At 46.1% G+C, this 282,810-nt stretch overlaps 17 protein-coding genes and 1 non-coding gene across 34 annotated transcripts; 10 read left to right on the forward strand and 8 right to left on the reverse strand.

Moving 5' to 3' along the window:
* Positions 1–1,057: 1,057 nt before the first annotated feature.
* On the reverse strand, positions 1,058–3,745 carry cyb5b (cytochrome b5 type B). The gene is made up of 5 exons (XM_028956778.1): positions 3,461–3,745; positions 3,091–3,219; positions 2,296–2,322; positions 2,175–2,206; positions 1,058–2,091 (listed from the first exon to the last, which is right to left on the reverse strand). Exons 1-5 carry the CDS (start codon positions 3,611–3,613, stop codon positions 2,001–2,003), a joined length of 432 nt encoding a protein of 143 aa, XP_028812611.1. The 5' UTR covers positions 3,614–3,745; the 3' UTR covers positions 1,058–2,000.
* Positions 3,746–6,847: 3,102 nt separating this feature from the next.
* LOC114766368 (melatonin receptor type 1A) lies at positions 6,848–9,242 on the reverse strand. Its single transcript, XM_028957106.1, has 2 exons — positions 8,483–9,242; positions 6,848–7,161 (listed from the first exon to the last, which is right to left on the reverse strand). The coding sequence occupies exons 1-2, from the start codon at positions 9,240–9,242 to the stop codon at positions 6,848–6,850; spliced, it is 1,074 nt and encodes a 357-aa protein (XP_028812939.1).
* Positions 9,243–12,438: 3,196 nt separating this feature from the next.
* trnam-cau (transfer RNA methionine (anticodon CAU)) lies at positions 12,439–12,510 on the forward strand. Its single transcript has one exon. It is a non-coding gene; the product is annotated as a tRNA-Met (tRNA).
* Positions 12,511–18,457: 5,947 nt separating this feature from the next.
* On the forward strand, positions 18,458–20,680 carry rrad (Ras-related associated with diabetes). The gene is made up of 5 exons (XM_028956780.1): positions 18,458–18,555; positions 18,722–19,120; positions 19,218–19,291; positions 19,383–19,587; positions 19,938–20,680. Exons 2-5 carry the CDS (start codon positions 18,754–18,756, stop codon positions 20,213–20,215), a joined length of 924 nt encoding a protein of 307 aa, XP_028812613.1. The 5' UTR covers positions 18,458–18,555; positions 18,722–18,753; the 3' UTR covers positions 20,216–20,680.
* A 462-nt stretch (positions 20,681–21,142) lies between these two features.
* On the forward strand, positions 21,143–51,446 carry cdh16 (cadherin 16, KSP-cadherin). Of its 3 annotated transcripts, XM_028956725.1 has the most exons (19): positions 21,143–21,174; positions 22,335–22,400; positions 22,489–22,587; positions 25,784–25,918; positions 26,135–26,264; positions 28,037–28,195; positions 29,367–29,563; positions 33,010–33,135; positions 34,137–34,287; positions 34,779–34,991; positions 35,322–35,398; positions 39,294–39,485; positions 42,128–42,369; positions 43,002–43,132; positions 44,475–44,714; positions 47,038–47,154; positions 50,078–50,194; positions 50,822–50,883; positions 51,105–51,446. In XM_028956725.1, the coding sequence occupies exons 2-19, from the start codon at positions 22,356–22,358 to the stop codon at positions 51,147–51,149; spliced, it is 2,478 nt and encodes an 825-aa protein (XP_028812558.1). In that variant the 5' UTR covers positions 21,143–21,174; positions 22,335–22,355; the 3' UTR covers positions 51,150–51,446. The 3 variants fall into 3 exon arrangements, with proteins under 3 accessions (XP_028812558.1, XP_028812559.1, XP_028812560.1); XM_028956726.1 differs by having other exon boundaries at positions 50,822–51,446; XM_028956727.1 differs by lacking the exon at positions 21,143–21,174 and having other exon boundaries at positions 22,340–22,400; positions 22,537–22,587.
* Positions 51,447–66,335: 14,889 nt separating this feature from the next.
* Positions 66,336–73,133, reverse strand: ca7 (carbonic anhydrase VII). Its single transcript, XM_028956241.1, has 7 exons — positions 73,006–73,133; positions 71,226–71,423; positions 69,985–70,103; positions 69,535–69,630; positions 69,295–69,357; positions 69,009–69,164; positions 66,336–67,436 (listed from the first exon to the last, which is right to left on the reverse strand). The coding sequence occupies exons 1-7, from the start codon at positions 73,040–73,042 to the stop codon at positions 67,314–67,316; spliced, it is 792 nt and encodes a 263-aa protein (XP_028812074.1). The 5' UTR covers positions 73,043–73,133; the 3' UTR covers positions 66,336–67,313.
* Positions 72,876–78,619, forward strand: nae1 (nedd8 activating enzyme E1 subunit 1). Of its 5 annotated transcripts, none has more exons than XM_028956240.1 (20): positions 72,876–72,985; positions 74,239–74,342; positions 74,410–74,459; positions 74,570–74,600; positions 74,680–74,751; positions 74,829–74,908; positions 75,076–75,185; positions 75,337–75,446; positions 75,557–75,619; positions 75,706–75,769; positions 75,853–75,944; positions 76,029–76,088; positions 76,176–76,309; positions 76,462–76,537; positions 76,684–76,723; positions 76,906–76,992; positions 77,546–77,638; positions 77,751–77,865; positions 77,991–78,040; positions 78,337–78,619. In XM_028956240.1, the coding sequence occupies exons 3-20, from the start codon at positions 74,434–74,436 to the stop codon at positions 78,444–78,446; spliced, it is 1,413 nt and encodes a 470-aa protein (XP_028812073.1). In that variant the 5' UTR covers positions 72,876–72,985; positions 74,239–74,342; positions 74,410–74,433; the 3' UTR covers positions 78,447–78,619. The 5 variants fall into 5 exon arrangements, 4 of the variants coding, with proteins under 4 accessions (XP_028812073.1, XP_028812070.1, XP_028812071.1 ...); XR_003742716.1 differs by lacking the exon at positions 72,876–72,985 and adding an exon at positions 73,654–73,790 and having other exon boundaries at positions 74,410–74,470; positions 77,523–77,638; positions 78,337–78,428; XM_028956237.1 differs by lacking the exon at positions 72,876–72,985 and adding an exon at positions 73,654–73,790 and having other exon boundaries at positions 74,410–74,470.
* Positions 78,620–96,928: 18,309 nt separating this feature from the next.
* LOC114766089 (proteoglycan 4) lies at positions 96,929–101,662 on the reverse strand. Its single transcript, XM_028956695.1, has 2 exons — positions 101,405–101,662; positions 96,929–99,008 (listed from the first exon to the last, which is right to left on the reverse strand). Exon 2 carries the CDS (start codon positions 98,998–99,000, stop codon positions 97,591–97,593), a length of 1,410 nt encoding a protein of 469 aa, XP_028812528.1. The 5' UTR covers positions 99,001–99,008; positions 101,405–101,662; the 3' UTR covers positions 96,929–97,590.
* Positions 101,663–104,501: 2,839 nt separating this feature from the next.
* dync1li2 (dynein, cytoplasmic 1, light intermediate chain 2) lies at positions 104,502–116,676 on the forward strand. Of its 2 annotated transcripts, none has more exons than XM_028956164.1 (13): positions 104,502–104,746; positions 105,385–105,458; positions 105,674–105,790; positions 105,983–106,213; positions 109,820–109,989; positions 112,348–112,441; positions 112,534–112,669; positions 112,761–112,872; positions 112,967–113,026; positions 113,354–113,395; positions 113,475–113,592; positions 114,156–114,281; positions 115,109–116,676. In XM_028956164.1, the coding sequence occupies exons 1-13, from the start codon at positions 104,652–104,654 to the stop codon at positions 115,216–115,218; spliced, it is 1,485 nt and encodes a 494-aa protein (XP_028811997.1). In that variant the 5' UTR covers positions 104,502–104,651; the 3' UTR covers positions 115,219–116,676. The 2 variants fall into 2 exon arrangements, with proteins under 2 accessions (XP_028811997.1, XP_028811998.1); XM_028956165.1 differs by having other exon boundaries at positions 115,114–116,676.
* Positions 116,677–119,007: 2,331 nt separating this feature from the next.
* On the forward strand, positions 119,008–137,339 carry cmtm4 (CKLF-like MARVEL transmembrane domain containing 4). The gene is made up of 4 exons (XM_028956166.1): positions 119,008–119,638; positions 125,733–125,909; positions 134,238–134,378; positions 135,634–137,339. Exons 1-4 carry the CDS (start codon positions 119,453–119,455, stop codon positions 135,793–135,795), a joined length of 666 nt encoding a protein of 221 aa, XP_028811999.1. The 5' UTR covers positions 119,008–119,452; the 3' UTR covers positions 135,796–137,339.
* Positions 137,340–138,026: 687 nt separating this feature from the next.
* Positions 138,027–143,753, reverse strand: cmtm3 (CKLF-like MARVEL transmembrane domain containing 3). Its single transcript, XM_028956167.1, has 5 exons — positions 143,384–143,753; positions 139,991–140,146; positions 139,598–139,693; positions 139,396–139,513; positions 138,027–139,091 (listed from the first exon to the last, which is right to left on the reverse strand). The coding sequence occupies exons 1-5, from the start codon at positions 143,498–143,500 to the stop codon at positions 139,072–139,074; spliced, it is 507 nt and encodes a 168-aa protein (XP_028812000.1). The 5' UTR covers positions 143,501–143,753; the 3' UTR covers positions 138,027–139,071.
* Positions 143,754–146,400: 2,647 nt separating this feature from the next.
* On the forward strand, positions 146,401–155,368 carry arhgap1 (Rho GTPase activating protein 1). The gene is made up of 13 exons (XM_028956250.1): positions 146,401–146,602; positions 148,992–149,176; positions 150,128–150,217; positions 150,333–150,420; positions 150,726–150,857; positions 151,258–151,344; positions 151,422–151,520; positions 151,595–151,702; positions 151,784–151,860; positions 151,944–152,021; positions 152,480–152,608; positions 152,780–152,883; positions 152,972–155,368. Exons 2-13 carry the CDS (start codon positions 149,035–149,037, stop codon positions 153,140–153,142), a joined length of 1,305 nt encoding a protein of 434 aa, XP_028812083.1. The 5' UTR covers positions 146,401–146,602; positions 148,992–149,034; the 3' UTR covers positions 153,143–155,368.
* Positions 154,427–156,646, reverse strand: LOC114765795 (SPRY domain-containing SOCS box protein 3). Its single transcript, XM_028956251.1, has 4 exons — positions 156,376–156,646; positions 156,166–156,297; positions 155,751–155,941; positions 154,427–155,688 (listed from the first exon to the last, which is right to left on the reverse strand). The coding sequence occupies exons 1-4, from the start codon at positions 156,539–156,541 to the stop codon at positions 155,482–155,484; spliced, it is 696 nt and encodes a 231-aa protein (XP_028812084.1). The 5' UTR covers positions 156,542–156,646; the 3' UTR covers positions 154,427–155,481.
* Positions 156,647–157,243: 597 nt separating this feature from the next.
* On the reverse strand, positions 157,244–165,444 carry atg13 (ATG13 autophagy related 13 homolog (S. cerevisiae)). Of its 3 annotated transcripts, XM_028956246.1 has the most exons (18): positions 165,294–165,444; positions 164,931–165,011; positions 164,734–164,814; positions 164,326–164,445; positions 164,174–164,220; positions 163,448–163,588; positions 163,207–163,247; positions 163,002–163,098; positions 162,790–162,888; positions 162,587–162,680; positions 162,101–162,199; positions 161,182–161,274; positions 160,266–160,405; positions 160,019–160,139; positions 159,347–159,424; positions 158,692–158,805; positions 158,342–158,470; positions 157,244–158,243 (listed from the first exon to the last, which is right to left on the reverse strand). In XM_028956246.1, the coding sequence occupies exons 2-18, from the start codon at positions 165,000–165,002 to the stop codon at positions 158,166–158,168; spliced, it is 1,644 nt and encodes a 547-aa protein (XP_028812079.1). In that variant the 5' UTR covers positions 165,003–165,011; positions 165,294–165,444; the 3' UTR covers positions 157,244–158,165. The 3 variants fall into 3 exon arrangements, with proteins under 3 accessions (XP_028812079.1, XP_028812082.1, XP_028812080.1); XM_028956249.1 differs by lacking the exon at positions 162,101–162,199; XM_028956247.1 differs by lacking the exon at positions 159,347–159,424.
* Positions 165,445–165,641: 197 nt separating this feature from the next.
* On the forward strand, positions 165,642–167,393 carry harbi1 (harbinger transposase derived 1). Its single transcript, XM_028956849.1, has 2 exons — positions 165,642–166,513; positions 166,579–167,393. The coding sequence occupies exons 1-2, from the start codon at positions 165,820–165,822 to the stop codon at positions 166,959–166,961; spliced, it is 1,077 nt and encodes a 358-aa protein (XP_028812682.1). The 5' UTR covers positions 165,642–165,819; the 3' UTR covers positions 166,962–167,393.
* Positions 167,394–169,137: 1,744 nt separating this feature from the next.
* LOC114765676 (ras-related and estrogen-regulated growth inhibitor) lies at positions 169,138–171,863 on the forward strand. The gene is made up of 6 exons (XM_028955967.1): positions 169,138–169,290; positions 169,763–169,819; positions 169,919–169,992; positions 170,353–170,497; positions 171,067–171,160; positions 171,605–171,863. Exons 1-6 carry the CDS (start codon positions 169,194–169,196, stop codon positions 171,792–171,794), a joined length of 657 nt encoding a protein of 218 aa, XP_028811800.1. The 5' UTR covers positions 169,138–169,193; the 3' UTR covers positions 171,795–171,863.
* A 568-nt stretch (positions 171,864–172,431) lies between these two features.
* phf21aa (PHD finger protein 21Aa) lies at positions 172,432–210,351 on the reverse strand. 6 transcript variants are annotated; one of them, XM_028955962.1, is made up of 18 exons: positions 210,318–210,351; positions 208,794–208,850; positions 205,464–205,562; positions 202,447–202,479; positions 202,303–202,368; positions 183,948–184,112; positions 183,375–183,629; positions 182,046–182,129; positions 180,231–180,536; positions 179,698–179,835; positions 179,561–179,612; positions 179,396–179,475; positions 179,245–179,302; positions 178,196–178,350; positions 177,601–177,756; positions 177,194–177,269; positions 177,005–177,108; positions 172,432–176,466 (listed from the first exon to the last, which is right to left on the reverse strand). In XM_028955962.1, exons 2-18 carry the CDS (start codon positions 208,821–208,823, stop codon positions 176,113–176,115), a joined length of 2,211 nt encoding a protein of 736 aa, XP_028811795.1. In that variant the 5' UTR covers positions 208,824–208,850; positions 210,318–210,351; the 3' UTR covers positions 172,432–176,112. The 6 variants fall into 6 exon arrangements, with proteins under 6 accessions (XP_028811795.1, XP_028811794.1, XP_028811792.1 ...); XM_028955961.1 differs by lacking the exon at positions 210,318–210,351 and adding an exon at positions 210,190–210,245; XM_028955959.1 differs by lacking the exon at positions 210,318–210,351 and having other exon boundaries at positions 179,260–179,302.
* Positions 210,352–234,087: 23,736 nt separating this feature from the next.
* On the forward strand, positions 234,088–256,340 carry creb3l1 (cAMP responsive element binding protein 3-like 1). 3 transcript variants are annotated; one of them, XR_003742701.1, is made up of 13 exons: positions 234,088–234,318; positions 240,872–241,076; positions 243,876–244,045; positions 245,355–245,445; positions 247,326–247,483; positions 248,499–248,648; positions 249,890–249,948; positions 250,551–250,619; positions 252,789–252,888; positions 253,442–253,568; positions 254,296–254,548; positions 254,642–254,885; positions 254,979–256,340. XR_003742701.1 is itself a non-coding variant. In XM_028955965.1 (12 exons), exons 1-12 carry the CDS (start codon positions 234,217–234,219, stop codon positions 254,676–254,678), a joined length of 1,521 nt encoding a protein of 506 aa, XP_028811798.1. In that variant the 5' UTR covers positions 234,088–234,216; the 3' UTR covers positions 254,679–256,340. The 3 variants fall into 3 exon arrangements, 2 of the variants coding, with proteins under 2 accessions (XP_028811798.1, XP_028811799.1); XM_028955965.1 differs by having other exon boundaries at positions 254,642–256,340; XM_028955966.1 differs by having other exon boundaries at positions 248,502–248,648; positions 254,642–256,340.
* Positions 256,341–282,810: the final 26,470 nt, after the last annotated feature.

Below are 282,810 nucleotides of genomic sequence, written 5' to 3' on the forward strand. Positions count from 1 at the left end.
AACCATCTGGACTTGGTTCAGGTCCGGTGAGTTTCCACAATAAAAAGATTACATGTCTGCATAAGCATTCAACCATTTTCACTGTAGTAGTATCAGCTTTATTCCAGGGTGATTCGTCCCCATTCTTCTTGGCAGAATTAAGAGACGTCCCCTACAACAGTGACCAAACATTTTGAGAATGGCATAAATACTTGTTTTCACAAAGTTTGTGCTTCCATTTCTATTGTCAAGTTGCAAATACTCCAGAATATTATGAACAGTGATCAGATGAATTGCAAAGTTCCTCTTTATCATGAAAATGAACTTAATCCCTAAAAAAACATTTCCACTGCATTCCAGCCCTGCCACAAAAGGACCTGCTGAGATCATTTCAGTGATCCTCTTGTTAATACAAGTGACCGGGTTGAGGAGCACAAGGCTGGAGATCATTCTGTTATTCTTATTGAGTTAGAATAGCAGACTGGATGCTTAAAAAGGAGGGTGATGCTTGTATCATGGTTCTTCCTCTGTTAACCATGGTTACCTGCAGGGAAACATTGGGTGGTAGTAGCCTAGCGGTTAACACACTCGCCTATGAACCAGAAGACCCAGGTTCAAATCCCACTTACTACCATTGTGTCCCTGAGCAAGACACTTAACCCTAAGTTGCTCCAGGGGGGACTGTCCCTGTAATAACTGATAACTGCAACTCGCTCTGGATTTTACATAAATGTAAATGTTGCACAACAATATTGCTGCTACTAAAGGTGCACGTAAATCAACCATTTATCGGATCCTAAAAAAAACGTCAAGGAGAGACATTCAAGTGTTGTGAAGAAGGCTTCAGGGTGCACAAGAAAGTCCAGCAAGAGCCAGGAACGTCTCCTAAAGATGATTCAGCTGCGGGATCGGGGTGACACCAGTGGAGAGCTTGCTTAGGAACGGCAGCAGGCATCTGCACGCACAGCGAGGCGAAGATGTTTGGAAGATGGCCTGGTGTCAAGAAGGGCAGCAAAGAAGAATGTACACAATTCGTCTACATTTATATTGTGCTGTGGTGGCAGAGAAGAGACAATGGCCGTTTTAAAATATTTATTTATTCTTACATACTTATTTGCCTGTTAATTACACCAGAGATGTACAGCCTTCGTAACATCAACCATTTCCCTCCTCACCCCACCGATAAAACAAATATCATTTCTGCACCGAGTTAACAAATTAACATTTCCTAATACAAACAATGCAAGACAGGAAAACGTGAGCTGCATAACGAACAGAATTACATGAAATTGCATTGGGAATGATTAGCTAATTAAACTTTGCATACCTTGGTGGTCCTGGTAGGGTAGATAATGTAAACCATAATAAAAAGTGAACAAAACTGAACACGAAAATCTTCTTTATCAAAGCATAAGAAATCAAAGACATCAAAGAATGAAACGGATCAAGACAAAATATACCTGCAGGGTCAGAAAAGTTTACAATCCATTATTATTATTATTATAGTTAATTATTATAGTTCCTGCCAATCTACAGAAAGTCTCATTACGCCAACAAGCATTCAAAAATCCATTTTTGTACCATATTACATATTCGCACCCAGGTGCAAATAATGACACAAAGCACAATTATAACATATTACAATATCAGCTCTTAACAGGCTTGCTGTTTGCGAGACGGAGACAAAACAAAATGACTTTGACTTGTCACGCGCTCTGAATTAGGCACGGTTAAGGCATTCCCACTGACATGGAGAGCAAACATGCTAGAAAAGTTCAAAACCTGAATTCATCCAAACAAAACTGACGAAACGTGACAGAAGAAAGTAGATGAGTATGAAAGCATTTAAAAAAAAAAAAAAAACTAAGTTGCTTTTGTCACACACCCCCTTCTGGACGATGATGTCACAGGAAGGCAACTGGTTCCACAAAGTCTCTGGACGTTCAGTTTTGACGTGAGGCGAATCTGATCACGCACACAGGCCTCGAGACAAAACAAGCGGCGCGTGGCTTGGGACGGGTTCAGGAGGACTTGTGATCCAGCATGTAGAGGCGGTACACCACACCCACCGCGGCAGCAGCCACCGCGGGGACCAGCCAAGTGGTCCACGAGCTGGAGCGGGAGGGGAGAGAGTAACCATCAGCCAAGGAGCACCAACTAGACACGGAGAAAGAAACCACGGTTTCCCAACTGACCTGGACCCCCGAGTGTTCGTTACATGGACTTCCTGAAGCACAGAGGGGAGAAAAAAATATTCCATTAGAATATTTCATTAGAATGCTTTACATAATATATCGAAACTGGGTAACATTTTACCTTTTTTGCTTCTTTCTTACGGTCCTTCTAAAGGGGAGGGAGCAAAAAAACAGAGACTGAGCATTTTTATTTTTTTTTTTTTTAAGTGAAGTGATTGTCATTGTGATACACAGCAGCACAGTACACGGTGCACACAGTGAAATGTGTCCTCTGCATTTAACCATCACCCTTAGTGAGCAGTGGGCAGCCATGACAGGCGTCCGGGGAGCAGTGTGTGGGGACGGTGCTATGCTTGGTGGCACCTCAGTGGCACGCCTATGAACCAGAAAACCCAGCTTCAAAATCCCACTAACTACCACTGTGTCCCTGAGCAAGAAACTTAATCCTGAGTGTCTCCAGGGGGGACTGTCCTTGTAACTACTGATTGTAAGTCGCTCTGGATGAGGGCGTCTGATAAATGCCATAAACAAACTGGCAACCTTCTGATTACAGGGCCGCTTCCTTAACTGCTAGGTCACCACTGGCCCAGAAGACCCAGGTTCAAATCCCATTTACTACCATTGTGTCCCTGAGCAAGACCCTTAACCCTAACTGTCTCCAGGGGGGACTGTCCCTGTAACTACTGATTGTAAGTCGCTCTAGATAAGGGCGTCTGATAAATGCCGTAAAGGAACCGGCAACCTTTTGAATATGGGGCCGCTTCCTTAACCTCTAGGCCCCCATTTTGCAACACGGTCCTGTTGCTTCAACGTTAAAGTGGCATTGCCAAACAACACTAGTTCCCTTTCCCAGAACAGCAGCCTTATCTGTGTACACGCAGGCCTCCATTAGCTGCGTGGGCCCACGCGTCTTTACCGTGTGGAGCTCTCCGATGTAGTACTGTGCGAGCATCTCCCTGGCGTCCGTGGAATGGCCCACGTCCTCGAAGCTCTCCGTCGCGTCGCCGCCCGCCTGCTCCAGCAGCACTTCCTCTCCTCCGGGGTGCTGGGTGCGGAGAGAAGGGCCGTTAAACCACCGCGGGCCACCGGGCCGGAGTCCCACGGAGCCCCGACGACTTCTAGCGTGACCGCGCCGCGGCTAAGTCGCCCGACGCGGCGCATCTACACCACAGACGTCGACGAGACGCGACCCGCGAACTAAACCGGGCCGGCGAGCCGCGGCCGGAGCCGGCTCCTCGCCGTTTAAACCCACGTGTCTGCCCGGTGCTCCGCCGCGGGGACGTTACCTCCTCCAGGAAGGCCGTCACGTCGTACACCTTGTCGTGGATGATCAGCCAGGTGTCCTTGCTCAGGTTGTGGCTCTGGATCTCGTCGCGCGTGTAGAACTTCTCCCCGTCGCCGTTCTCCGGTCGCGGGCTACTTTCCTCCGCGCTGTTCATATTATAATTACTTGTTTTTTTTTTTTTTTTTATAATCTACCCTTCAGCGAATTAAAAAAACCGCACCGTCCACCAGCTAGCGCTGCGCCGACCTGGCCTGGCTTGGACCCGGCGAGCGGCGTCATTAGCAGAGCAGGTCCGGCTCGGCGAAAAGCGACCCCATTGGCTGAGTCCTGGCGACGCGCGCTTGACGGACGTCACCGTCAGCCAATGGAACGCTGACCTTTCAAACGCGCGACGAATTAGAGAGGCGGATGACTGTCACGGGGTGCGGGCGGAGGGGTCACGGGGATCGCAGGATCGTATGACTCCTTAGTGACACCCCCCCCACACATAAATCACATAAAGTAGTTTGTGTTATTATGAACAGGTTGTACGACAATAAGCAATTCCAAGCAATTAAACACAACGTAGCACGACGTTTGTTTACAATGAAATAGTACAGTCTTACATCTTACATTTACAGCATTTATCACATGCCCTTATCCAGAGCGACTTACAATCAGTAGACACATGGACAGTCCCCTGGAGCAACTTAGGGTTAAGTGTCTTGCTCAGGGACACAATGGTGGTAAGTGGGATTTGATCCTGGGTCTTCTGGGTCATAGGCAAGTGTCTTACCCACTAGGCTACTACCACCAGTCCGTCTCCCCGTTTCAGTTGGATGATAGAATCTGGCCAGGATGTTCTAGATAAAGCTTGTGGAGATGTGACCAGGACAGTTCCAGGGAGTATTCTTACATCTCCTTTGGGGGATGGCACGTCATTTCCCTCACGTGCGTCTGGAGTCTGAAGATGGACCAAGGGATCTGGTCATATCTCTGTTTTCATCAGACCAGGAAGGAGCCTTTGGTTTCACTGATGAAACCAAAAACGTGGCCTGCCCGCCAGTCTCGTTGCCGTCTCTGACTGCACCTTGATATCCTTATCCATGAACATCAAAAGTGCGTGTGGCAACAGTTTACAGGCAGGGCGAGATCTGATGTGTTCTTACAGGAGCCCGCAGCACTGACACTGGCATTTAAACATTGACATTTATGGTGTTTATCAGACACCCTAATCCAGAGCGACTCACAATCAGTAGTTACAGTGACAGTCCTCCTGGAGACACTCAGGGACACATTGGTAGTAAGTGGGGTTTGAACCTGGGACTTTGTGAAGGGATTGTCATTGTGAAACACTGCAGCACAGCACATGGTGACAACGAAATGTGTCCTCTGCTTTTAACCATCACCCTTGGTGAGCAGTGGGCAGCCATGACAGGCGCCCGGGGAGCAGTGTGTGGGGACGGCGCTTTGCTCATTATCCAGAGCAACTTACAATCAGTAAGTCACAATAGTAGTAAGTGGGATTTGAACCTGGGTCTTCTGGGCCAGTGGTGGCCTAGCAGTTAAAGAAGCAGCCCCATAATCAGAAGGTTTGAATCCCATGGTGCCACTGAGCAAGGTACCATCCCCACACACTGCTCCCCGGGCGCCTGTCATGGCTGCCCACTGCTCACCAAGGGTGATGGTTAAAAGCAGAGGGCACATTTCTTAGTGTCACCATGTGCTGTGCTGCAGTGTATCACTTCACTTTTTTGTGTGTTACCCACTAGGCTACTACCACCCTAAAAGCCTCTGATAAAAGCTGTCAGTGTAAATTACGAGGCGGGGCACCAGGCAGATGCGGTACTGTAAAGAATCTGCTGCTTTTCTATTACTGCAGCTCTGCAAAAGTTTATTACCCAACTTCTAGCAAATTAATCAAGCCTAGAGGAACATAATATGACAAAAAACAGAATTTGTTGGAACGGCGCAGACTGCATTTCTCATCAAAATGCACTAGGTAGCAGTATAGTAATGCTCATATACTGTACGTGGGTATAAGCAGTAATGGAAAGTGAGCGGTCCTCTACATGTGAAGCCTTTGTGGACACAAAAGACCTGTGGGAACCTAAAATAAGGTTTTGTCTACTGCACAGACCCTGGCACAACGTTTTGCGCCGAACCCAACGCCATACTGTGATTGTCATACGGACAATACACCTAATTCAGCTTTGTTGAGTAATACATTTCCCTCTATGTATTCAGGATGAACCACATTCTGGAGAATAGGAGGTCGCATATAATCTGCATTTAAAATTACATTAAGATCAAGCAGAAAAATATCTTAAATATGGAAACCAGTGTTATCATTCTATAAAATGTCTTGTAACTGATGGGGTTATAAATTGCTGACAAACTTTATTTACAATAATTCTTTCCCCAAACCAATGACAAATTTTCTATCAAAACTTTTATTATCATTTTAAACATAAAGAATATAAAACATAAGTATTTAAAAAAAAAAAAAAAAGTCAATAAACATCCAGTTTCTTTTTTTTTTTTTTTTAACCAATAGCAACTTGAACCCCGCCCCCAACATTGATAATCAGAAGGACATTAGACCCCATTAGCAGGTTTCAGCCAATCCCCATCAGCAGTTCCACAGCGGCCGAACAAAAGGTGCAAAGGGCGTAACTGGGTGGATCCAGATTAACACATAAATGGGAAAAAAAAAAAAAAAAGGGAGTGATAAGAACCAAAACTGCAACCAAAACTAATTCAGTAAGACCACTTCTAGGGTAGAAAAGGGTGCTTCCTGCTCACGTCATCGCAATAACCTTCATGTCACCTTATGAAAGTGCCTTGTGGCTTTCCCCTCCACATTATTCGCCGTGTCCTGTGCCGGCTGCCTGAAAAAGTCAGGCCACTGCGCGAACGGGGTCTGTGCGTGGCGTCTCGGACACGGTCCCGGGTGCTTCGCCAAGCATCGCTTTAGAAGAACGTGCATTTGAAAGTGCGGATGCACAGTAACAGGCAGTAAAACGGATATGTAGGTCGATAAGATGTGACCATTACAATTATTAAAAAAAAAAAAAAAAAAAAAAAAAAAAATACCAAAGTAAAATTAAACCAGGAGTTCTTGATCACTTGCTTAACACTGTCAAAAATAAACATGAATAAAAGAAATAAAACGCTTGTGGCTACAAATACTGAAAGTAATATTTTTAGGTTATTCTGATGAAATGGACGCAAAGACTGAATGGCAACCCACGACGCCGGGCACAATGACGTTGAAAACACACAAGAGGACATTACGGCTCCATCGACCGATGCTGGCGTCATGGCACAAAACTGCATGTTATTATTATTATTATTATATATATTTTTTTACGACTGATCAGACCAGCGGCGTGAGACACGTCCAACCTCAGGTGTGAGGGGCATCCGCAGCCAGGGTCAGCAGGGTGCACGTGGAGGAGACACTAGACGAGCGCTCCTGCAGCGTGTTGTTGTTCTCCAGCACGCCGCGCACCTCGTGGACCCCCGCTGCGTCCGTGCACCCCAGCACCTTGCCAATCTGGGGGCAGAGTCCCAGGCAGAGCCTGTGGATGATGGCGCGGAACTTCTTGCGAAAGCTGCGGTTGATCCAGAAGTAGCAGATGCAGTTGAGGAAACCGTTAGAGGTGGGCAGCCAGACGGCCACGAACTCGACCCATTCCGGCACGTGGTTTCCTGAGATGGCTGGGGACAGAGGGGGACACACTAATCAGACACACTATTCATTTCCGAAAGGAAAATCAGTTCACATCCCCCACACAAGAACTTGCACCAGCCGAACCCAATCCCTAACCCTAGGCCACACCCCTTGAGGCAACATGGCAACCAGCCCCACAGAATAAAATATACATATTTCCTCTTCCTTTGGGACGCAGACTCTACCACAGACTCACGCTATAACTGATGCACGCGCAACGCAACCCCCTCCCAATACAAAGTAAAGGAGGAGGTCGCAGCTCCACTCAGGAAATTCACCCGGAAGCTCCCCGCAGTTCACCGGTGTTGCTTTGCATGTGGCTGACGGCATCACGGAGAAAAAATATTTCTGTTCTATCCCTAAAAAGTGGACCATTTCACAGAAGACCCCCCCCACAAGAAAAACCAAGAACCGCAGCACAGCGAGCCCAGATTCTGTGGTAGTAGCCTAGCGGGTAACACACTCGCCTATGAACCAGAAGACCCAGGTTCAAATCCCACTTACTACCATCGTGTCCCTGAGCAAGACACTTAACCCTGAGTGTCTCCAGGGGGGGGACTGTCCCTGTAACTACTGACTGTAAGTCGCTCTGGATAAGGGCGTCTGGTAAATGCCGTAAATGACGTTCAGATAACTTCAGAGATTATGAAGAATATTGCATCCAGTACAACTTCAGAACAGTGCGGTCGCGCCAGTCTGACCACTTGTTAAAATACACAATAAAGATTTATTGAGCAGCCTAGTTTTTATTGGCCTACTTTGGTGAAAAACTAGACCTGGTTTGGTTTGATTAAGGGCCCTCCAGGTCCCTTTGCATGGGCACCTGAAGGTTTTGGGCTGGAAATTTATCAAACATCCAAAGCACATCCATGGTTCAGCAGTCCACCGGTCAGAAATGGATCGCCAGATGTTGCAAACATAACACACCATTACAATGCAGTGAAAACAAGCCGCTGTCCATCAAGGCATTTTAAAGCCCTGCATGTCAAACATCGAAGTTTACAATTTCCTCGTTTTCACGAAACAATGTGGGTAGAGGAGTAGTTTAAAGATCTCGCACGTATCAAGGTGAATTACCGTCGTAGAGGACGTCCACGAGCAGCACCGTCGTAGAGCATTTACATTTACAGCATTTACCAGACGCCCTTATCCAGAGCGACTTACAATAAGTAGTTACAGGGACAGTCCCCCCCGGAGCAACTCAGGGTTAAGTGTCTTGCTCAGGGACGCGGTGGTAGTAAGTGGGATTTTCTGGGTCACCCACTAGGCCACCACCACCCTGCATGGTGACGATCGCATGAACCTTACCGTTGTAGAGCATGGTGACCATGCACGGCGTCCAGCAGGTGTAGTACACCGTCATGACGGGCACCAGGACGCGGGACGCCACGTCGGGCCGGCTGCGCCCGTTCAGGCTGTGCTGGCGCAGCTTCAGCCGCTGCCGCTTGGCCGCCACCCACAGGCGCAGGTTGCAGTAGGTCATGACGATGGAGCAGGGGAAGAAGAGGAAGCCCGTCAGCGTCAGCGAGTAGGCCACGTTGCTGGAGTAGGCCGGGTTGCAGACCAGCGAGGCGGCGGAGAAGTGGACGCGGATGATGCCCTCCGGCAGGGAGATGGGCAGCAGCAGCACCGGCGGGAAGAGCCAGGCGAAGGCGATCATGAGCAGCGTGCGCCGGCGCGTCAGCAGCGCCGTGTACTGCAGCGGGTAGAAGACCGCCACGTAGCGCTCCAGGCTGATGGAGGCCAGGGTGTACATGCAGGTGGAGTAGACCGTGGAGTTGAAGAAGGCCACGGCGTGGCACAGCGGGTCGGGCCCGGCGCTGACGTCCTTCACGAGGCTCACGCACAGGTTGAGCGGCATCACGACGAGGCCGAACGCGGAGTCGGCGCCGGTCAGCGACAGCAGGAAGTAGCGCGAGTTCCTGGACCAGCCCGACACCGAGGAGGCGATGACGGCCACCACCGCCACGTTGCCCAGGGTGATCATCGCCCCCAGCGCCAGGATGAGGGCGACCTTGACGGGCCGGTGGGCGAGCTCCGCGTCGGTGACGTTGTGCGCCTCGAACATCGTGTGCGCGAAACCACGTTTAAGACATCTGTCCTGGACCGCAGGAGGACGGAAGCGGCGAGGAGCGCACCTGGCCGGGATGAGGCGCGGGTCATGTGATCCCCTCTTCTTATTTTGGCAAAATGGGCTGTTTCTGATGAAACGATTATGTGCCACAGAATGATATTAATCCCCATGAACAAACGTGGAAAAGTGCAAAATATGTCCTTTTAAATTTAAATTTGCATATATACACACACACACACACACACACACACACACACAGATAAATAAATAAATAAATACATACATACATACATACATACATACATAGGGTGGTAGTAGCCTAGTGAGTAACACACTCGCCTTTGAACCAGGAGACCCAGGTTCAAATCCCACTTACTACCATTGTGTCCCTGAGCGAGACCCTAAGTTGCTCCAGGGGGGGGACTGTCCCTGTAAATACTGATTGTAAGTCGCTCTGGATAAGAGTCTCTGATAAATGCTGTAAATGTAAATACATACATACATATACACACACACACACACACACACACAGTACAGGCCAAAAGTTTGGACACACCTTCTCATTTCTTTATTTTCATGACCATTTACGTTGGTAGATTCTCACTGAAGGCATCAAAACTATGAATGAACACGTGGAGTTATGTACTTAACAAAAAAGGTGAAATAACTGAAAACATGTTTTATATTCTAGTTTCTTTGCTCTGATTACTGCTTTGCACACTCTTGGCGTTCTCTCGATGAGCTTCAAGGTCTCCACTTTTTGTTAAGTACAAAACTCCACATGTGTTCATTCATAGTTTTGATGCCTTCAGTGAGAATCTACCAACGTAAATGGTCATGAAAATAAGGAAAACATATTAAATAAGAATGTGTGTCCAAACGTCTGGCCTGTACTGTGTGTGTGTGTGTGTGTGTGTGTGTGTATATATAAAGATATATATATATAGAGAGAGAGAGAGATTCCAGCATTTGACAGCTCATCACACAAAACACTGTTTACTGTCAACTCATCCTATTCCGGCCCTTTGGCCCAGCTCACTTCTATCTATTTCAGCTCAGAAATATCAATTTCAAGTCACACTTTAAATCCCCTCTCAAAACCCGTCCGTGTGGGTGGCAGTAGCCTAGTGGGCAGCGCGTTCACCTACAAACCAGAATATCCATGTTTAAACCCCACTTACTACCTGAGTGTCTCCAGGGGGACTGTCCCTGTAACCACTGATTGTAAGTCGCTTTGGATAAGATGTGGTAATCATAAGTGTCATTTGAAAGAGTCATTTGCACAGTCTAATTGTTTTGAATTACATACGACTCTTAATCTTGTTTTATTAACTTGTCTTTTATTATAGTTTTGCTGTATATTGTATTGTTTGATTGTGTCAGAAAGGTGACTACAAATAAAATGTATTAATTAACCAACAACGCTGGCCTACCGAGAGAAGGCGTGGCTCCTAGCAAATTTGGTGGAAAAAGGCCAAGAGGTGTGCCCGTTAACTCACCAGTGTACTGTCCTCACAGAGCTGACACAAACTGAGCTTGGACCCCAACTTTTTCAACCCCAAATGAGGGGCACCTTCCTGCAGGTGCACGTGCAGAGCAGACATTTTGATTTTCCCAGCACGTTTAATTTTTGTCGGAGTTGTCAGGATCACCGATACCAGCCTGAATTCTACTTGGTATCGGAGTGAAGAGGACATCTGTGTTATAGCACATCCCGAGCTGATTCAGCTGCAGTGTAAAGATCATGTTCGACAAGGCAACCGAAGCACTGCATCATGGGATCCGCAGAATGCATGTTATCAGCGCTTCATATCGCTGGGCCAGAATAATAATTGCGCCACGAGTTTGACACCCCTGAAACTGTCTAATACTCACAGCAACGTTTGCACGGGTTTTGCCTGCTTACAGTAGTCCACTGTGATTGGAATAAGGGGCAAATCTAAATCACCCAGGTTTCAGGATGTCCCAGACAATTCGGGACGGATGGCAACCCTAAACTGAGCTGACACAAGCTGAAAGGGAGAGAGATTAAAGAAATGTATTTGTCATGTGTGCATTTGTCATGTAGGTCGAAATGTAACCCTATATATCTACATATAAACAACCAGTCAAAAGTTTGGACGCACCTACTCAGGCAGAGGAGACTAAGATGGAGCTATTTTGAAGGATCCAATGCAATAATGTTTTGTGTTATTGCATAGACCAAAAATGAGCAGGTGTGTTTAAACTTCTGCCCATCATCGTCGTTTACAGTTTAAAGTTGTGCACAGAGCTCATATGTCCAAAGTCAAACTATTGCGTATTTACGCAAATGTGGATCCCTACTGCGATAAATGATGCCTCGCTTATCCATACGTATTGGGCGTGTCCTAGCCTTGAAAAGTACTGGAGGGAGATATTTCAAACCCTTTCTTCAGTGATGGCATCAGTGACGATGCATGTTTGACCCCGGTAAAATGCCGGACGCTATCTTTTGCTTCCCTTTTAGCCAGACGTGCAGCCTTACTCCGATAGAAAGGTGCTGCTCTTCCCACCCATGCTCAGTGGATGAGGGACCTTATGTCCTGTCTAGGCCTCGAAAAGATTTGGTGATACCAACAAAGAAATTCACACGGCGTGGGGGCCCTTCCTGGAGTAATTTACAAGCCTTCAGTCTCAGAATCTGACTGTTAGTTCCAGAAACAACATTGTCATCTTGTTCTTTTTAATTAACCAATCTGGCATGAGGATGGGTTATTATTATGTGAAAAGGTTGTTGGGCTTAGAATTGCACACGTTATTATCACTATTGTTCTTTGAATATGACTAAATTGCCATTTTTCCTATAATATTCTACTGCAATGTTAACCGATCTTTGTATGGAACTCTTACAGAATTGATTTGCTTAGTGAGATCTTTTTTATATTGTGTGCATTGTGTGTGTGTGTGTGTGTGTGTGTGTGTGTGTGTGTGTGTGTGTGTGTGTGTGTGTGTGTGTGTGTGTGTGTGTGTGTGTGTATATATATATATATATATATATATATATATATATATATATATATATATTTTTTTTTTTCTTCCTTTCTTTTTTGTTGCTGTCTTTCTCTTTGAGAATAAACTTCTGACTGGTTGTGTATTTTGTGTTTTTGCATCAAGTCACTGCACTCTGTTCACCATCGACTATACAGCCCGTTCCACCCGCTCCCGACCGAGCAGAGTGGCGCAGCGGAAGCGTGCTGGGCCCATAACCCAGAGGTCGATGGATCGAAACCATCCTCTGCTAGCAATTTTCTTTTGGTGGTTGGTGATAATCTCTGTACCCCTGTGGGAGTTGCATGCTAATGATGCCTGACTGCACGCAGCCTTGGCTTCGCAGGTGATGCAGAGCGGGTTTACTTTGGCGTTGCATTGCAACGTGAGTAACTGGACGCTGCATTTCTACCGCCTCCTCCTGGGCGAACCAAGAAACGGCAGCATTTTACTCTTTAAACCTCAATCGAAGCATGGGTCGCCTGAACAGAAGTAATGCGGACGCAATTTGGGTGGTAGTAGCCTAGTGGGTAACACACTCGCCTACGAACCAAAAGACCAAGGTTCAAATCCCACTTCCTACCATTGTGTCCATGAGCAAGACGCTTAACCCTGAGTGTCTCCAGGGGGGGGACTGTCCCTGTCACTACTGACTGTAAGTCGCTCTGGATAAGGGCGTCTGATAAATGCTGTAAATGTAAATTTAGTAAAACGATTTTTATTCTGTTGTTCAGGGGCTCGTAATGCGATTTGACCAGCAGGTGGCAGCATTGCACAACAGCAGCATCGTGTTCGGGTCCAAGTAAGGCCTCTGCTGAGGAGGGCAGTAACAGTTTAACACCAAACCTCTGAGGATCTGTGGCATGTGGCTGGCTGAAGGTGGACCAGCTGAAGCTGCTGGTTATTGGGGTTTGGTTGTAGCCTCGTTGGTAACACGCTCACCACGGAACCAGAAGGCCTCAAGTCCCTGGTTCAAAGCCTCCCTTAACAAGGCACTTAACCCCAAGTGTCTCCAGGGAAACTGTCCCTGTTACTACTGGTGGTGAGAGACGGTCCGGATAAGAGCATCTGATAAATGCTGTAAATGATAGTATAATTAAAAACGTTTACTTTATGTGTTCACGGTACCGTGCCCACATGGCAACGGATAAAGCCATTTTGGCCGACGTGCAGCAATTAGTCTTCATTTGATTGTCTCTCACGTATTTTTGATGAATTTATGCTTGATGAATTTATGCTTGAATTCTTCTGCGGCCTAATCCCATAGCAGGCTCCACCCACTTCCAGGTGTCCTACTGTTGTGAGCACTTGATATTGTATACTGATAATAATGTAAAATTCACAATGAGATTAATTAACGTTCATTTCAGCACATCAGCTGCATAGTCTGAGGCAAGAAAGTTTTGCACACTGTGTGAAACACACATAAAATGCTAATTTCGTGTCCTGGTTCAAGAGACAAAGGCCAGACGTAAAATATCTCTCTATGCCTTTAGACACAATGACAATCCAGTTAAAGCACCGGAGTCTGCAAAATGTGACACGTTAATGTTTACTACGCCTTTTCCCTCCAAGACCTCTCCTGTTTGATTTCCAATGCGAAGCTGCTTCGCTCATCGTCCCGCATTAAAAATGGATGGGAGATTTGGTTGCGCTGCACTGTAAAACAACACTTTTCCAATGCAGCGTCTCATCATCCATTTCAGGTTCACTGTCCTTTTCTGCCCCTTTTTTCACTGCCAAAAATAGAAACCAGTTGCTACAAATATTTTACAGTCTGACCTCATGCCCAGTGTCTATGTAAGAGGACGCCCTGGATATGCAATGTGGTCATATTAGAGGGGAGAGGCAAGACATTTAAGCCAATTCTTCTGACACCTCTGTACTCTAAACTGAAGTTTTCTGAAGATGTAAAGACGTGACATGCACTTTCCCCATCACGCGTTTAACTGATTACAGACAGCTCTTAACGTACCAATGACTCTGACTGTCAGCGTGCAGTTAATCACAGGTTTAACGCAAACTCAAAATCGAATTTTGTTTGTCACATACACAGTCACACACGGTATGATATATGCAGTGAAATGCTTTAGCGACTGCTGTAGACCACAGTATTGCAAATATTGCAAGTATACAGTGAACCAATATGCAAATATTGCAAACATAAACATATGAGTAAAGTGAAAAAAAAAATTGTGCAAGATTCTGGGGGGATAGAGTCCAGAAGTGATTGAAAGTGAAAGTTCTGGAGTGTATGAGTGTTCAGTCCTATGTAGTGTTGTGGTTGTTGAGAGCTCGTAAAGCTAGAAGAACTTGAGGAACACGAGGATGAATGTATTTAATCATCTGTGGATTTCTCTGTATTGCTGCATGAATCGCTGTTTGAACGAGGAGGACAGTGGGGCAGTATTTTAGGCGTCTGTTTGAAAGTTTAATGCAAACATTGCCATAGTTGAGCAGAGCAGAGCTGTAGAACTCAGGTACACACTGTTACTGCTGATGTTCATTATCTAATACCTTACACCCTGAACCTGGACCGGGAGATTGGTGTATTGGTCAGAGCTTTGTCTGCGTGACATTTTATGTGGAGCTTGGGTTTCCCGATGAAGCCAAGACGCATGGAGGCTGGTCTAAATCTGTGAACTCGATATGCAGGTTTAGAGTCCCCAACCCTGATCGGTAACAGCCCTGATGTTTTTCCTGGACAGACACGGGCATACTGGCATCATCGCTGTTTTACAGTCACTTACTCACTTCCCATAACTGCCTAGGCCGGTGACTGAGAATAACATTCACACACATCTACGGAGAATTCGGACTTCGTACACCTACTGTACATGCCTATGGACAGTGGGAGGAAACCCACCAAAACCTACGGCAACTACAGGTGTGAAACTTCACTGGTCTCGCGATTCAATTTGATTACGATGATCCCATGCCATCGATTTCTCTACATCTGTTCTCATCATGTATTCCCATCATCCTTGTGGGCAAGAATTACGTCAAATATGTAATTGAAATGAGAGTTAATCCGGTGTTGGTGGTGTCAGGTGAGCGCGGACTGAACATCTGAAAGTGATACACAGCAGCACAGCACACGGTGACACACCGAAATGTGTCCTCTGCTTTTAGCCCATCACCCTTGGTGAGCAGTGGGCAGCCATGACAGGCGTTTGGGGAGCAGTGTGTGGGGACGGTGCTTTCCTCAGTGGCACCTCAGTGGTACCTTGGTGGATCGGGATTCGAACCGGCAACCTTTTTAATTGCAAAGCTTCGATTGTGAGATTCATTTAAACACTCCTAATGCCAATACGCAAACTCAGCATCCGCAAGACACTTCAAATTCACAACCTTGGACGTGTGGGGCCTCTTTGCTAACCGCCGTGCCACCGTGCGGCCCCCATGTTTGACAATTTCCAATAATTATTGTATTTGTGCATGCTGTTCTGAATGGCTGAACAGAACGTACAACGGCCAGTCCTCGAGGAGGCAACGTTTAGTGGAAAATCGTCCACGACATCCTAATGGGCGAGGGAACAAAGCGAACCAATAACTCTGGGTGAGTCACCCCGGCAGAAAAAAAGCGTGGCCTAGCTCTCATGCTGAGGTTAACAACGCTGGCATAAACAAATCCTCCCCCAGTCCCGAGCATCCGAACGCTGAAAAAGAAAAAACATCCAATGCGCTCTTTTACAACGCACGGCTCGTGGCGATGCGCAGGTCTTTTGGGTAAATTTGACCAGGACAGGCCATGAGTCACAGGAACTGGGTGGCGACATAAAGCATTTTTGTTTTTACGTCGGCCCGTGAAGCTCTAGGCAACCTAACAAACACACTTACCAGGGCAGTGGATCAAGCAACTTCCAGGAAGTGCCATCGTCTGATGTCATTTAACCGCCATCAAACGGGGATGAGATGTCATCGAGAGGTTCTATTAATCCTAAATTCTTACATTCCTTCAAATTATGCTGCCTGTCCAAAAACAACCCAGTAAAGGGGGTCCAGGGGGCATGAGATGTCATTTTCACACATGGATTGTCCACCATCATCTCTACACAACTCCGGACGGAAATGGAGAAGCTCGTTGAAACGATGCCACGGCGAACGCATGTCATAATGAGGTCTCAAGGCAGCTCAACAAATGTTCCATTGGGATGGTCCACATGACCTCAACCTTGACCTAAAGTGAAGTGATTGTCACATGTGATACACAGCAGCACAGCACACGGTGCACACAGTGAAATTTGTCCTCTGCATTTAACCCATCACTCTTAGTGAACAGTGGGCAGCCATGACAGGCGCCCGGTGAGCAGTGTGTGGGGGGTGCTTTGCTCAGTGGCACCTCTGTGGCACCATGGCGGATCGGGATTCGAACCCCGATCCGCCATGGACCTGGTTCTGGACGATGGGGTGGGGGTAACACACTCGCCTATGAACCAGAAGACCCAGGTTCAAATCCCGTTTACTACCATTGTGTCCCTGAGCAAGACACTTAACACTAAGTTGCTCCAGGGGGGACTGTCCCTCTAAATACTGATTGTAAGTCGCTCTGGATAAGGGCGTCTGATAAATGCCATAAATGTAAAAGAGCATGTCTGTTTTTTAAAAATGAACGGAATAAAAAGACAACAATGCAATTGTTCTCCTTCTTCAGGTTCTCACACCTACGTGTCAAGTACAGAGGCTGACAATGTTCAGCCAGCGGCATTAAGGAACAATAATAAGATTTTCATCAATACTTGACACGAAGTACAATGTCCTCAATGTCCTCAGCAGTGGCTACGGCTGAGATCCCTGTAAATTTGGACCCATCATTTTTTTGCCATAAGTGAGGCAGGATTTTACCCAAATGGTAAAATTTGAGTTTAATAAAGGAGATTTCCCCCTACGCCTGTCCTGCCTTACACTACGCCACCCTAAACCTGGACCTCAGTCTGGGTCATGGCACCAGTAGGTTGGGACCAGCACCGTCAGGCCTGTTTTTTTTTTTTTTAGTGACAGTGGGCTGCAGGTTGGCCCAAAGGACATAAGCAACGCTGTACAGGAAGTGTCCTTCGGGTGGCGACACAGCCTTGTCCAAGTCGCCGGCTCACCGACGCAGTAAGGTGAGATCATTCCAGGCTTTCACTGACATCTTCCTGACACGTAACCCCGTACAATACAGTAGTGAAACATCACTGAAGGTCATTCCAACTGGCCTTTGCCTCATCATCTCCATCAACCCCAATGATGAGATCTACTTAAAATACGTTTTTCTGTTCACGTCTCTGTGGCATAGGTGTCAATTCTGACGAGATCCATCATAACTCTATATTCTTCTATGCTACAGTTTATATCATGATCATTGTTACTTTGATAGACAGAATTAACACCTATGCCACCGAACTGAACTATTAAATATTAACATGTGTCTGTAAATGTTAGTTCTATTGTGATTTTAAATAAATTGATATTGTGTCATATAGCAGTTGGCAGTTTTCTTCCTCTTCAAACGCTGCTGAGGAGTGAGGGTGGTGGAGGTGACCTCCTACACCACCTCCACCACCCAGACATCAAATCGAATGTCGCATGACACACACACACACACACACACACACACACACACACACACACACACACACACACAGGCGCGCGCGCGCGTATTGAATCCGTCTGGTTTTTTAAAGCACTATCCCGTTTCATGTTACTGTAAGTGATTATGGTAACTAACTAGGGTAGGTACCATTACATCGGCATCAATGTAAGTGTGTGTGTGTGTGTGTGTGTGTGTCACGGAGGAGAGAGAGAGAGAGAGAGAGAGCGTAGGTGTGCGTCGGAGGAAGGAAGATCCTCTCTACTGGACGCCCGCGCAAACAGCACTTTGTTGCCAGATGTGGCACACTTCACGAACTCCCGGCAAAGACATGTAAAACCAATTGTTCCTCCAGTTTTAAAAAGTTTATCATAAATTCCTGAATTTTGGGACGTAATAGAAACGTTCTCTGACATCCGGGCGAAAGCCGAATTCAGCTTCTCTCTTCGTTCCCCGCGATAAAAACAACTGACGCGAAGTGGCACGAATCAGGAATACCTGGCAACGCGCATCTCCCGGTATGGCGCGCCGCCGTGATGTTACTACTACCAAGATAGACGCGATCCTCCGAGGCGAACCCGGCGTGACGTCAGCCCCCCAGCGCTATAATAAATACGGGGGCTCCGCGCTGTCCCCCACATCAAACCAGATCCCAGAGCGGCGCGCCGGGATCTAGCCGAGCGGGACTTTTCATCCGAGGACTTTTCTCAGCCTTTGCACTCGCATGTAGGTTTCGTGCCGGTTTTGATCGCACTTTTTTTGCTGTATCTGATGTAAATACTGCTAAAGAAGCTGTCACGTTTGGTTTGTGGGAGGGACACCGATTGCAATTAGTTCCGTAAAGCGCGCGTAAAAGGGTAAGTGGATCCGACTAACGCGCGCGTCTTTTCAGATCCACCAGATCCAGGTCCATCGCCGGAAGCCATGACTTTGAACAAGGGCGATCGGTTCCGCACCATGGATAAGCGGAGGGGCAGCGTGCCGTTCCCCCTCCACCTCCAGCACCTCCACCGCAGGAGCATGCCCGTGGACGACCGGGAGCTGCGCGCCACCATGCCCGCGGCGCACGGCGGCGAGCTGGCCGGCCTGACGCGCTGCACCTCCTACAGCCCGGGCGAGCAGCACCGGGACAGCTGCGTGTCGGACTCGTCCGACTCCGTCATCTCCTCCGGCAGCGACTCCGAGGGGCAGGCGTACAAGGTGGTGATACTGGGCGAGCACGGCGTGGGCAAGTCCAGCCTGGCACGGATATTCGGGGGCGTGGAGGACTGCCAGGACTGCGAGGAAACAGGTGGGAATAAAAAAAAACCTCTCCATGGATCATTATTATGGGTTATTATGATTTATTAATTATTATGGTGTATTAATATCATGTGGTTTTCTTTCAGGAAACACATATGATAGATCAATCGTCGTGGATGAGGAGGAGGCATCCATTCTTCTGTACGACATATGGGAACAGGTAAGCAGAAGCAGCACTGTCTGTTTTAACAGATGCCATTCAAATATTTGTAATGCAGTTTTTCATCTTTGGATTCCTATCGTCCGAACAGGACAACAGCCAGTGGCTGAAAGACCAGTGCATGCGCATGGGCGATGCTTATATCATCGTGTACTCCGTGACGGACAAGTCCAGCTTCGAGAAGGCGTCAGAGCTGCGGATCCAGCTGCGCCGCGCTCGCCAGTCGGAAAACATTCCCATCATCCTCGTGGGCAACAAGAGTGACCTGGTGCGTTCCAGAGAAGTCTCGGTGGACGGTAAGCAACCTCTTACGTTTCCACGTCAGCCTAAAAAGAGGATGGATTCAGCCTAAAAATGGATTCTAATAGCATCAGTAGGGTTTAGTTTTAGTAAAGTGGGACAGTTATGATTTTTTTTATGATTAAAGTTATGATACATTTAACAGAATGTGGGCTGTCTTTTAGACAATGAAAAATGGAAATAAGCCAACAAAGATGGCATTGTAGCCACTGTCCCAAATCTACCATATGGCAATGGTGTCACAGTGTAGAAAAGTAAACAGGGCAGTGTGCCTGGGATGGGAGAAGGCTGACGGCCGGGACTCACGCTCACCCGCACCTCTTCCTCTCTCTCCCGTGCCGCGCAGAGGGCAGCGCCTGCGCCGTGGTCTTCGACTGCAAGTTCATCGAGACGTCGGCCTCCCTGCACCACAACGTCCGCGACCTCTTCGAGGGCATGGTGCGCCAGATCCGCCTGCGCCGGGACAGCAAGGAGGAGAACGCCCGGCGCATGGCCAACTGCAAGCGTCGCGAGAGCATCGGCAAGAAGGCCAAGCGCTTCCTGGGGCGCATGGTGGCCCGGAAGAACAAGAAAATGGCCTTCCGCCAGAAGTCAAAGTCCTGCCACGACCTCTCTGTTCTCTGAGCAGGCCGGGCCAGGCTCTGCTGGCCACCACGAGACCGGACGCTGTGTGTTCCCAACACCATCCCACGTAGACTGACAGAGTCGTTTTTTGGATATTTTCTAATAAACTAAAAACAAAAAAAGACAATAAGATAATAATTTAACGTTGATCTTGCATGAGGCTTTTTTTTTTTTTCTCTTCCTTTTGCGGCCTTAAATGGATAATGGTCAAATTTTGCCAATGTACATAGTGCACATAGTGTACATAAAGCTTATTTTCATCGGTTTTAGGGTTGCCTTGGTAACTGGGGGTTTTCTATCAGACTAAAGCTGTCGCTCGAATCCCTGCATCGGGGCTTTTGTTCTGGCGTCCTCATCAATAGCCAGAAAAGCTCCAGTAGCCACTGCAAACATCGACTGAGGGATCTGTCATCTGGAACCATATTTACTTGAAACTGGGTACGCAGGTTCGTACTTCGGCCAAGATACAGGTTTTATGGGGAGGGTGGGATGGGGGGACTTTTAACTGGCATTCAAACCCCATGTGTGAATGAATGAAAGCCAAGCAATAAATTATATCTGTGTTGTGAATTATCTGTTTGGGAAAACGAGATTGTTGTTTTCTTTTTGCACTTCATTTAAATATTATTCAGTTATGAATTTTGTTATATGTTTACATTGAGATTTTATAATAAAATAAAAAAGAAAATAAATACTATAAAGCATAAATATCTGTAAAGTCTTTTTTTTGCCCCACGTATCTCTGGTAATGGATGTCTTCATGCATATGCATGGTTTGAATTACTCCAACCAAGGTTTGTTCACCGAGCGCGTTACTAAAGGAAACAAGGCAGTCAGGGGTCCTCGGGTCAAATGTGACGAGTTAAAGATTAAACTGCGAGACAGACAAAAGCAACCGCAGGGATGCAGACGCCTCACTTCTGACTCAACTGAGCAGCGCAGACATCCGCCGTGGGAAGGTAAGAGGCTGGAGAATGGATATATTCCAATTATTTCAGATTTTACCACTCCATGCAGAATTGAAACAAAACTTTGCAAAGGGCTACAATCTGTTTAAAAAAAGACAAATTTACATTCATATTCTTGGAATAAACAAAAATAGCAGGGATTATTGAAAAATGTTCATCGCAAATGATGCATATGCAGGGGGTAGTAGCCTAGTGGGTAACACACTCGCCTATGAACCAGAAGACCCGGGTTCAAATCCCACTTACTACCATTGTGTCCCTGAGCAAGACACTTAACCCTAAGTTGCTCGAGGGGGGACTGTCCCCTGAAACTACTGATTGTAAGTCGCTCTGGATAAGGGCGTCTGATAAATGCCGTAAATGTAAATGTAATATGCATGTGACTGTGTTTAAAAGAAAACTGCTGAAGAGAGTAGAGATGCACAGGGATAATTTTAATGCGTTCATGTGTTGATGTCTGACAGTTAAGACACACATACAGTGGATGGAGATGCACGCAGTGGTCTTTTTCATGTCGACCATGTGTAAATCCGGACAATTTAGGTTTATGTTGCATGTTTAAGGCGTCTGTTGGCAGAGGTCTGTTCTGTGTTGATGTGGAGCATGCACGCGCTGTCTAAACTTTGTAGGGACATTAGTTCTTTTTTAAAACCACCTTTACATGTTCACCTCTCTCGGACGGTCCATTAGGGTGAATGTTTTCAGTAAATGGCCTTGTGTGTGCTAAAGAAAGTGGTGGGAGTTTGCGGCGCTGCACCGGAACGTGAGTTGAAATTAATGAGGGGGCCAGTTTAAGAGTTTATATTTAACCATCGTGGCGCAGCCGAAGAAGCCAACCGCTCAGATCCAAGCAGGGGAACGAGCCGTGCCGTGGACGTTCTTGGAAAAGCAACAAAAATACATCTGCGCTCGCACCTCCTGCCCGTCCCGCTGATTCTTGGAGACACCTAGTCACCGACTTGTAGGCTGTTGGAAGAGTGCGAGATCATGGCCAGCAGTCATGCTATTAGTCTTCCTATCAGATGGCCTGAAGGGCCTTAGAACTGTTCATGCCTTGGAACACTTATTCCACTACTGATGGTATCTCGAATACCTCTATTTATCTGATGGTACGGAAGAATCTGTTTCAAAGAATCATGTCTTTTCTTCAGATTTAGGAAAACTGAAGCAGCATGAGGCTGAAGGGTTCCGTTTTCTCCTACATTCTCATGCTGAAGGTAAGCAAGAAATGTGCATAATAATTCAAGAGAATCTAGTACATCCTAGAGAATGATTTAAAAACATTGACTATTTGTCAAATTTTAGGTTGCGGTTCTTTATGTCTTATGTCCATGTGAATGTGGAAACGTAAAGCTTGGGGTCCCGGAGAACTATGACGGCATATTCCCATGGTACCTTGCTAAGGTGAGGCACATTACATATTACTCTTTAATGTCACGAAATGATAATTTTTCACTGCCGTTGTGGTTAAAAGACAACATCGGCAGGCAAGTTCTCATCTGTGAGCGAGAGCAGATGATGATGAGGTAAACGGATGACCATTCTGTTTTCCATACCAGGCTGTCTTTGTGCTGCTCTGTGTGTTAGTCACACAGACTGAGAGGGGTGTACTAATGGATATTCATCAGAAATTATGGAAGGAGAAGCAATGCTGATGGTTCCGGGGGGGGACAAAAATGGGCCATTGTCCTCATCAGAAATCGCAAACGTTTGGGTTTGTCAGGGCTGAAGGTGTAATTATGTGGCCACTACTTGTGCTCCACTCATTTCCCCCCATCACTAAGCTAAAATTGGAACGCCATAACTGGATTCAGTAAGTAGTAGCACACATCGTTGGGCCCATCAGGCTGATAGACCTTGGCAGGAGAAAATATTGAGGTTCAAGCTGCACTTGATGCAGTGACAGGGAAACCATGCTGGATAAAGAGAATAATGAGGGGATGTGAGACACGCCCATGAAAAGAGGTTTTGTTTCCTCCAGACCACACCCCAGCAGTAGCTGCTCAACTGCTGCATGGAGAACAGTTCATGATAAGCAGAATGTAATGGGTCGGCAACAAGAACCATTGCATGAGGTGTTAATTATGGGCACATGGGTATGATTATGGGCATAACATGGGCAGTCGTGGCTAAAGCAGGTAAGTAAGTTCCAATCCTGAGCCACCAAGGTGCCACTGAGGTCCCCTTGATCAAGGTACTGTCCCCACACACTCCCCGGGCACCTTTCATGGCTGCTTGCTAAGGTGTTGGGTTAAATGCAGAGGACAACTTTTGTTGTGTCACCATGTGCTGTGCTGCAGTATTTCACAACGACTTCACTTTCATAAACCAAGTAGACGATCATCTCCAATTACCTTCAAAATCCAGGGACACTTGCACCTTAGAATATTGCTATTAACTTGCAGACCTGCAGCGCAGAACTATAAGGGACTTCTTGGGTGCAAAGTAAAACCTCAGGAGAAGAGCATTCCACCAAAGCTCCCTGAGGTAATACAATGAATGGATCCTTATCTTCTGGCATCACCAGAACAGTGACACAATTGTGATGTGGCACCAAGAAACAGATGTGTCAGGAGATGGTTGGAAAGTTGAACGGTTCACCAAAAAACGTCACCTAGTGTCTTACATTATTACTATACATTCACCAAACAAAACAGGGGGACTGAATCTGTGTCTGGTGATTGTAAGATGACAAAGGGACATCTTTTCAGCTTTCTCCTGGACCAGCATGTTTTAAAATAGGGCTCATAATGTTAGAAAGACCAGCCTCTTACAAAACACCAAGCATGTAGGCAGGGTTGAACTGCATGGAAAGCTTGCACTTCCTATTTATTAATGCTATACTCAGAAAAATGGTCTGCATTTTGTGTAACGCAGTTGTTAAGTATGGAAAGCAGAGCTCTACTTTGCTGAAGGTTGGTAAATTGTACTATTATTATATATATATAGCGAATCTAGAAATTATTTGTGCCTTCCTCCATGCCGGTCACACGGCAGCAGGCGGTTTGGGGTGAAGGGGGGGGGGGGGGGGTGTCATGCCCACGCCTTCTGTCAGCGTGTTGCCACACTCATGAAACCAATTTATCTTGTGGTGCCTGGTGTCCCCGCGAGGTATGACACGAAATGCACGTGGAATGCACGTGGTCGCTCTGATAAATCCCACATGAGCTGGAAACACGGTGCACTGGTGTCAAACGGGGGCAAGTTGCAGGCGGCAGGGCGGGTGTTTCTCCTCAACCTATCTGCTGCATTTGACACCGTTAACCACAAGACTCTCTTGTCAATCCTGAAGAGGCTTGGAATTCGGGGCTCAGCATGGCAGTGGTTTGATTCCTACCTTGATGAGCGATCTTACCAAGTGACTTGGAAAGGATCCACCTCTACCTCACGTAGACTCTCCACTGGTGTCCCTCAAGGCTCGGTGCTAGGTCCTCTCCTTGTCTCCCTCTACACGAGATCACTTGGTGAGGTCATTTCCTCCCATGGATTATCCTACCACTGCTATGCTGACGACACACAACTCCTCTTCTCCTTTCCTCCCTCTGATCTTCATGCTGCTTCCAAAATCTCTGCATGTCTAACCGACATCTCGTCTTGGATGGCAGCCCATCACCTCCAACTCAATCCCACCAAAACTGAACTAATATTCATTCCAGCAGATTCTTCACCACATCAGGATCAGGATCAGACAACTCGCAGCTCTTTCCTTCTGCAACAGCCCACAACCTTGGAGTAACAATAGACAACCAACTGTCCTTCTCAACTCACATCAGCAATCTTTCCCGCTCATGTAGATTTCTTCTCTACAATATCAGACGAATCCGCCCTTATCTGTCAACCCAGGCCACCCAACTACTGGTTCAGTCCTTAGTAATCTCACAACTGGACTACTGCAACTCCCTTCTAGCTGGTCTACCACTATGTACCATCCGACCTCTTCAACTCATACAAAATGCAGCAGCACGACTAATCTTCTACCTTCCCAAGTTCTCCCTCGACTGGCTCCCAGTAGCTGCACGCATCAGGTTCAAAATACTGATGCTGGCCTACAAAGCCAAACATGGAGTAGCACCATCCTACCTCACAGCCCTTATTACACCTCGCACTGCACCTCGTATACTCCGAGCCTCCAGTACTGCTCGCCTGGTCCCTCCATCTCTGAAGGTAAAAGGAAGACGATCATCTAGACTCTTCTCCGTCTCGGCCCCTCGGTGGTGGAATGAACTTCCCCTCGAGGTCAGAACAGCTCAGTCACTGAGCACCTTCAAACGACAGCTCAAGACCTTCCTCTTTAAAGAATATTTAGATTAAATTGTAATTTTCTTGTTGTCGAACTTTGTGTACAGAATCTACAACAGAGTGAATAAAAAGATTGTATTCATAGTTGGGGTCCTAATGAACCGGAATTGATCTCTTCATCGATGGTAACTTGAAAGCACGTTGTAAGTCGCTCTGGATAAGGGCGTCTGCCAAATGCCGTAAATGTAAATGAGTTTAAAACATAGACATTAAGTCCAGACTTCACAGACTTCAGACACACGCTCTGGCCTCCGATGTATCCCGCACCTCACCCTCACAACCCTCCTTTCCTGTTCCTCAGCTCCCGGACCTGCCCGCCACTTACACCGACCTGATGGTGACTGGAGATGACGAGGACATTTTTGGAGTGGAGGCAGGCATCTTGTATGCTCTAAAGCCACTGGACAGAGAGAAGCAGCCCTCTTACTCTTTACAGGTGGGCTTCTCACATGTATCAACCTCAAAATGTGCAAATTTAGATGAACTAAACTGATGATATTCATTTGCAGATGTCCTAACATTAGTCTGATTCTCTAACATAGGGCATGCCTCAGTATTTAAAAATGTTTTTCGAGGGCTTTGTTGTAGAGTGAGTAAGACTCTGAAATGCATGAATGGTGAAGCTGCGTATATCTCCATGCACATGTCGCAGGTGTTCTTCAGCACATCTGTGCGTTCGCAGAGCTTCACCGTCGAGGTGTGTGTCATCGACAAGAACGACAACGTGCCACAGTTCGTTGAGGAGAGCATGCGGGGCAGCGTGCAGCTGGGGCTGCTGAAAGGTGCCTGAAATCACACACTCCCTGCCATGCACATCCAAGGCACGTGTGGTCGAGGCATGATGCACCGCTGCATGCACGGTTACACTGAGCCTGTTTAAGGGGAATGTTTGCATCGCACTGGATATAAGTCTAGCACAGAGGAGCCATTTACATTTAAATATACATTTACAGCATTTATCAGACTCCCTTATCCAGAGCGACTTACAGTCAGTATTTACAGGGACAGTCCCCCCCTGGAGACACTCAGGGTTAAGTGTCTTGCTCAGGGACACAATGGTAGTAAGTGGATAGTAACCTGTGACGTTGTGGTCATATGCTCATAGGAGGGTGTGTTACCCAGTGATTAACTGGTTTGCCAGTTCGAATTCTTCAATTGAAGTGCTGGTCTAATTTAGTATTGGAGATGCTCACGAGGTGATTATTAAAGAGTTCATGTTTCTGATGTCCACTGACGACTTTTTCAACAAGAAATACGACATGCAAAGGAAACACACAAGGAGCACGGGAGGAATATTCCAGATGCTATGCCAGATTTGTCATATTTGAACGTAATAGTTTGAGGAAAATTGCTTGTCAAGAACAAGTCTTGAGGAACCCAATTCTTATTTAAGTGTGTTAAGTAGTTGTGGAAGTCAAATTTGTTCCAAACGTTCAGATAGTTCTGGCAGGTTTGAGTGCATTTTTGCATTTTTGGAAGATTTTGTGCTGAATCGATCAAATACGCCCCCATGCTCCTTTTTGTGAAGGAAATTTTTGATGGATTCAAAACATCCAGAATGACGAAGTACGGTCAGTAAGTGCTGTTCATTACAGCCACAAGGTTCCCCAATTTTAAAGTCCATCTTCGGGGGTGACAGAATAAATAACGCAGTAGCTAGAAGCTTTCAAGTGGTGTTGGTTAGCCAGAAAAAATGGTATCAGAAATTAGCACAGCCATTTCTGAAAGCCTATGTGCATCAGTTATGTGCACAGCTGTCAATAAAAAGTAACCAAAGCAGTTCTATTTCTATCCATTTTTCAGATCCACACGCAATCTTCAACAAGGCCACTAAATATACCACTTCATCACAGAAATATTTCAAAAGAAACCCAGTTTTCAATTACCATTCTGAGACACATAAAAGCGGCATTCATTAGAACCCTATGAAGCTCTTAAGTGTTGCTCAGACGGAGAGTGCTGAGTCATGCGTTTTTTTGTGTTTCTGGCCTTCAGACGACAGCGTTCTGGGAGAGAAATGTAGCGGCTTGCGTCAGAGATGACTCGAGCCTACAGGTTTATGTCACAGCTCAGATCCAGTGTAAGGACGAGCATGCATGCACACGTGAATCATGCAGATAAACGCCAGCAAGCTGATGTTCAAGACCTGAAAAATGTCAAACGTCGGCTTCTGGCCAACAGCGCTAACCACTCTGCAGCTTGAAATTAACACGTTTTTCCCCCTGTCGTCATGAAGACACTCGGAGTTACACAAGCAGATAATGTGCAGGTGTTATGCTTCAAGAAATCCGTATGTGTGAAGCCATATCTGGTAGTGCAATGACAGCAGCTGGGGGTGGATTTTTAAAGAAGTCTCTTTACCTCTTTACTTCACATGAACTTCAAGTGCATGAATTATTACATAGTTCATACAGAGATGCCATGATGGATTGATGAACGATGGGAAACAGGCTTTAGGTTGAAGTGTATCTGCAGGATGACCACGTAACATGGGTCCGTACAGTGACTTGTACTTTTCTACCCTTCATTTTGTGTGTGTGTGTGTGTGTACCAGGAATCCCATTCATGCAGGTCCACGCCTCCGACCGCGATGACCGCAACACCCCCCATGCAGACCTGCGCTTCAGTCTGATGGATCAGATGCCCAGAATCCCTGCCAGCCACATGTTCATGATAGACGCTGTGACTGGAGAAGTTTCCCTCACTGAGGATGGTAGGCGCCGCATCTTGTATGGTCATGCATTATGAAGTCAGTGTTTTGGAAAAAAGAATGCAACTTTTCATGTAAATCTGTGTGAACTATGACTGCCTACCATTGCGGCTTTCAAGAGGTGGGATACATTACACGGAAAGCGAACAATGAGTTTTTGAAATTCATGTGCTAGAAACAGGAGTGACAGGACCAGGACAGGTCTAGTGTTCCCAGCATGGTGACAAAATTGTGGCTCGTGTGGGGTGTGAAGACTGTTCCATCCAACCCCAACAAAGTAGCAGGAACCGCCACCTTAACAGTGGTAAACGATAGAAATGTGTGGGAAGTTTCCGTGCTGACCCCTGTTCCCAATCAAATCAGGAAGGAGCAATGGAGGATGCCGTGGAAGAAGGTGACCAGGTCCACCTCCACATCCACTCGACCGTGAGCCATGCTAATGGCCGCTTTGCCAACATGCGTCTTCGGTCCTGCAGGGCTCTCGCCGCTGATTGCCACGTTTGCCATGTTATTAACAACGCTTTCGCTCAGTTGGCGCCCCGATTGTTGGAACAGTAAAGGGGCTTTTGCAATGAACCCGGAGCCTCAGCAATCAGGGGAGCATGTTGTTTAATTTGAATGATTCATCATGACCCTGGAACGAGACGATTCCGGCCCCAACGGCCCCATTACCATACTGCCAAAAAAATCATGGTGGGATAAACCTCTTCCTAAAGTACATTGAACACTATGAGTTACGTAGTTCCACAGTTTTCCCACCATTGTATTGTCAGCATTAGTTTTTCATTTATACTACATGACACGAGGTATATTTTGGCTATACTGGTGTCAGGCTCTTAGGTCCTGTCAATCACCCACAGTATCTGTGGCCTTAGATGACATGACTGACATTTCACAGGCTTCTGAGCTGACCAGAGAGACATGTTTGGAGAAGGAATGACTTTACACCCTGCTGGATGTTAAAAATCTTTCCCTAACGTATTAGTGTTCGGTGTTCAGGCCACGGACTCTGTGTTTACACTGTGTTTTCTGTGCAATGTCTTGTAAATGTAAATGGTCTGTAAAATGTAAATGTTGTGTATGTGTGTGCTCACATGTACTCCTATTTTGTTGAAATTTGTCTGTTTAGTGTCTGTTATGTTTATTTGAAGAGAGTATGATGTGTGATTTTCAGGTGCATCCACCCTGGACCCCGAGATGTGTGGGCGCTATAAGCTCTCAGTGATGGTGAGGGACATGGGGGGGAAGGCCAATGCCTTTTTCTCCACCAGCACAGTGACTGTGGAGGTGAATGGGAACACATGGGCATCACCAGACCCAGTAAGACTACAGGAGAACCTGCCAGGGCCTTACCCCATACCCATCTCACAGGTAATACTGTATTAAACATACACCCCCAAACCCATCTCACAGGTAATACTGTATTAAACATACACCCCATACCCATCTCACAGTTAATACTGTATTAAACATACACCCCATACCCATCTCACAGGTAATACTGTATTAAACATACACCCCATACCCATCTCACAGGTAATACTGTATTAAACATACACCCCATACCCATCTCACAGTTAATACTGTATTAAACATACACCCCATACCCATCTCACAGGTAATACTGTATTAAACATACACCCCATACCCATCTCACAGGTAATACTGTATTAAACACACACCCCATACCCATCTCACAGTTAATACTGTATTAAACATACACCCCATAGCCATCTCACAGGTAATACTGTATTAAACATACACCCCATACCCATCTCACAGGTAATACTGTATTAAACATACACCCCATAGCCATCTCACAGGTAATACTGTATTAAAAATACACCCCATACCCATCTCACAGGTAATACTGTATTAAACACACACCCCACACCCATCTCACAGATAATACTGTATTAAACATACACCCCATACCCATCTCACAGTTAATACTGTATTAAACATACACCCCATACCCATCTCACAGTTAATACTGTATTAAACATACACCCCATACCCATCTCACAGATATTTCAGCATTAAACATATACCCCATACCCATCTCACAGATAAAACTGCATTAAACATACACCCCATACTCGTCTCACAGGTAATACTGCCCATTTTATTGATGGTGTTACATTCATCACATACCCATTTAACATTATTCCTATGACCCATGGCCTGGTCATTTATAATATTAAATTTAATACTTTTATTATACCCATATACCATTCCCCTTGCCACGAGAAAAACTATGTTACATATACCCTCTTAATTATTAATTGTCCACAATTATCCAGTTTGCTTCTGTGATTTGGGGAAAGCATTTGCCTGTTCTTTCGACTCTCCAAAATAAATAGACTGTTCATTATTCATGGGGCCTAAATGCCACTTTTATCCTTTGGTCTGTGCATGTCAGAGTTAACCTCTTTCCTCTGTGGGGCTCCACTCCCCCATCTGCACCTGGTCTTTGTGGCGCTGTGACCTTTGGGCTCTTACTCGGATTTGATATTATTAGTCACAGCCCAGTGGCCTGCATCAGCAGAGTGACTCCAGGCTTATAAATAACCTTGCACACCTAATGGCATACGAGGGCAGAAAACGAGCCTCAGCATTATGGATCTTATCTTCTGTTTCCATGAAATTTTAATCGGCTGGAAACAGATAAGCAGCCGTGGTCCGTCGACTTGCAAACTGCACCAGAGACAGGAACGGAGGCTGAAGATCTCAGCGGAGCCCGGCACAGCAATGGCTGAATGTAGGGAGGCAGCCGTCTCACCGTGGCTGAGTTTGACTGGTCTTCGCGTGGATAGAACGCGAGAAGTTCCCACATCCATCCTCCCACCAACTCCTCCCACCTCCTCTGCCACCTACCAGTTGCTCTACTCCCTCTGTCTCGCCCACGCTGTGTCTGAGCCACCCACAATATGCCAACAAAAAAAAAAAGGAACGTCATGGTGTGTAGAGTAGTACGCGTTCCTCGCTCTCTCTCTCCCTTTCTGCCTCAGTAACGATGTAGGGGTTGCCACTTGCATCCCACTCTGCCATCCCCACTGTGGGCATGTGGGTGGTGGGAGTCACAGCTGTTATGAAACAGAAGCCTGGTCGTGCCTACAGACTCCAACATGTATGTTGCTGCTGTCACCGGGCAGCATGGCTGTTTTCACGAGGCCGTCACATACTTTCAGTATATGATTAAATGCAGGGTAACCACATCATCGAGACCAGAACATCAAAAAAAATTGCGTGAATAGCAGTTTTACGTTTTTTTCTGTTTTTCACTGTTTTTTTCACTAATCATGAAAGCAACATCACAGAGAAAGAGAGCCTGGGCTTTATCCTACAAACTGTTCCCCGTCCCAAAATGTTCAATTGCTTTTAGAGCTGGCTTATGCTAGCTGCGCTGAAATCCCGTAAGGATACACCCAAATCTGTCCCTCTCCATAGCAACCCATCCCTGACAGGGGACAGGGCAGCCCAGATTTACTATTCTGAGATTAGTAAACCCGAAAATGTCGATAGGTCTCAATAACAGAGATTTGCTTCAGACCTGGGGTCGCCTGTCCCCTCTTGCTGCCGACTCGCTCTGGCCGGGCCACTTTTGCGTTTTGAAGTCATGGGAACAGCCTCTGCATTTTGCTTTTTTAAGCCAGTGACAATATACTTTGTTAGGCTCTCAGTGCCAAGCAGGAGGGTTTATCTCCATCTTGGGACTTTCTGTGGACCCTGAAATAAGATCCACCTGGGAGAGTCGCGTTCTGGCCGACTGGTCTGATCGGTTATGTAACATGCGATCATGTTTCTATAGATGTAATGAATTTGACCAGCAGCATGGACGGAAGCCAAATGATCTGACTGAACTGTATTTTTACAGTGTGGTCGACATGCAGCTGAGCTAATAGATTTTTTTATTCTCCCACTGCAAAAACTGCTTTGGACTTTAACTCGTGTAAAAATGTTTTAGTTCTGATGCATTTCATTGTCTGAAAGTAGCATGAATACTTACTGACTTTCAGTGCCAAACAAACCTTTCAAACCAGTATGCAGAGTTACTACCAGTTAACTACAGTTTATTTTTATGAGTAACCGAGAGTGACCATTTGAATTTGCATTTATTTGCAAGGACGTATGCTGTTGCAGTGGTGATTCTGGAGGACTATTCTTTCACTGCTGTGGTATTGCTTATTGCTCCAGCTAGCAAATTACATCATCCAGACTGGACAGAACTCCTCTGTTTTTAGAGTGCTCCATCCATCAGGCCCTTACACACAAGTGCATCAACCCTCCTGAAACCCTCGAACCAAAACAGCGCAGCCTGGCGTGCTAGGCCGTCTCACGAGGGGACGCCGTCTGTCTCAGAAGCCGAACCAAGAGGCACACGTGTCCATCACAGATCAGGGGTCTTCTCCTCCTCTCCCCTTTTAAACACTTCTTCTCAAGTCCTCCTCTCCTTCTTCGGTGTGAGAGCGCCTGTCGCCCGACTCACTCCTCCCACCATGCCTCACTTTTTCCACCACAGTGGAAAGTCCCTCCTTCCAGGCGAAGGGTGATTTGTTTTAAGCGGCCGACGGCTCGGGTATATTATCCAGCCCCGGCCTGTTCGCCTGGGCCCTTTATCTAAACACCCCCCACCTCCGCCGAGCAGCTGCTCCGGCAGAGGGCTTCCCCGGCGCACGCACAGGAGCACCACTGACGCGCTCCTTTTCATGCCCAGGCCCACTCTCCCATGATGTTCGGGCCCCGCAGGCCCTCATTGTGGGAACCCCATCAATTATTCATCACGCGTTCATCAGACTCCGCGCCTCTCTGTGCAGGTGAAGTGGAGCGGGAGTCCGGTGGAGTACAGCCTGGAAGGGGAGTTTCCCGAAATGCTCTTCACCATCAGCAGAGAGGGCGTCATCTACCTCAACGCCCCCCTGGACAGGGAGACCCAGGATCAGGTGAGAGGACTGGGCAGAAGCCACATAACTGCCACCCCACTTCCTCCCGGTTCATGGTAGCCATAACAAAACGCATGAATATGTAATGGCCGTGATTATTAGCAGCATTAATGTGGGCCACACAAAGGGAAGGCAGCGGGTGAAAACAACCACCTGCGTCTCCGCGGGGCTCCTCGCTCGGCCCCCGCGCGCCAAGTGCCACTGGAACTGCTCAGGGCCGAGTAAACACTGCATAAGTCTTTGGCTGCGACCTCCTCCTCGCCGCACCCCCCCGACGCGCCGCAGGCCGCTGTCTGGCTCCGGTCCCCGCCGCCCCGAGGCTGGACGGGCATGGCTAGCGTCAGGGCCCCGGGAGCCAAACACGGCACGTCCCAAAAACAACAACAACAGAAAAAATAAAATACTTTCCACCTCCATTTCCCGGCACTGGGATTATCGAAGAGCTTATTGGTTTCCCGGAGCCGTACTGGAGGTGCATTCAAAAACCTAAACTATGTCACTACACTGAAAAAAGTGAACACCGGCTGAAATGAAAGAATGTAAGTAGTCTGCCCCACTTAATATTTCGGCCTTGACGTAATGTAGATAAACAGACTTAGCCAGTGTTCACTTCTGACAGTGTATGGATGCAGTGAAAGAAGTAAACTGTAGATGTGGTTTAATTAATGTGTTTTTTTTCTCATTACAGTAGTTAATATTGGTTTGCTCTTTTAGTTAATATTGGTTTGATCTTTTGAACTAAGCTGTCTAATCACTTTACTATATTGCCACCGACATATAGTGGTGTTATATCAGCTAGACGTGGGGAAGGGAAGGATTCCGGAAATAATGAGATTCTCTCCACAACCCAAACAATAGTCTAGATTGGTCTTTGCCGCGTGTCTTTTGCTCTGGCATATGGCAGCGTTATCACTGAATTATGTTTTTAGTCATGTGTAAGTAGGCCAGCTCTCTCTCTCTCTCTCTCTCTCTCTCTCTCTCCCTCTGTCTGTCGCTCTCAGTTCCACATTAATATAGTGGTGGAGCGGCCAGATGGCAGAGAGATAGCCAAGCCCGTGGAGCTGAGGGTGATGGTGGGCGACGCGAACGATAACCGGCCCACCTTTCCCCAGACACAGTACCACACCGTCGTCAAGGAGCTGTCAGTGAAAGGTGTGTGTGTGTGTGTGTGTCACGCCTGTGCATTCATTCACTAAAGCTGGCCCTCGGTGGACCAGCAATTACTCAATTGATACTGTGCAGGATAAATATAGGGCCTCTAGCTTTTGTCATTTTATTTTGTAAAGGTAATGCTTCATACACTGAAGGTGAAAGTGAAGTGAGAGTGTAAGGGGAAATATCTTTTGTTTTATATCGTGGCTGATATCTCACATTATTGGATTCAAGAGGGATTCAAAACTTAGAAATGATCATTGAAAATGAAAACCATGAAATTATCATTTGTTTCTTCATTTCTGTGAGAATCTTGTAAAAATATATCTAATCAAATGTAGGTCATAGTGCAAATGTAGGTCATATGTCATCACGTGTTTTTGACATGGTAATTATATACAGGCCTCTACAATTACTTTTGTCTTCCCAGAAGCCTCTTATTGTCGCATTCTGATATCTAATGTTAACCGGATTTCAAAACTCTCCACCAGGAACCGAAATCTTGACGGTTCAGGCGGCCGACAACGACGATCCCAAAACGGACAACGTGCGGATCTTCTACCGGCTGGTGAGCCAGGTCCCGGAGAGCCCGCGGGCGCTGTTCCGCGTGGACCGTGACTCGGGAGTCATCTCGCTGCAGGCGGACAGCATGGAGGGCACCGCTCCTCAGTACACGCTCACCATTACTGCAGAGGACGCCAAAGGTAAGAGTATCCATAATCTACGGCGATTGGTCAGTTTGTACAAACACAAGGGCCATTTCTTATTTACATTTACATTTACAGCATTTATCAGACGCCCTTATCAAGAGCAACTTACAATCAGTAGTTACAGGGACAGTTTCCCTGGAGCAATTTAGGGTTAAGTGTCTTGCTCAGGGACACAATGGTAGTAAGTGGGATTCAAACCCGGGTCTTCTGGTTCATAGGCGAGTGTGTTACCCACTAGGCTACTACCACCCAGCTCATTATGTGCTCACCCTAACTGTTTATGGAAATAGTTGTTCTATTTTAAATAATTGATGTCCCCTGCAGGCCTGAACAGCTCGTGCACCGTTGTTGTTAAAGTACAAGATGAGAACAACAACCCGCCCGTATTCTCCCAACATGAGGTAATGTGCTGGAACTGCTGGTAGACGCGTCTCTCTCTTTGTGTCTGTGTGTGTGTGTGTGTGAGAGAGAGAAAGAATGAAAGAATGAAAGAGACTGGCAGGAACGCATTGGGCCCTTCATGTCTCCTCTTGTCATCATCATAAGCAGCTTCATGAGACGATCCTCAGCACGAGTGAAAGAAATGTTCATTTCCTTGAAGAAGCGTATATAAAACATTAAGCTTCTTTTTTTATTAATACATAAGCTCAGTGGGTGTGTGGCGTAGTGTAGTGTTTGGGTTAGAAATGTGTGGAAACAAGGTTGTGCAATGGTTCTGTTTGACAGCCTCGCCGACTGCTGATTCAGATTTGATTCTGCAGAGTGGTCGGAGGTGAAGGGGTCTCTGGGGAATCCACGCCTTAATCTCTGGCTTAGAGAAAACCTAACAATATTACTGTCCAAATGGACAGTGTTCTCTGTAATAATCTGATAAGACCAGGGAACAATGTGGTTTTTTCCAGATGACAGCTCTGAGCAGTCGATCTGCAGTCTTCCGTCACCAGACAAGCTCGTTCCCCTGCAAAGAAAATGTGTGCAAATGAGAATGACATTTCTAAGCTTCTCTCCTTTGTGTCTTTTAGAATCATTCCCATGAATATCCTATTAATTAGACAGCATAAGCACATGCATGATGCCCCATGCTGACACATAATGCAATTTATTTCTTTAATGCAGTATTATGAGTGTTGCAATGTACTGAGTGGTACGTTGTTACCATGAACTGAGAATATACACACACACTATAATACACTATTGTATTTCTTTAGCTAAATGAGTATTACAGTAGTGACTATCATTGCTATTATAAGAAAAAATTATAATAGTGCCTCATAATGTATTTAGCACATAATGCACATAACAAGTGTTCTGAGAAGACATTTTGAGGAGAGTTTTCATAGTTGTGAAAACAGATACTACTTTCCTACGACTTTACATGCAACAGAATTGTGGGTAATTTGTTAATTTGTTAAGAGTTAATAAATTTAATCTTGTTTTTTCCTTTTTAGCACACTTACCATGCTTTTAACATACTTAAAGTAAAAAAAATGAGAGAAGATTTTCTGAAGAACTGGTTTGGTCTTTGTTTTGGTCTTTTTGTCAATCAAACATTTGTCTGGCAATGCTGCGTCATGCACTGCATGTCATAATCCAATATTTAGATTTGACTCCCCCCATTAGTGTCATTTGTGCATTAAACATTTTAAAGTCATTAACATGCTGTAATTAAACCTGTTATAGCCTGGTAACAACCACAGTGGGAATTCTCTCCATTCAGTGAACCAGGCCTGGAGACGTGACCTTAATATGTCAGGGAAATCCCTGTTTTGTAACCAGTGCATGTGTGCGTGTCTTGGGGAGGGGATTTCTCTAAGCTCTTCCTCGTCTTAAATTCCGCCTGTGCGCCTCTGGCTGCTTCGTGCCTGTAGACGGTATGTGCGAGCTGTCTGTGGGTAGTGCTTACATAAAGCAGGTGGCAGAGCCTATAGGCCGGGCCAGTTCTGAGTAACGCAGCTCCCTCTGAGGATGATGAGGAGACTCACGGAAGGAACCCTGTGGGGGTGTGTGACGAGGGGCGCGAGAGCAAGAGTCTCCTGGTTTCCGGAAAACACCTTACGGCTGCCCACGCAGCATGAATTATGCACAAGGTTTACCGTACGTGGGCCGTATGACATTGCGAGGATGCAACAGGGGAGAGAGAGAGAGAGAGAGAGCCGTCGGCCCACAGCAGCAGGAGAGCACTGGATAAATTTAGATATGGATTTGGCTGATCTCGCATTAAAACTGCGGCGAGTCAGGGACGTGAACAGAATTGAACACAGACAGTCTCAGAATGTCCTATGACGGTGTCCTCGCCGTCATCATCCCTGTCTATTTCCTACTGGTTGTGACAGTGATGCTGAGGCCCACATTTAGTTCTAGATGGGAGGTCAGTAAGAGATGTGGGAAATTACATCTGTCTGAAAAATGTCCTATTATTTATCTCATTAATGTCCAGCACAATAAAAGGACCAGAACACCCATAAGGATAAATTAGAATGCATAGTTTAAAAGAGCAAACATTTCTAGCTACTTTACACATTAAACAAACTACAGCTGATGTCAAAATGACCATATGTATTTGTAAAAAAAATGGGTGCAGATTTCTAGAACTAAATGGCTTTCCTGTCAATTTTTCCAATTTTCTTTGCATTCACGTGAAGTGATTGTCATTGTGAAACGCTGCAGCACAGCACACAGTGACGCGGTGATATGAGTCCTCTGCCTTTAACCCGTCACCCTTGGTGAGCAGTGGGCAGCCATGACAGGCGCCCAGGGAGCAGTGTGTGGGGACGGTGCTTTACTCAGTGGCACCTCAGTACCTCCTTTACTGCTAGGCCACCACTGCCCCAACATGTGGAGAAAATGGCGTATGCGTACTGTGTGCCCTGTGCTCACGCAGCACACCACTTATTTTGGCAGAACGGACACTGCTTCGGATACTCACACACCCTTCACATGACCCTGACGGAGTGTGTATACACGTATAAGCATCGTTCTGTGTACGGGGACATGGATTCTCTGAGAGGTCAGCAGTCCCAGGCAACAGCGTATTCATGTAGATGTTAGGTTTAGATGTAGTGTACTGGCAGGTGGTTTTAGTCAGTACACTGTAAAAAGTGAACACCGGCAAAATCTGTCAAACATAATATTTTAGCATTGATGTAAATTAACAGGTTACATCAGATTTGATTGGTTTATTTACAATACAATTTACAATAGGTAATAAGGAAACTGCAATAAATTGTAAAACCGAGGAGAAAAAAAACTCTCTCTCTCTATACACAAAAGCACTGTCTTCAAACCACTCCAACTTGATGTTACCTGGCAGAAAGAGGCATGGCACTATAGAGGTTAAAAGGATGAACAGTTTCTAATTTAGTAACACCAGTAGATTACCATTGCAGTAACAAGTGAAGCCTGAACCAAGCTTCAGAGACATCACCTGATCCAGGAGAAAAATGGGAGGAGAGAAAAGACTCGAGAACAGGAAGGCCCAGTTCCGATGGAAAAGAGGCTGAGAAAAAAAGTCCCCCGCTGCCACACGTGAACATCCTTTATACATTTGACCCACAGGAAGTTGTCACAGGCCAATCAGAATTAGTTTTTTCTGTCGTCACGCCCTCAGTCTCCCGTCTGGGGCGGACAAAGAGAGCAGGCGATCTGAAAAAACATGGCTGGCGCTTCACACCTATTATTTACCAAAGGGTCGCAAGAACAAAGAACAGACCGACCCCCACGGACCATCACCACCAAATCGTCACGAGAACAAAGAGGTGTTTGCCTCTCCACAAGGCAAAGTTGCAGAAGTACCGTGGTCCTGCAGAATGCCCCATCTTACAAAATGATGTTGATAAATTATTTAGATCTATGTTAAAAATTGCTTTCGTCTTAAATGCAATCTAATGGTCTAGTTTTCACACATTCGTATAAAATTTTACTTTATATTATGAAGCAGAGGGTTTTTTTTTCAATAGATATGTTTCACATTCATTTCATAGCTATCAGAAAAAGAACACTATGAACACTATAAAGTGTGTGTGTGCATGTGTGTGTGCAGGAGTGGGTTATTAAAACTGGAAGCTAAAGTAATTAAGAGTGTTTGCGTCCCGCTGCAGATTAATTGCTGATAGAACCGATGGGGCGGAGGTAAAGTCTCTGCTTTGGCCTGATATACTTTCCATTAATCGAATGAATTATTTCACTTATCTCTCGCTCTCTCGCGTCCTCACTTCATCCTACATACCTCTTCTTTATCCTTTTAATCTCTCTCGCTGTTTTTCACTTGTCTTCGCCCCCCCTCTCCGTATTTCTCAGTACGGGCCTTTCCACTTACCTGAGGACGCACACGTGGGCTCCACAGTAACCGCGCTGTCGGCGAGGGACGGGGACGAGCGCGGGGGCGACAGCTGGCTGGTGGATTACCGGCTGGAGTCCGGGAACGAGGAGGAGGTCTTCACTCTGGTGACGGACAGGCAGACCAACGAGGTGTCGCTGGTGCTGGACAAGGTATTTAACGAATGATCGTCTCCTGCTGTCCATTCAGAAGCAGACACACACACACACACACACACACTGTCTCACACAGGCCCATAGTTCAGTTGTCGGAACAAAGTGAGTTAAAGTAAAGTGTCTGTGTGTCAGTCTTTATGAGGGATGATGTAACAAGTGAAAATACCGAAGACAAGTGGGAGATGCACCCAAACGTGACAGAAACGCAGGTGTCCATTGCTGAGCTTTATCTTCACTCCGGTTCACACGAGAAGGTGGCACCACCGGTCCAGCAAAACAAGTAAAACAGCTAAACCACTGTTTATTTAAGTTACAAACTATTTTTTATCATAACGAAAATGTTACGTGTTCGTTGCACGGGTTGATCCTCCTGTTGTTCTCTGAAATGCAGAACAACATTGCTCTCCATCTGTGGACTTTTGCTGTCAGGACTTGCTGTCAGTTCATTAGTTGAAACCGACACTTAGTTGAGAGTGACACACACTTGGGCATGCGCACACTGACCACACCCACCACACCCACCACACGCCCCCTCCCAAAAAGCAGGAACAGGCACACCCTTCCCTAAATGAATCTCCGTCCCGTTCGGCCTGGTCCCCTGACCGCTCGGGCTGCTTCTGCATCAGGCCGTGTGCCGTCACTTGACCCATTTTTAGGTGCAGCCTCTACAGGTTGGCTTTTTTGGGGGGATGGGGCGGTATAATTAGAACGTCCCCTTACTGCGGGGGTCCCTCGGAGCTAGATGGAATAATTGCTGGGCGCTGGTGTGCTGGTGTGCTTTCCAGTTCTGACATCGTCCTCACGTGGCCGCACAGCGATGGCAGCTGCCGCGGTCCCAAGGATCACAGACACAGATTGAAGTGGATGCAGGTCCTTCAGGCCGTACCGAGCGCAGGCGGCAAGCTCCCCTGTAACTCTCACAACTGCGGCGGCCCAGAAACGTAGAGTGAGGAGGCGGCTGCTCGCCGCTGATTCATTCGCACACAGTCATTCGCGCGCTAGGATCTGTCAGTCTCGCTCTGTACGTGAAAATGTCAGATAATGTACGGACAGGTGGCGGATTGAAGGAGGGACCTGAGTAAACGAGCGGAGATCGTTTTAGTCACTTGGCCGTGGTCAAAGCAGATCAATACAGACTAATCAGCTTATTCCTACGATCAAACTTTTTTTTTTATCATGATGGGTGTGCTGCCCGAAGGTCATATTCATCACCAAAGGCCTGGTTAAGAACCTAAATGAGGGAGTAGCTCCTCCGAGATGGTCTTAAGGGACTGAAAGCGCTTCCTTGAGAAGAAGAGAGTCCCTACTGTGATGGCCAGACAGGAGGAACCACCAAGGCCCTTTTCTTGACACCCACAAACAATTGGCAGCTCTCACACACCCTACTTCCTCACTCTGGACGATTCAAACACTCCGCTATGGGATGCTTTTACACCTACAGGGTTTAGTGCGGTTGAATTAAGAATTTCCCCCGGTTCGTTACGGTTTGTTTCGTAGGTGGCCTCTATTCGAATCAAATCGTGAACTCTGGTGCAGTCCGCCTGGTACCGAACCAAAACAGGACCAGACGCAATCACAGGATTTTAGAACAGCAAATTATGGGTAAAATTCACCGTCATCTGCGTCCTGCATTCATTTTCGTTGTTTTTCGTCAATAAGTCCGACCAGTCGGCAGAGAGAAAGCTCTCGCGTGATGTGAAGCGACGCATTTTGGTTCGCTTGGATTTTCTCCTGGTGTGAAAGGAAGCCGAACCAAGAGGAAAATTATTCGGACCAATGCAAACGTGAAAGTGGCCATAGACATCTCTGGACCACGGTCACCACAAACCAAAGCTTGCAGATTATGAGCACTCCAACTCACGCATTCTGATGAGTGAACTAGTGAGTGTAAGCCTAGTGAGCAGAAAGGCGGGAACCACTAGCATGAACAATGACAACAGAAAGAAGTTTTCAAGGAATAAGTACCAGAGCCTCCACACTTCCAGTCAAGTGCATTAGTCACGCTAGTCCTCGTCCTGAGCGCCCCGCCACCTCTCTGTAGGACTGTGACTTTTCAGCCTGCTAGCAGCAGCCTGACAGGCGAGCTGTCAGCGTTATTCCTGTCAGCCCCTGCCTGACCTCCTGGGTCTGCGTGGCGTGGACGGGGTCCTCGGTGTCTGTTTGACACTTGAATGCGCACTTGGCCCTGCAACAGCTTGCGTGTAGAGCCTGGTGGCTTTGTGAGAAGCCTCGTTTGGTGGCGTAATGGGACTTTTATTTGCCCTGAGGCCATTCTGTTCCCTGCCTGGTTCTGCCTGGTCCTGCTGGAACAGCCTGTGAGGAACACCTTACACCTCCCGCTCTCTGTGTCGTTTGGAGGCGACGTCTCTTCAGGAAATCAGCATCGTTCGGCATCTGCTCCTCAGACACCTTTATACTTAGAGAAGAAGATCTTGTTCTGTGTCAAGCATTTAGTGTCAGCACCTCGACAATGACGTGAAGAAAAAAGAAACTGTCCCTTAACCTGAATAATGTTCCAGGTGCTTAAGTGGTAATTACATCGCTGTAAAAATAGCCGTCAATCAGAGCACAATAGCCCAAGTGAAGTTTCCGTGACATTTCCATATGAACCCTCGTCTCCCATGGCAACCTGTGCTCAGGTTTTAGACTTCGAGCGGGAGAGCGAGTACATCCTGGTCCTCAGCGCTCAGAACCCTGTAGCCCTGGTCCGAGGGCGGTATGGACCTGCTTCCACGGCAACAGTCTCGATCTTCGTCGATGACGTCAACGAGGGCCCTGTGCTGTCGCAGAGCCATTACGAAGTTACCATCAGGGAGGGGGAGGAGCCAGGAAGGGTCATCGCAACAATTCGAGGCTACGACCCCGACTCCCATCCAATCAGGTAAGATGATGCAAAACTTTTCAAATATAAACCCTCAAAATGGACCAGTTTTCAAAATCTGATTTTGCGCCAAGGCTCAAAATATTGATTGTTAAACAAGGCTTATCAAGTGAGTGAGTCACATTTTACACTTTCATTACATTGAATCACTTACAAATAGTACAGTGTGTTTTCTTTATTTTCATGACCATTTATATTGTTAGATTCGCACTGAAGGTATCAGAACTATGAATGAACACATGTGGAATTATGTACTTAACAAAAAAAGGCGAAATAACTGAAAACTTGTTTTATATTCTAGTTTCTTCAAAATAGCCGCCCTTTCCTCTGATTACTGCTTTGCACACTCTTGGCATTCTCTCGATGAGCTTCAATAGGTCGTCACCTGAAATGCTTTTCCAACAGTCTTGAAGGAGTTCCCAGAGGTGTTTAGCACTTGTTGGTCCAGCTCACCCCAAACCATCTGGATTGGGTTCAGGTCCGGTGACTGTGGAGGTCAGGTCTCCACTTTTTGTGAAGTACATAACTCCACATTTGTTCACGTGGCAGTCTAATGGTATTTCTTGTGATACGTTGAGACAAAAGGATGACACTACCCCCGCATTACAGAGTATTTTGCTTCTTTCCTTTAGATATTGTCTCAGAGGAGATACAAAGAGGTACTTTTCCATTGGCAAGTATTCCGGAGAGCTGAAGACAGTGCAGGCCCTGGACCGCGAGGAGAACAGCACATACACCATGGAGGTGGTGGCCGAGGACGGACGTAAGAAAAACGTACAAGTCACAGAACACAGACATCTCCCATAACAACTTTTTCTTCAGACTTCCTCCCGGTCAATTTAGCTTCCTTTTCTATGGAGAACCATGGCATGACAGATCTCATAATGCCACGATGTCAGGAAGCTCTCATTTGACAATTTCAGACCAGATGTAGGATGTGACAGAGCGCCTTAAGCGGCACAGCAGTGAGTCATGGGGATTCGGAGAAGCACCCCGCCCCCTTTCCACACAAGCATGGAATCAAGAAGCCTTGTGAAGCATGAGAGCGATTCATCCTAACCAAGAGACTCACCTGCTTCCGCCTCACTGGCTCAGTTCCAGAGAACGGTCATTCCAGCGGCCGCCGGATGGCCAGGATTATGAGAGGCGTATGGGACTGGGGAGGTTTGGGCTGGGCCGTGGGCTGTGATTCAAAGCCGGTGGCTTTATTTAGTTTGATAGCAGCATATAAATATAGAGGCATATCGGCTTTGGAGGCAAGAGACATGGGCAGCATGTAGCTCTTTTATCCCTGGCACGCTCAACTGTGCGAGAACTCACGGAACTCACGGGACTGCTGGACTGGGGGCCGCTAATGGATGCCCTGGCCGGCTCTCAACTAAACCAAATGTCAGGAGCCAAAATGTCACGCTGCCTTTTTCAAAACCCGGGCAACATTATTAAATCCATAGGAATGATGGATTTTCTAGATTATCTCCTGCCCAGGGTCGCCCAGGAATCACAGACCGCTCCTCTTTATTATTCGGTAACTACACACTCTTGACACTGCAACTGCAGGGAATAGATACGTATAATGTGTGTCTGGAGAGTTCAAGGGTTAATTCTTTTGGCACATGCCCTGAAATTCTTTTAACATTTTTTTGGTTGTTACAAGATCAATTTATGAAAATTTGACCAAAATGAGTGCGCACTGGAACTTAAAAAAAAAAAGAAGTAATCTGTCACACCCAACATTTTAGCATTGAAGTGGCACCTCAGTTTGACCTTGGCAGATCGGGATTCGAACCGGCAACCTTCTGATTACGGGGCCGCATCCTTAACCGCTAGGCCGCCACATCCACTTTAATACATATTCCCAGGTTTAGTCTCTTATTGTGGTTATACAGACAGGAAACTGAATGGCTAGTGAATGGCTACCTTGCGGCTAAAATGTACCATTAGCCTTTCATTAACAAACAGTCATGGAAAAGGGATGGATTAATGGATAATCTTTGATTACGCATACAGCAGCATTCACGATCCCGGCCCTTGAACATGTGCGAGCTCCAACTGTGGCAAATGTGACTAACCATTTCCTGTTCCTGTCACCTCCTCTCATTAAACAGGAAACTCCTCGTTGTCTGCCTCAACCCTGGTGACCGTTCACATTCTGGACGTGAACGATAACAGCCCCGTGCTGGTGGGCGACTATTCCTGGAAGTACCTGTGCACGCCGCGCTGGGAGGACCAGGCGCTGGTGCTGGCCTCGAGGGACAGCGATGGGCCGCAACATGGCGGCCGGCTCAACTTCTCTCTCAGCAGTGACGCAACCGTGCGGCACAACTGGAGGCTCACGCCCATCAATGGTGGGTATGACTGAAAGGATTTTGTCTGTGTCTAATCCCTTAACCCTTTGGGAATACATCAAACCTTAGGCCGCTGTGTAAGTACCAGACTGCTCTGAAGGTCAGAACTCTCTATGGGGGATTTATGTGAGGCAGTGCATTGGATGTCATACACTGTTTTTAACAGATGTGGTCCCACGGGGTCATGTTGCCTGTTGACCTCATCGTGAACGTAAGGTAGGACACAGGACCTTGTGCTCGGTCTTGGCAAATTGGACAGACCTGAAATTGCTTGTTGGGACTTAAAAATCATAAAAAACAAACCCGGCTGCGTATTTCTAAGCAGCGGCGTATCAGGTGTTTAAAAAAACACCTGAGCGGTGGTGGTAGTAGGAGCCTAGTGGGTAACACACTCGCCTGTGAACCAGAAGACCCAGGTTCAAACCCCACTTACCTCCATTGTGAGCAAGACACTTAACCTTGAGTGTCTCCAGGGGGGGACTGTCCCTGTAACTACTGACTGTAAGACGCTCTGGATAAGGGCGTCTGATAAATGCTGTAGATGTCAAAATAAGAATCTATATTCGGTGGTTCAGTGCCGTCAGTGCCGTCAAGCCACGATTTGACCTCACAACACCTGCGTCACACATATGACACCCCTCGCTCCGCACAAGCACGTCCTCTGTGATGACCCTGTGGTGGGTGAACGGTTCAGTGGGACACGTAGATGGGGCGTGGTGACTCGACTGAAAAAAGCAATAAAGGGACACGTGCAGACGACCCTCCATTTATCCTGAAGGCCAGCAATGGATGTTCTAAAGTGCACGGGTCGCTGAAAGAGTCACTGATGTGTCACGAGCTGAATAGCCAATCCGGTTCGAGAGCCACGGTGACGTTAAGAGCTAACGTTAAGGTTGGTGTAGCCCCTGGCGCTCGCAGTGTCCTAATATAGATACAAAAGAGGGGAAAAAAGAATCAGACTCTCTGCGTGGGTCCAGGATGTACCTGTAAGTTCACGTGTCCTGGAGGGACTGCGCAAGCGAGCCGCTTCGGAGGAAATTGTTCTCCCGCCCTCCTCGCCTCCCCTCGGTAATAAGTGTAATGGCCCTCTTCCTGTCGCCGCGAGCGTCACTAATGTGCCAGGCTGATGCCGCTGGATACGCCGAGGTGCTCAGCGCTATCGATTCTCCGAGCTGAATAGGTGTTTGACACCCCCCAATGCCGTCCCTGTCATCTACGCCGTTATTAATGGAAGTGAAGGTCTCCGCCTGTGGCCCGAGGTAAACACCTCCCCGTTTATTTTTTGTGATGTCACAGCTAGGCCCTTTGGCGTGAAAAGGCTAAATGTGAATTTGCCGTCACCGGCTGCCCAATTGCACCTTCCGCCTCATCTCCTCGTTTCGACCCAATTTTCCTCTGAAAAAAACATAATAAATAAGGACGGGACGACAGCGATGTGACGCTATTCCGCATAAACCGGCGAGCCTGAGTCTCATCCCGTTCAGAATTCCTGCTTTAACATGGACTCGCACACATTCAGACATGCCCTTCAACACGCAGATGCTATTAATTCCACTGTAGTTTATTATTATAATGACCCAGTTAGACCGGCCCTGAGCATTTCAATCGGTGACCCTGGCGGGTTAACGTGCTGATTGGAAGACCGTGCGGCGATGATAAGCGGGGACGATAAGGGCCTTTTACCCCGGCCTCGGTGACGTCTGAATCTCTTCATGCACTTTAAGGCCAGTGCCACATGAAAGGTGTCAGTCCGAGGGGCTTCTTTCACCACAGATTACAAGTCGGCCCAAGTCCTTCGTTTACGGGATGGGGTGCCACCTTTGCGTCACACAGGCAAACGCGGATTAGATAGCAGACTTCACATCTCTGGTCGACATTTACAATCATTGGCAACATCTGAAACGCATAATACGGGCTTCTTTACTGCATTTCGTACAAATTGGCCTCTCATCATTTGTGTAAAACATGACTAAAATAAATAGGTTATGGCGTAAATGTGTTTTTGTTTGTGTGTGTAACATAAGACTCAGGAACCTATTATTGAACAACGATACTAAATCAAGAATGTGCTTTTTTTTAACATCCAGTTGGACTCGTCTTGGCGCTCAGCTTGGAGCTGAGGTCTGACGGTTCTTGTCTGTAGACCATGTTCTTGTCAGTCTCGAGCCCAAATTGGAGACGTTTTAGCTGTCACACACAAGGCTGTCCCAACAGCACTGATTCATCATGACAACTTGTCTAATCGGAACGCTACTCTCGGCAAATGGCAGTAAATGGCCAATGTTCATGTAAAATGGAGACGTTTTCCTCTCTGCTTTGACAGATACTCACACCAACCTGTCCCTGAACACCCCGAATCTGGCCCCAGAGGTTTACACGGTGCCCTTCACCATCTCCGACAGCAGCTCCCCGCCCCGCAGCACCTTCATCAGCCTGCCAGGTAACAGCCAGCCAGGGGTGTAAGATTCTAGATAGTAGGCGTGGCCTAGCTGGTAAGGAGGCGGAGCCTTTACCGAAGGTGCCTTCTCCATCTCCATAAACTGCTCCCCGGGCGCCTTTCATGGATGCCCACTGCATTAATAAAAGTATACAGTGAGATGAAATGGTGAAAGCTCTGGAAAACAACATTTACTGCAATTAGAAGTGCTTACATTCAAAAATCAATAGGTCAAGATTAGACATTAATGATATTACACAAACTATAGCAGATTTATGTTTTTGTTTAATTCATGAATGTTTATTGGCCCATTACTGCTGATTTTAATTGAAGACATCATGTCCATACATACAGTACAGGCCAAAAGTTTGGACACACCTTCTCATTCAATGTGTTTTCTTTATTTTCAGGACCATTTACATTGGTAGATTCTCACCGAAGGCATCAAAACTATGAATGAACACATGTGGAGTTATGTACTTAACAAAAAGAGGAGACCTGGCCTCCACAGTCACCGGACCTGAACACAGTCCAGATGGTTTGGGGTGAGCTGGACCCCAACAAATGCTAAACACCTCTGGGAACTCCTTCAAGACTGTTGGAAAAGCATTTCAGGTGACGACCTCTTGAAGCTCATTGAGAGAATGCCAAGAGTGTGCAAAGCAGTAATCAGAGCAAAGGGCGGCTATTTTGAAGAAACTAGAAGTACAAGTTAAGTACATAACTCCACATGTGTTCATTCATAGTTCTGATGCCTTCAGTGAGAAGCTACCACCGTAAATGGTCATGAAAATAAAGAAAACACGTTGAATGAGAAGGTGTGTCCAAACGTTTGGCCCATACTGTATATATTCCTTTATACAGTGAGGAAAAAAATGTCTGAAGCGATATCCAAACTCGGCCCTCCTGCGCAAAAGACAAGTTACAGAACTGTTGGGCCAAGGGTCCAACAAAAAATGCAAAAAGGGAAAAGGAAGGGGAGAGATATTTACAATGCACTACCTCCAGCTTGGTTCATAATCGTGGTTACAAGCAGCCATTACAACCAAGAGAGCGTGATGTCCTGTTTAATGAGATTCTCAGCGCACACACACCACGTTTCTGTGTGTCAGCACCATGGGTCACTGGCATTTCTGAATAACTACTGTGCAAAATTATAATTTGTGAAATTGTGTTCACACTTCTGACAGAGGGACAACGCGAAAGCACGGATGTTGTGAAAATCGTCTGTGAAAAGAGGCGTGCTGCAGTCGATGTTGTTCGCAGCATAAACACCTTTGGCTGCATCGGACTACAGAAAAAACAAACAAACGTCATATTCTGCGTTACACGGCGGAAAATTATTGGGCACATGCACAAATGTGGAAAATGATTTTAAGGGACCTTGTGCATTGACATGTAATATAGTGAGGGAAAAAAAAACGTGTTTAAACTGAGATTGGAACCCAGGTCCCTGGAGCCAAAGACCCGCAACGTAACCGATTGGCTATTGTGACAACTTGATATTCACACATTATACACACAGTAATGCATTTGAATTTTTACATAACCAGGACAGCGTCACTTGTGAATAATGTTGTGGTCTTGTCGTCTGCCGTTTTAAACGCGTCTCGGCGCCAGGAGGAAGGACCTTGTGCCGGTGCTCGTAATCCCAGGGGAAGTTTATGCCAGGCGAACCTTTGCAGGGAAAACGATTAAAATAATTTTATGAATCAAAAATAATCTGAAAACGTTTTAGATCATGAACGTGTATTAAAATCGACGTGCAGTGAGATGTAATGTGTTTTTTTTAAGTGCTAAATTTACGATGCTGTGATGAGCGATTACAGTATGCTACAATGGTTGACATCAGCAGCGCACAATCCGGATATTGCGACCAAATATTGGAAGGCCAATTCCCATTCACTTCAATGTTCACAAATAATTTTGGGTAAAAATAATGATTGAACTGGAAGTACGTCACTACGATAATTGGTGTGAATTACACGAACAGCGACAACGTAAGAGCGACTCAAAAATGGCCCCATGTTATGTCAATGGGGAAAATATAAAATTCAAAAAATTATAATGAGAAAGTGGAATATCATATTGCTTATAAAAGCACACACGTACAGCTAAAAAATATAATGTTCAATCCCTGATAGCTTCATGAATGTATCTCAAAAACTGAGAGGTGATGCAGAGAGAAAATGTGACGGAGAAAAAAAATATTTATGTGTTTATGTTTAAAAAAAAAAAAAAAAACAGAAGAAGATAAAGAAGAAATAAAAGAATAATAAGTTTGCTGATTTTCAAGACAAGTTTAAATTGTTTCTTTTATAATTGATATTCTGAATAGCCTCCTCTCGTTTGTACCTTAATATTATGTTCTAATTTTTAAAGTTAAGGAGCTCCATGGCTGAGGCTGCATTGCTGAAGGGTTGTCTGGAAGTATCTTATGAGCATAGCCCAGGGTCAGGTTTACATGAGGACATCTGCTATTGTAACCGATACACTTATTGTTTTGCCTGCCGTAGAAATGAGGTTAAGGCAGGTTTATCTGGGCTTTTTTTTTAAGGGGCACGTGATCAAGTCTGCAGTCCATATTTGGTTAAATTAAGTTGCTTGGTAGAGGCCAAAGGTTTATAAAATTAAGTTGTGTGGTACAGCAGCTACCACTGTCCGATGTTACATAATGTTCTTTGTCAAAGTATTCCCATTGAATCAACAATCACATAATCCTTGTAGATTTGTGTGTATATGGGTGTGCTTTTGGGTCAGTGTGCTTAAACAACCTTTTTTGAGGTCAAGGTGCAACACATGGGGATGCCGTGGCCATGGCAGAGATGCGCTGCGCTCCCTTAACCTCTTTCTTCTTCTTTAATGTGTATGAAATGAACATGATTGGTCACTGAGGCTGCTGTGCCGTCTGCCTTTCTGACCGCAGTCACCGTGTGCACGTGTAACGTGAGGGGGAACTGCAGGACAGCCGCCAAACAGCTGCAGGGCATGCCCACGGTAGAATCCACTGTGGGCATCCTGCTCGGCACCCTAGGAGTCATAGGTAAGATGAGCAGAGGGTGAAAATACTTTCTTTTAAATAATCGTATATACTTTACTTTCTATGTATGAGCAATTCTTCAAATTTGGTCTATTTTGGTGTTTAAAATAAATGTAAATGTATACATTATAAAGTTATGCGGTGGAAATTTTGTGTTAAAACTTGCCTTGCTAAAAACACATTAAACCTTTTACAGATTATGATCACTGTATACAAATCCTAAAACAATGATCCCACCACTGTGCGTTGGAGGGACCTCACTTCTGCCTATGAAAAATGCAGTGTTGATAGTTATTATGATGCATAATATATTTAATTTAACCATGTTATAATATTTCATTAGTATTGTAACTCAACATTAATTTAGCATCAAACTCCAAAGGTCCAAAGTGGAAGGTCCCAAGTCTGGATAAAGGACAAAAGAAATATAGAAAAAACATGCATAAAATACCTCATGCTATTAATAACAATTATGATACAGATGGATAGTTTTTTTTTACATTTTCTCTATGACAACAATAAAACTGTAGGAATGTTTTTTTTTTCTTCATTCTTCCAGAGACAATAAATATATCATACCCAGGTATAAAGGAGTACATTAATACTGATCCATTGGTGTGTGTTTTACAGGAATTATCCTGATTGTTGTTTTCACAAGGATGTCGTACCAGAACCCCAAACCACCAAGCAAAGTGAGCCAGGAGAGGGTGCCACTTAAATTCTCGCTTTAGCCCTACGGTACCCTATCAGTGTCACTGCCAAACACAATAGGATTTATTTTAGAATGAATAAACAAGTGTTTGTAGCTGTCAGTCACTTAGACGTGATTTGGGCATATTGAATGTGTTCCTGCGGGTGTCTGGAATTAAATATTTTTAAAAAGTGTTCATTGAGCTTTTTTGTATTGTTCCAGTGGCAGCTGAGAAAGGGCAACACTCTGTGCCCCATCTTTTTATGACAAGTAACCAGTAATCCTGGGATTATGACTCTTTGCCAACAAATATTGTAAATGAAAAGTGCAGAGTTGCAATGATGAGGTGTGCATTAATGTTCAGAGCTGAATGTAAATTTTAATACGCTGTATAAACATATTTTTTATATACTCAGAACTATCTGCTATAAGTATACATTTCCTGCAAGAGCGTAATTTCCTGTGACGTGATTATAAAAAGGCATTTAATTTAATGCCTAGTTAATTTTGTTTTCTTTTTCTCTGCCACATGGAGACTGTAATTACATTTTACAGAACAATAAATCAGGCAAAAATGAGATCATTCATTCCGAAATATCAGTGTATTTCATTCGTATCCGCACTGTGATGTTTTTCAATGCACACTATGGCGAGTTCAACGCTCCAAAATGCCACATTCAATTGGGAACTTCAAGCAGCGGTGGACCTGACGTCAGAAGATGAAGACACTGCCGAACGTGCCCGGCATGACCTAGGTAGGCCATGTAAAAACCAGCTGGGCTACGAATAGCCCTGCGTTCTGATGAATGACCATGATGCTAACGGCAGTCCCCTCCCCCACTCGCCGTGCAGGTGTGAGCTGTACCTCCCAGTCCAGCGTGGGAGATAATTCACTGGAAAAGCCCTTCCCCGCACAGGTGAGCAGCTGGGTGAGCCGGTCTCCCAGGATTCCCTTCCAAAGGGGGTTACAAAAAGCGTGGAAGGATTCAGCTTATTCAGGCGTTCTGATGCTCCAGCGGCGCGTGGTGGAAAATGAGGACGTTCTGTTGCCAAATATAAATCACATTATTTACACGATGCCAAATATAGAAAAGGGGACTGCAACGGGTCCACGTGTTCGAACGCACGTGAACACCCGAACAGACACAACAACACAAAGCGCACATGACGGCGAGAGCTATAGGTGCACATGGCTGAGCGGCGCCTGGGGCGCGAGGGGAGGACAGGCGCTGAATGGACGCAGAGCTCAGTCCGGAGGAAAAAGAGCGCCGTGAAACATTACAGCGGACGTGGCCGCGCCGGGTGAAGGTTAAGCTGCTGCAGAGCTCTAAATTTAACCACCCTGGCCTTGTTTCGACCCTCTGAGGGTCGGAACGTTTTAAGCTGGCTGTGGAGCCAAACTATGCCAGCAATCACCTGGAAAAGAAGCCACCTCAACAGAGGTGGCAGACCCATTTTCAAGTTTGGGCGTAGATGACGTCACCTCCTCTAGTGAAGATTTTCCTCATCTTCATGGCACGGAATGTGGCACTGAATGGTTGCTCCAATTGTGATTTTGGTCAAAGTTCAAGATTTCTCAGCCATCTAACCACGATCATTTCATGGAAATCCACGAAGGCCTAATTAGTGGCATCTATAATTTCCAGATTAGGTAATGCATTTATTTTGGTGGGAAATTAAGCCAAACCTGCTGACCCCTTACAACAGACAGCTTATTATGTGTAATTTTGTGCACTGCATATGTGCAGTAATGTTTATACAGTGCTGGCCACGTAGCGGCCACGTAATCAGAAGGTTGCCGTTATCGAATCCCGATCCGTCATGTCATGGCTACCCACTGCTCACCAAGGGTGATGGTTAAATACAGAGGACACATTTTGTTGTGTCACCGGGTGCTGTGCTGCAGTGTTTCACAATCACTTCACTTTCACTTATTTGGCTCTTCTTAATGTATTTCTATGGTCTATAATTATATATTTATTCTCCATTAAATTTCGTCAATTATTTGTTCATAATTATCTCCATTTTATATTCTATAATATTTTGTTATTTGTTATATGTATATAATTTTTTTCCTTGGTGGGAGATCAAAAAAGTCGGATCTGATTTTATTTTATTTTAGGTGATTTGCCTCATCATTATTCATAACTGAGGGCATGTTTTTTTATATGATATCATGAAAAGGCTCTCAGAATAGATGCTTTTCAGCAGGGCTCCCAGGCTGAGGTCGTAGAAGCTGACCTCAGCGTGCTGCCGCATAGGGGCGGGCCGTGCGACGGGTGAGAAAGCGCCGCTATCGCCGCTGCCAGCCGGGTGGACATTCACACTTAACACCACAGGCTATTCATAGCAAGCGTTTAGTCTCTGTCTCTGTATAAATAAGTAAACAAGCATGGCCGCGGAACCCTGTCTTTATTCATTTGATAGCCCCAAAAGATCGTTTGCTGTTTACAGCGCGGCGAGGTGACAGGAGGCGCGCAAAGGTCAGTCAGCCAAAGAGAAGAAGCTCCCCTCACACAATGGAGCCGCTAATTGCTGTGATCTGATGCGTTTGTAATCTCCCTGTGTCATGCTCTTCACATTCCTGCCACGGATCCTGTGGCGGGACGAGCGGGAAATCCAATTAGGCGCCGCAGAGCGATCAGTGGCAGCCGTCCGATCGGGGCCCTCCCCACCTTCCCCCTCCACTGAACGCAGAAAGTTTCACGTCACACCATCATCCTGAAACACTGGCTTAACAAGATGCCCAAGCTCATTAGCTGTTCTGAATAATGGATAAGGACATGTTTGGGGACTGCGCTGAGCGCGCACACATCCGCTGGGGAACGTGTGAGAATGACGACCGTCCTCAGCCGTCAGTCAGCTGTCTGTTTTACACCCCCCAATGCTACTGGTTATTTCACAGCAACACTGAAGGGGTAGCTGTCACGATCCGGCCCGAATCCCAGACCGGAGCGGATCTTCCGGACCGGATCATGACAGTGGCATGCTATCGGGATGCTGCTGACATAGCTACTGGATCAAAGCTCTTCAGAAATAGACCTATCACATATCATTAATACACGATCAGCGTTGAAGGGATGGACAATCTGTTGGATGTTGGAATATATCAATATTAAAAGCAAAGTAGAAATCAGTTAATGTTAGATACAAAGGGTAGTGTGCAGAAATCTTAGGCACCAATGTAACCAGCAAAAAAGCACTCCTTTTGTAAGCTGCAAGCTATTTTGTTTTACGTAACACCAAATATAGATCTACAATTTCATAATTTTCATGAAACAATTATGTGTGTAAATAAAGAGACTCTGTTCTCCTATTCTTCTCAATTTTTACTCTCCAATATTGCTCTCCATTTGTAGACTGTTTGCTTGTAGGAGATCATTTATGGCATTTATCAGACACCCTTATACAGAGCGCCTTGCAGTCAGCAGTGACAGGGACAGTCCCCATGGAGACACTCAGGGTTAGGGTTGCCAACCGCCCTGAATTGTCCGAGACGTCCTGATACGTGGGTGATTTTGATTTGTCCCTTCAGGGCCAGCTCCAGTCCCGTATTCCAATTACAGCCTCGTCTGCCTTGTTTCTCAGACCACGGAACAGTAGCACCTCACCATGAAACAAGTGCATCTCTGATGGGTCCTAGAGCCTGTCAGATATCAGCCAATCAAAAAGAGCCTTAGACAGCAGCCAATCAGAAAACAGCAGCATTGTGTATGGGTAAAATGCAAAACAACCACCAATGAAAAGGCACCCTGGAGTTATTTTGCGTTATTCTGCTACTGTAACGAAATCTACCGAAGGTTTTGTTCACCCCTAAACTTTTACAGCCTGTTAATAGGCATTCAGAACAAGTAGCCTAGGTCATATTTCACAAATGTATGTCCTGCAAAATGTCCAATGTAATGCTGAGAACTGGGAAAGTTAGTGACAGTGGTTGGTTTAGTTCAGAACCTTTTACAGGGTCTGTTGCATTTGTGGTTTTAGTGCTATTTCAAGAAAAGGAGCAAGTGCAGTAGTGTTCTTTTGCACTGTGAAATGCGTGGATTCTTGCGATTTCCATTATTGTTGTCCAGCTGCTCTGTACTTCATTTGGGGTTTAAGAAGGTTGGCAACCCTACTCAGGGTGAAGTGTCTTGCTCAGGGACACAATGGTGGTAAGTGTGGTTTGAACATGTGACTGTGGTCTTCTGCTTCATAGGTGAGGGTGTTGCCCACTAGACTACTACCACTATAAAAAGGGATGGTTGGGAGAGTTGGGAGAGACCAAACCCCCAGTTTTTGGTGCACATTTTTACATATTAACATTAATATTATTGACACTTTAACTGCTTAGTCATTATTATTTATGTGTTTTACACCTTTAGACAGTCCCATTGTGAACAATCTCAGAGTTACTGTTGGGAAGATGAACAAAACTCTATTTAGTTTCATTACTGACCGAAAGCTTTGCAGAGTACTGCGTATATCAGATTTTTCGTCTTGAAAAAAAAAAACGTATGCTTCCTGATACCTTATCAACAGTTGTAGGTTTGGATTGGGTGTAGAAACTGGAAGTTGTCCAGTCTACAATTAACCACAGTTTAAGTGTCTCAGCTTCAACCTCAACAGGTTCCCAGCAGCAGGCAGCCACGGCCCATCCCGACATAAAGGTCTGGTCTAAATTTAAACCCGCTTCTTGGCAGATTATGATCCATGTGATTACTGCCACTTACTCTCCACAGGAGGTGCAAATGTTTTTAATGATGGGTCTGGAGATACGCAGCACAAGCTGTGTCGGTGGGGTCAGCGCCTGAAATGGCTCCGTTTCAGTAACTGCAGCATGACGGAGCCTGGCAAACGATCCTTCCCTCATGAAACTGTACTTCTGATTCCCAACACAAGCTCTGACTTCGGTTTGACCATGGGCGGCTGTCAGTTAAAGTAAAGTGAAGTGATTGTCACATGTGATACACAGCAGCACAGCACACGGTGCACACAGTGAAATTTGTCCTCTGCATTTAACCCATCACCCTGAGTGAGCAGTGGGCAGCCATGACAGGCGCCCGGGGAGCAGTGTGTGGGGACGATGTTTTGCTCAGTGGCACCTTAACCGCTAGGCCACCACTGCCCCTAGTAGTCAGTAACGGAGCGCTCTGGCTACCAAGACGATCGGCAGACAATAATGAGCAGTGTCCACTGTTTACCGAAGCGATTTCTCAGAAGCGGCGTGAGGCAAACAGCGAGGCTGCTGATGCACCCAGGAAGCGCTGACTCAAAGCCCCGGGTGATGCTATCATGCACAGTGACATTTCACATGCTGCGGCGTTCAGAATTTGGACTGGGTCCTTTTTTTTATTGGCCAGAAACAGAGATCTGCTTCATTTCATTTCACCCGTTTAAACCTGACGTTTCCCCTCACGACCCGTAGGCCAGGTTGTGAAGAGCACTTCAGGCGTTCTTCACTTAGCAACAGGGTCTGATCCTTGAACAGAAGAGATGTACATTCCTGCCAATTATCACTGAAGAACACTCAGAGGTGGCATGTTCTATTTTCATGCCTTCTTCAGTTTCTATGGCAAGGAAAAATCATTTGAAAGTGAAATCACCCATATCATGTCTTTGACCATGAAGTGTCGGGAAGTCAAGTTCTGATCATATGTCAACGTACTTTTTTAAAGACAGGTATCTGGGAAAATAATAGGACATAATTTTGCCATTGCATTTACAGTACACTCTAAAAACGACATTGTCAAAATTCATATATGAATATGGGCATTTTTATAAAACATACCCAAATAATGATGACCTGACGTCAACATCTTAATCCAAACTAATCCTAACCAGATTTTTGTAAAAAGAAGTGCATTATAATACAATTTAGTCTATATCTTGATATTCACATTCATAATGATCTCAACCCATAATCCGTACAGTTAAGCTTCCTTTTTCTTTTCTTTTTTTTGTCAACGTGCTATTTTTAGACATTTGTGTAATGCGTGCGCTTCTGTCCGAGGGCATTGCTAACAGAACAGACTTTTGCATCATTGCATCAAGGCATAGGATTGTGTCTGTTCAGTGGAAAAATAAACCCGCCAACACTGATGTCTATTGTGTGTGTGTGTGTGTGTGTGTTTGGAAGGCCTGTTGTTTTGTGTGGCAGATGGTTCGCTCTTGCTCTCGCTGAGAATGCCATTATGTTGGATGATGAGCGGGTGGACGGAGCAAGTTGGCCTCGGCGAGGGACAGTTGATCCCGTGGGTGCATTTTAATAACGCGGTCACGTGTCCGCTGTCCGGTCCTTTTATCCGTCTGGCTGCTGTGTGCAGTGTGTTCTTTTAAAAGATTCCCCCACGCACACTTCATACAGAGCAGAGGGCACAGTCGGCGATTTGTACGCCAGCATCGTTCCATGTAACAAAGCCAACAGACACTGGGCAACGAAGAGTTAAAACTCTCTACCATTTAAAGCCATTTTTACCTTGTTATCATTCATTTTGAGCCGAGTGACATCAACCCTTTTCTTCATCTAGCTTCTCCCCCCCTCTTTGTTCTGACGCGATAGTGGGGCGATTGCATGGCAGGGGAGGGCTGTGTGATTCACCGCCTGCTGAAAGGACTCAATCACACGAGGCAAAGCACACACACACACACACACACACACGTCAGTTTTTTAACCCCGTACACAAAGAAAATGGCAGCAAAATTGTCTTCCAATCATAGAGGCGTTACTAAATTCATCACACAAATCCGCAAAACAGACCAAAAAAATATTTAAAATTATTACTGCAAATGGGGATTTGTAAAATGATGTTTAATTGAACAATTAAATAATTTAATGCCAATGTTAATTAGTGCACCTTAATTGTATTAAAACCTCATGGTGAGGGCATTGTACGTGTATTTTTAATTATACTGTAGTAGTAAATATATCTTGGTCTCTATGACAACGGCAAGCTCTGGTCTTACAGAAGAATGGTCGTGACTGGGGGCTGGAGTGGGTGGCGGGCTGTACGTTTAGTCAGATGGAAAGGTTTTCTCTTGGGGGTCACGCCAGGTAGGCCAATTCCTTTGGCGCAGATTTAATTCCAATTAAAAACATATATTTTTTTAAATATATACAAATGTATAAATTTGAACATAGAAAAATGTTTCTATATTTTTCATTTACATCTATGGCATTTACCAGACGACCTTATCCAGAGTCCCCCTGAAGTGTCTTGCTCAGGGACACTCTTATTTTCTCTGTTTAATTCAATATGGAAAAGCTTCAACCATGCTATAATCATTACAGATAGAGAGAAAATGTGCTTTATGTTGATGATTATGCCTGATAGATAAGCCAGTATATATCAAATTATTCATATATTATTAATTATTTAATCAGCGCTTGTTTGGGACTGATGAGTTCAAGTTTCTGAATCAAATTGAGCTACGTTAGAACTACTATGAGATTTGAAATAGCTGAAATGATCTCTTTGATGCCAGGCTGTATACAGAAAATGAAGTGAAGTGAAGTGATTGTCACATGTGATACACAACACACAGTGCACACAGTGAAATTTGTCCTCTGCATTTATCCCATCACCCTGAGTGAGCAGTGGGCAGCCATGACAGGCGCCCGGGAAGCAGTGTGTGGGGACGGTGCTTTGCTCAGTGTCACCTCAGTGGCACATTGTCAGATCTGGATTTGAACTGGCAACCTTCGGATTATGGGGCCGCTTCCTTAGCCGCTAGGCCACCACTGCCACAAAATGGCCACAGAGCCAAATCCCTATCCAAATCCCTATCTGAGACGTGCGCGCCACAGATACATGTATACGTTCCTGCTCCATAGAAACATCCACAAACATCAACACGCTCCGGCACTGCTGTGAATGGAGCAATCCCACCGGGCTCCACAGTCTCAACCCACGCAGCAACCACGGGAAAGGACGATCTGTGACAGAGGGAGCAGGCGGGGTCACAAGTTCAGAGTCAGCGCTCAGATGAGTGCATGCGTGGGCATGTCTCGCATGGACGTTCCTTTTCTCAGCCCTTCTACTCACTCTTTGCAGCATGTGCGGGGCTTTCTGTCTCTAAACACGCGGTGAAACGCAACCATGTTTTCATAATTCTGCAGTTATGTGACACACTTACCTTTCTCGGTACAGCCAAGCCCCTAACGCTGCACACGCCACCCTGGGCCTTTGATCTAAATTCAGAGCGTCTGGAAGGGGTCCTGTGGGGTGTAGGTGTCCCTCCGCATCACCCTTCATCTCCACCGTCACGTTCAGCTGTCCTATCAGTGAGCCCCCGGGATTAAACGTGCCCACCCTGCCCTACTGACCCCCTCTCTTGCGGAGCCACTTGGCTTTGCTTAATGCACGAGGGACCTTTTTCCCAGCACCGTCAGGTCATACTTCATATTCATGTTTGACAGTGTGAGACAAATATTAACTGTTCCATTAAAATGGCATACAAATATATATATATACTGTAAAGGGAGCTTCGATTGGACCTTGTCTCTGTGTTGCTGCTTTGGCTCGGCAGCCCTCCGGTACGTAATGCTGCCATTGTCGCTGAAGTAGGTCGGCACCTGTGGATTCGACAGCACGAGTCAGCAGGAGCTCTCGGGTGCCACATTCACGAAAGACCAAAACTGAATATAATGTACTGTATCTGTGTTCGGTACTTGCTGTTCTCGGCACAGTCCCCCTTGAGAACGACTTTTCAAAATTTCCCTCTCCTACCTCGCTGGGTTTTAGCGGGGTGGAGGGAACATTTCCGAAACAGAGTGTTCATAGACAGGATCTTTCTTCCAGGCTACGTTACACAAGTAGGACATGTAACCAAACATGAAGTCAAGGATCCAGATATTTCATATTGTCCCATTTGTTTTAACAGGACAAAAGTTGGACACGCCTAATCATTAATTGGTCTTGCATTTTTTACATTACAGTACAAAACTGGTGAAATAACACATGCTAAATAGACACACAACTATGAAATAACATTTGACTATTAATGTGTGTGTGTGTGTATGTGTATATATATATATATACGCACGCGCGCACACACACACATACACACACACACACACACACACTTGTGATACAGTGTGTAGGTATGTGTGTGTATAAAGACACATACACACACATATATATATGTATATTGTACATTCTTCATTCAATATACAGAGTACAGCTAAGTAATATTTGCCTGACTATATCACAAGTGACAATCACTTCACTTTCACTGACTGAGTGTTGATGACCTGCATTCAAGGGTGCCATAGTGTCATGATATCACAAACAGACAAATCCTTTGAGCTGAACCTGCACTTGAGCTAAACCAGCTTCCAATCTCACAAGGATTATCCCACCACCAACGTCCGTATCAGATTCCCCGCAGCATTCCTTGCGCCTGACTGCCCATTCATTCCACAGAGAGGCGGGAAAGATCCACCTCGTGCTCCCGAGATATTCATGTTACCGCTACTCCACCCCTCTCTATATTTTTTTATTATCCAGCCCGTGATGTTGTCTGCTCCACGCAGGCGGGTATTTTCCTGTCAATTTTAGCTGAGCCTCTGATTGACTCCTCCAAAATAAACCGTCCACCTTATCAAGCACGTTCCTTGGAAACTTGGAGAGGGATTACAGGGCTGGAACACAGGGCTCAAGAAGCTGTCAGGAGGCTTTTGTTGAGCTTTATGTGCCTGTGGGACGACTGGTGATAGCTGCGATGGATTTTTTCCATCTTTTTTACACACTAAGAAAGTTTTTGATGCAGAAAGCTCTATGCTTTATGAAAAAGATGTTTCATAGCCTGTTTCACTTTTAACAAAACCATGCAGCTTTCCCAGCCAGCAGTCATTATGTGGTGCATAATCCCTAAAATACACTGAAACTTCAGTTCACACATATGTTTCATTCTGTATTGAAATTATACTGTTGGGTCCAATATCTGTATATCTATTGTGGATGATTAAGTTATTAATTTAAAATAAGCCCTAAGTAAACTTATGTGTGTATTGTTGCCTCGCTTTATATCTTAGCTCAGTTTTTACTTAAACTTGATCTATAAGTCATTGTTACTCAATCATATACTTCAAGTAGTTCTCATCAATAAAGCTTGAGTTTAAGTATGTTTCTGTATGCTTGTCGGGGAAGTTATTTGTATTTCTCTGGCGAGTACAGAAAAATTCAATTGAAAAAATACATGCTTATTTAATTTTTAAAAAGTACATTTGATTAAACTCTTTTTCTGTTTTTTAATATTGGTTCCATCTGCCAGAAACGTGTCATGCCACAGCATTATCCTGTGATAATCAACAGTTTCCAGCAAGGCAGATGGAGATCAGCCCCCAAAAGAAGACAAGTCAGGGAAATCCCACGACCCCCTAAATCACGTGCTGTTTCCGCTCCTGGATGAGGCCGGGTGGGTAAATAAGAAGAGGACAGAAAGAACCGGAGAAGAGCCATTGCCGTAGTAGCAGCAGAGATAGAAATCTCACTGTAGGCTTACGTGCACAGCCCATTTCCCAAGGCGCTGCTTTCCAGCTCCGCGGGCCCAGCAGATATGTGACCTATTGAACAGTGACTGGAAAGCTCGTAAGTGGGGCTGTCAACAGATGGACATAAATAAAACTATAAAGATAGGGCCAGCATGGCCTGCTGGTCGGCCAGTTCTTTTTTGGGCGCACTTTGATTTATAAAAGGGTACGGGAGCTATTTTTATTTATGGTTTGTGGAAACTTCTGAAGGATGCATGACTGAGACCCCCCCCCACCCACGTTAGTCAACCGTCAGAAACCCTTGTTGACCCTGCTTCTGTTTTAGCTTGATATGGATTTAACTGGTGGTAACCAGAAGTCACTGAAGTCAAACAACAGCCCTAACTGCCGTACATAGATATTAAAAATGATATTTGAATGTCCTTTCCCTGCATCTCACCCTTAATCTCAGTCCAGCAATATCTCAGTCATACACAACCTTGTGGGGAAGTGTGGTACTAATATTAAGATAACTAGATAGTCACAAATAAGGCTTGTTTCCATAACACATTAAGATATTATGAAATGATACTAATAAAATGACTTCTCAATACATGTAACTGCTTATTGCTTCCCAAAAGGGATCAGTTTTAAAATCTCTCTTGCTGTAATGGAGCCACAAAGATTCTGAGAATTACTATTATCACTCAATTAAGTTTTTTTTTATGTAATTGAAGTGATTGTCATTGTGAAACACAGCACAGCACACGGTGACATGTGTCCTCTGCTTTTAACCATCACCCTTGGTGAGCAGTGGGCAGCCATGACAGGGGACGGCGCTTTGCTTAGTGGCACCCTGGCAGAACGGGATTCAAACCGGCAACCTTCTGATTACGGGTCTGCTTCCGTACCTGCCAGGCCAACCACTGTAATGTCGGTCCTAATGTTTCCATAGCAAATGCATGAACAGAAACACCACGGACTGAAAGGCACAGCAGGCTTTGCTCATTTAAACAGTCCCTGTTTAAAGTGTCTGTGTAGCACTCTGCCAGAATTATGTAATTTCCCGGCAGTGACTGACAGTGAAAGGGTCAGGGGTCACAGTGCCGGCATCGTGGCCGTGTGATCCAGTCAAACTGGAGCTTTCTTAAGGCACTGGCCGCTGTTTAAACACTTGCGGCCTCGTTGTTTTTAACCTTTTCACCGAGACATTCATTTGTTCGGTCCTCCATAGGGCCTTTTAAAAGGTTTTTTACAGGGAGACTTTATGTGGGTCAGTTGGCAGGATGCAGAATGGATCGTGAAACACAAAAAGAGAGGGATGAGACAGGAGTGAGTCAATCAAGGCATTTAGTAATGACAAAATTCAGCCCCTCACTAGACTCATGAATGGCCGGGGGGGGGGCATAGTCACATTTTTTTCAGCAGTCCCAGTCGGTTAGGGTTTCAGAGACTGCGGGAAGACCCAGAATACCCCAGACACTTGGCTAGACGCATGGCCAAGGCTCTAAAGCCATGTCCCTGGGGTCAGAGTTGACTTGCAACGTGTAAATATGCCATGCTAAATAAGCTGGCCATGATTCACGCCAGTCTATTTCTACGGCGGGGGTCACTATGCCACCCCTGCTCCCCTCTCTACAGCGTGACCGGGGTAACTGCCAGGGAAGAATATATGTCTTCTTGGATAGCTGGGAGTCCACAATTACCTCCCAGCGGCTATACTAAGCAGCAAAGCATGTCGCAGGGCTTCAATACGGGGAACTGTTAAGTCATTAAAGCACGGCGGGCTTGTAAAAACGTCCCCATACTCTCTGTACATGCTTAAACGTTGGCAATGACCCTGACCCTGACGAGAAGCATGACTGATGCTGCACACGTACCTTGATGAAACTGTCTATGTGACTGAGTAAGGACACTCAGAACATCAGAGATGATACATCACAAGGACATGGGGATTAAATAAAGGTTCATAAATTAGGGGGGGGGGGCATGGTTAAGGTCATTCAGAGACACTGGCAGCGGGGTCACAAGGCCGGATCATGTGGTATCTTGGGATGCCGTCCTTTGCCTGTAGAGCAGGTGACATTGCTTGCTCACGATGGAAGGAGGAGGAGGGGGGGGTTGTCGCGTGCTGTTTGTTTGTCGCCGTGGCAACGGCCCCAGTCAACCGACGAGATGAATGTTCTGTGTGTTGACCACAGCCTCTCGCTCTCGCCCGTCCTGGTTAAACACTAGAGTGAGCCGCAGTCGTGTTTACAGCGTCGTGCTCCTTGCCATTTCGAGAGTCCACTTCTTCTGACAGTCGTCAGGCATCGGGTGATTTAATCAGCTGACTTTGAGTGATGCCACCAGACTGAGCTTGCCCATGAACCGCGTTCATAAACTTCTGTTTTGATGCAAGGCAGATATGAAGATGCATCTGGACTGTGTCTCACCGACCCTCGGGCGGCATTAGATTCGGCCGTGCCTGAACAACGTCAGTAGATACAGCATCCTGATATCGTGATGCTAAAAATATTGGCTAGTGTCTATTTTTACCACTGCCAAATGCAGGTTAAATTTCACGGCACATTGACTGTGCTCATGAAATTTGTGCTTGCTAAGGTATCCGCAGCCTTAACACAGTGAACGTGCTGCTATTCTGGGATGCCTATTTCTGCAAACTTGGTAGGTTAATTATACACCAGACGTCCCTTCTCATCTATTATGAATGAACCTGCAAACAGGATATTCGCACAAATGCTGGCACTGACGGCGTGACAGGCGAGATGCACAGAGATGCTGAATCCTCAGATTATTCTGGAAATCCACCAAATGCATGCTGTTATTTCTTTATCTACATCAAATGCAAGTTTCGTGGTGTTTCCATTTGTGGTGGCTCTCATTACATCATACGATTAGCCTGACATTGGATGTACATTTTTATAACCAAAAAAAAAGTTCACATCCAAATATACATCTAGAAGCATAAATATTTTTTCTAAATTTTTCAGTGAGTCTTCATTTTATAGACATAAAACATACAAAAATACAATGAATAAAAACCCATTTTTAATATTTGCACAATTTATAATTATAGTCATAATTGGTATATCTTTTTATTATGTGTGGCTAATTTGATAAAATCATTGTGTGGCTGATGCTGCCATCATGTGGCAGAGTGGGCATCTGGACAGTGGCAAACAGAAATATTATTTCTTATATAGCCCCAAATCACATTCGTCTCAATGGGCTTTGACAGGCGCTACAGTTGACACCCCCCACACTTGACCCCTTACGAGTCCGCCTCCTGTCCCACTAGGCCACTACTACACACGTCAAAATGCAATTCATCTAATTCATCTAAAATGTTACCTAATTCTTGTTTGTTCAATAGCTATCTTTACATGTGTCTTTGTTAGAATGTGATGTCAAACTGTTAGAAATTTGAACAAGCTATTCCTCATGAAAAACTGCAATCATGGTAGGTCAAATTTAGCTGTTTTTTCAAAAGGTGTCTTGGTTTTGATTTGAATCAAATTCTAATGCTCAACAACATGAAATTACATTACATGACATTTGTGAGAATAGAATTCACAAGTTTGATTTGTAAAACACTGATTATCATTTTTTGCAAACAATGAAATTATCCATAAACTCAGTGAAATATTCCCCACAAATAAAAGAAATGGCCCAAAAAGAACCATCAGAACAAGTGCATCTGCTTGGAACTGGACCTGAATGGCCTGACAATGATGGCAATATGAAGAAATGGAAAACTGAAGGCAGAAACAATGCCAGATCAGCCCATAAGGCCAACCACAGCTCTGGAACAAACCGTTCCTGGATATATAATGAGTGTACCTTCTACTCGGCGTTGGTGAGCGATGCTCTTATTCCCAGCACAAGGCCTGTTGTGACTGGCTGGTACCCCACAGTGGGGCTAAGCCAAAGCCTGTGATTGATCTCTAAATGGAAAAGGTAGGGTACACAAACACTGCAGAACATTCTCCATTTGTGTCCCCCCCCGCTGGACACCAGGTCAAAAATTAACCAGGAGCTAATTTTCCTGTGCTGTTCCGAGGTGCATTTATTACTCGGGAAGGGTCCCGCTGGTTCCCAGGGTTCCTCAAAGTCTCTGCATGCAGGGTTTTTCAGTATGACATGGGCTAAATTCACAAACTGTCATTTTCTAACCAGCCAAAAAAAGAATCAAAATTCAAAAGGTCTCCAATCTCCACCAAAGCCTTGGACAGTAATCATTTTTAAAAGGGACAATATTGCCCCAAAAGAAATACTCATAATGTTAAAACAGACAGTTTTAGTTCACGTGTCGATAACATACTCGTTTTTTAAAGCCAAATTCACTCACAGTGATCCTCAACTCAGCCCTGGAGCTCAAACTCACTTTTTTCTCCTCTCCACAGGGTGGCAGTGTGAGACAAAAAGTCTACTGAAGACCTCCAGGTGGTCCAGGGCAAATCTTTATTTTATTTCCCAGTTTAGTTGGCTCATGAAGGCAACTGGAAAGTGAAAGGAGTGATCTTGAGAGGCCGTGCACTGTTAGCTGTGGGTTGGCGGTTTAAGGCGTGACTACCTCTTCACATTAATGTGTGGCCATTAATAATCCACTAAATAAACTGCACAGGAATATTATGTTCCGAGTTTTATTGTCACAATCTGATAACAATGCAACATTCTCATCACTAATTACATTCTAAAGCCCCTCAGTATTATACATAAAGGGCGGAATTATTAAGTACAATAAAGAACCATTCAAACCAAAAATAATTTAAAAAAAATGTTTATACAAGTAATAATTTTGTAATGCAAAAGATGGCATATTTTTGAAAATATTGTTTCAGAACTCAATTCAGGCTACAAGGAGTGTTTTTTCTACAGGCTGCAATAATGTTGTAACATTCTAACTTATCTTTATCTAAATGGAATTGTGTATAATCTGTTATAACAGACACACACAAAAAAAAAAACAATCAAATCAAAAACATCAAAACAGTTGATGTTTGGTCATTAATTATTTTATTATCATGACAATATTAAAAGAGCAAAATATTACATCAAATCACATAACAATTAAAAAATTTTTAATATGTACTATGTTTTTCACAACAATTCATATATCACTTGCATGTAAAAGATTTACATTTTGTATTTTTTAATAAAATCTTGGCTTTAGACCAGATGGTTTCAGCATTATCAAGGGCAATAAAAATATTTTCTTTTAAATTGCAAGTGCCATCAGCCCTGTTCCCCCTCGAATGTGCGTAAGAAGATCACTACATTTCTAAGAAAAGACACACAAACACAAAAAAAAATGCTAAATAACCTTCCTAAATGACTAACATCTACTCAACTAAAACTCTAAGATTGCGTCTGCTCCAGCGGCGAGTGGGTCTCTGGTTATTGCCTCGATAGTTTCCATCATGTGTGCACCATGCTAACACCAGGCTATGCATTAAAGCCCTGTGTAGCCACAAGTGAGCCATGCACACAGGAACGGATCCGATTTAATTGAACCGGCCGTTCGCTACTCACAAGGCATTGCTTTGTGGTCTTAAGCTTGATTAGGGCAGGCCTGTGTCACTGGAATGGACAGATGGTCACTAATCCCGTGTTTGAATGGACATGAAAAGTTTACCGGTGATCAGACGTGTTAAATGCAGATCCGGCCTGGAATACGAATGTCAAACTGCGGCGTTTGATGGGTTGCATAAGACTCTTTCACCAACGGTTCATTTAAAACTCTAACTTATGTAATTGTTCAATTCTTTTTCCCCTAAAATGCACATATCTGATGCTGTAAAGAGAATTTAGCCCACACGTTAAAAATGTCTCCTGAAGACTCCATCTGGAGTTTGAGGTGTGACTGAAGCACCTGAACGAGAGAAAAGATCTGGCGGAGCGGACCTCACAGGGATGAAATTCCAGCTGAGGGGAGCAAAATCCCTCATAAACACAGTTGGAAGGCGTGTTTGGAGTTATTTGAAGGAGGCGCGAACTTTGCGACCCTTCAGGGGCTGCGGCGGGCGAAAGTTGTTCTCCATTCGCTTCAACTGTTCCTCCTCCTCTCCGCTGAACAGCAGCATCCGGAACTTTCCCATCTGGTACAGGTGAAGAGAGAAAAGAAAGGGTCTGTTTGTGGGGGCAAAAATTATTGAAAAAGCCAAAGAATGTTCATAATTTTGATGGGGAGAAAAAAAAAAAAAAAAAAGACCACAATAAATACTTGTGTCAATCCGTGCTAATCAGATGCAGTTGATCAAAGACCCGGGACCCCGTCTGATCCCCCTGCTCAGCGGGCACACGCACAGGAGACGCCATGCCAGTCTGCCCAAACAGGCATTAATTAAATTACCCATAAAGCCTCACAGCAAGACCAGGCGTGGGTGAATGGCAGAGGAACTGGTGCTCATATAAACAGCAGCTCAAGATAATATTGCATTTATTATATTGCATTTTATACTGGTAGAACCAAATTGATCCTATTAGAACCAGAGAGATATTTGGATGTTTTTGACCTAGGCTGGAACCAGCCTGGATCTTTCTTGTATCGGGTATTTCACAGCTAAAAATCCCAGAGGATGAAACTGATATTGCAGAAATGCACCCATGGGCCCCCTGTCTTATTCTGTCACTGTTGAAACAGAGCCCTCGTGCAGAAACCAAACACATATTCTAATGTGAAGGTTGAATGGGCCTCGGGGCCGTGTCCCATTTACAAAAAAAAAAAAAAAAAAAAAATTGTGAAGTGAACCGACTCTCTGCTACTTTTGTAATGGGCTGGAGTTTTTCCCTTTTTTCCTCTCTATCATGTAGCTATGTAAAAGTATTGCTATGCAGCAAAACCTTTATTCAAGTGGAGAACGCCCTGAACTGCATGGTCATGTGACTTAACTCAAGCAGCCTGGGGGTCACGGACCTCCCCTCCATCACAAATTAACTTTTCACGCACTGGGCTTTTCCCCCAGTGACAACTACGCTCAGCGAGGGTCACGTTTCACAGTGAGCCAATAAAACGAGTCCTACAAAAGTTGCCCAGCGTTTACGACAGTTATTACCATACAGCATAAATGGGTTCTTTCAACAGTCACACAAAACAATCATTTATTTGGTGGTCTGCGATTGCAATTAGAAGGAATTGTTTCTGCAAATTATCTGCTTACTCTGCACATTTAAAAGAACGAGCATCTTCCACTTAAAAGCACATCTGGTGCAAAATTTTTCCATTTCACCCACACATACCCAGAGAAGGAGATCAGGAGGCACAATGTCGGCGTAAAATCATTAACTACGGGCTGTAGCCACGGGCAGAACAAAGGAGACAATAGGACTAGAAGGACGTGTTAACAAGTTGCGTCACTACAGTTTCAAATGATGCTCTGGTGACCATAATGACACCTCTGTCCAATCCCCGGCGAGGCTCCATACGAAAGTCAATCATGAAACAGTGTTGCATTACACCGCAATAACTCTATTTCAGATCCTACCCAAAAACAAAACACCTTAAAAAAGCAAGCGCCTCTCTGAAGCCATTATCTCACCCTAGTCTCATTTTCATCTCCTTGACGTCTGCGGCTTGGCCATCCGAACACACATTTTTACATAGGCCAGAGAGACATTTCCACACATTTCCATCCGCGCCCGCGGGACCCGCGGCGTTTGCATTCTCCCACCTGCTTCTCCGACACCACCATGGGCTCCTTCAGGACGATCCAGGTGACGCTCTCGTACAGGGGGGGCGTGGTCAAGGAGCCTGGGTACGTCCAGTAGTGCAGGCTGTCGGGTAGGAGACACTTGGGATTAAAGCCTTTGAAATCTGCGACAGTTCCCTGAACGGCAGAGTCAACACAGAGACAACGGCTCAGCACTTCAAAGTTCCTCGGCCAACACGGAAATGTCATATCAAGTCCGGGTAAGAAAGGACAGGGAAGTTTCACAAATGGGCCGCTCTTGACTTACCTTAAACTTCACCATGTACAAAGCGTCGGTAAAACAGTGCAACCCTCGGTGTTCATCTCCGATCTACAAAATAAGAATGTCAACATCATCAATATCCGACATTGACTAAATCACACAAAGACAGCCCCCACCCCTCACAGAGCGGCCCCTCCTTCAGAAATGGACTCGTCCGTGGCTGCCACAGATGTGGCGGAGAAGCAACCGGCAGGGATTGAATAGGGCTCCGGAGGGAAAGTTCACCTCTAAAAAGATGCCAAGGACAGCCAGGCCGTCAGGAGCAGCGGCTGCTTCCCCGAACGTCTTGTACTTTGTGGCGTTCCAATGGACCAGATGAAGCTGCAGGAAGATTCATCAAATAATATGCCGGTTATATTATTAGTTGCATCTTTTAAACATTGATATGTGCGAGTGTTCCTTGGTTAATAGTAGAAAATTAGAACATCGAGAAAAGGGGGCATTTGTTTTGGTAATTTTATTCAAATAAGGTAAACACTTCAGCTGGACATTTTAAATATCGTTTTTTGATGGACTACAGGTAATATTGTACTAATTTCAGATACAGAATTCAGCATATGAAACGCCTTTGGAATGTGGCATACAGGATATTAAAATTTGACCAAATTGTGATAATAAATGACATCTTTGTCCGATTTATTTAGGTCCACCTCTAGTGCATAGAAGGAACCTCACCTCAGACACAAAGCTCCTCCCAGCAACCGTGTGCTCGGACCCCGGGCAGCCCTTCCCGCCCCAGTGGAAGTGGAACTGCTTGAGTCGGTAGGCGTTGCTCAGCGGGCCTCCCCGGATCACTGCCACAGCAACAGAATCTCAGGCAGGAGCAACAAACCTTTCACGAATCCAGCTCAACGGGAGCCTCTCCACGAGGCGAGGGCACCCTTTTCATCCGAAGACCGAACCAGACACACGTGGCACCTAAACACGACCTCTGCAGCGGGCGGTTGGCGTGAAGTACCGGGCCCGAGCACTGTGGTCCGTGGACACAGATAAAGCGGCCCGTTAACCTGAGGCCGGTAACCTGATGCACTGCAGGCTGGGCGGAGCCAATAACGCGCATGCAGCCGTCTAGAACAATAATGATTATACATGTGCATATTTAACTGCCTTCTTTGGGAAGCCACGTTGATGATGTTTCAGATCAGGAGGACAATCACACATTATCTGATGGGGGTCTAGACTGAAGAGCCAATGCTGTTATTACCCCAGGAATTATTCCCAGGGATCCCAGATGAGGGAGAACACAGCATAGGCTATAGGAAAAAAAATTCCAATCTGATCACAAAAGACACGCGAGGTAAAAAAAAAAAAAAAAAAAAATTATATATCGCTTTATAAGAACGAGCGAATGTGGCTATAACACATCGTTAAAAAAATATAAACCCCACTGATACGTTTGTAAAAATAGCTCAAATTTTTTACCCATCCTGGTGCCAATCTATAACTGTGTGGTCACATAATCTACACAAATACTCTGTGCAACTGAGACAGGATAATACAGCCACAGCAGAGGATGGGGTCTGGTTCGCAGGAAAACAAATCATCATAATTCATTTGATTATCAAATAGCCGGGCAGACGCTGTGGGTGCTGCTCCGGGCTTAGGGCTTTTGGGATCGAACACATGATCTAAAAGTTTTGTTTGTTTTTTTTTTTTTGATCATCGTTGCTGGTGAAATCTGGGTTAAGGAGCACCGGACTTTGCATAAAACATATTTGAATGAGCACAACCTTTGAATTGTGGCTTCCCACGCCTTATTTCAGTCTTAATGACTTGAAAATGTCAGGCAAACAACTTTCCACAGAGCCTGTATCATTGCTCTGATGAAGATGAAGGATTATGTTTGCAGCTCGAGGCTAAAAATAAGGCAAACATGCAAATTCCTCCTCATACGCATTCCGACAGTCGTCACCTACCGGACCGGTCATCGGTGTCTTCAAACTCCACCACCACGGAGTGGCCGTTGTTGCAGACGTTGATGGACGTGCACCTGTCGTAGGACACGAAGATGGGTGACAGGCCGGCGTCATACGCGGCCTCCGTGGGGACGATGTCGATGGGCGACTGCCGGTTGCCCTGGGCGATTGGGTAATCTTTGTGCCATGCAGAGGGGCCTGGAATAGCAAGGAAACCAAAAAAGTTCAGGAACAATGAAACAGCATGCCACGGTGTATATCAAAGCTAAAACAGCCATTTTTAATTAATTAGATAGCTGGCGGGTCGGTAATTAGCCGGAAACTTTTACTGTCCTCGAGAGGTCATTTGTTTCTCCACAAAACATGCAGAATAACACAAAACAGACAATAAGCAATGCAAATTATCTACAGCATCCAGTCACGACAAGCACAAAGCTTTAAAAAGGCAAATGAACATAAAATATCAATACATTGTACTGTGCAAAAGTCTAAGGTACCAAAACAGTCCTGTAAAACCCAAACCCCTGTTTATCTATGTTTCAATTTTTTTTTTTGCATAAGAAGAAACAATGTGAAACAATCAAAAATTTATTTACCTAAAGTATTTATTGCAGAATTTTCTTTTTTTTCATGAAACATTATGTGAGAACAGACTCCTGTTGAACATTCCTGAGACGTTCACTTTTTAATCTAAATTATTGGTGTGTTTTACACTTTTAGATAGTCCAAATTAGTTTCACTACTGCCTAAAATTGTTTATACTAAACTAAACTGTATAATTATGGAGTATATATGTTTATGGATACATAAAATAATGGAATGGGACCAAAATATTGCATTCTAAAAAAAAAAAAAAAAAAAAAAAAAAAAAAAAAAAACACTGAAAATAATATTAAACATATTGTGTGTACCACATCCTGTTTAGTTGATTTATTGCCATTGGAGTTCCAGAATTGTAAGAAATTATTTTTTTAAGTAGAAATAAAAACCCTGCATGAATTAACTTGGGTTTCAGGATTGACGTCTTCGAGGTACATATAACAATTATGGGGTATCACGGTGTCTGCTGGGGACCCAATTGGATGTTTGCTGATGATTATGCTGTGTAAGTCGAGATGTGCACCATCTCAACCACCCACATCGCCACCAGTCATCCTCGCCATCCATGGGCACGTGACTTGAGGAAAATGTGAGCTGCTCAATTTGTCTAAATCGCAGTTCAAGAACATGCTTTCGGGGCTGGTTTAGATTGTACTTAATGAAAAATACTGATCCAGAGTGAGACAGAGAGCAGGCTGTGGCGTGGTGGTACTCATTAAATACACCAGGTTTCAGTTGCACCGGCCCAGATCGCTTTCTGGGAACACTAACCTGATGATTGGACACTATAATCTTTCAAGGGGACTCGGCTCCCTCATCTCAGCTCGCTCACCTGCTTTATCTTATTCAAAAAGTGATTAATGTGCATCCATCAATACTGGTTTAAATTTTACTAACCTTGATGCTGACAATTCTGTCTGATGGTGTTAAAGCTAAATAAGGGTTCATCCCCTTCAGAAGCTGAGTAATCAGTCTAATCTCGCATTATCTGTCCTCTTAATATAACACATGGTTGCAGAGACCATGGGAAAAAGAGAAATCTGAGGTCGCACGAGTTGCAATGATGCATCAATACTGCACACGATCAATCCGAACGAAGAACCTGGAACCAGAACCAGAACCAGAACCTGGTGGAGCACCACCCCGGCCCGCTGGAAATGGTGCGCCGTAAGCCACTTACCGTTCTCCTCCCCGTATCCCCAGTGGTGACCGGTCATCGCGAGGTAAGCGGTTGTGGAAGTGGCCCGGGCGGAGGTCGCGGCGTTGCCGAACTTTTGAATGAACGGGACGCCGGAGAAGACGCGTGGAGTTCGGGAGGGGGCGGGGCCAGGGACAGAGCTTACCGTTTATAGGTAGACGCGCACTACCTAACCACGCCCCTTTCTATCGCCCCGAGAGGTGTTTCTCACGAAAACAAAACGGATCCCTATATCGATCCATTGATTGAATAAACATCCAATGAGTGTTTTTCGTTATCTGGGACGTGTAGATCTGTAGTTTTTGAACTAAATTGTATTCAAACTAAAGCATGTCAGTGCTTTGTCATTTATATTCTTACCCAGTTTAGCCCTATGTGTCAAATGAGACTATAGAGATCCATTCTAATAAGAAGAAAGATAAGGTAATATGATCCTTTTTTAGTCGTACAGAGTGAGAGAATCAACACAGGCTTTAAATTTAAATATAACATCACGCCATTTGAAAAGAACAGATTATAACCTGCAACAGCACCTGCTATTCTGGGAGAGTGTAATTTTCTTGGCCTCGCCCCATCTCGTGGTTCGACGCGGAACTGTTCCTGTGAATTAATTTGTGTGGAAAGTGCCGGGGCGAAACCAAAAGGTGATGGCGTCTGGTTTGTGTCGAATCTGCGAATGGCTGCACTCTTGCACATTCGCCGGCAAAATAGAGCGGAATGGCAGCCAATAAAGCGGCTAAAGAGCAGAAATACGACAGACAGCTGCGGTAACGTGAACCGTCTACGTTGTTTCACGGAACAGGCCATCTCAAATGCGTTCAGAGCTAGAGTTGTCAAAAATGGTACAGAGCGAGTTGCAGGGCTACGTCGAATCCGACGCGTAACTAGCATGTTCACAGGCAGCGGGCGACGCAGCACAATTTTACCTCTCGTCTTTAGAAACACGCAACACGTCGGTATGCCAGCCTAAAAAGTCTCTTTACACGCAAGTCTCTCGTTATTTTTCTCCTCAAGCCTCTCGTATCGGCGTGATGCCAGCCTGGCCAGAGTTAGCTGTCATTTGGCGTTATTTGTCGTGCAGCCCGATAATAGGCAGCGTGATAAATGTGAGGTGTTTAAAGGGGATCGTGGTGACTTCGTGGTGGGGTGGAAATAGAGTCTGATGCTTTAGTTATTATGTGTGCCCTGATAAAAACCGGCTTGTTTGGTTTCTAGGCTCTGGGGCGATCATGGCCAAGAAGCCCTGGAAAATGCCCACGTGTGCCTGGTCAATGCCACCGCCACAGGCACCGAAATCCTGAAGAATTTGGTCCTTCCAGGTAACGGACGTGTGAAATGACCAACAATTATCTGCAACATTTTGACCATACTTTTTCTTTTCTAAAGGAATTGGAGCCTTCACCATCGTTGATGGGCACAAGGTTTCAGGAGAAGATGTAGGGAACAAGTTAGTGCTTTTTTTTTTTTTTTTTTTTTTCGTTTTTTTTTTTTTTTTACCTTTTTTACTTGTCTCGGTGACCGTAACCAATTGCCGGTTGTATTTCAGCTTTTTCCTCAGCACCAACAGCATCGGAAAGGTGAGTACAGGTAAATTTGAGATATGCTCTTGTCCTCCCGGGAAAGTACGTTTTGACCAGATGTCTGCTGACGTGACAGAACAGAGCCCAGGCGGCCACGGAGCTTCTGCAGGAGCTCAACAGCGACGTCTCTGGGAACTTTGTGGAGGAGGTTCGTGCTGCGGGTTCGTATGAAATGTCCCAAATATGGCTTGAGTCTTCACAGATGTATTTTTCTGATCCTCTTAGGCTCCTGACAAGCTTTTGGACAACGATCCTGAGTTCTTCCACAGGTTCAGTCTGGTGATTGGTGTTCAGCTTCCAGAAAGGTGAATTTCTGTTTTTTTTTTTTTTTTTTGTTTTTTTTTTTATTGATTGATAATTAACTTGTTTGTGTAGTTAATCCTATAAGAATGGAGACGGGAAATGAATGTCATTCGAATGTTACCATGTTCCTGGATTTAGGTGCCCTTTCCCCCCTTCTGCTGTTCTGCAGCACGTGTTTAAGACTCGGAGCAGTATTGTGGAATGCAGAAGTGCCCTTCCTGGTGTGCCGGACATACGGGTTGGTCGGCTGTATGCGGCTGGTGGTGAGAGAGCACACGGGTAAATGCAGATTAGATACTAAATGCCCAATTTGCCTACTGCGCTATATAAATGTTTAAACAGCGGTGTTACGTTTTTTTTATGTATGCATCGTGTCCATAACTTGCTTGTTTCTGCATTTTTTTTTTTCCCCATGTTTTGTGTACCATAGTTGTTGAATCTCACCCAGATAATGCACTAGAGGACCTGAGACTGGACCAGCCGTTCACTGAGCTGAAAAACCACATTGACTCATATGATTTGGACAGCATGGAGAAGAAAGTGGGCACTTTTCCCCTTTCGTCTAATACACACACAGCATGTTAAATTTGTACATACAGGTAGAGCATGCTTTTTGTCAAACCACCTCCATTTCTGTCCTCCGTTTGTAGGACCATAGTCACACCCCATGGATCATCATTGTCGCCAAGTTCCTGGAAAAGTGGTACAGTGAGGTATTGTTTTCAAAACTATTCACAAGCTATGGTACATTTATGCTTGATGCGATTGTAATGATGTTATAATTTTAATGCTTTCACAGCATAACTTTCAAATGCCAAAGAATTACAAAGAGAAGGAGGCATTCAGAGAACTTCTTCGGCAAGGTTAGTTACAGACCTAAGATATTGTTCTTATTTTTATTATTCCATATTGCTTACTTTGTGACATTCCTTTCCACATTCTGTAGGGATATTAAAGAATGAGAACGGGGCTCCTGAGGATGAGGAGAACTTTGATGAAGCCATTAAGAACGTGAACACGGCCCTGAACGCAACTAAGGTGCTCTGCATGTATGTGATTTTTGTGTTGTTGTAAAGTGTTTCTCTGCCGTAGTATGTTGACTGGCTGACTGTGTCTGTGCAGATCTCCAGCACCGTTGAGGACATCTTCAGCTGTGACCTGTGCGACAACATCACTGCCCAGGTGGGGCAGGTGCCCAGGTCCCTCCTCAATCATTCATTATGAACAAATTATCAGTAGTAATTATTCCCTTCATGTGTGTGTGAGCAGACCCCTGCCTTCTGGGTAATGGCTCGGGCAGTGAGAGACTTTGTGCGGGACGACGGGAATGGCATCCTTCCAGTCCGTGGCACCATTCCTGACATGATTGCGGACTCCGAGAAGTTCATCAAACTTCAGAATGTGTATGGATTCAGTGTGCCATCATCTGAGACTTGGCTTTCTCATTAATTATAATCGCTATGACTGTTTCTTGCCAATGTTAGATAACCAATTCTGAAAGTGGATCAGCTTGCAGTCAGAATTTGTTTCATTGTTTGGTGTTTGTTTGTTCTAGGTACAGAGAAAAGGCCCTGCAAGACGCTTCGGTCGTGTCCAAACACGTGGAGTCCCTCCTGCAATCAGTTGGAAAGGTGCACGGGTGGCATTTGAACAATTTTATAACCGCTTGTCTAACAGTGGGAGAAGGAATAACGTCTGCATGATCAATGGTTCTATTTTAATACCTGGCATTTTTTTCCCCTGTGTGTGATTTTGACTTTCTTCTTTCACTTCAAAGCCTCCGGAGAGCATCTCTGAACAGGAAATTAAAATGTTCTGTAAGTACCCACTCACACGCACACAGAGAGAAACTAAGTTTGTGTAGGTTTCTCAGCCAAAAATATTTGTGAAATGCAGTGACCTGGAGGGTGGTGCCAGTCAGGTGTTGCTCTGTGTTTAAGGTGTCCCCCCGGGTATCTGCTCATTATGAAGTTTTTCAAATGTGTCTTTATTATTTCAGGTAAGAATGCTGCTTTTCTGAGGGTGGTGCGCTGCAGGTCTCTGGAGGAAGAATACAGCATTGAATCGGTCAACAAAGATGAGATCAGTGAGTCACCATGTTCATCAGATTTTTTTGTCACGATAAAGTACTTGCAGCTCTCTACACATACTTAGACCAACACACACATCCAATGCACCATAGTGTTTTCTTATTTGCCGTTTCTGTATATAACCTCTCAACAACATAAATACATATCATCTATTTGTACATACATATTTTTTTTTTTTTATTCATCTATACATATACATTTGTACTTTTTTAATATGCATACATTTTTATATTTTAAGTTTTTCCAGATTGTTTTTGACACTGTACTTTAAGTATATTTTTAAAATACTGTTTATTTTTGCTGCTCTTCTAATGTCCAATTTCTGCCGTGACTATTTAAATGTCCCCCTTGTGGGACTAATTAAGGATTATTATCTTATCTTAATTACCCCATGCAGCCACCCCCACACTGCTTCAGCCACAACTCGTTGTAATGCATCCCTTTATAAATAAATTTAGTGTAAAGGACAAATAGCAGCACCTCCGCAGTCATACTAAATTCATGCTGATTACGAACCGAAATGCCGTATTGTTTGTAACTGGCTCCCAGCCTCCTGCATGGACAACCCAGACAGCGAGATGGTTCTCTACCTCATGCTGCGCTCCATCGACCGTTTCTACCAGCAGCACTCCCATTACCCCGGTAACGCCATCAGACGATCCCATGTGTTGAATACAGCCAGGTCCTGTAAATGTCCTGATTGTGTGACTGTGGTTTTTTTTTTTTTTTTTTTTTTTTTTTTTTTTTTTTTTAGGGGTGTATGATTACCAGGTGGAGGAGGACATTAGCCGGCTGAAGGTTTGTGTCAACAGCCTGCTTCAGGAGTACGGCCTCAGTGTCAGCGTGAAGGATGACTACATCCATGAGTTGTAAGTGCAACCGAAATTAATAGCAAAACTTTTGTCATGGAATTTTGATCGCAGGCTTATTCGGTTTATGTAGTATATTCACTTTTGAATATGCAGTCTGGTGTCTGATTTTCTCTTTTCTTCAGCTGTCGCTGTGGATCAGCTGAGCCTCATACTGTAGCAGCCTTTTTGGGAGGTAATTTTGTGCACTCTGGCCATACAAAAAATTGCTGGCATGTAACCAATGAAGATCTGATTCATCACAGGGCCACTCAGTTAGAAAAGGATGAGTAGGGTATTCTACTGTAAATTAACTGGAATCAAAGTTCCACATAACTGCATGCACTGCATATCCATTTATGGATATGAAAATATATTTTTGACCGAAGCGATTTTTTCATTCCAGAGCCTCAGTTTTTGTTTTCTGGTCTATTTGTTCCTTAACTTGTTGTCTTTTTCTTTTTTCACTTCTTTTATTCTCTTTGCCTGTAGGATGTGCAGCTCAAGAAGCCATAAAAATCATCACTCAGCAGTTTGTGCCGTTCAACAACACCTTCATCTACAACGCCATGACCCAGACGTCCGCCACCTTCCAGCTTTAGACATCCCTGTTGGACTGGTTTTGTTTTATTAATATCCTGTACAGATTTAAGACACGTGTGTATCAGTGTTCGTGTCTGTTGTGTTCGATGCGCTACTGTGTTTATATTTGTTGTCATCAGTTGCTGCTTTTGGAACAGTAATGATAAACCCTGAAATTACACATTTCACCCTGCTTCCATTGTACTTTTTATTTTTTTTTTATTAATACTGGGCCATTGTCACTATTAACAAATCCTAGTATGGGAATCATTGCTTAACTGACAACACATGGATGCAGGGCGTGTGGTAAATGTTCGTTATGGAGGGAAGAGACTCCCTCTCAGCTGTGCTCACTATCCGCTGTAGGGTCTTGCGGTCCGATGCGGTGCTGTTACCAAATCAGACAGCGATGCAGCTGGTTAGAATGCTCCTATAATGCTCCCTCTATAGAAGACGGTGATGATGGGTCGTGGGAGATGAGCTGTCCACAGCCTTCGGCAGGAAGTACAGAAGCTGCAGGGCTTTCTTGGCTGTTGAGCGGATGTTGACAGTCCAGCAGAGTTTCTCCTCTAGATGAACACCACGAAACTTTGTGTTCTTGACTATATCCACACAAGATCTGTTGATATTCAGTGGTGAGTGGTCCTCTGTTGTCTTGCAAGTTTATTCATATACACGTTAGTGAATGATGTTTATTGAAAATGTCTGAAACAGATGAGTCTGTGTAGGATGAATGTTAGCTATGTTGCAAATCCACCCTTCTAAGGCTTCATTAGAAGTAGAAAAGTCTGGCTCGCCATGAGCGAGACCAATGGGAGCATGGGATGGATATCTCAACCGCTCGAATTTGTGTCTCAATCCATGCCTGCAGGGACAATGGCATCCCATTCTGACAGCCTCTTCAAGCTGCAGCCAAGAAACGTGTCCTTTTCATGAACTGACCATTTTCAAGATTCGGTGGACGCCAGTGACATCTGGTGACATCTGTCCCCGCCATCGACTTGGTTGGCCACCCTAGGTGTAGCTAGTGACCCCTGTACGTTGCATAAGGAGAAGCAGGGTTATGTTTGCTCTCGGGCTGTAACGAGGCTGGATATTTTCCGCTGCGCTTTGCAGTGCGTTTCTGGTGTCGGGATAAGTGGTGGTGGCGATAGTGGTTGTTTATGTGTCTCCTGTCAGGCCAGATTACAGGCATCTTGTAGCTCAAGGGTGGGGTGACATTTGTTTGGAGCTTTTCTAAATTCAGTGTTAGCTCTGTGGCTGCAGAAATGACTCTCTCCACGCTGTCTAGACTTGAAAATATGCACACTGGGCAGCATGCGTGTTTATCGGGGGGGAAATACGGGCATATTGGACTATATTTGTGCCAAGTTTCCTTAAATTACGTTAGTAAACCAATGTAAGAAAAATGGTAAATTATACTTTTACCTCCAGGCACGTACAGCAGAGGGCGATCTTTGACACGTTAGAGGAAAGGAAATAATTGAGTTGAGTGAGTAATTCTCCTCTTCCAAAAAGCCACAATTAACAGTGTTAATAATCAGCCCACAGTGGAACGTTGTCTTAACGTGCAGCGAGCACAATAGGACAAGCGTTGCCATGCCCATTGGCACAGTAAGGGTGTGTTTGTGGCTGAAATGAGGGTCTGTCCGTTGCTTGCCACCAAATGTGAGCCGATCTGTGCCTGGGGAGGGGTTCGGCTCCCTCTTGCCCCTCTGTCGATTGTACTTTGCCTCCGGGCCTGTGGATGAGAAGAGAGAGAGAGAGAAAATTGTCTGGTTGCAGCTCACCCCCACAACTAATCCCCGAGCCCTGGGAAAAGCCCAGCAGAGTACACAGCCATGGAGGCGGCTGCCAAAGAGCGCGAAGGCCGCGTCCAGTCTGCAAAACGCAGCCATGTTGTTGTTTGTGTTGTTGATTTTTGGACCATGCCGCTATGGATATTCTTGTGTTCGAGGGACACCCCCCCCCCCCATGTCCTGAATCAGGGGGCATTAGTGTTCAGGATTGCATCAGAGCCTTCCTCTTGGCTGCCTTTCCCCTGACTGCCGTCTTCTTCTCCCTCCAAATCCTCCTGGTGCTCCTCACGCTCGTGATGTTCAGCCTGACCTGATCTGATCCGTCGCTGGGTGAGGGCCATGCCAGAATGTCTGAGCTTGGGAACAATGTCGCGTCATCCTGTCTCCCAGAAGGCCCCCAATTCTGCTGGGCCCGTCCGGGTGCCCTGTGTCTGTGTAGGTGAAACTGTTCGCCGCACCCCCGTCAGTCAGATGTTCCTCAGAGTTGCAGTACAGTGAGTCCGACTCTGCCCCGCTGGCCCACGCAGCTGTATAAACACGGCCGCCGCACCATGCAGAGTGTCTTCACAGGCACAACGGTGCTGACCCCATCGAACGGAAATGAAGCTCTGAGCACAAGCACATCTAATAAAGCTGGTGGATAGGATGATCATTAATATTTTCATACTCAACAATTCTTCCGAATGTAAGTGTTTCTGAATGTCTCAAAGACAGTTGTAGATACAATACATGAAGAGGGGCATAAATAATATCCGCCAGTTCATTATAGGACAGCGTTTAGTTCCTTTTTGTTTGTTTGATGCATACGGTCATGCATTATGCATGTAACATGATTGAAAATATCTACAGATCTCATGCACTCATTTGATTCTGCACTTCCACTTGTGTCAGATTATTTCTCAGAGTTGTGAAAGCAGCAAATGGAGACCCTTTCTGAGAAACCCCGCCCCCAACCAATCAAAGGGCACGGCCTCTTGCTCATTTTCAGTATTCTCATGAGGCAGCGACTCAATTAAAAGTGACATCAACACTCTTGCTCTCACTCTCTCTGTGTAAATGTCTCTATTACTTGTCTGCCTCTCCTGATTGACAGTCGTGTAATCCTCGATCTCAGACAAAATTTAGGCCAGATATCAGAATGTCTTAATAGCATTACCCTTTTATTCAAAGATCACAGATATTAAAGCAATAAACCACAAGGCTGCAGGTTATGGTGATTTTTATCACAGCTGTGGGAGACAGCTGTGGTCTCAGGTGGGTTACTGCTTCATTCTCCACTACAAAACAGTCAGATGTCCTCTGACGCTCAACAACTCAGGAATACATTTTTCACAACGCATGTTCACTGATGTAAGAATTGCAAATGATCTGATCAAAACTAATTGCAGTTGCTTAGCAGCATATGAGCAAAAAGCACAATCTCAAGAATTAATAATAATTGATTTCACAGCAGACATTCATAAAGAGTAACAGTAAATCTGTGTCATAATAGCATCCCATGTATGTATATATCATAGTACAGTATGTCATGCACCATTTGCTATGAACTGGTTGCTAGAGCGCATTCTCAGAGAGTGTGATTCTGAGTGTGTGTCGCACACACGGCTCTGGTCTTAGATGAATATGGTGCATTGAAGCATTATCTGGCGCATTCTGTGCTCTTTATCTGCTCCCTCGCAGGAGTCCCTGGACGTCGCGAGATGCTGCCGTGTGTGTGTGTGTGGTCAATCCTCGTAATGTAGAAATCAATCCAGCTCTCAGAAGCACAGACTCTGCAGCGCAGCGTGCTCCTCTTATGCTGGTGGTCTGTAAAAAGCCAGGAATGCAGAATGAGAGAACGTCCGCCAAATTAAAACGTCAGCGTGCTGCAGTTCTGGCATGGAGTTGTGAAGAAGAAGAAACCCAAACATGGGGCATTTGACGGTCTGCGCCATGTCTTCCTAATGCAGCCTAAAGTCCAGCTTCTCCTATGGTGGCCATCAGTCCTGTATGTTACCTCATTCCCATGCACATGCACTGAAAGCCATGTATTTTCCCCTAAGGTCTTCCCTATGGGAGACCAATTAATCTAATCTGTTAATTAATCAGCCTGCTGTACTTTCATTACCACTCATCTTCTCATCTTATGTCATGGCAAATGTCCTAATGTTTTGGCTGACTTGCTGGTGTCTCAATTTGTGTTTTAGCTGATGTTAATATGTTTTGGGGGAGGTTTGCATGCTACAGGATGTCGGCTTCTTAAATTCAGTCACATGGAGGTGAAACTGCGTTTTGTATTTTACAAGAATAGTTTTTATTTGTTGTTCTCGCCTGATGTATTTAAGACATTTGTGTGGAATGAGAGGCAAAATAAACTAAGTGATCAAACCCATATGATGGGTAATTTTGCTATTTGACTTGTCCCCATAGATAGACGGTGTCACAGAAAATCACCACAAAACTGTGATTGATCATCTTTGGTCTACGTGATTGGGGCGCTGTCTTCAAGGTTAGTGATGATACCCCCGGCCACAGGACTCAGAAGACACTAATTGTTCAGTCACCAAATCACCACATCGAAGACGGCACCATTACCACCATTTTAGAGTGGAAGAACACAAGGCCCACGATGGAGGCTGGTTTATGGTGGCCTGATGTGATGCATTGTCTCCTCCTTATCTTCCTGCCGGCTGTTGAATTCTATGTTCGGTGGAGGTGTTTAATGCTAACATAACCTTCAACGCGGCCACCTCCCTCCCTCTGTTAACAGACTCGCTGTGGGGCGGTAAATAACCCCACTTTATGTTTCCCTCCACAGGCTCCCAGGGATTCTAATGGCCGATGGAATAAACAGTCATCACCGGTGGCAGATTTACTGGGCAGATCTGGTTAGTTTGGGCGGGGACAGGATTTTGATGGATTGTTCTCCTTGAGTGGTGCGTGGGGGGAGTGACCCTGCTGAAGGTTATAAATCCTGGTTGGCCATCATTTTTTGTGAGTGTCCCTCTGATTAGGACATTCTGGTGACCATGTTCTCTCATGTGTGTCCTACGCTTCTCCCTGTTCATTCGTAAATTTCTGCCCTTTGTCCTTTTCGTCCCAATCTCTTTCGCTCTCTTTATTCCTCCATCCCTCTGTGGAGCAGCTGGAGCATCTTCAGGCCCCAGGTGTTGCTCCTCCTCTCCCCCTTCATCAGACCCAGGGTTCCTGGTGTGGGGTCAGGCCCGGGGGCTTACTGAGTGTCGTATTACACCCACACACACACACAACACACTCTCTCTTGAAATTGATTTGTGCCACTTTGTACGAACAAAGGATAAAGGTCCACCTGCTGCAGCCTCTCATCTGCAAATCCCCTCTTTCTGGACACTGAAACACCCTGCATCTTTAAAACATTATGCAAAATAGTCCATCAATTATCAACACCCAACTAATCAATACGAATCTAAAAATAGCTGCGAAGGAGATGTGTATGAGGAAATATATGACCAGTCATTCATTTAGCATTCATGTCGCACGTTGTACTAGCATAAATGAATTTGCCTTCGTTTATGTGTATCATTAACCATCCATGTATTGTGATGTGGGTGCTGGTTTTGTGTGAATGTGTGTGTTCTGTGTTTACACTCGGTGGTTACACGACACGGTGTGTAATGTGCTCTGACCTCTTGAACTTGATGTGGACTTTGAAGTGAATACAGGGTAACCATTTTGGGGCTAATGAAATATGTAACCATGCATACCATGAGATGTTTGCTATGCGGTCCGGTGTCTTATTAACCCGAGCAATCTTATCAACCTGCATCGCATATTTCACATATTCCCCACATGCCATTCTTATCAACGACACTTTATTCTACAATTTTCCCCTCCGCCGTCATCATTACGGCCCGTCTGGCTGGACAAACACAGAAAGTCATTCATACCTCATGCCGCACGCTTCCCCCACCAGCACTACCAGCTTATGCATGAAAGTGTCACAGGTCTCACTCCGTCGGCAAATGATTTACCCGCGTAGTAGTGCAGCTCTGCATAAGTAAGTGTTCATGTCTGTACGAGAGAGAGCACCTTGTGAGGGGTAAACCCCGTGACCTCCGCCTCGGGAGCGCCTCCGCGGAGAGTTTGGGAGGCCGGCGAGGGCGAGAGCAGAGACAAGAAGGAGGCTCAGACAGTCACCGCTCTGTTCTCTCCATCCCCGGCATCACCTGCTCGCTTCAGGTTTGCAACGCTGGACTAGAAAATGCCAGCACCGCCCGCCACGTGCATAATCCAGGCCCAGGCATCTGAACCATGGTCTCTCCGGAGGGTGGCAGGGGGACGAGGACGTCTGACCTCCAGCCCCCTGGCCTGTTATGTCGCCGCCCAGATAGGTCCCTCCAGCTCATTGAGTGCTCGGGGGCCGAGGCATGACTCCAGCCCCCAGTGAGGTGTTGATGAGGGACAGAAAGACCTGACGAATTCCACAGCTGAGTGCCATAGACCCCACGGCACGTGGGGTGAATCTAGGCGGGGGGTTACAGCCATTACATCACCGTTACATCACCATTACTCATAATAAGTATAAAGTGCACACCGGGATATAAATCAATATTTTAAAAAAAATTCTCTGTCCTGTACAAGCCGTTATCCTCATTATAACCCATTATAACCCATAACCTGGCCAAGAAACAAAGCTGTGACTTGCATAACATCAGAGGACCTGATCCACAGCTGCGAGTGTGTCTGCGTGTGGATGTCGGTCTTTCGTGCTTTGCATGCGTCAGCAAGCTCCAGACACCGCGACAGCTCCGGTCAGCAGAAGTCCAGGCCATGGCAGGAGAGAGAGAGCGAGAGAGAGAGAGAGAGAGAGAGACAGGGGGGGGCCGGCATTTCACCACCGGCCACGAGGGGGAGTCTCTGAGTGGGCCCTGCCCTCATCCACGCCCCGACGCAGGGTGCGGAAGCATCAGCCATGCTGCGAGACCAGCCACGATTCGATATTCATGCTCATGCCTCCCCAGAGTTTAACTCCCACAGACACCAGGCTCTGTGGGTGGCAAGGCGGGTCCAAGGCCGTGTGTATCAAATCTTTCGTTTCTATACACATACGCTCGCCCAAAGCCTTTCTGCTGTACAAACAAAGAGCTCAGTTCAAACAGGCTAATAGACTTCTAACAGCACTGAACGATGGAATCCAAGCCACTTTTATATATCCGTTGTCATTAACAGCGAGAGGGCATCATAAAAAGGCAATTAGACAACGGTGTACCATTGCAAATGTTTCGAAAAGGAAAGAAGCATTAAAACCATTAACACAGACAAGCAGCCCAACACGTCCAGGCTGTCTGCAGGGGCAAGCGCTGATGCAACAGTTCCTGTGCTAATGGCGGGCCGGCTCTGCACGCTCTCCATCCCGCATTCCGTTCATTTTCTCTCTGCTCCTCGCATCATTCCCGACCCTCCCCCAACCTTCTCCCACTCTCATCCTCCTCCTACTCCTCCACTGCCTGCTTTTCCTGCCCTGCCCCTCCTCAGCCCTCTCGCTCTTTCCCTTTCCTTCTTCACCCCCCCCCCCCCCCCCCCAGGTCGTGCAGCCGGTCCAGGGAAGTTTGAGGTCGTGCTGGGCAAATTCCAGCTTTAGCGTGGCTCTCCACTGTAGCCCAAGATCCTCAGTGCTGACTTGGTAGATGGTCGAGCTGATAGCGGGTTTGCAATATGTTCACAGAGAAACGTGTTATTAAATCATTCTGCAGCCCCCCCCCCCCCCTCCTACCGTCCAAAGCTCTCCCAGAAGCAACAAGCTCGGGGTCAGGAAGAAGGCAAGGACTCCAGCAGAGCGTCCGCACTGAGCTCCTGGATAAACCTGCTTATTACTGGAGATTGCTGAGCCGAAACCCCCCGTGTATAAAGAGCGCCTTTACAACCTCCAGGCTCTTTTCAGGATGTATCTCGATCAGACGGGAGCTTTCCTCTCCTTTCACGTCACACCGGACCTCCTCTCAAGACACCCAAAACGCTTACGTGCGTTTGCATTCGTGCTGGTGAATTCATGGCAACTCTTGGCAAGGACGTCTGCCGTTTTGCTGCATGTTTCCAGAGATGTCGTGAAGCTCATGCCTGTTCAGGTCAGGGGCACAGGCTCACTTGGATTCATTCTCCTCCAGACAGGACTGTTCTTCACAGGAAATCCATGCCTTCGAACAGTCCGGAGATTTACAGTAGAAAAATGCATTTCCGTGCATCTCATGAAATAACGTTTTTAACCGAACACCGTAGATTCAAAGCAAGCTGAAAGCACTTGTCGGTTTTTACGCTGGTGGCATAAAAGTGGGTAAGGAAGGGGACCCGTAACCGTAAAGGTTGCTGGTTCAAATCCCAAACATCTGAGGTGTCACAGTTCTGCATCTTGTGAAGCCACTGTCTTGAGATTTGGACATCAGCTCATTCTTTACACAGGCAGAAGCACAGTTACTTGTGTACGGGTAAAGGAAAAGCAAAAAACTGAAGCTCCGTTAAACATGTCACAGCCTAGACATGTCACACTTTTTCTCTGTCACCATGCAGTACAGGGTGGGCCATTTATATGGATACACCTTAATATAATGGGAATGGTTGGTGACATTGAACACATTTTATAAGTGGTCAGAAACTCATGAAAGAATAAAGTTAAGTTAAAACCAACATACCATTGTTTTTCTTGTGAAATTACCAATAAATTTGATGTGTCACATGACCCTCTTCCTATTGTAAAAAACAAAAGTTGGATCCAAGATGACCGACTTCAAAATGGCCACTATGGTCACCACCCATCTTGAAAAGTTTGCCCCCTCACATATACTAATGTGCCACAAACAGGACGTTAATATCACCAACCATTCCCATTTTATTAAGGTGGATCAATATAAATGGCCCACACTGTTCTTCAAATTAATCAGTAATAATAAATGGATCAGTAATAATTAATAAATTAATTGATTGACATTAGTCTTAATCAGTCATGCCACTCAAATTAAGACAGCGGAACACTGACAAGCCTGCTCTGAACATGCAAGAAGTAGAAAAAAAATTAAAAAGTAGGTGTGCTGTGTTGTGTGTCGCGTTGATTACTTTCTATTCAGAAAGGACACGGAAAGTGTGCACAAAACAGTGTGCATTTCTGTCTGACTCGTCCGCGAGTCCCGCAGCCGGAGAGAGCCGACGGTGGCCCCGCTGATCATCATCCCCGGCTCTGCCAAAAAAACATCTCATCCCCTGCAGTCAACTGCCTGCCTGCGAAGAAGGCAGTTTGGGAGGGAAACATGAAACCTCTCGGCTGAGGGTTGCGTAGAGAGACTTGAACAGCCATATTCTGTATTATGCATATATTTTGAAGGTTATTGATTTTTTAATTGTCAGATACACAAATGGATAATGGTTAAGTAAAAAATGTAAGGTTAGAATAACACAAGTAAACAAGCAGAAAACATGGAGCACTGAGCAGATAGCCAGTTTCATGGGATCCATGAGTAATCAATAAACAATAACCTGGAGAATATGGCCTTCTGTGCCATAAAGCTAACGTTTACTCTGAAAGGTCAGTGGCTCACTGTGGATAACAGGCATTAGGCAAAGAGACCCTAACTCATGCTCAGTGCCGCTGCAGATAAGGCGCGTATTGATTCCCATACGATGCCACAAATTTCCTCCAAGGACCAATGGCTGAAGGCCATCTTTTATTGCATATAACCACTAATCTGATGACTATTCAGCTTCTGGTCGAATACAAATGGCCCGTCGCGGGAGTGGAAGGCACTTCGGTGCAGGGACCATGGAGGGCCAGCGAGGGAAACGAGTGATGTGCTGCCATTCTTGGTTAAATCTGCCCGGGCAGAAGGCTGAGGGAGAGCTAATCTCATTTCCTGCTGAAGTGGGGGTCTCAGCCGCCAGACTGCCGTGCCCCCCCCCCCAATCCCTCCGGGTCCCTTGTGTAGCCCCTAGCGTCTGCTGTTCAGCCAAGATGCTGTGAAATGTTGGTGCTAGCAAGCCATGTGCTAGTTCTTGGCACCATTCTAATAGATCCAGAGCAGATCATCCATAAAGGTGCACCTCACGGACCTATGGGCAGGTGGGGGGTTTCCCTGCTCCGCTCAAGCTCCCCGTTGGTGCCAGAGGCGGCATGGAGAGCATATGGCATTGCCGCGGGTGCGGATTTTAATGAAAATGGGTGCGGGGAAGGGCCCTGGTATCTGTCGCTGGTCTGACGAAACTCCTTTTGTTTGTCCCGAACCTCCAAAAAAACACCCCGACCTCTTGATTTGGTTCTGACGAGGGCCCCGTGAGCTTTGGCTAGGCACAGCGGGATCCCTACTCTCACACACGATCACCCGCGCCCCAACCGGCCTCCAGAACTGGGGCTATTTAGGATCAGCACGCTAATCTCTGTTAGCTCAATAGCCGGCGGCGTGGAGGCCATTTTCGGGAGACATGTTGGTTGTCTTGCCGGTGAGACCTGGAGGAGGAGACGTCCCTCCGCTCGTGTCGCGTGATTACTGTGCTTGTGTGGACAAATGCACCAAAGGAGCACATGTCCGCGTGGGGACGGTCAATAAAATGTGTTTCCGCAACAACACGACATGCCCTCTGCTCTTGGTGGCCGCTTGTCATGTGCATACGGTGGCGCCCTCGGCGAGCCGCAGAAGGTGTGACTGGCCATAAAGCTGCCGGTGGCAGAAATGAGCTGTTATATTCTATAGTGTGTGGCGCGACGGGCGGAGGAGGGGGAGGCTGTCACGTTCGTTTAAAAAAACGCTCCGATTTTAAACGGCCTGTGGCGTGTCAAACTTCAAGGGAATCTGGCTCGGGTGTGATGTCCCGTCGCGCCGGTGCCTTTTACTTCAATTACAGGGTTGGGTGTTAAAAAGTCTCGTGAGTGTAAAAATAAATGGGCGAGTTGCATTGCTGATCACAGTAGCATTCTGATTAATTATTAAGAATATTAAGTATAAATTTCCCAGCTGTTCTTACGAGGGTTATTGTGGGGAGCATTGGGGTTAAACTGCTGCTAATTATAGTGCTAGAATTAAAGATTAGTCCAAGTTTAGTCTAGGGAAGTGGTGGCCTAGCTGCTAAGGAAGTGGACCTGTAAACGAAGGGCTGCATGTCCTGAATCCTGAACCGCCAAGGCGCCACTGAGGTCCCCTTGATACCCACACACTGCTTCCGGGCGCCTGTCATGGCTGCCCACTGCTCACCAAGGGTGATGGTTAAATACAGAGGACACATTTTGTGGCGTCATCATCATCGTGTGCTGTGCTGCAGTGTTTCACAATGAAAAACAATCACTTCCTTTTTTTAAATATGTGTACATGTACCATGTACCAGTTTTGCAATTTTAGACAATCGACCTGGTAAAAAGCTATAAACATCTATAGGATATTACTTCACCTGGGATAGGTTGTCATCTAGAGCTAATACTAATGAAATGATTTCTCCATTTGCTGCCTCCACTTTTGCTTCCATGCTACTTGTTGCTTCTTGTTGTCATCGTAAAGTCACATTCTGACCTGACCTCTAGTGGTACATATCTACATTGGTGCAAATATTGTTTGGAATTGGTGAGTGAAAACACTCACCATAAGCTCATAAAAATGCCAACATGAGTGCAACACAAAGCTATACACACGTTGTCATGTTGTGTGTGATGGGTAGTGTCACCCGCATTATTATTTTTAAGAGTAAATAAACATCCCAGGAAAGTGCCCCCATGATAACACTATGCTGGGACCAAAATAGGGTGTTCCAAACAAAAAGGGACGTCTTTGTTTGGTCCCCAGCACAACATTATCTGCTGGACATTACCAGATAATCTTGTGGTGGGGACCAAACACAGACGTCCCTTTTTGCTGGGTAAACATTAGCGAACACTTAAAGGCCACAAAAATGCATGCATACGTAGGCTTTGTGCTCCATGGTACTTTCAGGGCCTAAAGAGAGTTTGAGGCTTAAATATGAAACTAATGCGATCGAAAGGCCCACTAATGTGCCGTGAAATCCGTCATGTAACGCAATACAAGCGGAGTCAGTTTCAGCGGCCGTACGGTGTGAGTTGGGGGGGGGGGGGGTCAACGTGGAACTGCCGTGGCCTGGTTTAGCACACGAAAGGAGAAAGATGGCGTCACGGCGGTTTCGTGCGGCCTTGCTGCTCCATTGAGAGGGTACCATAATAGCATGTTCTAGGGAAAGGGAGTCGGTTCAAGTTGATCTGCTTGCGTGCTCTACCGCACAATGGCACACACTGGAAAAGCACAGACAGTTAAAAAGGAAAGGCATTTGCTCTTGTGGTCGTGTCTACTTAAGATTCCTCTTTTTGTGTATCCCGTTCCTCTATTTCTGTCTCCTTCTGTTTTCCCTCGTTCTCTGCATGTCTCTTTTTTTGGGGCCACACGCACACACTGTTCAAAAGGAGGACCTCTTCTGGGCCTGGGTGTGCATGGTTTATTGACGTGTCTGACAGGGGTGAGATCCCCGCCATGCCATCGGCCCAGAAACCCCCTCGCCGCCGTCCACACCCCCCACACCCCCACATTCCCGGCCCGCAGCGTTTTTTTTTTTTTTTTTTTTTTTTTTTTTCATGGTGACTGTCATCTAGTTTCATTTCCGCTCGGCAACTCCCAGACAGGCTTCATCATTCTGACAAACTGTGTCGCACCAGCGAACTGCTGGTTCACACAAGCAATGTCGCTCTCCCGCATTCCGCTGCACATCTGGCCACGGCCTGTTACTCTCACTTAACTTGCGTGTTGAGGTTTGAGGAAATAACCATTACCATGTTTTCATAAAGCATTATAGAAATGATCATTTAACAAATAACAAGAAAAGAATGTTTTTGAACATTCTTTGGAACCCTGGGACTTTACAATGGCGTCACTTCCCCATTCTGCTCTGATACCAAATGTTGCTGGTAGATTTTCGCAAGTGATCTTTTTTTATCGTCGTCCCCTTTGGGCTGCCTCCCGTAAGGGACCAGCCCAGTTGCCCTTCCTGACACAACTCTCTCCATTTACCCGGGCCTGAGACTGGCACCAAAAAAACACACATATACAGTACAGGCCAAAAGTTTGGACACACCTTCTCATTCAATGTGTTTTCTTTATTTTTATATATTGGTAGATTCTAACTGAAGGCATCAAAACCATAAATGGACACATGTGGAGTTATATACTTAAAAAAAAGGTGAAATAACTGAAAACATGTTTTATATTCTAGTTTCTTTGCTCTGATTACTGCTTTGCACACTCTTGGCATTCTCTGGATGAGCTTCAAGAGGTCGTCACCTGAAATGGTTTTCCAACAGTCTTGAAGGAGTTCCCAGAGGTGTTTAGCACTTGTTGGGGTCCAGCTCACCCCAAACCATCTGGACTGGGTTCAGGTCCGGTGACTGTGGAGGCCAGGTCTCCACTTTTTGTTAAGTACATAACTCCACATGTGTTCATTCATAGTTTTGATGCCTTCAGTGAGAATTTTGCCAACGTAAATGGTCATGAAAATAAAGACAACACGTTGAATGTGAAGGTGTGTCCGAACATTTGGCCCATACTGTATTCATTCCAGCAATGTGTTGCGCCATTCAACACATGAATGTGTTAATGCATGGACTCCAGACTATACACTCTTGTATTTCTTGAGAGATTCTATTTCTTACAAAAATATAATTTTCCTGCACGCGTGAGTTTATTTTTTCTTAATTTTACTGCGTATTCAGATAATTAATTAAATATGAAATCAATTACACCTCTTTCAAATGATGACATTTCTGGAGCATTCTGAGTAGCAAGGAAAACATAGAGCAGTTTAGCACAGATGGAAACTTAATATTCCAAAATGAAAGTGGAGGTCACGTACTCTCTGCTTAGTGTGGAGGCGGCAGCCGCCGTCTTGCACCTCACACGTTTATAGAGATGCAGAAACCGTTCCTGTCGGTGGGCGGAGTCACTGATGATTAAATACACATTTACTTGCTTTGACCAAAATCACACGTGGCAGCGTTTCTCAAGCCAATTTTTCCCTGGGGACATATGTCATTTTGACAACTCATTTTGTGCTTGATTTGGATGTTTTTATAGCATCATTACTTTTCATAGCTTGGCAGGTGACACATATTGGTTTCAGGAGCACTATTGCTAGAATTTTACATTTGATGTGAAAATTTTACAATTCAATGAAACCACAAATTGTTAAATTTGTCTGTATTTCAGAATAACAACAATGGATGGTGTGTGTGAGCCAGTGTGTTGTGCATCACGCATACGGTATGTGACACTCTTCTTACAAAACAGTTTTGTCACTTTTAAACACGTAGCTGTCACCACTCGTGTCTCAAGGGGAAAGGAGGCGCAGGAGCAGGACATCTTGGGATGAAAAAGTGATTTATTGAACATGACGAAACCGGCACGAGGGCCAGAAAACAGGGAGAACGAAAGGGGAACTCCAAACAACCCTAGGACGCGTGTCTTTTCCGTCAGGAGAAAACCACATAAAGGAAGGTAAAGTCTCTCCACGTCAATGCGGCACCACCCACTGGGTGCTGTTGTGCTGCTCTCCCCTCTGGGCGCCACAGTACTGACCGATTCGCTCATCTGATTTGCTATTTTCCATGTAGTCATGTTTTGCGTCTGCCTCAGCCCCTCCCGGTCTGGGCTGACTTGACGTGGCTCTCCACGCCTCCCCTCCATCCTCGCCAACGGTCATCTAATTTATAAATAATTCACACGGACAGCCTCTCGGGCTCTGCCCACTCACACCGGACAAGGCTGTGATTTAGCCGTCACCCGCCGCGGCGCTGAGAGGCAAGGTCAAAGCGCAGATCTTAACCATGTAGGGCCCTGCTCGGCCCTGTCACGTGTCCTCAGACCTGTTCTAGACCCGCTGTGGTCATGCTTAATTCTCCTGCGCATATATATATATATATATATTCTTATATTCTATATATATATATATATATGCGCGCGCAGGAGATATATCCTGCTAGAATGAATATATATATATATATATATATATATATATATATATATATATATATATATATATATATATATATATATATATATATGCGCGCGCGCAGGAGATATATCCTGCTAGAATATAAGAATATATATATATATATATATATATTCTCTCTCTCTCCTGCTTCACCTCAGGTCTTCTTCGATGGGCGTGCGCTGCAACTTCCTCTCAGTTACGTAAGGGCCGCCGGTGAACTTCTCGCCCTCAGTCGCTGGCCCTGTTGCTGTTTTTTTTTTTACTTTTCCCAGCTGAAGGACGGGAGCTGCAGGTTTCAGACGCTGCTGCCCGGATCCAACTCAAGGTGACCCTTCCCCTGAGTTTTAATCTTTAATCTTAAGCAAACACGCTGCCAACATACCCTCCCCATTGTTCTGCAGGCAGGCGGCCCTTGTAAGCAGCAGGACCAGTAATGTTAGGACGACAGGATCAGGTTATTAGTCAATTATTATTCAGTTCGCCTGTGGCTGTGTGTTGTTTATGCAATAAAAAAATCTATCCAGTTCTTTTTGTTGAAATTAGGTGTGGGCACCTGCAGGGTTGGGCTAAATACTAAATGCATTGCCATATATGTATTACAATATGCATGCATACAAAAAGCTCTGCAAAAATGCTGTGTTGTACTCCTTATTTCTTTATTTTTCTTTTGCAGTACCTCTTGGTGGTGAATTTATCTTATACATTTTGCATATCAGCACAAGTATGAATACATTCACTCACACACTCATAACTTTCCATAACTGCTTAAACCATATCAGGGTCGCAAATTGTGGACCCATCTTGGGACATTGGCCTTAGGGCGTGGTGGCAACCCACCACGATATGATTAAATTATCAACATGAATATGATTTATTGTTGCTCGTCATCAACATGCGCATTTGAGCATGCAAAGCAGAAAACAGTCACGTGACCGTAACGGAAGCAGCTTACCAGCCTATTTAGCCCAAATATAGAACAAATGCAGTATTTTGCATTGACAGTCATCCACATCAGCAAAAAACAACAGCATTCCAAAAACTCTGTTAAAGGGTAGCATATTGATATAAATTTTTTCATCCCTACCATGCACCTCATATTGAACCTTTCTATTGTTATGGAAAGGCCAGTTTTGGATAGTTCGTTCAATAATGATAGGCTCCAGATGATTGAGTGCTGGTATATTAGATGCTTTTTTTCCCTCTGCAAGCTGGTGGCAGAAAGGGTGGGGGCTGGGCACCATGACAAAGCCTCGATCACTCCAGGGGACTCCATGCTGAGGCTGTCACCAGGCCCCTCACGTAGCCTCACACATCACACACACTGCACACACTCACCTCACACTGCTCCCCCACTCTCCTACTGTCCGCCTGCTGAAAAAACCCTTTCACCGAAGGGGGGGGCTGGGTCCCCCACCACCTCCACCCCAGTACAGCAGATGACAAAGAGAGAGAGAGAGAGAGAGAGAGAGAGAGTGAAACAAACAAAAAAAGAGAGCATGATTGGGAGGAGGGGGCCAGGAGCAGAGCTTTTCTTCGGCCTCTGATGCTAACGCATGGATCAATACGGAGCCTGGCCTCCACTGGGATCTGACTAATAGGCTTGTGCTGGTCTCCATATATAACGGCAGCAGAAGAACTCATGACGCAAGGCATGCTGAGAAGAGGGGGGTTTTCGTATAAATGTCAAGAAGTGGCCACTCTGGGGATCACGGCAAATAATGCTGGGAACAGGGTAGGTTTCCACCAAGCACATAGGATTATTCGACTTTTAACGACATTATTGCATTTTAAGTGCAAAATTCTACACTTTACACAGAATGCTACAAAAATAATGCAGTCTGCCGAAATTAAATCCTCATACACCTTCCTGTCTCCCATTCAGACGAGTGCGGGCCATTTCCACAAGTGAAAGGATAAAAGGAAAGGACAGAAAAGCTCACGCTGGCCTGTGCCAAGAGGCCGGTATAGAGTGCATACTGTTAAATAGTATCCAGGCAGTGCAGCTGGGGATGCACAACTATGCCGCTCGTAGGCAGACTTTAAATCAAGATGCAGCCGGGCTTGCAGGCTGCTGAAAGAGGCTAACATAGAACAGAGATAGATAGATAGATAGATAGATAGATAGATAGATAGATAGATAGATAGATAGATAGATAGATAGATAGATAGATAGATAGATAGATAGATAGATAGATAGATAGATAGATAGATAGATAGATAGATAGAGGGTTAAATGTGTTTGTTTTGTGTACATGCCATAAAGCGACCTCTTTTTTTAGTTTTCATTTCTGGGGAATGTTTAAATTTTTCATGTTGTGTTTGACTTCACCCTTTGGTTTTATAACAGCCCAGGTCGGAGAAGCTTTTTAAGCTGCCGCTGCCCTCTTAGGGGAGATAGACTGTCATTTAGGGGCGTTCTTGACATGACTTTTCAATTTTCCACCCTGGTGATTTCTTCAAGGTTTCTAAAAATGTTTTTTTTTTTAAATTACAACTTGAAATCTGTCCAGATAGTTTTTAGTTTTATTATTTCGTTAAGCTGAGAACCAGAGGGATCCAGGATTCTAATGTCTCCATAGCATGAAAGTTGTCAGATGATCTGCCTTTTACAGTCCCAAATCACGCCTGGCCAGCAAAATGGTCAAGAATGGTCAAGACGTCCCAGTATGTAAATAATTTGATGTATTTGGCATATTTGCTTTTTTCATCAGCCTTGTTTTCATACTGGTTATCTTAAACATTCCATATATGACACTTTTTTTTTTGGAATTATATTACTATTCTTTTCATTTTTTTAAATAAACATTTGCCAGATGCGTGACAGATTCTTAGCAAAAAAAGGAACCCAGTGAGCTGATCTGCTGGAACATTCTTTTCATAAATTTGAAAGCCTGAGAGTTTGTGTTATTCTTCTTTTTTTATGAAAGCTGGAGAATGTCTCGTTGGTATGCAGGCGAGGTCCTTCTCAGTTAAGCTGAGGGCTCTTGGGGAACCATTATGTTCCCTTGTACAAGAAGGTGCTTACACAGTTCACTCTCCAGTCAGGTGTCGGGATGGGGGCGTCCTGCTGGAGGCCTTGCAACACGTCTGGTTTTGGACCTGGGTGAGAAATAATCCTCCATTTGCTCCTTCTTCTCCCGTCTTCTTGCCTTCGTCCTCATCTTCTGTACTCGTGTGCTGACGCTCAGCGGGGTATAAAATGTCTGAAGGCCACAGCGCGTGTAAGAGTAAGGGGAGCTGGAGGGATTATCCTGTTCGTTCATGGCCTATGTGTTCCCTCTGGTGCTGCGGCAGGGCCCCCCCAAAGACCCCCAGCAAGCCCTGCTGTCCACCACCCTCCCCCTTTCCTCCAGAAAAGGCCGCCCGCCCCTCCCCCCAGCGCAATCTGTGCGATGTGGGGAGCGCGTGCAGCCGACGCTTGCAGTGGAAGCGATACGTGTCCTAATGTAATGGCGTGTGTGCGGGGGGGGGGGGGGGGGGGGGGCTTCAGCACGTGTCTCCATCGAGCCTTTCATGTCTGTTTCTGTCTGCTCTACTTTACTTTCTGTTTGTTCACTTCCCCTCTCAACATGGACTGTACAGTGAAAGCAAAGATGCGCAATACCTCCGTTAAGGAATTACGTTATCTTATGCAAATAATCGTTTTTAAACACTTGTGAAGACAGTTGTGTCCCAGTGTTAATACATGTATTCTGAATGTTTTTTTTACAGAAACGAAAGAAGCATCATTATGGTATAACAGTCCTCTTTATTTTCTAAGCCAAGCCATCACTGTTAAAATGAACATTCTTCACTGCGCCTCCTTTATCACGAAAAAAACAAAAAAAATGGTGAAAAGGTTTCATCCTGTTATCTTGTTTTACATAGTTACGGAAAAAGATGTGAAAGTCTAAATGAGGTTATATGCTATTAAATGCTAATCCAATAAACCGTTTATTCATCAGGCTGACACACACACACACATACACACACACATACACACAAAAAAAAAAGACATGACTATTCATTCCATTCATATTTTACTTTGATAATGTCCAGAATCTTGTTCTGCTGTCAGGTTTAGTTTCGTTTTTTTTTTTTTTTTTTCCCCGTTCTTAGCTCAGTTTCGCAATGTGTTCAGCGTCTCACGAATCACTGGCCTTGCTAACACGGGCTAACTATGGCTCAAAGACCCGGACCCCTCTTCCAAATGTTCACGCTGACCTTCTTTCTCTCTGTCGGACTCACTTGCACTTGATTTTTTATCTCTTGGCTCTGAAGTGGTTTCGTGCTTTTTTTTCCTCTTAGTCTGAGGTACCAAGCAGCTTTTTCTCGATATTTTGTGAAGGTTTGCTTGTTGGTCTGGACTCACGTGGGGGGGGGGGGGGGTTCCCATTTTCCTCTCTCGCTCTCAGACGTGCTCGACCTCCTGACTCGGTGTTCCACTGATGACCTCTGCCATGTCGCTGACGGCGTTGGGCAGCTGGATATCACCGGTCAGACTCAAGTCCTTTTTCAGTTCGCAATCGTTTTTCTCTGGAAGGTTCTCGTCCTGGTTGACGCCATTGACACATTCCACCTTCTCCGGCTCGGACTCGCAGACTGGGCTGGCGGCCTCCTCGGGTGTCTCATCATGGCACTCGCCATTTACCTTTGGGGTGTTGGTTGAAACGGGAGCATCAACCTCTCCGTTTTCCAGCTTCTCCTCAGAAGGAGCCTCTGGTTCTGCTGTCGGTTCCTCTGGGGAGATTTCGTTTGCTGAGACCGACTCAGAGATGACAATCTCGGGAAGGCTCTCGGGAGGATCCTTGCTGACCTCGGCTTTGGCATCGGTACCATCTGCTGTGGGCGCCTCTGCGGCCGGTTCTAGAATGGGCTCAGGTACAGGTTCTGGCTCGGACGCCGGCTCTGGTTCAGGTGCGGGCTCAGGTTTGCGCGCAGGCTCTGGCTCACAGTGGACTGTGGGCACCTCTTCAGGCTCTGGCACTCTTTTAGTGCACTCTGTAGCAGCTGGTGTGGGCTCAGGTCCTTCAGGGGTGGGTTCACCCGGCTCTCCCTGAACAGGAGAGCTGGGCTCAGGCACGGGTTTGGTGGCGGAAATCTCAGGAGCCTCCACAGAGGTCTCAACTGGCTCTTTAACAGTCTCTGCTTCAGGCTCTGGCTGAGGTTCAGCCTCGGGTTCTGGCTCAGGTTCTGGAGAAGCCAGCGTGGCCTGTGCTGTGTTGGCAATCTCAACCGACACTTGAGTGATTTCAGCGGTACTCACTTCCTGGACAACCTCGTCCTCTGACACCTCGGGTGCTGCCGGCTCAGGTGCTGCAGTAGGGTCCATGGGTGCGGTTGGGCTTTCTTCCAGTGTAGCCACGGATGGCTCCCCTGACGGAGTTTCCTCAGGAGCATCTGGTGGAGGTTTCTCAGTCTCTTGCCCTGACGCTGCTGGTGGTTCAGCAGCTGCTGGAGGTTCCTTGGAGACTACCGTTGCTTTCTCTGTCGCTTCTTCAGGTTCCGCCGAGGGTTCTGGAGCCACGGCTGCTTCCTCAGGCGCTGTTTTTGGAGGCTCCTCTGGATCTGCTTTTGATGACTCCTCTGGTGCTGGTTTCGGAGGCTCCTCCTTCACCCCCGCCACCGGCTCCTCAGGGGGAGTTCCAGAGCTCACAGCTGAGGCCGCAGACTCAGGCTTCTGCTCAGCTTCAGCTGCAGGATGCTCATCCTTCTGCTCGTCTGGCGCCGTTGTCTGCACCACCGCCGCATCTTCCTCCTTCTTGTCCTTGGGGTTGCTGACATCGTAGCCCTTCTTCTTCTTGCTCAGCCTGCCTCCCATGGTGTGTCCTGTAGGGAATTCAATGGTGTGAAAGCTTCAGTCAATTAAAACAGCTCCGTACTGAAAGACAGGAGAGACGAGGAACAGAGCTCAGCGGTGTCTGGCCGTCATTTCCCCTGAACGACGCTCAGTCGCTTCACCCCAGAGGTAGCCCGAGAGCCGTGCCAAGAGCTACAGAGGACGTCACATGCGAGATAAACTACTGCTAGACGGGAACTTTGACGCCGTTCCCTTGTGGCTCTGCCAAGCGAGCGCCAAACAGCTGATTTGTCGCTTTTCTGGATACCTTGGGCCCCAGTGGCACTGGTCCAGCACCCTTCTGGGACATAACTTGCAGGCCGGGAGAAAGTCGGAAAACTAAATAAAGCTGAGAATAAACACTGTTCTCTCGGGATCCTGGGAAAGATGTGTTCTGTGATCGGCCTCACAGGCGAACATGGCGAGGCAGTCAAGCGTGGCTACGCCGCGAGCAAGTACGTACGGAGACAAATAAAGGCTGAAAGCCTTTCGAACCGCAAGCGCGAAGTACTGACATACAGGCGGAAGCGCGGCACACTTCTGCTACTGGTAATAATTGACAGGGCTGGACGCTTGCTGGCTCCGCTTTAGACGAACAAACAAAAGAAACGCGTCCCCCTCTCATCTGAGTAAACGGCAGCCGAGGATTGCATCAGACTGCAGCTTCCTCTCTGTCACTCCGGTCACTTTTATGTGACAAAGGAGACTTTTGAGCAATTTCAATGCCACAAATCGAGCAAAGAGACCATGGACGAAATGTCGCAACCAGCCCCTCAGAGGTGATTATGCATTAATAATTCAAAACCAAGGAGAAGGATTAGGGAAGTAGGATGGGGGGGGGGGTCTCTTCAAAGCGCCACAACGTCACAGTAGAATCAATAGAATCAGCTTTTTTTTTTTTTTTTTGGGTCAAACGAATCCTGCAATTAACTGGTACTGTAGCACCAGGCCAAGGTTGCTAATGGGAGCTGTCCGTAGTGCTGCACCACACGGGGCGATCGCGACAGCGTGCGAAGTCGCGCATGCGTCCAGGAGCGCCAGGTGACACCGGCAGGGTCCCGGGTTCTGCCGCTCCGTCCCCTTTCCTTTCGGTGCCACTGGCCTGCTCAAATTAAGGTAATTGCCCGGATTACAGTTGGGGATTTGTTTCAATATATTCAATCGGCTTAACGCAGAGTGGATAAAGAGGAGTTTACACCCTTAAAACCGAGAACCGTTGGAGTGACAATTGTAAGTGACAGGCTGTCGCTACCACAGCAAAAGCCACCGGACGAGTGTTTTAATAGTAAATAGTCCCTACGCCAAACATCTCGCTAGCTAGACTGCCCACAAGCGACGCGCACGCCGCGCGTAAAGTTCCGCTACGTCACCGGGTCACGTGGTCGCGGCGCGTAAAGCGGCCGTCCGGCGACGGCGACTCGTTTGAAAGCGTCGCTCTGCTCAAAACCCGGATCGCGGGTCGAGGGAAAATGGAGCCGAGTCAGCACGTGTGCGGCGAGGATGCGACACCCGGCCATCGGCGACACCGGGCGTCGGCGACACGTTTCTGCACAAAGACGCCGGCGGGGCGTCTCTCTCTCTCTCTCCCTCATTTCCCTTTAAAATCGCCGCCGTTTTATGATTACCGGCGGTATTAGTGTTATCACTTTTGCTAAAGGCGCAACAACTGTAAATCCGCGACTGCGGCTGGTTACGGTTCTTCTGCCCCCCCCCCAACCCCCGGTTCCTCCCCGCCCCTCCTCCCGGCTCAGCCGTCGCCTCTTTTTTTGTTCAGGATCACGTAGTCGGTCCCATCGGGCGGATAAAACGCTCCTCTCCGCACATTTTAACCGCGAATGCTCGCCGTGTGCGCGGTCACACCTGAGGCCAGAGGGTCCATTCGTTGAGAAAAGCCGCTCAACAAACCCGTCACTAGGAGACGGATGTTAATATGTATATATATAAAATATATATATTAAAGATCAACCTTAAACTCGCTTTTAATAATTTACCCCCCGTCGGAAATCTGGGATTAATTGCCCGGGGAGCCGCTCCTTCCAGCAGTTTTACTGTACCGGTGGCAGCCCTGGGATGGGGTGGGGGCGGTCGGAATTCTCAAATCTCACACATGCTCTCCGAGGAGCCCCAAAAATCGCAATAATGTCGCGTCCGTGGAATAAGCGGCCCGTTCGAGGCGAGCGGTGCGCGGCGCGAAACTGGAAACGAGGCGTTATAATCCGCGAAAAGAGAACAAAGGGCAGCCGAGCACCACGCGTCCACCCCCCCCAAAAAAAGCAGCACACCTCCCCGATTCTCCCTCTTCTCTTCCAGACGCGTTCTGGTGGCAGCCGACGCGTCCAGAGCGCGTTACGCACGGTTTGTGTTTTAATAAAGAAGTTTTACCCACCGGCTCGTTGCTGATCGGGACCGCTGCGATGGAGAGAGTGTGTGCGAGAGAGAGAGAGGGAGAGAGAGATGGCTCTTCTTCCTCCTCCCCTGGAAGAACTGTGAAGTGACAGCTGCGCCGAGGTCCAGTCTCCACTCCCGCCCCCTTCTCCTTGCGCGCAGCCCTCCCGTTTTCAACTCGCGGCTGGTGCGACATCTGTCGCCTTCACAGCCTGCGACGCTGCCCCATCTCCTCCACCTTCAGTAAAACAGTCAGACTTTTACATTTCTTTCTTTTTTTTAAGGAGAACGGGCTGAATTACAGGCTGAAGTGCAGGAAATGCGTGGATTGCGTAACCCCCCCCCCCACACACACACACACACACACACCAGTACAAGGGGAACCGGGGTTAAGTCAACAGGAGTGTGTGTGCCGTCAACCTTCAGCGGCAAGGCGTCTCATTGGCATGCGTGGAACACACACACACACACACACGCACTGTTTTTCCACAGAGAAGGACCTCAGAGCCAGAAGTCACCCTGGCCTGCTCTGCCCCGGTGTCATTTGCCTAAAGGGTGCTAATGAGATAACGGTCACCCTGCAAGGCCTTTTTTTGGGACTGTAGATGCACGAACCCGTGCAGTTGGGCTGGCGAGCATGTATGCCTGATCTCCAGCCGTCCTCTTCGTGTTGAAGCCGTTGATATTTTAGGCCATTTGGTGACAGTGTGCAACTCGCAGCCTCTTCGTGCAGAAGGGCAAACTGTTCGCTGTCCACGTGCATCTGACATATTTTAGTGCACCGTGCACTTTACATTTACAGCATTTACATTTGCCCTTATCCAGAGCGACTTACAACCAGTAGTTACAGGGACAGTGCCCCCCTGGAGACACTCAGGGTTCAGTAAGTGACGCCTCTTGTTTAATTCTCTTCTTTTTTTTTTTCCTCGTTTTGCCACCGCACGGCCCTCCCTCAACATGCACGAGTGCACACACACAGAAACACACGGCGCAGCCAGAAGTGGAAGATGACAAGGCTTTCATCATCCCCACTGGGTCCTGGAATGTGATCAGACGTGGTCTTGTGAGGGTTCTTCTGCAATGGCTCCATGCATGCTACCTCATTCACTCTGTCTGAGGAAGTAGGCCCATCACGTGAAACTTAAAAATCATGATTCATAGTTACTGATTCATAGCTAAAGAACATGCCTGTATCAAATTCGGACTGTGCACTTTTCCGCAATATTTTTTAGGAGGCTACTTAAATAACCAATGCGGCAACATCACTGTACTCCGTGAGAGGTTTATAACAAATCAAATCTAACCGGTCCTGACAAAAATGTCGAAGGTTTCCATGGACGAAAAGTCTCTTTTACGACAGCGGCCTCTAGTGTTCTTCGTGCAAAAATGCACCACAATTATTATTACCCGCAAAACAAATTAGTAAGTTAGTTTAAGTTATATTATTTTTTAAAGACATATTGTAAGCCTTTCCTCTGAATCCTCAGCCACAGTGAGGGATAATGGAATGAAATGTGTGCAGGGCACGTCTCCAAAAGAAAAGCGCACTCCAGACATCATTGGAAAAGCAATAAAGATGGTCAAATTCACACTAATACAGTATCCAGCGCATCAGCAGATGTGGGTTCGACTACATCATTACTTCAGGCTTTCTTTTTCTATTCAGACCCGTTTCATGTTTTTTGGTGGGGAAAATTGTATTGCATATAATCAAAAACTGATAGGCCCTTAACATGTAAACAACAGCGTCTAATTGAGAAATTCATTTAATATGCAAACTGCATTGTGAATATGTACAATGTAAGCAAAGTGAGATTTCGGACCATCAAGCTCTTTCCATCCACCCTCCTCCTTTGAATGCTGAGTGAGACCGAGAGGAGAAAGAGAAGCCCTCATTCAGGAAAATGGATAGATTCTGAGTGCGTCCTGCAATGCTGATTACTTCTAGTGGGTGCATGGCATATATTCAGAGAAATATCTCTGCTAGAAGTCTTATGCCTTAACTCTTAATGCAAAAGCAGACTTCATTATATGGACAGCTGACTGCTGGAGTATCGCGGTTACGGATGAACGGTTTATCTACATGATTTTAAATCAGAAATGACTGGTCAGGACCACGCCCTGCACATATATGTTCATTTATGAACGATATGTTTAAGGTGTTTTCTTTCAGTAAATGTAATATATATATAAGTGGAGTACTTATAATTAATCCAATTATTATATTAAAATAAAAATTATCTAAACTTTTTAATGGGCCATTTTACTACTAAAATAATATATACACTACAATGTAAAAGTTTAAAGTCATTCAGAAATACATTTTTGGCCAATTACAATGACACCAAAAGGGTTAAAACTCCATCCCAGACATTGTAGTTGGGTTTGGTTCTGGGATATAGTTAGGGTTGGAATGAGGCTTGGGTTACAGTTTGTTGTACGGCAGAAAATAGTTAAACTGATTATAGAAGCAATTAAACTGTGGGTGTTAGTGGCCTTGTGAGTAACACACTCTCCCATAAACCAAAAGACCTCAAAGTCCCAGGTTCCAACCCCACTTACCACCATCGTGTCCCCTCAAGGAAGACGCTGAACCCTGAGTGTCTCCGGGGGGACTGTCCCTGTCACTACTGACTGTAATTTGCTCTTGATAAGGGCGTCTGGTAAATGCCACAAATGTAAAACTGTCTTTCTTCACACTAATCATCTAGTGCATCGTTATCTCATGCTTTGGATTTAATAATAATAATAATAGGAAATAACCCCAAACTTTTGAAGGATAGTGTACCTACCTGGTATCTGATCAACTGGCTGTGTAACACATTTAGTTGATCGGATGAATGAAATTGTGTAAGATTGTGTTTTAAAACCTTTAAAACCTGTCGCGCCTACATAACGGAGTCTGCGCACAGGGCGTGGCCTCTCTAGCGCACCTATTTCTATGCTCCGAGCTCCGTTGGCTGTTGAGGAAGATGACGTCATACCAGCCAACGCGTATAGAGCTGTCCGTTGACATGCCTGACCGCAATTGCTGACGTAAATACTGCAGCGTTAAACATTCGGCATCTTTTTTTTTTGTTTTACTTTTATATGTAGCTATTAAACACCCACGCTTATTTTTCTTTGGTGTGATTTTAACTCGACATCTACTAATACTGTCACAAGCCCATGACTGGGACCTAAGTGTGAAATACACCCAGGTCCTCAGGCGTCCGAGCTGCGCCTCCCTTTGTCGCTGTAGAAACAAGATGGCTCCCGTGCTGGAGAAGAAGCTCCTGGGCGCAGCCGGGCCGGGCGACGCCATGGAGAACGGCGCCGAGGACGAGGAGGGGCAAAACCTCTGGTCAGTTCGCAAGCCCCGCCGGCGGGGCGCCTGTCGCCGCCGGGCGCCGGCCCGGGTCCGGCTTCAGGACGCCAGCGGCCCGTTAGCCGCGGCGTCCGAGCAGAGTTTCGCGAAGCGCGTCGTCAACAATCCCTAATTTATATATATAAAAAAAAAAACCCACAAAAACGGCACTTTCCCGTGCGTTTCTCCGGGCGGCAGCGCGAAGGCGAGGCGGGCCAGGAATACGCGGCGTGTCCACGCCGAGATTTACAACGAAACGAGGCGGAAAAATCAAGGAGCGTTCGCGTTTCCGAGTCTTCTAACAGCTCTGGCTCGTAAATGTCGCAAAATCACGACAAACCAGTTTTCTACCTATTTCTAATCCGACTCGTGAGCCATAAAAAAACAAAACAGGACAAATTCTATGCATGATTGAGTTGGCATTATAAAAAGAGAATAAAAAAAATTATTACATGCATGGCTGTTTTTGTACTTTTGGTTTGCGACTAATGACCAAGGTCGCCTGTCACTCCTGGACAAGGTTAGCGGTCACTGGTGGCACAACTGGTTGTGTTCAGCCGGGGACACCCGGCACCATGTGCAAACCGAGTCCGCATCCATCCATAATTAACACGGCCCTGCTGGTTCTCTTTAAGGTCCTCGATCCTGAGCGAGGTCTCCACGCGCTCGAGTTCCAAGCTGCCGTCTGGGAAAAACATTCTGGTCCTGGGTGAGTATTCGCCGGCGCGGGAAATTCTGCCGGACTTGCTGTGTTGTGTGCAGGGAAGAGTTGAACCTTCAAACCTGCGTTTTTAGAATGGCCGTATTTGAGTTGGGCCGTAAGGCTGTTGAAGCCGCTGGTGGAACGGCGGTTCCCGGGCGGCTTCGGTCCCTGTTTTTGAGGTGGCGGCTTTTTGTGCTAAAAAAAAAAAAAAAAACCTGCAGGAGAGGATGGGTCGGGCAAGACGACAATTATGGCAAAGCTCCAAGGCGCAGAGCACAACAAGAAGGGCAGAGGGCTGGAGTACCTGTACCTGAGTGTCCATGACGAGGACCGAGACGGTGAGGGACGCGCCGCCTGCGACACGACATAACAAATGCGTCTGTCTGTGTGTCTGTCGAGCATCTTACATGTTAAATGCTAAAGCGTCTCGTCCACACCTTGTTCATCTCTTGAACCAGTGCTAGTACCTAGATAGTTGCCGCCGCCCTAACACCCATCCCTCGCTCCCTCCCCCCTCCCACCTCCGGCAGACCTGACGCGCTGCAACGTGTGGATCCTGGACGGGGACCTTTACCACAAAGGCCTGCTGAAGTTTGCGCTGACCGCCGAGTCGCTGAAGAACAGCCTGGCAGTCTTTGTGGCGGATATGTCGCGGCCGTGGACCATCATGGAGTCCCTGAGGAAGTGGGCCGGTGTGCTTCGCGACCACGTGGACAAGCTGAAGATCCCTCCGGAGGAGATGCGGGAAATGGAGCAGAGAAGTAAGTGCTGCGTCATCCTAAATAGAGCACGGGGTCCTTCTGCTGAAATACTATCTGGCTGTTCCTGGGCATTTGGTTATTTTAGGGCTGGGATGTGCCAGTAAATAAATCTGCGGGATGCCTTAACACTGGGGTGGCCTAGCGGTTAAGGAAGCGGCCCCGTAAACCGAAGGTCCGCCAAGGTGCCACTGAGGTGCCACCGAGCAAAGCACCGTCCCCACACACTGCTCCCCGGGCGCCCTTCATGGCTGCCCACTGCTCACCAAGGGAGATGAATGCAGAGGACACTTTTCACTGTGTGTACTGTGTTGAACATCGGCTAGTTAAGGCATCCCTCACTTTTTACTGTCCACAGTCATGGAGCAGTTGTTAAAATTGTTATAAACAGGTCAGCATTTTGAGTAGCACCTCTTGGTGGTTACGGTCTTCGTCGTTATGCTCGGTTTGATATGGATCGGACCGACTGCATAATAATTTCTGTATTTTAATTACCGTTCAGCACAGAGATCTCTGCGTCCGTTCTTGTTTTGGTAACTCTGAGCTTTTTTCAGAGTTCTTCAGGAACGTATCGTAGGCTTGTGCCTCCGATAAGTTGAATAAAACCGATGAGATTCCCGGTGTCCAGGTCCCTCCACTTCAGAGGGCCAAGTTTCTTGCTCAGGGACACAATGCTAGTAAGTGGGGTCTTCTGGTTTATAGGCGAGTGTGTTACCCCCCCTGATGTGCATGGAAGACCCCGCCTAAAAGGAAGTTCATAGCACAAATTCGAACCTCTCTGCAGTACTAGTGTTCTTTTGCGCACGGTGATGCTTCATAACCATCATTCTTGGGATAGATTAGCACATGTCCCTTGCTGTATGACTATGGTGTGTGTGTGTGTTTTTTTTTTTTTTTTTTTTTTTACTTTTGAATATAGTGTGTCTGCATTGGCACGTGCCTTACCCCCCCTGTCACACTGTCTGAAGATGTACTCACTGGCTGATAGGACGCTCACAGTGTTGATTCAGTAAATAGAGGGGTCTCACCCGAAAGATACGATACGCGTGAGTGTGTGGTACATAAGGATGAAGGAAGCAATCTTAAAGGTCCCCAGACGCAAACATTTTTTTCGGCCTTGGTGGTCCCCTAATACTGTAAGTCTCTTTCCGAAATTCAGCCGTGGGCCACTTTGATCCAGTCCCACAATGAGATATGCCATTTCGGTGTCTGTAGCTTTAAATGCTAATGAGGAGGAGGACAGCGAGTATTATCAGAAATTACATCATCAACACCATTCACCAACCGCAATGTTTGGCGCTGAAAGGAAGTTGTGTGTGCGTTTTTCCAGGAAAGAAATAGAATCCCCTTTTCAATCCTCTAGTAAATTCAGATCCAGAGCTGCTGGTTCTTTCTTGTTGTTGGTGGTAGAAATGGCCCGTGCAGAAGTGGAACTGTGGAGGGAGGATGAGGAAGTGAGATGATCTGGCTCACAATTGGTCACGGGCATCCATCTCGGTGCAATGCAACAGCTGCAGAAGTACTTAGAATTACAGATTTCATATATTCTAATTAAAATAATTCTCTAATCAAGGGGCGGAGAACGACAAAGAATCCTGCGATACAATAAAATATCCTTGTGAATTATTTTATCTAGACTGTATTTTTTTTCCCCCCATTGAGAATATGAATTGCCTTTGTGGGATTAATTTCCCCGGAATTTTTAATTTCCCCGGAATTTGAAAGGCTGGCACAGCGGTGCCTGGCATATACTGGTAAGCCGCGGCCTGAAGCTGAATGGGTGCCCGCCCTGAATGCCGCCCTGCTAATAGCTCACAAGGCGACTCTCGCAGGGCTTCTGGCGGCGGCGTGTCAGATGATGTCACCTCTGCGCGGCGGAGTGGCGCGAGAACGGCAGTGGGCGGAGTCACAGCGTGGGAGTAGAGGGAGGGGACGAGAAAGGAATGTCCGGCGCCTCTTACAGAGCCGTTGCATCATGGTCGTCCTCCTGACGCTGTAGTGAGTGCAGAGGGCCACGCGCCTGGAAATGATGTTTTTATAATCAAAAGAAATGCTTCCTGGATGTGATCCTACCAACAGATTCGACAGTATAATGATATTGTGATTAATTTTAATAGTACATTTTTTTTTTTTTTACTTTATTGCTGGAGAGCATTCAGTAGATTTGATCTTCTGATACACTGATAATGTATACCAGCATATCAGGGAATTATCAAAATATATTGCCACATATTGTTCCACCACGTTGGTTGTGGTCTGTGTTAGGGGTGTGTATTGACGGGGATCTCATCAATCTCATCAAATTATGGACATTTGATGTCCCTGTATTGACACAATGTCACCACGTGAAATGTCACCACATATTGCAAAATCGTGTGTAGTCTGGGTGGTTCTGGAAGATATTGAGCGAAAGTGAATTTGAGAACGCTGAATGTCAACATACAAGTGGATTTGGATTTTTGGATCGGTGACACACCCAGACGTTTGAAGTGGCGGGACGAAAGTGAAAGTTTTAAATTAGGAACCTAGACATTTCGGAGTTACTCTCCGGATAATATCGACATCCCACCGGCGATGTCTGCAAACCGCAGCTTTTTGGCCGACGCGCCCTTATTTGTACACCACCTGACTCGAGCAAAGTCGAACAAGCGTGTAATAGCCTCCTTCCCACAATCCCGGCTCATCTGTGCATATCAGGAACAGCTGTCTGGGTTTATGAGACTACGGGTCGGGTTCAAAGGCAGTCCGAGGTATCATAAGGCAGTCTCCGGGTCATGCCGCGCGGGCGTGCGCTCTGTGTTTGGAGAATGGAACAGAGCTTTTTAGTAGGCCACGGCGGAGCCTGAGGTGCACGACCATGTGATTTTTTTTTTTTTTTTTTTTAAACTGCTCCAGCTCTCACCAGAACAACAGAGGCCCAAATTCAGCATATGGCTTTATCTTTAGCTTAAACAAATTCGTGTACCCGCTATACAAATCATGCAGTTTACACACTATACATTTACAGGATTTACCAGACGCCCTCATCCAGAGCGACTTACAATCAGTAGTTACAGGGACAGCCCCCCCCTGGAGACACTCAGGGTTAAGTGTCTTGCTCAGGGACACAATGGTAGTAAGTGTGATTTGAACCCGGGTCTTCTGGTTCGTAGGCGAGTGTGTTACCCGCTAGGCTACTACCACCCCTCTCTTTTTTTTCTTTCGATTTAGCCAGACCGATGCTGTGCCGTTGCATAGTGGGATATATACTGTCGTATTGTCTGATTGTGAGCGGGGCCACGCGTCCTTTGGCTGCTGCACATGCTCAGAAGCGCAGCGCCCTTGTTTGCGAGTGGGTTAGCGAGCGGGGGTGGGTTTTCTGCGTCGTCTGCCGCTGCATTCCACAGGTTCCTGAGGAAGCGCTTCCTCTTCCTTCGCCTTTGAGCAGTTCTGCGAGGACAGGCTACACCCTCGTGTTTTTTTTTTTTTTTCTTTTTTAATTTATTACAGACACACAACTGGTCACTGATTTATACAACTCCCCACTGATATATAGTGAGATTGAGAGCGTAGTTTCTCTGTGTTTGGCTGGAAGGCCGTGAATCTGGATGCCTGTTTGATTTTCTACAGTGGTGAAGGCCTTCCAGGAGTACACAGAACCTGAAGAAGCCACGCCGTCCTCTCCCCAGAGAAGAACCCCAGCGGCTGCCACTGGAGAGGACGAGAGTGTGCTGCTGCCCCTCGGCGAGAACGTCCTGACGCACAACCTGGGCATTCCGGTGCTAATAGTTTGCACAAAGGTGAGCAGAGACGTCATTGCATGCACCTCCTATCTCAAATGGTTTTACAGATTATGGTTTTAGCCACAAGATTCTCGCGGCTTGCAAGATGGCGCTTACACAGATGCACGGTGCGTGTTGCTTCTCACGTCAACTTAAGCAATCGTGATGCCGTGAATTCTTGACATGTCTCAGTTGGGATACACGTCCGTGCCGAAGGGGCGAGGCTGAAAAAAAAATGTTCTGGTCTGTTGATCTAAGGTGTCTCCTGAACCCGTGCGATCCGGTGCCAGCCACTCCAGCCAGGGTTGGAGCACGGCAGGCACTGCAGCGTGTCTTCATTTGGACGTTATGCTCCCTGTTTTTTTTTTTTTTTTTTTTTTTTTTTTCCCCCGTCCCAGTGATTTGCCTCTGGGTTGTGTGGCACACATTTTGGTCCTCATCCCCTTCTCACATGCTCCTCATGACGAAGATGCACTCAATGGTGGCTTTCACCGCTGCCTCTTTTCTCCTTAAAATGTCCCTCAGTTAGTGTTTTTTTTAATTAATTCCTTCTTGTTGTTTTATAGGTTTATACTCAACTTCCCACTGCTGAATATGTTGTAAACATATTTTGTAATAAAATGTGTGAGATTGGACAGGAACGACTTGAAGACGTGCTGGTGAAAAGAGTGTCTGTGTGTGTGTGTGTGTGTGTGTGTGTGTGTGTGTGTGTGTGAGGTGACTTGCAAACAAGTTTTGAAGCCCCCCTCACCCACACAAACCTGAATTTTACTTGGTTTTGTATGAAAGAGGAAATCAGTGGGTAATCAGCGGCCAGGGCACCGAGGAGGACCAGCAATTTACATTTACAGCATTTATCAGACGCCCTTATCCAGAGCCACTTACAATCAGTAGGTACAGGGACAGTCCCCCCCTGGAGCAACTTTATTTTACTGACGCTTTTATCCAAAGCGACTTACAGGAGGAAGACACCAGCAATTCTCATTCGATTTCTATAGATTTTGAGTTTACAAAAACTAAGATCCCTGATAAGGCCTAACTTGTCAGCAAAGAGCATGCTCGGAGATTAAGTGCTAGACGAAGAAAAAATTATTATTATTATTATTATTATATATTTTTGTATTGTTTTGTGCAGTGTGTCTGCATATGTGTGTGTGTAAGTGTTAGATTTGTCTGAGATACTTTTTGTAATAAGCGGGTTTTCAACTGCTTCTTAAAGGGTTAAACTTAGGGTTAAGTGTCTTGCTCTGGGACACAATGGTAGTGAGTGGGGTTTGAACCTGGGTCTTCTGGTTCGTAGATGAGTGTGTTACCCCTAGGCTACTGCATATCCCTAGTCAGTGACAGCCGGGACTATTTATATTTCATAGGCCCTCCTGGCTGGGAGGACGTTGACTGTGGACATCATGTTGCAATGGGATTCTTTAAAAATTTACTTCTCCAAAGATAGCATGCCTTCATATGTTCTTTAATATAGTTTCTGTTTTTTTGCAAAGTGAGAAAGGTATCTTTAAGGTCCCCTATCATGAAAATTTCAATTTGTGAGATTATACAATTTCCCCTAACCTGGTTATGGTCCTGAAATGGCGATGGTTGTAAAGAGTGCTTTGGTCATTCTGCTTCACCGTTCAGAGAGCGGTAGCTCAGATCTGGAATTTGGCCCTTTATGATGTCATAAGGGGAACGGATACCTCCCGTTTCTCCTGCTTTATCCACCCAGAGAATTTCCCACCCCTCCCCTAAAAAAAAAGTAACTTTACTGACCACCTGAAGCATTGCAGTTGCTCGCTGACAGGACTTCCTGTCTGCGCCAAGCGTTGTGGTTTGTGAATGCCGTTGATGTCATTTCCGTGAATACGGCTCTCCTCCTCGTCCCTTGTCCTGGGGAAATCCCATTTGTCATTTCCCTCAGTGGATGTGAAACGATCCCTTTTCCATGGCAGAAGTTCTGTATTCCCTGTGCAAACACTTCAGTGTCCACTGTGGTGCAGATACACGTTTGCACTTTGTTTTAAGTCTCTGGCTTATGTGATATATCTTAAATAATGTAGACAGTATTAAAAAACAATTCCTGTAAATAATGTATTGGTTTTAAGGGTGTAAGCAGGTTCTGATTACAAGAGATTAAAATTGCCGCTGTAATGAGACTGTACACATGAATGCGTGTTGTAATTGTCTAATGCCATTACATGGCTTCTGCTACCAGGCGTGGTTAACACTGTGCCTTCACACACCCAGAAACAAGCAGGCGTAGCTCACGCCTCCCCGCGGTGATTTTATGACCAACCGCAGGATCCCGCGTCGCGCTTGCTGACGGGCGAACACCAGCACAGAGAAGGTCCCCCAGCCATTCCCTTCTCCCTTTCTCTCCCCCAGTGTGACGCCGTCAGCGTGCTGGAGAAAGAGCACGACTACAGAGAGGAACACTTTGACTACATCCAGTCCCAAATCCGGCAATTCTGTCTACGCTGTATCCTTCACGTCAAAGCGTAACAACTGTCATATTTTATAAAGGATTTTTTGCGAGATATTTCATTCTGTTGGACCCTTAACATTGCTCAGATGGAGCTGCCTTGATCTTCACTTCTGTAAAGGAGGAAAAGAACCTGGACCTCCTCTACAAGTACATAGTGCACAAACTGTACGAGTTCCAGTTCACCACGTCTGCCTTAGTGGTGGAGAAGGATGCTGTATTCATGTAAGATGCACCTACATATGGTTGAATGCATAGCCATTGCAGCTCATACAAGTCAAGGGCTTCTGAACAGCAGCGCTTCTCCTTCTTTTAGTCCATCTGGATGGGACAACGAAAAGAAGATTGCAATCCTGCATGAAAACTTCACAAACATCAGACCTGAAGATCCGTTTGAGGACGTCATCATGAAGCCTCCGATACGAAAGGTGACCAGTCCCTTCAAATAGGGCACAACTGGCAACTGGCAAAATAATTGTAGATAAATTTCACCACAGTTAAATACTGTTCTCCCTTGTCCAGCTGGTTCAAGATAAAGAGGTCAGCGCTGAAGATGAGCAGGTGTTCCTGATGAAACAGCAGGTTGGTGGTCACATGACTTCTTTGTATTGGCGAGGTCCGTTAATAGTCAGGGGTCCCAGCCATTTGGATTTGTGTCGGTCGCACGCGATTTTTCCCGACTGGATGAATTTACGAGTCCATATTTAGCCTTCGTTGTTTGTGCTGAGCTCGGTATGTCCTCTTAAACACCAGGAATGAAACTGGCACTAGAATTTAATGCCCGTTGATTATTAATAGTTATGTTCTACTTCCTTAAAATGTTTTGTTGTTTATTTCATGTTTAGCATTTAAACACAGGTATCTGTTTAAAGTGTTTCGTTTAAGCTTGTTCTTTCTTCCTTTCTGTAGTCCTTGTTAGCCAAACAGCCAGCCACACCCACAAGAGGAACAGTAAGTGTGATTTTTGAGGAAATTTGAATAAAAGTTATGGGGAAAGGGCTTCTAAGCAGCCCTTGTCCTTGTCCTCCAGGAGTCCCCTGCACGGACTGCGTCTGGGTCTCCGCGGCCTACAGGTCGTACTGGGCCCACCAACGTAGCCAGTGTGTCACCCATGACCACGGTCAAGAAACCTGACCCCAACATGAAGGGTGAGTCTGCAACACCCCTTCTTCCTCGTCCCACGTGGGCTTTGCTGTCGTCGATGCGCATAATCAATTTCTCATAAACTCTTCTGGTCTATTTGCATTTTTTTTTTTTAATGTTTAGCCATGTTATTACTGCTCCCACAGCCCTTTGTTGGCACCGCTGGAGAGGTATTGGCTTTTTCTTTAGCTGATTGGAATTGTTGTTCTTGTTGGTCCCCTAATACTGTATCTGAAACCTCTTTCCGAAATTCAGCCTCGGTGCAGAATTCCAGGCACTTTTATCCAGTCCCACAATGAGATTTCCTCAGCTGTGGTGTCTGTAGCTTTAACCCGCTGGTTCTTCAGAGTGTTGCGTGACTGAACAAAAAGAAAAATACATTTGTGCTCATTTTCACATTTAAGTGAGAAATTGGAATGCTTTGCAGGAAATTCTCTGGTTGCTAGGGAAACTTGTATTAATTCCTTGCAAATAAATATGGTATGCATAATAATATAATTTCAGTATTTACTTTCTTTAAGCTGTTTAGTTGCCTTTTTCTGAATGTTGGTCCTCTGCTTTGTTCCAGGCGCAGCTGCAAATGAGGGGGTGCTGGCCAACTTCTTCAACAGCTTGCTGAGCAAAAAGTCTGGCTCACCGGGGAGCCCTGGTCCTGGAGCTGGAGCAGGAGTTCAGGGATCCGCCAAGAAAACAGGTACGACTTTCACAAAGCGTCTCCAATACCCCCCCCCAAACTCCCTACACACACTTCCTGTTGTTGCCTTTGGACCCTGCTCTTGTCTGGAGGTTTACTCCTAGAGCCCAAAGAGAAAAGGAGACACCAAGAAGACAACGTGGTTCCTCTGTGACACCAGAAGGATTGGTGAAAGGCTTGTTGGCATGAAGAAACTCAGTGTCTTTGACATAAAACCACTCGCACTGAAAAGGCATGAGACAATATGACTGACAGAACTATCCAATAGTGTTTTATAGTGAAATGAATGAAAATACCTTTCTAAAAGGCATTTCACTAAGGCTAAATGTTTACACGCATTACAGTCCGGCTTATAAATGTTAACTTAGTTAATTGACAGTTTATAATCGAACAGTGTTTTGAGACTAGTGTGATTTTAAGTACTGTCCATCATTAATGGAGCTGGCCTAGCAAGCTTACAGTTAAAGTTCAGGCCTCCTTACAGTTAAAATAGCAAATTTTGTAAAACACAGTTAATCTCAGCCACGATAAATTTGTCTCATGCCTATCGCCGAATGCTACACATCTAACTTCACAGCTTCCACCTTTGTTTTTAACATTAACCATTTGATCTGAACACTGATGTCATGGAGCACCTAAGCATTTAATTCACATGAGAACGGCATGTTGTTTCCCCTACCCTCTTCATCTGTTTATTGCTCGCATGAGTCCTGTAAATGGCATGGGAGCCAACTGCGCATCTGCAAACTCCATACGCTCACAGTCCATTTATGTCCCCACAGAAGCTACAGGAGATTACTTTGTCTCTTTCCTCTCTGTTTCCCAAGGGCAGAAGCCGGTTTTGACTGATGTCCAGGCGGAGTTGGACCGAATGACTCGCAAACCGGACTCCATGGTAACGGCCAACAACACCCCAGCGACGGAGAACGAGGCGTGAACGCACTATTCGTCCATTGAAAGAAGAACAGAAACGAAGCAAATCAGAAAACAAAATCGCCCTCTGGAAAACACACACACTCACCATTGTATAAAAAAAACAAAGAAAAGAGACGTACGACCAAAACTCCCTGATTTGTACGTCAAACAACGGTTCGGGGTGTGATGCTAATCAGACCTGTTAGGTTGGTTGAAGGTTAGAGAGGATGAGGGGGAAAGTGGAAAGTTGTGGTTTTTATTAATCAATTCAAATGTTTTAATTCCCTTTGTAAAAAAAAAAAAAAAACACATACACTCCCTTGGAGGTAGTCGCCAAATCCCCTGCCATTGGAGCTTCTGCTTAGCTAGGGGAACCGCTTTGCGTTTTTCCGGACTCCCCGTGTCATTTTTGCGAGAGCCCATCCCTATGCAGCTTCTCGTTCCGCTTACCTTAATGGAAATAAATGGCAGCGGCTGAGTCCTACATGTATACCTTGAACAAAATACTTGCAAAAGTATGTAGTATGTACAAAAAAAAGGCGTAGATATGATACTGATGTATTTATATAAAAAATTGAAGCTTTTTCTTTCCTCCTACTCTGCCGCGTTGGTTAAGCTTTTCACTAAAACACGTTTAACTCCACTGACGTCGTGACACTAACGGGATGAGCATTCATTGGCCGATAGCTCACAGGAAGAGGATTCTGTAAATACAATGAGGGGTGGGGGGGGACATTTCCAATATGAGCTTCGTTTTTTCGTTTTTGTATAAAAATGCAGTTATTTTAGCAAAATTATGAAGAAATATTTCTGATGAAAACGGAAAGTCTGGTCAGGGATTTGGCGTGTTGCATTTAGCAGGACTGAAGACGGCATGGTGAATTGTTTTTTTTGTTTTTTGTTTTTCCATGGCTGCAGGTATTAGCAGGGGCCAGGATAGCATCTTTTGCTACTAGAATCCCAAGTGCCTGGCACAGTATACTGTTTGTGTCCATAGTAGAGGTGCTGGTCTCCTGAAGGGGAATTGCACTGTAGCACCGACTGTCAAGGATCTTTTTTGTTTTTTTTTTGTGCAGTTCTGCTTCAAAATAATTTATTTTGTTAGGTTTTTTTTTTGTACTTCATCACAAAACCTGTGGTCTTTTGCTTATTGTCTCAACTGAATTTCTTAAATCGGTGGCCTGGAGGAAATTTGTTCAGCTGAGTTATAGACTCTTATGCCTTTTTTTTTTTTATCCCCCCATTAAATTAGAACTTTTAGAACCAGTTTAAAATGTATAAAGTGGCTGTGTGCTCAGACCCCTCAGATCTCCAATCTCAATGCCATGTGCTGATTTTCTATGGTTTATAATGTCATTTCTTCACCTTGCACTCAAAACTCACTTTGATTTATATATTTTGCTAATATATGAACTATACCACAGTTTGTGTAAAAAAAAAAAAAAAAAAAAAAAAAACATTCCCAATTTCTACACCACGGCTTGTAGAAAAGTGTTTTTTGGCTACAATCTCGCCCCCTTACATGTGTATGATTGTGATTTGTGACATTAGTGTCCAAACTCAGATGAGGTCCTCATGACCTTCAGTTTTCCTCGGTTGCTTTCTGTCCTTACTCAGGGTAGTGCTTTACTCCTCACTTCATCCTTGCCCATCAACACTGAATGCCACTGAGTCGTCTTCGTTGTCAGTTTCTTTTCCCATTATCCTGGCACGTAGATTTACTTCCTGATATAAATACTGATGCAGCGTCATATCGAAGGATTGGTAGTTTTCGATATTTAGCCTGTGTGCACATTACAGAGCTGGTAATAAGCGACCAGGAATGGTGGCATGACCCTGTGGGTTTTTTTTTTTTTGTTTTTTTTTGCATGTTTTTTTAAGTCTACATGACAGAGCAGCTAAATATCTAAATATCTCGCTGATGGCAACCCTCTTGCACCATCCTCTTTTATTTTCTATTCAGGAGACTGCTGAGAATCGGAACCAAAGACGTACAACCCACTCTTTTTGTAGAATGTGTGTAGCGTTTATTGTCTCACTGTAACCTGGGGAAGCCATCATAAAAAAACACACGTACAAAAAAAAAACCCTGATTCTGTGCCTACTGATGTTGTCCAGGTTGCTACACTTTGGGTGGGTTCAAGTTGCAATCTTAGCTGTAAGGGAAGAAAAAACACACGTGCATGCACATTTGTGCATAGCATACTTAAATCCATTTTGGTCAGGAAAACTGGAAAGGAACTACTTTTTCTTCTGATGCCCACATTCATTTCAGTTTACACCAGGCTGAGAAGAGCATTTGGAGTGTGCTGTTTTCAACACCAAAGCACAAAACTGTAACTTTTTTTTTTTTTTTTTTTTTTTTTTTTTTTGTGTGTGTATGCAGCACTTCAATCTTGTATTTGCAGTCCGATGTCATTACAGAAGCTGGTGACGTCCCACTCTGACCTGTTTGCTTTGGAAATTGACTCATGAAATGTCTCCGAATAAACTGAGATGCACTTAAATAGAACAGTCTGGGGTGCAAGAGTGTTTTGCACAACCTGAGTCCTTTTACTGTGTGTTTTTTGTTGATGTGGTTCCATATTCCATGTAAATATTTACCATTAGAACCGTTCTAACGTGCTCTGAATCTGAATTCCAGCACAATCATTTAAGCAAACATTACTGTTAACCTGGTTAATACAAATTAGCAATATGCAGCCTGTAGTAAAAATTAAATGTACTGATTCAAAGAGAAACTACAAAAAGTAAAATGTGGGTTCAACATGAAGACAAACATTTGTTTATGCTGCTCGAATTCAAATTTGCACTTTTTTTTTTTATTTTTGTTTTTTTTGTTTTTGTTCATTTTGGAGGTTAACGAACAGATTTTGTTACGGTATTTCTATGAACTTGAAAGTGAGTGTTCTGTGCATCATTATCCTATTTTATATGCGTTTGCCCCTGAGAGTAAAAAATTTGAGGAAGGAAAACGGGAAAGAAAGAAAAAACAAAAACACAAAACTATTTCAATGCCTTTATAACCGCAAGCAGGACTGTGTGTATGAGTGTATGTGTGCGCCCTGCACGTCTGCAGATGAACCTCGACCTGTACGGCCTTAACCTGGTGCAGTACGCGGTCAGCGATAAGGAGATGTGTCTTTCAGCCCTGGCTTCAATAAAACAAGAATCCAGACTCTCACGCTCTCTCGCTGTGTGTGTGGGTCTGTGTCTGGCGTCCTTCCTGTTGTCTTGTTGCGCACATGGATGGCAGCATCGGTGTGGATCGATCAGCGGAAGCCGGGTCATCTGAGGGTAGATGACAGCCTGTTATGGGGGGGGGGGCAACAATTCTGATGTATTTCCAGCAGAGGGCAGCGTTTCAATATCCGAATTCATTCCAGACCTCTTAACCACTAATCAACTCTTAAATAATTAAAGTCTTTCAATAATGTTGTACAATTATATGTGATTTGCATTGTCGGTTAAGCAGAAATAAGTTATTTCAAAGTAATCAATTATCTTTGAAATGCTTGTTTTGGGGTTACCTGTAGAAAAGTGACTTAGTATTGTGTAATTAATGTCTTAATAAATATGGCAGAAAATACATACATAAATACAGACATAAACAACTTTACTATGTATAATATAGCATACATTTTTTTCCCATTCACGCAAACACGACTCGGGCTTTTATTATAATTAGAAAATGTTAGTAATTAATTATAATTTTTCGTTTTATAACGTAAGCTCGGTCAAAACACCAGACTGTGTAGAATTTAAGTAAATTTTGTCCTAGTGCATAAATTACGTCATAATCGGCTATTTGGAATCGGCTGGTTTGTTTCCGTGTGCATTGTGGGTATTTGGCTCGGACGGGTCTACCTGTCCGCGCCGCGTCACTGGCGCACACCTGCGTATTACGTCACCGCCGCGCCGGAACCCTGCGGACTCAGCCGAGCGGAGCCGAGCCGAAGACGAAGCGTCGCCAGCGGGTCGGCCCGAGCCAGCGAGCCGCGCCGGTTAACGCGGTGCCGAGGGCGGGGACTGAAGTAATGCAGCGCCGCCGGGCCGCGCGTCCGACCGACCCGCGTTCGGCGCGCCGCGGTTGAGCCTGTCAGAACGCGCGGGGGGGGGTGGAATGGAGCTCGCTGGCCGCCATCTGCCCGAGTCGGAGCGGTGAATCCGGACGGAGGGTTTTAATACGCCTTCTGCGCCGACAGAATCAAATTTTTCCCCCTCAGTTTTTACACCAGCGCGCTTCCGAGTCCACCATGAGGAGCACCGAGGAGGCGGACGGCTTTGACGGCGAGGCCTCCAACACGTCCATGATCTCCGGGGCCAGCAGCCCCTACCAGCCCACCACCGAGCCCGTCCACGCCCGCAGGGTCCTGGCGGGCATCAGGTGCGACGCGGACTACCTCAGGTCCCACTTCGGCGTTTTAAAAGTTATTCAAGTGGTGAGTAAGCTGCAGACATCTAATGCACCTCAGTCGCGTACTTACAGTATACACCAAGAGGGGAAATATGTTACAGCAGAATGCATTATATATACAGTACGGGCCAAAAGTTTGGACACACCTTCTCATTCAATGTGTGTTTTCTTTATTTACATGACCATTTACGTTGGTAGATTCTCACTGAAGACACCAAAACTATGAATGAACACATGTGGAGTTATGTACTTAACCAAAAAAGGTGAAATAAGTGAAAACATGTTTTATATTCTAGTTTCTTTGCTCTGATTACTGCTTTGCACACTCTTGGCATTCTCTCGATGAGCTTCAAGAGGTCGTCACCTGAAATGCTTCTCCAACAGTCTTGAAGGAGTTCCCAGAGGTGTTTAGCACTTGTTGGGGGTCCAGCTCACCCCAAACCATCTCGACTGGGTTCAGGTCCGGTGACTGTGGAGGCCAGGTCTCCACTTTTTGTTAAGTACAGAACTCCACGTGTGTTCATTCATAGTTTTGATGCCTTCAGTGAGAATCTACCAACGTAAATGGTCCTGAAAATAAAGAAAACACATTGAATGTGAAGGTGTGTCTGGACTTTTGTGTGTGTGTGTGTATACATACATATATGTGAAGTTTTGGGGTTCTTTAATGTTGGTTAGGACGAAACGCATGGCATCAGGAGGCCCGTGACCCCCATGCCCTCTGGTCACTCGCTGAAAGGCGAGCGGCTCAGAGGACGTGTGCCTTGCCGCGCCGCGTAGGGAAGCCCTCTCTGCACGTTTCGTTTCTCCCGGTGAGGGTTGTGCTCTGGGTTTTTTTTTTTTTTTTTTTTTTTTTTTTTTTTTTTTTTTTTTTTTTTTTTTTTCTCTCTCCCCCTCTTCCTCTCCCAACCACCACTGTGGCAGTTTTAATAATCACTGTCGTACCTGGGGGGGCGAAATGGCTTTTCCACATTTGATTTACATTCTTTTTTTTTTTTTTTTTGCCTAGTCTCCATAGCCTAGTGTTTCCTGTTTGTGAATTCCTGCCTCGCCTCCACGTGGAGACGTGGTGCACGGGAAGACCGGGAACGCCGTGCTCCGGGTCGCTCTGCCCCGGCAGTTTTCCCCCTCAGAGCGGCCCGCGTCCACGCGTGGAGACGTGAGGAAACCAAGGAAGTTGCTAAGTAGGCCAAGGGCCTGTGAACTTTGCCAAGGGCAACAGGCTCTGTAAACGGGATGCACGGAGCGTCTCGTGCCGGTTTTCGGGGGCGTTTTCGTCTCTCTCCGTTGCTTTCTCGGAGTACGGGCCTCCTAGGTGCCAGCAAGCCTAAAAAAAAAAAAAAAAAAAAAAAGGCTCAAAAACGGACTACTGTTATATCGGCTGGAGCCCCATTCGCGATGCAGTCGTTATAGAACATTTACATTTACGGCATTTATCAGACGCCCTTATCCAGAGCGACTTACAATCAACTCAGGGTTAAGTGTCTTGCTCAGGGACACAATGGTAGTAAGCGGGATTTGAACCCGGGTCTTCTGGTTCATAGGCGAGTGTGTTACCCACTAGGCTACTACCACCCCCCTAGAACAGTTGCGTTATAATGGATCCTTGGTGGTCTTTCCACAGTTCTTAGTGCGATTCTGCGTTGCAGGATTCGTTACAGCTTGAGGTAAAAGGTATCGAGCGCTTCTCCAGCACCAGGGAGGCTGAAGCGAATGCCTCTAATAGTCACTATACGCATGTACAATGGGACATATATGTAAATAATAAACACGATACAATACGAGAAGGGGCAGTGAGTGAAGCGTCGGCGTTATGTACATACGGGGAGAATAAATAACTGCGCATGGTTTATGTACCGTGCACATTATATATAATTTGTGGGTTACATGTTATGGAGAAATGGAGGACTTCGTGCCACTGTTACGCGAGATGAGGGGGGAAAAAGAAACAAACAGGATGCACATCCGAACATCTGAGATCAGAGGAATTTCTTTTTTTTTTTTTTTTTTTTTCCCCCTGGTGCCGAATTTTCTCCAGATGCCGAGTTTACGGGCCGACCGCGGTGAGACCTGCGCTCCATTACAGAAATGCTTAGTCAGTGCTTGCCCGTGTCTGTGACCCATGTGGCGCTGCAGTCGGTTAATGGCGGACTCCGACCGCCACTTATCGCTCACCAGTTAAATCTGCCCGCGAGTGTTGGACTGCGCCGGGTCCGTAAAAATGTCATCTCGTGGCGCCGCGAGTGCTCGCTGAACTCGGAAACGCAAATTCCGCTGCATTCACAGGCCCTGCAGACCTCAGGAGCACCTGCATAATATATAGTAGCTTTGTGGGACATATCACAAGAAATATCAGACACACTCGCCTATGAACCAGAAGTCCCAGGTTCAAATCCCACTGAGCAAGACACATAACACTGAGTGTCTCCAGGGGGAGACTATCCCCGTAAAATACTGGTTGTACGTCGCTCTGGATTAGTGCGTCCGGTAAATGTAAATGAAATTGCGCAGTATCGACGCGGTTTAATCTGCTTCGTGAATTGTATAGTCTATTTACCTCTAGCTATGGAGGTTTTGAGCCGCGTTTAAAAAAAAAAAAAAAAAAAAAAATGCACAATTTCACATTGTGTATTTGTTGGCTAGGAAGCAGGTTGTCTTTAATTCGCCGGACCAGGACCACGGCCATGCCTTTCACAGCACGACGCAGGACCGTGGCGAAGAGGCAGCGAACGGTTGTCATCTTTCGCCTGGGATTGATTGCTCCAGTGACTCTCTATCGCCTCGTGGGGACAACAGGGGTATTACAAGATAGGCCTAGCCTAACCGGGTCACGTAATAACTTAGATATTTTAATCGAGAGGTATGTTGGCAACCCAGTACGTAGACATGTTGGACATGACGGCAAAACTATCGTAAGTGATGTGCCCCGATGTTTCAGAAGGATGGTTTTTTTTACATGTTGCTGCTTTTTAGTTTGTTTTTATTTCGATACTTCTCATTTTTAATGCCATGTTATGGTGAACATATGCATAATTGATTCATTTTAGTAAGGCCTGTATTAGTTCTTTAAGTAAAGACGTTTTTGCATAAATGCTTGAAGTGTTATTTTCGTTGGTAATAAGAGGAAGGCAAATGTCATTGGACGCTGTTGCGCCGGGCTTAATGAATTTACCAGACGGCTCGTCCCTCAGATTGATTCTTGTTCTGGCGGGACCTTGTTCTTCTGTCTGTGCTCGTGTAAGGTGAAGGTTCTGCACTTTTCAAAGTCGCATTTCCGTGGTAGCCTTCAGAACGTTTGTCCTGTTTATTCGGTTTATACAGGATTAAACGGTGGTGGTGCGCGGCAGGATGTTTCATTTCAGTCGTCGGGGCTCAGGAGCGTTTTGGGGGTTGGGTAGGGTCAGGCTTCAGAGGACAGATGGTGTGTGTGTGTGTGTGTGTGTGTGTGTGTGTGTGTGTGTGTTACGTAAGTGTGTAAGATGGGCTTTTGAGTCTGAGTGGTCATTAGGGTGATATTCTGAAGTGACGGACGAAGAGAGAGGGGCAGTGGTGGATGTTAAAAGGTCCCATAATGGCAATTTAACGTCTCCTCTTATGCACACGGCACCCCCTGCTCTTTTTAATAGTCGTGTTTGATGGAGGTTATTGTGCCATCCTTCTGTCCTCACACTCCTCCTCCAGCCGGACAGAATCCTGTACTTAATCCTGATCTTGGCCTAAAACCTCCGTGGCATGGTGTCCACGCTTCCAAATCTGTATTTGGGACGAAATGCGAGTGTGAGACGCAGACAGAGCGAGTAGGGCGCTCGACCTTCGCTTTGTTCAGACAGCAGGGTTTGAGTTGATTACGATTTCAATTTTCCTGCATTACTCCACATTACGTTTCCAAGTAAGTCAGTGAGACGAGAGTTAAGGCGCCATTCACACGGACGTCTGAATGCTGACTGTTGGACCACGCCCATTGGACCACGTCAAAGCGTGTGCACAGGCGTTCTGCACCAGCGTTCAGTCTGCAGCGCGTCCGTATGACGTCAAATAAACGCTGCACACAACGTTGTCTGGGTGTCAATTTCTGCGATACTGACGCGCGAATCAAATGCAGCTACAAAGTTCAGCTCGGATCAAGCAGCCACATTCACGACCGGCACCACGTTTTCACTAGAATTTTTATGCACGAAAATCACCAAGCAACGTCATCATGATATGATGCACTGCATCGATGCAAAATCCTCCACGTCGGCATGGCGATGCATCGATAATGCGATTATTTAACACCCCTATATGCAAGAAATAGACCTTTAGTCAACCCTTCCATTCGTCACCTGTGTATTGACTGTAACAAAAATGGCTGTAAAAGAACCAGGTAAACCAGTCCTGATAACTTTTAATCCCGCTTTTTCCTGCCATCCCTAACGACCAGCTCCCGCTTCCGAAATCCAACTTGGTGTTTCCATGAACGTCAGCCTTGTGCACCAAAGTCCGTTTCACATATGCGCTAAATGGACGCGACCTCTGACTGTCCCGACGGCGAAGTCTGAGCTCGTCTTGTTATTCTAGTGGTGGTGCAGGGCGACTGACCGTAGATTAGAAGGCCGCGTTTCGGCAGCCTGGTGGTTGAAGGATTTGTTTGTACTTAAAACACGTTTGCGCGTCGTCTCAGGAGTGATGATGGTGTTTATTGTTTTTTCATTTTCAATATTTAATAACTGAATGAATGACCACAAAAATGAGTGAGTTTTTTTTTTTTTTTTTTTTTTGGCGGTGGGGAGGGGGGTCATGTGCCACAGTCACATTACAAATGTTTCGGTACTAGTCACTGGCTTAGAGGAACTATATTTTTGCCAAAACCATTGATTGTTTTACAGGAAACTAAGAAATCTACAGCAGGGTTTGCTGTGTGCATGATGTGAATCAGTGTAAACCGGTTTAGTTACTATATTCAGTTCGAACATCCTGCCTCTGTTCCATTAAACTCTTCTGGGTATTTTGTGTAGATTATGTGGGCCTCGCTTGATAATTGCCTTTGGTCGTGTTTTGCGAATAGTTATTCGTTAGTGTTTTTTCATATTTCCTATATACAGTCGTATCTATAAATTATTTTGAAAAGGTAAAAAATTATATATGATGTATTCATAACCCACAAAGTGAAATGTTTTGCTTTGACATTTATTATAATGGCGGACTGTTCAGAATCCAAGTGTCTCAAAAGATCAGAATATTACGAATGATCAATAAAAATCTGATGTCATAATACAGAAATGTCCAACTTCTGAAAAGTGTCTTCGGTTGTACTGTCAGTGCTTAAGTGGTTGGAAGGTATTTATTTATTTAAATATCGTTTATTGAGCATAGACTAGGATGGCTCCTCGTTCCTAGGTGCATCCGGCTCCTTATTCAGATCCGTCACCCCGTGCCGCTGGAATTCTTCTCCTCCTGCTCGCGCTTTTGGCCCCTTCCGAACTGTAATCTGTCGTGAGGTTTTTCAGGCTGGAGGCAGAGGGAAAACAACTCAAACAGCGCGTGAACCTCCGAATTCCTCCCACGTCGGGTAACTCTCCTCCTAAAATCGAGTTACTTGCATCAATCTGTAGATGTCTGTCTGGTCTTTCCTTTTTCCATTTTTGCATGCGCTATAGTCATGGGTATGTGTATTAAATATGACTGTAGATTGAAAGTGACGGGCACAGAATGAGGAAGTAGCGCGCATGGGTTGGAGCTGTCAGTCATCGGGCTCCTCCCACTCTCAAACGTCATTAAAGAGCAGCCAATAAAAGGGGCGGTTGGCTTCTCGTCTCCACGTTACAGTAGTGCTGTGCTGTCAAATTTCATTGCAGCTCGATACAAACAGACAGGACATTGACATCAGTATTATTTAGATGTTTGTTTTTCTTTAAGCCCCGATTAAGCTTGAAAAGCTTGAGTTCGCCGGTGCCCTGTCTCTCTCACACACACCCACGACAGCGCGCCGCCGGCTCGGTGCTCAGAAGGAGTGACGTGTCGGTGCCAATGATTCTTTTTCATGAAACCTTGGCCAAAGACTGATTTTTGTTAAATAAGGAACCAGGGCCCCATAATGTTCCGTCAGGATGGGACGTTCAGTGACTGTGTCCTGCCCGCAGGTCCTTGCCCTCATCTCCTTCATCTGCATCGAGACCATCATGATGTGCTCGCCCTGTGGAGGCATCTACTTCTTTGAGTTCGTCAGCTGCAGTTCCTTGGTCGTGACGGGCGTCCTCCTCCTCATCTTTACTCTCAACCTGCACAGCAAAGTGCCGCACGTCAACTGGAACATGACGGTACGTGTTTTGTTTACAACCTTATCCAGAGCGACTTACAATCGTCTTAGTTACAGGGACAGTCCCCCCCACCCCCCACCCCCCTTGCTCAGGGACACAATGGTAGTAATTGGGGGTTGAATCTGGGTCTTCTGGTTTATTTGCGAGTGTTTCGCCCACTAGGTTTCTGCCTTCCACTTTAGGAGTCCCAGGCTGAAGGGTACATGAGGATCCTACATCAAACCAGACCGAGCTCGAGAGCTTGCTATGAAGGGGCATTCTTTTTTTTTAAAATCACCTTTTTCACAATCTTGAATGGATGAGGTTTTTTTTTTTTTCCTCTTAATCCTTAATCCTTAGGAGCAGTGGTGGCCTAGCGGTTAAGGAAGCGGCCCCGTAATCAGAAGGTTGCCGGTTCGAATCCCGATCCGCCAAGGTGCCACTGAGCAAAGCACCATCCCCACACGCTGCTCCCCTGGCGCCTGTCATGGCTGCCCACTGCTCACCAAGGGCGATGGGTTAAATGCAGAGGACAAATTTCACTGTGTGCACCGTGTGCTGTGCTGCACATGTATCACAATCAAAATATGATTGAATAGATTAATTTCAGGGATTTGGCAGAAGATCCCCCCCCAGTGTGTGTTTGCCTTAACAGTGGCAGTATTTAAAGTGAAAAGTGAAAGTGAAGTGATTTACATTTGCAGCATTTATCAGACGCCCTTATCCAGAGCGACTTACAATCAGTAGTTACAGGGACAGTCCCCCCCCCCCAGAGACACTCAGGGTTAAGTGTCTTGCTCAGGGACACATTGGTAGTTGGTGGGGTCTTCTGGTTCATAGGCGAGTGTGTTACCCACTAGGCTACTACCACCAGGTGATTGTCACTTGTGATACACAGCAGCACAGCACACAGGGAAATTTGTCCTCTGCATGTAACCCATCACCCTGAGTGAGCAGTGTGTGGGGACGGAGCTTTGCTCAGTGGCACCTTGGCGGATCGGGATTCGAACCGGCAACCTTCTGATTACGGGGCCGCTTCCTTAACCGCTAGGCCACCACTGCCCCCTAGTATTACATTTGCCTCTACGTAACCGTATTCCTATGCAGTTATGAAGGTGACTGGATGGAATAATGTGCACTTTAATTGTTCCTGTGCCCAATAACAGGAACCGGGCCTGTAGTGAGGTGCTAAGTCCGCCGTCGGATAATGGCAGTCTGCTGACTTTTATAAAAACGGTTTCTCTGCGACTGTGGCTATTATTATGTTCAGAACTCCTCCCTCCTCCGAAACGGCTGATATTTTATACGCCGCGAATACGGGAATTTCTGCAGCGTCCGCTGCGGTGCCCGGGGTGGAAATTTTTTTTTTTTTTTCCCCCGCCGCAGCGTTTTCGTTTCCACACCGAGCACAGGCACTCCGCATCCAAAAATAACTATCGCGGTGCGTTACGCAGGGCCCGACACGGGCCCTTTGTGGCGGAGCCACAGGCGCCCGGCTCTCGGCGAGCCGTTGCCAGGTAGCGGGGCTTGAAAAACGCCAGTAAAAACGCACACCTCGTTTGTTGATCAAGAATGAAAGTGTAGATCCGGCCCTTTCTTCCGCCGTCCCCCAGGGCGTGTAACCCTACGCCGCGTCTCAGTTTACGGTGCTGCCCCATGCGGGAGAGGCTGGCTGTAGGTGTGTTTGCAGTATGGTGTGTGTGTGTGGCGTTGTAGTAGTTATTGTGTGTTTGTGGAAAGTGCTGTAAATGTTTCGGGGTGAAATCTGGCCCTCCAGGCTGCGGTGGGGGTTGAGGTTTCAGACCCCACCGGCTCCAGGCCTCTGGTTTGCGGTGGTTCTCATCCTCTCCTCTGTTTATATCCGCGTCTCTCCGTCCAGCGGCACCTTTTTTGTTTTTTTTTCCGTGACTTGGCGTATTGTGGGTAAACCGAGGGAACGCCTGGATGTCGTCCCAGAGTGAGGGTGAAGTGAAGTGATTGTCACACGTGATACACAGCAGCACAGCGCACGGTGCGCACAGTGAAATTTGTCCTCTGCGTTTAACCCATCACCCTGAGTGAGCAGTGGGCAGCCATGACAGGCGCCCGGGGAGCAGTGTGTGGGGACGGTGCTTTGCTCAGTGGCACCTCAGTGGTACCTTGGCGGGTCGGGATTCGAACCGGCAACCTACTGATAACGGGGCCGCTTCCTTAACCGCTAGGCCACCACTGCCCCTTTTTTTTTTTTTTTTTTGTTTGAAGTGGCGGGGTTCTTCCTGTGTGGCGTACCTGGCAACAGCCACAGGAAGAAATGCGTCCGTTTCTGCGTCCTGTTCTTACTCTAGAACCCGGGTACGTGTTTGCCGGCCGGCCTTAACCGACCCAGCGGTGTCGGTAAGCGCTTGGGCGGGTAGTGAGCAGGCGTCCCGAGTTCGATCTGACTGGTGCCGGGGCTCGGAGAGGGTGGCATTGGGCGTCGCCCAGCAGCGCTTGGCAGCAAGAGGCGCTCATTTGTGGCACAAGCACAAAGGGGCACGCAGTGTCTCCCAGCTGGCCCCTCCGAGCACTGGCACAAAACAAAGAGCGCCCCACCCCGCCTCCTCCACACACCAACCACGCTCACTAATGGGGTGGCTTTGTGTCCTAAACGGTATAAAACGCAACGCCGTCCAGTAGGCATGTGCAAATCAGTCATTTTACATTTACGGCATTTACCGGACGCCCTTATCCAGAGCGACTTACAATCAGTAGTTACAGGGACAGTCCCCCCCTGGAGACACTCAGGGTTAAGTGTCTTGCTCAGGGACACGATGGTAGTAAGTGGGGTTTGAACATGGGTCTTCTGGTTCGTAGGCGAGTGTGTTACCGACTAGGCTACTACCACCCCGTTGTGACCTGTATGAATTATGCTGTATTTGGGGGTTGGGGTTTTATCTACTTTCGTTAAGTAGATAAAAACGGTTGCGCGTAGTTTAGTCCGGGAGTTTCCTCTGGCCGCGGTCTTCGTGCTGTTGCATTCTTCTTTATGGCCTTATTGTTTCTGTGTGAGAGCGAGCGCGGGGGTTTGGGGGGGCTTGGGTTTTTTTTGTTTTTAACCCCTCTTGTTTTCAGGTTGCCAGGCAGCCCCCTCCATTCACCAGCGATCCGACATGCTGCAGGGATTTTTATCCGGTTTGGAACTTGTTCGTTTCATTACCTTCTGTGTGTGTCATTTTACACAAGCAACATTAAAGTGAGGGTTGAAGAGGGGGGGGACCAATTCGCAGCTAAAATGTTGATGTCTGTGTTAGGGCTGCAACTAACGATTATTTTAATAATCGGTTAATCTGTCGATTATTTTTTTTATTATTAATCGTCGAATCGGATAAAAAAAACAAAACAAGAAAAGCATTCATTTCCAACCCTCTAACACTAAAAACATACACATGTATGCTTTACATCTGCCAAATATAGACTTTTTTTTTTTTTTAAATAAAGTGCCACCTGAGCTGCCAGAACGATAAATAATTTATAAAAAAAAATAAAGAACAATACAAATCAGAAAATTTAACAGGATTTGTTTGAATGTCAGAACTTGTTCTCTACACTACACTGCAGATGCACACACTCGCACACCCTCACAAACTCTCACACTGACACACACACACACCGCAAAAAAGGCTTTTCTAACTTAGTAGTTTTGTCCTGATTTCAGTCCAAATCTCTAAAAAATCTTAAATCAAGATACATTTACTAGACACATGATGTCTTGTTTTCTGATAAAACACCTCAAAATTAAGTGATTGTTTAAAACAAGCAAAATTATCTGCCAATGGGGTAAGAAAACTAATCTTAATGAGATATAATCTCAAACAGAAGTTTTAAGCATCACTTAATTTTCTCATGCCATTTTTCTTGTCTAGTAATCTTGATTTAAGATTTTTAGATATTTGGACTGGAAACGAGACAAAATTACTAGGTAAGAAAAGCTTTTTTTGCAGTGTAGCTATACATGACAACAGACTGAAAAATAAATGGTCCAAAAAAGGCTAGTGAATAAAAACATGTCTTTAGTCTTTTAATGCAAAGTAACTATAGCACCCCTGCTTTACTACTGTTATTAACGAGCTAATGCTAACTCGTCATGCCTGTCAAGCTGGATGACGGGTAAACATTTACATTTACAGCATTTAGCAGACGCCCTTATCCGGTGCGATTTACAATCAGTAGTTACAGGAACTGTCTCCCTGGAGCAACTTAGGGTTAAGTGTCTTGCTCAGGGACACAATAGGCGAGTCGTCCACGCTGAGACGCAGAGAACAGTCCGAACGCTGTTTCATCCCCCCTCCACACCTGTAGGTGGCGCTGTAAGTCCCCGTCTAGTTCTCTTCCGCGGCGAGTTAAACACCAGCACCAGGGACATTACGTTCCTCACTTCAAAATGGAACTAAAGTAGGATTCTGTAGCGACTTACCCTGCTGCTGAACTCCCTTCTTCCTCCTCAAACACTCCAACATGTTTGCGTTTCAGGTGCTGGATCATTGCCGTGGTGCTCCCGTGCCGCGCCATGTCGCTTTTGCATATTTTCGTGCAGATTTCTCTGCCTCCGCCATGTATCTTTCCTCTACGTTCGCTTGTTTTTTTTGCTCCGCGCTGTCATGAGGCGCCAAATTAAGCTAGCATCTGTGCCCGAGAGAGACCCAGTGTGTTCACTCCGCGCTCAAATAAAGTTTTTTTTTTTTTATTTTTTATTATTATAATCAAACGTCTCCGCGTCGCGCGACATAACGAATCGATTAGGAAATTCGTTGCCAACTCTTTTAGTAATCGATTTTTATCGATTCAAGCGATTCGTTGTTGCAGCCCTAGTCTGTGTACGTCCAGAATTCCAACTCTGTTTCTTATGCCGAGAAAGAGAAATGGGATCACCCATGTTTGCCTAGCGCGTAAGTAAACGGACACGTAATCGGACGGTCGCCAGCTCAAATCCCGAATCGCCAAAGGCGCCACTGAGCACCGTTCCCACACACAGTGGGCGCCTGTCATGGCTGCCCCCTCTGCTCACTAACGGTTGTGGTTAAAAAGCAGAGGGCACATGTCACCGCGTCACCGTGTGCTGTGATGCATTGTTTCATCATTAAATGGTATAAACTCCCGGCATGTGGTCCTGTTTTAGGGAACCCAGCGGAGAACATCCCAGTGCTCCAGAGGGATTGCTGCTTGTAATGCGTTCACACCCACTTTTTTTTTTTTTTTGTTGTTTTTTCTTTGCTGTGTAAATGATTTTCCGGACCTGGTTCACACACCCTCATGGCCTGGTGAGCTTTTATGGTCCCTTTGTTTCGGAAAAAATGTTCCCCTGCACATGTCACCTCCATTGAAGGAACATTTTTATCCGCTGGGTTCCCTAAAACATTTTAATGTTCCTTCAAAAAAAAAAGTCAGCTACACTAACAGATAAATCTAGCAACATCTAAACTCCACTGGCATGGTGGAAGTTTGCTTGGTGTCTTCTGGGACGCAGGCGGAATGTGAAGTTGGAACGCATCCACTTTTTTTTTTTTTTTTCTCCTCCCCTAACAGGAATTTTAGTTCAGTCCCAGCTGGAGATCACATTCCCATGAAGGGTTTCTCTCCCTGCGACGAATGAACAGGAGCTGTGCGTTTCTGGCCTGTACTGTGGTTCGAGTAGAACAAATAAATGTTTTTTTTTTTATTTTTTATTATTTTTTTTTATTTTTTATTTATTTCTACTCACACACACTTTTTTTTAGTGATCCCAGTGGGAGTGTGTCACTGTGTGCTGTGTAAGGTGACGTCAGACCTCCCAAGGTCGTCTGTTTGAATCTGTGTGTGTGTGTGTGTGTGTGTGTGTGTGTGTCCCTCCAGTTTCCACTCACTGCCCAAGGCCACGCTCATTAGGTTGCCATAGGTGTAATAATTTGGTGCCTTTGCCCTGTTCCTAATGTCCCAGGATGGGACATCAAGCGTTGGATAGTGAACAAGTGGATAAGATTCGGTAAGATTAAAGAAGATTAAAGTTTAAACAGACAGAAGTAGCTGCTGGTTATGTTGGAGAGGAGGAACTGACCTGTCACCCCACCCCCTTATTATTTAATTGAAATCAGTGTTGCTTTTGAAATGGCAGGTAAAGGCTGTAAAGGCGCAGTAAAGCGCCTGACGGGTCATGTGATCCGGGTGAATTCGAGTCCTGGCTCCTACGTGCCAAGCGCTTCCTTCAGCCGCCGAGCAGCACTTTCACACTTTTACACCCTGCTGGGCTCTGTTTGCTTTCTTCTCAGCCTGCTTGCCAAGGACATGCACGGGAACACACACACACACACACACACACACACACACACACACACACACACTCTCAATATAATGCAAACATTCCCACTCGCCACAGGGTGAATGCATTATCCTTATCCCCTTGCTTATGTACACACACACACACACACTCGCAGTATATGCATGTTTTTGGTGTTTGTGTGTTTGCCCCCTAGTTTAACGTTTCCTTGTCTGATTAAAAAGGACCGCCCGGGTTAGATGGGCGTGTCTAGGGCAGGTTCGCAGTGAGCATGAATGAGAGGGTGGGTGTCATGTGAGACTTTGGGAAATGCCTTACATCATGCATTAAATCACATGATGTGACCATGCCCAGGTCACACCGCAGTATCTATTAAGCCCTCTTTATTTCTCCCTTGTGTGTTTTTATTTTTATTCTTTTGAAAAGGAGGGGAGGTTTTCTATATTAGTGCCATGTAAAGCCCTACTGGTTAACAGGCTTTACGAGATGCAGTTGTGTGAAATAAGCTGGGTGGAACGGTATTCACTGGGCACAGATCAAACTGGCATCGGTGGTCCGAACGCCGGGAATGTCCACGCGCGATACCATCTACAGGCTGGAACCTGGTGCCGAGGTCCCTTCCTGCGTGAGGGCGGTAGATGGCACGAATTCGGCCCATCGTGGTTTTGGGTTTCTTTAGGGCCCAGTGTGGTTTCGTGAAAACAGAATTTAAAATGACTGGTCCTGTTGCACCCCCTGGCCGTTATTTAAAGGTACTGCAACTTTCAACATTAAGAGGACCCCGCCCTTCTGTTCAGTGACGCTGGTATGTCTGAATAGAACAGTAACGAAGAAACCTGAGGTGCGAATCTGCCTCGCAGTCAGTGCACATAATAATATGCAGCAATCCCGCATAAACCACAATACATCCAGGGGCTGTTTAAGTTAAGTGAGGAAAATGCTTTATTAGTCACGGTAGAAAATGGACTGTAGAAGAGCACAAGAAATAAACAGAATTTTTATATATATATATATATATATAAGTATACTATACAACAATCTGAAAAAATATGAATGAATGAGTTAGAAAGCATAAAATGTATATATAAACAAGTTTATGCATTTGTATGTATGTATGTTACAGAGTGTATTTAAACACATATTGCACATGGTGTATTGGATGTTTGACTTGTATATGTCTGTATATGTGCGGCTGTCTAGTCTCTGGGGGGGTCGGAATGACCCAGTAACCGAATACTGCTTTCTGTCACACTCCCAAGTCTAGGGGTCTACGAAACGCGACAAGGATGTGGTAGAGGAGGTGGTCCACTGTTACACATGCATACAAACAGTGCTTTTTATTTACAGTGAGCTAAGGTGTACAGCGGACTCGACACTAACCAACATCAGAACAGCCTAAACGAAGGGTTGGTCCAGCCGGGATAACTCGAACAAAAAGGGCACATGAACGCACACAAAGCTAACAGGCTAACAACAACACACACGAATGAGATCCCCAATGGAGCTATATGCAGATCTCGGTGGACCATGGGGACCTCCCGAAAGAGTAAGGGCCTAGCAGACCCTGGAGACCTCTGAAACACCATCCAAAGTCTCTTTATATAGGTGGAGGTGACCAACAGATGGTAGGTGGAGCTGGTAGGCTTCAACTCCTCCCATGAAGTCAACCTAAAAGAGACAAAACACAGCCAGCCACACAAAACATGATCTAAACTCATTTAGATCACTGTATGGGCATTTCACATCAGGAAGGGCCAGTGGGCAGTGGTGGCCTAGCGTTTAAGGAAGCGGCCCCGTAATCAGAAGGCCAAGGTGCCACTGAGCAAAGCACCGTCCTCACACACTGCTCCCCGGGCGCCTGTCATGGCCGCCCACTGCTCACCAAGGGAGATGGGTTAAATGCAGAGGACAAATTTCACTGTGCGCACCATGTGCTGTGCTGCTGTGTATCACTTCACTTTGCACGATGAGGTACAAGTTCAGATTTTGGTACAGCATTTTTCTGCCATGGTACAGTGATATCAATTGGCAAAATAAATCCTTAAAATCGTAATTAACGTCTTTTGTGTGTCTGCCTGTAGGACCTGGTCAACACTGTGGTCAGCACCTTCTTCTTCCTCTTGGCTTCCATCATCCTGGCTGCGGTTAATCAGTCCGGCGCTGGAGCAGACGTCACGAGCGTGGAGGGGAGTCGGAAATCCGGAGCAGAAATCGCTGCCGTGGTAAGGCTTCTGACCTCTGACCTCTTTTTAACTGCCCTGTTCGTTTGAACCTGACCGTTCTTGCCCTGAGGCCACTGTCTCTGCGAGCTGCTCAGAATCTTTCATTTTTCCAAATTCCCCTTTTGTTTTCTCGCATTTTTGAAACTGGGGTGCAGATGCTGTTGCACTCCTGCCCCACTGTGGATGGAACACAGAACTACATCTGTTGATTACGTTCTGCCTTGTAAAAAGTTTTTTTTTAATTTTTTTTATGCCTTTTGTGTGCTCACTGCCCTTTTGCAAAGTAATTTTATATCTTAATGCACTGAGTGTGTTTAGTCCCAGAAAGTCTTTGACTCTCATTCCCAGTGAAGTATTATGGTAACTGGGAGTCGTGTTGGTTGCCAGATTCCCGTAATATCCCGTATATTCCAGACTTATCCACACACATGCTCATTACCGCCTCCAGGGAGCTAGAAAGAACCGGTCCAGAAGTCCGAATCAGGGGAACTGGAAGTGACACGTCCTCTACGTGATTTCTGTATAGAATCATTAGAAAGAGCAGGATCAGCAGCTTCTGTGTCTCTCTCACACACACACACACACACACACACACACACACACACAGATGCAGACTGGGGCAGGCCGCTGCTTGTTAAGCTGGTTTTCCCTGTGGGCTGCTGCGTATGGCTGGCTCAGCAGTCCTGATCTCTGTGTGAGCTCTGTGTTCTGGCCTGTTCTGCTCCGTTATCCCGTTGGCCGGGCCAGCCGGGCCGGGGATTTGTGCTGACAGATGTTCTCTGCAGGAAGTCCTTGCTAAACACCACGGCCTCTTTCAGGCCCAGAAGGCACCCTTAAAACGTCTCAGCTCGTCAGGCTTCGTACATAAATGTATGCATTTTACTGACCCCACAGAAAATAATCCTGGGCCTTGTTTCTCACCATGCATGTTTGTCCCTGAAATAAAACTTCTTGTCCTAATTAATGACTGTATCAATCAGTGGGGCAACTTATAGTGGATGATGGGTAAAAGTTGTGATGAACTGATGTCAGTGATTTTAATAACTGTTGCTAATGGAGAAATCAAATGCGTTCACACCCAGAATTCGCTGAACAGTAATGCTGTGCTTTTCATATGAAGCCTTTAAAGACTGAATTTGCACCAGCTGTTGGTTCGAAGGCCCGTGTTATGAAATGGACTTAATTAAAGAAGAGACTCTGTGTTTTTGGTGTGTCGAATGATGCAGGCTTTTCTGGATCCTTTTGTCCCACGCAGGTATTTGGTTTCCTGGTGACCGGGGTGTACGCTGTCAACGCGTACCTGGCAGTGCGGCGGTGGCGTGCGGGGGACGGTCCCGCTGGCCAGCTGCCCAGCGCCGACTACATGCGTGCCCGCACAGCCTCCCGAGGCGAAGTGGAGGCGCGACCAGAGCAGTGATCGGGTGGGGCAAACCATTCCCATAATGCTTTTCAGCGGGCACACCCCACCTCTCTTTATCATTCCGGAAGAAAGGTGCCAGTGCTGCAGTGTCGCTGGAGATGTGAACCCTGGCACATTCGACCTTAAATGAGACACCATGACCAATGGAATATCAAGATTCTTCTCATGTAACCACTTTTTTTTTAATAATTTATTTTATATTTGATTGCATATGTGAATGAATCACTTCTACTGAAGGTGGATCAGTTCAGCAACATCCTTTCACCCAGAGCCTTACTTACTTATCGCTTCTCATATTATTTTTCCTGGATATTGTGCAGCATCCGCTCATTAATAAATACATCCATTATAAGGGTCCTCATAAGGTCCACACACAGTTCGAGTAGTTTTGTCCCCGTAATACAGGTTCCTGTGAGTCGCTAACAAAAGAGCGAGCAGGATTTCAGAAGGCCGGACTTTTCATTGCATATTGAAATTAATGAATCAACTTATTTAAGGGTACAATTTTTCATTTTTATAACTAGCAATCTAATATGGAGTTTACTGTCCACACAGCTAATGTTTTGGATGATAAGGAGTACTTCAGCCGAATTACGGTGGCAGGGGTCAAGTTATTAGTAGACCTGGATATAGGTGTTGCATGATTGGTAAAAGTTGTGAGCTTCTCAGGTACGTGGCTGTGATAAACTGATGTCAGTGATTTTAATAACTGTGCTAATGAAGAAATCAAATGCGTTCACACCCAGAATTCGCTGAACAATAACGTTGTGCTTTTCATATGAAGCCTTTAAAAGCTGAATTTAAACCAACTGTGGTTCGAAGGCCCCGTGTTATGAAATGGACTTGCTGTTTTCCTCACACCTAGTCCTCAAGCTCTCACAAATTGTGTGTGTGTGTGTGTGTGTGTGTGTGCGCGCGCTGCTTTGTTCTAAAAATGCTTCCTGGTCTCGTTTTGACTGTGGCTCTACGGTAAGGTGGAGTTTGACTCCACACTTTACTGTCCCACTCCGGAACTTTTTAAGTCTTATCTGTGTATGTATATTTATTAGAAAGAATGGGGTTTGTGATTACCGCTGCTCCCCACTACACTTTTATTATTTTATTGTCCATTTTTGCCTTAAGCAGATGAATCAGCTGACTGGACATTCTGAGCGATGAGAACTTGCGCCGTCTCGGTCACTGTGATGTCCTTGAATGTTCTTGTGTACCACAAAAAAATATATATATATATATATTATTTGTGCTTGACAAGTCGTGTAGTGTGTACCCACTACCCAACGTGCCTTGATCAGATGCCTTGGAGGCGTTGGCGCAACACCCTGATTAAAAAGGGCATTTGGTGGATTTTCCTTCAGCACACTATGCCTGAAGACAACAGACCAATTCAATTAGTTTTCAAAAGGATCCACATGCAGAAGCTGGTGTAACCATGCCTCCATCTGAACACTGCAGTTTGTGTATGTGTGGCACAGGTACTACACTGAAGCAAGGTTGTGTGGTGGAGGGGACTTCCGTTTTTCTTATCGATGATATGTGTAGGAGGGTGGGGGGGGGTCTTAATCACAGCAGGCCGGGCAGGAACATAGTGTCGTGTACATTGTGGAAATGTATATTGTCTTCAAGTGATTGAAGTTGGACCATTTCTACAGTAGCAGTCAAGTTTCAGCACACATACTTTTAAGGAATTTTTTTTTTACCCCCGTTGTAGAACACCGAAGCCTCGAAACAATGGCGATACACACAAGGTTATGGAGGAAACATGAAATTGTAAACCAAATGTTTCATATTTTAATCTAGCTGTGATTGCAACATTTCACAGTCTCAGCCAGATGTAGCTTCCTTAGAGTAGGTTTGAACTTTTTTTTTTTTTTTTTTTTACTGGTAGTGTTAGTCCAGGCTTTTGAATATAGTGTTGTTGTTTTTTTTTTGGGGGGGGGTTCTTGTGTTCCTGGGCACTTGTTCCGAAGCAGGGGTAGAACGTTCTGGGATGTGGTAGCTGACTTGCAATGACCACACATTCCTGTCTCCTTCCCTTTTTACTGTGTGGACTCCCTCTAAATATTCTTTCTCTCCGACATGCTTTAGTGGGTAATACTGACATGATCTCGAATCTGTATTTTTGTATTTATAGTTTATGTAGATTTTACTAATGCTAAAATTGATTTGGTTGAATTGGTTTTATGATTTGTGTTTTGTGTAATTTTAATTACAATAAATGATTATACCCCTGGTGATCTTAAACAATCTCTTGTTAATTTTTTTTATTTTATTTTTTTTTTGTCGTTTACTGTGGTATCAATTCATCTAATATAAAGTCTCTGGCAAATAAGGATTTTCCGGAACGGCCTCCCACGCAGCATCACTGGGGGCTCCCTGGTGAAGAAGAAAAAGGACGCAGCTGTGTTGCATTAGCAATGTGTGTCAAACACCAGCACCACAGCGCCAAAAATGGAAATAAAGATGAACTTCCTGTACACGCGCTTCCTGTATGAGCCAAGGCTGCTGTAGATCTGCACACCTAGACCACTTGCTCATGTTGATCTTAATCATGCAGGTTATTGGCAAGAATCTTACTGTAAAATACACATGATACAAACTTTGCTATTTATTTCATCACAATATATTGTGATAATGTTAGAATTTTGTCTTTAAAGTCTAATAAAATAGTATAGAGAAAACACTGAAGTTCAGTACACACTCATTTAAACAAGTCAGCATGGCTTCTATATATTTTGGGGTCCTTTATAAGGTAAATTCTATGGAAAATGTAATAACATAAAAAAAAATGATATATTGCAGTGCTCAAATAAATGAATGTGTGACGTTCTTTGTTTTTTTTTCATAAGTATAAAGCAACAACAGAGAAAACTGAAACAAGGCAAATCCATCTAACATCTGCAATTGGCAGCGTACGCCGAAGGTCTTGACGACAGCTACTCGTCGTGAAGATGTAGTAAACTTGGTAGCAGTTGGACCAGCTGAACACCTGCCAACAACTTATAAATGTAAACTTTAATTTTATTCTCCCAGAATAAAAACAACACACACCAAAATGCGCCAGACGTTGAGTTGGTTTTCCGACTAGTCTACTTTAAAGAAGGGGGGGCGGGGTCTGTTTGTATGTGCCAGAAGTGAAATAACATGTTCATATTTCATAGAAAAAAACAACAACAAAGAGTCGATGCAAACTCTGGGGGGGGGGGGTTCTCCCTTTTCCAGACAGGCATTGTCATAGGAAGCAAAGCTCGGGACCTCGGTGGTGAGACCACAGCTTCAGTCGGAGTCGGAGTCATCTAGAATAAAACCAAAGAGTCAAGATGAGGGTTGTGGGCAGGGGAAGAAAATTCCCCTGCGGGAATCTCCATTACGGCCTGCTCTGCTTGGCACTTTGCCATCACTGGTGCTGTGGTGCATCAAAGGAGCTCCACAGGATGTACGCTCAAGATATCTCGCCTATCTACGGTGCGATGTAGCTGTGCCTCAGAAAAGGCCCGTGGCCTCGGTTGTTCTGGCTAAAACAACGATCTACATCTTACCAACTGGAAACGAGGAAGGAACAAGCCCTCAGAGGACCTGAAAAGAGAAGGCGCTGTTTACCTGGTGGGGCTGACGGCTCGTCGTTGGAGTCTCCTCCTTGTTTGAGGAAGTTGGCCAGGTCATTGAAGATCAAATAGAAGTCTAATGCGAAGAAAATTGTGGCGACGAAACCGAACACCTGGAAGAAGAGACGACTTTTGCGTTACAGGACGTCGCAGGACTCTGGGCCGGACCCACAGTTGGGTGCCGAGTCGGCGCTTACCCCCGCTGCCCTGGATGTTGCGTCAGAATACAAGGACACTGAGATTATTGAGATGATGAAGAAGATGATGGATGCGCTGACACAACGCAAAAAGTCCTACAAGCCAGCACAAATGAAACAGAAATATTATAAACAATGGATTGGGTGACTTCTGAGCAAATGGGCAAAAACAATCAGAACAAAAATGAAATAAAATAGTTAATATTAGTGTATAAGCGCCATACGCTACCAGTCAAAAGTTCGGACAGACCCACTTGTTTCTGGGGATATTTTTACACTAAAATCATAAACCCATAAAGTTTAGCAGTAAAACAAAAAATAAATCATGGTCTACATATAATATTATGCAATTTGTTATGTTATTTAATATAAAAGGCTGTTTGATCTACTCACCATCAAAGGCCAATGAAAACCCTTGAAGCGCTCATTGAATTTGGTGGAGTAGGCAAAGAGGAGGAAGAGGGCGGCGAGGAACTCAATGAGGGGAGCCGTGACGAAGGCGGCGGCCGAGGATGGTGCGAAGCAGACAAAGGAGATGAAGGACAGGCCCTGTTGAGAGAGACATGCAGTTTATCTCTGTTTTTTGCGTTTATTACAAGCAGTAATAGTTTTTTTATTTTACCAACTGTAACAAGTGAAAAAGTGAGACAGTGAAGTGATTGTGAAACACAGCAAAATGTGTCCTCTGCATTTACATTTAGATTTACATTTACAGCATTTATCAGACGACCTTATCCAGAGCGACTAACAATCAGTAGTTACAGGGACAGTCTCCCTGGAGACACTTAGGGTTAAGTGTCTTGCACAGGGACACATTGGTAGTAAGTGGGATTTGAACCTGGGTCTTCTGGTTCATAGGCGAGGGTATTACCCACTACGCTACTACCACCATCACCCTAGGCTTTTAACCATCACCCTTGGTGAGCAGTGGGCAGCCATGACAGGCGCCCGTGGAGCAGTGTGTGGGGACGGTGCTTTGAGACATGGAATGACCCAAACATGACAAGGATGAGATAAAAAAGGAAGATTTAACTTTGACTTAGATATTCTGTTCAACAGATATTAATTTTATAGGTAGTAGGGTGGTAGCCTATGAACCAGAAGACCCAGGTTCAAATCCCACTTACTACCATTGTGTCCCTGAGCAAGACACTTAACCCTGAGTTGCTCCAAGGGGTGGACTGTCCCTGTAACACCTCTGGATAAAGGTGTCTGATAAATGCTGTAAATGTAAATGAAATGTAAATGTTATAACATTCTCACTTAGTTTCCACTCCATATTTTCCTCTAATTAAATCAATTTTCAAGTCAAACATTTTTTACACATTATATTAAGTTCACAGTGTTCTGGACTTGTTACCTACACATTCATGCCAAAATAATTTTCTTTTACAGAAGCAAAGCTAGATGTAGGCCCAATAAACACATTATCTGTAGCTGGGAACTGATCCTCTCCTAAATCTAAAACCTGTGTTCTTTTTATGGCCTGGCAGCTTCTAGTCAGACAAATGAAAAGACATCCGTTCATTTCTCAGTTCACCAAAACGCCAAGTAAGTTGAAAGATTCTAATGATGTTGAGGCAGTTTGTTAAAACTGGAATGATATGTACACAGAGTACAGAGCTGGACACAAAGCGATGGAGCCAGTCAAGCATTTTACATTTACATTTATTGCATTTAACAGACGCCCTCATCCAGAGCGACTTACAACTTGCTCAGGGACACAATGGTAGTAGGTGGGATTTGAACCTGGGTCTTCTGGTTCATAGGCGAGTGTGTTACCCACTAGGCTACTACCAGCCCTACCAGCAGAGACACAGAGTCTCACGTGAGTTTGAGATTTTGGTAAGTGTCTTTAGACTGCTTAAAAAAATTATGTGTGTTTGGGTAGTTGTGAGTTTGAGTTCGGAAAACAACGTTTGTCTGTTCTAGGCAGCAGACTGTTCAGAATCAGGCTCACTGGTGGGAGGACCAAGCAGAGAGTCATATGACAGCACAGGGGACAGGGACACAGCAGGTCACGGTGAGCAGCATTCTACCAGCAGCAGCACTCACACAGGAGACGGAGGCACGGCAGAGAGTTCAGACCTCAGGGACGGCACAAAACCACACCAAGCACACGTTATACCTCACTTTAAACCACACCAGCCACAATTTATAAAAACACAAAGTCTTTCTGACAAATTGCTGGCATTTCAAGAGAAATGGTTTCAGGAGTTTCCATGGCTGCATTACAGTCCATCAGTTAAAGGGGTAAAGGATTTACACACCAGTCCTCTTTTGGACACAGAGCTGATGTTGCTCTTGTTGGGGCGGTGGTGGCGCCGTCCCTGCTCCTGTCATGGCTGCCTACTGCTCACCAAGGGTGATGGTTAAAAGTAGAGGACACTTGTGTCACCGTGTGCTGTGCTGCAGTGTTTCACAATGACAATCACATCACTTTCATTAGTGCAGGCTTCAGAAACCTGAGAAATTCACAGTTCACCAAAACTCTAAAGCCCACCGCCAGTACCCAGTTCTCCAGCACGTGGGGTAAACGTCATGTAGCAAGACAGGGACATTTACATTTACAGCATTTATCAGGCGCCCTTATCCAGAGCAACTTAGTGACAGGGACAGTCCTCCCCTTGAGACACTCAGGGTTAAGTGTGTTGCTCAGAGACACAATGGTAGTAAGTGGGATTTGAACCTGGGTCTTCTGGTTCGTAGGCGAGTGTGTTACCCGCTACGCTACTACCACCCCACACTGTTGAGCAGAAGAGGATGACCCAGTGTTGCAGAACATCAGAATCAGTGTCTTCATGTGAAGCGGAGAGGAGTTTTAGTGTGATGAAGAGTCGGCCCACGGTCCAAGAGACGCTGAATAATGTTGTGGTCTGTAATGTCCACAAAGACAGACTGGATAAGCTGGACATTAAAATGATCTGCCATGAGTTTGTTGGATCCAGTGACACCAGAAGAGCAACATTTGGTTCTTCCGTTTAGCAAATTGCTTCTTGTCTCTCAGGTGGAGACGTGTTTAGGTGTAATACAGTGCACTGTAGGCACGGTGTGTTGAGAGATGGCTGTTCAGTTACAATGAAGATACAATTATTTTATTTATACACCCTATGTCGCACTTTATCATTTTAATGTATAAAGGTTTTGTTGCTGTTGTTGCTTGTTACCAGTTGAATAAATACATATTTTGAAGAACGATGTAGTTTAGTTAATCATTAAATGATTTCTTCTTTCTAACTCAGAACAGATTTGTGCTTTGAGTTCTTGTTGAGCTGCTGTAGTGGAGATCAGACCAGAGTTCATGGTGAACAGATATATTCTGTTAGGTCGTGAATGGTGTTACTACACATAGTACTACCGGTAGAGCATCCAAAAACCTGCAGACCTGCAGAACAACAGATATTATTCAATACCATAGCAGACATTTTTTTAATGTCCCCCTCAGGAATGTCCTGGACATTTTACTGTCTAATGCCCCCCCCCCTATTTTTTCGCACGTGACTGAACTGAGAAATAAATAAGCTCAACTTTAAAAGTATAAAAAAGTTTATTTTTAAGACCATCAGACACTGCAAATAGAGGGGAAAATCTCTCTCTACATATATTTATATATGTGTGTGTGTGTGTGTGTGTGTGTGTGTATGTGGGTTTTTTTGCTCTCAGGGAAATTCCAGATGTAACGGGCCCGTCCCGCCCCACATTCATTTCTGCTCATAAAACTCGAGCCACGCTTTTCGAACAGGAGGATAAAAGAAGGTTTGCGTGGAAAGTCGCGCGTTTCTTTACCACTTCACCGACGAGCAGGGTCCCCTTGCGCGACGAAATGAACTCCCTGCTGGGAAGGAGAGACCGCAGTCCAGCGCGGCGCGGTCCGCTCGCCTCGGGCGCCTCCGCGTCCCCCATCGCGCCGACACACGGCGACAGGGACCGTCCGAGCTGGACGGACGGCCGACAGAAAGTGGCGGCGGGCGGGCGGGCGGGCGGGGGAGCGAGGTCTGTGTAATCGGAGGGCTGGGCCAAAAACTTTCCCGAACCCTAAACTAAACTCAAACGAAAATGCGACGCGGGCTTTTTAGGAGGCGCACAGCTGGAGTATGCAATGAGATTTGTGCACATCGAGCATTCATAAATGTGTTGCTAATGCTGCGGTCCAGATGTGGTCGCTAATGGCTGTCGCTGCTGTGCGTAGAGTCGTGTCGTTCGCGAACGATTCGTTCAAGAGAACGGATCTTTTAAGGCAACGCACATGCCAGAGAACCGAATGACTCGGCGAACGGATCTTTTGAACAAATCGCTTTAGCGAACTGGTTGTAGTGACTCGGTGCCCGGATGCACCTCACGCAGTGATAGAGAAACGGAGCTGTCACTCAAACACCTGCTGACAAATGAGGCAAAGCCCCGCCCACACGAGAGATCTGTAGCGCTTAATTAATTTAAAGCGGCATACAGAATTAAAGGACCATAAACTGGCAAATTGGAGAAGCAAACATGACAAACGTGCATTTACAACCGAGCCACGATTAAACAGGTAGAGAACGTTCAAAATGTAATTTTCATATAGGTGTTTCTTTCACTCCCGTACAAACACCACAAAAAGACCAGCAATGTTTGCTGAAAGACCCTGGCAAGCTTCATGATAAGAACCGTAGCGTTACCGCTCATACATTTATATTTATGCTTTTATCCAGAGCAACTGGCATTGTAGAGAACTATAGACAATGAGCTGTACACAATACATTTTTCAGACAATGAAAATACTTTTTTATATTTAATATGAAAGATTACCCGCTTTTTTGGGAAAAATACACAAATTCATTAATTACACACACACACACACACACACACACACACACACACACACATATATATGTTTTCCTAAATCAAACGTGGCATCTAGATAAGGATAAGGGCGTGTGGTAAATGCCGTAAATGTAAATGACGTCTAGTGAACGTGAGACCTAGTGTATATATCTCTATGTTTTTAGAGGCTGAACGCAACATCTACTGTATATATATCTACGTGTTGAGAGGCTAAACGCGACATCTACTGTATACATATCTACGTGTTAAGAGGCTAAACGCGACATCTACTGTTTATATATCTATGTGTTGAGAGGCTAAACGCGACATCTACTGTATATATATCTATGTGTTGAGAGGCTAAACGCGACATCTACTGTATATATATCTATGTGTTGAGAGGCTAAACGCGACATCTACTGTATATATATCTATGTGTTAAGAGGCTAAACGCGACATCTACTGTATATATATCTACGTGTTCAGAGGCTTAACGCGACATCTACTGTTTATATATCTATGTGTTGAGAGGCTAAACGCGACATCTACTGTATATATATATCTATGTGTTAAGAGGCTAAACGCGACATCTACTGTATATATATCTATGTGTTAAGAGGCTAAACGTGACATCTACTGTATATATATCTATGTGTTGAGAGGCTAAACGCGACATCTACTGTATATATATATCTATGTGTTAAGAGGCTAAACGCGACATCTACTGTTTATATATCTACGTGTTCAGAGGCTTAACGCGACATCTACTGTTTATATATCTATGTGTTGAGAGGCTAAACGCGACATCTACTGTATATATATCTATGTGTTGAGAGGCTAAACGCGACATCTACTGTATATATATCTATGTGTTGAGAGGCTAAACGCGACATCTACTGTATATACATCTATGTGTTGAGAGGCTAAACGCGACATCTACTGTATATATATCTATGTGTTAAGAGGCTAAACGCGACATCTACTGTATATATATCTATGTGTTAAGAGGCTAAACGCGACATCTACTGTATATATATCTATGTGTTAAGAGGCTAAACGCGACATCTACTGTATATATATCTATGTGTTGAGAGGCTAAACGCGACATCTACTGTATATATATCTATGTGTTGAGAGGCTAAACGCGACATCTACTGTATATATATCTATGTGTTGAGAGGCTAAACGCGACATCTACTGTTTATATATCTATGTGTTAAGAGGCTAAACGCGACATCTACTGTATATATATCTATGTGTTGAGAGGCTAAACGCGACATCTACTGTATATATATCTATGTGTTGAGAGGCTAAACGCGACATCTACTGTATATACATCTATGTGTTGAGAGGCTAAACGCGACATCTACTGTATATACATCTATGTGTTGAGAGGCTAAACGCGACATCTACTGTATATACATCTATGTGTTGAGAGGCTAAACGCGACATCTACTGTATATACATCTATGTGTTAAGAGGCTAAACGCGACATCTACTGTATATATATCTATGTGTTAAGAGGCTAAACGCGACATCTACTGTATATATATCTATGTGTTGAGAGGCTAAACGCGACATCTACTGTATATATATCTATGTGTTGAGAGGCTAAACGCGACATCTACTGTATATATATCTATGTGTTGAGAGGCTAAACGCGACATCTACTGTATATATATCTATGTGTTAAGAGGCTAAACGCGACATCTACTGTATATATATCTATGTGTTAAGAGGCTAAACGCGACATCTACTGTATATATATCTATGTGTTGAGAGGCTAAACGCGACATCTACTGTATATATATCTATGTGTTGAGAGGCTAAACGCGACATCTACTGTATATACATCTATGTGTTGAGAGGCTAAACGCGACATCTACTGTATATATATCTATGTGTTGAGAGGCTAAACGCGACATCTACTGTATATATATCTATGTGTTAAGAGGCTAAACGCGACATCTACTGTATATATATCTATGTGTTGAGAGGCTAAACGCGACATCTACTGTTTATCTCTATGCAAGCGCAGGAGCAACAACAGCTGCCTGTCGCGAAACCGCGGTGGATTGGACGTCAGCGATTGGACGAGCGCGGCCACGCCCTCGTCACCCGGATGTTTGTGCGGGTTGACGCGGAGCAGGGAGTGCGCGGGCAGCCGCCGCTGTACTCCGACGCCGTGACAGGACGGGAAATCGGGTAAGCGGGTGGCTTGCGGTGGACCGAACGGCCCTCGCGTTGGCGGCCGTGATTAGCGCGTAGCGGCTAGGCAGCGCAGGCGCGGCGGTGTGGCGGCGACCCGCGAGGAGCCGGAGCTGGTGAGCCGACGCGCGGTGCTGCGTGTCGGCGTGAAATGACGCTTGTTTTTTTGGGGGGGGTAAACGGCGGCTAGCGGACGGCGGCGAATATCGTTCAGATGTAGCGGTTCCGAGGCTGTGAAATTACTTCCGGGTGAATTTCACGGTCGTCTAAAACAGCGGGATAAGACCGGACTGTTTTATTGTTAAGTGGCCTTGTTGTGCATTCCTACTAGAATTTAGAATGACGTCATCACTCTGCTTCCATCAACCCTGCATTCCAAAGGGAGACACATCTAGCGATTTGTGCAACTCTTCCAAGACTCTAAACCACGTCCTTATTAATGAAAGTAAAGTGATGTGTAATCGTGTTTTTTTTAAATAACGGCGACTGATAATTAATTAAATGGCTGACTGGGCTGAATCGAATCAGTGCATGGACCAGAATGGCCCGAATCCTTCATCGAGATGAGGGAAGATGCTCGGGAGCTCCTTGCTCTCTGGCTCCCCGGGGGAAGGGGAGTCTAAAAATAACGGCGGACTGCTGCTTGGTAACGCTGCTGTCGGTGGCCGGTGTGCAAATGTTTTCTCCGGCTGCGATATTTAAAGAAGCAGAATGCCAAAGCGGATCTATATCTCCCGGCAGCAGTGGCGGTGGGCCGGTGATGAGTTGTGGCCTCGACTGGGGTCAAGGAGGTGGAGCACACAAATGTGGCCGGGCCCCGCTGAGTGCTGCTTGATTCCTAAATCCAGGAAGCGGCCCCGTAATCAGAAGGTTGCCGGTTCGAATCCCGATCCACTGCCCGAGGTGCCACTGAGCAAAGCACCGTCCCCACACACTGCTCCCCGGGCGCCTGTCATGGCTGCCCACTGCTCACTCTGATGGGTTAAATGCAGAGGACAAATTTCACTGTGTGCTGTGCTGCTGTGTGTCACATGTGACGATCACTTCACTTTCACTTAGATATATGAGAACATTCACTACAGCTCAAAGGTTTAGGGTTACTTAGTGGAGTGCACAATATCCTTAGAAAACGACGTTTTTATCCAATACACGTATCAGGCCCAGTCGGAGATGGTGAAGGGCGGGACCCGTCTCTGACGCCTGAAAGCGCGTGTTCTGCATTCGGACAGAGGGCCAAGTAGCCTGGTCCCGTGGCTACGGATTGCAGCCATTTTCGCGCTATTCGAATCGCATCACCTGAAAAAGCGCAGTGCATCTATAAAACACCTCACGTGCGGCTAGAAATGAAGCCCTCTCCCCGCTACCGTTCAGCAAACACATCGCCAGGCCGAGCTGATAGTCAAGTTTAATGTTGCCCACAATATTGCAAAAGAGGACGTTCACATTGTTCAATCTGAAGCCCTTAAAACACTTTAATCTAGTTTAGATTTTCGTTTTATTTCCTTTTTTTCAGCTCTTGTAGAATTTCTTCAAATAAAGAACTTAACATTAACCAGATTGCTAGTTAATCATTTGCAAGTCAATATTATCTATAAAAAAAAAAAGAATGTTTATCTGCTCTGTTATATGCAATGCATAAAAAAGTAAAAAATAGAAAAAAGAACATTTCTAAACACTATTTATATATTTCAGTCCGATGGGTCTTTGGAAAGTTTCGACTCGGACCCCTGAATAAAGGCAGATGACCTGTCCCTGCAGTAAAAAAAAACAACTGTGGTGAAGGGCCGTTTTATTTCCGCTTCTCACCGTAATTTCAGGACCTGCTGAAGAGTTCTGAAACAAAGTGGTGCCGCTTTGCCGTTAGGAAATTGTAGGGCGTGTCTGACACCCACAGCTTCCGGCTGCGTTCCTGTGCGAGCCCCTGATACGCGGTTTAATATCCAGTCTAATGGGTTTCTGGGTAAAATTTTCTCTCTTAGTAGTTAGTGACTGCAGTAGTGCCTACTAGGAGCTGCCCTTAAGTGATGATATTGATGACAATATTTACCTGCACTGATGGTCCAGTGGGGAAGGGGTGGTAATCAGAAGAATGCAGGTTTTAAATACCGAGGCGCCATGGTGCCGCTGTGTCCTCTGCTTTTAACCATCACCCTTGAAGAGCAGTGGGCAGCCATGATTGGCGCCCGGGGAGCAGCGTGTGGGGACGGTACCTTGATCAAGGGGACCTCAGTGGCAGCTTTGCCATTCCGAATTTGAACCCGCAACCTTCCAAATACGACCCCTTACCCACTAGGCCACCACTGCCCCCTATTGCAAGTTATGGCAATGTTGGACACATGTCTCATCTAAGTTCTGTATGAAATTATCAACCTGCTTTGTTTGGCAGGAGACGCTGCTGAGGGACATACAGGGATTCACTTCACCCCATCATGTCCTCCGAGATTCTGGTGGATTTCCAGGACGACCTGGCGGGGGACGACGCACCGAGCAATGCCCTAGACCAGCTGAAACTGTCTCCCATGGAGGAGAAACAGTGGCCCCCAGATGACCTGGCCAACATGAGCAAGTCCGGTAAGAGCAGCATGCGAGGGGCCGACTTCTGGAACACGTTGTACGTGGAGCAGCAGGCTTCTTTAGGAAGTTTAGTTCTTTTGTAAATGGTGAGAGCAGTAGACATGCAAACAAACGCATTTCAGGTGGAGGTCGTGCAGTGTTGTCCTGTGTCTGTGCGTTCACCGGCTCGGCTCGTGGCGTGTAGTAGAAGCTCTTCCATCCGGCCTCCCCACAGAACGGGAAATAACGTGCAGCGGAAACCACTGAAAGTGCCACTGCGACCATTTATAATGCTGCAGCGAGAGCTGCGTCTTTCCCGCTTTCAGCCAGGAAGACCGCGCGCCCGTCCTGTCATCTGCACGTCAGAGCGATAAAAGAATTCGTATCAGTCGCCGGCCGCGTTTGCCCCGTCGAAATGAACCGGCCTCTTCTCAAAATTGCCTTCGGGCATCCGACTGCACGGCGGCAGCCATGACACGGGCCGTAATGCACATAATTCCGGCTCGTAGGCACGGGAGAAATGGCGATATTGGCCCAGTGGAGCATGCTGATTTGCAGCGAGAGGAGCCTGAAGTCGAGCGTGACATCAGTGACTAATCCAGAGAGAAGAGCCTGGCACCATGGCGCTCGTCCGCTAACCGTGTCAGGATACGGTCCCAGTCTACGTGGTTGGAGATCGCAGAATATGAAACAGAACAAAGGCCCAAAACAATTATTAATAATCCTTTATATTATCAGAATCCTTCAAAATCCACTGTAACAGTCTATTGTGCAATAGACATTCTTATGTAATATATATAGTTTATTTGTGTGTGTTTTATATTCTAGTTTCTTTGCTCTGATTACTGCTTTGCACACTCTTGGCATTCTCTCGATGAGCTTCAAGAGGTCGTGTGTCCCAACTTTTGGCCCTTAGTGTATATACATTTCCTGCTCATTCATATGACTCAACTTCATTTCTGTCTCCAGAGACCGACATCAAACGACTGGGACAGGCACACCTCTCCTGGGACGACCCCTTCTATGACATTGCCAGGCAACAGATTGTGGAGGTGGCAGGTGAGATTTGCCCAACTTTGGCCACCTGGTTCCCTTCCCTCCTCACATTTCTCTCATTACTCCACCAAGTGAGTGTGACCGTTGTTCACCTGCTGACTCTGTTTTTGTATCCCAGGCGACGATAACTTCGGCAGGAAGGTGATTGTATTCAGTGCCTGTCGGATGCCGCCGCAGCATCAGCTGGACCATCATAAGCTGCTGATGTAGGTATCAGATTTGTGGGCGTGGCCTCTGGCTAACCGCATTCGTCTGACCACGCACTGCCACGGTCTTTTTTGCACGACCTTGCAGTTTCTGTTTTTAGAAGAACCTTCTGATTTGTTCTGTTTTTCTAAAGAAGGAGCGAAATGTCACTTCTCTCCGAAGGGCTTTACAGTTGCCGCTTTACGTGCTTTGCTCTTTTGCACGGGGATTTTTTTTTTCTCCTGTTTGCACTAGCCAACTTATTATTATTATTATTATTATTATTATTATTATTAATCTGAATTGTCTCAATTTCTGGCCTTAGGTACCTTAAGCACACACTGGACCAGTATGTGGAGAGCGACTACACCCTCATCTACTTCCACCATGGGCTCACGAGCGAGAACAAGCCCTCTCTCAGCTGGGTCCGGGACGCCTACAGGGAGTTTGACAGGAAGTGAGTCCCCCTACCGCGCTGTCTTTGTCTTCTCCATTTAGGTTCCATTTATTTGGACTCGTTCTCAGGAATTCAGACCAATCTTTATCAAAAGTTTTTTATTTTTTTATTTTTATTCAGCTCTTGCGATACTAGTTGTAATGTAGAGACACATTTCAGCCCAAAATATTTCACATTTCATTGGACCAACATGGTCACGTCTCAGCAGATAAGGAGTGTGTAATATTGACTCAAAAACTCAATATTTTGATTGGACAATATGATTTCTTAAGAATACCACAGTTATTCCCCAAAAAGACTTTTACATTTAACCGGCTTAGACTTTTATCAGAAAGTCTCAGAAAGACACACATTGTCACACGCTGTACTGTACATCAGACTGTCTCTTGTGGTTTTACAGGTACAAGAAGAACATCAAGGCGCTCTACATAGTCCACCCGACGATGTTCATTAGGACTCTTCTGATCCTGTTCAAGCCCATTATAAGGTACGTGGGGGGACCGTGGTGGACGTACGCCGATGTAGTGAATACAACGTATTTTAATGCCCGTCTGTCTCCTGTAGCTTCAAGTTTGGCCGAAAGCTCAACTACATCAACTACCTGAGCGAGCTGGAGGAAATCGTGAAGTGCGAGCAGCTGGTGATCCCGTCCCGAGTGCGAGAGTAAGTCCGCGCCGTGCGCGGGGAAGTCGGCGGCGGCGCTCTGAAAATGACCGTGACCATCGTGCCGTTCGCAGGTACGACGAGAAGATCCGTCAGGCCCTCAAGCCATCGGCGCAGGCGGCGATGTCCCCGCCTCGAAGTCCCCCGCTTCCCACCCAGCAGTTCGGAGTGCCGCTCTCAGAGTACGCGCCACTCCGCCCCCTCAAGGTCTGATTCCCGGTTACGCTGAAACGTTTCCAACGTTTGACCTCGATTCGTTTCAGACTGAGACTCAGGGCCGCGGACGCGGACGGGGTTCCGTTTGTGGTGCGCGACACGGTCAACTTCTTACTGGAGCAGGGTACGCCCTCCTTTTATTGGTCTATTTCTGAGTCCTCTGCGGATGTATTAAAGTAATAAATAAACCGACCTTTGTCTCATCAGGTCTCCAGACCGAAGGCATCTTCAGACGGTCAGCAAACGTCTCTCTGGTCAGGAGCATCCAGGAGAAATACAACTCGGGTTGAGTAACATCTGATCTTGGATGTTCCATGATATACTTCATTTACATTTACGGCATTCATCAGACCTCCTTATCCAGACCGACTTACAATAAGTAGTTACAGGGACAGTCCCCCCCTGGAGACACTCAGGGTTAAGTGTCTTGCTCAGGGACACTTGGGCGACACTCAGGGACCATCCCTTGGTCAGGGATGGTAGTAAGTGGGATTTGAACTTCTGGTCTTCTGGTTCATATGAGAGTGTGTTACCCACTAGGCTACTACCACCTTCATGAAAAAGAAGTAGCATGTTCAGATATAAAGAATTTTTTAAATATTAACATTGTTTTCTGTAAATTGTTCATTTCATCCTTTTCCGACTTATTTGATGAAACCATGTTTTTCTCAGTGCACGGTTGCATTTATTATTGGGGAAAAGTTCCTCCCGTGAGCTGGTGCGTTTTCTGACTGTGTACCCAGGCCAGGAAGTGAACTTCTACCAGCTGGAGGACGTTCACCTGGCCGCCGTCATCTTAAAGAAGTTCCTGCGCGAGCTCCCTGAGCCGCTCCTCACGTACCAGCTGTACAACGATGTTGTGAACATCCACAGTACGTCTCGCCGCGCTTTGCTGTGAACCTTTTTTTTTTTTTGGTGTGACATTGGATTTCTCAACATCACTTCCCCATTCTTGGCAGAGATATCTTCAATCATTTGATCACTTCGTATGTGTGAAATGTCACTCGAGTGAATGTCAAATTGATGTCAAATTGTCTTCCCAGACGTCGAGAACACTTCACAGGTAGAGAGGATCCGGAACATGCTGCACACGCTTCCGGAAGAGAACTACGCGTCGCTGAAATTCCTCATCCAGTTCCTGTCACAGGTAGGCCCACACGGTGCTTACATTTCACATCTTCAGTAACCGGTGAATTCGGTGCCGGTTTCTGAGGACGTGACTGGCTGTCCCTCAGGTGTTGGCGCAGAGCGAGGTGAACAAGATGAACAGCGCTAATCTGGCCGTGGTGTTTGGCCCCAACCTGCTGTGGGGCCAGGACGCGGCCATGACCCTCAGCGCCATCGGACCCATCAACAACTTCACCAGACTCCTGCTGGACCAACACCAGGAGATCTTCTCCTCGTAAAAAAAAAAAATCCCACAATCCCCCTGCCGCCTCCTCATCCCTCATTATAGCTCCTCCCATTTCTCCAGATGCATTGTGGTATGTGTTGTGAGGCAGTGGGAGATGCATCAGATGGAAAGCTGTGACAGGGACCCCCCCCCCCCCCAACAATAATTTACTGGACCAGACAATGAATTTGGCAATTTTGGACAATCAGTAGTGGTCCAATCAGAGCTGCTTCAGCTCTGAAGGTACCGAATGCTCTCATCTTTTCACACATTTTAGGTAAGAGTAGCAATATAGTGACCTTTTTTTTTTAAATGATTTAGTCTTTAACAAAAAGGTTCTGGTTTCTTTGTCATTTTCAGTCATTCAGGGAAAAATCTCTTTTTATAAAACAGTATAAATCATCTTCCTCAGAGAAATCGCGATAGTTGTCACATTTACACATACAACGCATATATCTTTGTAACTATCTGAAGCACTAAATTTAAAAACTTGAAACAGTTTTTAAAGCTATATTTTATTATATGAATATATGGTCATGCAATTTTTCTTTTATTTTCTATCAACTTGAGCGAAAGCTGTTTGCATCGGTACGGGTGTTGAAGGTGTTCAAATGCTGATCCGAACATAAAGTTGCATCGAACACTATTTCCTGCTAAACTTTGGCGACCAAAGTCTTTAAGTGACCATTTTAAACCAACCGGTTATGCTGATCAGACGCTCAAACATGCGTCTTCTATTCGGTTAGATTTTCTGTTCGTAATTTAGGAAATAATCACATAATCAGCATTGCTGTAGCTTTGGTCCACGGACTCCAGACGCTCAAGGGCTGCAGGGCAGCGATGAGGCCTGCGACGTTGTGCTGTTTCACAAATCCAGCCACATGATGGGGGTTTCTCATGCAAGTGGGTACAGTACAGTGTTCGTTTTATTCATTTGTGATGTTTTAAGAGGAATTTGGGGCATTTTTTTTTTTTATCTGTTTAAAATGTTAGGTGTGAAGAGTTAATCTTACAACATGCATGTACAGAAGGAGGTGGACTGTAACTAAAAGGTTTTCTCTTAATATGAATGATTTTTTTTTTTTATTTAGATGCAGCACAAAAGCACCTCAAATGTAAAATAAATCTATTTTTTGTATGTTAGTTTCGTTTGAAACGAGATATGACTGCACTGATTCCTGTAGCCACTTTTCTGAGAAGCTCCCACTCCCACAAATTTTATGTGCACAGCAGGCGTAGATCAAGATATTATGGCATTTATAACACCAGTCTTCATGATCATGCACAAGTCCAGAACTCGGCCCAACTCTACTTTTATTGACCTTAATAATGTGCTGGGAACAACATAAGATGGGAAGCAGCGTGCGTTCATGAGCTCAGCTTTACTGATGCCTGATAAACATCTGCAACATCTGCACCATACCTCTGATATTCCATTCCTACCGGATTCCGCTCCTGGTTCTGTGTGAAGTGTTTATGACGTCGTCCCCAGTGCCATCAAGCCGGGCTGATTATTTTTCATAGATTCAAAAATGGAAGACCTTCTTAAAACAAAACAAAAAATATATATATATATATATATATATTAATATAATGTCCATATCTTCCTCTCGACACTACAGGGGTGCTGTGAAACCCTCCACGTTGACCGTTCGTAATGTGCTTTGTTACCCTTTATTAGAGTAGAATTTTGAGTAAAATAGCAGCTTTGTCTGTTCGGGCTACATGTAGACGTTTTGTAAGATTATTTTTTTTTTTTCCTGTCGTACGTGCACAGTGGTGCAGTTTGTCCGGTATTAAATATATTAAAAAAAAAAATGAAGACCGTGTCTGGGATTGGGCCAATCTGTCTGGAAAGTACGGTGTCGTCCGCCTCTTGAAACTGTTGTTTACATTGTATGGAAAATGTCCAAGTCATGTCAATATGAGGACATATTGACATGCAGATATCAGTGGCTTATTTTATTTGGTGACCCTTGACCTTTTGTCTGTGTGTGCCTTAACAACAACATCAAAAAAATGACCAGCCAGATATCCTCGCCATCCACATTTCCACTGATCCAGAACTGTGGAATTTTTGTGCCATTCTCTGTTTCTGTAATTCCGATGCCGACCTGTGTTGTGTAAAAAAGATTTGTTCTCATCATTCAGGCTGTACAACTGTAATCTTTTGCTTTTGAAATCCTAGTTTTGTATATTCTCTGTGAATTGAAAGGTGAATAAATATGAATTCTGTCAACTTTTCTCTGTTATTCTTGTTATCAGATGAAAGAATGGTCTGTGCAGTTTTTTTGAACCAAGGGAACAATAATAATAAGTTCTGGTCTAGTTGGCGAGAAGAAGGGGAAGATCTCAGGCCCGGTGGTGGAGTGCGAGGAGGTGGGCGCGCATGGCGCGAGGCAGGGCCAGCGAGTCGGGCGGGGCCTGCGGCCGGAGGTGCTCGGCGACGGCGTGGAAGCAGCGCTCCTGGAGGGTGTCGAGGCGGCAGCTGCGCAGGCCCAGCTGCAGCTCCGTCTCCGGGGCCGTGGAGCTCGCCAGGGGGTAGAGAGGGCGGCCCACCTGCGGAGGGAGCTCTCCTGAGGTTACGGTCACGCAGGCAGGCGGCCGGTTCTCCTCCTTACCTCGTCCATGCCGGAGAAGGCCCGTCCGAGGCTCACGCCGTCGCGGTAGAAGCTGAGGGCCCCTGCGTCCAGGTCCAGCAGGACACCGATGACGGTGTTCTGTTGGTAGAAGGGTTCGGTGTACCTGCTGCTCTGCCCGTTGTGCCACAGGCAGCCTTTGTATGACAGACCCCAGCTCTCCCCGTCCACACCTGGCCACGGAGCAAACACCCCTGTCACCATGCGTAGTATTTAATCCGCAAGCGTCCACAAACATCGTGACACTACATCACAGTCGTGTTGAGATGGCGAGGTGTGGCTCCTCATTGTTCCTGAGTCGACAGACACCCCAAATGACCCTCATTAATACAGCCATGGGCTGTAAAATATTTTAAATTGTGGTAAAAAAAAAAGAGAGAAAGAGAGCCCCAGTCACCCAGCAGGTCGATGCAGCGCCGACTTTCCGTGTGCAGAGCGGCCTTCTCGGTCCCCACGCCCACCATGACCGAGACCCCGTAGGGCGCTTCGAGGAACTCCACCTCCCAGTAGTGCTCGCCGTGACAAAAGCCTAAAAATCATAAAGAGAGGTGAAAGGCCGCGTCCAGGTACCTGCAAAAAGCCCCTCGCAGCCCCTCTCCCTCCTAACCTTTGGTGCCCCTGACCCCGGCAGACCCCTCGCTCTCCAGGAGCAGGTTGGTGTGGAAGTACACTGCCTGCTGGCAGGGCGACAGCTTGGCCGCCGGCGACTTGTCCTTGGTGTCCCAGTGCCACTGTTCCCAGGCGTGTCCCACGAACTTCTGGTCAAAGACCATCTTTTTGTCTAACTAACACGCAGCTTTAGAAGTTCTGCCAGGAGGAGTTGCTGTTGAAGCTGTGGTCCTGTGTTGTTCTGCTCCTCGGCTCGGGACGTTGCAGTGGGTGTGTCCAACCAGGCACGAGCTCATATGACACGCCGTTGCGTAACATCAACAGCAGGAATGAAAAACAGCAGAGGCGACGTGAACATTTCCGCACACCAAGAGCAACTTCATCACATTAATTACGTGTTTGTATTATGAATCATACATAATTGACTTTTTGAAAAAATATATTTTCCCTCTAGTGTAATTTCTGCCATATAGAATAAAACTGTATTATACTGGCATTGATATTTCTGCTCTGTGATTAAAAAAACAAGCTAATGCAAACTCTAAAACCAGAACTAGAATAAGATGTGTGTGTGTGTGTGTGGGGGGGGGCGGGGGGGGTAGTAATTTCCACCAGTCAGCAGGATGTGTTTCTAGACACACAAACAGCAACTAAATTTTATTACATTTACAGCATTTACCAGGCGCCCTTATCCAGAGCGACTTACAATCAGTAGTTACAGGGACAGTCCCCCCCTGGAGACACTCAGGTGTCTTGCTCAGGCACATAATGGTAGTGAGTGGGGTTCGAACTTCGGACTTTGTGGTCTTTTGATTGTGCATTTTAGTGGTGCGTTTTTGGTGTTCTGTACAATAAAAAGACTCAAGTGGGTTGGAATGAACTTGTTTATTAGAGAACATACACATGCTGATTCCAAGGCTGAGGAACCTGCACGAGATGGTGAGGAGACGAGTGAGCTGAAGATTGAAAATGCAACATTGATTCCTATTGCTGAAGAAATTCTACTGAAGCCTCAGAAAAAACGGCATACGGACTCACAAGTGCTACGTGTCTTTTTACATACTGGAGAAAAAAAATTTAATCATATACTTCCCTCTTAATATTAATTAAAATTAATTAATATAATAATAATTCATTAATAATAGAAAAAAAGCACAACAGCAATGTCTACATCTTCTTTTTTTTTTTTAAACCAAAGCAACAAATGGAGCACAAACAATTCACAGCCGTCGGCAATGAGCACAACTGTCAATTCCAGGCAGGAATCTTCACGTGTTACACCACGGACACCAGGACTGGGAAACCATATTCTGTGTTATCCAAAATGGAAATCTTTACGTGATTTTACTGCGGATTCTGTCTGAGGCCACAATTTTACAGGCCTACCTCAGTGCCGAAAGAACAACCCGGCTGCGTAATGTGAGTGTCGTCATTAAATAAAATACATCTACGTAAACAAGCAAATAATACATTCTTTACAAAGAGTCTGTCTTTATGGACTTCGGAACAGCCCTATCACAGATGGCCAGACACCCAAACATGGCCGCAGCGTTCCCCGCTATCGTTCTGGTGCCTAGAAAGACTTCAGTAGTGTGGTGCGCTCCCTCAAACTGCTTCGTCCCTTATGCAAGATACTGACAATAATCTGGGTAGCTGCTGAGTTACAACCGTCTCACTTGTAAAATGCTGAGTAACAATTAATTCCTTACATACACAGGCCTGATAAAAATGGGTAGATATGAGCTGACGGAAAAAAAAAAGAGCAGATTTGGCAGATAAACTGGGCTTCTACTGTAAAGTGTCCACAAAAGCATCAAACTCGTCAATGTTCTTCTCATATATGGCCAGTTTTTCTGGAAGAGAGTCCTGAAATACATAAAATCTGTATTTTTAAACAACAACAACAACCAAAAAATGAGTACAGCACAGATGCAGTAAAGTAAACAATATACCACATGGCATACCAGATCTTCAGCCATGGACTGTGTGCTCACATCAATGGAGAGGCTGGCCAACTGTGGAGGGTTCTGGAACTCCCTGTAGAATGTGCCAAGGTCCATGGGCAAGAGGTCGTCCTTGGAGAAAGCTGGTTTCTGAGAACAAAAACCGAATGCCATCACGCTACTTCAAATGTTCATTCAAGGTTTATGAATGCATTTGTGTCGTATTGAAGTCTATAACAGCTCACAGCGTTTGGAATTCAAAGCCAGAAGCTACTGGGAATGCACTCAGGAGCTAAACAGAATCAGAATTTGCTCTCTGTAAACACTTAAGGTCCTCCTGAATTCCTATTATGATCACGAGAGAGACTCACAAAGTCCACCATGACAAAGTCTTCTTGGGTCTGTCCTCCATTGTCACTGGAGGCCTGGGAGTGCAGGCTTCCCTGCAGAGGGGAGGATGTGGCTGGAGAATCGGGCGGATGCACCTGAGGAGGTCAGATGGGACAGATGGGAATTTCAGTTATGTTCAGCTGAACCAGAAAAGCAAGAAGCACAGAAAAAGAGACACTTTTTCTCTACCTGAAAACAGGTTCAATCACAATGCTCAGCTCAAAATTCATAAAAAGTTACCAATATCATAACTTTAGGAAAAAATAAATACAGCTTGCAACTGTTATGCTTCTAAACATTTTTGTTCACACATTTACAGGTCTGTAGTAAGAACAATTCCTCAAACATGTTGACTCTGAGGTCACTGAGGTCACTGGCAGAGGTCAAACCCTTGAAATGTCTTCTGAAAACCCAAGCAGCTGTAACAGAGCTCTGATTACGCAAGCAGATTACATCACAACCCCCAAAATGAACAGAGGGATGAAGAAAATCTTCACAATGTGGATCTCAGCACATGATCCTGGTGACAGCATTCCTCCAAACATCCCTCATGCTGTGGATTTGCTGTATTTGCAGTAGCTGATGTGGGTAAACAGTGGAGATCATGGGTTAATCAGATAAACTAGAGTGACTCACCATGGGGTCATTCTCCTCCAACTCGTAGGCCCTGGGAGCAAACGCTGCAAACGGCAAATCTAGACCGGCAGTAGTAACCTGGGTGGGTAGTTTACATGCAGAAGCAGGTTTGTTGGAGGTTTACTTGTATTATACCGATTTGAGGTATGCTGATGTCTTCTATATTTAGCCAGACTGTAAGGACAGCTGGGTGGTGCCTGCTTGGTAAATCGGACTGAAAAAGCACATTAATAAAAGAAGAGATGTGGTCCAAGAACAGAGCCCTGTGGCACTACACATGTCAGAGAAACTACTGTAGTAAGTAGTCCAAAGCGGAACCCCACAGACCACTCTGACCTCTTAATTAAGTCCTGACGGTTCACTGTATTAGAAGTTACGCTAAAAGCCTATCAGTACTAGCACAGGACTGTTCCTGTAGAATGCTGTTTCCAAAATCCAGATTGAAATGAACCAAAAATCTGCTGCAGCACTAAGCACTAGGCTGCTAAGCATAGAGTGGGACCTAGCTATGGTTTGTTTAACAGCTGCTGAATCAGAGCAAAAGGAACAATGCCATTTATTTATTATAACTTATAATGTTCAAAAAGCATGTTTGTGTTTTATTTGTATTAAACCTATTTAGAAATGCTGTGTTCCATATTTTGACAGAATGCAAGGACAGCTGGGTGGTACCTGCGTGGTTGGCTTGTTGACAAAAGCCCCGACTTTCCGGGTAAAAGTGGCGTCCAGAGGGTCTGACGGGGATGTGCTCTTCACCTCACTGCTTCTGGACAGCGCCTCTGCATCTTCACCACTGACAAGTCAAAAAGCAACACACAGCATCAGATCCTAGACCAGTCCATCTTGATGCTGGACCTAAAAAGTCTCACACGTTAACATTACATGACATTACAGCAAAAGGTGAAAATGGGGATGTCACCTGCTGGGTGGGGTGGCAGGGATATGATGGGTGGCATCCCCTGTCGGGCATGAGGACACGTGCCCATGGTCTGCCTGTGCACCGTGGCAAGGCTGCATGGGAACCTGGGGAACTCCACCCTCCTTTCCAGGAGCAACCATCTAGCCAAATAGAACCACAGTTAATTATTACATTTATATTTTACGACATTTATCAGAGCGATTACAATCAGTAGTTACAGGGACAGTCCCCCTGGAGACACTCAGTGTCTTGCTCAGGAACATAATGGTAGTGAGTGGGATTTGAACCTAGGTGTGTTACCCACTAGGCCATTACAACCCTTATTAATGGTCTGGATGATAGATATTCACAAAGTGCATGATGGTTATGTAAGTAAATGAAATATATAGCACCTTTCACAAACAATATAAAAAAAAAATTTATCTGCAAGACTAGCTGGGAAACTGCTGTTTCTAATATGATATGTAGTCCAAAGTGGAACCCCACAGACTGCTCAGACCATTAAGGAGAGAAATTCTGCTGGAGCTCTAAGCTGCTGTTTTCTTAAACTAGTAGGCTGATACATTTACAGCATTTATCAGACGCCCTTATCCACAGCGACTTACAATCAGTAGTTACAGGGACAGTCTCCCTGGAGCAACTTAGGTTTAAGTGTCTTGCTCAGGGACACAATGGTAGTAAGTGGGATTTGAACCCGGGTCTTCTGGTTCATAGGCGAGTGTGTTACCCATTAGGCTACTACCACCCTACAGAGGGATCCAAATTTGGTCTCATCAACAGTGGCTGAAATTGAGCATTACTTAAAATGGATAATTCCATTTATATTCATTTTTAATCACAGCACACAAGGAAACACTTACTCCTCCATAAACATTTATTCTTCCCTCAGGACATGACTATGGACATAACACCTTACCTGGTGAGGGTGGGCAGCAGTACAGGTTCCAGGATGACAGAGCTCAGCTGCACCCAACGCAGGGGGCTGATAAGAAAGGCGAGAGGTGTACAGCTATGAACAAGGAGAGAGAAAAAGAGACAAAAGACAAGGATTGGATACAGAATATCCCAGAGTCATGAATTCGTGATGAATCTGAGCAGCTTTCCTTTCAAAACCTTGCTCAGCCTGTACATCAGACACATAGTGATGGTCTTGTGATATCAGCTGTGCTTATATTCGGATATCATTGCTTCAACAGGCTACTCAGGTTATGAAATAAGCAGGATCCTCAAGGTATATTTATACAGAACACTCTGTAATATACCGTGATGAAGACGCCACATCTTACAAGGCAGCCATAACTGGAGACATATTTGTGTAGCGTGAAAACAGAACAGCAGATGCAGTGTGCAGGAGAAACGGTGCACTGGAGATGTGGCTGGACAGATGATGGGAGTTAGCCTTTCAAATTAGCTTCTGTTCATATCAGGGATAAAGAGGAAGCAAATGGTTATGGCCTCAGAGGGGTCAAAGGTTTACAACAGGCAATCAAAGGTTGTTTTCCCACCAGAAAACAGACCATTTTCCTGCATATAAATATTACACCGCGTCACACAGCAGCTATAAAAAGTGTTACTACCCCTTGGACGCGTGGCATTTCTTTTTTTATGTTACAATTTGTGCCAAACGAGAGCAAGGCAGCGGCCTTGTAGTAATCACCTGGATTTGAATGAGCCCTTGCTTAATTACAGCAGGTAGAACACTTTTTATATCCATCGAGGACCAGCCATGTGATTGTTTTTAGGTCGTGTCGTGGAGGACAAGCCAGAGACAGTGCAGTGCCACGCCCTGGGTCACGAGCGGAACGGGGCCAGGGCTCCCCACACATGGAACTCACTTGGTGTGAAAACGCCAGGCCCATCACCGGGACCTTCAGCGTGTCCATCAGAGCAGGCTTAGGCGTCTTTATGTGGGCCTTACTTACAGTGAACACACACTGAGAGACACAGACACAAAGAAGACGCACAGAGAGGACGCACAGACAGATAAGAGAAAAAAAGAGGGAGCGTATAGAGGAATGAAAGCACCACTAACAGAAAGAGAGAATGAGCAAGGAACACCAAACATGGTGTGCTGGTAAGATCCACAACTGTGTTGCATGGCCGAGGATACCAAGACACCAGCTTTGATGAAGGTACACAAAAAAACAGCTAAGACAGAGGAAATCGACTGTACACAGAATAGGTCAGATGCTTTTTTGTGATTGAAAAACCAAGTGACCCATTAGGTACAGCGGTGAGAAGAAGGATCTGGAAATGGAAGCTCTGAAATGGAAAGTTGCCACCTGCATGGACAAGGTGGCAAGGGGCGCTAACAGTGCTACCTGGGAGGGGGGAGACGTTGAGAAGGAAGTGGTACACACTTCCTGTGAGTCCTCCACTCCCGCAAAGGCTCCTCCTTCTTCCTCACCAGGAGCTCTGATTAAAAAAAAAAATTAATATGGTTCAGATAATTTTGGAGAACGTACGCACAGAACAGAACCAAAATTGTTATTAGTGGCATGACCAGAAAAAAAAATTCCCTCACCTGTAGTTACAAGGGTGCATATGACCTACGTTGCCAAAGGGACGTTCAACAAAGTGGTCGATAATAATGCCCATAATTGGAGCTGCTCTCTCAAACTGCCTGTTTTTCACGATGACAAAGAAATTATAAGCAATATTATACTTTTATTGACAAGAATGCAATAACATTAACTCTTGTCATGTTGAATTTTCCTGAGTAATATGTGTGTACACCTTGTGGACATGAAGGCAAGATTTGTCCTGTAGGCACATGACAGGGTGATTGTGCCAGTGGGGGTGCCCACAATTCCCACACGAACTGTCTGGAAACCTATGGACAGAAAGAAGAGGAAAAGAATGACCTAATGTGGTATAAGAGGAGCTGTTAAATAAATGAAACAATTTATACAAGGTTAATCTGAGAGTTCATTACTTCTACCTTCTCCAAGTCCTGCTAGCTGGACCTCTCCGAAATATATTCTGCAATTAAAGATATGTTGAAGATTTAAAACAATTTAACCAGACTACCTTGCTTTGTTCCAAAATATTACTATATTACTCTAAAAATCCATCACTACCCAAATGATCTGTCAAGCTATATATAAAATGCTATAAAATGTTCTGTATGACCCTAATAGTGGTATATTTTACTTTACCAAGGATTACTGAGCATCACATACCTGTACAATATGACGTAATCGTGCCCCTGCTTCCGAGACAGTTTGTAGGCAGGGGTCACTCTTGTAATTGCCAGTAGTGACTTCAGAAGCAATGACAGGCGATTATAAACTGTATAGGACACTTTTATGTCTTTGTCACATCTAAACAAAGGAAATAAAAAAATGTTTATTCATCATCAATTATGAAAATTTGTTAATGGTCCCCACGCATGAAAATATTTTTTGCTTTTATATCGGTCTTAGTTTTCCCCTAATACTGTATCTGAAGCCGTGGTGCAGAATTACAGCCACTTTGTGGGACTGATCCAATGATATTTCCCCAGGACGCGCCATTTCGGTGTCTGTAGCTTAAAAAGCGAATGAGGAGGAGAGAGGCGGGACGAGGAGGAGAGCGGCCTATAGAAATGAGCGGGCATTCGCAGAAATGACGTCATCAACACCATTCACCAACCACAATGTTTGCTGATGACAGGAAGTCGTGTCAGCAAATTCCCTTATAACGATATATGGGGACAAATTCCAGTCTGATCTGCCGCTCTCTGAACGGTGAAGCAGAATTGCCTAAGAATGACCAAAGCCCTCTCTACACCTATTGCCATTTCTAGCCAGTGCAGGACCATAGACAGGCTAGGGGAACTCGTATTAATGTCAAATAAAGTGAAATTTTCATAATAGGGGACCTTTACATAAGGGCCATGATGGAACAGTCATTATGATCATACTTACTTCTCATTCATTTCAAGACACCACGTTTCTAATTCCATTGAGTCCCCCTAAAAGAGAAAAGAGAAAATGGTTTTGACACTAATTTTATCAAGTCTAAGATAGACAAAAAGTCAAAAAAGTCAGACAGCCAGACAGACAGCCAGACATCCTACTTCTGATGTTTTGAGGGAGATCTCCACACACATGGAGCGCCCGATGCCAGGTAACTGCCCAGCCAGAGCTTTCTTGGCTTCATGAGTGACCTCAGGAATATCTTTTATTGCCAAGTTGAACTAAATGATGTAAAAAAAAAATAAAAAATAAGGGAGATTGTTAAGGCAACAACATCAGGTATGGATGAATAGGGTGGTAGTAGCCTAGTGGGTAACACACTCGCCTATGAACCAGAAGACCCAGGTTCAAATCCCACTTACTACCATTGTGTCCCTGAGCAAGACACTTAACCCTAAGTTGCTCCAGGGGGGGCTGTCCCTGTAACTACTGATTGTAAGTTGCTCTGGATAAGGGCGTCTGATAAATGCTGTAAATGTAAATGAATAAAAAGTAAGAAAATGCCATACCCAGTCAGAGCCGGTGGGGGAAGAAGATGACCTTGTGCATATTTTCTCTCCAAGTCGAGCTTGAACGATCACCTGGACTGTCTAATGAATAGAATTTTACCAGACGCCACAAATAACAATGACAAATTTTTTTTTTGTTTAATAATGATAATGCTATAAGAACAGAAAACAGGCCCAGCCAATAACCACAAAATTACCTTTAATGCAAAAAACTTAATAAACTTGTCCAGGTCTTTCTTGTCCTGTGGGCTCAGATCACTCTCCATCATCGCATAAGCCTGCATAAGCACATACATGGCAGAGTTACCACATCCAACAACATTTATGGAAATAATATCAGACAAACGCAGTTAGTCGTCGCGTAACAGCAGCACAACTGCATCTCGGGGTCATGCTTGCCCTGCGCATGTGGCTGACAAAACAGCGAAAAGCTATAATATTTCAAACTCGAGCCCACGCGTCGACGTGCCAAATGTCAACAGAGTCGCGAATGCGACATTTTCGGGCGACGTGCGCAGCGCGACCGACCCAGGGTGCAGCTAGCCGGCAAATCTGCTTACCGCTCATTACAGAAGACGTTCGGCGTCGACGTTTTTAAAACAGCGCGCAAACAGAACGTCGAACTGGGTGAAAATCGACGCCTTCTTCCTCCATTTCTCGTGTTTATTTTCATGAGACACACACTGACGTGTCGCACTTGCTGTCATTCGATTCGCATCCTTACTTTCGATAAAACATTAACATATTGTCACGTCGACTTCGAAACGACCTCAACCACATATAAATCATGTTAAATTCATTTGTATTGATATGATATTTTTATTGATTGTTTTTATTAGCGCGATTGTTCACTGATTCTACGAAAGTGCGAATGTGATTGGAGACCCACATTTACATGCGTCGTGCAGACCGTAAACAATGGCGACGTAGCTCTTCAGGGTTGGCGGAATTCGTGTGTTTTGACAAAAAAAACAAGCACTTTTAACCTGGCCATGGATTTGACATCATTTAAGGTTACTGTGTCTGTTAGCAGTGTTAGTTACCCGGGTTAAAACGGCGGGGTGGCTGCCCTATCAATTCAGTTGTATGGTTTGCGTGTGTGCTTTTAAAATGGCACTATCGATAGCGATTCTTGACTGCGACCTGTTACTTCATGGAAGGGGACACAAAACTCTGGACAGGTTTGACATAGAGACCGTGTCCGACGACTTTTTGCTGACGACGTTCGGCTTCCCGCGGGACTTTATTTACTACCTGGTGGAGCTGCTGCGGGACGGCTTATCGCGGCGCACCCAGCGCTCCCGCGCCATCAGCCCGGACGTCCAGATCCTGGCCGCCCTGGGCTTCTACACGTCGGGCTCCTTCCAGAGCAAGATGGGCGACGCCATCGGCATCAGCCAGGCCTCCATGAGCCGCTGCGTGACGAACGTGACGAGGTCGCTGGTCGAGAAGGCGCCCGAGTTCGTCACGTTCGGCAGGGACGACGCCGCCAGGCAGCTGTCCAGGGAGGAGTTCTACAGGGTGGCTGGCATCCCCAACGTCCTGGGCGCGGTGGACTGCGCCCACGTCGCCATCAAAGCCCCCAACGCCGAGGACTCGTCCTACGTCAACAAGAAAGGCTTCCATTCCATCAACTGCCAGATCGCGTGCGACGCCCGGGGACTCTTGCTCAGCGCAGAGACCCACTGGCCGGGGAGCATGCAGGACGTGGCCGTCTTCAAACAGTCCGGGGTGTGCGGGTATTTCGAAGAGCGGGAGGACCACGAAGGCTGGTTACTCGGTAAGTGGCCGGTTTTCGCCGTTCCGTGGTGCGGCGTGAGATCTCACCGCTGACGTGTTCCGCAGGCGACAGCCGCTACCCGCTGAGGAAGTGGCTGATGACACCGGTCCGGGACCCTGCCACCCCCGCCGACTACCGCTACAACGCAGCCCACGCTGCTACGCACGAGATCGTGGACCGCACGTTCCGGGCCATCCAGACCCGCTTCCGTTGCCTGGATGGCTCCAAGGGCTACCTCCAGTACTCGCCGGAGAAGTGCGCCAACATCGTGCTGGCCTGCTGCGTCCTGCACAACATCTCGCTCCAGTCGGGCCTGGACGCCTGGACATTCGAGAGGACGGACGCTACGGACCAGTCAGAGGACGGCAGCGGGAGGCCTGAAGACGCGGACCCCGAAGCCCTCCAGATACGCCAGGAGCTCATCCTCCATCATTTCAGCCTGGCCTGAGAACCGCGTGCTGCTTAATGTTCACCTCGCGGCGCGTGGACCCGCTCTGTCTGGGTTCTACCAGTGTATAGGCAGGTGATGATGCCTGATGGCGCAGGACAATGATTTCACGTCGTTGGATAATGAAGGGGTCTGAAGGGCCCTGCTTTGGAGAAGTCAAGCAAACGTCTTATTCTGGGCCCTTCTGGGCAATTTTTCCTTTTCAAAACGTACAGAGACGAAGTTCACTACACCGGCAGCAGTATTTGTAGATTTATCATGGAGATTGTTCCTTCAAACCGAGCCCTGGGAGCCTTTTATTTGCTGTACATTTTGCAACGATTAAAAATGATTTAAGGATGGTTTAAACCTTTGCTGAATGCGCGCAATGAAGAAAATAAAAAGATCCATGTGACACATGCTGTGTGGTGTGTCCATGTTTCAAGTCTGTAACAAGTTCGATGTCCTTGCTACTGCAACATTAGACTGTTTCTCTGCTGTTTTAATGCTTTTTTTCTAGGCATCTTTGTTTTTTTACAGATTCTAATTGAAACGATTGAAATCGCTGGATAGACATATGAGTAGATATATGGTAGTCTAGCTTGTAAAACTATATTATGAGAGACTGTTTCCTGTATTCACATGTAATTATGTCCCCGAGTGATTTCCAGACATGTCACATATCTAGTTGAGTGAGAAAGTGAGTGAGATGGAGAATGATGGCTAAGCCGTCGTCCCTGTTGGACAACATCTCCCACCCCATGCAGGAGACCCTGACCAAGCAGCTCCTTCAGTGGCAGGCTGCGGCACCATGATGTGGGACGGTGAGATTCAGAAGGTCTTTCCTGCCAGCCTCTGTCAGGCTCTAAAACAACTGACCACATAAACACACCCAGACTAACAACCACACACATCCAGTACACTTTAGTGTTTTTCTTATGTGCTGTGTGTGGGGCAGTGGTGACCTAGCGGTTAAGGAAGCGGCCCCGTAATCAGAAGGTTGCCGGTTCGAATCCCGATCTGCCAAGTTACCACTGAGGTGCCACTGAGCAAAGCACCATCCCCACACACTGCTCCCCGGGCGCCTGTCATGGCTGCCCACTGCTCACTCAGGGTGATGGGTTAAATGCAGAGGACAATTTCACTGTGTGCACCGTGTGCTGTGCTGCTGTGTATCACGTGTGACAATCACTTCACTTATATATATACATTTATACACAAATCTATTTTATGTATATAGATATTTTTAATACTCTCATCCTCTGTTTTCTCAGACTATTGTATAGTGAACTTCTTATATTACACAGTTGGCATATTCTCAGTGCTATTTTATTGCTGTAATTTTCTGCTATGACAATGTACGTTTCCAACTTGTGGGACTAATAAATCATCTAGTCTTATCTGACATCTGGTCACCCTACCTAGAAATTAGGGGGAACATTTTTCCCTGGTACCCAGGATATAACCCCCCCCCCAATACTACATCAGACATCTCATCAAAAATCTATGATTTTCAGACATCTCCCATTCTTCTTTGCCTAAATAATAGTGGGAACATTATTTCCTGGTGCCCAGAACATACAGTTCCCCCAGTTAAACCTGGCATAAACCAACTCTGGACATCAGTACTAATAATACTACATAATAATACTAAATAATACTACATAATGTTATTATGTACCTGAGTGATTTTCAGGCATCTTCCATACTTCTTTGCCTAAATAATAGTGGGAACATTATTTCCTGGTGCCCAGAACATACAGTTCCCCCAGTTAAACCTGGCATAAACCAACTCTGGACATCAGTACTAATAATACAACATAATAATACTAAATAATACTACATAGTGTTATTATGTACCTGAGTGATTTTCAGGCATCTTCTATACTTCTTTGCCTAAATAATAGTGGGAACATTATTTCCTGGTGCCCAGAACATACAGTTCCCCCAGTTAAACCTGGCATAAACCAACTCTGGACATCAGTACTAATAATACTACATAATAATACTAAATAATACTACATAGTGTTATTATGTACCTGAGTGATTTTCAGGCATCTTCTATACTTCTTTGCCTAAATAATAGTGGGAACATTATTTTCCTGGTGCCCGGAACATACAGGAACTGTGGTACTAGTAACCCCGACTCTGGGCGGGGAACGACCCTCCTCCTGCACCAGCACCGGAGCCAGTCGCGGTTGTCGGACGCTCCGCTGCAATGGAGCCGCGCGTCGGCGCCGCGCACCGGCGCTTATGAGGCCGGAACAGACGATGAGCGACCCGGGGACGGCGAGGAAGATGACCCGAGCAAAACTGGTGGTGCTGGGACGGGACAACTGTGGAAAGACCGGTAACACCCCCGACTCCGCACCGTCCGGGAACAAAGTCTGCGACGAAGTGCTGAAAAACGTGCTTCCAGACCGCAGAGCTCGTCCCGTGTGCTGATTGGTCGGTTTTACTTAATTGCTGAGTGGTGGCAGTAGCCTAGTGGGTAACACACTCGCCTACGAACCAGAAGACCCGGGTTCGAATCCCGCTTACTACCATTGTGTCCCTGAGCAAGACACTTAACCCTAAGTTGCTCCAGGGGGGGACTGTCCCTGTAAATACTGATTGTAAGTCGCTCTGGATAAGGGCGTCTGATAAATGCTGTAAATGTAAATGAGTGCTTTTAATGCGCTAATCCCGTCGCTTTTGGGTGTGTTTGAGAGCAGCGTGTACGAGTTAATGGAGCCCAGGTCTGATGTCCTTCCAAGTCCTGAGATGTGCATTACAGATACGTGTCCTCTGCTCACTCCGCTGTCTGCTTTGTCTCAACACAGCCCTGTGTGTCAGATTCATCACCAAGCGCTTCATCGGCGAGTACGACCATAAAAAGGGTAACGTCCACCCCCCCCCCAACCGCCGTTTCATCCCTCCATAGATCAAATCGAGGCCTCGCCAAATAAGGCTGACCCGCCTCTGTTTCCAACGCGCAGAGGTCACCTACCGGTGCAGGCCGCTCGTCGACAAGGAGGCGGTGGACCTGGAGATCTTGGACACCGTGGGCAAGGTGAGCGCAGTCTCCCACAGCTTCTCAGTGACTGTACTGCTGCTGCGGCACGGTGGCGAACTAAACGGGAGACGTGCACTTGCAAGGGGGGAGGGCTCGGTGCAACGCTGGTCCAACTCCAGGGGACCTTTTTATCACCGCAGGGGCGTCTGGTTCCTGGGCCTGTTTATGACCCCCAGTTTCCTTGTGAAAAACTGTGACACGACAGAAAGGGGCCTTCTGGCTAAAACAATGTGCTTTCGACACTGGAGCGCGCTCTTCTCCGGCCTCCCGCTTGGTTCGCCGTTCGGTTGAGAGTCCTGGCGCGTGGGTTCATTATAAGCCAATGCTGTTCTCTTCCCCTCCCCGCCATCGCTGGAGTGCGCGGGCCCTGCGCCGAACTCTTTGGAGAGCGCCATCAAGTGGGGGGACGGCTTCCTCATCGTCTACTCCGTGACGGACCGGAGCAGCTTCGAGTGCGTCCCGCGTCTCAAGAGGCTGATCGACCACGTCAAACAGGCGCTGGGTAAGACGTGCTGATTCCTCAGCCACACACATTTTACATTTACGCCGTTTACCAGACACCCTTATTCAGAGCAACTTACAATCAGTAGTCACAGGGACAGTCCCCCCCCCCCTGGAGACACTCAGGGTCAAGTGTGGTGGTAGTAGCTTAGTGGGTAACACACTCGCCTATGAACCAGAAGACCCTGGTTCAATCCCACTTACTACCATCGTGTCCCTGAGCAAGACACTTAACCCTGAGTGTCTCCAGGGGGGGACTGTCCCTGTAACTACTGATTGTAAGTCGCTCTGGATAAGTGCGTCTGATAAATGCTGTAAATGTAAATGTCTCGCTCAGGGACACAATGGTAGTACGTGTGATTTGAACCTGGGTCTTGTGAGTCTACCCCCACCACATCCCTCTAGCGTGCAGTGCGAGTCCGGGTCGGGGATTTTGTGGGGGATTTGTCACCTTTCACGGCCCCCTGAATTCCAGCTGCAGCCCAGTATACTAACCAGACCCCCCCCCCCCCTCTCTCTCTCCCCCTCCCTCCCTCCCTCTCCCTGCGCTCTGTAACGCGCTTCTACCAGGCTTACCGACTGTTATCGTTGCAAACAAGTGTGACATGGAGAACGGGCGAGTGGTGAGGACGGAGGAGGGGGAAGAGATGGCCAGAGAGCTCAGGTTCCCCGACTCTTCTTTCTTTCTTGACCGGCACCCCGAAAAAGCCCGGCCTTTGTACCGCCTAGTTTTTGAAAGCGAAGCGATCGTCATTGTGAAACACTGCAGCACAGCGCACAGCGACACAAGGAAACGTGTCCTCTGCATTTAACCACCACCCTTGGTGAACAGTGGGCGGCCATGACAGGCGCCCGGGGAGCAGTGTGTGGGGACGTGGCATTCGAACCGGCACCCTTCTGCTAGGCCACCACTGCCCCTTTTGCTAATTAATAACCATATAACAGGACCAACCTTGCCCTGTGGTAAGAATATACATTTAAAGATCATATTTACCTGACCGAATGACGTTACTCAGCAACAATAACCATGGCCACGTGACACTCGACCTTTGAATGTGTGATAACGCAGGCCTAATTGTATTCCTAACCGTGGGGTCTGCGTGGGCAGGTGCAGCTTCTTCGAGCTGTCCGTGGCGGAGAGCCCCGCCGCGGTGGAGGCGGCGGCGAGCCAGCTCGTGCGCGAGGTCCGGCTGGAGTTCCACAGGCACCTGCTGGCCATGGACAAGCGCTCGCGCATGCTGCAGATGAGGCACGCGCTCAAGAGCAAGCTGACGCGCAGCAAGACCATGCAGTGGTGACGCCGCGGCCTTCGTATATATAAACCAGCGGAAATATGCAGAATCATTTATATTTACATTTACAGCATTTATCAGACGCCCTTATCCAGAGCGACTTACAATCAGTAGTAGTTACAGGGACAGTCCCCCTGGAGCAATTTAGGGTTAAGTGTCTTGCTCAGGGACACAATGGTAGTAAGTGGGATTCGAACCCGGGTCTTCTGGTTCATAGGTGAGTGTCTAACCCACTAGGCCACTAACCACCCACGGTCGGCCAATCGAAACGAACTGAGCATTTAACTACTATTCGCCAAGCAAGAAGCAGGATGCTGCTGCAGCGTTTACTTCTGAAAACTTCACGCCGAAATATCGGCCAGCTCTAATAAACGCCAGTTATTCATGCAGGTGAAGGTCAGACGTTTATGTACATCACTACGCAACCACGAGGATAAGATTGAGGTTCATTTGAATTGACTTTTTAATGTCTTTTTATTTTAACCAGTGGCATAAATCAGTGACTAAATGAGTTATGAAATATTTAACCTCCATTAGCCTTGAATCTGTTAAATGTGTCTAAAGAGCACATAGGAATGAGGGGGAAAAACATGGACGTCAAATGCTACAAGTTCCAAGTGATGAAAAATAAAAAGCGCAGAGCTCAACTTTGTCATTTTAATTAGTAAAAATGGTAAAATAAATAAATACAAATTGATCAAACGCTCCCAAGTCGCCGCATCCCTCTGTACTCCGCTAGTACTCCAGGTAAACACTGCATTCAAATAATTTACCACAACAGAGGCTCAAGTACATGAAAGAGGTAAAGAAATTCACAAACGACAGAATCCGAAAGACAGGATCGGTAAACAAGTTATAAAAAAAAAAAATAGTACAGGATTTCTTTTTTTTTAAATCATGAAAAAATACAACTGACATTTTCTTTACAAGAGAATAATGCAGATTGTGTCAAAGCAATATACAAATAATTCATCGTCTCCTGGTTCCTGTGTCGCTACAATGCAGCTCAGTTCAGGTGGGCGGAGCAGCAGAGCTTCTAATAGCGGGGACGGGTCTGGATGAGACGCCCCGAGGCAGGGTGCAGGGGACGCTGACGGCGGAGACAGAACAGGTTTTATACGCAATGCAACCGTCCTGACGGAACCTCTCTTCATATGCATTCGTCCTGAAGATGCCCTGATGCATTTTTAGAATATAATACTTACTCACTACTTAATATACTGACTAGTGCATTTTCAAAAAAATAGAACATCATAAGAAAAGGTCATTTGCAACTTTTTGTCCAACTTCTGAAAAGGACCTTCATCTATACAGTCAGTTACACACACAAAAAAACCCCTGACCTTTATCACCATATTCTACTTTTTTTCCGATCCACTAGTACATACAGTATGGATTTTTCAGACACAGATATCATTTTTGAACTATGGAAGGATGGTCCAATTACGACACAATCATCTAAATGTCTCACACTTATTTCCTTCCATAGGAACGCGGGTGATGGGTCTCCTCCGGGGACCACAGATATGATAATAAATGGATGGTCTGGTCTGATGAGAGTATACGTTGCTGGTGTATATGTATGTACATGCTTAAGATAGCAGAATTAAGATATTCTTTGGGTATGCTGGTTTTCGAAGAAGAAAAAAAAAGAATATGTATCCACTTATTGGAGACCTTTGCAATAATAATATTTATAACATTCAACACAGAAACTAAAAGGATTAATAAACATTTGGGGCATTTATGGAATATCAAGACGTGACTGGACACTTTATGAATTAATCTATTTAAATATTCGGTCTGTCCAGCATTTTGAGAACCTTTGAGCAGTATCTGATATTTACTGGGTTGGGGCTTCTCACTTTTTCACCAGAGCCGTTTTGAGGGTTGGGTCACGACCGTGTACAATTTGACACTTGCCAATCGCATTAACCAATTTGGGGGAATTAAGCTTTTATTGCTCGATTTTTTTTATTTCTGGTTTTGGCACAACCTTATTATTCTAATAATAAAAAAATAATTTGTATTACTATATATGTAAAACACTTAAGTAAAAGTAATAATGAGACCCCATGGGTTTTAAGTCGGTGGAAATGTTCCTTCTCCACTATTCTCCACTGCAGTTCCTTCTTCTCATTATGAATCTATGATCAGCAGCACTGGGCTGCACCAGGTCACCTATTTATTTTTATTTTCATGCTTTTAGTATTTCTTAATCGCAATCTTCTATGAAACAGGAGATGCATGGAGTTGTGACGGGAGGAATCATTTCCAGAGATTCACCAGAGAAACAAAACCATAAAACAAAATAAAAATAATAGACAGGTCTCTCAAAACTGCCATGAAAAATGAAAATCTTATAATACTACTAAGGCTTTGAAAGGTGCTATAGTATATCAAATCCCTTTGTATAGCCATCTTGCAAATAGACTTTATGTTTAAAATGATTTTGCATGGTTGATATATGACTGTTCAATTCACAATTCTCTTTAAATTACGCCCCCCCCCAACAAACATATAGACTCCATATTTGACCACATAAGGACAGATATTTAGGCACTGAACCCACACTACACGTCATCGTTAAACAAGAGCAGGCAGTCATTCGAAGGCCATTTTCCAAAAAGTTATTTTAAGCAACTGAAGATTTACTTTGCTCAAGTGTTACACTGCACACCCACATTCTTTAAGACACTTAAAAGAAGACCAACGACACGTAAATCAAACACGCCACTCGAGAAACGAAGAGAGCTTCTTAAGGCAACCGCTACACAACAAGAACTAATGCTACTACAGGCCGAGAGAAGGGGCCACTACGACAGTGTGCACGAGAAAAACACGAGACGGTAACACTGGTTCTCCTCGAATCCGGACCCCGGCCCTCGTGCGGTGTCCAAATCCTTGTGCTTTTTACGGAGTCCTGCGTTCCACACTGGCATGAAGACTTGGCAGAGCAATGGAAAGGGCGACGAAACATCTCTGAGATACGCTGATGGGTCCTCAGTCCTGGTTGTAAAAAAATTGAAATGAAATCGTAGTGCACCAATCTGCAACCGATATGGCATCAAAAGTAGAAAACACCTGGAGACGATGCATAACGCGGTGTGTATTCATGACCGTTCCGCCGACAAACGTTGTGCTTTTAGGGACCCTAACGTCTCTTCCAGACCAGAACAATGAAGAAAGCCCTTATAATGCTACATAAGCATCATGTGAGTAAAATAAAATAAAACAAACAAAACGTAATAAAATCTAATTAAAAAAGATATGCTAACCTTTTTGTTTTCTTGTAATTTCTGCATGTTCTTCATTTGTAACAGAACTTTATTTGTTCTCAGGTCAGGGTCTTACAGGACATTCTATTCTTATAATATGATTCATAAATTAATGTCAGTTCCCTGCTATATTTTGAATCTGTGACATTTGGCAGTTCAGAATTCATCAAAATTGAGAAACAATATACAAACATAATATTTTAAATAAAAAAAAATGAAAATAATATTTACAGTAAAATTTGTTAAGATTTGTACCATTTGAATAACCAGGAAGACCTGAATGTTTCTTTCCCATACAACTATTGAGTAAAAAACAAAACAAAAAAAAAGTTGTTTTTTTTTTTTTTTTTTAAATTGGGATTAAAGTGATGCACCAGTTACGCTCTTTTCTGACACCTTCTGTGAGTTGGTGTTGGTTTAAAAGTATTACAATGGCCAGGTATGTCAGATCACATTCAGCCATCAGAGCCAATATCAGGGACCAAAAAAAAAAAAAAAAAAAAGCCCTCTGCCACAGGCTGGGCGCAGTATGCAGATCACCGAAACGGGTTGTAACGCGGCCCCCGGGTTACTAGGACGGGGAGGCGGCTATGACGTGACAGGGAGGAGCAGGAGAGAGGTGAAAGGTCATTGGCTGGAATGCCGGTGGGACGGTGAGTGTGCATCAGTGCTGACCGGTGCTGCAGAGCTGTGGGTTTGTTTGGTTTTCCTTCACCGTTCTCCATGTCCGACGTAACTGTCCCCACAAAGAGGCGCTATGGCGACTGTTGCAGGCACACGTTGGTGTGATGTTTTAAACTTTTATTACTTTTATTACTATTAATATTATTATTCGTTATTGTCCTCAGAATCCTCCGGGATGCTAATGTTCTTGAATCGGCGTACTGCTTGTTCTCAGCGACTCTCGGAAGTCATATCTTTGATCCGGAAATGTGTCCTCGAGACGATGACAGATGAAGAAAGAAACTGGACTTTGATTGGCCTTTGACTTTGGGCACCTCAGCGCTGTGCAGCAAGGTCGTGACACGCTGCAGGGCGGGCGGGCGCTATTTCGCGCCCTCAACGTGAATGGGGTGGACGGCCTGCGGGGGCTCCGGGGCTTTACTGAGGTCGCCGCTGACCCCCGCCCGGCTCTCCGCCAGCGGCTCCGCCTCGCCCGCACCGACATTGTTCGCGACGCCTTTGCTGTCGTCGTTTGCAGCGAGGCTCTCGCAGTCCGTGTTGTCGGCGCTGCCGTCGTGACTCTCGCCGTTGGTCATGGCGTCGGGGGCGAGCGGCGCCTCGGGCAGCGGGGGGAGGTCGATGCCCTGGATAAGGCAGACCAGGGCCTTGACTTTCTCCAGGGAGTTGTGCATGTCCTTCTGGCGGGCCAGCACCGTGTTCTTTGTCTCCATGCATTTCTTTTGAGATGAGGGAGGGGGAAACCAAAGGCAGACTCTTTACCCACAGTGCACTTCAACCTGAATCTGAGCTTCCATTACACCCTTCCCTGTCAACTGGATTCAAACTCACTAAGTTCAATTCCAATTCAAATTGATTCTGCAAGTTAACTTAAAGGAATTTCAGTTTAAATACAAACAACACGTTTATGCTAGCTAAGTATGGTTAACGTCTAGTTATTACAGTTTATAACACATGCACTAAGGATCAATATAGGATGAGCAGTGTTATTTATAAAATCCAAACACGTTTATGCTAGCTATGTATAGTTAACGTCTAAGTTATTACAGTTTATAACACATGCACTAAGGATCAATATAGGATGAGCAGTGTTATTTATAAAATCCAAACACATTTATGCCAGCTACGTATGGTTAATGTCTAGTTATTACAGTTTATAACACATGCACTAACAATCAATATAGGATGAGTTTTGTTATTCATGAAATCGTCATCATATTGGCACTTTTTTGGTGCACTGAACATTGTGATGCTCACTGTGATGGAGTTGCTGAGCTGCTTGACTCTTTGTTCCAGCTGCTCTCTTTCCTGCTTCAGTTCCTCACTCCATTTCACCAGTTTCTGCTTCTCTTCTTCTTTAGCTGTAGCGGAGAATGTGGCAAAAAAAAAAAGCTCAATGTAGTGACACACAGGAACAGGCGTGTTTTTCTGAACGGAGAAGCATACCTGTTTTATACGCTATATACGAATGGACGATGGCAAGTGTGCCAGGCCACGGGATCGCCTCGTCTTTCTTCATAATCTGAAATTTCATGCCTGACAATTACTAAATCATACGTGTCAATTAAATTCCACTGGGGATGCCACTGTCTGAATTCACACACAGACACACACAGAAAACTAAATAAACAGTGGCAAATGTCGGTTTGACAGAACTAACATCCAGAACAAACAATGAACCATGGATGTCCAAAAGATAAGATGTCTTAAACTTGGAACAATAAGCATGGAAGAGAACGATGGATGTAAAGTGAGGGTCTGACTGGTGGGGGTCCAACTAATTCTACTTCTGGCCACTCAGCTCTACGCTGGCTCGGCCCGACACGCTGCTCTAGGAAGGTGGATGCAATTACCTGGTCTTGACATGTGGGACAAATCCACATGCCCCTGGGAATGGTTTTTAGGGGCGGTTCCAGGCACTCCAGATGGTAAACGTGAGAACACGTGTCGCACATTAGCAACTGACCACTGCGTCTGCACACAGTGCAGAAATCCTCATGGAAGTCTCCCTGTTGGGATAGAATCGGACCAGTGGTTATCACAGCCAATCGCAGCCATGGAGGAGGGGTCGGCTGGAGTTTAGGGGTCGTGGGGTTAGCGTTGCTGATTTTATATGATGCTAGGATTGACTTTCTTAGGACTAAAGCACGCTACTTTGCCCGGGGTGTGTTAGTGGTTAAGAAACATTCAGCCTGCAGCAGCAGTCTGGGCCCGATGGAGAGAAGCTGCAGGATCTCCTGGATGCTCAGATCGTGAGATGTGGGCTGTCCACTTTCTTAAGTAAGGCGCTTCATAACAACATGTAAATGGAACAATGTGATGGATGAAGTGATGGCAGAAGGGAGTTAAGGGGCGTGGCTAGATAAGGAGCCAGTTACAGGGGTCATTATTAAGGGACAAGAGGGCACTGCTGGGGTCGGGAACAAAGCTCCTCCATCAGCTACTTACATCCCCAGAGCTGGGGCTGGGCAAAGGAAGAGTGTGGGGGTGGACGGGTAAGTGAGGACCCCTGGCGGGGGCCAGAGGGGCCGGGAGGCTGCTGGTGGGGGTGGCCGTGGGATGGAGGCCCATCTCTGGCAAACTGCTGTATTTGGGTGGACGACCTGAATGAGATGAGACAGACAAGGACGACAAAAAAAAAAAAAAAAAAAACGAAAAAAAAAAAAACACTTGAATGACATACCTTAGATAAAGGCTCCTCATTGGCTAGCACAGATAAGGGGCGGAGCAGAGATTGCAGTGTTAGTGACAGCGAGGAGGAAGAAGGTTAAAAGGCAGGGGGGAGAAAAAAAACCTTTTATAAGAACCATTACCAGCACTTTCCATAAGCCCAATTTTGTGCGCACACACACACACACACACTCACTCTCTCTCTCTCTCTCTCTCTGGAGGAAGCCAGGACGCTCTCTGAGGACACTTTAAACTGATAGTGGTCTATCAGGAAGCCCACTCTCTGTATCTGACTGTAAGTGGCTGAATTATTAAATTATCTGCCAGCCCTGATGGCTCAAGCTGTAGCAGAACAAGGCAGAGAGACGAGGAGGAGCGTGTTCATTTTATCCCAGAAAAACCAGACGTTTCAACCTAAAATGTTCATGTCAATAGCAGAATATTAAAAATAATTTTACATACATAGAGATTATTAATCACCAAATCAATTAGCCCTGCACAGACTGTTGGAATAAAAAAACCAACAAATCATCGATCCCCTAAACCATCAGCTAAGCCCGTTCCGTAACTAATCACAGGCTGTCGGGTTTGTCAGGCCCAGCCAGAGCCAATATGGCCTAAGGCTGAGAGTGTAGCGCTCTGCTGGCTCCACGAACGGAGAAGATGCAACACGGAGCGGTGAGGAGAGCGGCGGGAATGTCTAGAGTCAAGACGTGAATTCTTTTAAGGCCCGATGTAAACCCTGACCTTTAAGAGAGTTCATGCTACGCAATTTGAGGCCCGGTTTTGTACACAACGCAGGCAGCAGAGACTCTCTTCTGACTGACCTCGTTTTCTTGTACCTTGTAATGGAGAGTTCAGGTAAGTCAGGGCGGACTTCTTGCGCTGAAAACAGAAACAGCAACGCTTCGTTTGAAGGAAAGCGAATAAAACATTCCACCCCGAAGTTCAGATGAAGGCCGAAGACCCGTCCAGTACCTCAGGCTCGAATACCGCTCCGCTGTAAACCGGGTTCGCCGTCGTCCTGCGTTTTCGCTCCTGTCTCCGACTCTGGATTTCTGCACGCGTCACCAGAGGACACACCGTCAAAATCACAACCAAATCACATCCAGACACAAAATAAAAAAGGAACGTGTCCTGTACCTTCTAAATGGTCATGTGTTACCAGTCCCAAGGACACCATGAAGGCAAGTTTCTGTGGGGAGCAGCAATTTAAGACTAAATGAGCCAGTTAGGGTTAAAGGCGAAAGTATTTCTCCAGATATGAAGAACTGCGGTACCTCAGGACTCTCCTCCTGTTTTGGGGGTTGTAGGGGGGGCGGAGGTGGAGGAGAAGGGCTGACCGCAGGGGCAGGCGGCGGGGGGGACGCGGCGTTCGGTGACGTCTTTGGCTCCACCCTGTCCTGCGTGACGTCAGTCTGGGGGAAGGTCATGCGGAGGAACATTATTGTATGCTGTGCTGTTACTATTGCCAGTCATCGCGCTGATCTGTTTGGCAGTGAGGGACATCTGATCTGAGGGGCGGGGTCTAATGAATATAGGTTCTTATGTTTCCATACTCCTGTTATTAAGAAATGCAGCACTTAAATTATAACATGTATGCTATGTCAGTGAATAAAAACACTACAAATACAGCAGCGCTGTCTATTTAATTGACATCAGTGCATAACAACCAGCAGCGCAAAAATGAAAAAAGTTTCTGAAGAAACAGAATATCAGTGTTAATAACCATTTATGTTGTATGATATTGCTCCTGCTGACTGAATTTTCATTCTTTTGAACCTTTTTCAATCAAAAATTCTGTCCTGCTCACCTGTGTCTCCGGGCTGCAGGTCTGCTGTATTATGGGCGTGGCCAGTTGAAGGGGGCTGGCGGTTATCGGGGCAGCGATGACTATGCCAGTCAGCTGGCCGGTGGGCAGGGTCTTGGCGATGGTGGTGCAGGGCTGGCCGTTGAGGATGCGTACCTGATGGATGGGACTGGGCGTGGCTGGCACTGAGGTGGCAGTGAGCGTGGTGGTCAGAACGACAGGCCTCTGCAGGAGCTGGGGTGCGGCCAACATAGAGGGCAGCGGCGCGATGGGCACTGCGGTAGTGGGCGGGGTCGGTTTGGGCCGAACCTGGGTCACACACACATATGAATGTTACGACTGTAGCTGTTTGTTGCTAGGGTCAGGGTCGGGTCAGGGTCAGGTCAGAGGGCGCTGAGGGCAGGACAAACACTTCACAGGCTCTTCTGTGCTGCAAATGCCACTGTAACGCTGCTATATAATAGCCCATTTAACAACATCTGAGAATATTCACACTTACGCCACACTTTTATAATCCAGAGCATTCAAAAACAACGCAGACATCAGACAAATCGACTCGGAATGGAACAGAATAGCGCACTATGGAAGATACCACCATACTTCGACATTTCAAGTATGGGAATTCGAACCGGCAACCTTTTAATTACGGGGCCGCTTCCTTAGCCGCTAGACCACCACTGCCCCATCATGATGACATGAACGTTTACAATCACTGTACAATACTTTATTCTAGTATTTTATACTGCCCCCCCCCACACAGTGGCATTAGGCAGCATGGAGGAGCCACGGTGTGAGACCTGCGCTGCCCGCCTATAAGGAAAGAGACACGCAGGCTCATGCCATGGGCACACGGGACGTCATCTGCAGGAGAGAGGAGTGGGTGAGCAGGGCTGGAGCAGCAGCAACTGGGAGAGAAATAAACACGGCACTGCACGGACGGGAAAGCATGGAGGGACAGGGAAGGGGTCACCAACGCAGGCCTTCTCTCCTGAACAAGGAAACGTACCGGCAATGCAATGCACACACAGACAGACAAAAGCAGAGACGCGTGATCCAATCGGCAGCCTTCTGGGGGCTTTATCTACAGGTACAGCGGTGTGGTACAATTCGCTATGGAAAAGGGAGTTTTGCACCAGCATCCAAATTACCTGAAAATAATATTTAAACATTTTAAGCTATATCATGATACACATTACATATCTCGATACTTTGAAACTGCCTCTAAATTTGGCCCTTTATTGCATAATATGACATCAACATAATTTAATAATGTGTCACGGTCCTGACATTTCAAGATCCTAGTTCTGTTTTCCCAGACTGCAGCCTTGTGCTCCCTGATGACCTGACTGTGTGGATCTTTTTTGATTATTTCATTATTAGTATAAACCCTTGCTGTGTCCCATCCTCATTCACGGGTCTGTCAGAGAAGCAAACCTCGAAAGCGAAGTGCATGCTGTCTGTTTAACAAGAACAATACCGTTAGGATTTATACTTTATGTTCACGATATAGTCAGTTACTACATCACACGTGGAACAGGCTGAGCCAAAAATGCCCCCAAAATGAACTTAACGCACATTATTCCTTTCAATTGTCACTAGTCTGTACATCTATGGCCATTTTCGTTATTTTCTTCCTACACAAAAGTGACCTTCATTAGCACTCTGTCATTCTGCCACTGTTATCCAGGTGAATGAGAGATGCTCCCTCCGTACTGTCTGCAGGGAGGGAGGAGTCAGCGGGACAGCAGGGAGAGCGAGAGAGAGGGGCAGGCTGTGCGAGGGGTGAGAGAGGTGACGGGCGTTTCCACGGAGACGAACCTGTGGTAGAAATGTGGGCCGAGGCGTCAGTCGGGGAGGAGGAACAAACTGTGGAACTTTGATATGCTGGGCGGTGGCCTGCACCTGCGGTGTGACACCAGCCATTTTAAAAACACACACACACACACACACACACACACACACACACACACACACACACAAAACTTACTTTTCCACAGCATTAAGTCTGGAAAAAAGTGGAACTGTACTCTGTTGCTTTCCAGTCCAGTCATAAAAGGTACAAACTGGACCCAAAGAGGGTCTTAGCATCACCAAGTAATGCAGGGACACAGTGGTGATACGTGGGGTTTGAATCTGGGACTTTGCAGCATACTTGTCATGATACTGAAATTTCAAACCCCTATACAGATACTAAAGATGGTACTCGATGCAATTTACAATATTGAATAAAAAAAATCGATTGATAAAATACATGAACAAAAAATAAACAAATAAAGGGAGGGAGAAGTAATTTATGACTAAATTAGTTATAAATTAATGTCAGTGTTTTTTTTATGTTTTTAAAGGGCATAATAGTTTAGTAATTGATGAGTGGGCAATTTGATTATCAGGAACTGTTGGAAAATTTTATGTTAAGATAATTGATTGTGGTTTTATTTAAGACAGAAAGAATGATTGGTGAGGGAGAGAGGCAGGACATGCTGTTTATTATTTGTTCATTATATCAATGTATTTATTTATTTATTTTTGTTGTTGTTGCTGAAATATAATTTAATAAATAGAGTTTGCCTCCCAGCCACCATCAAGGCTCAACTATCCTGCACAGGGATAGAATTGAGGATGCAGCCATTTTTACAATGGCAATTCCAATATTCATATTATGTTTGGATAACAACTCTCAAAACTCACCCCCCCCGGACAGCGCTCTTGCTTTTTACATTTTCTAGCGAGCTTGATGCTGCAGAATTATGTTTAATGTGTGTCTCAAGTAAACATTGGGTCCTCCAGGTAGCCGATATCGAAATCGCTACTACATTTTAGTATTGATTAGTATCCGAGAGGAGAAGACAGAGGCTCCATCCAAAGGGAGGTCAGGTGGTGAATCCAGTTCCCACAAGTTCTTGACCGTGCAGTGGAAAAGATCACAAGACAACCTCTCACACACAGAGACTTCAACACACCTCCAGACATCATGGTTAAAACCCCGCCCCCTGGTTATGAAAAAAAAAAACACACGAAAAGTGGACAGGGTGATAAAACGTCCTTCAGCGCTCCTCTGGGCTACAGATTAAGCCCCACAGCCGACACGATGCCAAGCAATGTGGTGGCACAAAGCAATTTGACAGCAAGGTCGTGACTGGCACTTACAACGACAGCGCTTTTGGAGACTATCCTCACTGGCTCCGTTCCCTGATTGGTCAGCTTGCCAGACGTCTGGAGGCTGAGGGGCGAGGTCTGTGCATCAGAGCTCAGTATGCTGTGCTTGGGCATGTGGCTGAGCGTGGTGACCATGGCGACGGTGGGCCGCGGCGTCACGATGGAAGCGGGTATGTTTGGGGTGGCAGCTTTCAGCACCAGAGGTAGAGTCTTGGTGGTGAAGACCGGCGTGACCGTCATGACGTTCTGCAGCCAAAACAAGAAGTACTGATCAGAAGCCTTCAAAGAAGTCAGAAGCTGACCAGCTTCTTCTACCCTGTGTAGATGCACCATGTTTTGTCACCAGCCTACACAGAAGGCTACAGTAAACTTCCACCCGTTTATTATATCAAGGTAGTGAGTTCAAATCCAGGCTGCACGCTCTCCCTGCGTTTCTTCAGAGTTCTCCGGTTTCCTCCCCTTGGCCATAGATGAACCAGTTACTCCTGATTGGCCACCGGTGCGAGCGTGTGAGTGGAGGGCGACCCGGGATCTGGAGAAAGAGACTGGTTTGGTAGGGCTCACCTGGGCGGCGCTCAGGTTCTTGGGGGGCAGGGCGGCCTGGGCCTGGGCTGAGGGCACAGCGGAGGCCTTCCCATCAGGCTGCGCGGGGTGCTGCGCCTGCAGCCTGATCTCTGCCTGGTCCTGCTTCACCAGCAGTTCCTTTCTGAGCTGCTCCACCACCTTTTTCTGATTGTGAGAGAGAGAGAGAGAGAGAGAAGAAATCGGAGAGAAATCAACGTCTTATGAGGGGGTGTAAAACAACGAAGCTGGCAGTAAAATGGAAAAGCTCGGCACTTCTATGGGTTGCTGACGTCGCCAAGAAGAACACTGCATGCTATTATCTCCAGCATCACGCTTCAGCTCCACGTTTGACCCAAAGAGCGCTTCCCCCACAAAAAAAAAAAAAAAAAAAAAAAAGAAGTCATTACTCATAACAAAGAAAGCAGATGACTCCAGACAGACATCAAAGGCACAAGACAAACGGTAACCTAGCAACCTGCCTAGTGTCACCTTCTGCTTCTTCTGCCTGCACCCGCACCACACACCAATCTGAAGTCATTGACAGCCGAACGTGTTTGTTTTGTGATACTGCTGCAGGGGCTGATGGGATACGGGCCACAGCAGGGAGTATGGCACGCCTCTACAGGCCGCTGCCCCCACTTAATCACAATAGCTGAGCTCTGAAGTGGGGAGGAGGGGGAAATAATTTAACATTTTCCAGACCGGAACCGAATTTTACTGATTCTATATGAAATTATCGCCATCGGAGAGGGTGACAGCAATATAACAAGTTGTCCACCGCTTCCTTATATGACAAAATTATAACCATGCACTTTGTACCCTTGCATGGGTGGGGCGTTCGTCTATTTATTTATCTGAAAAATGGCAATGTATACCAAATCATCTTCTGATGACGGATTATTTTTATTAAAGCATATCATTTTATACACACGATGGACAATTTTTTTTGTAATCCCATCACAGCCCAGGTGGTGCAGGAGATATCGGATACGAGATATATCATCATCCAGATGATGCTAAGAAATCAACTGTTCCATCGCCCCTACATGCACTCATATGTTGCACACAGTTTCACAATATTAAATGCTGAAACTACACAATTAACATCTAACCCTTCCTTCTCTGGCTCAACAAAAACGAACATCTGCTCACTGCCACTGCTGAGCGTTACTGTGTCGGTTTCTTCATCACTTCATCTACTGAAGGCCGTGTTGTCATTACATAACTGCGTCTGCAGATGAAACGCGGCTGCAGTAAATGGGGCCGTTGGCAGAGCTGGACATAACGCTGCGCCTGCACTGACCCTTCTGTTAGTACGAAGAAAGAAGAGCCGATTACTGCGGAAACACACACGCTTGCTCTGGCCATCTGCACAATTTCATTTAGCCTTTTTTGCTCAGAGTTATTTTCCGATTTCATGGTAAAAAGACCAAATTCTTGGTTGTCAGTGTCATGTGAGACGAAGAACCGCAAACAGAACATCTGTGCTGCTTTGTTGGAGGGTATTCTGGGAAATGTAGAGAAACAGAAACAACAACGTGCCACTGTCACCACTGTGTCATTCTCTCCTGGACTCTGTAGGGGTTCTGCACCTTCCTCCTCCTCTTCACACACACAAACTCAAAACCGGGGGCTAATCCTCTCAAAGCTGCCAGTTTCGGCATGAAACAGCAGGGAGCAAAACATGGAAAAAAAATACACTTATATATATATATATCCCCAGAAATATCAGCAAACAGCAGCATATGGGGGGGGGGGGGGGGGGTAAAAGCATTAAAGCATTAACACCTCACGGTAAAATTCACTGTGGCCTTAATTCCGCTCCCGATTCCCAAGACGTGCATGTTGAGGGTCGCAGGACATGCAGGAGCGTCTCAGCCGAAGGGGAATACACCCGCTACCTTTAAAGAACAATCAGGAGAGTCGGAATCATTTAGATTCCACTTTGACCTGGTTTCATGCACCTGCGGAGATTAAAACGCACCATGCAACATACATTAAGAAATAAAGTAGTTCACCCATCAGAACGCTGGAATTAAAGTGCCTGATAACCTGCATTTTGGGAGGGTATTAGGAGTTTAGAGAAGGAAGGGAAACGGAGGAGCAAGGGAGGGGATGGATGTTGCGCTACACCTGGGTGTGTCACGTGTTGACAGGAGGGGGAAATAAAAGTGTGTGAGAGCTGTCAATCATGCCTACAGGCTCCTCCCCTTTCTTAGGGCCCTATGAAATCTGTTTTATCTTTTCCTTCTGAATTCCCTGTTTTTCGTTATGAACGTATTTATTTGCCTAAAAACTGTGTGATTTTGGAGTGGGTGGGAAAAAGAAAAAAGTAGTATGACAAACCACATTTAATCCCTGTTCAACAAAGTGCTTGGGCATTTACTAGAGGACATTTGTGTTTATTAAGTTTGAAATTTATTGTAGTAAAGCTTGGCTTAGCAAACTTAAGGCTTCCAGGCGCATCCAGTGTTTACGTCGTCGTTCTTTGTTGTTCCGTCAGCATGAAGGCAGCAAAAACTGAAATGCCGAGCGGTAATTCAAAGTCCCCAGCTGTACGGCGCCATCTACAGGCGTGGAGGTTGTAGTCGCACACTGACTATCACACTGACTCACTAAACAAAACGATCACTAGCACCACCCGGTGGACTAAATTTGTTGTTTGATGTCCCTGTATCGATACAATATTACTATTGATATCGCTGTGTCAATATTTTCAACCAGAAACATGTGTAGCGGGACGCAGTGGCCAGAGAAGCGAACTATACGGATTCCATTTTATTTGTTGGATTCTACGACTCCGCCCCCTTTTTTCTGTGTTGCGGAAATCACAGGGCTTTGTTCATAAAACCATCATGCAAATTCATCTTCTGGGAGTCAGAAATAATTATGCATCAACAAAAAGTGCAGGGTGGGTAATTATCTGTATGATGTTTATTTTCATAAATCATACTTTGGCACAAGTGAACGTGGACAATGTGCTACAGAACGTGTTTTACAGGGTCCTGACTGGTGGGACACGAGCGTCACTCGTCTGCATTTGGATCCTTTCCCACTAATTCACTCTGTTGACCTTTTCTGTTAAAGCTCCCTCTCTCTCTCTCTGATTAGAGTTCTGGTCACCTCAGCCCAGAATGCACAACTGTACACACACAAACTGCCCCCACATCCAAATATGTCTGCAACCAACGGAATAATCATTCATTATAAAATAAAACGCACCTCTTCTGCACTGATCTGAGCATCATTTATCAATACGAGTGTATATTTCGTAGTAAAAACCACGGTACGGTAAGTTTTACGTGTGTTCTAATGGAACAGGTGTACCTGTGCCGGTCCGTGAGTAGAACACGTCCATCTTTATAAATCCGGCAGCTTTAACACCCTGAAACCAGCGTATTTTACATGGCCACGCCCCAAAACTGCAGCGCAAAAGTAACGGGAGGTGGAAATCGACGTTTTCGAGTATTACAACTGCACCGAAAGTACAGAAAGGTGTTAATTTATTCAGGTGGAGGGGAATAAAATGGTGCTGTTTGGCAGCCTAAAAGCGGAATAAAAGGGGCGATAAATCATGTGCACGGAAACAGATCGCCGCTCCGTAACTCGCCGAAGTCCGGCTGAGTTACGCTCCTCATTCAAACCCGGTCCAACAGTATTAACAGTACGTATATGTAATGAGCATAATTACTGATTTCAGGTAAACTCTGCAGAAGTGACAGCCGACCACTCCACCCCCGAGCCGCGATCCATCACAGAGCTCCGCCCGAGGGAATTACCTGATTAAACCCCATCCGGACACACCGGAGTCAATTTATCAACACCTCTCCACCGTCTGAGCGAGAGAGAGAGGGGGCTGGGGTGGTGTAATCCTATAAAACCCTACCGGAATCTTCACTGGGGGGGAAGTGGAGACGCTCTACTGTCGGCGAGATTTCCTTTACGCCCTCGCCGCTTCCCTCGGTACGTAACCGCTTCATTACTCCCGGCCTTCCACAGTAAATTGATGGTGGAAGAGGAGATCATGAACGCTCCTCGTGCTTTACAATGACGGGTGTTACTCCAATTAAAAGTCTCTTCGTTAGAGGTGACAGGCTAGGTAAGCAAGTGGCCTTCTGCCGGCATGATTACATCTTGTTAATACATATTACATATGGGGGATACCATCACTGGTGTAGGTGTTTTGTAACTTATTTTTGTGTGGGATTAGCATACATCACACAATACCTCTGTTACATTGTATCTGTAAAACCATCTATTAATGCACAGCAATATTTGCACTATTTTACACCCCCCCCACACACACACACACATTTATTTATTATTTATTTCACTAGTTTCTATGTCTGTGCCGAAAAAAACAACCCAGTGGTTCTTCAGAGTCTCGTGTGACGGAAAAATTTTTTTTTTTTAATTCCATTCACCGAGCAACTGCTAAGGGGAGGGGTGGGAAATTCTCTGGGTGGACAATGCATGAGAAACGGGAGGTAACCTTTCCCCTTATGATGTCATAGAGGTGCCAAATTCCAGGTCCGATCGTCTGAGACGCCGCTGTCTGAATGGCGAAGAATGATCAAAGCATGCTTTACACCTATCGCCATCTCTAGGCGATACGTTCCTGCCTACACAGTGGTTATGTTATGCGGACTGTATTTCAGTGTTGTGAAGATTTGAACGCAACGCTATTTTAATTTCTCAGATTTGATTCATTAAATATAAACAAATATGGAGAAGATCTTTGTTAATATTTATATGTTGAGGCAGAATTGGAGCATGCATGTACACACACACACACACACACACACACACACACACACACACACAAAGCGCTGCCTGCCCTGTAAAATGAGGACAGCTGCCATTGCAGGACGCATCTTTCAGCAAAAATCTCCTTACAGCCACGACAGCTGACTGCACACGCCGGAGTAACGCTGGAATAACACTGGATTAACGCCGGAGTAACGCTGGAGTAACAATGGTGCTGGTTTACTGACAAAATCCAGAGAGTCGGAAGAATTTGATGTAGATGGGGGAAATGTGCAGAAATGAAAACATGACATTTGGATCTGTTGGCAGGGTGCAGATCCTAATCTGACCTCTAGAAGGCATCTAGGTCCCTCTGCACTCTCAGGGTGACAGCTGTGACGTCTCTCAGACTACATACTATGCCACACGCGCCCATGATGTGACGCCCCAAAATGCTAATCACTACAGCCCCGCAGAAAAATGTGCAGATGAGTCGAGTTTTCAGGTTCTTTTTTACCCTCGGCGTGGGCCCAGCGAGTGATCCTCCCGCTGCCAGAATGATCCGCAACGCCTCAAGCATCCCACCACACACACCGCTGGAAAAAAACGTACTATTCTGTGCCGATATTCATACATAGCTTAAAAAAAAAAAAACAGGTTATTTCCATATTTCCAGGTGCCTGGAACAACTTCATGGCTGACAGAAACCAGTTCATTCATATTAATGAGTTGGTTCACAAACATTTAAAAGTCCAACTATTGTAGGATTTATTATTGTAGGGGGGGGGAACAAATGTGTGGGGGGACAAATGTGCAAATCTGGTGCCACAATTTCATCTTGACTCTTGACAAAAGCTCAGTTAAAACTCACAACCATGATACAAGAAGTCTTTACGGAACGTTAGTAAGCTGAAATAACGTTTATTTAATATCGTTGCATTTGAATAGTATATATTTTTATCGCTCAGACAGGTTCTGTGATTAGTATCTTCAATTATGATAAATTCTGTTTTATATGCAACGACAACTAGGCAGGTCTGTTAAAAATCGATTCTTTTACAGGTCCTCTCAGGCATTGCCGTCTGGACGGCATCATTCCATGTTCCACCACACCCTCAGAGGTTGAGTCAGGTGTGCTAAATGAAGGACAAGAGCCCTTCAGGACCAGGGTTGGTGACCCCTGATTTACAGCCTGGAAGATCTGGTCATTCAACGGCAAAAACGGAGCCACGGTCAACAGCCCCGAGCCGTGAAGGGTTCTCCACTCTCAACATCATCAGCCCTCAGTGTTGATCCGTGATGGAGGCCGAGAACGTCGCGGTTCTTCAGCGAGGAGAAGAGGGGGCATCCTCTCCGCCCCCGTCCCCTCATCCGAAGCCAACACACAGGACTAAGTGGCACTTAATCACAGGCCGTCCAGCCACTCTCGGCCCGGCAGCGATGGCGGCAGGCTGCCAGGAGCGAGCGCCGAGACGTCCAGATGCAGCAGCTGCCGCTCAGACCCCGGCAGAAGCCCCTCACCCCCACCCGCCGCCTGCTCTTCTCCAGGGAGGCACAACAACAGATGGCAGGAGGGTCCGCTCCACACAGCCAGGTCTCCGCCTGGAAGAGCCCCGCGGACCAGAGCCACGCCCACCAACCGCCAGGCGGCCTTCCGCTTTTTATGTCCCCATGACGATGAGACAAGTTTATGGATGGTTTTTTTTTTTTAAAAACATTATGATGTATTAATATTCATGTTCATTTGCTGGTTGTTTTTTCCACAGATGGACACACACACACACACACTGAGTGTGTGGTAATTTCTTACAGATCCTACTTACAGAACCAGCAATCAAACACCGAATAATCAACAAAAAAAAGGGAGGAGCCAATTCATCATTGATATCAAGGATTAATCTCTCTCTCTATATATAAAATAGATTAATCCTTGATATATATATATATATATATATTTTATATCAAAATGCAAATAACTAATTTCTTTGGGGAAGAGTCTACTGAGAAAATCAGGGTGTTAAAATTGATCAAGGGTGTTTGTTTATCACTATTTTCCAGTATTGCGTAAAGCAAATTTATACATACATATGAGTGGCCATATGGACGACGTGTCTATAAACAATGTCCTTTCAAGAGTCCTGAAATAACTAAATCTGAAGTAATGAACAGGTCAGGATTCCTCTGTGCCAAAGAATTAGGACCGCTTTTCTTTAAAAAAGGTATTTATATTATTAAAAGGTATTTATTATCAAAAAAAGGAATATAGTATTCAGATGAATGGTCGCTGTGTCTATACCCAGGTCTATATATCAGTTCAGCTCGAGGAAGATAATGACACTATAGATAGTAAAATATGATTGTGGTGATGATGATGACGACGGATCATTGAATGTGCGGCGCCGGGTTACAGAAGACCCCTCCTCCAACCGCTCCACGCGCCACAGGCTGCGGCAGGGCCAGGCGGGCGGGGGGGTGGAGAGGCGGGGTTCTCCAGGTGTGAGGATTTCTCCTGCTGACGGAGACGCCGGGCTGGTATTTAAACAGCTCCGAGCGCTCGATTGAAATTCTCCTCACACCGGCTGCTGCCTCACAGCCACCCCTCCCCGAGCCGGAGCCGGAGCCAGCACAGACGCGCATTAACGCGCTACGGGCCTCCTGTCCGGGACGGTCACTACGCCGCTTCTATCCGGGCCTGCGGCGGGAGGGTGGGACACTCATTGCCCCTCGCTTCCATTTCGCATCTCGTCAGTGTTTTGCTGATTGTTTAAGTCACAATACCCTAACACACACACACTCGGAGCACTGCGTGTGTGTGAACACGGAACACACTTCCACAACTCAGGCTTCCCATCTCTGGCTGGCGAGGAGGGGAACCTGACTGAGCTTTTAAAGGGGCATCTCACCGATTCGTCACCAAAAATGACCACATCCGCCATCGATGTCGGGCAAACGGGACGAGGAGGAGGAGGAGAAGAAGAAGGGTGTGTGTGTGTGTGGGGGGGGATTCATAATCCCAATACTGCAGGAGGAGAGTCACCGTGCTGCATGGCTATCATTAATATTAATGTCTCAATAACCCTAATCATTTCTAGGAGTTTGCATTAAATAATTATTTGGTGTATTTATTTCAATGTCTTCATCTGAACAAATCAGATACTGATGACCTTCACATTACTTACAAAACCGTGACCAATAAAATAGTGGTGTGGCAGGACACACACAGCATACATTTAATTGGAAAATATTCAAACAATTGTTAAAATGATCAACATCATAGTCCGGGTCGTCTCTCGGTCAATCAACTTTGAATATTCAATTTGAGGGAACAAGAAGAAGAAAATACATACAACACACTGAAAATACAGGGAAGAAATTCTGTATGAACAGAGTACACAGTATTAACAATTTAAACCCTCACGCCACATTAGAAGCACGTCATTGTTTGCGCGTTCACGCACGTACACTGTTCGTGTGTGAAAACCTTCTGGATCCCGTCCATCGCCGCATGTCCATTCATAACCTTCTCACACAACAGCTTTCTGCTAAATTATGTATCTCTCAGAGGCAGCTCGTGCACATTTCCTAGATTTTCCCGTGCTCCCGTCTGACAACAATAGCCGATTATGTAAACGTGGCGAAGGCTCGCGTCCTCCGGCCGCCGGTTAGAAGCAAGTGTAAAGGCCAGCCTTTACGGGAGGCTAATGGAGCAGAACAAATGATCTCTGAGAGGTGGGCGTGCCGCTGGGACCTGATCCAGCCGCAGGATCCTGCTCTCCATCCATCTCCACCTAAAACGTCCTGCTCCTTCCCTCAACGTGCGGAATCAAACAAATAAAACGGAATCTTATATTTGCCCTTATCCAGAGCGACTTACAATCAGTAGTTACAGGGACAGTTTCCCCCCTGGAGACACTCAGGGTTAAGTGTCTTGCTCAGGGACACAATGGTAGTAAGTGGGATTTGAACCTGGGTCTTCTGGTTCACAGGCGAGGGTCTTACCCACTAGGCTTCTAGGCTACTACCACCATCAGGAATCTGTTGTAACGCTGTGTAATTCGCTGAATTGGGTGTGTGGCGGGTTTCGGATGAAGTTTGGCCACTCCAAACTTCCAAATAATTCAGACAACAACTAAACAGACAAGCACAGCCCCTTCTGGAATTTTCTATATGCAAGAGTTGGACGACATGAACTTGGCATGATCATGTTTGGAGGTCTCCAACATCAGGCCCAAGTGTAAAATGATCCCATTTTAGGCCACCCGAGAATAATGAAGGTCAGGCTGGTAGATGAGTGCGAGTGAATGTTTTCGCCATTGTGACGTGCTGCAGAAAAGCACACAGTAGCCCCACGAAATGTGTCCTCTGCGTGTTACTTTGATCAAGGGGACCTCAGTGCCACCTTGGCGGTTCGAGATGTGAGCTTAGCCATAATCTTCATGGGGCAGTGGTGGGCTAGCGGCTAAGGAAGCGGCCCCGTAATCGGAAGGTTGCCGGTTCGAATCCCGATCCACCAATTTGTCACATACACAGTCATACATGGTAATGATGTGCAGTGAAATGCTTTAGCGACTGCTATAGACCACAGTATTGCAAACATACAGTGAACCAATATGCAAATATTGCAAACATAACCAAATATTACACTTTTATGTTTTTTTAAAAAAAAAGTGTAATAAAGACTGATGCTGTAAATCTTGGTCCGAACCAGACCAACCGTTCCGTTTCAGACGGAAGGTTAAAAAAAAAAACAACTCTGCATGAGTGGATTACTTCCAGGCCACCAGGTTTCCAGACAAAAGGCCCGCGTTCGGGCCGAGGTACGAAGCGCCTCATCGCGTGCAGCATGAATTATTAAGAGCCGCCGCCGCTACATCCCAGATTTCTACAGATCTTCCGACAGGTTCATCCTTGAATACCAGTGGGTGCAGAAACCCTGGTTGTGGTTGCGCCAGATATTTCACAGTTTCTGACTGTGTTCAACCAACCAATCAGGGAGCATCAATGTCTCCCGGCAAAGAAATGCAAATGAGTTTAAACAACTTGTCCGAAACTCTGAGAACTGCAGAGTTCCATTTGTGGTCCTGATTTTTTTTACAGTTTAGTAATTGATTCCGCACATAAAAACTTGGCTCGATCACAGATTTTATGTCCCACTATAATGAAGGTTTTTGTAAGTGAAGGTTTTGTAAATGACGCGGTCCTATCCAACCTATTAATGATGGTAAAGAAGTGGGGGCGGGTCTGTAATTCGTTACTGCAGGTTAGAGAGGGTAGGGCAGATGAGATGGGTGTAACCTCCACTCCGATGACATAATTCCAGCTGTCAGTGGCCGAATTTGAAATCAAGGTATTTATGACTGGCCCCGCCCCCTTCTGCCTGCCACTCAGACGCGGGCGATGGGTGGGTCGGGGCTCGCCGGAACGGAGGAGCAGAGCTGACATAGTGACGAGGGGACGTGCGGAGGGGCATGAAAGGACAATTCGCGACAGGTGACGCTGCAAGAAACCACCTGCTCCCCTCCACGTATCAGAGGAGCTTCAGAGGACCTGGGTTCCTTCATCAGATGTGGCCCATTGTGTTTCCCTAACGACTGTGAAATTCGAGCTGAACAGGTCCTGCCGGCCAATGAGGAGTCGGGAGGAATTAGCCGGGAGACACTCGGACACGCCGGCCATGGACCCGGGTACGGAACGTTCCTGCTTCTCCACGTCGAAGGCTAATTGAAACTTTGGCCACGGGGTGACGTTCTCCAGGAAAAAAAGAACGTTCTGCTGCTCTGCCGAATGCTTGCAAGAGTGAAGACAGACGCCGCAGGGGCGGGTCACCATGGTTCCAGGTGTTGGGGGACTGTGAGATGCAGCAAAAACACACACACACACACACACACACACACACACACACAAACACACACGAAAGAAAGAAAAGTTTCGGCCAGCTGCTCCCGTCGTGCACAAACACTCGGTTCCAGAGAACACCATATGTTCCACCTGTTGCTAAGGAACAGCAGCCCGCGGACGCAGTGAAGTAGTCCGTGCGGCGGCTTCACACAGACGGACGAATACGCGAACATCTCAAACCATGGGCAAGCTCATCCTCAGCCACGCCCCAGACACCCAGGCGAGGCGCTTCTTCCGTCTGTGTTTATCGACCTGGCCATCTGCACCCCCCCCCACACACACACCCACCCCTCCCCGCGTTTTATCTGATGGCATTTAAAAGGGTGTCGGTGTGATGCCACCACCCAGAGTCCCCCGGGCCTTCACGCAGGGGAGGTGATGCGTTTCCAACGTGCCTCTTTATTTTATTTTTATTATTACTGAAATCAATTTGTTCTCCCGGTGGTTCTAACGCATAAAAACACAAATTCAGGATACACGATGTAGTTTATGGTGGAACCTTCACAGATGTTCCAAAAAGTACCAATTAACAACATAAAAGACCTCCAAAATCTCGAAATAACCAAATTAACTGGTGGTATAAAAAGTCTGGTTAAAAAGTAGTGCCGGTAGTGACTGTGGCGGCCTGATCTGGGCCAGTGGTGGCCCAGCCCCGTAATCAGAAGGGTTCTGGTTCGAATCCCGATCTGCCAAGGTGCCACTGAGCAAAGCACCGTCCCCACACACTGCTCCCCGGGCGCCTGTCATGGCTACCCAAGGGTGATGGGTTAAATGCAGAGGACAAATTTCACCGTGTGCTGTGCTGCTGTGTATCACATGTGACAATCACTTCATATATATTTTTTAATCTAATCACAGCGCCGCTCCAGGAAGAAATGGAATCTCACATCTTTTATGTATATGCAAACATATTATTTATTTTTACAATTCACATTCACCGTTTAATTTTATCTATTCTAGGACTAGTTATTTGCATACTTGTATATTGAATCTTGTATTATACAGTCGACAAAGCTATTGTTTTTTGGCGCTCTTTTCTTGTACTGTCCACTTTGATCCGTGACAATGTAAATTTCCCACTTGTTGGACTAATAAAGGATCATCTTATCTTATCTTTTCTCTTTCCCATCACACTGGGAAAGAGAGGACCGGGGCAGACGACTAACTCCGCCCACAGAAGGAGTGACGTACTGCTGGTTTTTACTTTACTTTACTTGGCAGACGCTTTTATCCAAAGCAACTTACAAGAGGAAGACACCAGCAATTCTCGTTCGGTTTCTAGGGATTTTGAGTTTACAAAACCACGAGCCCTGATAAGGCCTAACTTGTCAGGAAAAGAACATGCTGGGAAATTGTTAAGTGCTGGACAAAAAATAAAAATAAAAAATTGTGAGCGTGTGTGCATGTGTGTGTGTTAGTGTTGGACTCGTCTGAAATACTTTTTGAACAAGTGGGTTTTCAGCTGCTTCTTAAAGGTGGTGGTCGGCTAGTCGAATGGAGCAGGACAAGTCGTTCCACCAGCCAGGGACAACAAAGGAGAACAGAGTCGATTGGGATCGGAGACCCCGTGAGGAGGGGATTTTCAGTCTCATTTCAGCTGTCACAAGGTGAACGCCAACGTTGTCATCATGTGACAATGTAGAAAGTGTATGGGATGCATCGATATCGAGGCATCGATGAGGCCAGACAAGGTTCACACCCCTATCCAACGCAAACACTTACGCGAGCAAAGCGAAGAGTCACCGGTTTTCCGGTTCTCTGTGCCGAATTTCGCAGGGCAACGAGGTAAAAAACGGGAAAAGCCCACACATCTCCCTCCTCCGCTGTTCGCTGAGCCCGCCTGCCGGTTAGAGAGCGGGACGCCACTGCCAAGGCACGCCCGCACCGGAGCCGCGCCAAGCGTCCCAGCGGAGGCCGTGGATAAATGCTACAGGCGGCGATAATGAAGCCGGGCGATCCGGCTGTTGTCCCGCCATTTAATTAGAACGATTACGCGCTCATCGGGTCGGAGTCGCCGCTTCACCCCGCCGACAGGCCGTCAGGCCACAGCGACGTCTTCCTCTCCACGTCTCCCCCACATTATCCCCCAACGTCGATTCAAATCAAAGACGATTTTTTTTTTTTTTGTCTCTGGTTGCAGAGGGCGGACAGCAGAACTTTTTCCTTCGTCCCGGTGAAAGAAGGTAGCGGAACTTCTCCTACCGCAAAAGCAGCAGTTAGAGAAGACTCTGCAGCCCTGAGAACGGGAGTCCGCCGTGGACGAACGCCGGCTCTGCAACGACACAGTGGAAATCGACAGGCCGGGGGCGTGGTCTCCTCTGGACTGCGTTACACACACGCGTGCACACGCACACAGGGGCAGGGGTGGCCTGGCGGGGTTAAGGAAGGTTGCCGGTACGAAACCCGGTCCGCCGAGGTGCCACCGAGCAAAGCGCACACCGCTCCCCGGGCGCCTGTCATGGCTGCCCACTGCTCACCAAGGGTGATGGTTAAAAGCAGAGGACACATTTCGTTGCGTCACCATGTGCTGTGCTGCAGTGTTTCACAATGACAATCACTTCACTTTTCCACACTAGTTGTTTAAGTCACAGATTGACCCGCGAGATCCGATTGTTTCAGTGACGCTGGAGTAATGTGCGGCTGAGTGTACACGAGTCCGTGCACGAATATGAAAACGGGAGCACACGAAACGGAAAAAAAAGCCACTGTAATACAAATTCTGCGTGTGTAGATAACGCATCACTGCAGGAGGAAGGGTTCCGACCGGCCGTCCGGGGGCTCCGGCGAGATTAAAATGACCGGCTTCATTAGAGTGGTGGCCTGACCTTCAGAAGATCCTTTATATGCAGCATCTGGTTCAGGAGACTATGCCGAATTCATAACACACAGCAGTTGTGCGCTCTCCAAGTCCCGGCATCTCTGGGTAAGTAAGTTCTTAACACACAATTCCTGTGTGACATTAAATATGAACGAAGAAATTAAAAATCCAGCTATATTAAGACGCTTATTTTAGCTCATACACAGAGCGGGGCCCAATACAACTGTGATACAATCCCTGTGGGTCAACCAGTTGTCATTGTAGATGTTGTGGTCCAATGGATGGGCGGGACCATGAAAAACCTGAAGCAGCGCCCCTGTGGGCTGGTTGCAGTACAATTTGTAGCTCGTGGGTAAAATAGATGATTAAATTGATAGCAGTTGTATTTTATCATGGATAAAATAGACACGCTGCTTTGCCCAGACTGTCGCAACGGAATCTGCATATTTGTAATGTTGTCTGGCTACATCATAAGAAGGCGCGGTTTACACGTGGCTCTTCATTTAAGAAATATGAATGAAGAATCGGCCTTTTAATGATCAATGATGCATCCTTTCCATTACATACACAGGGGAAAAAAAAAAAAAAATAAACCACACACACACACACACACACACACACACACACACACACACACACACACACACACACACACACACACACACACACACACACACACACACACACACAGTACTGAACAGGCTTTATTGGTTTACTGTGTGGAAGTGGAATACTGACAGCTGGATGCTGCTCTCCAGGGAGTCTCATTGGTGCAGAGAATATAGAAAAAGCTGCTGACTCCCACCTGTACAAACACCTTCAAAAATTCATAGACGGACCAGGCAGGCTGCCACCCCCTGTCAAGTTCCTCCACCTTTATACACTGCCACAGAGCTGCTTCCCTTCAGCAATGCCGAGGGAGCTTACCAATTACACACACACACACACACACACACACACACACACACACACACACACGGCTTTTTCTCTTGATTGACAAACCTGCCCTGGCACGTTAAAAAAAAAACACCTCCAGGAAACTCCATTCACCCCCCAACGTATCTCATTTCTGCCCTGTAACACTTCCTCTCACATCACACCGCAGAGCCGACCTCCCACAATGCACTGGGCCCAGCCGGGGAAGCAGGATTTCATTAATGGAGGTGTGGGGACATCCCAGGTACTTCTCGTAGAACAGCATCATCAGACGTGTCACCTCTGCTTTGCCGCCCCGTGGGTTTGTCATCACGTTTGCCACCTATAGTCACCGAAAACAATGCAGCTCCATTATTAATAACATGTGACCTAATATCTCAATGGTGCGACTGAAGAAAAGTCGCCGTTGGCACCGGTGCGAGAAAGAAGATGCATTTTTCATGTTTTCACACCACAGACTTTGCAACCATCTCTCCCGTCTCCCCAACTTCCCAGCAACATGCAGCAGCAAACAGATCATCAGGCCGAGATGATCAGGCCCTTAAAACACACGTGCTTTTAGTTTCTTTTTATTTCAATTATATATTTTTTTTATCTTTATTTAATGCAACGAATGGCCGAGCGGGTAAGGAATCCCGAACCGCCAAGGTGCCACTGAGGTGCTTCAAAGTGCTTCAAATAATGAACTTTGTCAACCAGATTGTTAATTAATCATTTACAAGTCAATATTGTCTATATGGACAGTGATTTAAACAGAAGAAAAAGTGAATCTGTAAAACTACCTTGTGCTGGTTTTGTGCTGGTGCACCAGTGCAAAAAGTTAGTCTACAGCCCTGAATAATATGAAACAATAAGTAAATTTTCTGAATATACAACATTTTACAGTTACAGGTTATTATACACAGTACAGGCCAAAAGTTTGAACACACCTTCTCATTCAATGTGTTTTCTTTATTTTCAGGACCATTTACGTTGGTAGATTCTCACTGAAGGCATCAAAACTATGATCGAACACATGTGGAGTTATGTACTTAACAAAAACTGGAGACCTGGCCTCCACAGTAGTGCTGCACGATTAATCTAATCGCAATCGTAATCGCGATTTCAATCTGTGCGATTACATGAACGCAAAAAGCTGCGATTTAAATGATTAGTACATGGATTGGATCGGATATGTTGCCGATCCATTCTCTCATAGTTTGCGAGCTGACTGAAGTCTCACATCTCACGTCTCACATCTCAGTCGGATGTGACGTGTTTGGTCACATGACTTTCAATTCCGAGACATATGGTTAGACAGCGCATGACGAACTGCATCGTACGTCAACGTCGCTGCCATATTGCGATAGGCGCTGCTGTGGAGTGAAGCATATACGTGTCTATGGAGAGACTTGCATAAAAATGCCTCACTCTTGTGCTGCTTGGGGCTGTACAAACCGCTGTACACTCCAAACCAGATCCCGGGGATTACATTTCATAGGTAAGGCTGGACAATTGTTTTGAATATATTTGGCCATTATAAAATCCCGTATTATAAGTCTTAACCTTAGCTAAGCTAGGCTAAGGCAGTGAAGCTATGCATTCCTGTGTTCAAGTCAGCCTCCAAACAAGGTTTTGGCTAAACGTAGGCATTAACTATTTAGACTGTTCTTAGCTGTTTAGTTAACTTTTCTCAAACTTTGAAGGTTTCCTAAAGAAATTCACCTCAGTTTACAAATCTTAACCTTAGCTAAGCTAGCAAAGCTATGCATCCCTGTGTTCAAGTCAGCCTCCAAACAACGTTTTTGGTTAAACGTAAGAACAATAATACGGGATTTTATAATGGCCAAATATAATCAAAACAGTTGTTTAGCCTTACCAGGGTTTGTCGTTCGACAGTAATGTAAAAGAGTTTTTGTGATTATTTAATTTTGTAGAATATTGTGTTTTGAAAGCACTGGGCGTTTCAAGTTGTTATAAGTAGTTTGTATGTTTCACTTTGAAATTAAAGATTTCACTATTAGTATGCGACTTTTCATTGATGTACAAGCAAGTGTCCTTTATCACATCACAATCGCATATCGCAATATTGATCTCAATAATCGCAATATGTCTTTTTCCCAAATCGTGCAGCCCTACTCCACAGTCACCGGACCTGAACCCAATCCAGATGGTTTGGGGTGAGCTGGACCAACAAGTGCTAAACACCTCTTGGAACTCCTTCAAGACTGTTGGAGAAGCATTTCACGTGATGACCTCTTGAAGCTCATCGAGAGAATGCCAAGAGTGTGCAAAGCAGGAATCAGAGCAAATAAACTAGAATATAAAACATGTTTTCGGTTATTTCACCTTTATTGGTTAAGTACATAACTCCACGTGTGTTCATTCATAAATGGTCATGAAAATAAAGGTGTGTCCAAAGTTTTGGCCTGTGCTGTATTTACACACACACACACAAAATTTTTTTTATTAATACCATAATAACAGAGCTCTAGGTAATTTACATAGTTGGACCATTTCCCATAAATCCGTGCAGCACGGAGGAGAAAAATTGTACTGCCCGTACCGCGTCCCATTACAAACAGCGTGGCAGGGAGAACGCCGCTTAAAACCTTTATAAAAAAAAAAAAAAGAAAAGAATGCGACTTCAATTAAGGTTCGACAAAAGCTCCAATCTTGGCCAAGGCGCCACCTCAATTATTTTTCTTTCAGAGGCAAATACGGAAATACGGCGTCTTTTTCTTTTTCGCCCCGAAGCAGCAATAAAAGTTGACGTTTTAAAAACCACTTTGGCGGCGCGAACAAAGAGTCGGGTGAGCGGCCGGTCGATAAGTGACAGGTGGGGTCTTTTTTTAAGGTATCGCCGCTGTGCGTCTATGAGGAAAGGAAATTGGCCACGGGGGAGGTGGAATATAACGCCTTGCGGGCGCGGCAGCAGAACCGCGCGGCTCAATCTGATCCCAATCGGAGACGCCGACGATGCGCCACGCGGGCCGGCGCACTTCAGGGCGCGCACACACACACACACACACACACACACACACACACACACAGGCCTGTGGTAACTTGACTGGCTGATGCTGTTTATTTATCAAGCACAGGATCAGAGCAGATTTAACTGATCTGACTAAAGCGGAATATTTTGCTTTAAATATTCAAGGGTTACAATGGCCGAAAAATAAGGTACATTCAGGTACCGAGTTTAAAGCGCAATGCAGTAAATATAATTCTAATATAATACCGACAGTCTCCAAAACCGAATAAGCAACTATTTGTGACGTGGAAGAAATTTTCACACACACGCTCATGCAAAACAAGCACACTTGACGGCGACAGAATTTCCAGAGGCTCGTCTCCAGGCCACTCCAGCACGCTCTGAACAACGGCACGTCCTCCACCAGCCAAACCGAGTCAGGTGGTCAGGCTACATCGCCTTGGCAGCACATCTGCATGTGATAAGCAAATGTAAAAACCCAATGGTTCCATGAAGAGACCCGTAGTGCCTTCAGACCACAAATATACGTTGCAAAATGCTCTGTTGCACCAGCGGTTCTTTTCACGAATGCAGAATTTGGACCGACAAAAGCTTTCAGAATTAGCCCCAAGCACCTGATCCTTTTTGAAAGAACATACCAGGATCTCACAACCTGAACATCTGTCCTATCCTCATGTAGCCGCAGCCAATTACCATCACTCCAGGACGTAATGGCATTTAAACAGATGCTGAGGACAAGTGACTTGTGAGACATAAAGATGAATATCATGAGTATAAAAATGATAGTAAATGATAAACCGCCACAGTCGATGCACATATAGCGAGAATTAAATGGCCGTCGAACAGCACCATAGCATCACACAAACGCTGTGCAACAGCAGGAGGAAAACATCGAACAACAAGGCAGGAAGTGCGCGGGGAAAGAATGACAAGGAAAAAAAAACACGAAGTGACAGAGAACATTAAAAAAAGGTGCGGCCTACCTGCTTCTCACTCAGCGCTGTGATCTTGGCCTGGAGTTCATGGAGCTGCCTCTTCAACTCCGCATTCTGCAGGCAGACACGAGAAGCGCGTTACGAGGCTCCTCCAGAGCCGCGGGACCCAGCACGGGAGGCTCCGGATCTTACCTGTGGATCCTGCTTCATCTGGGCCACGAGCTTCTGCAAAAAATAAAAACATAAGTAAATAAAAGAAGATGCGCTCAGAACAGTTCGATGGTGATGGCCGCAAACAGAGAAGGCGAGAACACGTCTTATTGCCACAAGATCGGTTCCGCCGGCCAAGACTCCCACTTGTTCCTGATTTTCAGGGATCGTCACCCTGACAAAATCAACAGACGAATTGCAAAAAAAAAAAAAAAAAAGCAGAGCGGTGCGTCCCTCACCTGGCAACCCTCGGCCAGCATCACCCCGCAGGCCTCCTGCGACCGGGCGCACTCCGGCACAGCGGGTCGCCGCACGGCGAGGCGAAAGCCGATTGATTGCGCGTTCCGGTGGAGTGGCTGGACGGGGCGCGGAGCACTTTGCCGATTCTCGCGGTTTCCATGGTTCCCTTACAAATACGCCGCGTCTCACGGCTCGGCAACAAAGGCCGCTCCGTCCGATGCTGAGCCGCGCTCCTCGACGCGCGGCTCGAACGCTGAAAAACTTCTTAACTAATCGGGTCCTTTTTCTCCAGGTTACCATGGTTACATTGCATTCACAGTTTGGGCCGGCTTTGTTCAGAAAGCGTGGACGTTCTTAGAAAATGCATGTGTCCAGGGAAGGCTGGTACAACGGATTCCTCTCACTTTCCCCATTTTTGGAATTCTAAATAAAACCCCACCGCAAAAAAAAAAAAAAAAAAATCCCTCCCCGCTCATAATAGAAACATGAATGGCATTAAAATTTGTGGACGTTAAGAGGCTTCCTGTGTATGACGAGAGCGCGACGTTGTCCTTCGAAGTGAAGTTGAGGAAATCCTGGCTGTAGCCACAGCGGCCTCTGCAGGCCTCCGGCGGAACTGCAGGCGAAGAGGGCGGCCCCTCCCCCCCGACGGTGCAGACGAGGTGGAGGGTACAATTCTCGATAGGCATAAAAGGCCCAGACACACACACACACACACACTGTCCACTTCATTTTCTGCACGGCACGCATCGCAAATCTCTCATGTAAATGCGAAGCAGGTAAGAGGACAGTACAGTTTAACGTCACAACCTCATAACTACATTCATCATCCATGCATTTCATCTCCCAAGGCCTCTGCACCAGGTATGTCTTGTATACGAAGACAACCGTGGATTTTTAAAATTTTTTTACTTCTAATACAAAAATTAAAGCATCGAATATGCGAATATGTCATAAAAGGGCAATTTAATTAAAAAAGGTAAGCCTTTATATATGCTATATTCTTTAAATGTTGTTCAGTAAATATTGTTCATGATTATTGCTGACTGCTCAGGAAAATCACAAATCCTGTTGTTGCCCACACTAGGCTATAAAATCTACACTAATTCACCCATTTATGAATGAAGGAACAGCTGAATTAATTTCTAGTCGTGCAAGGACCCAATCATTATAATAATAATAAGCGGCCAGTAAATTAAATACCCATAATTCAGTGCAGCGACCGACTAACGTTGTGATTAGCAGTCGACTAAATCCCCATGTTGGGGGTCAATGCCTTAACATGAAACTAAAGTGCAGAGAGAGACAGAAAGAAAGAAAGAAACAGAGAGAGAGAGAGAGAGAGAGAGAGGGAACGGTACAAACAGTGATTCAAACCGTCTCTGCTCAAAGGAAGCAGGTACTTGGCGGTGCAGCGCACATCGATACGCTGACATGCAGCAGAAATGCTGCGCTTTCCAGGGACTATTGGAAATGTCTCAACCTTGTTATTAAAAGCCTGCAGGCCAGAGGCATGAAAGATGCAAAATTTCCTCTGCATTCAGAGCACACACACACACACACACACACACACACACACCAGCGACAGCTATACTGGCATTCAGAGCAAAGATTCTACAAACGTGCCGTCTTTTCAACCAGCAGATGAGGATCATGCGAACGTGTCTGCACTGCAACCCAGCGCACAGTTGCAAATAAAATGCCTGCACTTCTGAATGCATTTACATATGTGAAATAAAAAAAAAAAACACACTTCCATCGGCTTGCGCTTGTTGACATCATTCGGAGGGCCGGAAATCATTTGAACATTTTGCAATTCCAATTTTAACAAGGGATTGTGGCAAACACACTGGCTCTCAAGCTGTGGCGCGTGGTACACCGGTGGATACCTCTAGCTGAGTTATTAATCTTCAAATGTAGTACAGTTAATAATCACTCATTTGCGGTGTGTCCAATAATAAACATTAAAATTAGGACTAGGACCACCGGTACAAGCACGTGATCAGAGTAACGGGCAAATCCTGCTCATTTCAGGGAACTGGAATTCCCGGTAAAATGAGCTGGATAAAATTCGGAAGTAGCGATGCTACAGATCCAGATGATGGACGATGGACACAGGGACGACAATATCCCGTGCTTCCTTGCACCATCAACAGTTCTAATTGCGCGTTCATTTCTGCTTAATTGCACAGTAACTGCATTTTTTGAGTGTTGGAATGTGTTTTATGCGGAAAGCGCAGGAGCAACGTTCTCATGTGGAAAAGAGGCACGACCACGCCATCTGAATCCTGCACAAACGTGGGACGTCCTATATTACCGTTATCAAACACAAGTTCAGGTCGTATTGCCAGGTGGTAGTAGCCTAGCGGGTAACACACTCGCCTATGAACCAGAAGACACGGGTTCGAACCCCACTTACTACCACATTGTGTCCCTGAGCAAGACACTTAACCCTAAGTTGCTCCAGGGAGACTGTCCCTGTAACTACCGATTGTAAGTCGCTCTGGATAAGGGCGTCTGGTAAATGCCGTAAATGTAAATGATTCAGGCCTCCGACAGCTTTGCTCACGCCCCCTACATCAGGGCGTCTGATAAATGCTGTAAATGTAAATGTAAATGAGAGAGCTGTCAATCACGCCTACCACATTGTGTCCCTGAGCAAGACACATGACCCTGAGTGTCTCCAGGGGGGGTACTGTCCCTGTAAACTACTGACTGTAAGGATAAATGCCGTAAATGTGGCTTCTGCATGCACGTACCTGATGGACCTGTATTTCCACTTTCAGCGCCTCCTGGAGGTTCTGTAATTCCATCATCGATCCCCTCTGTCGGCAGCTCAGTCCGGGACAGCTCTCAACCTGCCCCATCGGAGAGAGAGAGGGGGGGGGGGGGGCGAGACAATTTATTTCCGTATTCAATACACAGCGACTTGGCTTTGTGCTGGAAATGACAGATTACATAATGGGCGCTATAAATAAACCGGTGCCGTTCAGGAGGAGACCCGTTATACGTGCGCCTTTTTCTAAATCGAAACTTCACACGAGTGTCGAGCGGTGCGGCCGCTCACTGTGGCGAAGAGTGATGATGCGTAGTAGCCTAGCGGGCGGCACGCTCGCCCATGAACCGGAAGACCCAGGTTCGAACCCCACTTGCTACCATCGTGTCCCCGAGCAGGACCCTTAACCCCGAGTGTCTGCAGCGGGACTGTCCCTGTAACTACCGATTGTAAGTCGCTCTGGATAAGGGCGTCTGGTAAATGCCGTAAATGTAAATGATTCAGGCCTCCGACAGCTTTGCTCACCCCCCCTACATCTCAGCTGATGTGTGTGTGTGTGTGTGTGTGTGTGAGAGGGAGAGTGAGACCGCCTATGATGGATGATTGCTCATGCTGCCGATCATCAGCTGAGGCCAGACTCTCTGTGTCAGCACATCTGCCGAGGCTCGGAGCCGCTCGACTGGAGTCCCAGCGCCGGCGGTTTATATAGACGCCACACTCGCGCTCAACACAGCGATTTGTATTCAGCCGGATCCAAGCTGCCATTCGCATCACTTTTCACACACACACACGCCTTTCCTGGCTCCGTACCTTACAGTGACACATTCGCTAACGTCACATTCACTAGTTCCCCCATCAGAGCGGGGCCTGCATGTTGGTGTTGGTAGTGGGCGTGGTCACGTTCGTGCACAAGGGGGTATTAGGAGTGCAGAGAACGTAGCGAAAAGGGAGGAGGTGGACGCTGCGCTGCACCTGGGTGTGTCACGAATTGACAGGGCGAGGGCTCATGTCACCTACAACCAAGAAGTAGAGTGTGTGTCTACAGGCTCCTCCCCTTTTTATACTCTGTTCATAAAAATAATCACTAAAGTTCATCTGCTGGGCGTCGGAATTAATTACACACCAACAAAAAGTTCACGAGTGACTGAAGTCGTTGTGTGTTAAGATGCTGCACCCAGACAGAGGTGTCGTGGTAGCAGCTAGCGGCGTGAACCTTCACCAGTGTCACGATTCGATGACCGGCGCCTCACCATCGACGCACCCCATACATTTTCTACATGGTCACGTGACGTTTTCAAACACAAGAGTCAAGGTCTCGTACGCCCGTGTGGACGCTTCGGTTTTGGTCCAATGATCAGAACAACGCCTGGATCAGACGTCCGTGGCGTCAGGTGAGGGCGGACTGAACACAGACCGCTTTTCTGCTCACTGGAGAAAATCTACAGCCGCTTTCAGACCGAACGCGCTGCCACAAACTCCCGGTAAGACGATAGTGTCGTGTTGTAGATCTCTGGCCAGCTTTTCCTCCGTTCCCGCTTCGGAATGGGTTGTACCAGCCTTCCCTGGACACACCGCACCGCACAGCGTGAAACTCCAACCCGGAGCGGCGCTGTACTGTAAGTGACGTCATTATGATTTGATCGATTATCGCGATGCATCGATTATACGATTAATTACAACACCCCTAATAGTAGCCTAGTGCGTAAGACACTCGGCTATGAACCAGAAGGCCCAGGTTCGAACCCCACTCACTACCACTGTGTCCCCGAGCAGGACACTAAGTTGCTCCGCGGGGGGACGGTCCCTGTAACTACTGATGGTGATGAGATCTGGATACGGGCGTCTGGTAAATGCCGTAATTGTAACCATACATGTAGTTGACTAGATCTGTGTGTTGTACTGGGTTTATTGTTCAGCAGGGGCAGTGGTGGCCTAGCGGTTAAGGAAGCGGCCCCGTATTCGGGAGGTTGCTGGTTCGAATCCCGATCTGCCAAGGTGCCACTGAGGAGCCACTGAGCAAAGCACCGTCCCCACACACTGCTCCCCGGGCGCCTGTCATGGCCGCCCACTGCTCACCAAGGGTGATGGGATAAATGCAGAGGACACGTTTCGTTGTGTCGCCGTGTGCTGTGCTGCAGTGTATCACAATGACGATCACTTCACCTTCGCTCTGCAGCCGTATTAAAAAACCCACAGAAACCTTTTTAAACTCATACACCTGGCTAGAACGGCCCCTGGTGGCCCCTCACCGCCACGTCTCTGCATTAATTGATTGCAGCGCTGTGTTTTCCTAAAGCTCCCCAGGAAACCAATCAATCCATCAATCAAGGCTTTCTACATGGTCACCTTCTCCTGCACACACCAATCGGGATTAAGAAAGCGCCTCTCGCGGTCTCACACCGAGGCGGCGCCCGGCCGGCCCCTGTAAAGGTCACGCAAAGGTTCCCGCTTCAGGCCACCGCGCTCCCTGTGATCCGCGGACGGAGAGCTGCAGGACTTATCAAAAGACACCCGCCATGGGCGGGGCTGCCCTGCCACAGGTGTTCAGCCTGAATCACATCACTAGTGTCACACCGAAGGTCATGACGGTAGGAACAGGAAGTGGCTGCTTGCTGGTTCTGTGGGTTGGAGAGCAGCTACACACAGAAGATGAACTTTTTTTTTTTTTAAAGGGGAGGAGCCTGTAGGCGTGATTGACAGCTCTCTCATTTACATTTACAGCATTTATCAGACACCCTTATCCAGAGCGACTTACAATCAGTATTTACAGGGACAGTCCACCCTGGAGCAACTTAGGGTTAAGTGTCTTGCTCAGGGACACAATGGTAGTAAGTGGGATTTGAACCCGGGTCTTCTGGTTCATAGGCGAGTGTGTTACCCACTAGGCTACTCTCTCACACACCCTATATCCTGATTCTGGACTATTTAAGCCCCCTCCTGTCAATATGTGGCACGCAGCGTCCTAATACCCCTTGCACACAGACGAGACCACGCCCACCAACAAACGCCAACGTGCAGGTTATCAGGCGCTTTAATTCCAGCGTTCTTTTTTTACTTTTTGGAGTGATTGTCATTGCGAAGCACACGGTGACACAACGGAATGTGTCCTCTGCTTTTAACCATCGCCCTTGGTGAGCAGCCATGATGGGGGAACCAGTTAATGTGACTCTTATACAGTGCTGGGAAACTGCAGCCCTAAAACACTGTGCCACGGTGACCTCACGTGACCTGAGCTGAACCGCCAATCGCCGCTCTTGAAGCCGCTCGGACGACAAACTTGCTTCAGCGTGGCCGCAAGGGAACTCTTTCTCACCTTCACTACGCCGGCCGCGTTGAACACCATCCAACCAGCGACTTGGGGGTTCAGAGGCTGCAAGAGCAGAGGAGAGAGGAGTCAGACGAGCGCGCGTGCACGCACACACACGTCATATCGCGGTAAACCAATTCGAAAAAAACGAGCGATTTCCCCAAAGAAAATATTCCGACTTGGTTCTGTTTTTGGAGTACATTCTCTTACACACACACACACACACACACACTCTCTCTATCTCTGTGTATCCAGGGTTCTGTGCCTAAAGATGATCCCTGACTTCAGATCCTCCGTTCGTCGCCACTGCCTGGTCTCTCATAGTAACGTTCGGCCCGAGAGGTCGATCCTTCCTTCCCACAGCCACACAGAAGCCATTTCCAAGGTAACAGGCCGGATCCGCAGGAGGAAACGAGTGACCTCAAGGTCACAGGATGCCCGCCGGGTGCCAGTTTCGCATCTTCCCAGGACGGCCGCGGCGCCGAACCTCCGCGGGCCGTGAAATGGCAGGACTTGGTCGGGACGCTTCGGAAGAGCAGGCCCGGGCCCGGCCGTGGATCCCCGGGCAGGCGTGAGTATAACCGGCGGGAGCGATGCCGTGGTAACCGAGACCTCCCCGGCAGGCCGAAAGATCTTCGGAACCCCACTTCCTGCAACGGCGTGCCACCAAAAGCGAATCAGGAACCCGCTTTCTAGCAACAGCCCGTACGCCGGCCCCTTCCTCCTCCTCCTCCTCCTGGAGAGAAACGTCCATCGGAAGCGCTCGAGTCGTGCACTCCCACAGCCGGGGCCTGCAGCCCGGAGCCCCCCAACTTCCTCCGCCGGCGAAGTTGCGCCGTCCGCCGCCGACCAATGGCGATCCTCCTCGCTTCCGCCCGGCTGCTGATGGTGGTGGTGGAGGTGGTGGCGATGTTGGGATAGAAGGAGAAACGAAGTTTGGCAGGAAAAAAATAAAAAAAACACACGCACACACACACGCACACGTTTCCGAAATATAATAACAATAATAATAATAATAATCACGCGATTAAAAGCCCAGAGGAACGTAACGCGCCGCGGCGTCGTTGCACAACGCCGCCGCGTTTCTTCTGCGCGCCCTGCATTCATTATTACTATTAATAATAATAATAATAATAATAATACTATTCTATGATTATTATCCCTGGATTGCATAACGGCGGCGGGAGGAGGAGGAAGTTCCGCGCCGCCCGGCAGCGACGTAGCGGGAACCGCGTCGCCCAACTACGGGAACCAGGAGAGAGAAAAAAGGGGAAAGAAAAAAAAAAATTCCACCGCGCGATCCCATCCCGAATAACTGGTCCCGCGGCCCGCGCCGGGCGTGGAAGTTCCGCGGCGGCGGGGGCAAAAGTTGGCGCGGGGCCGCCGCCGGTGGTGCACTTACCCGCCTCGCTTTATATACTCGCTCGGGCCGCGCGCGAAGCGACCGGAATGCAAGGTTTTCGGTGTAAAAAAAAAAAAAAAAAAAAAAAAAAAGAAAAAGAATAAAGAAAAGAAAAAAATAAAGCCCACGGTGCCCGCTGTTCCGCGACCGAATCCCGCGGCGGACGCGCGCGTCTACGTCCGCACGCGCTTCATGACGCACGCGTGATGCTTTCCCGGTCTCGATTTAGCGGATTTTGGGGTGTTTGTGAAAGGAAAAGCAACGCAAAGAGGCGTCCATTAAAAAAGCGAGAGGGGGAGAGAGAAACTGAGATAGAGAACAAGAACTCTTCTTCAATCTCATTCACCCCCCAGCCTCGGCGCCGCGCGTATCCCTCCGCGCAGGAAGGCAGAAAGAATGGGACAGAAAAAACTGCGCGGCGCGGCGCCGCCAATGCGTCGCCCCGCGGCCGCGTCCTCGCCGCCGAGCGAGAAAGTGTCACAAAAGTGGCCGGCGGGAGGGCGGCGGCGGCGGCGGCGGCCGGCGAAAACGTTTCCGAAACGGGGGACTACTTTGTGTGACGGTGCGGCGAATTTATTTCACTTTGCCTAAGGAAAGGGGGTGCTGCGCCCCCCATTGCCTAGGAAAAAAACCCGGATGTAAACTCAGTGAAACTCATGGAGTGAAGTAACTCGGTGCAACTCGGGCTGGTGCATCCAACTGCGGATGAGCTTCGTGCCCACGAACCTCCACGTGTAAACGTGTGCATCGTCATTATTGTAAACTAATACATGCAAGCATGCATTTCCGGAAATAAATATTAGGGACATATTGCACGTGGGCATTATTCTCTTGACAAAAAAAGAGAACAACCTGTCAAATAACAGGGCATATTTTAAAAAAAGTAAAATATTGTATAGCAGGTGGATGTAACGCAATTTAAAATGCTTAAAATATTACAGCAAAACAAGTTTTTTTTTTTCTCTTTTATCCCAAACCCTCACGTGTGATCCACATTGTTCCAGCAGTGGAGGCCCACATAATCTCCGTCTTTTGAGGGCATTTGGCCAGCTGAGTTCACGAAGCACACCGTGTTTCTCTACGTTTGACTTTTTCTTTTTTCTTTTTAATTGGTCACACACTTCTCTTTAGTCTCAGAGTCACAGAAGCCTGCCTGAACAAATGCGAGAGGCTCGGAAGAAACAACACACTGCATGCAACCTTCATCCACCTCGTCTATAAATTGTAGTGAGAGGACCAGACCAGGTGAAAGCAACCATATTGGCCCCAAAACATCACATGGTGTTTTTGGTTTATTCTTTGTGTGTCTTCCTTTATTTACTTTTAAAAAATATAACTACACATTTCACGTTTGCCCTCAATGCCGATTTGAAATAATTTTTTTTTCCAATATACAGTTTCCAAGACCAGGTTAACTGTGAATAATTAGAGCTGTGAGTTTGTTGGCTTATTGGAAGCTTGACATAAATGCCATATGTTGTGACAACAATTTGTAATAACGCATGACTAATAAATAATGATTGATAACTCACAGATGCCCAGGCTTCACCCAACATTTCCTGTAAAAAGTTGATCGCTTAAAGATCTAATAACAGGCACATTTCTTTCGGTGTGTAGAATCGGAGGCCCTTGGTTTGCCGACTGTACACCACCCCGCTGATATGCCAACAGACTGCTGATGCACGGCTTCCATAAACCGATAACCAGCAGAATGCGTCTTTCATTACGGAAGCGGTGACGAGAATCCATCATTCAAAATTAAAGCTCTCGTTTCTTTGTGAGTAAAAATGCTTATGAAGACGGTTGTCAGTGGAGGTGCTGATGAATGAATAAATAGAAAGCATGCACCTTATTTGCTGCATTCAATTTATAATTTCAATTAGATGGAGTCGAACACAAACCGCGAACCCGAATGTAGATTCTTTTTTCGAAAAAACGATGCATGCAACCTCAGAAATGAGCAAATCTGGACTCGCTTGTCCAGAAGGTGGAGACATTCCAGTAACGGAGAGAATTTATGGCCATTTGCCAAACCCCCTGGAGTGGACTGACTGTGATTGGCTGCTGAAATGTTCTTGCCCTGAGTGAACCGGAACCCACCGTTTACCTTGTCATACCAAGACAATCTTCGTGTTCTGTATACCTAGATACAGCCCTGTCATAAACAAAGAGAATATGCCTTTTAATATACATTCCCACTATGCTTTTTGGAGCATTTTTTACTTGGAATGTGGGTAAATGTGGGCATTACACTAGCCTGGACCGTGGCACCCTGCTGCTGATTCTCAACCTTTGACCTTTGATCTATGGCAGAGGCAACACCAAAATCCGCCATCACACTGATTTACTCGGCGTCCCCGCACTCACGGATGAGGAATTGTGCTCGAGTTTCTGTCCCCTCAGTGCGCACGACTGACTGCTCCCAGCTGATAAACTGTGAGACGCACGTTCAGTCAATAATCAATACATCTGCGCTTGCCAGTGCATTGTGCACCGAAGGTGGTGGGGCCTGCCTGCACAGGCAAACCCAGCTTTTCTGATTCATGGTCTGATGAAAAACTGAGGGCTGAAACAAAAAAATAATTATGCACATAAACACTATATAAATGTGTAACTGCTCAATAAATCAGGAAAGATGGCAAAATGTTGTCCTTTGATGTTTTTTACTGGACACTTTGTAGTTTATTTTTTGCTGAGGGGATCATATGATGTATAAATATGCAGATAAAACACTCACCAAAATATAAAGTTAACTTGATAAATAATGTTAATAGATTTGAGTCGTGGCATTAGTTTAATTATCTGGCCAGTGCTTATTTGTATGTATTTTTATTCTCAAATGAAACCCTGAAATCCTCTGCTTTTTCTGAATGATTTGAAAAATCTGCAGTGCCAGCAGGATTCAGTGGGGTTCCAGGGCAGTAATACGCCTTCAGTGTCTACAGGGGGCGCCACAGCCCCTTGTACGTCACCTGCGGCGGGGCACGGCGCTCACCACCGTTTTCTTTTCCATTCCCTGGTCTCCTAAACTGCCGTGGAGCCACTCCAGGGCCTTCCTTGCTGCGTGCGGACTGCTTTTATAGAACAAAATATGTCAAACACTGTCAAAACCAGCATTTTACTTGCACTGCTACTGATGATGTGAAAAAAATGATTCCTCCCCAAATTCCGGCCCAACGTCCGCAGATGTGCGCCTCATTCTCGCTGGGACGACCTGTAAACGAGCCCGGAGCCGCGGATGAGTTAATCTGTGCAGCAGATAAAGGGGAACGGAGCCCCACGCGCACACGTATCCTTATCACCCGCCGCCAGAAATGAGAGATTTGGAGATTATCGTTCGTCATCTACAGGCCGGCTTACATGGGAAGTTGCGTTCCGGCACAGTAATTTATGCGGTAGAAAAATTCGCTGAGCGAAGTCATTATTAGCTGTAAACTGGGGTCTAAACGAGGAAAGCGCCGCGGTGGAAATGATCCGTGTGCGGTGGGCTGCCCGTCCGACCCGAGAGGGGAAGGTGTGGCAAGGCCGCGGCCCTCCGTACGGCCAGTCGCTGCGTGAAAATGGCTGTGTGATCTTCTTTCAAGGACTTTGTTGGTGTCGGTTCAGTCCCACTGCGACTCTGCTCGATGCCGTGGCGGGTTTTTCTCCCCCTTTAGTTGTTGTCGCCGCCGTAATTAAATTCGAGTGTCACCGGCGCGGCGAGAGGGCCGCCCGCGGTGAAGGAGACCTCTCTGCTTAATCCCGGCCGCCAGTTCCGCGGATGCCATTCACCGAATGTGGCGTGCATGCGCGTGACGAATCCTCCGTGGAGGGGTGCGGGGTCGGTGGGAGCCTCTCATTACGGCTACAAAAGGCGTCCGAGTCGCTCCAACGCAACGGGCCCTCGGCGACCGGAGATCCGAGACGTGCCTCCTTTCTCTCGCACCAAGACTTCCTGGTGGTGATTAATCAGCAGCTTTGCTGATGCCGCGTGACCTTTAACCCCCTTTCTTTCAATTACGGCCTCCTCTCACTCGACCCAGCGGTGGAGAACAATCACCCTGCGTGGAGCCAGGAGAAACGTCACACCTACACGTCATGTACTCCCATCTTTTCTGGCCTCCTTTTAGGCGGAATATTATTAGCCGCGTGCAGCGTGAGACAATGCGCTGGCGGCCGCTTTATGCGGCGATGATGGGATGCTATTTTAAAGCGGGCCGCGCGGTTAGAATGGCCGCCGCCCACGCCGCCGCCACACCCGAAACCCGGTAACCCAGACGACGGCCCGCGGCAGCACATCCGGTCAGTGAGACTTGCCTCCAGCCGACCCACTCGGCAGATGAAATGTCCTGCTCAGAACCATGAATCTGAACACATCGCCATATTTCACATCCCATTCTTCCCACTTACCAGGACATGGACTTAGTTAATAAGGGAACGTACTCAGGGCGTGAATGTGAGAATTTAATTAGGGTTTAATGAAAGGATTATATTTCATCTGTAATGTCGGGAAGAGGAGAAAAAAACAAAACAGACTTGTTAAGCAGAAACCTCAATAAAAATACCCTTTAACAAGGCTGCTATTTCAACTTCAGACGGGAAGGCCTGTTGGCTGGTGGTTTGTGGGTAGCCTGGAGTAACCCTTTCATGGTGTGAGGTATTTAAGTTTTTATTTTTTTTATCATGTCACCACAGCAGACGCATCTTCGCTTCGCATCGCATTTTTCACTACTTCACCTCCACGTCTGATGCAACCGCCTGAGAGAATTTCTCAGAAGGCAGCAATCCAGCCTCCCCGTCTTCTTTTTTTTTCCTCGGGCAGGCCGTCTGGGCCCGTGGAGTTCCCTCGCATCCCTCCGCCATGTGTGGGGAGGAGGGGACTGACTGTACCGGCACATCGCCGTGATTCACTCTCCCCAAGTGAAGACGGTCCGAGACGCAGCAGCTGCACGCTCCCTCCATTTAAACATCCGCAATCAGAAGATTAATGCTGCATGCTCCCAAAAACCAACATATAATGCAATAAAAAATAAAAAATAAAACATGTTTTGGACAATCACAAGAACTTAAGACATTAAAATTAAAATATTTCATTACAGTACTACAGGGTTTTCTTTTTTGTGTTGAGTAAAGGTTTTTAAACATGCAATAAAAATATTTCGGACAATAATACTTTTAATGAAAACAACCATTAATATATTTGTTAAAACTTGCATGTTTTATTAAATGTGCTGCATTGCAGTGGTGGCTGTACGGTCATTTTTCAGTTTATTTATTATAATTGTGATGCGTGGAAAGCTGTTTGCATTGAATTCCTATGGAATCAGTGAATCAGCGAGAACATTAATTTTTGTGATGATCTCAGGAACACATCCGCTACCATGCAGAACATGCAGATTGTAGATCAGCTGGAGGTCTTTCCCTCGGCCTGAATCTAAGTTTATGTGAAATCGGCCAAGAACACATTCCAGGAGCATTAATATTTCTCCTCAATGCGTGTCGGCCGCGGCTGCGAAATAAATATATCTGTTCTAAATTCATGCATCTTTTCACATGCAGCTTGTACGCTGTCCTTCCTTCATTTAAAGAGATTTACGGGGATCTGGGGGTTCCACACCATCGTGAGACGTGATTCAGAGTTTCCCTTGAACCACACACTCACTTGGCTTCTGCCGAATTCTCCAGGGCTGTGTTGTGCATGTTTTTAACCCCCCTCTGCCATAACCACTCAGTCCCAGCCATCCGAGTCTGATCTGTTTCTCTCTGAGCTACTCTAGACCCTGGTTCCAGCCAATGAGCTGCTGATGAGACATACCAGCATGAAGCGTATCAGAGGGTCACCACAACCACCAACACCATAACGACTGAAGCATCAGGGATCTTCAAATGGATCAGTTGCATAATAATGGACATGCAGGACTAAAACCTAACTCCAAACATGGACAGATCCCCTATACTATAGGGTGGTAGTAGCCTAGAACCAGAAGACTCGGGTTCAAATCCCACTTACTATCATTGTGTCCCTGAGCAAGACACTTAACCCTGTCTCCAGGGGGACTGTCCCTGTAACTACTGGTTGTAAGTCACTCTGTATAAGCACATATGATAAATGCCATAAATGTAAATACTGTACTTTTCCACCACTACACCTGTTGTGTTGTGGACATACGAATGGGGTTTCTCGAAGTGGGAAACTTGACTGGTTTGAATTAAGGCTTTATGGCTTAGAGCTGTGGGCTGGACAAATGGGGTGCAGATTTAGTTTCCAAACTGTCACTAGCTTGCTTTTATTCCCCTTCACAGCTCACCCTGTCTACCTCCCTCCATGATCATCAAAGTTGAAGCAGCTCATCCCCCACAGCCCCTTTTGCAACGAAAAGATGACGATGGGGAGTGCATGAACTGGGTGCTAAAGATCTGGGTGAAATTGATTTATAACAGGTGCTGCACATGAATGAAATGAAGACCTCATCACGTCAGGTCTTTCATCTTCCTCACCTGGCGGACGGCTCTTCCACAAGATCTTCTACAAGGTCGCGTCACTTATTTACAGCTTTTCTCATGAAGGCCACCAGGGAAAGCAGAGATTCTTATTTTTAACAAAGAGCTGAACAGACTCTGAGAAGTTTCCAAACCCATGTGGTGCTGCAGTTTGGCTCGGAAACTGTGAGTTGTGCCTTTACCAGCTCCCCTGATGCATGAATTGAGTTTGCTAAGATGTTTCAGTAAATTAGCTATAAAAAAACATTCAGACTAAAGCATGTAAAACAATTCATACAGGTTGGCACAACATAGTAAAGTGAAGCGATTGTCATGGTGAAACACTGCAGCACAGCACACAATTAAATGTGTCCTCTGCTTTTAACCATCCCCCTTGGTGAGCAGTGGGCACCCATGACAGGCGCCCGGGGAGCAGTGTGTGGGGACGGTGCATTGCTCAGTGGCACCTCAGTGGTACCTTGGCAGTTCGGGATTCAACCCGAAACAACCTTCCAATCACGGGTCAGTTTCCTTACCTGCCAGGCCACCACTGCCCCAAATTAACCAATAATAAACCAATGTACAACCAACAACAGAAATAAAACCACGTGCATAAATCACAACATCTAGGACATTTAACTGGTGCCCAATACAACATGTACGCAGGTGGAAGTGGAGTTCTGGATGCTGGTCAGGAAGGGCATCCAGTATAACACTTTTGCTTGGTCAGTTGTGCTGACAACCAGAATCAACTGATCAACTGTGGCCTAACGTGAGAAGCCAAAGGACAAGGAATACATGCATACTAAACTAAAAAGTACTAAAAAAAAACTACAAAAAGTGGCACATACTTTGGTAGGTCGGTTTCTATTGAAACCAAGAAAGACTTGTAAGCATATGGGTTATGTTCTTTAATGTCAAACCTTTTATGTCTTCAGGGTTTAACAAACTGACCAGTTAGAAACAGGAAGTGGCTGCTTGCTATTTATCTGTATGTTTGAGAGGAGGAACTAACCACCCACCCAAAACTTTTTGTTGGTGTTTAGCTATTTCTGACACCCATAAGTTTCAATGATGTTTTAATGACCAAAGTTTAAAAAGAGGAGGATCTTGTAGACATGACTGACAGCTCTCACACACCCTACTTACTTTTACATTTTCAGAGTTTACCAGACGCCCTTGTCCAGAGCGACTTACAATCAATAGTTACAGGGACAGTCCCCCCTGGAGCAACTTAGGGTTAAGTGTCTTGCTCAGGGACACAATGGTAGTAAGCGGGATTTGAACCTGGGTCTTCTGTTTCACAGGCGAGAGTGTTACCCACTAGGCTACTACCACCCTACTTGCTCCTTCTGGACAATTTAAACTCCCTCCTGTCCATACTTGACACGCCCAGGTGTAGTGCAGCATTCATTCCTCCATTTCTCCTCCATTTCCCTCCGTTCTCTGCACTCCTGATACCCAAAATGTACCCAAACCAGGAGATGTCTCCAAATAAAACACAACTCGACGAAATACTCGCAACAGATGTTTAACAGCGGCTCATGTGATGAACATCTGTGTGCTTGTTGCTATTTTACCATCTGAACTCCACTTCACCCGGTCCCAGTAAAAGCAACTCCTTTTTTAGCACCAGAAATGCCAACCACATCTGCACCCCCCCCCCCCCCCCCCCATCTTAAGAGAAAAGATAGTTAAGGCGTGTCTGTTTGAGTTACTAGTCATCTCCAAAGCAACCTGCCAATCCCATGCCCCTACCCTGAATCCCCCCCAAACCCCACCCAGGCCTCGCTCTGTAGGAGGGCTGTAATTACGAATGCACATGGCAAATGTGGGCGGGCCCTGCATGCCACGCCCTGCACTTTTACTTCCCCCAGACAGGCAGACAGAGTGACCCTGAGGCTTGCTATAAATACCTGCCTTATTACTGGTTGGCTGGGAGGCTGCTGCTGTAGGGTCTTCATTTTGGCTTCTCCCAGCCTAAAATAAAAGGGAATAAAGTTTTGGTGAAAGAACCTTACGCCCTGGACCTCATTTAGCTGCGGCGGGCCTAGAACCTTCTCCTAAAACAATGATGGCCCACCTGGACCACTTCCAGACCATTGGATTTGGAAATAGAGTGGATTCCTTTTCTTCTTGTTACTACATGTAGAGCATTCTGGATTATGCGTCAGCTCTGCCATTAATGGCAAAATTGTCATCATTTTTAATGATGCCAGATCTCTTGGTGCATTAGCCGAGTGCGGTTTGAAATGCCCATTCGCTTGTCTCTGCCTTTGATGTGACTCATCAGTAGTGTGACAGTCCTGTCTTTCAGACCAAATCACATCTACCGCAGAACAGCTCGAGATGAGCCAATAACGACTTGGAGGTTCGTGTCGTGTCTGTTTCATCTTGAGATTTCACTTCATTCGCCATGTGCAGCATTCTAGTTTGCAGTGACCCGGGAGCAGGGAGGCAGATTTCAACAAAAAGCATCTCAAGTCCCACTCGTGATGGTCACAGTGGGCAAGGAGGCTCTTTCTAACGGAAAAAAGGCAGAAGCGGTAATGAGCCCCTCAACAGTCCGGTCACGCCGCTGCTCCATCCACGTCAGCGGTGAGTCACTGACCTGCGAGTGGCGTCACCCAAACAATACAATTTCTATATCTGACATTAATCCACTTGCTTTTAATGTGAGCCGTTATTTCAGAACAATGTTTCGCTGCGGCAGATTCATTTTTGGAGCACTTTCGTGACACCCATGGGCCATTGATTATGGAGTCCTGGTCCATCCCAGCTGATACCAATTAGGCTTGATGGACCAGGAGTCCACAAGAACCCAGTAGGTGCTGCCACATTAAGGTGGCACTGTGACTTCTTACCTTGTGTTTGTTTCAGTTTCCCGACATCCGTCACACGCCTTCGCGTTGTTATCCGTTCCCCTTACGTTTCTGTATTCCTTTCGGCGCTCACGCCGTTGTCTTTATGTTTGTAATAAATCCTTGGTTGAAAGATGTCCTGCTTCTGTGCCTTCTTCCTCCTTGGACCCCAACCGAATATATATAAAAAGTACACAATATAAATAAATAGTCTGGAAATAACTGTGGATGAGTGTATTATGTATGTGCACTGAACGAAAACATCAATGCAACATGTTTGTTTTTGCTCCCATTTTGCTCCCACCACGGCGGTGCTGATTAGACAGCATTTACATTTTAACAATATATATATTAATATGTGTGTGTGTCTATATATGTATATATTGATGTGTTTACACATAGAACAAATGCATGTGTATATGTACAGAGTGGATACATATTGCACATGGATTATTAGATATGTGTGTTTGTTAGTCTATGCAGAGCACGATTTAACTTTCTGTCGCAAGCAATGCAAGAAGCGTGATGCTTCAAACCCAAATTTCAGGTCGGCAAACACACGAAATTAATTTTGAACAAGTTTATTTCTTAAGAATTTCAAGTGCTGATGATTTTGCAAGATCTTCAGATCTCCGGGCGATGATGTTTGTTATTCGGACTTAAATACCTTGAAAAGGGCTGTATAACACAGAACACCGTGTTTTAGGGGTTTAATACGTTTGAGTTTGTGTCCATGTTTAGATTCACGCTGCCAGATCTGAGCTCATTAACGGCCGCAAAAACAAGGACATTTTGATGTTTTTTTATTGATTTTTGGAGCAGGGTACCAAGTGCCCAGTTCAATTCAATTTGAGTCACATGAGGCTAACAAGGCCCAGCTGTAAGAAACCTCTTAATGCAGCTCGAACCCAACTCCCTGGTATTACACACACAGGAGATTGTTTTTTAAAAGGTCACTGCATACTATCTGTGCGCAGATTTGCTTTGCCCAAAGACAGAAGTTTATTGTGGCTTTAACGGGGCTCCATTGTGCAGATTCCCTGGGCTTCCGACAGCTGAGGACGAGTCTTTTTTTGGCCTTGGGCTGGGAAGATAAGGGGAAGTCATGCATATGCATTCAGCAGTCCTGTTCCGTCGACACGTCCACCCGGCCAGTGGCTTTCTGATCAGATCAGGCTCTCGGACGTACGTCTCTGGCGTCAGAGTTGCGCGCCGCTGCCATACCCCCGAAACGGGGGAAGGAAAAGGTCAGTGCACTGCGGTGAGATTAGTGAAGAGAGTGACTAATGCACATCCCCTCTCTCAGGCAGTTTTAGAAACATTATCCCTTTATATTCTTTGAAGTGTGCTCTGAATGTCACAGATGACTGTTGCCATGAACCTGGGCCAAACTGGGTGGCTTCACCATTAAAAACTGATATATGGTACTGATAAGATATATATTTTTTAGCAATTGGGTACCACAAGTAAACCGGGTGAAACTGGGTGACCATTTTACATTTACATTTACATTTACAGCATTTATCAGACGCCCTTATCCAGAGGATCACTTACAATCAGTAGTTACAGGGACAGTCCCCCCCTGGAGCAACTTAGGGTTAAGTGTCTTGCTCAGGGACACAATGGTAGTAAGTGGGACTTGAACCTGGGTCTTCTGGTTCACAGGCGAGTGTGCCCACTAGGCCACTACCACCAACACGCCCTTTGCATTTTTTAAAAAGAATTGTCACAATATATTGTCCAACACCTAATCCCATTTATATGGAATGAAATGTCATTTAAAGTAGCTCTCTCAAAAGTAATACATAACTAAATGTACATATTTAAATCATCACATTAAACTTGGCTCTAGAATGGGCGTACCTGGCAGCCAGGGAGCACAGACGTGACAACACTGTCACAGGCGTGAGCGCATTCAGCTTGTATACATGTGAGAGTAGCGTTACAGCCACTTTGCCACACTTTTAAAGTGAAAGTGAAGTGATTGTCATTGTGAAACACCGCAGCACAGCAACGAATTGTGTCCTCTGCATTTAATCATCACCCTTAGTGAACAGTGGGCAGCCGTGAAAGGTGTGTGGGGGTGGTACCTTGCTCAGTGGCAGCTTGGCAGATTCGAACCAGCAACCTTCTGATTACGGGGCCACTTCCTTTAACCGCTAGGCCACCACTGCCCACTGTAGCTTGGGCTGTCTATTTTTATGGTGCATCCTAGCAGTGGATTAACTGGTATCGAATCTTATTGCAGGGCGGTGATGGCGTAGTTGGTAAGGAAACCCGTAATTGGAAGGATGCCGGTTCACATGTCACATGAAAAATAATACCGTTTCACGTTAGTCACGTGTAATGGTTCCCGAACGTTTTCACCTGTGTCTTACGTATAAAGCTGCCCTGTTCGTTTCTGTTCTCCGTCGGGTCTTTGTTATGTTACATGTTCGCCAGTTACCGGATGTCTCCCATCCCGTTCTTCACAAATGAAACCCCTGTATAGTGCGTCCTTCTTCCTCATCTAGTTTTGTCACCGTCTCAGTTCACCTGCCTCCTCATGCCAGATGGTTGTGACAAAAAGTCGATTTTAACCACAGTCTGTAAACATATAAACCGGACAATCGTTCAAAGCAATGTGAGCGAATTGTTAAATGCTTTGTTTCTGATCTTCCATTTGGGATTCAGGTGCAGTTCATACGTTTTAGGGAACTGTTTATACCGGGCTTTGTTTGCCCTGGCAGCTCCATCCAACCGTTTATCCACCCAGCCACTCTCTCTCTCTCTCTCGCTCTCTCTCTCTCGCTCTCTCTCTCTCTCTCTCTCTCTCTCTCTCTCTCTCTCTGTGACGCGTGAGTCAGAACCAAGAGTGAAATTCGCCAGCGCCGTTTCCACACAGACTACAAGCAGGGGCTCAGGGCAGCCTGGGGACAAGGCTGAGAGCAGTGGTGGAAACCGTCCGTGTGTGTGTGTGTGTATGAGAGGTCCTGCGGCTGATTAGGTCGTCTGTGTCCCACACCGTGGCCAAGATGCACTTGACACATTTGCTGAATTTTAATCTGAACGCTGCCAGGATTACACGAGACGGCATATTTTGCACATCTGCAGTGCCTGGTGCGCGGCGGGACCGAAGAGTCCCCGTGCTTCACGCGTGTTTACATCCATGCAGAATATTCCTCGCCGCCTGACGTAATGTATGTAGTTTGGACTGAGGGAGAAGGTGACTGCAGACGTTCGAGGCTCCAGCTGTGTCCCCGGGGTCGCGTTTGGCGACGGATCCTTGAAAGCCGCTCAGAAGGCCATGTTTTCCTGCGCCACATTTATGGTCCAAGTTACAAGCTGCCGCCAAAAGTGAGTAATGCACTTGGACTTGGACCTTTTTTCTGCGGAATGCACACACATAAATTGGATTAGATGAACAAAATAAATATACATTTTCACCGATGCTGATGGGAAATTGTAAGTTGCTTAGACTTCGAGAGATTCATGGAATAAAGGATACTGGATCCTGTTCGCTCAGTTAATGATGGTACAGTGATTCTGTGCCTTGAGTGTTTGGGGTCCTGCACTGGTTTGACCTGCACTGAGGCCCGGTCTGTATGACCACGTCCTAACCAAACTGATCAAGCGTCAAAGTTTCTGTTGAAACAGAAGGACTTGTTGTCAAATGTCTCCTTGAACATATTTGAGGTGTCAAATCTGAGCTGCTGACTGTAAGACACACGCCTTCCTTTAGCGCGCTGTGGTTTAATTGTTCAATTGCAGTTTTAAAGGCATGTCATGTTAACAGAAGCATGGCTCTGTGCTGGGGACCTCTGGATGTCGTTTGCACACAATTTAAGACATTTACTTATCCAGAGCTACTTACAGGGGTGGTAGTAGCCTAGTGGGTAACACACTCGCCTATGAACCAGAAGACTCAGGTTCAAACCCCACTTACTACCATTGTGTCCCTGAGCAAGACACTTAACCCTAAGTTGCTCCAGGGGGGGACTGTCCCTGTAACTACTGACTGTAAGTCGCTCTGGATAAGGGCGTCTGATAAATGCCGTAAATGTAAAATGTAAATGTACTTACAATCGGTAGTTACAGGGACAGTCCCCCCCCTGGAGACACTCAGGGTTAAGTGTCTTGCTCATGGACACAATCGTAGTAAGTGGGTTTTTCTTACCCACTAGGCTACTACCACCAAATACCATCTACAATCTGCATTTAACCCATGAAATGCACCCGGGGAGCAGTGTGTGGGGATGGTACCTTGCTCAGTGGCACCTTGACGGTTCAGGAACTCTTTGTTTACGAGTCCACTCCTTTACCCGCTAGGCCACCACTGCCCCATTTGCAAATGTAAGGTTAACTTGTTCCACAGTCGGATCTCTTGATATCTGCATTCTTGGTTTGATAGCAGACGGGCTCCACAGATGACAACTTACAAGAGTCCACTTCCTGGGAACCTATTGTTAGTGTTGCCAGATTGGGCCATTTCATGTAATTGTGTGTCAAGAATAAAGTCTCATTTAAGTGAAGTATTGAAAAAAAATGAAAAAACACTGGCTAGACTTAAAACAAAACCTCACAGATTATTGTTGAATTTAAAGTCACATTTTGTTCCATTGAACCGATGGATGAACCGATGACAGGTTGGTCAAAGGTCAAGGTGACTGTCGGCTTTTTTTTTTGCAATCACCCAGTCCAGGGGTTGCTGGGGCAGGGGAAGGCTCTCGCCTCGAGCCTGCAGAGCGACAGGAAGTTAATCAGGTATCAGGTGGCAGCTTGTCACTGTTGACACTGAATAAGCGGACGGCTCGGTACACAGGGGCACAACACTTAACTCCCATCCAGCATCAGGCCGAAGCAACACACGCTGCTCTTGTGACGCAGACCAAAATGTCAGAGCCAGACTTTGCCGAAGGTAAAATGTCACTGGCCTGGCCTTTAATTTGAGGGGAAGAAGAGAGAGAGGAAGGGACAGCACATTGCAGAAAGCAGTGCAAACGACACCTACCTGGGCATAACCTGAGCCCTACATTTACATTTACAGCATTTTTCAGACGCCCTTATCCAGAGCGACTTACAATCAGTATTACAGGGACAGTCTCCCTGGAGCAATTTAGGGTTAAGTGTCTTGCTCAGGGACACAATGGTAGTAAGTGGGATTCGAACCTGGTTCTTCTGGTTCATAGGCGAGTGTGTTACCCACTAGGCTACTACTAGGCTACTAGGCTACTAGGCTAGGCTAGGCTACTACCACCCCTACAGGAGCCCTACAGGACAGGAATATTGTGAGAGAAGTATTGATGAGCCAAGGTCTAGTCCATGGAGATCTGTGACAAAAGACATTACATATCTATTACCTTGGATTTACAATTTCTGATGGAGTTTTTTTGGAGCCATAGCTCTACGACTATTTACCTGATATCTGGTGAGGAAATATCTTCTCCATTGAGTAGTGAAACAAAAAAAAAATTTTTTATTAAATTTCGAATTAATATTAACCATGTTTGCCTGAAGGATGGCTATATGTCTGATGGTTAAATCCAGTGAAATACCACTTTTAACAGTAAAGATATTAAAATGAATCATGAGCTGCAGTAATGGCTGGAAACAAACCTCCTGCGAACCAGCACATATGGCCCATGTTTTTCTGTCCCGATGCTCATTCATCAAGCGTGCAGTATCCGTTGCCATGGCATCCTGCCGTGACTCTTCCCGGGGATGAGGCCGTCAATGGCGAGACGGGAGCGTTGGAGGCCAGAGTGGACGGTGAGTCAGGTGGGGATGTGATTCCATGCACTTTCCCTGACGTCAAAGCCGCAATTTAAAACGTTCCCAAAAAATATTCCTCTCCGTCAACCGTGTCCCTGTAACATGAGCATTCGTTATTTTAACAGCACCAGATCGGTGTGCCCAGACAAGAAATAAATAAAACTATGAAAACATGGAAGTACTTAAAAAAAAGTACAAAAAGTGCAAATGTACATGAGATGGGGGAATCAATTATTTATAGTGAGTTGGTAACCATTTAGAGCATAAAAAAAGTTACCAAAAACCCAATAGCAGCTCCTACAATGGCGATACAATTCTAGCACAAATAAACACTTTAATTCTATGTAAATCTACTGGACTAAGATAATAATGTGATACAACGTTGTAACTTGTTTTTTGATCGCATTGTGTGAAACCATTTGAATTTGTCTCTCAAGAACATTTCCATGGTGGAAATAAAGAAAACAGGACTTTCATGAGCATTATATATCACGATTGTGACAGGTTTTAGCGGGTGTGGAACAGAACCCGTGGGTCTCTGCTATAGTAGGTAAACTCATCTTTTTAAAAATAAAAAGATGAGTGATAAATAAATGCAACCCGCTCTCTGGTCGTCCACTGGAAGGACAGACTATGACCTGTCCTCTCCTCTTTCATCATGATAAGCAGAGACTTGGCGGGAGGGGCCGGGACACACCGGCCCATTTAGATATTGAACTACACCAGTCCGCCTCGTCCAGCAGGGTCTCCGTGAGAGGAGGACGGGACACACTGGAGCACATTGTAAGTCAGGAGCTGGCAACAGGAACCTGTTGTTGCAGTTATTGTGTCCCCTGACCTTGCACAGCTCTCAGACAAGCGTATCATCGGCAAGTGCAAATGAAACAGAGAGCAGATTATAAAGGCTTCCGTATTGCTGCGCAATGTTTCCGTAGTGGATGTGGGGATTCGGAGAAAGTGGAGATTTTTCCCAATCCTTTAATGTTTAAATGTCAACCAGCACTACCATTTACCAGAGGGAACTGTACGCTTATCGTTCACCATGATCCAGAATATTGATTCTTCATGTACTGAATGTTAAGCGATAAGAATTGAGAAAAATACACAATAAGTGCTCTTTTCTAATCAGCCCAATGAAAAATGCACGTGTTTAAATGGACAAACACTGCTCATACTGGCCTGATTGGAACTCTTCATGCTTGTAATTTACAAAACGGGGCACACAGCTACAGAAGCAAAGTGTCCCTCGGTTTATTTGAGAAAGTGTAGCGGCTGCGTCTCCACAATGTACCGCGTGTGGGAGGTGATTATACTCTTCTGCCGTGTGTGTGTGTGTGTGTGTGTGTGCGTGCATATGAATGTGTTTCCAGGGGAGGAGAGTAGTACAGTGGAGGGTAATCTCTGGGTTGTCAACTCTGTGGTCACGATGGTCACTCGCTTGCACACACACACACAAACCGAGGAATATAATCGCCTCCCACTCTTGGTGCATGTTGCCCTGTAATTACGGAGCAGAGGGTTTGATGAAGCAGCTTCATTTAAAGTCTGGTGACGGTGAGCTCTGCCCAGCCCCCTGCGCGTTACTGTAAACCGAAATGACTGAATCATGCTGTCACCTCTTTAATTGACGAGACCTCCCCCGTGGCCCCGAGGGACGCTCGGCGGGAGCTGGGAAGTGCCTGGGACGCAGGCTCTAATTGGCCATGCATTTTAAAGCCGGCCAGCGCGATGAGGGCGCATAATGAAAGTGTCTGATGAGGAGGCGCGAGCCTGGGCACGAAGTTACGAACAGCTCGCAACGCAGAGAACACTTCCTCGGATTGTGTCTACGCCCTCGTCTGGTGTCTTGGCTTTGTAGATTGCTGGTACAGTGTCAACTCAAGGGTGCATTGGCACCCTGGAACTCTCCGGACCTCCTCGCCTGACCACACAAGTGAAGCTTTGTCTTGCTCTTTGTACCCAGTTTCCTCCTGGTCTTTTCCCTCACAGATTTTTGGACTGTTTTACAATCAAAATATTTTTATTGGGAATTTTTACATTGCAGATAACAGCTTATAGTGATGCCATTATATAGCCTAACCAAATATAACATGAAAAAAACGTTCAAACGCTTTTAGATTATATTCAGAAAAGGACCCCATATTTCCGAAAATCTGCTAGTTAATGTTTGGAGTGAATACCTGATTTTTTCAACTTTTTGTCTGGGCTCTTCCTGTTGTTGAAGGCATCCTGCCTTTTTTTACAGTTATTCCCACCCTGATGCATGGTTGAAATGGATCACAAACAAGGTATAAATCAGTGTCTGTCTGTTTTGTTTAGAACAAAACGAAACATGAGATAAGTCGGACAGAACAATGTAATGCATTGCTGATGGTGAAAGGTATTGCATAATCTTTAGTGTATTGCTGTGGTTGAAATTACAGACCTTACAATGAGATCTGCTGAGAGGATAAGTTCAGATGTTTTAAATTTCGAGTATAGTACGTCACACCACTTTCTTCGTTTTTGAATGACCGCGATTCGCAATGTTCTTCAGTTTAAATGTAGGACTCTGGGTTTTGAAGATGATATTTAAGGAATGTCACGTCCATGTTTAGGCTCATGGAGATAACGCCAAGGCAAGCTGAGCAATAGAAAACTCCGAGGTGAGGCCGGCTTCACTCGCCATCATACAGCCGTGGAGAGACGTAAGATCCGAGCGTTCACACGAGAGCACAAGACACGTTGACCTTTCAACCTTAAACTTCCTTTCGGTGCAGGTGTCACTTTCTCTGGCATTACATAACTGGCCGGCAGAATTATATAACTCTGGAGTGGAGACACCGGGAGATCTGGGTCCGGAGGAGGAGGCGGCCACCGCAGTCGACATGCTGCAAGGCGCCCAATGGCGGCTCAGCGGCCGGAATGCAGGGCAATGTTAAACATAATAACAGGTCTGGAAACTGCGAGAGCCCAGTGGGAAAAGCGTGTGCTGCTTTGACCGATGAGCAAAGTGGAGCGATTAGTAAAGGAACCGGCAGTTGTACCTTAGCGACATAGAAAATGTACTCATGAACACATGAACTGTACTTGCAAAAAGACAGCTGATCCCCGGTCTACCATTTCTTTTACAAAAACGATTTGTCTGGACATCAGGGGCATGTTTAGACTTCTTGTGTTGGGGCACAGAGTAGATATGGGGTGACTGGGGGTGGTGGTGTATGATAGTGAAGGTTGTAATTACGGGGCGGTTGTGAAGATTGCAAATGCGTGGATGGGGGGGAGACGCTGACGAAATGGCGTTTTATATGTGTGCAGAAGCCGATGATGTGACCAATGCTCCGGACAAGGGGTGGAGTAGCCTAGTGGGTAACACACTCGATTATGAAACAGAAGACCCTGGTTCAAGTCCCACTTTCTATCATTGTGTCCCTGATCAAGCCACTTAACCCTGAGTGTCTCCAGGGGCACTGTCCCCATAACTACTGATTGTAAGTCCCTCTGTATAAGGACGTCAACTTAAAGTCAACATGTACAAAACACTAAAAACACTAAATAATACAAAAAATTAGTTTCTTCAAGAGGCTTCAGATTTTGAGATGCTGCTCTAAACTGATTAACAGCTCTGGTGGGAGTGGCCAGGTGGGGTGGCCAACTTTTAAGGGTGGCCTGTGTCACCCATGTTGACATGCCCCTGCTGTACATGGTTTCATTTCATTTTGGCTCAGGTTTCTAATTTGGGATTTACTAAGTCACATATTGCAGAAAAACAACATTACACACCAGCTGAAAGGGCTGGGTGGGTAGTTAGGTCCTCGGCTAACTAACAAGCTAGTCCTTTGATGTGATGTTTCTGCCATATGGTCAGTCATGGCCTTATCAGGGCTACGCTTGGTGTTTTTAAGTGTGCTGCAATGTGTGCATCTGGGCCACAAGACGAACACAGTGGCTGCCTGTAATTAAACCCGTTGCCAGATGTAAACAGAGGTGTAAGCTTGAGCTGAACTTCCACAGCTCCTGTGGAGATCAGTGACAGCAGAGGTGAAGGTACCAGGAGAGCAGGTCCATTTTATAAACTTGTAATCACAATCCTATTATAAATATTCAACCAATAATAATCTTTCTGATGTCACAATCCCTTTTGAAAGTGGTTATCAGGTATTTTACCATGGTTATACCATGGCTTTGAAGAAGTTCTTTCCAATTAGAAGTTACAACATGGTCCAAATGTTCTTGTTCTTTTTTTTGTCATTACTGCTTTTTCCTAGTACAGTGACGGTAAGAAATATAGATTACTTCACATAATGAAGAGAAAAGGAGCCCTTCAGAAGCTTCAGGATTATGAGAACGTAAATGCTTCACATGGGTCCACCTTGTCATCTCCTCTGCTTGCTTAATGGAGGTGGTAACATGAATGGGGTCCCCTGAAAATGAGTGTCATCTGGTTTGGGCAGCCCGTTCACTGTCCCTCCATGTTGCTTTGATCCTGGCCCCTGGTTCCCTTCCTACTGGGCACAGTGTCCGCCTGTAAGCTGGACCCGGTGGTAATTTGAAGCCTGCAGCGCTCCGCAAACTGGAACCTCATGGGCGCGAGCCCCTTAAAGCGCGCCAGCCTCCACCGGCCGCGTTTATGGCCTCCAGGAGCTGGAGGAAAGGAACTTTCACAGGGGGCTGTAAAAAGCCCCAAGCCTGCGCTTCTGGAGCGGAGGTTAAAAGGGAAGTCCTGCCAGGTGTTAGTGTTGTCATGGCAGCTAGTCGTAAGTGGCACCACCTGAGAAAAGGGCAGAAGAAAGAGAATACCCGGTTTTACAAGGTGCATCATGCTGAGGGGGTGAAATCCACACGTTGTGTAACAAAAGAGAACACGAACCTTGGGTCAGTTCCACCCAGATAAAATATGAAAAATGGTTACAAAGGAAAAAAGGATGCATGCGTTGTGTGACTAAACTGGTGTTCAAAGGGATCCACATTACTTCACTGGCATTGTGGGTAATTGCAATCACTTGGTCAGGACTTCGGCAGGCCTGAACGAGAATCTCACACTGATCTCACACACACACACAGAAAAACTACAATAATAAAGACGTGTCACCTTCGAGGGGCCTAAATCTAGACCAAGTCCTACATTTAAACCAAGACCAAGACCAAAAACAGACTAGGGCTAGAATCGACATCACATTACACAGATCAACTGTAGAGAGAAAAGAAAACGTTGCTGTAAAGTGTCATTACTTGTTAAATGTAATTTGTGTTATCTTTTGAATTATATTGTCCATATGTCTCTAATTTCATATCTCCCAGATTTGTCATAGTTATGAGGCCTGATGGAAATTAATATTCTGAGCAACCCTCCCCTATAACCACTTTATCAGACCTCGTCAAGTGAAAGAGATGGGATGTTCCAGGAATACGTTCATATTAAGTCTCTTACACCAGGGACAGAGGCCTCGGGTAAACTATGAATATAGGCTATGTAATGATCCCTTGCTTTCAATCGAAGACAATAGATATTTGGCTCTCAAATGTTCACTGACACTCTTAAAAACACTTTCTTCTAGCAAATTTGTCAAATTAACGTTAGTAAGACGGTGCTGGTTATCTGATCTACAGTTAGTGACTTAACAAAGTGTAGTGTACAGAGACCCGAAAGTACCATGAACTGGAAAAAAATTTATCATTATGATAATGTTTTTATATAATTTACTCTAAATTCATTTACATCTCTAAAAACCTGAGATGCACAGTTCATGATGGAGATGACTCAGCTAATCAAGTTTTATTTTTATTCATGTCATACAATGAACTTATTGCTGCTCTTGCACATAGACACAGGATTCTTTTCTGTGCATTTTCTACAATTTCAAGGTCCGGGGAAAATGCATGGTTTTAGATGGGACGTAATTATGTTTGGTACATTGATTCATATGAAAAGTTAAAATAATTTGTCTGAATTCCTGAGTTATTGATTTTCTAAAAGCTTTAGAAATATTGAATTACTGTACTAAACTTAAGCCCACGGATCATGGCACACAATAACTTATGCACACTGGATAATAACTTTTTTTTCATTTCATGGTACTGTGAAGATGCGCTGTTCTCTCTTTCTTTCTTATTCCATCGAGAGGAGAACGCCATGACCAAGACCAAGACAAGACAGATAGCACAAAAAAAAATGGTCTCGACACCAAGGCTGGTCCCCAGAACTACAACACTAAGGAACAGTCCTGCCAAGGCAGCAGGATTTGGCAGAAGATTGAGTCTTTGCAATGTCTAGGCAACACATTCAAAATTATGCAGATGTGCATGCAGAAATTAAATACTCAATATTGAAATAATGTTAAAAAATTCAGAAATATATATATATATATAAAACGAATGGAATAGAAATCCATAATTTCCCAGCCAGTGGCTGCATATCATACAGGTGTCTGTAAAGTAGGGCATCAGGGGAAATCACAAAGACACGCCCCCTTTTACAGGTAACTGAAGCTGAGAGGAGCACTCAGGGATATGGGGGGAGACGGGGACAGTTTGTGACACTTCCCGGATCCCAGAATGCTTTCGGTGAGCATTTCAATAGCTGTTGATTTAGGACTGTGGTTAGCACTGGTGCCTCCTCACAGATCACACCTTTGCCTTCTACAGATCATACCGCAGGGTGGGATGTCACGACCGCAACGCCACCGCCAGGCCCCCAAGGGCTGAAGCAGAACGGGCTGGGGTCGGCCTTCAATATTTATCTCAACGTCGGTTTTCCATCGTCGCTGCTAGGCCTTTGATCCTGACTGGCCCTGCCTCACATAGACTGCCTTGCCTGACCCTTCTTTCCGAACCGTACAGCTCCATCGAGCCTTTTTGCTCCCGCGCACTCCCTTGCTTTTAATCCCATTGTACACGCGTAGAGTGACAATAAAAGGCACTCTATTCTATTCCCCCGCTGTCTCACCCCAGGCGCCCACGTCCTGCTGCTCGCAGTTCTCCTGCATCCCCTTTAAGCCCTGACATGTGTGCTCGTGCGCCTTCTGGCCCAGGCCATGACACGAGACTAAAATATTAAACTAGTTTCTTATATTTCGGGCTTTCAGGGTTAAAAATACACGCTTTCCAGAGCCTTTTGAGGCTGTGATTTATAACCACAGTTCTTGTTCTTTTGTCACGATCATTAATTATCCCCAGTCCCTCATTAGCAGCACTTTTTTGGTTTCTTTGCTCTTGTGGATCCAAAGGAACATTTCATGTTGTTCCCTTTGTAATCAGTCCAGCAATTTTAATTCAAAGCACAAGAGGTCAGACATGGGTGCTTGGTGGCCAGTCGACAACGTGCAAGCCCCTCAACCCCAGCAGCAACCACCGCCACCTGACAGAGCCCTATAATGTTTCATGTAAGATGTGCAAAAATGGGATCTAGCTCGGTAATCAGAGATAGAATCATCCCTTCCTTGCAATTGTTGCCAAGGTGCATTATGGGAGGAGGTAGTACAATAGACAAATTACTCATGCTGGCAGAAGAGCTGGCCTCGATTTTCACAAGAGGGGAAAAAAATGATGTCAGGCCCCACTGCATCATGTATGACACAGTATATTACAAGTCAGACTTGAATCAGCACTTGTGCCTCTACTGGTGCCTGCACAGTTGGGTTCTAAGGCAATTTGGGTCCTATTAGAGAAAAGAAGGAGAAATGATGCTAATGGCCGTCACATTTCACTGAAGCCGCCTTGGAGATCATCTCAACTGATACTTGCTCAGCACTCAGCTCGTGGAAGCAGGTTCCCATCCTCCATAATGAGGGGCTCGGGCTCACGTGCAGAGACAGCTCGGCTCACCGCAACTGTATATCAGCGAAGCCCACAGACAGAGACAGCTCTTCTGCACACACACACACACACACGCCAGACCAGACACCTTTTTAATGTCAGGAACTCGCTGAACGCTTCTCAGTATTGATATGCACATTACCCACATATCCACAGTAAACAGGAGGTACACATGCATGATGCATGGAATCACCACCACCACGGCGACCTTTCAGCCATGCAGGAACAGAACTTGTTCAAAGGACAAACGCCAGTCCTGTCTGTTCAAGACTTTATCTTCTCTTATCGATTTTTGGGAGTGTTGTTTGGAAACGTCTAAATGCAAATCTGCTCAGACTTTTACACATACGTTCCTGAGATGTCATTCTCTTTATCTCAATAATGATTTTATCATCTGGACTGAATTATCTATTGAACAGCAAGCGGCAGCACACCGCATATGTGCATATGCAGATTTAAACTACTATACCGCCATAAATAACAAATACATAAACAATTTATGGATTAGGGTCCGAATGCCAAGAAAATATTAGGCAAAATTATATAATATTGTTCTCTGACAAAAAGGGTCAGTGGGTTAAGGAAGTGGCCCCGTAATCAGAGGGTTGCCGGTTCAAATCCCGGTCCGCCAAGGTGCCACTGAGGTGCCACTGAGCAAAGCACCGTCCCCACACACTGCTCCCCGGGCGCCTGTCATGGCTGCCCACTGCTCACCAAGGGTGATGGGTTAAATGCAGAGAGGCAATTTAAATAAAGTATAAAAGTTGTGTTATATAGCTGAACTTTACTGAATAAACAAAAAAGTGTCATTTACGGTGTATATAAATTAATTTTAGTCCCGCTGTTTAATCAAGAATATCCTGTTTTTCCAGGGGGTTGACATTTAAACCACCAACACGTCAGGAAAAGGCACCGTAAGATTTCACGTTAACAGAGAGGGCCTGCGGCTTTAAAGGGCGGCGCGGTGGGCGGGGCGTTGGGCGGGGCTTCTCATGAATATGAACGAGGGAGCGTGTCCCCCGCAGCAGCGGCGGCGCTGTGTGACAGATGAGACTGAGACCAAGTGGGGACACGTCTTCGTATAACGAGCTCCGTCGCCGAAGATTATTCGCTGCGTCTCGTCGCCGGTTCTTAACTCGCGTCGATAAACCGCGTCACTGTTATGGACGCCGCTTTGGAAAATTTCTCCTCGGACAAACTTTTCCCGAATTCCAACCTGTTGGACCTGGAGGATTTGAACGAGAGCGATTTCCTCAGCAATGTGGTAGGTTCCTAAAGAAAAATAGTTATTTTTTTCTATTCCCTGTAATGCTGATTTTTTTTTTATTGATCAATTTTGAGATGGAGGGGCATGTTTCTTCATCCTTCTTCATCCTCAGGGGCTCAGTGGTAGAAATCTTGCCTTTTTTTTTTTTTTTTTTTTTTACTGTCTGTTTGAGTTGTCCCCGGACGTAATGCCACCTGGTAAACCGACCCAGCTGGGACTCGCTCCCCTTCCTGGACCAGCCGGACCTCCGTGGGCGTGTCCGGCTGCAGGTGGAGGAGGACCCACAATATTGGTTTTCCTGGTGACCAGCATGTCAGGCTGTCACCAACTGCTCTGTGCCCGTGCATTCCTTATATTCGCACCCGTCACCTGTACTTTCCAGTGCGCGTTTAACTCTTTGCTTTACCCGTGTTCTCTATTTAGTGCAGCTGGTGGAAAATAATAGACACCTGGAGGTGACGGGTGGCATTAGGCGTCCTGCTTAATGTTTCCAAGGCAACTCGGCGCCCCGAGCGTCCGCCGATCGTGTCTAATGCCCTGGCCGGCACCTCATTAACCAGCCGGCCTCCACAATGCCCTTTATCTCCATCTGCACCAGAACAACCCGCTCGGCACTTCATCATGCACTCAGCCGTATCGGCTGGGTTCTTGACATGAAGGACTCTGGCAGAGAAGGTCTGAGCTGGACAAACACGAGCGGCCCGGCTGGCCCAGATGTTCATCTTTACTGGCCAGCTGTGACGGGCCCTCTTGAGCTTTTGGACTCTTAATGGCTGGATTGTGGTGAGGGAGAGAAGGCTCTGTACGAGGGTCTGAATGGGGGGTCTGTGTGCCGTGAGCCCACTCGAAGCCCACCGTATCTCTGCGCGTGGTCCACCACTGGAGGCCCGTCAGGAGAGAGGAAGCTGGGCCCGCTGGGCGAGGGCCTCCTCGCTGAAAGGTTCCCTTTGTGCCCGGTGATGGCAACGCAACCTGGCGCCCCTCCCCATATGCAGTTTAAATCTGAATAATAGACTTGTTATAGGCCTGTTTTACCTACAAACACGGCAATAAAAACATACGGGTCGCACAAGGACGCAGGCTCTTCGGCTCTCACTGTAGGACTGTTTCATCGCCCAGAATGCTGCGCGGCACTTTCTAAAGCCGCCCCTAAACTCCCTTTAAAACTGCAAAAAGCCCCACATTTGCGGTAATTGCTGGGTGTATCTTAAAAGTTGAGGATCAGATGAAGGTCTTCTGGCGGAGATCACAAGAACCTTCCTGCCCAACGAAAGCAGTGAAGTCTTTCATTCCCGTTGCTGTTCTGCTCCGATAAAACCTATGGGCACAACGCTCTTTATTGGAGTGACACTTCATATGGCAGCAGAGACGCGGGACACTCCTCGGGTAGATAGGGGCATGCTTGATGCCATTTTGCTAATTAAAAAAAATAATATCGTCCCTTCAACCCAAACCAAGCCTTGACTCTACAAATTAAGACAATACAAGTTGTCCAATTTTCATGTGTGAATCAGCCATAATTTCTACCTGTAGTGAATGTTTATCTTTTTGATAAAAAAAAACCTCCACATATTACATATTTTTCTTCATATTTTTAAGACAATCTAGTATAGTATTAAAATATATGCATATTTCCAGTTACCAAAATGAACTTGCAGGCTTGTATCATTAAACGCTGATTTCAGATCAGACTTCTGATAGATGGAGAGAAGATATTGTACGGCGCTGCATCCGGACCGGCGACATTTTTTCCCTTTGCGTGGTGCATTTCGGTCCTGCTGACGGAAGGGGTGGGGAGTGCAGGTTGGTCCAGTAGCGCTTGTCTGGAGCCGGTATTTGATGAGCCGTGCTCCGGCCCATTGACTGTCACTGGAGTCGCCTGGGCGGAGCTTTTTTTTTTTTTTAAGCGCTTGTTTGACAAAAGCGAGGGATTGAGTGTGCCTTTGCATGTCGCGCGTGGGTGGGAGGATTCGCACGCCAGTGTGTGGATGGGGCTGTGTACTTTAAAACAGATCAATAGATCCATACGTTTGATGACTGCGGCAGTCTGGAGGCAAAGTTCAGTGGCCGAGGAAGTGATCACCAGGTGTTTGTCGTGGTGTTAGCTGGCAGGTGACGCCCCCCCAACCCCATTATCAGCCGAACAGCACACCTGGCCTCCAGACGGGCCCCCCCCGGAGCCCCCCCTGCACGGCATGCTGGGGGCCATGCTATCGGCCTGGCCTGATTTAGGATGAAGGGGGTTGAAGAGGACGTCTGGGATGGAGGTGGGAGGCTGGAGGCCACATTCCTACCTTCAGGCACTCTTCGCTCTTGGCAACAGGTCATCGTAATATTACATCATTTATGCGGCGAATTGCCAACGTGACCCTCGCGCTGCTGTTTTCACTGTAACGGTTGCTTAGTTTAATGTGAAGGAATTGAAGGAATCCAGCACATCTGCAGGTATGCACTGCTGATATTGAGACGTGGGATGGTGAGTCGTTTGAAATTTGAAGCACGCACCTAACCTTTGTAAGCGATATGCAGCCGCCACACGCGAGGGAAATAGGTGGGGTTAACGGCTGAGGTAAGACGCCTCGTGGTATTTTTAGAATTTGGGGGAGGATGCACTGCTGTGCCCGCATTATCGCCTCAGCCACGCGTCCGACCATTTCAGAGGAATGTCCTGACCCTTGGCCAACACCCTCTCACACACAACTTCACGGAACGGCTGAATTTCGGTCAAATTTGCACCAGATCTTTACCAAGCATGAAAGCCTTTAACATGCTGGAATGGGAAGATGGGCTTGCGTTTACAGCTGCCTGGAGCCGGAAGACCTGGAGGACAGGTCTTCGTCCAATTGGATTCATTCCTGTCAAGTCCTGTTGGTCGTTCCACCGAAAGCAAGGCCCGCGGCTCTCCGGTGCTAAACAACAAAGGGAAGGCGTGAGACAGTGGAGGACTCGCTTTACTAATGCATTGCTGGGCTTTTGTTATAGTGGCCCGGGGCCAGAGGGCGAAGGAACGCGTCACCACGCGATAGACGCGGCTCGTGACGCGGTTCTCTCCTCTGCCGGCGTCATGGTGGCGTCATTACAGCCTTTGTTGTTCCCGATTAATGCGAAGCACGATTCCTCTGCAAACACCACCGGGGCGCGCTTGACTCTCGCGCGACTTCGCACGCTGCCAGGTCCTGCTGACCTACTGATGGTGACAAATTAGGATGGCACCGCGCCTCGGCTCTCTTCCTGGTTGGATTGGCAAGTGTCGTTCGGTTGTAGCAGGTCGACGGCACTACGGCCGGGATCGTGCATGGGCCACGGCAGGCCAGACGTTGGGAACCAGGTTGGGGACCATCTCTGGGCCTGCGTTCCGCCGGACGGAAAAAGCCGCGTCGGTGACAGACAGGAGCCTGTCTCCAGCGGCTGTGGTTTCCCGTGCGGCAAGTTCCATTAGCAGCCAGCATCCTCAGACGCATGCGGCGCATGCCGCCTGAAGGCAGAAGCCGTGGCCGCGCTCCAGCTTTCCCCGCACCTCCACGCCAGAGCACTTCAAGCGCAACGTTGTTCTGTCGGCGCTGATTTGGGAGCGAGCGGTGCGCCGAGCGGTTCGCCGTGGAGCCCAGCTGATGGGCCGCGAACGGAATTTATCTGTGGAACTGTCACACGTGTTGGCGCGAGCTCTGATATGTCCGTCACGTCAGACACGGACGCGCGTTTGCTGGTAATTCCCTCCGCCGAGACGCGTTTTAGCCACGCCGGCCTGCTCCATGCTGCCCTTGCACTCCAGCCCGGCTGCAGCCTGGAGCAGCTGGCTAATTTGCATGCCGCGCTGTGATTGGCCGGCGCGCAGCTGGAGCTCCTGAATCGGCGGAAGGAATGCAGCGAGACATCTGGGCATGACGGAGCAGCGCGGAGCGGCCGTCGCGGCCTGCGGACCCAGCGCCCTCCGTTCCTGCAGCGGCGGCGGCGGATTTTCCATCCGAGCTTAACAGCTACAAACAGGCGAGGCTGCCAATAATAAGAGAAGCACAAACGAAACGCTCAGTCAAGCCAAGAAGAATATCTTTTTTTTGTGTTATCTCAGCCCCTTTGAGAAACTCTCTGCAGACTAATTAAAGGCAGGGCTGAATATTCCTGCATAAACACAGCGTCCGGCCTTCCCCAAAATGCCTCAGTGTTTACCACTTAAATATATACTTAAGGGGAGGGCTCAGCATTTAACGGTAACCGTCCACGCTCGTTCTCATATTTAAATATTTGCATGAATACAGTAATATTGTGCCACTCTGGAGATACGCAGCCGCTGGACGTCTCATTACAGGGCACCGTTCGGGCTCCTTGCCCACGAGATACACAGGAGAGCCTCCGAAAGGGCATGTAGTTTCCCAGCGCCCCATAAGATGCTGCAAATGACAGGGCTGCAGGAGGAGGCGGGACTTCCTGTGTGCTGAAGCCCTGCACCACCTGCTCCAGCTGCACACACTGGACCACCCCGTCCTCTCAGACTGACCTGAAAGGCTCTCATTACTCTATTACGGTGCCATTGGGTGGAGAAAAGTGTGTTAAAAGTCCCATGAAAGAAACTTAAATCATCATTATGATTACATGAGTAAACCTCTTGTTGTAAATTCCACTAACAATATGACCCCATTTTGAGAGGAACCAGTTGAAGACCATCCCCAAACCGCTGGGAATGAAAAGGCCCCTCTGTCCTCGTCTGGAATTCCTCATCTCCGTCTCGGGGGTGCTGAAGACGAGGCCATATGGGACATTTCAGATGCCTTGCATCAGCATTTTTCACTTGCATCATCGCTGCTGCTCCCCCAGCCGAGCGAAAAGCCCTCCAGTGCTAAAACGGGCTTCATTATTTACTGCAGTCTTTTAATAAGGAAAAGAAAAAAAACTTTAATTTCCTCTGTCGGTAAAATTAATTGAGCAATGAATCCTAACGTATTTCTAACGACTCGTATTCATTGCTTCTAACAGCCTCGGCTGTTAGGTGAATGTTATTTCACCTTAATTTTTTTTTCATTTGCCATAATACAGACACAAACAATATTATATTGTCACTTTATGCAATACAACAAGTGAAACAGGACAGACTGGGGCAGTGGTGGCCTAGCGGTCCTGTAGTCAAAAGGTTGCCGGTTCGAATTTTGATCTGCCAAGGTGCCACTGAGCACCGTCCCCACACACTGCTCCCCGGGCGCCTGTCATGGCTGCCCACTGCTCACCAAGGGTAATGGGTTAAATGCAGAGGACAAATTTCACTGTGTGCACCGTGTGCAGTGCTGCTGTGTATCACAAGTGACAATCACGTCACTTTAGACTGAATTATCCAGAGATCACAGTGCAAGGTTGAGTATAGTAACCATTCCAGATTTTATTTATCTAAGAGAGCTACAGTCCTCCTTTATGTCAGACCTAATAACTTTTCAGCGTGACGTGCAGTCAAGCTGACTCTTATCACTTCGCTCTGTTTGGAGGTCCCTCAGCCGGCTTGCCAGGCTTATGGGCGTCCATATACACATCCGCCACGCACGCCGTTCAACAGGAACTGCTTACGCGATCAGAGCGCCGGTGACGGCAGAGGTGTCGCGTCACCCAGCCGACTGCATCACGACCGCTACCAGCGCAGATCCCGGCCAGAACACCCAGTGCATCTGATTCGATTGGATGAAATTACTTTTAGACGTTAACTCTGCAGGTATTTTAATTTTGAGCCATTTTCGTAAATGCTGCCTGGGTGGGACCCAGTTCCCGGCGTGCCGAGCGTGGATGGTGGACACCGCTGCGTAAATCACACCCCCCCCCCCTTCAACAGGATGTAAACAGACGTAGGTCCCTTTTCGCCGCTGCCACACCCGTCCTCAGCACACAGTGCAGTACACAGTGATCTTTACTCATTTACTCAATGAGTAAAGATCAGAGCCCGCGGGCCTCACCGAGGCTCTGAAAAGCATATTTACCGACGCACTGGTGTCCTCAGGTCACTCCGGTGACGTTCCCACGTGGCTTTCCCAAGTTCTTACTCTGGGGTTCGTCCAGAGGTGTGTTCCATCTCGGCATCTCGTCACATTTACAACATTTGTCAGACGCCCTTATCCAGAGCGACTTACTTTTAGTTTTAGTAACTTTTAGTTACAGGGACAGTCCCCCCCTGGAGCAACTTAAGGTTAAGTGTCTTGCTCAGGGACACAATAGTAGTAAGTGGGATTTGAACCTGGGTCTTCTGGTTCGTAGGCGAGTGTTTTAACCACTAGGCTACTACCACCCTACATGTTTGCATGTTCACTTGCTTGTGGCTTCTCAGAAGAGATTGGGCCAGTGATGTGTGCGACTGGTAACTGGTCAATGATACCACATGGTCCCAGAGGTTGGCAGTGTTTTTATGACCCTGTGTGATGCATAAAATTACGGTGCAGAAATACAGCGGCTCCACAGGCTCAGTATGTTGATGCATTTGATGGAATGGTTTGCCAGTAACTTGGTTCACCAGGACTACAGGTAAAGCACAATGGCGTAATTCACGGCAATTCACCCGCAAACTTCTTCTGACCTGCAGCACTTCTCAGAGCAAATGGAGGACTTCTCCAGTGACCTCTTCAGCAGCTTCTTCGACGACCACCTGCTGGCCGAGAGGAATCCGCTCCTGGACATGGAGCTGGACCCGCCAAACCCCGACATCCAGGCAGAGCACAGTTACTCTCTGAGCGGGGATTCGGCACCGCAGAGCCCTTCGGTGCCAATCAAAGTGGATGGAGAAGCAGGTCAGGAGCTGTTCTGTGATCTTTTCTTCTTTCAGGGCTACACTCAACTCTTCTGGAGCTAGAGTGTAATAAGAAAATAAAGCAACAATAAGGGCAGATTACCATGGCTAGCATGCTAACTTCAGCGAACACGATACATCACAATAGAGAAGAAACAATCATTTCTTTTTATTCTTCTGATACTTTTTAACATTTAAAAATTTGACACATCGCACCTTTACCCCATATCATTATCTGTGGATCCGGTGCTTTCCGGTGTTGCTGGCCACCAGCTGTGGGCTAGTTGTCACTCCAGCTGTGACGGCCCGTGTCACCCTCCTCCCTCTCGCCCTGTCTCCTTCAGCGCCCGTGCCGCACAGAGATCCCGGAGCACTGAGCATGCTCGGAGCGGCCCAGCCCGCCCCGCCCCGGAGAAAGCAAGTCAGGGGATTCCAGGCAGCTGGCCAATGAGCACACACACACACACACACACACACACACACACGTGCTCTGACAAGCCATGTGGCTCTTCACCGCCTCGCAATGACTCCCAGCTGCTAATGTTTCTCCTTCTCCCCTCTGAGTCGCGGGCCAAGGAAAAAGGAGCCTTCAATAAAACAAAAAAAAAAAAGAAAAAGGGATGGGGTCTGCTTTCCAGCCACGACGGAAAGCGAAGTGAAAATCAGGCCGTGGCCGAGCTCGTGGGCTCCTGGGACTGGTTGCATCATCCCGTCCTTTTGACACGGGCTAACCTCACTCTCCACGAGCGCATTAGGGCACATGGACGTGTGTGGAAAAAGTAACAGCATATAGATTTAGTTTTTTTCAGCCACAGTGTATGGAACAAAGTCACACTCACGGGTTTAGTGGACCACTGACAGTCTCTAAACCGTGATGCAACCAGCGGTCTAGCGCCCCCGCTGACTGGCTGCAGAACAGTTCTTAACTCCACCCATCACCATGGGATTCAATGTCAGAAATGGCCCTTTTCCAAAACATCTGAATATTGATGTTTAAAGGCTTTATGGTGCTATTGAGGAGATTGACAGCCTTCAGTGGATGTGTCCCATTTTCCTTAATCTCCGAAGAATGGAAAGAAGCAGAGCCACGTCGCCCATGTTTTTTTACAGCCCGCAGTCGCTGTAGCTCTAAATTTCCAAATGCGCTGCGCTGAGATCAATCTACGATTCGAACTCGTTTATAAGCGGGTGGTAGTAGCCTAGTGGGTAAGACACTCGCCAATGAACCAGAAGACCCGGGTTCGAGTCCCACTTACTACCATTGTGTCCCTGAGCAAGACACTTAACCCTGAGTTGCTCCAGGGGGGGACTGTCCCTGTAACTACTGATTGTAAGTCGCTCTGGATAAGGGCGTCTGATAAATAATGTAAATGTAAATGTTTAGAAACTTGCTAATGAGCACACATCCCCCACACTGACTCAGCCTCCAACAACTGCAGATCCATACGAAACCCTCTGTAGACCAAGAAAAAGCAGGGTGTGTTTTTTGTAGGATGTTGGGGGACGTGTGAAAGAGAATGGTCAGAAAGCCCCAGTTGAACTTTCAGAAGCTGGGAATTCCGCTCTGCAGATGTTCTTTTTTTTTTTTTTTTTGGCAGCGAATTAAAAATCTCACAGTCATACGAGATTCCAGCAGCTTCTGCAGAATTATGAAACCCCTGCTCACATTTTGTGGACGGAGCAGATTTGGAATGGCCTCCTAGGGTCTCCCACTGGGCGACGTCTGCAGACATTAAACCTTAAGTGGGGCGGAGGGGCGTGTGCGCTGCCCCCGTAATCGCGGTCCCGCGGCTCTCCTTCCCCTCCGGTAGCACAACTTAAAAGGCAGCGCGGCGTTTTATTGATCTAGCTGTGCTGCGCCAGCAAACAAATGATTGCAAGGGCATGTGGGTAACGAGACCCTTCCTCGCCCCCCCGCTGCTCCAAACTTCTGGATTGGCACTTTCACCTCCGTGCCGCTCGGCTTAGAGCTGGTTATTAGGGGAGTTTAAACTCGCAGAGCCTCTGGTGTGGTTGGTGGGTGGGGGTGGTGTTAAGTCAAAATGCGTACAGCCCCCCACAAAACTAACTTGTTCCCGGGTCAACTTTGTACACAGGCTCACAAATGTGTACTTTATTACTGATCAGGGTGAGACTGCATAGCTAATTTTAGGAATCCTATCACATCTGAAGTCGCCTTATCTCAGGCTAGAGTCTTATATACTCAATCCATCTTTGGTTATCAGCTCTGATGTCTGTTGCCTAGCAACCAACCATACTTTTGTATTTTGAAAACCATTAGCGTTAGATTTCTCACTTAACGCTAAATTAAAGAGGGATAGTAGTCAAAAATAGCCACAACCAGGTCAGCTAGGTGTTTATAAAGCTGTAGGGTCGCCTGGGTCTGTGTGGGTTTAGAAAAAATCGTTCAGCATGAGCATCTCAGAATAGCAGCCATAAGATAAAGAAGTGGCCAGTAGAAGTTTATTTTGGGAGGTTTGAGGTCATGTTGTTGTACACATTTTCTTCTTTATTTAGGATGAGGATGGTCATCTACAACTGTTCATCTATAATAGCTTTTGCCTGAATCTATCTCTCAGGCTCTGTAGTGATGAAACAGATAAGACATGAGTTTCTGTAAAATGGCCCATTTTCAGAAGACAGAATGTAAATTTGATGAATTTGATGAGTTGTCTGATTGTGTTCTTCGTTGGTTTCAGTTTTTTTCATTTTCTCTGGTATCTGAGTGAGCTGGATGACCTCCTTTCAGGGACAGAAAAATGTGCGTCCCTCCTGTCTTAATGTGTTTTCCCTTCTGCAGAATTGGAGGGAATGTGGTCCTTCAGCCAGGACCTGACAGCCATCCTGGTGAAGCAGGAGCCCAGCCTGATGGCCGACCCGATTCCAGCCGCCTCGCCACCGCTGCTCAACTCCGGCCTGCAGCCTCTGAACCTCGCCCCTCCGCCCCAGAGAAAAGCCCTGGAGGACAAGGTGAGGCATAAAGGACTGTGATTTGGCTGGATTTGGTGTTTTATTTGGCCCCAGGGGGATACCTTCACCCTGGTCATCCAAGTGTCAGCCTCGGTCCCATCCAAGTGGATCTCCGTCCCCTCCATGGGGGCAGTAGTTAAACCATCCAGACCAGAAAAACATGCATTTTATTATGCAGCAATAAAGCAGGGCCCAGAATTCTGTGCAGTGTCCATCTGCTGGTGTCCTCGACCAGGTGGCGTTCAGCGTGACGATCGGCCGAGACTCGTTGTGATGAGTGCAGCCATCCAGCGTAAGAGATAGTGAATATTTGTTGCTTTATACGAGTTGGCAACCAGCGATCGGCCTCCCACTGCCAAAAATAATTCCTTTCCCTGTGATTTCATGTTCCGCGGAGCCAATTTCCTCTTCTGTGAATCATAAATGCTTGAAGTTGTTTGTTTTTTAGGGAAGCGGCTTGAAAGAAAAAGCAGAGATTGATCATTTGTGATTCCGAGCCATGAATCTAAATTCTTTAGGGCTAGAGAATGACTGAGGCAGACATATTCATGTGAACGTTCTAGATCACTTAAAAACCTTAAATACAAAAAGAGGAACTGTAAAACATAATATTATGATTATGATGAGCCTTAATATAGTCGTCATATAGTGATCATGGTGCAAAATAAACAGATTGGGTCTGTGTGTGTGTGTGTGTGTGTGTGTGTGTGTGTGCGTGTGTAAACCACATCTGGTCTGAATGGTTTAACTACTGCCTCCATGGAGGTGACACTTAGATGGGACCGAAGCTGACACTTGGATGACCAGGGTGAAGGGTGTGTGTGTATATATATATATAAATACACACACAAAAAATCTTAGTTAAATTAAGTATTTTTTATGTGGATGATAATGACTGATGACAAAGCCATAGTGACTGATAAATATTAATAATATGATATCATTGTTTTGGGGGAATAGTGGTCATTCGTGGCGTTTTTAATGAACATTCGAACATATGACATACAGCTCTGCTCGTTCGTACACCCTGAATGCCTCCGTAACCGGATGCTGGTTGGCTGGCGTTTGCCCCACTTGGTCCCGATCCAGGCCAGATTGCCCCCTCTGAGTCGTGGAGGGTTTCCACTCGTCTTCAGCTGTGTTTACTGTCTGGGTAATTGGGTTTGGCCCTGCGCTTCATACAAACACCACCTCCCCTTCTCCTCACCGGGACAACAAACAGATCGAGTCGCTTCCTCGCAATCGTCCTGGGCGCGGTTCTGCTGGAAACTCACTCTCGTGTCCCCTTTTTTTTTTTTTGCTGTTTCAGGGGTCCAAAGAGCCGAATCCGAATCCGAATCTGGTGCCTGCAATCAAAGCTGAGCCCCGGGAAGTGAACCAGTTCCTTAGCGTCCCGACAGGTGGGTCCACCGTCGCTCCGAAACATGCACTTCACCTCTCTGGTGGTCTGACCAGAAATTGGAGAAAACCCCTCCATAACGCCCCTCCTTTGACATGTCAAAGTCAAAGTTAATTGATAATCACATATGAGCTCATACACAGCAGCACAGCACACGGTGCACACAGGGAATATGTCCTCTGCATTTAACCCATCACCCTTGGTGAGCAGTGGGCAGCCATGACAGGCGCCCGGGGAGCAGTGTGTGGGGACGGTGCTGTGCTCAGTAGCACCTTGGTGGATCGGGATTCGAACCAGCAACCTTCTGATTACGGGGCCGCTTCCTTAACTGCTAGGCCACCACTGCCCCATGTACAGTCACCCCGCCGTGCGTCGGCAAACCCCCAAATCTCGCCCAGAGCTCGTCCAGCGCTCTGGAAGAGGACACATGCCTGACCGGCGTGTGCGTCACCATGACTCACCATGTTCCACTGCACCTGAAGGGCCGACACTACAGCAACCGGGTTTCCAGGCGTTCGCAGAAGGTGTGGGGAGCACACACATCACATCACACATCAAATGATTTTCTTCGTAATTACCCACCCTCACCAACCAAATTGCCGAAGGCTCGTTGAAGGCATTAAGCACCAGCTTATTATAACCTTTAGCCCAGACACACAATCACGCACCACAGCAACACAGGGCCTCGGCATTAGGACACAGATTCAGAATCTTTGTGCTTGACGGAATCGCCTCATTAGAATGCGGCAGTGTGAACACCTTAGCGCGCGCTAATGATGCATGCTAATTACCCGGTAAGTCCTGACGTGCTGGAATAGGTCAGGCTGAATTACACCCAGAGAATGTGTGCCGTGTTTGGCGTGTGTGAGAAAGTCTTTATTTCTATCTTTTTGCCACTATTTATATCTCTTCCCAAACTCAGGATTCGAACCGGCAACCTTCTGTTAATGGAGCGAAAGAACTAAAACTAACCCGAATGCGTGTGTCATAAAAGGACAGGAACAGAAACAAAACTCCAGGCAAGCCTCAGTCCACATTAATGTTGCAGCACCCACTGGGCTCCAGAAATATTAAATTTAGTTGGATTTATTTAATATAGTAAACCAGTAAACCAGTGTAAATGGCTATGTAGCATCACCAAGTAGGACATTTCCTAATATAATTCTTCTCTGGAAGCATGTGAAACATCTTCTAGTTGGTTGTGTCTGATGCTTGGTTCTTGAAGAACACCTGCTGGACCTCAGGTGCGCCTGCGTGGCCCTCCCGACTGCCGTGTTGGGTAAAGAGACACTTTTACTGGTCCAGGGGTCAGTGAGCCGGGGCTCCTCTCGCAATCGCCTGGCCCCCGTTGTGTCCCTCGCTGCCCGGCAGATCGTAAATCACCGCTGCGCCCGCCGACCACGGGCTGCACACGCCCAGTTGGGCCTGAATTTTGCCTCATGTCTGCGTCCAGCACCTCCATTTCCAGCAACATCAGATTTAAAACTGGGATTTATGTACCCTGGGCATGGGCCAAGTTAAACGTTCAGCCCCTGCCAGCAGTCGGGTGTCTGTGGGGGTGAGTTCTGCTTGTTTCTGGAGGTCTTGCGCTGGAGAGAAAGGAGCAACGGGAGCGACAATAGAAGGAAACTGCTTTGTATTTGAGCTGACGTGCTCCCCCAGGGTTGTTTGCCTTTTTAATTATGGAGGCCCTGGCGCAGGTCAAGTGTTTTTATGAGGTCTGGCTTTCCAGCGGGTGAAGTCAGTCAGTTTCACTGTTAGCCAGGAGCACCATGAGAACAGATGAGATGGGGACCTGCTGATCAGATCAGAGGTCCCCGCCCCGCGTGACGGTGCCGTAAAACGCCTGACCCCCTGACCCCTGGTCCCGAATGCCCACAGATGAGCACCTGCAGCTGCCGCCCACCCCTCCCAGCAGCCACGGCAGCGACAGCGACGGATCGCAGAGCCCCCGCTCGCTACCCCCTTCCAGCCCGGCACGCCTGCAGGCCCGGGCCTCGGCCGCCATCTCCACCTCACCCCTCCTCACCGCACCACACGTAAGGATGCAAAGTATTATGCTTCTGTATCATGCAGATTGGGATGAAATAAAATAATAAGTAGAATTTGTTTATAATGGTGCTTCTAAAAAATCTATTTATTTTTGGTTTTTGTTCATTAAAAAGGTATTTTTACCTTTTTTTAATCTTTCATGAGTAGATGATTATAGTTCAGTTGAATCTGAGTGTGTCTAAAAGGGTTAGAATATCAACTATGCACACTCCAAAACAGAAAAACTACTTATCTTAATTTATAGAAAAAATAGTTGATGAGGAGTTGAAAGCTTACAGAGTTAAAATTCTGTTCATATGCTCATTTTTAGAAATGCACTAGTAGATCCACACATGTGCCAAGGTAGAGAACGTGGAGCCCTGTGGCTGTAAATGGCCCTTTGAGGCACCGAGTCCCAGTTTTGGAGCTGAAACACCACACGGCAGCACATCAGCTCTCGGTGAGGTGGACCCGGCAGCCAGCGCATGGTTGAGCACTGCCACCAACCACTTCCAAAACAGATTAGCTGCGACAGCCTTTGAGGCCTGTGTGCTCTCGGTGCTTTGGCTCTGGTCTGGGAAACGCTGGCTCCCGGCCCAGCCGGCCTGGAGCCACCCACAGGCAGGCCGTGCCAAACGGACCGCTCTTTGGGTGCCATCGGCAGGATGACCACTGCTTTTCGATTCCTCAGAAGCAGCCTGGCGGGGGTGTTTTGATGGGAGGCTGCTTGGATGAGAGGAAACAGCCAAGCAGCAGAGTGACATAACTGTGGTGGCAGCCATGCTGCACCCATTTTGATTGGTCTAGCTAAGCAGCCTTTTTACGAAACAGCTCTTTTCTCAATTATCATCTATTGACCCAGGGCCTTTGCAACAGTAGCAAAAATCCCAATTAGAGGCATTTGTTTTGTCATTAGCATGCGAACAGACCGGTAATTCATTAAGCCGCATTCAGTAATCAGAGCCAGTGGCGACCTTTTCACAGCGAAATGTCGTGAATTCATGTCCCCCATTTCCTGCTCAGAAGCTGCAGGGCACCTCCGGCCCCCTGATGCTGACAGAGGAGGAGAAACGCACGCTGATCGCCGAAGGATACCCGGTGCCCAACAAGCTGCCCCTCACCAAGACTGAGGAGAAGGCGCTCAAGAGAGTGCGCCGGAAGATTAAGAACAAGGCAAGACGCACATTTCACTGTCTAATATGAAATTCTGTCACAATACAATGCAACTGGGAAGTGATTAAATATGAACATTTTAATTATTGATAACTGTATTCAAAAGTTTTCATTTTTAAAATCTGTTGAATGCATTCTTCAATATCTGATCGGAATGATCAGAAGTCGAGGTTGCAGGGTTTCCAATCAACAAATGGTGCTTCCTTCCTTTGGATTTAGATTTTTAAAATTTACATATTTTTATTATTTATGCCTCAGTACAATGATAACTTTATAGCTTTATAATTAATAACTTTGGAATAATTCATTGATAAATGATAACGTTATTATTACTGTTCACACTCAGTTTGGAATACATTGATGTATGTTATACTAGAGTGTAGTGCAGGGCTGGGCAAACTACGGCCCGTGGACCACATCCAGCTTGTTGGACTTCTTAATTCAGCCCGCTGAAGATTGGTATAAAATTGCAGAATAAAGTCATAGTTATGACGCCTCTCAATTGAACTCGTCCTGTAATGCCTGGCGTTCCACCAGGTGGCGCATTATGCACAGATGGAGCTGAAGATGAAGTTTTTACACCGACATGTGCAGTAAATGAGCGGCCAGCTGTTGCGTTTTGACTAGCGAGAAAGATGCAAAAATGGTGAGGAGGTGCAGAGTTGGAACGGACTCTTATCCCTGGCGATTATGTTGTGGTTGTCTGGAGTTGGGACAACTTTGACCACGATGTTAATAAATGTATTAACTACATATTCTTGACAAAATAAAAGTGCTGTGTGATGTGCACATTCGAATAACGTGGCGAGCCTTCGCTCGGCGATCATTCTGGCTGGAATAAGAGCTTTTTATTTGTACAAGCTGGTAGCCGAAGTCACCCGTACAACACGCCCATTTTTTACTTATACCCTGACTAGCGAGAACAGCGCCTAACCACCCACCTACACTAAAGTGTGTTTAACCCCCATATAACACCCATCTCAACATGCAACATTCAACTATTTACATCCAACCCGCTCATTTCCTTTTCTTTCTTAGTCTAGCATGCCTTTCTCCAAAGCTACACAGTTCCCACTAAAAGTGAATGTAAATGTTAACACCGAAATGCCTTTTTTATGTCTATGTCTGATACGCCCGGCCCGTCAATGTGGCCCCTTAAGAGTTGTAGTGTTGTGTGTTGTAGTAATTTGGACATTTCATTATTTTTTGGTTGAAACGTGGCATTTTTTGCCCCCCTGCAGATCTCAGCCCAGGAGAGCCGGCGGAAGAAGAAGGAGTATGTGGAATGCCTGGAGAAAAAGTAGGAGTCGAACCTCCGCTCTCTCGCTCCCTCCCCTCCGCCGCTTTGCTTCTTGTTTGCGCTCGCGACATGCCTCCCATAAATCCAAGTCTGGCTGTTTCCCCTCCGTCTGACCCATTTCCCCCGCCGCCGCTCCGCTCTGCTCCTGTCATCCTTCACGCGACGCTCATTTATTCTGGGATCGCTCCCTGGGGGGAAAAAAGCGATGGCTGCTGTCCATCGGTACCTGGTCATGCACGCTCGCTACCCTCCGGTTTGGAGCCCCGCCCGCCCCGCTCCTTCGCGCACCTTCGGGTGATTGACGTCTGAGGCAGTGGTGGCCTAGCGGTTAAAGAAGCGGCCCCGCAATCAGAAGGTTGCCGGTTCGAATCCCGATCCGCCAAGGTGCCACTGAGGTGCCACTGAGCAAAGCACCGTCCCCACACACTGCTCCCCGGGCACCTGTCATGGCCGCACACTGCTCACTCAGGGTGATGGGTTAAATGCACAGGACACATTTCGCTGTGTGCATCGTGTGCTGTGCTGCTGTGTATCACATGTGACAATCACTTCACTTTTTTTTTTTTTTTTTTTTGACTGCGCTCTGGGTTCGCCGTTTGCAGGGTGGAGACGTACACCTCGGAGAACAATGAGCTGTGGAAGAAGGTGGAGACCCTGGAAAGCGCCAACAGGTGAGGAATCCAGAGCAGCTGTGGATTCATATTTCTAAAACGATATTTATAAAAAATGATATTTCAAGAGTTGCAGTCAGAACATTAAATCAAATATGATTTTTTTTTTTTTTAAATGCGACTCGGCCAGTCGCATTGTGAGGTCTTTCCCAACACCAGCAGCGGGTTAGATGGTAAAACTTCCATGCGGTCGTAATGAAAGTAGCGTTTTATCACCGGGTTCATGTCCTGGCGTGCAGGTGTGGGCGAAACGCCTGCCCGCCTTTCATCCTGCACATCATGGGTGGTCCCCCGTGGACGATAGCAGTGTCACGGCGGCCCCGCGACCCGCGTTGACCTCTGCACCACCCACAGATGCCGTCTCGGCCCGCCTCAACGCCCCGGCTCCTCCGCGCTGCGATAAAGTGGGTGTGGTAAACGTAAATGCACGTTAGACTTCCCAGCAGGCCCCTCTGTCAGCCTCCATTAGAATATTACATGGCTGCGTTTCCAGCAGCTATCATTACGCGGGAACGCCGTTCCCCACCGGTGAAAAGCCGGCGCGCCACACTCGATGTCGCCCACCTTTAATTAACAATAGGCGTTTATGGTGTGCTCACGTTGAGCGGTCGGCGGGGCGCCTCGCCGCTCCCTAATTATGGCATGAAGTGGAAGATTTCCTCAGAAATGTGCCGGCTCCAAAGTTGCCGCCACCTACGAGAACAAACTCGCCGCCGCGGCGCGTGGGGGTTTTCGGGGCCGATCGCGGGAGTCAGCGGAGGGGTGGGGGCCTACGCCGCCGCGCCTGTTGTGTCTACGCAGGCAACTGTGGGTATTTCCCCTCGTGCCTGTTATACGGCACCGAGCAGGGGAGGGCAGAAATAAAACCAAATACGTACCTACAGAGGTTCCTGGTTCGGTCCGGAGTTCACCGAGTCACATCAGGGACAACCTCAGTCGGTCTACGCGCTGAGAGAATTACATATTAATGCTGAGTTGCATGTTAATTACCTTCTTCAAGAATTAGTCTGGCAAAAACAAAATATTCACATGCCTGAACCACATTTTGAATGTCGTAATATGTATATTAGGGTGGTAGTAGCCTAGTGGGTAACACACTCGCCTATGAACCATAAGACCCAGTTTCAAATCCCACTTACTACCATTGTGTCCCTGAGCAAGACAATTAACCCTGAGTGTCTCCAGAGGAGACTGTCCCTGTAACTACTTATTGTAAGTCGCTCTGGATAAGGGTGTCTGATAAATGCTGTAAATGTAAATGTATATACTGACGTCTACATATTAAATGGATATATTTATTGCACATTCACTATTGCCAATGAATTGACTTTTAACAGATTGCATCTGTAAGGCAAAGTGTGAGGACGGTGCCAGCAGCATATAGATACAGAAATAAGTATGTAGATAAAGGCATTTTATGCTATACTGCTTGCCAAAAAAAAAGTAAAAGGTCCCTCTCGTTTCCATGTAATTCCAGCGTGGCCTCGTTCTCCAGACTTCCATCTTTGCAGAAGCCTGTAGAGAAAAGGAGCGCCCTCTACTGGTCTGTTCCAGAGGCTTGACGGTTTTGTTGTTGCTCCACTTGCTACGAGACACTAGAGCAAGTGAGAATGGAAATGACTTATTCGACACTGAAATGCAGAGAGTGCTATACGCAGTTTGCTGCTTTCATTCCCATCAGCAGCCAGCAGAGGGCACTGTTCCTCTACGACTACAGTACAACGCTCATGTAGTGCAACTCCTAATAAAAAGTCATTGATTTTCAGGCTAAAAATGTTCTAGAAGTTAAAGCTTGCAGCCCTGGGATCATGTGTAGGTACCTCAACTGCACTCAAAAATGCCTTTGCAGCGGAGGGATTGAGGATGGTTCTGTGTGGGAGGATGTGGAGGTTTTGGTCAAACTGCATATTCCTGCACTGCTTGTGTTCGGCGGTTTTTTGAGACGGAGGCCCTGAATCATACGGTAAAAATAGACACCCAGCATCGATTCTCTCCCAGCTTTGTCCTCGCATGATCCTGTGGGTTAACAGAGAACAGAGCACTGAACAGAACGTGGAACAGATGTTCAGCATGAGACTGCCGCTCAGCTTTAATTAAATTCGGCCCGAACTGAGAAGCGTGGAAAGGTACGTTGTTTTTAAATGTCGGAATCGGGTCCTCTTTTCACAGGTCCCTGCTGCAGCAGCTGCAGAAGCTCCAGGCCTTGGTGACTGGGAAAGTGCCTCGCTCCTGCAAGATGGCCTCCACACAGACAGGAACCTGCCTCATGGTGGGTGTTTACTGAATAGAACACACACACACACACACACACACGTATATAATCTTTTCATTGCACAGACGGAATGACCGGTTACAGGAAAATTATGTCTGTGTCACTGTTAGCCTCCATTTGAACCTTTTTAATACTCATGCGCCAGTCAGTGACAGGGCCTTCATTATTTGAAAAAGACTAAATCATGCTGAAAAATGCCCCATTAATTCATGAACAAACGTTTTTCCTTTAATTTGTCACTCAACTTTATGTGTTTTGTAGGACTGATCATAAGTTATAGAACATCAGCAAATTTAAGTTGCTGCTGAGAAGTGAGTATTGAGGCATCATTATTTGTCCCTCAGCTGCAGACCATTAGGTGCATCTTTAGAGAAAGCATATCCCATAATCCCTTGTGGCTGAAAGAGAAAGCACTGCTCTTGCTTTTGAGCAGCTCAGTCTTAATCGTCATCGTCATCACCATCATCAACATTTTTATCACCACCTTTTGCCACACTGATCCCAGATCAGCTCTGAAAGCCGCTCACAGTGTCTGGTTCTCTCTGAGCAGGTGGTGGCGCTGTGCTTTGTCTTGGTGCTGGGCTCTCTTGTTCCCTGTCTGCCCGAGTTCTCGTCCACGCCGCGTGCGGTGAAGTCCTCACCCCTCCCCTCGGCTGACGTCTACACCACTAGCCAGGGTACGTGGCCTTTTTTCGCGTAGTCAAATTCAGCCACTCATCCATTAAACAACATCCTGATCCCAGATGCATCTTCCGATGCACACTGCAGAGAAATAAATTCCACACACCTTTACTCATCTGCTGCAGCATTCGTACACGTGTAATCCTCTACAAACTGTTCCATTTATTCTTTCTAGAACAGTTAAAAAAGTTTCATACTAAAGGATCCCCTGACATGGAAATCTGACTCTGTGAGATGATTTAACATTAATACGAGTTCCCCTGGCCGGTCTATGGTCCTTCAGTGGCTAGAAATGGCGATAGGTGTAAAGAGAGCTTTGGTCATTCTGCTTCGCCGTTCATAGAGCGGCGTCTCGGACGGTCAGATTTGGAATTTGTTAGGTTACCTCCCGCTTTGTCCGCCCAGAGAATTTCCCATCCCTCCTCTAAAAAAGTAACTCCACCGACCAACGTGACACGTCCTTATGATGATAGAAATATAAGTATATATCAAAATAACCTAGATTTTCTCCAACAAGGAACAAGAAGAGCAGCTTTCACCTCTCAGGTGACCCTGCTGATGTCTGAATAACCGAGAGAGTTGTAATGAAGGCCATGGTGTCTTCCTTTAGCACCATCGCTGTGTCCATTTTTTAAACCAATGTTCCGCCATGAATGATTCTCCGTCGCTGTTGTGACCGTGGTGTTAATGGTGGCTTCCTTTTTCCTGCCTTGGTCCCCGCAGTCCGCTCCCGCAGCCTCCTCTTCCATGACGAGGGCTCACCGCTGGAGGACGGCCACGGCGGCTTCCTGAGCGTGGAGGGCGGAGATGGGTGGGAGGGGGCGCCACTCGACTACACGCAGGACCAGCCGGCCCGGGCGGGCCACGCCACTCACGAGACCAACAAGTACCTGAGCAAGGCCCACTCGGATCCAGTGGCCTACGGTAACAGGACCGGCGCCCCGTTCCTCCACAAAGAGGAGCGATACCACGGAAGGTGAGCCCGCTCCCCACAACTCAGCCTGTAGAGACGCCGACAGCTGAATATGCTGCCTTGCTCACCACTTCTGTCTCCCCAACACCCCCGCAGAGAACCAAACCCTGATGGCGGGGCGGAGTACTTCTAACCCTTCAGGTGGGGCTGCCCTGCACATGTAGCCCTCGGCAGCCCCCAGACTCCCCCTCCCACCCCGAAAAAGGGAAAAATGCCCTTCATCCATCCAGTCGTCCGCCATCCATCCCCATTACGACCCACCTGGACAAACAAGCCCCGCCCACAAAGAGTCTGATATTCATGTCCTCTCGTCCTGCAGGGGGGCGAGTGTCTGAGACGAGTGGGTTTTTATTTTTTAACCCCGCTTTTTTTCAATTGCCATGTGACTGAAGCTCATTACGTAAATGATGTTATTTCTCTCTGTGCGTTCCAGAAAACTACGTTGTTTTAAGTGCCTTCCGATCTCCTCAGTGCAGTCCGTTTTTTTTTTTTACTTTCCATTCTATGGTTTTACTTCTATCTTTAAAGGGGAAAATGTACTTTTATTGAAATTATGGTATCTGTAATATATTAATATTGTTGCATCAAAAAAGAGCATATTTATTTTATGCACAAAAAAAAAAAGAAAAGAAACTGTGTGAGAACTGTTGTCTGTTTTTATAAATGCAAATGATGATGTAATGTTTACATGATCTTTTTGTCATAACTGTTAAACAGTTATTTAGTGGTCTATTTTTATTTCTGTATAAAGAAAGTTTTGTATATAGAGAAAAGCATATGGGGACAATCAGTTTTTTTTAAATGTATGTCGACCGCTGCAGCCTGTACGTTATGCCCATTAGCCTGTTACTGCATGAAAATGAGGACAAAGCTCTGAAACATCCAGGATCGTGCCACATTTGAAATAAAAATACCACGTCAGGATGCTCAGTTGATGGCATTAAAATTTAGTGACACTTACTCCAGTTCAAATTTATAATTCACCCTTTATAGAATAATATTTTGTTGATTACAGGCATTGTACGAAGGTCCCCACTGCTGCAGAAACTGAGGCAGCATTAATTTGACCATACGTATTGCCTTGAGACCATATGACTGATAAAAGGGGATCAACAGTCATACATGCAACATTATTATACATATGGCATTGCATTGTGGGTAGAAAATCCCATGTCTAATGTAAAGTATTCAGCTCTTAAAGAGCCTGTTGGTCGCTCGTGGTGAATCCGGGGAGCCATTCTGCTCGTTCTTGTGGATGAAGTGCCATCGATTTTCTGTCTGTGCCATAAAAGTACTGGCCAAGGTCGAGTGTCTCTTTATGGTACTATGGCATATTTCCACAGTCCGTATACAACACATGCCACCCTAATTCACCAATTTCAAGCCTAATTCAGTCTCAAGACGGAGGAAGGATGTGGGATAGTAGAATATAATTCATCTACATGTACAAAAATGTGTAAGAAAAAGTTCCACGTCATTGTTCTGCTTTGACCTTTGACCTTTGCATTGCCTTTTGTAAATATACTTGTGTGAGAGATGCTTGTTGTAAATACTGAGGTTGTATTTTTATATTTGTAATGTATTGATGTATTTTTGGTATTCACCTGACGCCTTTTGGAGAGTGAGCCGTCAGCGTCTCGCCCCTCACATCGTCGCTGTCTTTTTTTTTCTTTCTTCCAAATGCATGTATTCCTATGACATATTCCTGTGACAAGATCTCTGAATATCCTTCTTGTAACTGTCTCCTGTCTAGTAGAGTTAGTCTGAAGCAAAATATAAAAACTGCAGAAGCAAACCTCTGCCTCATTTTTTATTTCAATTCATTTTGCACACAAACGATGACACCTCTCAATCACATTGGATGATATTGGACAATATATTACAATATCATGTTTCTATACAACATAGAAAATAGATGGATGGATTAGTTCAGGCAAACTTTTGATATCTGGGGCAACATTGACGGGCCGTGCCGGCACCAGATGCAGACGTATCAGACATAAAAAAGGCATTTCAGTGATAATATTTACATTCACTTTTAGTGGGAACTGTGTAGCTTTGGAGAAAGGCTTGCTAGACTAAGAAAGAAAAGGAAATGAGCGGGTTGGATGTAAATAGTTGAATGTTGCATGTTGAGATGGGTGTTATATGGGGATTAAACACACTTTAGTGTAGGTGGGTGGTTAGGCGCTGTTCTCGCTAGTCAGTAAGTAAAAAATGGCCGTGTTGTACAGTTGACTTCGGCTACCAGCTTGTACAAATAAAAAGCTCTTATTCCAGCCAGAATATGTTGTTTATACATATTACCATCATCTTCAGCTCCATCTGTGCATAATGCTCCACCTGGTGGATCGCCAGGCATTACAGGATGAGTTCAAATGAGAGGCGTCATAATTATGGCTATATTTGGCAATTTTATACCAATCTTCAGCAGACCAGGCTAAAAAGATGTGGCCCGCAGGCCGTGGTTTGCCCAACCCCGGATTAGATCGAAACATTATATAGTACATTATCAAATTAACTGTAAAAACAGAATGCAAAATAATAGAATGGCATTATAAAAACCATTGGCGTATATATAAGAGGGCATATTTTTACAGCACCTGCAAGCAAGCATTGGTAGTGGCTTTAAAAAATCCTGGCATATGATCAGAAAACCCTGATCAAGACAGGTCTGCACTGACACATTGACACTGAAAAGCAATAAAACAAATGAAAACACTAAACGTGTTATTTTTTATTACTTTTTACATTTTGATTAAATCCGATCATTTGAGTAAATTACAGGGTATGAAGACAGCGGCCGCTAGGGGTCACCCTTTACTTGAGACGTTTTTAATGAAGCTCAAGCACGACAAACATCATTTGTTAATTATGTTAATAGCAAGTGAGGGAACTTAAAAAAAAGGGAATGAAATACAGAGCATACAATATGATTTACAAATGGGCAGCACTACATAAAGAACATAAAAATGATCTCTGTCCCGCTCTTCCTGAATGTGTAGGTATATTCCACCGGTAGGTATATGATTTGCCCTCATATTCTCACGCCTGTCCATGAGAACCAGCATGAACGTTTTCAGCAATTGTAGCAGTTTTGGGGGTGCCTGGACATCACAACAGGTTTATTCCCGTCTGCCAGCCGCTGCTACTTTAGTGATGCCAGAGCCCGCTGGTTCTTGGGTCGATGATGATTTTCAGAAGCACAGTTTTGGGTCATGTGGGTCTGATGAGGGCCCGACCCAGTTCATTTATAATTGGCTTTTTAATTACCAGGGCGCTTGTTCGACCTCTTCTCAGGTTGCGCTCTGATGAAAGGTGCATTTAAATGCCACAGAATGACCTTCATGGGCTCTGTCTGGAATCTTGTCATGTACACGTCTTTTTCTCTTTCGCGGTAGCGAAAACTAGGATCATCTCAATATTGTTTCTGTGCATTTTGCATTATGGAAAACGAACAAAAAAAAGTTAAGGGAACACGTATCCAATACGTTGAGTTATGCAATGACCAGGAGATGTGAGTGACTCACACATCCCACTTACTGCTCTCAGCAGGCAGGCGGGGCACCAGTCGGAAAAACATGACTCCTCACGAAATAATGGGAAAAGAAGCGTAAGGTGGGAACGTGACAGGGACACCACTGCACCGGAGGAGAGGATCCCCATGGATGCAGAGACGGACGCAGCAGGGACAGCAAGGACCAAGATAAAATGTCATCTGATTACCGTGCTGTATACCATCACGACGTCACACTGCATCCAGCACTCATTCTTCAGTTTTACCAAAGACTACTTATTGCAAAAATAGGATGCATGTTCTTTTAAAAATGAAAATAAAGTGAATAATGCTCAAATAATTTCTTTGCATTCGCCTTACACCTTACACAACATGGAAAGTACATTTCTAAATGTAGCATGTTAAAAAAAAAGCAAAAAAAAATTTTTTTGTCATCTGAAAAATTCTTAAATAAACAAATAATTGTAATAATTTTAATAAATGTAATTTTTTTCTGGATTATTAGCCATCACCTTGTTTCCACCTCTGATCAGAATACAGATCATTACCATTTCAATACATGCATCCATTTTCCAGAGCCACTTACCCAGGTCAGGGCTTGAATCTCGTTTCATGGAGTCTTCAGGTACTTCAGGCCCTTACAATGGAGACTAATGACGACTGTTCTGATAAGCATGAAAGGATGTTAACCCTGCACTCGGGAACGCTCTGAATCTGAATTCATGTGACGTGATGTCCCCTAGTTGGCTTCCAATCGGAGACCACTGTCACCTGCTCCCATGGGTTCAAAGTTCAGAGCCGGGCCACAGACGGGGTTGCCATGGAGACACCGAACCTCATCTCATAACCTCAGCAGCCCCGCTTCTCTCCATCAGAGATGGAAACGCTCCATCAAAATAACAGTCCTGTGCAATCTTTGGTGGAAGAACTGCTTCCTTTTCACGGCTTTCAAGAAATTGCAAAAATCAAGCAACGCCATAACATATAATAGCACAAATGTGTTCAAAAGTAAGTTCTGAAAGCAATAAATTACCGACTTTATGCATCTTTATATACATGGTAGAATTGTTTCCACACCCAGAGCTCTGCTGCATCAGGAATTAGAAACATGTCGCTGATAGTCCATGACCTGAAATGATGGAGCGATGCTGAAATCCATCCACTAGCGACCCGGAGAGTGTTGTCATCCCCATTAAATTCTGCACAGGGGTGATTCAGAACCATATGACCTCTACCTTTTTAAAACAATGAGACAATCTAAGTCAAAGTAAACTTTACTGTCATCTCACCATTTACAAGTACACAGAGAGCCGAGATTGTGAAGCTTCACAGTGTGAAAATATTCATGACAACATGGAGGTAAAGACTGTATTGCTTTGGAAATAACAGCAAGTTACCGCTGGATTCCACTGAAAGCATGGGCCATAATTGGGGCAGTGGTGGCCTACCGGTTAAGGAAGCGGCCCCGTAATCAGAAGGTTGCCGGTTCGAATCCCGATCTGCCAAGGTGCCACTGAGGTGCCATTGAGCAAAGCACCTTCCCCACACACTGGGGGCAGTGTTTGTCATGGCTGCCCACTGCTCACAGGGGTGATGGGGTGATTTTAAATTAAAAGCAGAGGACACAATTCATTGTGTGCTGTGCTGCAGCGTTTCACTTTCTTTTTTTAATCAGAGGTCACAATTGGCCCCGCCCATCGGTTAACATGTGGAACATTGCTGTTGGATCCGTAAACCAAACCTGCTTAAGTGCGGGAAGTGAAGCCCCATTGCTGATCCTCCGTGGAAAACAGGCCCAGTTAATCCGCGTTAGGATCCAGATGTGATTAAAAGTCACACAAGTGACTTGCTGCAGCGTAGCTTGAGTTACACAGAGGGCCAAAATGAACCGTACGAGACATCTACCACTCATTCATAACGGATGCTGTGCAAATGTGTCTTTAATCCAATGTATATGAAAGGATTCAATCTTAATCATGCTCTAGTCGTTAAAGTGCTGATGATTGCCTGGATGCTTTTTTTATTTATTGTATCACATGATTGCATTAAATTGGCATGTTTGTTAATGCTCATGCTGAACTGTACTTATTCCACCATAAAATCGCCATCTTTGCCGATTTGAGCCAGATCGTTGTGTGAGCCTGCGTATAATGAAAGCGCAAAACAACCTGGGATGGGGACATCATAAATAAAAGTAGCCATTCCCGGTGTCACGGTGTGTGTCCAATCTTTTATTCGTTTACCTGCACTATTTCGGTGACTCAGGCTTCACTCAAATGAGCCTCTAGCACTTGACAGTCACATGGCTCCAAAAACTCTGCGGCTGTTTCAGCCCCATTCCCGTCTGGAGAAGAAATTTCCCTTGTAGCTGAGCGATTTCATCTCAGATTACAGTTAATCTGTGAGTTAAAAGCCTGCTCACAGCAGCCACAGTCAACAAGTGACACACAGCACATGTCCTCATAACAGGTTAAAGCTTATATTCATGTAAAAGCAGCCAGGTCCTGCTCAGATAACCATAAAACATCAACTCTGAGCATGTAATGTTTTATCAGATTAGCCGATTTTCCACTGGTAATATAATGCTGCCCGGACACAATAAGTGTATTAACAAATGCTGATAAAAGATGATACCCAAGCAATTTAATATGAATCGTGCACGAATTGCCTTTTTTCCAGTGACGTCGTATCAGACTTGTACTTTTTCCTATAAAAATGGACCTCTAGCTACCAAACTGGAGAGTAGAAATGATCTGTCTGTCCTTTACCACAGAGTCTATAGTCTATTTTTTATGGGGATAAGATGGTTGTCGGATCGATTCTGGAGGAAGATGGTGAAGGGCAGATGGCTTGACTGTCCATCTGGCAGCCACTCTCAAACTGAGGCCAAACACGGACAAATACAGAAGTGCTCGGTCTTTCAGGGACCCAAAATTCTCATTTCTGACTGTGGAACCTCAGAAGTGATCTGGAAGGTTTTCTGCATGCTTTGATGGCTCATGGTGCTTGATCCTGTTCTGTTATCGCTATGTAATTAAAGTCTTTTTGCACTACTATGCAGTTTACAGAGGGGAACAGTCCAAATCACAAATGCCACAGATGTGTGTAGAATATCATGAACTACTGCAACTCCCTTCTAGCTGGTCTACCTCTGAGTACCATCTGACCTCTACAACTCATACAAAATGCAGCAGCACGACTGATCTTCAACCTTCCCAAATTCTCCCACACCACCCCTCTACTGATGCTGGCCTACAAAGCCAAACATGGAGTAGCACCATCCTACCTCACAGCCCTTATTACACCCCGCACTGCACCTCGTATACGAGCCTCCAGTACTGCTCGCCTGGTCCCTCCATCTCTGAAGGTAAAAGGAAGACTCTTCTCTGACTTGGCCCCTCGGTTGTGGAATGAACTTCTCCAGAAGGTCAGAACAGCTCAGTCACTGAATACTTTTACATGGCAGCTCAAGAGAATATTTAGATGAACTTGTAACCTTCTTATTGTTGAACTTGTGTACAGAATCTACAACAGAGTGAATAAAAAGATTATATTCATAGTTGGGGGTCCTAATGAACTCAAACTGATCTCTTCATCGATGGTAACTTGAAAGCACGTTGTAAGTCGCTCTGGATAAGGGCGTCTGCCAAATGCCTTAAATGTAAATGTAAATATCATAGCTGGCTACAGCTCACATTCTACTGAAATGGCATGGAAATGGTTGTTTCTGAGAAGCTTCATTCTGCCAGATCAGCAAAACTGTTCTTATTCCCCTGAACCTTTCTGCAGCATTTGATCCAGTTTATCTCTCCTGTCTATCTTCAGGTCCTCTCCTTTTCTGCCTCTACACCAAATCACTTGCTGTGGTCATTTCCTCACATGGATTATCGTACCACTGCTATCAACCTGAACAACTCACAGATCTCTCCTTCTACAACCAACCGCAACCTTGCAGTAACTATGGACAACCTCCCTGACTCACATCACCAATCTGCATCTATAGATTTTCCTCTTTAGAGAATACTTAGAATAACTGGTCATAGTTTGGTTTTTATAAGAAAAAAAATGGTTGTATTCATAGTCCTAGTGAGCCAGAACTGATTACTCCACCGATGGTAACATGACAGCACGTTGTAAGTTTCTGCCAAATGCCTCAAATTTAAATGTAATGTGCAGCTTTTGTTCAGTAGTCAGGTGATAACAGCTGAATGACAGCTGTACACGTTACACTACACAACTGGACAGGATTACTAGTTACAAGCTGTTATAATGTAATGTGCAGCTTTTGTTAAGTAGTTAGATGGTGACAGATGTATACGTTACACTAAACAACTGGACAGGTTTACTGGTTATAAGCTCTTATAATGTAATGTGCAGCTTTTGTTAAGTAGTCAGACGTGACAGCTCAACAACAGATATACACGTTACACTACACAACTGGAATGGTTTACTAGTTATAAGCTGTTATAATGTAATGTGCAGCTTTTGTTAAGTAGTCAGATGGTGACAGATGTACACTTTACACTACACAACTGGACAGGTTTACTAGTTATAAGCTGTTATAATGAAATGTGCAGTTTTTGTTAAGTAGTCAGACGTGACAGCTCAACAACAGATATACACGTTACACTACACAACTGGACAGGTTTACTAGTTATAAGCTGTTATAATGAAATGTGCAGTTTTTGTTAAGTAGTCAGACGTGACAGCTCAACAACAGATATACACGTTACACTACACAACTGGAATGGTTTACTAGTTATAAGCTGTTATAATGTAATGTGCAGCTTTTGTTAAGTAGTCAGATGGTGACAGATGTACACTTTACACTACACAACTGGACAGGTTTACTAGTTATAAGCTGGTATAATGTAATGTGCAGCTTTTGTTAAGTAGTCAGATGGTGACAGATGTACACTTTACACTACACAACTGGACAGGTTTACTAGTTATAAGCTGGTATAATGTAATGTGCAGCTTTTGTTAAGTAGTCAGATGGTGACAGATGTACACTTTACACTACACAACTGTACAGGTTTACTAGTTATAAGCTGTTATAAGCCGTGTTTAGGTGTTGATGTGGATGCTGAATGGACTTTAATGGCTGCGGTGAGGCGACAAATAAGCCGCAGAACCAGGGAAGCGGAATTATCGGTGAGTTTATGAAACGGGATGAAAACCGTATCACTTGTCTAGTTCTAACCCCTGAATATCAGCAGCTCTTTTTGCGAAGAGAGTGAGAAGAAAAATGACCCCTCGTTCAAAAAAACAACTTTATTCAGCGACGCTGTACAAACAAACAGAAGACGAAGCGTCGAGAGAGGCGGCGGCGGCGGCGGCGTGTGGTTGGCTGGGCTCAGGGGCGGCGATGGCGGCGGCGGCGGCGGCTGCAGCAGCAGCGGGAGCGGGAGGGTCGGGACGCTCCGTCCGCGTCTTGTTGAGCTGAGCTGCCCGGCGGCCGGACAGAAACCGGAACGGAACCGACGGGCTCTCTCTCTCTCTCCCGGAACTCCCCGACCCGCCCGTACGCGGCGATGGCCGAGGCGGCGCCCTCAGCCCTGGAAGACGTCGCCGAGGAGGAGGACGTGTTCCTGCCCGACGGCGGCGCGGACTCCCGGGCCGCCAGGAGGGAGGACCAGGTGGCGAGCGAGTTCCTCCACCTCGCCATCCGCAAGCAGGTGTCCTACAGGTACTCCACCCTCCTTCCTTCTTCTAGTATTACTACGTTAGTACGGACATAGTTACAAAATTAACCAAAATGTGACAAATTACAACTAGGTTTGTTACATTGTTATTAATATTCTTGTGTTACTTATTACAAATGATGAAGTATAATGATGAGAAGCTGGACGTTTAGGTTTAGGTTCTACTTTGTTGGAATCACCAGGCCCCGCAGCGAACTGCCATCTCTTCAATTAGGACGCGCTCGCTTTGATCCCACTAATGCCGCACGTTATCAATGCGCTGGCGTGGACGCCGTGCGTCAGCCACTCGCAGGGCGCTTTCATCTCAGCGCCGCATGGCGCCCTGGCACAGAGCGGATGGCGGCGACTCCCAACTCCCTCAATCCCTGTCAGATTATGTAAGGCCGAGGGAGAGATTTTACCCGCGCTGTGCCGCGCTGGAGCCCGGCGCCGGGCTTACATAAGGGGATGAGCGTGGCACAAGCATGCCACATCTCGCGCCCTGGCTTAGTTCGGTTCAGTTCCACGAGAACGGGTCCCAGGAGAGCCCCGGACCGGGGACCCCAGACAGGAGGTGGGCATCGGCCTTCTCCCCAGACCCCGGTGACTCAGAGTTCCCCTGGCGCGGTTCGGAGCCATCGTCCTCGATCGACAGCTCGTCACTGAGTCACTCGATTGGAGACGCGGACCCTCTGGCAACTGGTTTCTGCCCGGATGACATCCGGCTTCGCCTGCGCTGCTGGAAAGGAGCCGGATGCCGTGCCATGCCGCTGGCTGACGGGAGGCGGAGAAGCCCAGTCTTTTGCCGGAAATGATTAAATTACCGGAGACCTCTTTTTCTTGTGTGCCAATTTATAGTCCACGGTGGCATCGAATTCGACTGAGGTCACAGTTACGTGGGATGAGAAGGAAAGAGACGAATGCTAATTGCCTCATTTATGTCCGCGTATCGCTTTCTCCTGAGCTGTTGACCTCATGGGTCCCATCATGTGGACTGAATCAGTGTCATTTCTACAGCCGATGGCGGCAAATCCGCCTGATTCTTATGTACCGGGGATTAGGATCTGACGATTTGACGCATCTCTCCATACCGGGGTCATGATTCACTATATCAGGATTTATTGTGATACTGTATGTGCGTTTTTTAAACCGAATCATTAGATTTCTTTTTTTTTTATATAATCGGCTACGTGTGTTTGTATCTGTTCGGTGTTTCAGTGCCTTTAGTGAAATATTAACTCTGCCTGTCACATGAGTTCCTCGGTGTGAGCAGCTCGTAAGCTTTTCTTCCCCCCCTCAGCAGGGTTCAAACACTCGTCTTCATGTCAGTCAGTAGGCTAGTCGGATTTTAAAGGTCCTTCACATCGGTCCTTCACATCGGTTTTGTTGGTCCCCTGTTGTTGTATCTGAACCCTCTTTCCGAAATTCAGCCTGGGTGCAGAATTACAGCCACTTTGATCCAGTCCCACGATGACATTTCCCCAGGACACGCCGTTTCGGCGTCAGTAGCGTTACAACAACAGCAACATTTATTTCTCATATAGCCCATATTCACATACAGTATGTCTCAAAGGACGTTGACCCCCCCACACTTTACCCTTAACTGCAAACAAAAAACTCTACAGACAAAAGAAAGGAAGAGACCTTGGGAAGAGTGATACAGAGCGGGACGCCCTTCCAGGGTAGAGTGAGCCTGTAATTGGTGTCAGTGCAGGGTAGGTGATGATTTGTCCAAGAAAAGAAAAAAAGGTGTAGTGGTGGACAAGTCCAAAGTGTAGTATAGAGCATCTGTCCATGTTTGAAGGTACTGGACAGTGCAGAGTAGGTTCTAGTCCAGTGTTGTGGTCTACATTGCGTGTCCATTATAATGCTACTGGTCTATGTAATCTTTCCCCATATGACGACATAGGGGGACAAATTCCAGATCCGACCGTCTGAGCTGCTGCTCTCTGAACGGCTAGGGGATCTCGCATTCATTTTAAATAATCTCACAAAGTGAAGTTTTCATGATAAAGGACCTTTAACATTCAGGCAGCTGCAACTCTACACCAACCGTTCATGAGAGGACGGTTTAACCCAGCATGTAAAATGTGGAATTAGTTTGATTCTTCATGATTGAACCAAATCTCTCACGGTGGCAAAGCAGGGCAGGTAAAAAAAAATTGGACACGAGTGTGCGACTAACCAATTTAGTACAAAACAACAATGTACGTACAGAGACAGGGGAAACGAGCAATGAGTGGATGCCGACATACGGCATTCTTGTTAAAACAAAAAGACAGAATCTGAAGATTCTGTAAAATAAACCGTCATGGCTCCACGATGTACAGATTTACATTCATGGCATTCATCAGATGCCCTTATCCAGAGCAGTAATGACAGGGACAGTCCTCCTGGAGACACTCAGGGTCTTGCTCAGGGTCTATATGGTAGTAAGTGGGGTTTGAACCTGACTTTGTGGCCTTCTGGTTCGTATCCGAGTGTTTTAACCACTAGGACACTACCACCCTCGGAGGTCTAGTTTAACATAGGATGCAAAATGGCCATAACTCATTGATTACGATTCATGTCAGCTTGTGTTCTTACTTAAAGACAAACTTTGGGTCCCCCACGTACTCATAAAGCCACATCTGTTTCTGAATAAAATAAGTATGACTTGATCGTGTTTTTTCATTTACATTTACAGCATTTATCAGACGCCCTTATCCAGAGCGACTTACAATCAGTAGTTACAAGGTCAGCCCCCCCCCCTGGAGACACTCAGGGTTAAGTGTCTTGCTCAGGGACACAATGGTAGTAAGTGGGATTTGAACCTGGGTCTGGTTCATAGGCCTTCTGGTTCATCGGTGCCACCTGCCCCGGCTGTCCCGGAAAGAAATACATAGTCCACCAGTCACGCGGCCCGAAATGATGCCACTTCTCTGGCTTGTCGAGCAGAAAAGGTTAATCTGGGAACAGGTCTGGTGTGCAGTCGGCCTCCGGAGGCACGTACGGAGCTGTAGCAAAAAATAGAGAGGGGGGGGGGTCCCCTGGGGGACCGAAATGAAAGGAAGGCGCGTCGTTTATTCCATTAGCGAGATGGTTGGATATTTTTCCTTGGTTGGCCGATGCGCATGACCGGGAAAGAACGGACGAGATTGGCTGCGTTGCGGCTGGCCCTGGAAAAGATTGATCCCACCGATGGCCACTGCACGGCCTGCAGGGCCAGAGCTGGAGCCGGAGTCCTGTCGATTTTTTTTTTTCCCGCGCCGTCACCGCGTCCCCCGATTTAGCCAGTAATCCCGGGTAGGAGGAGGGCATATTTGCGTTAAATCTTTTGATAAAGATTTACAGCAAGTCTAATCCAGGGGTCAGATTAATGTTGCCGCGCAGCCGCTGGGAGTTTCCCGTTTCGTGCTCTTGAAGCATTCTGTTCACCAAGATGCATCAAATTAACACTGAAATATTCTTTTTTTTTTTTTTTAGTTTTAAACGTAATTGTAATGCAAAGAAAAGTTTATTGTTAGGTGCTCCACATTGGCAGAACGTATGACGGAACGTGCACGAAGGAGAGTCCTTGTTTGAATTTGCAGGATGTGGACGAGGTTGTGACAGTCAGGTGGCCTTCATGAAGTTGCTTAAATTTTTGTTATTAAGTCCAGATTTCAGCATGTAGAGATCAGTTTGTGAAGGTAGCTCCTCTCCCTGCTGATAGGGCGTCTCTCTCTCTCTCTCTCTCTCCCTCTCTCTTTCGATAGCCGGCAGGTGCGAATGTTCGCGTCGTGTCCCTTTGATTTTCGCTGAGGACCTCTGTCACGGTGCATCCTCCCCCACCCCCTGACAGCTTTGATCCGCGTGTCTTCAAACATGGGCGCTGTCCCCACCCTGTGGTGCTGGCCTGGGGGACCGCCGCCCCGTGCGCACCGTTCCGGGACCCGTCCAGACCCATCTTCAAACGCGAGCAGCTGTGCCTTTTCAAAGCAGCCCTAACGGCATTAAGGCCACCAGGCCCGTATGAATTATGAATAATGGCCTTTTGTAATGCACGTCTGAGTGTCACACACCCGCTGAAGATGAAGGACATGTCCAGAGTCACGATGGCCAGGTTCCTTTGTTCCAAATCTGATTTGAAGCTGGTAATGGACATGGTTATTGAAGAAAGGAAGAGGACGAGCCGTGTTACGATGCAGGAGTGGAAGCTGCTTTGCAGGAGAGCATTTCATATCTGAATTGTAGGGTGCGTTTCGGTTCATTCACCGGAGGATAATTCTCAGTGTGCCAAGCCAGACTGAATTTGGTCTCAATGCTGGCCAATTATAGGCAAATATTAATTACTTTTAGCCAGTCAGCTATTGCTCAGAATGTTTTTTTTATTTCATGTTCCCCCATTCAACTCAATTTAAACACTGATCGCTAAATAAACTATTTTCTGACTTTTCCACTTCTTTGATTCTTGCAAGTAGAAAATCTATAATGTGATCTTGTGTGTAATGTAAAATTTAGGATTCTTTTGTGTGTGTTGATAATTGGATAACCCAGGCACCCCGGCGAAAATACAATAAAAAGCCATAAAGCCTGAATTTTAAACATGTTTTTCCCTAGAATCTTTTTGTAATTCAGTGGCCCATCCACTATGCATTCTGGGAAGTTTAGATAATAATTTCAGGCCATTTAAACTAAGCTTTAGTAAAAACATGGTGTCACAACCAGGTTTCCCAGAACAGCGGCCCCGACACCCTCCAGTAAAGCGAGCCGATAATGACATTGTTTCCCCCTGAGCAAAGCCGTGTGCACGCCACTGTTTTAATTGAATATCTGATATGTTCCGCAGCAGTCATTAAATCTGCCCGTCAGAGCAAGGGGAGCTTAGATTTACTGGCAGCAATTTCAGCTGTTCAAATATACACAGCGCTTTCCACCCACCGTAGCCATGCAACTCAGGTCCAGCAGCCCCTCCGGTTCCTCTCGTCAAGAGAATGCAGAATGAGATGGAAAGAACCGGAATCGTCCAAGTCTTCCATCCCACCGTGGCGGAATGGCCACCACAATTGGGTTTAATCCCAATCCCTGACCTGGGGCTCAATCCCATCCAGGGCTCTCTCTGTTCTTTTTATTTCATGTAGATGTCATTTTTCAAAACAGATTCAAAACAGAAAATACTCCCGGACACTTCCGGTCCACCCCCTTCACCCCAGGAACCCCCTTTACCCACAAACCGTCCAAAAGACATGTTACAATACTATAAAAAAAACACCAGTGTCTCTCCAGAGACACTAACCAGTGTCTCAGTTGTCGTTGCTTTGATTTAGTGCACTTTGGTGCTCTGGGGCGAAATAATCCTCGTTGAGCAGGTGCCTGCCACAGATGGAGAGAAGTGTTTACCCCACCTTACTGTTTAGTATAGTTGTTTTTGGCTGCCTGTCTTAATTTTAGTTTTAGTCTAGTCTTTTCATCAAGTAATTTTAGTTTTTATTAGTCGTAGTCACTTCCATACTCATTTTAGTCTAAAAATAAGACTTAAGTCTTATTTTAGTCAGAATTATCTATGACTATTTAAGACTAGTTTTAGCCTAGTTTTGTAAAACGAATATTGTATTTTAGTTTTTTTAGTAATGCAATTCTATTTAACCCAGTCTAAAAAGCAGAATATATTAGAACAGACCTGCATCAATGAGGACACCTAGATCCTTTACTTCTGTACTTGGTGAGATAGAAATGCTATGCATCTTATGTCTGGCTGCTTGAGACCTAAGTACAAGAGCTTTTGTCTTATCAGGGTTTAACAGAAGAAAGTTGGTGAGCATCCACTGTCTAATGCCCTTCAGCCAATTCTCTATTCTGTTCAGCTGCTGCCTCTCGACTGGCATTGCTGATAAATTGCTGTGTGTCGTCAGCATAGCAATGAAAGTTAATACGGTGTTTTTGCGAATGACGTCACCTAACATGTATAAGGAAAATAGCAACGGCCCTAAGACAGAACCTTGTGGAACACCAAATTTTACAATGTGACGAATCACCATTGATGTCCACAAACTGATACTGATTAGTCAGATATGATCTGAACCATACAAGGGCTATTCCCTTAATCCCAACAACATTCTCTAACCTGTCAAGGAGAATAGCATGATCAATAAAATGTCAAATGCTGCACTCAGGTCAAGCAGGACAAGCAGCGAGATGCGGCCCTGATCAGAGGCCAACAGCAGGTCATTAACCACTCTAACCAGCACTATCACAGTGCTATGATGAGGTCTAAATCCCGATTGATATACTTCATGAATGTTGTTGCTGTCTAGGTATGTGCTCAGCTGCTGGGCTACGGAAGGTTGGATATCAGTCTATAATTCAAAAGCTGACGGCAATCAAGATCAGTTTTTTTTATCAGGGATCTTATGGCTGCTACCTTGAACAAACTTGGTATGTGGCCGGTGCTAAGCGACGAGTTAATAAAATTTGTGCAGATGTTGGGCGCTCTGGCTCCAGGAAAACACAAGATTTTTATCGCTGGTGCCGCTATCCTCACCTTTCTAACTGTTGAGTCGGCAATGACTAGAGCCGGTGGTTTGTGGGACTCAGTGGATGCCTCGCTGAGGGGGGAGAAGTGGGTCTGAACGTGAACCGGGTAGTGGCGGCCTGGTGGTGGGGGAGCTTGGTGGGTTGCTTGCATGATTTACACCGAGCCGTCACACAATTGCCCTGCTGTCCGGAGGGCGCTACTGGTACCGGCGCCGGGGTAGAGACACATACCGGCTGACTGGGCTGGTGCACATCCAGGGCAAGAAATTAGTCTATTAAAACTTCTGATTCCCTAATTAAATATAGGTTTTGGAAGCGCTGTTCTAGCTCGGCTATTTTCTCCGTCATTACGGCTAATCTCCTACACTTTCCGCAGGTAAAATCCTCACTACTGACGGAGTTCGACAAACTGTACGATTTACAAACTGCACAGGGGATAAGACAGGGAGCCATAACTTACTTTTGAGTTTAGGTGATTCCACAAACATTGTTTAGTAAGATGTCTGATCATCTTCCATCGTGGAGCGAGTCATTTGCTAAAAAAGAGGACACACAACTTGACAACTTGTCTCAGGGGGAGTTTGTTGATGAGACAACAAACCGCCTTTTTGGTTAATGCATGAGTTTACAGGATTGGTCAGGAGGTGTGTTTCTCCCTGCGGTTTGAGAAAATGCTAATTTACTTCTGGGCAATGGCCAGGTCTCACACATCGGGAGAAAAACACAGACACAAACCTCAATTTGACAACACATATTAAATGTAACATGTGAATGGAATAAGGGGCAATGTGTGAACATGGCCATCATGTGTCATGGAGAACCTCATCTGCTGAGTCCTATTGGTCGAGTCTGCATGCAGTGCCATTCCAGCGAGGATTCGTTAATTTCTGATTGGTGGGGTTTAAATAGGCTCAAGAATACAGAGAGTTTTCAAGTGGTCTGGTGCCAAGACCCCCATCTCCCTGTTGCTAGGCCGACTTCGCATGGCCTTCTGATATCCCTCATAAAGCAATGAAAAGGATGGTGGGTGAGAGCGAGTAATGGTTTTTCTGCAGGTTTTTATATCAAGCCGTTTGTACCCCGCCGCCTCAACCAGACAGATTCATCTCAGGCTAGTCGCGCCTCGGGGGCAGAATGAAACGAATGCATAATACAGACGTGTCCTCAGGCTGTGCATGGCCGCCCGGTTGATAAAGGGCAGCATTTCGACAAGCAAACAGCAATGTGTAATACAAACACCGCAGGCTAAATGGAGGACAGCGTGTTTGATGAGTCAGGCGGTGCGGTGCGCTAATAATCTGACATACTTCACTGCCGTCAGTCCAAAAGTACACAGAAAACAAGCACGTACAACTTCCACACTGATTTCCTAGCACAAGACTGAAGTGAAATGCCATATATTCGACGCCATTATTCAAAATAAAATACCATATTATACTTTGCACACAGTATAAGCACAACAAAATTCAGTTTTGAGTAGTGGCTTATAAAGGCGACAATATAAACCAGTGAAAACAAAACCCTCCCATATTAAACAATGGATCTAAAGTATTTAGATCCATGAAACAGTGACATGATGTGTGTAGAGAGAAAGACTCTTACTTCGACTTTTTAATCAGTATTATTTGTGTATTTTACACTTCTACGTTGTCCCTTTATGAATATTTTACTGTCACTGTTGGGAAGATGAGATTAGTCACTAATGATTAAAGTTTTGCACAGTCCTGTATATGAGACAGTGCTGAATGCGGCTGAATCTGCATCTGTTGAGTGTATTGTGGGTCGTGTGGTCAGTCTACGTCACCCTCCCCTACTTTTGAAAATATCGTGGTGTTGAAATGAGACTTTAGACATCATGTTCCCTTCGCACAACAGGGCCTCTGAGGAAAGTCGAGTGCCACGTTCAATTTTCTGAGATAATTACGCCCCTGTCTGTCCTCCCGAGTACACCCCAAAAGCCCGGGAAGGTGGAGTGGACGGGCACAATGGCACCCCGCTCTGTTCCGCGGAAGGTGGATTTGTGCCGCGAGAGGGACAGCGACCGGTTTCCATGGTGATGGCCTGAGATCTGTGCGGATGAGGGCCAGGAGAAGGTGCGGGTAATGAGGGGGCGAGTGCGAGGGGAGCTCATTTCAGCCTGGATGCTCCTTTTTGGCGGCGGGGGGATTAGATGGAGACGCTCTTCAGAGAGCAGTGATCACGAATTCCCTGCTTTGAGCCAGCACCAAACTGAGCTGCACTTCAATCACCCGGGAACTCGCGGCTCAACACTTTATTATCTTGAATATTTCTCTTTCATGTGGATAATATTATTCAGCTGGATTCATGCTTGGTCCTGTGTCTAGTACCTGATATTTAATCCCATTGCGTGTGCATTTGATGAATCTGAGAAACAATATTGCGGCAGTGCCTTATTGCCGGCACGACAAGTTAAAACATGGTAAGAGAGGAAAGGCCGTGGGCGTGGATGGAGATGAACCCTTCCTCATGCTGTCTGTCTGTGGGCTGGAGGGGAATGTCCTTGTAATGAGTGCATCTGCACGCTGCTTTGAGGGCTGCCTTCATTTGTTTTTGCCATTTTTAATGGCTAACGGTGAAAAACCTGTCATACTGTGTACTGCATGTTTCCCACTTTACCGAAATACATATTCATTATGTATAATACACATAATAGGGTGATATGCATCGGTGCAGCTGTTTGATATTTTTGTGTGGAATGTCCTGGTCTGCAGTGCGATGGTTGGACCTGGGATAGTGTGCAGAAGGCATAAACAGCAGTTACAAAATAGTGAAAGAACAAAAAGTGACACCCTCTTTGTGTCATGGCATCTAAAGAGTGTTATGGGAGTGACATTGGTGGCCTAGTGGTTAAAGAAGCGGCCCTGAAATCAGAAGGTGGCCGTTTCGAATCCCGAAGCACCAAGGAGCCACTGAGGTGGCACTGAGCAAAGCACCGTCCCAACACACTGCTCCCCAGGCGCCTGTCATGGCTGCCCACTGCTCACTCAGGGTGATGGTTAAAGGCAGAGGACACATTTCGTTGTGTCACCGTGTGCTGTGCTGCACAATCTTTTCACTTCTCTTATAGGTTCTTTATTGTCATATTGATCACTTCATCGATGGTAACATGAAAGCACATTGTAAGTCGCTCTGGATAAGGGCATCTGCCAAATGCCTTAAATGTAAATGTATTTTTCACAAGTTCAACCCTGTGAAGACCTCTAATTCTACAAGATTCTTGGGTATGCACCACTTGAGGTATTCCAGTGCAGAATAGTTTGCTTTCAGAACATTGTGAAATGCTCCTTGTGCCCAAAACCTGATCCATCCATTTGCATGCTTTGCACATTTTGGCCAGAAGGTTCTGATTTCATCCACAGGTCCTGTTTCCAAAATGGATCAGGCTTGTTTAGATGTAAGACAACTGACAGTGAATTTTGTGATGAAGGAAGGTTCAGAACCCAGACTAGTGGGCATGTATTTGTAGGGCTTTCAAAATAAATATGCTAATTGCTGTGATTAATTTAAAATATTCAAAACTACTTTAACAGCAGGAACACAGCTGCGTTTTGTTTAGGGAAAGTGAAGTGATGGTCATTGTGAAACACAGCAGCACAGCACAAGGTGACACAATGAAACGTGTCCTCTGCTTTTAACCATCACCCTTGGTGAGCAGCGGGCAGCCATGACAGGCGCCCGGGGAGCAGTGTGTGGGGACGGTGATTTCCTATGTGGCACCATGGCAGTTCGTGATTCGAACCAGAGACCTTCTCAGGGCAGCATGTCTGCTGTGCTGACCAACTGTTGTTTCTCTCTCGCGACAACATAACCGCTTAGCAGCTGATTGTCCAGTCAATTGCAATTAGTCATGGATGGTTGTGATTAATTGTGATCGAGAAATGTGATCCTTTTTTCAGACATAAATGCATAATTCTTTGTCTGCACTATGGTCAACTGCAGTATTCTTTTTTTTTTTGGGGGGGGTGTTTATGCAAAGTAAGTCCTTCTTTCTCATGTTTTTTTAAACTCTGTCCCAAGTTGTTACATAAGCCCTCCATAAGCCGTTTATGGTGGAGTTCATGTCTGATAGTGAAACATAATTACTGTTTTCCTTAATGATTGTTTTCCATTGTGTTATTTAAGAGGCATGACATGCCATGGAGTAAACAGTTTGATGCATATCTCATGCATGTAGAAGGAACCGGTGCTTCATAATCACAGTTACTTACGAGGGATTATTTTCTGTATTCAGCTGTAGACTTTACTTATAAAATATTGTCAGAAAATATTTAAATATTAACACCATGCTTGTTCATATTTCATCATGCAGTCCCTCTAGGATTCCAAGATTTTTTTATGTTAACTTTTTTCCACAGGGCACCAAACAGGCTAGGACCGCCCCAGCTCATTTCCATGTCAGTACCCATAGTATGGAATCAGATTTGTGCCAAAAACTTTAAAGAAAACTTTCCTAACATTGAATACAAATAAGACGTTAAGATGTAAAATAAAAAGGTTTTTCTTACATCTTGCTTTTTTTTTTCAAATCTTTTGTGCAAATCTGATTCCATAGCGCTGCACTTGCAGTGATTACGGCGGATTACAGACAGATCGAAGGCTTGTTTTTATTTATTTATTTATTGGGTCTGCAGTATTTTTAAACTCTAGATTTAAGGATTACTAGTCATTTTTAATGAAAACGCAGCTGTGTTAATGCTTATTTTTTGGAAACTCAAATTTAGGACTTTTTTAAGGATCCGTGGAAACCTTGCCATGCACTCTGTGCTCCGGCCCAAAACTGATGCCTCGTGCTGGCCAAAATTATATCGCATACTGTTTACTGTTTATACCACGCAGCCCTACGCTCAAACATAAAAATGTGAATGTCCCAACCCAACCTTCTATTCACTTGGCTGTATTAAAATTAAATTGTGATTAAGTAAGCAATGGAGATCATGAGATGTCTGCAGAAAACCACAAATTCATATATGCTTGATTAGTATTCAGTGAATGACCAGTTGATTGTGGAATTGGAGATGTAAAAATATGCACTTGCACCGTATTTCACCCGTATTTGACTATGAAGCCTCTGGGTCTCTGGGGGCATGTCCAGCTGTGTCTCCTCTTCCTGGAAATTCACTGCGGCGTGTTGTGGCGTGGAAGTAATGCGCTGAACACACAAGCATAATTGCCTTATCTGTGTTTTAGCCCTCTTTCCTTCAAGGTCGGATCATTTGTTGGGAGACTCAATGAGGGCAATTTCATTAGCGGGGGAAATGAAGATCATTTAGTGTGCCCACCGACGAGACCAAATATAGAACCCTAATTTAAGAAACCCAGAAGCTTTTAGGCCCTGTGTAGGCTGTAAAAGGAGGCTGGGGCAGCGTGGATGCAGCGCCCAGGAGACGCAGGCATTCACCTTGTGTAGGTGGGAGCGATCGATGCATCTGGCTGCATGGCGAGTGGAAACAGAGCATACAACGGTTGAGTCTTGCCATGCTGTGCAGAACAACTGGGTGGAATATGGGCTCAAAGGTTCAAGCGGTGAGATGGGATACTGCTAAAAATAAACACGAAATACCCGCAACCATGTTGAAATGTTTCAGAAGATATCATACCGGATTTATTTGACAGCAGTGACAGCATGTTCCATATAGGGTCTTGGCATACTGTGCAGGCATCATGTATGCCAAAAACATACAAGACGGTACAGAATTGTCACATGGAACGGAAAAATCATAAAAATAAATAAATAAATAACTGCAGAAGCCCATTTATGGGCATTTAGGGGACATTTTGCTGGATGGTCCCATCAGAGGGAAGATTCACTGTAGATCAATAAGAAGTGATTGTGTGGGATCTTTATCCTGCCACCATTTTTATGGTGATGGGTGTGCTGCCTCTGAGGATGACGATGTTCCCATTAAAAGGACACAAATGTCAATGAATTGGTCGACAAGTGTGAACATGATGTAAATCACACAATTGATCTTAACCCAACTCAACACCTATGGGAAATGCCTAAAAATGCAATTAAAAGAATGGTGTCCATTCATTGACTAACCAATAACATCCCTACATATGGATGAACTTAAATATAAAGGCTATAGGAGACCACAAGGGGGTGATAGAAAATAGAAGTATGTAAGAATATTAAATGAATAATCCTTTAATAGTACCACAAGTGAGGAATTTGATTATTTGATTTGTACAGTGCATTTAAAGTAACAGTAAAACTATTACTAGTGCATTAAAGTAATAGTAAAGCTATTGGGGTGGTAGTGGTGTAGTGGCGGGTAGTGGGGTAACACACTCGCCTATGAACCAGAAGACCCAGGTTCAAATCCCACTTACTACCATTGTGTCTCTGAGCAACACACTTAACCCTGAGTGTCTCCAGGGGAGGACTGTCCGTGTAACTACAGATTGTAAGTCGCTCTGGATAAGGGCGTCTGGTAAAAAGAAATGTAAATGTCTTTTGATACCCCTCCACTATGGCGCATGCATATGTCTGCCAGTCTCTCCTGGAAATGATTGTAAATGTCATACTTCAGATTGATATCATCTTTGCAGGGAAGTTATGAAATGTGACAGGCATCATGTATCTTATATTGCGACCCTCCTGCTGTTGACAGTAAGTGGCCGTCTCGTTCCTGCTTTCCCCCTTCGCTTCCAAAAAGACAAAAAAAGACCTCGCAGCTGCAGGATTGAAAGCGCTGGGCTCCGTCCTTCGGATCCGTCGTGCTTTATGCTCATGCTGTTTATTTACAGGATTCATTTTTTCCTCCTGCATTCACTGAAAGACACGCTGCTGTGATGTCTCTCCTCACCCCTCTTTCTTTCTTTCTCTGTGGTTTCTTTTCACAGAAGTGAGGTTGGTACCAAAAAAAAGTGTGATTTTTTCAGTGCTTGTGCTGTTTCCCTTTACCATTCTATAGCCACAATACAGTACAGCCCAGCAGCACACGCCTCCCACGGCTCTGGGGGTAAGAGTTTTATCAGAGATCTAACTTGCTCAGGTCTTGAAAGCTCCTACCACAATGAGGCCTTCAGAGTGTGGAAGGTATTAATCCCACATCATTAACTCACCACACTGCACAATGGGAGCGGCAGATTACAGAGAGGAAGAGGCTTTTGGGAAACTCTCGCTGAACAACAGCCCCGAGCTTCCTGGAAGGAGGACATGTTCACATGAGGAGTGAGACGTGTGTGGCCCGACAGATGACTGGACTGGGTGAGATGAGTCCGGTGCCAGGCGGCTGCATCTGGACCCCGGATGACGGGACGCTGATGTCCTGATATTTACTGCCAGTGCTCCTCTGGCACTGGGTCCTGTTTGCTCCAAAATGACGAATCACTGATCACTGGACAGAGATTTTGCTCACAAGGAGTCATTGTGACTGCACATTTTCTGCAGATCTCATCCTACAGATGGACTGTAGGATGACATGGACTCCAGGAGACATTTATCAGACATTCTTATTCAGAGCGACGTACAATCAGTAGTTACAGGGACAGTCCCCCTGGAGACACTCAGGGTTAAGTGTCTTGCTCAGGGACACAGTGGTAGTTTGAACTTGGTGGTACAGGTCAAAGTAGGACCCACATTTTCCCATCTTCCCACAGATCCTCTTGAGGTTACATTGTCCCCAGGTATACAACATAGAAATGCCTCCCTGTCATGATCCGGTCCGGAAGGGGTTGCTCCGTTTCGGGATCCGGACCAGAGTTTCACGTTTGTCATGCGTAATGTCTCCTAAACGTTTTCACCTATTTAACTGTACAAAGCTGCCCTGTTTGTTTCTGTTCTCCGTCGGGTCTTTGATATGTCACTGCTTATCGTATGTCTCCTCTGTCCTGTTCTTCACCAACTAAACCCCGGTCTCGTGACGTGGTGCGAATGCATCCTTCTTCCTCGTCATCTCGTCTCGTCATCTCTGTTCACCTGCCTCGTCATGCCAAATGGTTGTGACACTCCCGCACTCAGATGTTCATTATACACCCATGAAGGCAAATACTGCTGCAGTAGCTCATCTGTTGCATTAGACCAAACAGGCTTCATTCCCCATGCATGTCAGTCTGTTCGTCACCGGTTTACTGGATGCTCCTTGGAATGTCCTAGGCCGTCACAACTAAACAAAAAGAACACTGCTTAATTGGTCTACTGAAGTACACGACCAGTCTTAAGTTTACTCATTCATGGGTCTTGCATTTTTTTACATTAAATAGGTGATGTAATACATGGTTCTTACGATCATTAAAAACTTGGAAAAGTCATGGAATTTGAAAAGAGAAGTTTTTGAATACGAATAAACATATAAAGTTATTGAAAAGTCATTAAGATTTGGTTGACTCATGTATGTATAATTAATTACATACAGTTCAGGGCAAAAGTTTGGACACACCTTCTCATTCAATGTGTTTTCTTTATTTTCATGACCATTTACATTGGTAGATTCTCACTGAAGGCATCAAAACTATGAATGAACACATGTGGAGTTATGTACTTAACAAAAAGTGGAGACCTGGCCTCCACAGTCACCGGACCTGAACCCAGTCCAGATGGTTTGGGGGTGAGCTGGACCGCAGAGTGAAGGCAAAGGGGCCAACAAGTGCTGAACACCTCTGGGAACTCCTTCAAGACTGTTGGAGAACCAGGTGACGAAGCAAAGCAGTAATCAGAGCAAAGAAACTAGAATATAAAACATGTTTTCAGTTATTTCACCTTTTTTTGTTAAGTACATAACTCCACATGTGTTCATTTATAGTTTTGATGCCTTCAGTGAGAATCTACCAACGTAAATGGTCATGAAAATAAAGAAAACACATTGAATGAGAAGGTTTGTCCAAACTTTTGGCCTGTACTGTAGTTCCTGTAAGACTGTGTGAGAAAAATTTAAATACTAGCGCAGGTCTATAGTAACTTCTCTAGATGTACGTAGTGAACCATGTCATGTCCATATTCCAGGACCTCCACAGCTGGGGGTCTCCATTTAAAAGTCATGTAAATTACAGCTGATGATCCACGCACCTGATGGATGCCCATTTTACTCGGGCTCGGGGCTGCGCGTACTTGGAGGAAGAAACACTCTCATTTAAGTTAAGCTTTTCAGGGTTGTCGTCATTCATTTATTTAAACAATATTTTGAAATTTGCACAGAAATTTCAGATAACATTTGGCCATGAAAATTTGCCTTAGATTAATTGGAAAGTCATGTTAATGAGCATCTCATCAAGCGGCTTTTGACAATGACAGTAGTGAACAAAACATCCATGAAGGTAAAAATAGGTGACAAAAAAAAAAAAAACAGATTCATCAAACATACTTTAATTTCTCCTGATACAACAAATACTAAATATGTTTCTTGCATTGGATTCTTCAAAATGGCTCCATCTAAGTAAAGTATCAAATTTCACTGTGTGCACTGTGTGCTGTGCTGCTGTGTATCACTTCACTTTCGCTTTATCTTTTACTTTAAGTATTATCCCCACACATCCCCACACATCTCCCTGGGGACCTTTCATGGCTGCCCACTGAAAGTTAAAGTGAAGTGATTGTCATTGTGAAACACTGCAGCACAGCACACGGTGACACAACAAAATGTGTCCTCTGCTTTTAACCATCACTCTTGGTGAGCAGGCTCCCGGGGAGCAGTGTGTGGAGACGGGCTTTGCTCAGTGGCACCTCTGTGGCACCTTGGCGGATCTTGATTTGAATCGGCAACCTTCTGATTACGGGACCGGTTCCTTAACCGCAACGCCACCACTGCTCAGCAAGGGTGATGGTTAAATGCAGAGAACAATCACTTCACTTTCACTATTTTATCTAACACAAGCTGTAGTCACCAAAGAATCAAGTGCCACAGAGTCCATGGTGCAGCATATCCAGATAGATGCCCGTTTAATGGAGGCAACGTGCATTCATGACTGATTATGATGAGAATGAATGATTGAATTAAAGCAAATGGCATAATTTTTTAGTCTGGAGACAACAAGCATTCATGATGATGATGAGAATCGATAATTAAATAAAATTGTGAGCCCAAGAATAGAATTGAATTGTATGATTTTCGGAATCTTGCACCCATTTTACTAACTTCTTAGTTTCTGGGTACCTCAACACCTCAAAAGATCTGCTGTGTTGGAGAAGCTCTGACCCAGTTGTCTACTCTTGTCCTTTTTTTCTGCCTCCAAACCAGCAACTTCAAGATCTGACTGTTCACTTTTCCAGAGAAATCGCTTCACCTCTCAGGGGGGTTATTTTTCGCATTTGCAGTTTGAGAGCAGCAGGCAGAAGCAGGTTTAGTCAGAATGTCCTCTCGAAGGCAGGTGGCGAGGGCATGTTTTCCTGGGCCCTTGTCATCATTATCGTGCTCCACTCTGTATGCAAATGTTATCGGCTGTTCAGAACACGTGATGGATGGATTAGAGGGACGGCGCTGAGGGTAAAAAAAACGCCGAGGCATGGGTGTAAAAATGTGGAGCTCCAGTCGTTTCGGGACATGGGTCCTACGCCGAGGCCCCAGGCCCTCCACTCAGCTGGGGAGAGCCAGGTGAACGGCTTGCCGTGCTTTTGTGGGCTCCGGGTTTTGCGTGGGAGAGTTATTAGGTGCTGGCAGTGTGGGCGGGGCGTAGCTAAAGCACCGTGTGGGAGGACTGGCGTGTTTTTTTGCTCCATGACAGAGAACCGCGAGCACCGTGAGATCCGTCTTGCAGTGGCCCAGGCTGGAACGCTGGATGACGCACCACCACGCCTTCTAGTGGTCAGCCAAGGGACTACTGCTATTTTAGGACAAATTCGGTAAAGATCTTTATGATCAGCTTTTTTATGCTGTTTTAATAATCCATGTTTTATTCTAATTATTCAATTTATGCAAATTAAATCTAGATATTCCTTCAGATTTTCCTTCAGAATCCTAAAATTCAAGATTCAAGATTGGTTTAATGTCAGTACAACAGTATACACAGTATACCGTACATTAAAATAATGTTTCATCATAAAAGAAAAATATATATGAATATACACACTAATCTAAACTATACTAACTAAACTAAACTAAAGCTTAAATACTGTTCAGGTTTATCTATAGGAGAAAAGTTGAACAGGTTGAACAGGACATAACTGGACAACATCATGTAGGATGCTTGTAAGTGGATATGTTGGATGTTTCAAGACAAGACAAACGTGCAAAAAGTGCAGAGATGAGCATCAGTTTAATTCTCTCAGCTGAGCTCGATGGGCCTGATGTCATGTCCATTTTGTCCAACGTTCCTTCCTTCTTCCAGTAACCTCGTGCGCTTATCTGCCAGTCTGTGTAACCGTGGTATCGGTTATACACGGCAGAAGCTGTCACGCGCACTCACCCACCCACACATGGTCATCATGACCCAGGAGCAGGAACCGCGCAGAAATGGCTCGTCCTCGGAGGACGGGCCGCCCCGAACGGATTCTCGGAGACGAGGCCACTTCCGCCGTCACTTCTAATGTCACTGTGACTCGGCCGCGTCCCCCCCTTCCCCATGGCCCACTTTCCACAGGACACTACCTGGTGCTTTCCAAAGGTTCCGGACCCCTCTTTGCGGGTTTGTGCGAGGGACAGAGCGCTCTGCGGCGCAGCCGGTGGAAGACAGACACGGGGAGGAGGAGGGGCGGGGGTGCGAGGGGAATCTCCTTCTATAAATAGCAGCAGGAACAGGGCCCGGGCAGCGCGGCCGACTCACGTGTTGCTGGCAGCCGTTTGTTTTGGCGAGTCGCTCGGCTCAACCCCACCGCCCCCTCTCCTTCGGCGGAGACGGAGACTAGGGCGACTGCCGAGCGGCGGACAGGGGCCGTCCCTTTCTTCACTACAGTGTCGCATGCTGCGAGGAAGTCATCAAACAGGAAGTGGGTTGGGGGGGTGGTGGTGGTTAGAAAGAAATAATATCGCTGTGAGAGGCTGCCTGGTCGCCGGTGTCTGACCGTAAGGCCGAGAGAGACAGACAGACAGAAGAGGGGAAGGGAGGGAGGACGAGACGTTGATTTTGCTGAGGATGTTCCTGGGACGTGGAGAAGAAGGGCGAAGATGACCACACCAATCACGCGAGCTTTGCCAGGGCGGGCATAGCGGCGGACCACAGATGTGGGGCCGCCGGGGCAAGTGGAACGTGCCCCCGACACCACCACAACTCGCCACGCACAGGTAGCGTAACGCCGGGGCCACCGGCTACGGCTGCACAATGGCGCCTGGGATGGGCCCTTCGGGGACTATTAATGTTGCAGGGGGAAGTAAAGGGATGGCTGCACTAAATTCTCACACAGAAAACTTCCTCCACGATGGAGCGACACGGCACGCTTCTCAGCGCTGCACTCGGTTGCCTCAGTCTGCGCGCCTGTTACGTTCTAATTACGTTACGTGGTTGCAGAGCAGGACTGGTTTATTGTCTTTTGCAATAATTATCAACTTTAGCCTGTTTTTGATGACGGAAAGTCGGATTTTTCTATGCACTTCTCACAATGCACTGCCATCACCAGAACACTGTTAGAGTCAACAAAAATGGGGGTGTCTGTGTGAAACATTATTTCAGTACAC

This window comes from Denticeps clupeoides, chromosome 16 (assembly GCF_900700375.1).
Source record: "Denticeps clupeoides chromosome 16, fDenClu1.1, whole genome shotgun sequence".
Lineage (NCBI taxonomy): Eukaryota > Metazoa > Chordata > Actinopteri > Clupeiformes > Denticipitidae > Denticeps > Denticeps clupeoides.

What these genes read in the sequence shown, in the direction of transcription:
- rrad (XM_028956780.1), top strand. Translation starts at nt 18,754, where the DNA reads ATGACTTTGAACAAGGGCGATCGGTTCCGCACCATGGATAAGCGGAGG. An exon ending in CCAGGACTGCGAGGAAACAG is followed by an intron (nt 19,121 to 19,217) that starts GTGGGAATAAAA and finishes GTTTTCTTTCAG; the next exon opens with GAAACACATATGATAGATCA. An exon ending in TGTACGACATATGGGAACAG is followed by an intron (nt 19,292 to 19,382) that starts GTAAGCAGAAGC and finishes TCGTCCGAACAG; the next exon opens with GACAACAGCCAGTGGCTGAA.
- LOC114765795 (XM_028956251.1), bottom strand. Translation starts at nt 156,541, where the DNA reads ATGGTCTTTGACCAGAAGTTCGTGGGACACGCCTGGGAACAGTGGCAC. An exon ending in CGGGGTCAGGGGCACCAAAG is followed by an intron (nt 156,298 to 156,375) that starts GTTAGGAGGGAG and finishes TATGATTTTTAG; the next exon opens with GCTTTTGTCACGGCGAGCAC. An exon ending in GCGCTGCATCGACCTGCTGG is followed by an intron (nt 155,942 to 156,165) that starts GTGACTGGGGCT and finishes CTCCGTGGCCAG; the next exon opens with GTGTGGACGGGGAGAGCTGG.
- LOC114765676 (XM_028955967.1), top strand. Translation starts at nt 169,194, where the DNA reads ATGAGGCCGGAACAGACGATGAGCGACCCGGGGACGGCGAGGAAGATG. An exon ending in TCTTGGACACCGTGGGCAAG is followed by an intron (nt 169,993 to 170,352) that starts GTGAGCGCAGTC and finishes CCATCGCTGGAG; the next exon opens with TGCGCGGGCCCTGCGCCGAA. An exon ending in GAGATGGCCAGAGAGCTCAG is followed by an intron (nt 171,161 to 171,604) that starts GTTCCCCGACTC and finishes CTGCGTGGGCAG; the next exon opens with GTGCAGCTTCTTCGAGCTGT.
- cmtm4 (XM_028956166.1), top strand. Translation starts at nt 119,453, where the DNA reads ATGAGGAGCACCGAGGAGGCGGACGGCTTTGACGGCGAGGCCTCCAAC. An exon ending in TTTTAAAAGTTATTCAAGTG is followed by an intron (nt 119,639 to 125,732) that starts GTGAGTAAGCTG and finishes TCCTGCCCGCAG; the next exon opens with GTCCTTGCCCTCATCTCCTT. An exon ending in GAGCAGAAATCGCTGCCGTG is followed by an intron (nt 134,379 to 135,633) that starts GTAAGGCTTCTG and finishes TGTCCCACGCAG; the next exon opens with GTATTTGGTTTCCTGGTGAC.
- cmtm3 (XM_028956167.1), bottom strand. Translation starts at nt 143,500, where the DNA reads ATGGGGGACGCGGAGGCGCCCGAGGCGAGCGGACCGCGCCGCGCTGGA. An exon ending in CCCTGCTCGTCGGTGAAGTG is followed by an intron (nt 140,147 to 143,383) that starts GTAAAGAAACGC and finishes CTCTCTCAACAG; the next exon opens with GGCCTGTCCTTCATCTCCTT. An exon ending in CAACATCCAGGGCAGCGGGG is followed by an intron (nt 139,514 to 139,597) that starts GTAAGCGCCGAC and finishes CTCTTCTTCCAG; the next exon opens with GTGTTCGGTTTCGTCGCCAC.
- LOC114766089 (XM_028956695.1), bottom strand. Translation starts at nt 99,000, where the DNA reads ATGGGAGGCAGGCTGAGCAAGAAGAAGAAGGGCTACGATGTCAGCAAC.
- cyb5b (XM_028956778.1), bottom strand. Translation starts at nt 3,613, where the DNA reads ATGAACAGCGCGGAGGAAAGTAGCCCGCGACCGGAGAACGGCGACGGG. An exon ending in ACATCGGAGAGCTCCACACG is followed by an intron (nt 2,323 to 3,090) that starts GTAAAGACGCGT and finishes CCTCCCCTTTAG; the next exon opens with AAGGACCGTAAGAAAGAAGC. An exon ending in ACGAACACTCGGGGGTCCAG is followed by an intron (nt 2,092 to 2,174) that starts GTCAGTTGGGAA and finishes CTCCCGCTCCAG; the next exon opens with CTCGTGGACCACTTGGCTGG.
- ca7 (XM_028956241.1), bottom strand. Translation starts at nt 73,042, where the DNA reads ATGACCGGTCACCACTGGGGATACGGGGAGGAGAACG. An exon ending in GGGATACGGGGAGGAGAACG is followed by an intron (nt 71,424 to 73,005) that starts GTAAGTGGCTTA and finishes TTGCTATTCCAG; the next exon opens with GCCCCTCTGCATGGCACAAA. An exon ending in TGGTGGTGTCGGAGAAGCAG is followed by an intron (nt 67,437 to 69,008) that starts GTGGGAGAATGC and finishes CACCTGTACCAG; the next exon opens with ATGGGAAAGTTCCGGATGCT.
- LOC114766368 (XM_028957106.1), bottom strand. Translation starts at nt 9,242, where the DNA reads ATGTTCGAGGCGCACAACGTCACCGACGCGGAGCTCGCCCACCGGCCC. An exon ending in GGTCACCATGCTCTACAACG is followed by an intron (nt 7,162 to 8,482) that starts GTAAGGTTCATG and finishes CTCTGTCCCCAG; the next exon opens with CCATCTCAGGAAACCACGTG.
- cdh16 (XM_028956725.1), top strand. Translation starts at nt 22,356, where the DNA reads ATGAGGCTGAAGGGTTCCGTTTTCTCCTACATTCTCATGCTGAAG. An exon ending in CCGTATTCTCCCAACATGAG is followed by an intron (nt 35,399 to 39,293) that starts GTAATGTGCTGG and finishes CGTATTTCTCAG; the next exon opens with TACGGGCCTTTCCACTTACC. An exon ending in TGTCGCTGGTGCTGGACAAG is followed by an intron (nt 39,486 to 42,127) that starts GTATTTAACGAA and finishes ACCTGTGCTCAG; the next exon opens with GTTTTAGACTTCGAGCGGGA.
- atg13 (XM_028956246.1), bottom strand. Translation starts at nt 165,002, where the DNA reads ATGATGGAGAGTGATCTGAGCCCACAGGACAAGAAAGACCTGGACAAG. An exon ending in TTAAGTTTTTTGCATTAAAG is followed by an intron (nt 164,815 to 164,930) that starts GTAATTTTGTGG and finishes TCTATTCATTAG; the next exon opens with ACAGTCCAGGTGATCGTTCA. An exon ending in GATTACGTCATATTGTACAG is followed by an intron (nt 163,248 to 163,447) that starts GTATGTGATGCT and finishes CTTTAATTGCAG; the next exon opens with AATATATTTCGGAGAGGTCC.
- nae1 (XM_028956237.1), top strand. Translation starts at nt 73,741, where the DNA reads ATGGCAGCCAATAAAGCGGCTAAAGAGCAGAAATACGACAGACAGCTG. An exon ending in TTCATCAAACTTCAGAATGT is followed by an intron (nt 76,310 to 76,461) that starts GTATGGATTCAG and finishes TGTTTGTTCTAG; the next exon opens with GTACAGAGAAAAGGCCCTGC. An exon ending in ACAGGAAATTAAAATGTTCT is followed by an intron (nt 76,724 to 76,905) that starts GTAAGTACCCAC and finishes TTATTATTTCAG; the next exon opens with GTAAGAATGCTGCTTTTCTG.
- arhgap1 (XM_028956250.1), top strand. Translation starts at nt 149,035, where the DNA reads ATGTCCTCCGAGATTCTGGTGGATTTCCAGGACGACCTGGCGGGGGAC. An exon ending in ATCCCGTCCCGAGTGCGAGA is followed by an intron (nt 151,521 to 151,594) that starts GTAAGTCCGCGC and finishes TGCCGTTCGCAG; the next exon opens with GTACGACGAGAAGATCCGTC. An exon ending in TTCGGAGTGCCGCTCTCAGA is followed by an intron (nt 151,703 to 151,783) that starts GTACGCGCCACT and finishes GATTCGTTTCAG; the next exon opens with ACTGAGACTCAGGGCCGCGG.
- creb3l1 (XM_028955965.1), top strand. Translation starts at nt 234,217, where the DNA reads ATGGACGCCGCTTTGGAAAATTTCTCCTCGGACAAACTTTTCCCGAAT. An exon ending in CAAAGTGGATGGAGAAGCAG is followed by an intron (nt 241,077 to 243,875) that starts GTCAGGAGCTGT and finishes TCCCTTCTGCAG; the next exon opens with AATTGGAGGGAATGTGGTCC. An exon ending in GTGGAATGCCTGGAGAAAAA is followed by an intron (nt 249,949 to 250,550) that starts GTAGGAGTCGAA and finishes CGCCGTTTGCAG; the next exon opens with GGTGGAGACGTACACCTCGG.
- harbi1 (XM_028956849.1), top strand. Translation starts at nt 165,820, where the DNA reads ATGGTTTGCGTGTGTGCTTTTAAAATGGCACTATCGATAGCGATTCTT. An exon ending in CCACGAAGGCTGGTTACTCG is followed by an intron (nt 166,514 to 166,578) that starts GTAAGTGGCCGG and finishes CGTGTTCCGCAG; the next exon opens with GCGACAGCCGCTACCCGCTG.
- phf21aa (XM_028955962.1), bottom strand. Translation starts at nt 208,823, where the DNA reads ATGGTGTTCAACGCGGCCGGCGTAGTGAAG. An exon ending in ACAAGGTACAAGAAAACGAG is followed by an intron (nt 178,351 to 179,244) that starts GTCAGTCAGAAG and finishes CATCTCATTCAG; the next exon opens with GTCGTCCACCCAAATACAGC. An exon ending in GTATATAGCGTATAAAACAG is followed by an intron (nt 177,109 to 177,193) that starts GTATGCTTCTCC and finishes TCTCCGCTACAG; the next exon opens with CTAAAGAAGAAGAGAAGCAG.
- dync1li2 (XM_028956164.1), top strand. Translation starts at nt 104,652, where the DNA reads ATGGCTCCCGTGCTGGAGAAGAAGCTCCTGGGCGCAGCCGGGCCGGGC. An exon ending in GAGGAGGGGCAAAACCTCTG is followed by an intron (nt 104,747 to 105,384) that starts GTCAGTTCGCAA and finishes GTTCTCTTTAAG; the next exon opens with GTCCTCGATCCTGAGCGAGG. An exon ending in GGGATCCGCCAAGAAAACAG is followed by an intron (nt 114,282 to 115,108) that starts GTACGACTTTCA and finishes CTGTTTCCCAAG; the next exon opens with GGCAGAAGCCGGTTTTGACT.